Below are 288,358 nucleotides of genomic sequence, written 5' to 3'. Positions count from 1 at the left end.
TCATGAATTAGCAAAGATGGACTAGCCCTGGTCTAGGGCCATAGGCCTGAGAGGGGACTCGGCCTTATTGTGGGGGGGCACCCAATGGGGTGGCTGCACCTTCTATAAACTTGGAGACAGACTTGGGGAGGGGTCACATTTGCACTCAGATAGCTACAGTACTACACAGAGCCAAAGAGGTGTATGTTTTATCAAGACTCTTGGTTACAACTTGAACCAGATTAGGAAAAAACATGGATATTATCTACGCAGAGAATCCAACCAAGTCATGACAAGAGCCAGAATGCAAACAGATTTCAAGAATCCTCCTCCAGGCCTGCTTCTCTTTCTCTCTCCTCTCTCTCTTCCTGCCTCTCTCTCGATATCTATCTCTAGCTATCTATCTCCATGCCTCTCTCTATGCTAGTTTCCTTCTCTTACAGCACAATGTCTTCTATCATACCAAAAAAAAAAAAAAAAGAAGACCTTTAACAGCTTCTAAGTTTTGTATCATACTATTTCTACCTCATTCTCTCTCTGTTTGTTTTTTTAAGATTTTATTTACTTATTTGAGAGAGAAGGCAAGTGAGTGAGAGAGAACATGAGAGGGGGGAGGGGCAGAGGGAAAAGGAGAAGCAGACTCCCCACTGAGCAGGGAGCCCCACACCCGGCTGGATTCCAGGACCCCAGGATTATGATCTGAGCACCAAAGGCAGATGCCTAACCATTTGAGCCACCCATATGCCCCATCTTAGTTTTTGTTTTAAAAAACATATCAGGGAATGGCTCTGAGTAGCCTGGATTAGATGAGGTGGTTGGTTTTAAACCAAAGAACTAGAACCAAAAAGGTAAGGAGCTATGATTGACCCAGCCTGGTGAAGACCCAACAGTGAGCTTAATAAAGGCGAGGCTGCCAAACACCAAGGCAGTCTCCCCCCTTTTCAACCACATGGTGATATGGACAGCAGAAAAAGGAGAAAACTCCAGATGGAAGGAGGTGTGCAGGGTGTTAATAGCACAGCTGGACATGGCACTCTATTGACAGGAACAATACTGAACCATCATGGCAGCATGAGGAGCAGGAATCCAGAGCAAGGAAAATGTGATTGAGTTGGAAAGACCAAAGAAGGTACCATGCAAGTGAGTTTTGAAGGATCAGTAGGTAAAGGAAGGGGAAAGGGTCCTCCATGTTGGGAGAAGCAAGGGACAAAAGATACAGGAGCTTAAGAGTAAATGGGTATGACAAGAAATGGTGTGTCTGGGTGATGGACTGAACAGTGAGTCTGAAAACCCTGATGGTCCCATCATGGAAGGCCTTGAATTCCTTGGAAAGAGGCTTAGATTTCATTATATAATATAGTCAGTGAGAAGCCATTGATATTTTTGTTGTTGTTGTTCAGTTGGCTGGTTATCGAGACATAATTGGCTTAGAACATGATGTTTAATTCAAATATGCAACATAATGATTCAGTATCTGTATATATTGGGAAATCCATTGATATTTTTTGAGCCAGGGTGACATGATCAATTATTCATTCAACAAACACTTTTGAATGCTGCCTATTTTTTAAGCCTTGTGCCTGATGCTGGGGCCAGAGAGAAGGAAAGTACATGCCCTCAGAGGGCCCCTAGACTGGTGAGAGGGATGCAGAGATGGAGCGTTACAGTTCTGCTCTGACACAGACAAACGCTGTGCCATAGAAGCCAAGTTACATCTGTAACATCTACAGTTACAATTGTAGTTGTAACTACATCTACAGTTACATCTACAGTTACAATTGTAACCAAGCTACAGTTACATCTCAGAGATCCCAGAAGGCATGGGAGGGGTGAAAAGGGGCTTCCCAGAGGGATAAACACCTAGGGATAAAACCAAGTCCTGAGGGCTGAGCCAGTATCTGGCACGTTGGGCAGATGGAGAGTAAGGGATGAGTGAAAAACACTGGTTTCAGAGCTCCTCAAACCACTTGGAATAGCAAAGCAGGATACAGGCTGGATGAAGGAGCAGTGGCCAGCTGTGGTGTGCTCTGTGGGCAGTGGGGAGCCATGGAAGGTGTATAAGCAGGGGCCGCACATTTTAGACAGCCTGGCTGCTCTGTATAGCTGGGGGGGGCAGATGCAAACGGGGGGCATGGGGACAGGCAGCGGCAGCTGTGAGGCCGGGAGGGAAGTGAAGACACCTGGACCGAGGCAGGGGGTGGGTGAGGAAGGGATGGCTGTGAGGGAGCTTGAGGGATGGACTGCATGGGAACCGGTAGAGAGAGCCTGGGGCAGGAGGGATAGTGTCACACACAGGAGCAACGGCCCATGGAGGAGATTTGGGGAGAAAAGAACCAGTTAGTTTGGGGGGCATATTGATTTTGACCTCCAAATTAGTGGGACCTCCAGAAGGAATTATCCAGTCCTGGGGTGGAAGTGTGAGAATAGTCAGGAGGTACTTCTGTGCAAAGATACAGACTGTGGAACCCCTAACTTTGGAAGAGGGGGGTTTGGATTGGTGGGTGCTTTAAGACTCCAACAGAGAACATGTGGAGAGAGGAGAGGGCAGGCCAGAAAAGGGAACCCCAATATTTCCTGGGAAAATAGAGGGAAACTGCCAGGGAAAATATTAACAAGGAGCAATCAGAAGTGGTTGTCCACCAATATCTGTTCTGTCCTCCTTACAGTGGCAATGGAATTTCTGCCTGGCTGGACGTCATGGTCCCCAGCTAGGTGTGGCCATATGCCGCATTCTGACCATGGGGACATAAGCTGACATGACATTGCAGCTTTGGAGTCCTGCCTCCGAAGGGAAGCTGCATGGCTTCCCTTCCTCATCTCCCCTTTCCCACGGATGACAGGGTCAGGAGCAGCCATCCAGGACCAAGAAACAGAAGTGAGTGGCACACAGAAGATGCAGAACCAGCAGAAGGAACCAGACCCTGACATCATCAAACCACCACACCAGGCATGCACCCATCCTTCTTCAGAGAGAAATGAAATTCCATCCTGCTTAAGCCACTGTATTTTGGGGTCCTTTGCCTCAGTGGGTAGCGTAATGGCCAGGGAGGAGGATAGGCAGTATAATTGGCTACCACAGAGGTCAAAGGAGCGAGGTCAGAGAAGAACTTGGCAATGAGGTCCCTGGTGATCACAGTGAACACGGACTCAGTGGGGTGGAGGGACCTGTGTCTGAGTGGAGTGGGCTGAGCTGCAAATGCAAGTTGATTAGAGAAGCAAGTGCTAACGGCTTCAAGCAGGCAGGCTGAGGGTGGAAGTGGAGAAACGGGCTGTGGGCTACATTACCAGCGGTATGCAAACAGTGATAAGAGGGACCGAGTGCTAGTAGGCACTGGTAGGTGAGGGAAAGGGCACAGGGAAGCCCTACCACTAGGGGAATGCTCTGAGTCCCAGGCTAGAGCATGGTGATGGGATGGACATGGGAAGGGTCATTACTGGGTAGGGACACCCCAATCCATAGGCCCCACAAAACACCCCAAGATCATAAAGGAGACCAAGAGGATGGAAAGAATGCAAAGGCAATGTGGGGTAGGTTGGGTAGGAGAATCAATGGCTTTTGGGGGCTAGTCAGAAGGCAGATTTAGACCAGGGTTAGACAGTGTTTGGTGACAGGATTGGGAAGGAGAAGGATAAGCAAAGTTCCCACAAAGTGCCCTCAGCAGCATGCATGGGCAGACCCAGGGGCTGCCCACAATGGCCTCTCTTGGGTAGCTTTCATGGAGCCATCACCATCTGGTATTGGGGACACTGTCTCTGTCCAAGCTGACGTCTGCTGGGGCAGACTGGGGACCTGATGGAGAAAGGAGAAAGGCAGAAGGGAAAGCTAGGCCAAAGGGAAGAAGGAGGGACCCATCCCTTGGTCCTGGCCTTTCCACCCCTGGAACAGGAAGAGTAGGAACTGGAAAGGTCTGGGTCAGGAGGAGTTGCCGAGTAGATGGCTGGGGACACACTGGGCCTGAGGCTCCCCTGGAGAGTAGCGGGGAGACAGAGGGTCGAGGGTTCTGGTTCTCACGTCGCCAGGGCTGAGGGGAGTATGGCTGGAATGCACTACAAGCCAGCGTCCATCCCCCGGGGCAGCCAGTGGGGAATCTCCAGCCCTGAAGTCATCGCCACCCGAGGAGCCTGGACCCCGCCATGGAAAAAGGGTCCCGCAGGGGCACCCGGCGCCGGCCAGTAAGGATGAGCTCATAGCCACTTGCTGCCTCTTCCCCTCTTTTCCAGGCATCTCAGATTTCTGAATGTCAGGAGCATCTGACAGACAGGAGTGGAGGACAAGAAGGGGACAAGAAGGGTACTGGGGTACAGAATCAAGATGGGACGTAGGGGGCCAGGCGGATTCCCCTCCACCCCAGCACTGCTCCTACCCCCTTGCTTCATCCTAGGCCAGCCGGATACAGCAGTGTTACCTTCCCTCCTCACTTTCCAATCTAAGGGACCAAGGAAGCCCTAATGACAAGGCCCCTAAAAAGACACATCTGTGTAACCTGGAGAGATGGCACTGCTGTCCTCTCCCATTGACCCATGCCTCTTACCATATACTTGTTTTGGAAATGAGGGTCCTAAAACCAAAAGGAATAGGAAACAGAGCAGAGGAGGTAGTCGGAATGGCAGGAGTTTGGTGGAGCCGGGACATCTGATAGGAGGCAAGGAGCTGCCACACGATGCTGCGGTTAGAGCCCCGTGCTAAGAGTCTGAGCAGAGAGCCAGCACCAGCTCCTGCTCCACTGCTGCATAGCTGTATGACCCAGGGAAGCCGCGTTCTATCTTCTTCAGCTTCCTTTTTGTGAAATGGAGATGCCACCCGACCTTAGAGTGTTTTGAGGATCAAATGAAAACACAAAATTGGGCTTTGGAAGCTTATGGCTCTTTGCGCCCAAGAAGAGCACATTATTGATGCAAATACAGTGTCCTTTGCTCTATGGCTGCTGCATTGTCCAACCACAGGCGCCGCCACTCGCCCTGTAGCCGCCCATGATGTGGATGATGCTCTTGGGAGTGGCACAGACCTACAGACCTGACCCTACAGCTGGGAAAATGGCTAGGTAAAGTGGTTATCAACTGTAAAGACTGGATTTGCTGTCTACGTAGGGGACATCAGACTGTCGGGGTTATTGCCATTGTCAATCAGAGGTTAGAGGCCACAAGTGGCCTTAGAAGTTGAACACTCAGGTATGACCCCTCTTTGGGTCATTGTCTCCACTGTGGGAGCCTGAGGGACAGGATGCCCTGTGCTCAGGGGCAGCTGATCCCACAGCCGCACAGCTCTCCCCAGCATCTAGAACTAGAGGCCTCCCGGTGGTGTCACTTCACCTGCAGGGAGAATTTTCTAAGTGGAGGGAGGGAAGGAAATGAGCTACCAGTTATTAAGTCGTTGAGCTGTGGCAGGCACTTTACCTATATGCCCAGCACATAGTAAGTGATCAATAAATACGGTCTGAATGGATGGTTGAACAGTGGGAGAAAAAAGCCAAAGTCACCTAACACCTGACTAACTGCAGTGATCCCACCTCCTACAGGGATGATATAACGCCTCTTCTAAGTGGACACCTTCATGTGAAGCAAAGTACCTTGAAGAGCCATACGATTTGCAAAGCTGGCCTCAGGGAAGAGAGATGGGACACTAAGGGGAATCATTTTCTTGGCATAGGAAAACAATAATTTGACAGCTTCTGGAGAGAACGCAAGGGTACAGGAAATGGTGCGTGAGAATGGGGAGAGGGTTGGAGCTTGGCAATATAGGGTAGCCAGGCTGGGCCTGCAGAGAAACACAGCCAATAAGAATGAGCAACAGGGGTGAGGGTGGACTTTTAAGAACAGCAAAGGCTAGAGGTCACTCTTTAAGCTCCCACCTGGACTGCACTTACAGAGATCCAACCTCTAAAACATTACCCCCGGAATGTAAGTAAAACCTACCACATATGTGACCCTGATCCTTAGGAATATGAAGAAATTTGTGGGGGTGAGGCGTCCATCATACAAAACTAAGGGCCAACAAGGTGTTGAGAAAGACACGGAGGTGGGCACTGACACAAGAAGTGAAAATACATGCCTTTGCTCATACGCTCCTGTTCACAGTTCCGTTTAGTTCAGTGGTCAATACTTGTAGCCATCAGAACTCCGGAAGTGAAACAAGCTACCTCATATGTGGAATTCTCCATCCCTAGAGGCTTCTAAACAGAGTTCTTGGAAGTGGGTCTCCAGCCCCAGAGTGGGGACTGGACCACACCAAGTCCCTCCCAATCCTGATAGTCCATGATTATGTTAAAATGGTCAAAGAGGTCCTGAAGCAATACTGAAAACTTTGGCCTTCATTCACTTTCAAGTCCTTTAAAGGCTGAAGGAGAGCTGTTGTGAAGAGAACATTTACTGCCCTCCAAAACTTCATCTCTCCTGATTTGGGCAGCCTTCTGGACTACCCTTCCCAGCCTTCCTTGCAGTTATGTGCAACCACATGACTAAATTATGTCCAATGATACTTTAGCAGAAGCAATGTGCACCATTTCATGGTCTAGCCCATAAAATTCTCCCATGCTCCCACTCCTTCTTCTTCCCCATCCTGCTGACCAGGACGTTAACACCCAGAGTACTGGAAGCCACGTGCTGAAGATGGCAGAGTTATCACCAGTGGGTTTCCTGGTGTGAAGAGAGCCAGTGTACAAGAGTGTGATAGAGCGTGCAGCGTTACCTAAGCTTATTTGGCTATGTAGCATTCTGTCTGTGGTTTATGTTGCAAAATATCTCAGCATGGCATTCAAAGTCCTCCATGCTATGGCTCTAGGCGACCTTTCCATCCTTGGCTTCTGCTGTTTCTGCCTATGATCTTGTGCTCCAAACAAACTTCCCTAGAATCTGTTGGATTTCTGGGAAGCCAGAAATACTAGGAGAACTGAGGAACAATGTCAAGCATGTTTGTGAACTTTGCCATAACCTGTCCTGCCTCTAGCTCCTCCCCTTTCCATAAGCCCCTCCACACTGACCGAGTCTTTCTTCTATGATACCTGCATTGTCCCTACTCCCTCCTGTACCCAATAAGCAAACAGTGCCTGTCATTAAAGAGTGCACAAATATCCCAGTTCTTCTCTTTCTAGGCACCTGAGAAGATCGCACTTCCTTGTTTCTTTTGAAATTAGTCTTGCTTCAGCCAATAAAATGTAGGCAGAGACAATATGTGTCACTTCTGAGCAATGTACATAGAATGTGAGTGAGAAATTCTATTGTTGAAATCTACGGAAATTTTGGAGTTTTGCATTACTACCACATAACCTAGCCTAAGCTGACTGAAACAGCGTATGATTCATCACTTTCTCTTCTTACCGCCACAGTGATCCTAAAAATCACATAGAATTGGATCCTCCATCAGCACAGCCCGTAGGTGACTATGAGAGCAGAACCACCTTCTAATATACAGCATGGGAATTAAACCTTGCCATATAAACTCCCGAAGGGGCTGTTACTACAACATGACTCAGTCTATTCAGACTGTTGTCTTTAAATGCCCTACATATGTATGTCTTATGATTTTGATCAATATTCCCATATTTATAATACTGTGTCTGTCATTGCAAAGTCCAATATCCCTGCCTCTACTGCCAATACCATCATTCTCACCATAATGAAATCCACCATCTTGGTCATAATGACTCTAGCATCCACACTGCTATGAAATCCATCATCGCAGTCAACATTCCGACCACTAGCACTTCCAACATCAATGCCACAATCACTCTCACCGTTCCCACCATTCCCACCACCTAGCACCACCATAATCATTCCACCTCCACTGCTATAATTATCAATGCCATCCACATTACTATCACTTCCCCTTGTTTGCTCCCATTACTGCCATCAACCCCACTAATACCATGTCTCTCATCGTGCCACTGTCACCACCATATCACCTCCACTATCATTGCTAGTATCTCCTCCTCCAACATCTCATCTTCAAAGCTACTATCACTTCTATCATCATGAATAGAATCACTTTCACTGTCCCACTAGAATTATTTGCACCATTACTTCCAATACCATCGTCAGTATCACTTCCACTATCACTAGCACCATCTCTGCATCTATCACTTCTCCAGTCATTCCCTCTGTTATGCTTACATAAATTCCCATTGATATTGCCACTTCCTCACCTCTATCACCTCCAGTTTCACTGCTACCATCACTTTTGGATTCTAGAAGTTATTCACAGCTCTCCTCTCCCTCTTTGCTCTACTCTCAAGGAGGAGCACTGCAATAGAATATCTGATGGTGCACTGTGCTAGTTGGGGAGAAAGAGCGCCAGACTGAACGTCTAGCACACATGGGTGCAGTATGAGGGCTAGGGCCTGCTTCCCCAGGGAGAAGGCCCAATCATCTCTCCTAATTTTTGGCTTGAACCTTTTATCCCCATTCCTCTTTCTTTCTTCCATGTGGCAGCCACATGGTCCTGGAAAGGCTTGAGAAATGGAGCAAATGCAAGATGTTTCTGTGTTTCTTGCACTCCCTTTTGTGGCTTTCTGGTGAATGTGGACACTTCCAAGACTTGGGTTTGGACCTAAGGCAGTAGATGGAGCAGGTCTTTCAGCTGATTTTGGTTCCGAGCCATTTGGACTGACTTATTTGGTCAAGAAGTTCTCCACATAATCTAGCATGGCTCACCAGAGTTCTCATTTTTATATTCTATTTAAATCTTTATTTTTTTAATCAAAGTAATACATGTACATATTTTTGAAAGTAAAATGTTCTACAAGGTTTATAATGAAAACCATAAGACTTCTGCTCCAGTCTTGCTCACTTTTGAGTCCTCCTTTTCTGAGGCAAGCACTTTGAATTATTTTAACCCTTTCCTCTAGTATTTACTTGAACATTTCTAATTGACATAGTAATACTGATATTTCTTATATTTTTCAGGATTAGGTTTTATCTATTGACTTTCTCCTATGGAAGATAAGGATTTATCTCTCTTACACCGTCTCTCTCCCTCTTTCTCTCTCTTTTACACACACATGCAACATTGACATTGATTACAGGCATATTCAGGATTTGTATTACTATCACTATATTACTATCACGCACAATTAAACCACTTTCCCTTTCTTGTACAACTGTTTGGTTTCCCTTGGAAATAATAATTACCTTGCTTTGCCATCTGCTTAATTTTCCACGTATCATTTACTATTCATCTCTGAACTTTCCAATGGAACTAAAACTTTCCTTTGAATGTACATTACTGTCAGTTTCATTTCCTTCTTGGGGACCTCCCTCCTGGAGTCCTGTATCCTCATGGCTAATGTGGACTGACTGTTCTCCACATATTTTACTTGATTGTCATCTTGACACTTTTCTTCACCATCATTCACAAACTTCCCTTTGTCTCTATCCTGATCACATATCCTTTGTGTCCTTCCTCTTCCTTGGTTTATTTCCTAAGTAAGGTGGATAACATTCCCCAAGATCCTCCTGGAAAATACTGTTTAAGAGGTAAATTTGTAAGACCATTCATGTCCAAAAGTACCTTTATTTTTATTGCCATACTCAATTGCTAGCTTGCCTCAGAATTTAGAAGCATTGGTGGAAATCATTTCCCTCAGGATTTAGAAGCATTGGTCATTTTCTACCTTACACGGTAATTGTAGAGATTACAACCCTAATTCACAATAACTTGTAAGTAAACTTCTTTCCTCATTCTGGAAACTCTTGAAGTTTTCATTTCAATGTTCTGAGATTTCACTGCAGTGTGCCTTAGGGTGAGTTGTTTTTGTGTTTAAATTTGGTCTGCCATATACTCATAGAAAATTTTTTATCTGGGGTGCCTGGATGGCTCAGTTGGTCAAGCATCTGCTTTTGGCTCAGGTCATGATCCCAGGGTCCTGGGATCGACCCCCACATCAGGCTAGCTGCTTAATGGGGAGCCTGCTTCTTCCTCTCCCTCTGCTGCTCCCCCTGCTTGTGTTCTCTCTGTCAAATAAATAAATAAAATCTTTTAAAAAAAAAAAAAAGAAAAATTTTGATCCATAAATTTATGTTCTGCAGTTCTAGGAAATTTTCCTCCTTTTTATTTATTTTTTAAAAGATTTTATTTATTTACTTGACAGAGAGAGAGAGAGAAAGCATAAGCAGGGGTAGTGGCAGGCAGGGGGAGAAGGAGAAGCAGGCTCTCTGCTGAGCAGGCAGGGAGTCAGATGCAGGCTCCATCCTAAGCCAAAGGCAGATGTGTAACCTACTGAGCCACCCAGGCACCTCCATCCTTTTAAAATTTTATTTCTCTCTAGGACTTACAATGCTGCTCCTAAACTGACCATCTAAATTTTTCTGTCAATTTCCATTTCTTTGTTATACTTTTTGGGACTTTGTCCTGATTTTATAGTGCAAATCTTCCTTTGCCTTTTAATAAAATGTGGATGTTATATTTGCATGTCCAAGAATTTTCTTTCTTCTGCTCCTTTTAAAAAAGTCACCCCCAGTTCTCATTTAAAGAAGGCATAACCTTCTTTTATCATTCTAAAAAATATTAGTTATGGTTTCTGTGCTTTTCTTCTTCACCATTTTTTTCTATATTCCTTTTTCCTCTTAGTTTGGATGTATGCCTATCATGTTGAAGGCCTTCTAGAAATATCAAGTAATTCTTAGCTGCCCATTCATATTGATGTGTGAGGCACTGCAGTTCTGATTGGAAGCAGTGGAAGAACAGAGAAAGTTGTTGACATGCGGGCTTCACCAAAGAGTAATTGGTTGGGACTCACAGCTTCATGGGGAGACCAAATACCAAACCTGTAGGAGAAAACAGGAAAATCAGTGTCCCTAGGAAATTTTCTTCCAATATCTTGCCTGTGTGGTATTACTCTGGCTTCCATTGCTCTGGGGATTGATATGGAAGAGAGCTAAGAGCTTCACCTTTCAGGAAACTGGCTTATCTTTAATCCCTATTTTCAGAATGACTCTTCTCTCCTCCTCTAGCTATGCCTGGTGCTCCTATGTGTGAAGCCTTTCAGGTTCAACATCTCAGAGCATAAATCTGTCTTCCACCAGCATGGAAGGGGATAGGGTTAGCTGGATGCATAGGGTAGAGGAGTCAACCCAGGATATGGAGGTTCTTACTGCTTTTTAAAAAAACTTAAAACCAATCCTCCTATTTTCCACCCTCATTCTGAACCCCTGCCTTCAGAAGTAACTGCTGCATCCAATTCCCAGGCTTTTCTGGGAATCCATGGCTAAAAATATTTTGCTACCTATTAGTTCCTGCCATCTACCCCCACAACCTTGCGGGCTTGAGTTTCAGCTTTTTCTGTGGTCTGCTAAGTCAGGTACCACTCATCCATACACTTTCTGATTTCCAAATTCTTGACTTCTCTTGTCTGCTGCCATTCCCTCTCCCATTCTCTTTTTCCCTGTGGGTTTATGCTTAAAAAAAAAATCCATTAATGATATGTTAGTGGGGCTTCTGGAAACAGCCAAAATAAACATGTGTGTTCAATCAGCAATGATTGAGAAGTCTAATGTTTTCTATTGGATTTGAGGGCCAATCTAACAGTTAATCATAAGGAATTCTTCTACCTGCCCCCGCTGTGCCTTTCTTCTGGAGCAGACAACTGTTGAAGGTAGTCCGGATCACATATCTCACCATGACTCTAAACCAAGTGGAACAATCATCCCAAACAACACAAATGTCATTACCCCTAACACCTTTATGATCTTAACCACCTCCTCCATCATCTACTCCGTGGTGTCCATCACTACTATCATTTCTAACATCACCACCACTCCTTCCACCATCATCTCATCAGCATGTCTATTACCAAGTTCAGCCACCACTTCCATTATCTTTGCCCAGACTTCCACCATCTCCTCAAGCATTATTGCCTCTAGAATATTTTCTTAACAATATATGTTGAATATGTTCTTCCATAGGAGTTGCACAAGTGATTTTCAGTAATGTGATTTCTGAAATCAGAAGGGGTGATTTCTACCTTTGAACACAGAGAGTCCTTCTTTTAACAAAGAGAGGAATAGAAAAGAACCCACCGGTTTTTCCAGCTTAAGTCACCTACATGGGAAGAGGGAGAGGGGAAAGGGAACATTTACTGAGCCCTTTCTAAGTAACAAGCATCCTACTAGGCACATTAGTTAGAGTGTTTTCTCTGGTAAGAATCATTGCCCCAGTTTTACAAGGAGGAAACTGAGATTCCCAGATGCTAAATAACATACTCAAGGCCACACAATAAGTGGTGGAGCCAAGATTCCAACCCTGTGTGACTTCAAAGTCCATATTCTTTCCATTACACTATGCTGGCAAGAAATCTCAGGAGCTTGGTTTAAGCACAATGGGTTATGACTCTGAGCAAAGAGAGCCATAGTCATGGTCCCTGATCCCAGGAAGACCTGATCTGATAGGGCAGAAAGAAGTTCTTCTCTCAAAAAGACTATTATCTGATAAAGAAGATTCAATTCCAGCCCCACAGAGCCTATGCCCTGCCTGAAGGCCTCACTCAAGCAACTCTTCACAGTACCCAAGCTTGCCACCTCTCCCTGACCTTGAGTTCCCAGAGGGAGAGGGAGGGAGTGTGGACATCCAGTCCTGGGAATGCCTGGGGTTGAGAGAGCTGAGTTATTTTGGGATTGTTTACATTTGGAATCTTCCTGATCTTTGGTCCCAGAAAAACACCCACATGTTGGAAACTCTTCCGAGTTATTCACTGTTGGGGTTTTTCTTCATCTCCTTCAGCTTTTTCTTCTTCTTGGATGGAAAAAAAATCTGCTAGTGATTAGTCACAACCTGTGAGGCTCAGCTTTTGACAGCCCCACTGAGAAGAGAGAGACAAAGAGGCTCAGAGAGGGGCCCATGGGCAGATGCTGCTGGAAAGGAAACGTGGTTCACAGCATTGACCTCCCGGGATGAGGGATGGTCCATTTACCTCTCTCTGCCAAGGGACAATCACTCCCCAGACCCTGGTTGTTCCATTCCAAGCCCTCATCCCAATTTCACTGGGGAGTACAGGCCAGAGCATGCCTTAGAAGGAGGCGCAGAGGGTCAGGACCCTGAGAAGAAGGCTGAAGAGAGAGGAAACGGGAGCAGGTGCCAGGCCCAAATGATGCCTGCCCCTTAGTCTCCCCCTGGCCATGTTCTCCACTGACAACCCAGAGTGCCCCATTTCAGGATGGAAGTATAAACTGACAATCCCATACCTCTTTGGACAGCCATATGATCTCTGACAGGTTTTATTACATCTTAGGGCTCCTGGAAATCCCAGGGTGTGAGGGCCTCCTGCTTTTCTGCAAGAAGGCTAAGGGTCGGGTGGGGCTGAGCACTGTCCACAGAGGCCAGGACAAAGGGAGATTGTTTGAGCTGAACAGTTAAGGCCTGGAAGTCAAATGTGGATCCAATTTTAAAATCTAAGGATTGTGAAACATGGTGGGGGTAATAAAGGGAATTTGGGAAATCTCCCTTGGTGTAGGTCTTTTTAAAGAGGTTATAAGGCAAAAGAGAAAATCAATTAATACAATAAGCAACAGGGCAGCCCCAGAGGCTCAGCGGTTTAGCGCTGCCTTCAGTCCAGGGTGTGATCCTGGAGACCCGGGATTGAGTCCTGCGTCAGGCTCCCTGCATGGAGCCTGCTTCTCCCTCTGCCTATGTCTCTGCCTCTCTCTCTCTCTCTCTCTCTCTCTCTCTCTGTCTCTCATGAATAAATAAATAAAATCTTAAAAAATACAATAAGCAACAATATGGCAGGATGGCTTAATGTCAGGGGAATGGCAGTGCCATCCCTAAGGTGTAAAATTTCTGGGATCCCAGAAATTTTTTTTGGCCAGGTCTATCTATGTAGACAATTTGAGTTTGTCAAAATCAGTGTGTCAGTACCATTCTGAAAGGTATTCCGAGTATGTCCATGAGGCCTCAGGATAACTGCATAGGCATGAATCTCACTGCAGCTTGGAGCATCTGGCTGGCCCCACACATGGGATAGAGGGATGGAGGGTACTTGAAGGAGGAGAAAGAGGGGCTGGGGTTCATCTAAGGCTCAGTCCAAGCTCAGGGTGGCCCACTCAGAGGGCACTGCCAACCCTGGTCAGTTCTAACCACAGACAGGGATCTCCAATATCTCAAGGAAAGAATTTCAAGGCACAGGGTGGTCTGTGCCCAAGCCTGAGGATGGTACTGGGACTGGAGGCAGTAAGCTGTCAGCAGGGCACCTCATACCTCTACAGTAAGGTGTTCTAAGGAGTAGGCAGCAGCACCTGGTTTTTAGTCTTAGCTCTTTTATTGGCTATATGACCTCAGGTCACCTCCTGTTCTTCTCTGGGCTTCTGGTTCCTCATCCATAAACAGCTCTATAATGTCTACCTCAGAGAGCTGTTGTGAAGAGTACTGGCCCAGTGCCCTGGTCCTAACTCTCCCTGAAAGGGGTGGATTTGACCACGGGTAATATGGTCCAGGTCTAGAATCCTGGCCTGCCTTCCAGAGTCTCCAGGCTGGGGATATGCTGGCCAACACCACTTCTCCTTGCCCCCAGTGCTGGCCCTGGGATCAGAGTCATGCTTCTCTTGAGAAGAGGTGTCTCTGGACCAGGCCCCTTGCCAGACGACAGAAGGCCTATTATCTAAAATAGGCGGTTGAGACCAGCAGGGTTCATGATACAAGCCTGACCGGAAGGGGAGGAAGGTCCAGTCTGGGTCACCTAAGTGAGGCTCTGGAAGATGTCATCCCAACAGAAACACAGCCAGCTTGGACTGAAGGGGACAGAGAGGATGAGATAAGACTAGGAGGTATGACAATGGAAGTGACAAAGCCACAAGCCAAGAAGCAAGGGCAGCATTGATCTTGGAAGAGGGAAGGAAACAGGTTCTTACCTGTAGGGTCTACAGAGCCAGAGGCTGAGGAAGTTGTTGGGCTAGGAGTCATCCTGGTCTTGTCACAGAAAAAGGAGGGGCAGCTATGCCCCCAGAGAAGACTATTCAAGCCTCCCTCTTGATGTAGTCCTAGGTATGACTGGATCTAGGTGGCTGCCTAGTACAAGACCACATTCCCATCCTTGAAGCTATCATATGAGCCAGCCGAGGAGCAGCCAGGGGCTGAGGGCCAGGTGAGAAGTGGGGACCAGGACTTGAAAAAGCCAAGAATGCCCCCTCTCTCTGATTCCCTCTTTATCTCCTGATTACCACCCCCTAATACTGCACGTGGGGGCCTCTTGGAACATTCCTTCTAATATCACCTGCTCTTGCCTGTGGAGGACTGAACTGAGGTCCTTAGGACCCCCAGCATGGTCAAACCAAGCTAGAACAGTCCTCAGAAGTAAAGGCAAAGGAAGCCCTTGGCAATGACCCAGCAGGGGCTCCGTATGAGCCTGTCATGAAGATGTTCCACATGCTTGCCATCCCCAGAGCTCCGTCCTGGCAGGTGGCTAGCCTGACCATCCACTCACCCTCCTCACATTACAGAGCCCTCTGTTTCAGCCTGGCGGAGTAGGGCAGGCCCTGCCCAAGCCCCATTTCCATTTCGAAACACCTCATTCCTCCACCTATACACTTAAAAAAAAATGTAGGGTCGCCTGGGTGGCTCAGTGGTTGAGCATCTGCCTTCAGCTCAGGGTGTGATCCTGGAGTCCCGGGATTGAATCCCCCATTGGGATCCCTGCAAGGGGCCTGCTTCCCCTCTGCCTATGTCTCTGCCTTGCTCTCTGTGTCTTTCGTGAACAAATAAATAAAATCTTTAAAAATGTAAACAAAATATGTAGTCTGCCAAAGGATTTTATTTTCTCACTTGCAAATTTAAATGAAAGTCTTACCAAGAAATAAAAAAGAATAAATTCTGTTTATAGTGGGCATTCCATGCACCAACATTATCAGAAGGAAGAGATTTTTGTGTACATCGATGACTCTAGAATAAGGGCTGAAGCTGCAGGTCCTAGGCCATACCTGCCAATGCAGCCCCAACCTGCTAACAAGATATGGGACAGGTGCTAGCCCCACCCAAAGAGGACAAAGAGCTAAGTGTCTGTTGGGTCCAGAAAGCCGGAATGAGGGGAGAAAGAGTCTCAGGCCTCAGTAGGGAGGAAGGTGGGAAAGAGCGCTGACAAAGCAGGGACAATGAAAGAACTGCACCTGAGGGGAAGACTGAGACCCAAAGCATGGGGACCCTGTTAGGCCAGTCACTGTCCTTCTACTCAGGGTATCATTACCATTTACTGTAACAACATCCCTTAATCTTTCTCATACCTACCAATTCCAGGGAGGTAGGTTGTGCATTATTTCTGTCATTCTACAGATGGAAAAGCTGAGGTAAAGTCATGACATTTGTGTCCTTCCCTTGCTGACACCCTTCTTCATAGAAAGGAGCCTGATAAGGAACTCGGGGGAGCAGCATGGAGCCACTGGTTCTGGCCCTACATTTTGGTGGAGCTCTGTCCTTGTCCCTCATCTCTCTCGGTAGGGCGAAGTAGAGCCAAAGCTGCCTTAACCAGGTCATAGAAGATGGCTCTCCACAGGACAGGAGGTCACCACTGGTCATCAGGAAGTAGGCCTAGCCTTCCTGACCAGGTGCCCTCACCCACGCCTACCAGCCAAATTGCCTGGGCCAGGGCCTCTGGCCCGGAGCTGTTGTCTAAGAGAACTGGCATCTCAAGAATCAGCCCTCACTCTGTCAGAGAAAGATTTCACCTCATCTTAAGTACCTGTGCTCCAAGTGCCCACTCCATTCTGCTTAGGCCACTCTGTGCTGGGACTGAGACTGGGCCCAGGTTCCACTATTAGACTAGGAGCTCCCTAAAGGCAATTCTGGATCTCTCTCCCCTCCACTTCAACATATTTGCTCTCAAGATTATTTTTTTCTTATTCTTTTCTTCTTAATACCTTGCTCTCTCCCCTGCAAAAAACCTGGCATGCAATGGTTGATACTTTGCCCTCCCACATACCTACCTGTCTAACCCGGATTTCCCTCCACAGACTGACTGAGATCCAGTGTTGCCATTCAACGAGTGGGTCTGAGTCTCTTCATTTCCCAGAGGAGAAAACAAGTCTCAAGAAGTTGGGTGACTTGCCTGTCAGGATGCAGTCAGTCCTGGACCTCTGGCCTTCCAGCCAATGGTCCTTTCCCCAGACAACCTCACCATGGCCTCCTGGTGTTCACCCCAAGTAAAAGCCAGGAGCCAGGACAGGAACTGGGACAAAGAGGAGGAGGACACTCGGGCCCAGGCCTTGACCCCAAGTTCCTATTTATAATCCTCGTTCCGGAGACGGCCACTTAAACACACATTCCTGATAACTGAATAATCTTTGGCACCAAGCAAAAAATAGCCTGTGGCCCAGACCACAATTGCACAGCTGGAGCAGGGTGAGCAGGGGCGACACAGGGCCCCGATGGTGCAGGACAGTCTTCTGAGGGGGGGTACAGGGGTGGCAGGCGGGGCTGGGGTTGGGACAAGTGAGTGGAACTGCAAATATAGCAGTTAAATATAGCCTTGCCGACCCGGACATGGTGCCAGCCTCCTCTGCAGGCAGCATTTCCCAAATCGGCTTGGATCTCCTTTTCCCAAAGGAAATGAGAGCCAGAGACATGAAGGGAGGAGCTGGAGGGATCTTGATGGAGATGGAGTCCAAGGTTCTGGAGAAGTCTGCAAACAAACGGGGCACCAAGAAGAGTGGCTCTGACGGCATCTTCTGGAATTGCCAATCTGATCAGGGAGGCATGGCTGTGCTCTGAGGCAGAAAACAGAGAATATCTCATTCCCCAGATCAGCTGGTCAAGACCCCATCCATCTTCCAATTCCAGGAAGACTGATGCTAAGGCCTCTTTTCCAAGAAGGCTCAGGCCAGGGCAGAAATGAAAGTGAGAGACATGGAAAGTTCTGGACTCTAGAATCCTGAGGGATCTTTGAAGCAAACAGTAAGCGCCTGACCCAGGCAGGGCCCCCAGAGGAAGCAGCCATGGCCTTCCCTCCCTCAGGACCAGCCGACCCCAGGATGAACCAAGGTGCTGCTTGACCCAACACCCTTGACAAACTTTTCTGCTCTGTTTCCTCTCAGGATCTTTCAGTTGCTCCTTTGGGGCATAAGCTTGGTTCTGAGTTCTAAATTTTAGAGAGTCTGTGTGGCCCTTCTTCAGGAGTTTAGAGACAGTAATAAAGAAGGTGCATGATTCCAGGTCTCAGGACCCCTTGCCTACTCGGAGGTGTTCCCCTACATTTCCAGGATATCCCAGGCAGGGGCTCACTCAGAGCTGGGAATAAGTCTTCTCACCTGTCTGCTCACCATAAGCCATCTGAAGAAGACTCACCCAACCTCTGATGCCACTACCCCTTGAGAACCCCTTCCATGCCCAGGTATCCCCAAGCTCCCAAGGTCATCAATCCTTCCGAATGTCAAAGTACTGGTTTTCTTCCAGTCATCCCTGGGCAAGGATCTGATCCATCAAAGTATCTTTTAGAAATGAAGAGAACATCCTCAACTTCATTACTGTGCTATGGGTCCTGAAGCATCACTTCCTGGACCCCAAATCCCACAGCATCCAGCAGTTTCTCTCTATCAAAAGTATGATCCACACTTAGCACACTGCGCTTGCCCTCCCTTCAACAGCCCTCTAATTTGGAGGAATCTCTCTTGGGTGTGGTTTTGTAAGAAGCAATATTCCACTCCCCACTTTAGAAGGTAAGAGTGCAGGACACCTAGGTGACTCAATGGTTGAGCATTTGCCTTCAGCTCAGAGAGTGATTCCAGGGTCTGGGGATCAAGTCCCACAGCGGGCTCCCTGCAGGGAACCTGCTTCTCCCTCTGCCTATGTCTCTGCCTCTCTCTGTGTGTCTCATGAATAAATAAACAAAATCTTAAAAAAAAAAAAAGTGAGAGTGCCCAGGTCTCCCTCACTGATAGCCTGGGCCCTGACAGCCAGGGCCAGGTACTCGGTGCAGCTCAGCAAGGAGTGTGCCAAGAGCCACTCCTCAGCCTCCCCAGGTTGTGGCTGTCAGGAGTTCTGTAACATGGTGAGGGAAGGGGCTGGGCCACATGGGTCCCAGTGTCCCATGTCCCAACACAGGCCCTTCATTCCATAAAGATGCCCCAAGAGCCACCATGTGCCCAGTGATATGCTAGTCACTGAGAGTAGCAGAGGGAATGAGAGCCAGGAGCCCCCTGGCAGCTGCTCATAGCCAGGCATGCCGAGAGCTTTGTTTTGGAGGGCAGCAGGAAGCCCAGGCAGTGGAGGACAGGGATTGGGAAGGCCTCTAGAGATCAGGAAGGCAGAGGGAGCAAGGAATTCTAGGCAGTGAGCCTGTGCATGAAAAGCCCTGAATGAGGGGAAGGGAAGCCATCTGAGGATGTGGAGGAAGGGGCAGCATAGCTAGTGCTCGGAATGAGAGGGGGAGGCAGGAGGTGCAGGACAAGGTTAGAAGAGGGAGTAAGAGCCAGATCATGCCCTGGACTCCTCCTGTGGGCAACAGGGAGCCCTGAAGGATTTTAAGTAGGGGTTAACCTGATCTATTTATGTGTGAGAAGGATCCTTTGGTCACAGTATGGACAGTAAATGGGAGGGGCCCTAGACAGGATGTGGGCAGACCAGTTAGGAGGCACTTGCAGATGTCCAAGTGAGCAATGATGGTAGCCTGAACTCAGGTAATAGAGGTAAAGAGAGGTGAGCAGCCCTGCGACATATTTCGGAAATGGAAACCATAAAGACATGGTGAATGTTTCACGTGAGGAGAGACAGAGAGAAGTAAAACATTCACTCATTCATTCATTCAACAGTGATGCAACGAGTTTCTAACACACATGAAGTCCTTTGCTAGCCATTGGGGATACAACAAGTTCTCTGCTCTTGGAGATGTACCATCCAGTGGTATGGGGCAATGTAAAATAAACATGTAAACAAATACAAGGTCATCCTAGCTGGTGGCAAGTGCTTTGAAGATAATGAAAAAGGATAAATAATAAAGGGTAATTTGGGAAAAGGGCCTACCTTGGGTCGAGTGTTCTTCAAAGCCATTTCCAGAGGAGAGGATCAAAATGCAAAGGCTTCAAGTAGGAAAGAGCTTGCAGTCTTTGAGGAAGAGAACGAAGACCAGTGTGACCAGGGTGTAGTGTGAGACACTTGGAGAAAATGAGATCAGAGGATTAGGCATGTGCACATGCTCAACATGCACACGAGCACACACACACACACACACACACATAAACATGCACATACAAACACATGCCCCCCAGGACTGTGCAGAGTTGACTTGACACAGAATAGATGTGGAGAGAAGAGAAAGAAAAGAAGGAAAAGAGGAGAAAGACAAGGGAACCCATCACTGAGAGGTCATACAATAAACATAGGCTCTCCATTGGAACCACAAACCAAATTTGCATCTCTGGGTGAGTTCAAGGACACTCACACTGTGAAATTTTATGTAATTGGAATCATACTTTTAGTCTGGTTTTTCCCACTATTATACTACATAAAAAGGATGACTTTATAATCCAATTAAATGTGTTTACATAAGATATCAAAAGCCTACGGATATATGCCATGGAGGGCCTTACCAAAGAAAAGCTAAAATAGCTGTGTTAATTTCAGACAAGAGATTTTTAAGGAAAAGCCTTTACTAAAGATAAGGTGATTCCTTCACAATCATAACACATTTAGTTCATCAGAAACGTATAACTAATTTAAATTCTATGCACCTAATAACAGAGCCTTGAAAGTGTAAAACATAAAAATTATCAGAACTTCAAAAAAATTGACAAATCCACAATCACAGTAGGAGACTTAACACATTCTGTCAATAATTGATACAATAAAAACAAAAAAAATCAGTAAAGGCATAGAAATGTTAAGAAACAGGATTAACAAACTTTACCTAATACACATATGTAGGAAACAGGACCCAACAAGTGCAGAAGATACATTTTTTGTTCAAACACACTTGAACAATTCCTATAAATAGACCATATACTTGGTTCCAATGCCAATCTCAACAAATGTAAAAGAATGAAATCATAGAGCATGCTCCCAGATTCAGTGCGATCAAACAAGAAGAGGAAAACCAAAAAGATAACAGAAAAATCCCCATATGTTTGGAAATTAAGAAACACCTAAGTGTCAAAAATAAATCATATCGAAACTAGGAAATATTTTCAACTGTACAATAATATTAATATTATATGTGAGGGTAGCCCGGATGGCTCAGTGGTTTAGCACCGCCTTCAGCCCAGGGCGTGATCCTGGAGAACTGGGATCGAGTCCCACGTCAGGCTCCCTGCATGGAGCCTGCTTCTCCCTCTGCCTGTGTCTCTGCCTCCCTCTCTCTCTGTGTGTCTCTCATGAATAAATAAATAAAATCTTTTTTAAAAAGTTATATGTGAAAGTTTGTGACACAACCAAAGCAGAAGGAGGGAAATTTACTGCCTTATATTAGATATATTTCAAAAGGCTGAAAAATAATGAGCTAAGCACCAATGAGCTAAGTTAGAACAATACCAAAATAAATCCAAAGATAATAAAAAATATATTAAAAATAAGAGCAGAGAATGATGAAATAGAAAACAAACATAAAAAAATAGAGAGTTTCGACAAAGAGAACAAATGAGTTCTTGAAAGAACTGATACAATTGAAAAGCCACTAATGAAAATGATCAAGAGAGAAAGAGAGACAAAATGAGAGAAGACAATAAGCAACATCAGGATAAGAAAGTGGACATCTCTGCAGATGCTATAAAGATTTAGAAGGATAAGAGAAAGTGATTTTTAAAAAAGCATGAGAATAAAGTCATGTGCTGCTGAGATATCAAGTGAAATGAGAACCAAGATGACCAGCGATGGCAGCCGCCACAATGGCATCCCCCTGCCTGCCTATTCTCCCCATCGATGCCCTCCTGGCCCCAGCCAGGCTGCAGGGCCTCCCCTTCCAGGTGGGGGCCTCTGCCTCTCTAGTCCTCAGGGGCTGAAAGGTCTCAGTGAACTTGACACAGACTTGCATTAACCCAATTTACTCAAGCCAGAGTAGAAACCTGATGCCAATTAATTCTTCTGCAGCAGGGACTGTCCCTAGAATGCACCCTCCATTCCAGGATCCCATTTCCCTAGGTCAGGGTGGGGAACGGAATAGCAGAGTAGTTAAGTACATGAGGTCAGGAGCCAGGCTGCCTGAGTTCAAATCTTAGCCCTATACTGTAACTTAACCTCTCTGAGCTTACATTTTCTCACTACAAATTTGGGATAATAATAGATTATTGGGAAGACTTAATGGGTGAATACACATAAAGAGGTTAAAGCAGTGTCTGGCATACAGTATGCACTCAATAAATGTTAATCATAACAACAGCTACTCCCTGAGAAGACAAAGTCTTACCCAGAAGATGGCTTGGTGAGTGTGGAACTCACAAAGAGCTGTGTTTGGTTTGGAGGGAAATTTTAGTTTGCTCTAGGGAAGCCCAATAAAACATCTCAACTCAGCAAGTGGACCTCCCACCCCTGTCCCACCACCCATTTCCTCAGCCTCTCTTCCCTGAGCATGGCTGGCAAACAGCAGGCAGATCTTGTTTCTCTGATCTTTGTCATTCTAATCTCACCATTCCAACCCATCCGACCTCTCATAAATGAATTAAGCAGCAAGGAGCTAAGTTCACAGTTACTGTAGCTGTGAATTCAAAGGAGTTTCTTAATGGCCTGTACCTCAATTTCACATAGAAACCATCTACACGGCAGGGTTGTTGTTCCAGTTATCTACTGCCAAGTAATACACCACCTCAACCCTAACGACTTAAGACAGGGGTCAGCAAACCACGGCCCGCTTTGTGGTTTTGTACAGCCCACAGGCTTAGAATGGTTTCTTAGGTTTTTAAAGAGTTGCAAAAATATCAAAAGAATACTATTTCACGACATGTTTAAATGATACAAAAGTCAAACTTCAGTGTACATAAAGTTTTATTGGAACACAGCCACACCCGTTCGTTTATGTGCTACCTGTGGCTGCTTTTGCAGGACAACAGAGGTAAGTAGTTGCAACAGAGACCTAATAGCCCACAGAGCCCAAAATATTTACTATCTTGTCCTTTACAGAGGAAGTTTTCTAGCCTGTACTTGAAAACATCAACTGTTATTTATTTCACTCATAAATCTGCATTTGGGCAGCACTCAGTGGGGAGGGATTATCTCTGCTCCTTCGGGTATCATGTGAGGTGGCTCAAGGCTGGGAGTGAGTCGCCCAGGGGAAGACACTGTCTGAAGCCCTGCTCACCTGTCTGGCGGTGGGTGGCAGCTGACAGCTGAGACCTCCTCTGCTGGAATGGTTGGTCAGATCACCTATGTGGGACCTCTCCACGTGGCTGTCTGGCTCCCTCACTGCTTGGCTGCTTGGCTTCAAAAACAAATGTCCTGAAGGTTAGGAAGTGAAAGCCACTAGTTTCTTAAGACCTGGTCCCAGAAACTCACACAGCAGCACTTCTACCACATTCTGTCGGCCAAGCTGCCTCAGAGACCCAGGTGCAAGGGGAGCAGACATAGACTCCACCTCTCAGTGGAAAGGATGTCAAAGAATATGGCGGCCATGCTTTAAACCCAGCACAACCGTTGTGAGGATCTGGGGGTACGAGGCAGGGACTCAAAGAGTAGTTGTTATTATTACTGCTCTTGTTTCTGCTATTCATCAGCATCAGAGTCACTGCCATTTCTGATTCTCTTTAAGGAAGCCTCTGCTTGTGGGGCCTAGGAGATACGCAATCTCCTCCCCAGTTGTTGACTTATCCACATTCAGGTTACAATTTGTCTAGAGGAAAGTGCACACAGCCCTATTTCTCAGAAGCCCCTTGGTTGATTTTAGTGTGCAGCCTGCGTTCAGGACCACCGAGCATGGGAGCAACTCTAGCATTTGCTGTCAGCCCGCATACAGTAAACTGATCCATTTCTCTGGCCCTTTATGTGAAGACAGAACCAGATTCTCTGGTTCACCTCTTAATTCCCTGCACAGTCTAGGCCAAGGCCTAGAGCACAGCAAGGTCTCAAGTGATGCCAGCCCTCCATTCCCCGCAAGCTTGTTCTGACACTGGGCTGACCCAGAGGAGAGGTGCCTATATTTTTCCCAGCCTTCCAAGCCTCTTCCTTTCCTTGCTTCTTCTTCTAGAACAAGTAGTTTCTGGGAAAACTCATTGAAGCATGAGTTCGGGGCAAAGGAACCATTAGGTTGCCCCTTCTCTTGGGCAGAGGAGCAACATCACATACACTGGCTGTTTTAGGGGATGAAGAATAGGCCTGGATGGAATGAGGGTTGTCACCCAGCCACGCTGAAGGCCCACACACAGCCATGCACATCTGAAGAACCCTTGTGATGAGACACATTCCATGCCAAAGCCTGGCCTCCAGATGCCAAGCTCCAGATGCCTCCATCTGCCATGGTTCCCATAGGACCCCCCAGACTGCAGCCATGTGCAAGAGTCCCTTCATTTGTGAGCTGGAGCCTTCCAGTTGTAGGGACACATGCCCTGGCAGATCTGCTGCTCCCCCAACCCCAGGTCTCAGCAAGGAGTTCAGAACTCAGAGCTGCAAATGTCAAGACATTGCATGTGTCTCCGTTGGAGGAGGTGCTGGGCAACCTCTCATCAGCTAAGGCTTTGTGAGGTCAGTCTTATCCACATCAGTTTCGCTGAAGATAAACTGCTTTCCAGTCACACTCGGCCATAATTCGGTCACATCAATGTGACCTCAGACTGACCACAACCATGGCCACAGACCAACCCTGACACTGACTCACACTGATCCCAACCCTAGCCAAGACCAACCTCTGACACTGGCCACAAAACCAACCCTGTCCAAAGATGAATCCTGACCCTAGCTACAAAACCGACCCTGACCCTGACCACAGACTGACCTCTGACCTTGGAATAGGATTAGTAGAATGCACCAAACCATAGCACAGCCTCATGGGCCCAAAGGTGCACCAGTCTAGCTACACTTGAGTGACAGCCATATGGGTGGGAGCAGGAGGGTCTGTCCTGTGCAAACCCAGGGCTACCTGCAGCAAGCAGGTCCTGAGTGACTGCAGGATGACTCAGAAGCACCTTCCGGAACAGCTGAAAAGGCCAAGCGGTTGCCAGACACACCAGCTTGCTTGGCCTCTAGGCCTTTGCCCTGGAGTTCCCCACCAAGCAGGCCTTCTTCTCTTCTGTTAACTCTAATCCTGCTATATCTAGTTCCACCTGCCCAAGGAGGCTGGTCTGAATGTTCCACTTACATTTTCAAAGGTTTTTGACCTGCATGATCCTGACAGGAAGTGTCTGCTAAGGGGGTCACTGAAGAACTTTTCTCTCCAACCTTCCCACTCAATAAGAGACGTGGCACCTTCCCCTTGTTTCCCCCAACACAATTCAATAGAGACCAGTCTGGGATTATTTAAATAAAATCTTGCTGTCTTCTTGTGTACATCATTGCCAGGGAGAAGTCTGGTGCCAGTTTGATTTGTAAGTTACTTCTTTTTGTAAATAATCTGTTCTCTTTCTTCCAATGAGTCAGGAGGAGAGGGTTAAGGGGCAGAAAGGCAACAAGATGTTCATCCCTGGGACACTGGGAGTGTGGACAGTGGGGTGGGAGCTAATTTGAGGGTGCATGGTCATGCTATCTTCCCATGACAACTACTGCACACAAGCTCCAAGTGCCACCCACTCTTTCCTCTCCTGTATTCCTGAGCCTTGACTCCTTAAGAACCAAGTGTTCTCCGTTTAGAGCCTCTGTTCTCAGAGCTCTGCACTTCCCCTCTCTCATGGCAGGGAGCAGTCCCCATTCCTGCAGGGCTGGCTAGGGGACACTGCACACACGCGTGAGTATCTGCTATGCATATTTATCTGCATGCATGTGTGTGTGACTGTGTGTGTACATGTGCACCTGTATGTGTATACATGGACATAGATATGGATCTAGAGGTATGTGTGAGGTATCTAGATGTGAGTGTGCCTGTGTTTGGCATGTGTGTAGGTGTGCATTGGTTATGTGGGCATTGTGAATGTGGTACATGTGGAATGTGTCTATGTGTGTGTGTGTCTATGTGTGTGCATTTGAGAATTTGCTGCTCTTCCATCCCCGACCAGCAAAGTGCTTCCTGGGACAATGCCTCCTCACCTGTGTTTCCTGCACAATCCTTGGACCGGATGTGGCAAATTCTCAGCAAAGTCTCAGGGCTTGGGTCCAGTGGGACAACATTCCAGGCCTCCTGAGTCCATGGCCAGTAACCTTGATAGAGCCAGAAACCTGTCAGCAGTTCAGTGCCTATGGGTGGCTGGAGGAACAAGAATAGCAAGAGCCTCTGGGGGTAGCCTTTTGCCTCAAAGTTATTATCCCAACACCAAGCCCAAGTTCATGGGGCAGCTACTGCCAGCACACAGCACCTGCAGCTAATGCTGCCGATCTCTCCTGAAATCCTGCTCCAGGCCCCAGACCCCAAGCCCCAAGCCCACCAGCAAGCAAAGCACTAGCTCCTGCTTCCCTACTCCATCACAGATTCCCACATCCACCTGCCTTGCTCCACACTCCATACACCCTCTTAGAACAGGAAGAGGGAGCCTGTGTGTCTTCTACCCCCAGGAAGTTCACATTTTCCACAGCCAGGATTCTGAGCAAGGCTGAGGAGGGTGGGGGGAACCAAAGAACACCCTGAGAAAATGTCCCACGCCCTGGGGCAAAACTTCAACCTTCCTCTCCGTCCTGCCACCCATGAACCAAAATCTGAGGCTTCAGAAACCTAGGTTCTGCTGCACCCTACAGCTGGGAAAGATTATTAGAGAGTGAAGTGACTTCATCTGCCTCTCAAGGGCTATCAGGAGTTTAGGGGCCCAGCACACAGGCTCACACTCTGATGATATACACCACCTTTCCGACCAGATAGACAGAGAAGCAGAAATTGTGAAGCCCACTGGGAGGGCCATGGGACATCCTGGGAGGGGGGCATGAGGCATCCTGGGAAGGGGGTAAGGAGTTCTGGGTGGGGTGTGAGCATCCTGGGAGGAGCATGAGGCATCCTAGGAGGAGCGGGAGGCCTTCTGGGAGGAGATTGTGCTTTGGGTCAAGTCCATTAGCTTGATGACCTTTGGCCAAGTTTTCTTTAGTTTAGCTTCCTTGTATACGGTGACAATTTAAAATCCAAATTGGAACACTGTTAAGAGTGAAAGGAGACACTATTAATAATTATACCCAGACAGCAGGTATGAGTCCCAACCGTTCCAGGCAAATGGGGACGTGTGATCACCGATAACCCGCGATCACTCTGTGTCATCTACAGCAGTGATAATGAGGAGCAGGAGGGAGGGACTGCAGAGGGACGAGGCCTGCTAGATTTTCAGGCATTCCACTTGGCCACGGGCCAGGGGCTGAAGGGGAGGGGAGGGCCGCGGGGCGCTGTGCCTCACAGGCGGGGCCTCTTGGCCTCTCCCCGCCCTGCTCACCTCCGCGTGCCCCGGCTGTCCCTCTCCGGCTGGAAGGCCGCACTGATGCCTTTAGCAGCCGCCCAGGTCTATCTCCAGGGGAGTGCTAGGTTCAAAGATCAGATAAATTTTCTGGCAGACGTGGGGCTGGTGGCCGACTGCCAGAGGTAGGAATGGCCCTGCCGGCTCGGGGTCAGCCGGGTTATTTTGACTCCTCTGCATGGGGTGAGGGGCCTTGGGAAGGAGAAATCTGCAGTGGAGAGGCAGAGACTCCCGTCTCTGATGAGCTGGACTTGGCTTTGCCTCCCAGCTTGGAACAGGAGAGGGGAAAGGAGCAAGGAGCTGGGAAAGGAAGGGGGAGAGGGACATGAGGAAAAAGAAACCTGGAGAAGGACCTATTTTAAAAGTCACCCATTTGGGTTCCAGCTCCCCCCACTCAGGCACTGGGCCACAGGGTGTGGTGACAAGGTGTGTGTGGTCGGTGCCGGAAACCCTTAGGCATCCAGGGCAGCCAGGGAGAGGCCAGGTGGGGGTGGGAGTGGGCAGGGCCAGGCATGGGTCACCATAGCTGGTCCTGTCTCATCACCCCGAGTGCCCCTAGACCTGTATCTTCAAACTTTTGATAGTGACATACTTTTTAGGCCGCAACCTGGAACACATAAAGATTCTCCCAAAATACTTGCCCTTATTAAGTCAATGTGTCCTGTATTTTCAATTCTACTCTTATTTTTAAAATAGTGATTGCAACCCAGGGCATTGTTTTCACATTGTTTACCATGGGTCATGTCCTGTGGTTCTGAAAACCACTGCTCCAGACTCATACTTCCCAAACTCCAATAAGCCTGCCTATACATCACCTGGGAGCCTGCTAAATGCAGATTCTGGTTCAGTTGGTCTGCAATGGAACCTGAGGCTCTGCATTTCTAATAAGCTCCTGAGTGATAGAATGCTGTTGGTCCCCAGACCCTGGAGAAAAAGGCCCCGGATCACAACTTCCTGGTCAGCACCAAGTTCACCAAAGAGGCTTAGGGATCACACATGCAAGGTGAAAGGGGAAGATGAAGGCTACCTACACTGAGGGTTGTCCATCACTCAGCCTCCAGGCAAAGCTGCACCTGAAATGTAGCAAAAACATGATGGCATAGGATGGCAAAGAGCTGCCTTCCAGGGCCCCAGGCTGAGCAGCTATGATCTAGGAGTCAAGTGAGGTATGACTGCTAGTCGGTATTAGCTAGGCCTCACATGATAAAGGAAGGAGGGAAGGAGAGAGAGAGGGAAAAAGAAAAAAGAAAAGATATTGTAGATTTGAGGACCTCATTCAGCACTCTAGGAGGCAAGGCTGACATGTCAAACTGGGATTACTTTCGGAAATCTAGCATTAAGCAGGAAGAGCTGCCTTGTTACTGTTCCATTCTGGAGCAATGCTGACCTTGCCTATGGGCAATTAATTAAGGCAGTGGGTCCCAGATAGAGTTCTACAAGACACTAGCTCAAGAAGATCAACCAGAAATGAGCATCAAGAGCAAACGTGTTTGGGAAATAGATTATCTCCTCGAGCCTCACGTGGAATATTTTTGTCCACAGTGTAAGATGACAAGAAGACTAAGAGTCAAGAACCCTGCTTAATTTCCTTGAACTCATCATTTTTCACACTTAAGCAACCATGGAATTTTCTTTCTCTTTAACCTATTGGTATGGAATGAACCGTGTCTCTTCAAAATTCCTAGTTGAAGCCTCTGATATGACTGTATTTGGAGATAAGGTTATATGAGGTCATAAGAGTGGGGCCCTAATTCGATAGTACTGATGTTTTTACAAGCAGAAGAAGAGACAGCAGAGCTCTCCCTCCGCATTTGCTTACACAGAGGAAAGGCCATTTGAGGTCACAGTGAGAAGGTAGCCATCTGCCAGCCAGGAGAGAGGCCTCACCAAAAACCAACCTTGATAACACCTTGATCGTTGACTTCTAGCCTCCAGAACTGTTTCTGGTATTCTGTATGGAGGCCTGAGCAGACTAATATATCTATAAGCATGCTGTGGAACTTGCTTTAGGAAATCAGGATTAAAAAAAAAAAAAAAAAAGGAAATCAGGATTTCAGGATTAGACTTGTCCATTTCTTTTTTTTTAAATATATTTTTTAAAGGTTTTATTTATTTATTCATGAAAGACACACAGAGAGAGAGAGAGAGAGGCAGAAACATAGGCAAAGGGAGAAGCAGGCTTCCTGCAGGGAGCCCGATATGGGACTCAATCCCGGGGACTCCAGGATCATGCCCCGAGCCAAAGGCAGGCACTAAATCGCTGAGCCACCCAGGGATTCCCTAGACTTATGCTTTTCATATGCTTCATCTTCTAGGAGATTTAGAAGTTCATGTGATCCGCATCTGGAGTCTAGGAAATGAAAGTCCACAGCATGAAGTGAGTGGCCCAAAGTCACATAGCTGGGCAGGACTAGGCACATGGAATTCAAACTCACTGTGACCAGCTCAGAAGACAAGTCTCCCACTGTCCAGCAGCGGTAGTCTAATGAGCATGGTATGATATTCCCATTCATAATAAAGAGGAGGCTGTCCCCCCTAAGTATGTCCCCCCCACATACTGCATAGTAAGATAAATTTGTGGGGCACCTGGGTGGCTCAGTAGTTGAGTGCCTGCCTTTGGCTCATGCTTAAGGATTCTGGGATCAAGTACCGTATCAGGCTCCCTGTGGGGAACCTGCCTCTCCCTCTGCCTGTGACTTTGCTTCTTTATGTCTCTCATGAATAAATAAATGAAATCTTTAAAAAAAAAAAACAAACTGGTATTGATCAAAGGTTTCTTGGAAAAGGTGATTCTAGAAGGGGGCACAGAGTGGTCGTGTTGGAAGTAACCAGGATCAAAATTGGTGAGACCAGCTGATGGTAGGAGCTAAATACTAGGCTGAGGACCAAATATCTTCCCTGCTGGGCAATAGAGAGCCAGAGTAGGTTCCCACATACCTAGACCAACTCACACCATGTCACAGCAGGGCATGACATGGTGTGAGTTGGTCTAGGTATGTGGGATGGCTGGGAAGGATCCTGGTTGTGAGAGGCCCAAGAGCCAGAGCAACAGAGGAGTGACCCTGCAGAGGTAGAATGTGGAAGGATGGGAGGGTTAACTTTGTCCTTCTCCTTCCATGCCTGCCCCCATAATCTTGCTGCCTGGGGTAGGAATGTAGGGCCCTGGGGGATGGTTGGATTTTCCATGCCTTGACATTTAGAGCTGGTCCTGGCAGCCAGTTCCTCCCAGCCTCCTGCTGGGGAAACTGACAATGAGGGGTGGAGGGTGGATGGAAAAACTATTTAAGGTACTAAACACACACACATACACACACACACACACAGCATGGATGGCTGTTGGGCAGGGAGGCTCTCTGCTCCCCTTCTCTGTTCCCCACATGTAAATGAACCCTAGCTCACTGCTCTCATTTCCATGTATCCTCCCAGACCAACTCATACAGTCATTCAGCCCGGAATTGTCACCACATGAGGGAGGGAAAGAGTCCTAAGGCAGACTCAGGGGGAACTGGCTGGGACACAAGCCCGGGCACCAGCTGATTCCCCACAATATGGTCAGTTGGCCCTTCAGGACAATGACTCTGAGCTCTGGGGAGTCCTAGGGGGGTCTTCAGTGTGCCTGGAGGGCAGAGGAGTGCTGGGGGGCAACCATCCCACATCAACCCCCATCACTGCCATCCAAACCGGACTTAAACCAGCTCAGCTCAGCTTTCACCTACCTTAACAAATTGGGGCCCTGATACATTCATTCAGAGAAAGGGATCTACATCCTAAAATAAAAACTATCAGGGGCACTTGGATGGATATCTTCCTTCTATTCAGGTCACGATCTCAGGGTCTTGGGATCAAGCCTAGCATCGGCTCCCTGCTCAGTAGGGAATCTGCTTCTCCCTCTCCCTCTCCCTCTGCCACTCCCCCTGCTTGTGCTTACTCTCTCTCCTTCCCTCTCTCTCTATCAAATAAATAAAATCTTAAAAAGAAAAAACACACACAGCATTCTAGGGATTGTGGGGGGGCGGGGGGGCAAGGGTGCTGAGCTGTAGCTGACAATTTGGGCCGCGAGGCAGGAATCACAGGTGACAAGAGAAAGCATAGGGAAGCCCTGCCATTCCCCACTTTATACTCAAGGCAGCTCTGAGAGCTGAGGATGCTTCTCCCCTTCTGCACTATGGAAATTGAGTCTGGAAGATGCGAACTAACTTGACTGCCCCTAATCACACAGCCAGGATCTCCCATCTTCCCTGGGGTCTCAGCAATTCTAGCAGCTCTGAGTTACTGGGAGGAAGTCTTAAATAGGGCCACCACCGCCCTAGTCCAGGAAACACTATTCATGGTACATTCTAGAGAGGCAGCAGGATATGAAGACTGAGAACTGAAGTAAGGAATAGAATCTACCAGCCTCTTACAACCTATGCGAGCTTGAACAAGCTGTTCGACTGCTCTGGCTCTCATCTGTTAAGTGGGGATAGACAGTAGCTCGCCAATAGGGTTATGGTGAGATGAAGTGAGTACCTATCTGCAAAAGCACTTACAACAGTGCCTGACTCCTCCTAAGTGCTAGGTCAGTGAATATTACATGAATTCAGTCATTTGATTCTGTGTGATTGATGCCCCCAGAGTCAGTGGGAACCAGTGGACTGGGAAGCGTGATTGCTACTAGGCCGTATCTGAGTTCAAGCCTGGGTCATTTTCCATGACCTTGGATGTGACCCTGCCACTCATTGAGTGATGATTTGGGCTGGCAAATCCTGCAGGAGAGCCTGCTGAGATCAAAGCCCAGCCTCCCACAGCCCCCTTTCTGAGCTATCTGCCTCTTTCATGCACCTTCTTGACCACGAGGCACATACAAAAGGCGAACTCTCTAGGGCAGTTAGGGCCTCAGCATGGTGTGGCAGAAGAGGACTAGAGACCTGGATCCCCTGGCCATGACAGACAAGAGGCATCATCCCCTGCTTTCTCTTCTACTGCCCTGTCTCCTATGCTGTGACCACAACTCAATCCCAGGCTTCCCTGCAGGAGCCCCTCCAGTGGCCTCCCATCCTCTCCTCCAATGAACACTGGCTTCTCTTCTCCCAGTCCTGGTTGTTCAAGGCCACAAGGAGGGGCTGGAGTTGGGGCCCTGGCTGGAGGCCTCAATGGCTTCCAGGTGTGGGGGAGGCCCAGATGGACAGGCAGGTGTGGGGAGGGCCTGAGCAGCTGTGGGGTGTCTGGAAGGCATTTGGGCAGCTAATGAGCTCAGGATCTAATTAAAACATTGGAGGAGGAATCTGGGCCCAAGCCATGTGGCACAGGAAGTGCAGGCCAGGGGCTTGCCTGGGCCTGGCCGAAGAGCAGGCAGGGGCCAAGCAGGGATTCAACTACAGCTCTGACCCCACCCTGCCGGGCCCCACCTCTTCCTCCAGAACCTAAGTTGCTTGGATTCCAAAGTGCCCAGGAACTTTGACACCACACCACTGCTCTCTGCAAAGAGAATCGGTCAGCTCCTGGCTGAGGACTAGGGGGATAGGGGCAAAGACAAGGACTCTGTCCAGCTAAGTCGAAAGTGTATCTGAGGACTGGAGATGAGGGAGCAAGATCAAGGTGAAGAGAAAGCTGGGAAAGATACACCAACCTGATAGCACACTCCACCCCAAAGATGTGGGCATCCAGGTGGAGCGAAGCTGAGGCCATCAGTCTCCACCATTATTACTTCATCACCATCGCCACATTGCCACTATCAGCACTGTCACCAACATCACTATCACCATCAACCCATGAACGCTACTCATTGGTCTGTAATGCCCTTGCCAGCCTCTCCCCACCTGCACCATGTTGAATACCCACCTCCCATTTCTGGTCTAGCAGACCTCAGCTCCCTTGTACACCATCCACACCTTGACACATGCCCCACCCTTCACCCTACCCCCACTAGTGCCCTGAAGGGCTTAAAAGAGGGGCAGGTGGTGTGAGTCCCCATTGTCCAAATGCTGGGGCTTCTGCTGGGACACTCCCTAGACAGACAAGCTCATGCTTCTCAGTATCCTAAATCTGGAATTCCTGTCCGTCTGGACCAAAGGACTTCCATGGAGAAGGTATTTCTAAAGAATTGGCTCAGGACCCCAGTGGTCTGGGTGAAAGTCTGCTCAGTCCTTTCCCACAAAAAATCCCACCAACCCTCACGCCTAGGCTGACCCTCTTCCCCCTTCACGTCCCTGCCCCTCCCACCGTCCCTTCCCATCTGCTCCCAATAAGTCGGGCTAACATCTCCCAACATGCCTTTCAGCTCCTGGTCCCTGCGGGAGGACTGAGAAGGCACGACATCCCCCATTCTGGTCCCAACTCAGGGTGTTAACAAGGAACAGGTTTCACCCCAGCTGTGGGCTGGGCCCTCAGACAGGAGTTTCCTCCCTCCTGCCTTCTCTTTATTCTTCAAATGGCCCAATTTCCCCAACAGATGCTGGAGGTTGAGAAGAGAGAGGCAGGTGGGGAAAGTGAAGGCTTCTTTCTGGAGTGGAGGTGACAGGGAGGGGAGGAGAAGGTGAGAGCCTGGGGAGGTAAGGGGGACACTTTCTCTGGAGGTGCCTGGGGAAGCAGTGGTCCAGAGGTCAAGCAGAGGTCAGACCCACAATCCTGGGGGGCAGTCCTAGGGGAGAGCTGGATGCTGAGGTCCCCCTACCAACCCAAGTCTCCTCAGCCCTCAGCCTCAGCTCATACGGCCCCCATCCTCCCATCTCGCAAGCCCTGGGGAGAAGCCTTTTTCCCTTAAACTCTTCCGAGGGAGCCCCTAACCTCCAGTAGGATTGACCACAACCCCTGCCCCGACTGGCCCAAAGCAGCCTTGCCAATCTTGTTTGCACAGATCTATCTATCCGCTAGCTCAAAGGGAAAGCAGCATCTGCCTCAATTGTCTGCCCTCTTACACCAGGTTCCGTGCTCAGCACACACTCCCTGAGCGCTTGGTGACTGGATGACTGCATGAACGCAATGGTGGCGCTCATCCAAACCAGCAGCCTGGGAGATGGAGCATGAAGTCTTGTTTTCTCTCTCCCCCTGCTCTGCTGTGCAGGTTTAGGTAACTTCCTTGCTGCTTCTGGCCTCAGGGGGTTGGACTAGATGCACGGGGAGTGGGAAGGCTGCTAACTCCCCAGCATGGTAGGATCTGATGGGCTGTTGCTGAGAAGTATACACAGGAACTGCTGTGCAACCCCAGTGGCCCCCACCAAGCCTGAGGTCCAAGACTTCTCTGGGAATGCCTCTCACAGACTTCACTGGGGCGAGGGCTGGCTGGTGGACTGGTCCGGGGTCAGAGCAGCGCTATGGACACAGCCTTGGACAGGATTTCCTTGGCTCCTCAGAGGCCAGGCAGGGGTTTCCCAGGATTCTGCATGGTGGGAACACCATGAGAAGCTCCCCCAAAGCCTGGCTGTCCTTGCCAGGCCAAAGAAGCTGCAAGAGACAAGCCAGTATCCTACAGCCAGGCTCTCAATGAGGAGAGGTGGTCTCCAAGGCAGAGCACAGATCCAGGGCTCACCTTCTCTGCCATTTGTCTCTGCCCATGAGCACTTCAGCAGCTCAGGAGGTGAGGGGAACTGGAAAGACCTCGCCTCATGTGGGCTCCCCATGGGAGTCATGGTAAACCAGGAGACTTGAGGGGGCAATGTGCAGCCACCCCTAAAGAAGTAGAGCTCTGGAGGCAGGCAGAAGTGTTCTCAGAGCTCCAAAAGTCCAACCCCCTGGGCTACCTCCTCCAGGAAGCCTCCCCTTCCTTAAAGGGAACTCCTTCTTGTGTTCTATGGTTATCCCTTGGCCCCAGGGGCAAGGGCAGAGCTACTGCCATTTATTTGCTTTTCCTGGACCTGGGAGGCAGTTAAGTCTGTGCCTAGCTACTAATTATCCTATAGTACCCTGGTGAGCACCCTCACCCCTACATAGCCCCAGAAAATTCAGTGGTCCCAGGGGCTCAGTGATTCTAGCCCTCTGGGGCTTGCCATGCCCCCAGCCTCTGCTGCGTTCTTCACCCCACCCCAACGTTCAGGGCCAGGGCTGCTGTGTCAGGAGAACATGCTGTTCTGGGGCTGCCATCCTCAAGAGCCTCCACGCTCTGCCATTCTGCCTGAAGTCCTCAGAAAAACCCTCCCAACCCTCCTAGGACTGTCCTGCTCCCCCACCCCAGTCAGCTTACACCATGCCCAGCATCAGCACCACTGCCTTACTCTCCTTCATCTCCCCTCCTCTCCCACCAGGGCCCGGGCCCAAGCTCTTCCTCCTTGGCAGCTCCCACAGGAATCAGCGCTTGTCTAGGGCTCCCTTGCCCTGTTTTTGGTCAGACCCCACATGCCCACCTTAATGCCCTTGAGTCTCAGCTGGGACGCGCCTACTTCCCACACCTCTCTAGTCTTTGCCAATGGCTCTAAGGGTCTCCATGGACAGGGGCTGTGCCTCCACTATTTGACTCTGGAGGTTCCACCTCCCCCATCAGAATATGTGCTCTCCAAGGGCACTGCCTTCTCCATTAATCTTTGGTCTTTTCAAGTCCAGGGGCTGGTGGCCTGAGGGTCCCTGAGAGCAAGTCTTATATCTCCTATATTGGCCTGGGAGCTCACAAGCAACAAAGACCATGTCTCCCCTTGGACGGTATATGCCTCTTCCTCCAATCAATGGGATCCCTAAGGCAGAAGATGTGCCTCTCCCATTTGACCTGTGTCTCCCCCATCAGACTAGTGGCTCCTAATGGAGCAGACCTAGCTACATAATTCACAGGACCCAGTACAAAGTAAAAATGCAGGGCCCATTATTCAAAACGCACTAAGAATTTTAGGCAGTGACAGGAGAGCATTCAGGCAAAAGCAGGGCCCATCTCAGCACAAGGGCCTGCACACAGGTCCCATTTCCCTAGGGCTGGACTGTGAGGAGAGTACCATGACTCCTCATTGAGGCAGAGGGCAAGGAGCTGAGAGGCTGGAAGGGCACAAAGCCAAAGGGAATGGGGAGAGACCTGGAGGTGAGCAGAGCAGGCCCCCGGCTTAGAGGAGGGGTGCACAAGGTCACCTCCAGGAACAATGGGGCATTCAGGAACAACTGGGCTTCCCAGCAGGGCCCTGCCGCCAGGCTGCGACTCATGCTCCACTCACTGAGTGAGCACTGGCAGGGGCTCAAGTAGGAGAAAGTTGAGGTTGCGGAGGTGGCCGTGGTGGAAACATCTATTTTTACCCAGGCGGGTGGGGAGGTAGTTCAGCGGTGGCTTTGAGTGAGTCCCAGAGCAGCCACCACAGGGGCCAGTGAGGGCCTGGGCTGAGACAGTCATGAGAGAAGGGGGGAGGGCAGCCCATGGCAGCTGGGGGCCACCCAGGTGGCCCACCCGAGCAGCACCCAGTCAGGCCTGGGTGGGCCAAGGAGCAAGATAGCCTCCCTAAAAGAGGCCCAGGAGGGCACTGCATCTATCTCCAGTCTTGCTCTCCCAATGTCACTCAGGTCCTTGCAGCCTGACACAATTAGCCTGGAACAAAGCCAAACACTTGTGGAGCTTAGCCCCCACACCCATGCCAACCCTGATGAAGGACCACCACCCACCTCCCCCCAGGTCCCTGAGGATGCTCTGGCCCATCGACGTCAGTAAGGGTAGAGGAAGAAGAGTCTCGGGCAACTTACCCTGATGGGGATGCCTGCTGAGTTACCCACAGTTGGAAGTGGAGTGTGGGTGGGCCTTTAAATAGGGAGCCAAGAGATGTGCTGCTGAAGCCAGGGAGTGAGGCATAACGGGGGAATTTCAGACTCTGCACCAGCCTGGCACCCTGCTTGGGTGGCCCCTACCCAGCCTCTAAGGAGGCCAGCTAGTCCCCGCCACCTGCCCGTGGCAGCCAGCATCTGAGGCTCCCACCTGTCCTTCCTGTGAGGGAGATACTATGTGCTGAGGTGTTTATGTTACGTAAACCAAACCACGCTCATCAAGACAATTTGTGGCTCCCCCTGAGTAATGAAAACTCAAACGCCTTCTTGTGCAGGGCCAGGCTGGGCTCCCAGCCACAAACCCTGGATCCGCTTCACACTCCCAGATTCCTCTGGACCCCGGCCAGCATGGGAGAGGAGGACAGACACCCCCACCTCTGCTCTGCTCACCTCTGCCTACCTTGCTGGGCAACCCCAAGGAAGGCAGGCTCCAGCCCCTCAGGCAGCCTGCTGAGGCTGAGCCAGGGGAGGACATGGGTCCCCTGCCCGGGGCGGGGGTGGGGGGGGTGGGGGACCCCAGCAGCACCTGGAGCCTTGTACTCCACTCTGGGCAGGAGCCCCCTTCCTTTGGGGACAGCCTGCCATCCACAGGCCACTGACCTCACTCCACAGCACCTCTTCCGGATTCATCACCTCTCTGACAAAATAGCAAACACTTCTCTAGAGTTGCCTTCCGGCCTATCACTGCTTTTAGGTGAGAAAGTTGGGGGCAGGGGTCCTGGGGCAGGAGCTACCCCAGGGGTGGAGAGGAGACAATTGAAAACAACGTCCACACATGGCTGCACTGCTTGGGTCCCACAGAGCCCTGGGACGGATGCCATCTCTATCGTTGTCCTTAAGGCCGGGGCCCTTGGAGGTGTGCAGTGCACAACCTGGCAGCCTCCTCATGCAGCCCTGTCAGCTTCTAAGGAACGAGGGGCAGATCTGGGCTCCCCCCGGGGGCATCACTCATGCTTTATAGGTCTTCTGAACAGACCTGAGGCAGTCCCCTAACGAGTCCTGCCTGTTCCATGGGGCCCAGCAGATTGGGATCTAGCTCATAAACCACAGAGGTCTGAGTGCAGACAGCCGATGGGAGGAAAGAAGGCGCTGGCCCCAGCCACCAGCTGGGGGGAGGGGGGAGGAGGCTGTAGACAAATGGTTTTTACACTTTGAGTTAATGAGGGTCAGGCAGGGGCACCCACTGGCAGGAGAGGATAAATGAGAGGAAAAGTTGGGGGAAGGGGCAGGAGGAGGAGGGGAGAGTCTCCAAATAAGGGAGGTGAGCGGAACACTTAACGCAGTCATAAAAACCTCTTAGAGACACACACACAAAGAACGGGTCAGCCCCACACAAGCTTCCAGAGCCCTGCTGCGTGCCAGGCCTGGTGCTGGAGGCTGTGGGGCAGCTGTCTCCAGCCCCCTTACTAGCAAACCCCTGTCGGTGGAGAGTCTGCACTCCCAACCTATTTCTCTCCCCATAGGCTACATATAGTACGACCCGCATGAGTCCGTTCCTCAGGGCACACTCTGTGCTGAGGACAGGGTCTGGACCGGGTAAGGGACATGAACCCTGATCAGGGGCCTATCTCCTAGTCCTTGTGATGGCTCAGTTCGCATCACTGACTTCTTGTCAGATCTAATGAGGTGCTTGCTTTCTAACCTCCCGCTGCAAGCGGTCAGATGAGCCCTTGCTGGGGTAGAAGATGTGTGCGTCAGCTCTGCGGGCATCTCTGCTTTGTGTGGTTAGCTTGCCCTCGGCCTGCTATCCTCTTCTGTTCACGTCGTTAGCTTACCTCCCAGCAGTGTTCCATGGCAGGAGTCTTTCTAAGCCTTGGGTCACTTCTGGGAGGCCGGATCCTGTGATCTGCAAATCCTCTTAAGCAGGCTCACATGGAAAGCTAATACATGGGAAGCTGATAAACAACGGTGATACTCCCAAGTACCCCTTCCCTCAGGACACCTATTTACCTGACGTAAAACCTGTACCCATCTGTCCCATGGCATAAGAGGAGTCCAGGATGGATCTGAATATAACATCCTGGGAAAGGGCAGTAGCTTCGATTTTGTAAGTATTCTCTTCTCCTACACCAGCAAAGGGTCGTGTGCCTCCTGAGGTCCCCGGAGCCCACCGCCAGGGTAGGGGGAAGCAAAGGGGTGGAGGAAACATTTTATATCCCCTTAGAGACTTGGTAGGAGAAGCATCTACCACGTGCCACATTCTCCATTCCTGTCCTCTGGCCCTCAGGGTGACCCTCCAAAGGGGAGCTACGACCGCTCCGCATCTGGTGGTGGGGAGAGAAGCCAGAGAGGTGGGACTCAAGTTCAGGCTGACCCAGATAACCACAGTGACGGTCAGCAAGGTGGTGAGGGCCCTGAGGGAGGGGCTGAGGCTCTGAGCCCACGCTGCTGGATGCATCAGAGACAAGGGAGGTCTGCCACAGTTGGTGATGCTCCGACCGACTCCCTCTTCCTGCCCCGACCTACGCTCCCATTCCCCTGGGGTCCTCACCTGACACACCTCACCACCTCCCCACCTCCAGAGCTTTCTGGAGAATCAGCCACCTGCAGACTCAGGACTCTCCCCTGAGGGCAGGTGATCCTGCACTCCTCATCCTGTGTATTCATTTCCCCTACCAGCCTTCCTAAGCCCCACCCCAGCCCCCAGCCCCCAACCCCAGGTCTTTGGAGGCAGCCTGGAAGCCTGGAATGGCCTTCTTCCATGAGCAGCACTGACTGTGGACAGCTGGAGGGAAAACCTAGTTTTCTTAGTGAATCCTCTTTCCTGAGTCTTCCCAGGGATTCAGCCTCTGCCTGGGGGTGGCTGAGAGACCTAAAGGACCCGTGCCCTACAGAAGGAAGCGTGGCCCCACACGCTCAGCCCAGACCCCTGTCCTGACCTCTGGCATCCTGAGGCATCTTACCCCACCTCCTATCTCAAGGATGCTTCAAGGCACTTCAAAATAGCCTCCCAGAATGGCTAGCGAAAAGCCCTATGGACAAGATGTTCCAAAAGAGAAGAAAAAAAGGAAAGTACCAGAAGTCCATCAATAAGGACCTGGCTAAATAAACTATGGCTTATCCAAATGATAGACTATCACAGAGCCATAAAACCATGGTGCAGCGCACACTCAGTGATGTGAATGGAGAGTCACGGTAGAGTGGTTACAAGCCACCGTGTACAGTGAGATCATGTTCTTTAAAAATACTAGCATATATTTCATACTCACATGGAAAATTCTAGAGATACCTATGTGCCAACAGTGGTTCTTTCTGGGTAATGGGATTAGTGGCTCTTTTATACTCTTCCTGTTGCTAGCCGATTTCTCAAATTTCTATAATGAACGTATAATACTTCTGTAATAAGACAAAAACCAATAAAAGCTATTTTTAAAAATAAAATAAATAGTCACCCTTGCCCATCTGGAAATAGTGTGTTGCCCAAATCCCCAGCAGGGGTTAGAGTGGGCAGCGAGGAGTGTGAACGCTGGAAGCATTTCTCCAAGTAGCGGACCATGGGAAAGAAGATAGCCAAGGAGGCTGTGTGCCACACTTAGCCTCGCCTGGGGTGGGTGGGGGCACCCACTTCTTTCCTGGCCAGGGCGGACAGGAAAGCAATAGAGGGATAGGAATGGAGTGACGACTTGCTCAGAGCCCGCCTTCCCTGGCCCGGAAGAGTTGAAGACGAGCTGTACGAGAGAGGACAGGCAGCTCCCAAGCAGTGAGCAGCATGACCAGGCCAGCAGGCCGAACCCCCTCCCGCCTCAGGGCTTCGCACCCTCTGCCTGGAATGCGCTCACCCACGTTTTGCACGGCTCTCTCTCAGTTCAGCCAGGCTTTACTCTGATGTCCTCTTTTGGGAGGGAGGGCTCCCCCCCATGGGAAGGGCCACTCCCCACTCCTCACTTTCATTTCCTCCCTCTGCTTTATTTTTCCTCTTCTCGTCCCTTCTCACTACCTGCAATTGTTTGTTGTCCGGCCCCCCGACTGGGAGCTTTGACAAGGGCCAGGGTTCTGTGCCCGGAGCAGAGCCTGGGCTCACTTCACAGGCCACCCCCACGCACGCAGATCGCCCTCCTTGCTTCCGGGCCCACCCATCGGGAGGGGGCTCCGGGCCGGTCGAGGGCCTGGGCCTGGGCCTGGCGCGCGGGGAAGCAGTGTGGGAAGAGCGAGCTGAGCCAGCGCGGCGGGACCTGCCCCTCATTAGCAGCTGTGGGGCCGGAGTCCCGGTGTTCTGGGCTCTCAGATGGGGTTCAAAAGAGCTGCTTCTCACAGGTGAGGATTGAAGGGGACCGTGTGCCTCGTAGAGCGCCTGCCTGGCAGTTGGCGCTCCGTAGCCGAGGGCTGCCCCTCTGAGCAGCCTCCAGCTTGCTCCTCACCCCAGAGCTGAGCCGACTCTGGAGGCCCCCCCGCCCCGGCCCCCTCCCCAAGCTTCCCGACCCCGACCCCGTTGGGAGCCACGGGAGAGGAGAGCTGCCGGCAGGGCACGGCTCGTCCTGGGTGCTGGGTGCGGCCGCCTGACAGCCTGGCCCGGTGGGAGGTGAGCCCGGCATCTGGGACAGCCCGATTGTGGTGTGCAGCCGCCCCCACACGGTCCTTGGGGCAGGGACCCCAGCTCCGACGGCTGGCACCCACCGACCCGGGCTGACACGGCCACCTTCCCTCTCCCTCCATCTCCGTCTCTGTCTCTGTCTCTCTCTCTCACACACACACTACACACACCCCCACCATACACACACCGCGCAAACACACCCACATATACCATGCACACAACACACACACAACATGCACACACAACACACACATTATACAACACACACCATGCTCAGAACGCAGGCCCCGCGGACGCACACCCCTGGCTGCCTGGCTGCCCTCCCCGGCCTCCTCCCTCCTGTTCTCCGTGGTGGAGGTGTTCCCTCAGGCCCATTTTTCTCATTCTTCTGGCAGCCTGAGCCTAACTGTGAAAATCCAGCTCTCCCTGGCCAGGACTGGGTTATGTAAGAGGCCCCAGGAGCCCTGGGGGAGGGGCAGGCCGAGCCTCGACCTCCAGTGCGGTGCGGGCAGCTCTCAGCTCAGGGTCCCAGGGCCGTTTCTACCTGCCTGCCCCTCCGGCCTCAAACTCCCTACTGCCCACACACACAACACCCTCATGTGAAATCCAGTCTCCGCCGATCCACCCATCCTCTTTCAAAACCAGCTTCATCTGACCTTCTTCAGGAATTCTCATGGACTCAAACACTCCCAAGCGCCCCCATCCCTGCAACCCCCGAAGGTTGCCTCCAAAAGAGTGAGAGGACGAGGCAGTGGTCACAGAGAGCACCGCCCCTCAGACTGAGGGGGATGCACTTCAATCCTGGTGTGGGCCAGACAGGACGTCCCAAACCTCCCACAACCCGAAAAGAGGGTGTCAGGAGAGGCTGTTCACACTCCCCGACCCCCAGCAGGCTTCTCGAGGGACACCCTTGGGCTCCCCCCATCTCGAGGCCAGCTTGCTAGGTAAGCTCCTGATTGCGTGGGGCTGAGGGAGCTGGGTCCAGCTCCCAGGAGCAGACCCTTGTTAATGGAACTCAGAAAGGGGTGGATAAACCAAAACGCCAGTGTGGAAGGGATCAGCGAGTGGCACAGCTAGCGTCGGCGCGATCTGCGATCTACACACGCACTCCCCGTAAGCAGGCCTGCGCTGGAAGCCAAAACAGCGTCAGAGGTTTGCCCACAAATGGGAAGGAAGAGGGATGGATTCAGCGCTTCATAGCCTCGGGGAATAGCAAGCCTCGCCAAGGGGCCCCCTAGCCAAGTCTCTCTTCCCTGGACACAGTCAAGGTGGGTGTCTGAGACTCACACTTTTCTCTCTAGATGGGTGAACATGTGCTGCATGAAGGCTTGCCAGGCCTTGGGACCAGTCACCTCATCAGGGAGCCTCTGCCAGCCTCCGCTCTGGTCCCGCATGCTGTCATTTCCCAGCGCAGTTCCGAGGGCAGCTCGGTTTCCGCCAGTTCTGTGTCGGTTCTTGGATGGCACCGTGCTGCTGCCCCCAGGTTCGATCCGTGTGGGGGATCCAGGAATGATTGCAGCTCTTTCCTGGATCCTGGACAGCAGGGAAGGGGAACGAGGGTATGGATCAGTATCCCCTGCCCTGCTCCATTTTCCAGGCTCAGCCACGCACTTACTCGTCCCTTCATTTCAGTAGCTGGCAGAGAGTCATAATTGAATTTGCAGTAGGGCTGAGAATGAAGAAAGAAAACCCTTTACATGTCTGGGATTAATTTATCCCTGATGATGGCCACATTCACACGCTCCTTTCTGCTTAGGTTTCCAGAGCGTTCTGGCTGACAATGGGAAACACACACACAGAGAAAGCATGTGTGCCCTGAGTGCACGCTGGGAGTGTGCGTGTGCCTGCATTCGTGACTGTGTCTGAGAGCGCAGGGCTTCCTGGGTGGGTCTCAGCATGACGGATGCAGCCGTCTGCCTGAGTGGGCCTGCATGGGGCAGAGGGCCTCCAGCATGCACATCCATGGGCACCCAGTCTGGTCATTTGTGGGCAACTCTCCCCCAGCTCACCCAAAACCCAAGTAGAGTAACTGAGGCCATGCTGCTTCGCTATGAAAGGAAAGCCTGGACACGGTGGCCAAGACAGGATGGTGCAGTGGGCACGGCCCGGGGATCAGGGCAGCTGCACAGCTTCTCCCACTCCCTGTTCTCATTCAGAGAGCAGCAAGCCAGTACCCTCGGGGCAGAGAAATGGGGTTACCATCATCCCCACACTGGAGAAGCCCCCACCAAGAGGGGAGCCATCTCCAACCTGCCCTGTCTTCTTCTGTAGTGTTCTCACTACTCCCCAAAATCCAGGTCAGCCCAGAGCTCCTTTTTAAAACAAATTTGAGTGCTCATTATGCATCATCTTGGGTCCTCCCTGCAATACCCTGTGAGGGAAAGCCACCATCATTCCCTGTTTCAGATAAGAAAATAGAGACCTAGGGGTAAAATGACTTGTCCAAGATCACAAAGCTAAGTGGCAGAGGCAGCGCTTGAACCCCTGTGTGCCTGATTCTAAAAGCCACATTCTGGCCATGGGGACTAAGAAGGGCACTTGTGACAAGCACCAGGTGTTGTATGGAATTGTTGAATCACCATATTGTACACCTGAAACTGAATCACACTGTATGTCAACTACCTGAAATTTAAATAACAACTTTAAAAATTAAAAAAATAATAAAAGCCACCCTCTAGTAAAATCTCTTTTGACCAGGGATCTGTCAGCCTGGGAATCCTTTTATAGACTGAGGAAGCCTTTTGGTCCTTGAAGCTCTGCTCCCAGACAGTGTCTTACAGGTGAGTTTGGGTCTCCTCAGTGGGAGTGCTCAGAGGACAAATCTCTGCATTCCCACTTCCAGGGAGACCCTTGAGGGGGTCCTTCCTGGGGGTTTCAGGCAGCATTATCCTCTGCCTTCCCTATCCTGAAGGATCTCTTGACAGCTTCTTCCTGTTCTCTGGACAGTGAGCAGGGGTGGCAAAAGTGCTCGAGGAAAAACAGAAGAAAATGTAGATGGCAAAGAGGTAGAGGATACTAGACTTACTCATTATAAGTGTGAGTGATTTCTTTGTGGATTTTGGTCTTTTGTCTCACCCTTGGTTCTTGGTCAAGTTCCTTCAGGGAAGATCCCAGAAAATCTCTGCTGAAGCCAACAGTAAAGGGAAGAGTTTCCTACATAGGCCTGAACCAGCAGAGGGATGGAATGGGCCCAGGAGGCTGGGGGTAGGGGCACAGGTGAGCTCCCGGAGGGCCCCACAGTGGTCCCCTCGGCCTGCAGGAGGAACGGGCAGTCAGGTTCTGGCCCTACATTGATCATGGAAACATGGAGAACTGGTCGGGGGCGGGGGCAAGCACCGAGGCCCTCTGCCCAGCCGCTGAACCAATCACTGCCCCCAACTACACACACACACACACACACACACACACACACACACACAAGCCAGGACAGCAGAGTGAAGGGACATGGAACCAGGGTCATCAATGGAACCTACAATGAACTACTGGGTTATGAGGGAAATGTGACATGGGGCTTCCCCAACTGGATTGATGGAGGGAAACCAGTGCAGGGGACTTGTCTCTCTCCTCCTCCCTTCCTCTGCTTCTGCCAGGATGAGCCTGGGAGCCCATGGGGAGGACAGAAGGGCTCTGGCCCCAGAGGAAGGAAAAGACAGCTGAGGAAACACTCCAGTAGTTGCGTGAGGTGCTGGCCTCTTTCCTGTCCCCACTGCCATGGTCTTCCTGTCTCTGCCTGTCCCTCACCATGACTGTGTCTCTCTACATCTGTCTCATCTGTTCTCTCTTTTACACACACACACACACACACACACACACACACACACACATACACACACACACCATGGAAAACTGAGACCAAAACAAAGGCGGGGAAATGGTATGAAAGTCCCACCGGGCCAAGCCACAGGGACTAGGAGCTGCAGCTGGTTGTCCCTGAGGAAGGAACAGCGGTGACTGGAAAAGGAGGGAGAGGGAAGCAGCAAAGCTCCCTGGTCATGTCAGTGGCTCCACCGCCGGTTAAGGTTGAACAGGTCAGGCCGACCCGGACCCTCCCCAGTTGTCTTCTGCAAGCAGGAAACTTTTCCTGAGCTGTCCCCGTGCCCCTGTCGGGGGATGCCCACCTGGCTCCTCTGGAAATCCCGTAATCCTACATTTATGAAACACATGGAGAGAGGATTGAGACACGTGTGGGTTCCCTAGGGGTGGAGGCAAAATGGGGAGGGGAGTGTGGGCCCCGGGGCAGGCCAGGGCTATGCTTACAGCTCCCTCGGTCCATCCCGCCTCCCTGCCACCCCTGCTGGGCCATCCACACAGTCCAGGAAAGGGAACAGAAAACGGTGTGTGCGTGTACGTGTGTGTGAGCATGCACACATGTGTGTGCACGCATGAACGCAGAACACCTCTCTCCAAAACACCATCAGAGAAACCAAAGGTGGGGAGCTGAGTATTCTGAATACAAAAGGCTTATCGAGTTTTCCCAAGCCCCCCTTTTAACCGATGAGTTATTCGCCACCTTGCAGCCAGAATGGGTCTCAAATTTCAGAACATAACAACCCATCTTAAATGGCTCTGAGGGCCTGGCTACTTCAAGAGAACTTTCAGTGAAACACCCAGCAAAGCTCCTTCTTCAAAGGAAGCAGACACCTCATGAAGGACTGTGATGCGATTTCAGCCCTGGGGGCACAGACTAGGGGCAGGGAGGCCCAGAGAATCACGTCAGCCTGATCTCAGTGAGGGCTGCGCACCAGAGCAGGTCAGGGTAGACACCCCAGAGGAGATGGGCCAAGGCCAGGTCTGTACCTGGCTCAGCTCCGCAGAGCAGAGGGAAGAGCAGCAAATGACATGAGAGAGGCAAGCAAGGAGTGGCCTCCGGAGGAGCCAGAGATGGTTGACTTCCCTCCTGAGGATGCTGGAGAACCATCCCAGGGTCCTTTCCACTGCTTGTGGGCAATGGGGCCAGGGGGTGGAGAGGAGGAGGACCGAAAGGAAGGATTCTTGGGTTTCCATGAGGCCAGCCTGCTGGTGGCCTCACTGCAAGCAGGAATGGTGAGAATGGGGAGGGAAGTAGCTTGATGCAGAGCGACTCGAGAGCCAGAATCTGGGATTTGGTGATGTGTTAGGTAAGGGGGAAGGAGGAAGAAAGTCCCAAGAACGCTTCCCATGCGTCCAGCTCCAGTGACTGAGTGTATGGAAGGAAGGGCAGGGCAGGAGCTGCTTTCACGGGGTGGAGAACAGAGATGTTGAGTGGGAGTCTCGAGCTTGCTGTGCATGGGAATTACTCCCGGGGAGATGCCCCCCACCCCACCCCACCCCACCGGCTAAGACGCTGGATGACATGGCTACAGCACAGAGCAGAAAGAGGACTAGACATAGGGATTCCAGGGTCAGTCGCCCCTGGAGGGCAATCAAAGCCACAGGAACGCATGTGGTGGCCAAGGAGGTGTGCAGTGTAATAAAGGGCCACGGCCACAGCTTGGGCAGCACGGCAGACCAACAGAGAAGGATGCCTAGAAAGAGAGGAGAACAGAGAGGAGGAAAGCTGGACCTCTGTGATGTCATGGAAGCCAAAGATTTAAAGTGTCTCACGAACCAGAGGCACATTCAGTGCTGCCAGCTGTTGTGCAGAGGCTGGAAGGGTAAGTGGCTGCAGCTTTAACAACCGGGGCTAGATGGGACCCCGGTGTGAATTGGAAAAAGGTGCTCTTTCCTCAAGGTAGTTTACATCTGTGATAAAACTATTGTAACACACTGATTTTATTAGAACAAAACACTTTACTGCCATCTGTAGGAAAATTGTTATAATAAATAATAAATGTATGACATCCGAGATGGGGTGCCTGCACAGCGTAGCCCTGGTTATTGGCAGTGCAGTAAAAACAGTGTTCCAGAGAGCAGAAGATTGACCCGTGAGCATGCGGCCAGCTGTGGGTAGCACACTACACAATCAAAGATAAGGTATTCATGACCCCATGTAGCAAGATGACTAAAAGTTGCAGCCGTTCCAGAGTTGGTTCCTTCTCAACAGCTTCATGGAGAACCAGGTCCTTGCCATCCTCGGTGTGCTGGCATCCTTCCTCAGGCTTGTGCCCCTCATGATCACAATATGTCTGCCAGAGCTCAGGTCATTAACATTTTCCCACAACATGATTCAAAGGCAGAGGATGAAGATGAGCCTCCTTGCATGCTCTTTGTTATTGGGCATAAAGTCTCCTAAAAATTTTCCCAGCTGCTTCCCACTCCCCAAAACCACCACCACCACCACCACCACCACCACTTTCCCCTCAGGTCTCACTGGTCATAAATGAATCACCTGTGTCTTCCTAAACCAATCACTGGCAAGGGGGATGATGTCACTGTGATTGGTCTGATCTAAGAAGACAACTCCCACTAGGGCTGGGGCGCGGCTCCTCTCTCAGTACTTGGCCATTGAGAAAGCTGAGTAGTATCAGGATTCTTTGAGCAAGGAGGAATAGCAGAGTCTGCCACAGGCACAGAGTCAGAACAGTGGGCGGAGGAGTGAGTGTGAGGTGTGGACAGGGAGACACAAATGCAGACGATGCTTTCTAGAACTTTGAGAAGGGAGGAGAGAGACCATCACTGCAAGGAGACATGGAGGGCAGGAAGGGTATTGTGACTCTGCACTAAATATTTCTGGACTTCCTCGTCAAAATGGACTTCGTGAATGGTACCAACAGTCATGAAGACAGAAAATCGAGATTTATCCCACTTGGCATGTATCTCCTATGGCACCCCACCCCAATCCCAGCCCTAGCCAATCAATCCCCTGGGCCTCTCAAGTCTAATTTTCAGTATCTCTGGAATCCACTATCTCTATGCCAGAGTTTCTCAACAGGAGCAGGAACAGCATTCTGGACTAGATAATTATTTTGGGGAGATAGGGGCTGTTCTGTGCACTGAAGGATGTTTAGCAGCTGCTGGATGCCAGTAGCACCCTCACCCCACCCCAAATCAACCTCCAGCCAGGACAATCTAAGACATCTCCAGGAGCTGCCAAATATGCCTCGAGGGGTACAACTGCCCCTGGTTGAGAACTCGGTGCCCACATGGAAATTCTTATAGATCTTTGAACTGGTTTCCGGCTATGGCCAGTCTTCACACCCTCTGTTCCCTCTATTTTCTTTTCCACTCTCTGCCCTTGACCCTGTAACCCCTGCTCACCCATCAGCGCAATGTAATTGCCTATCTACCTGTCTTCCTTTCTGACTCAGTGGTGAGGTGTGGGAGGGCAGGAACCATCTCGACAAACCGATGTTTATCTTGATCAACATTGTATCTCTAGAGCCTAGCCCTTTGCCTGGTGCACAGATGGCTACAGACACACACACACATTTCTTTAATGAATGAATGAAGAGCATGAATGAATTAATGAGTGAATGATTCCTGCCCTGCCTTTCAGATCTTCCTTCCCCAGCTGAATATCGAGGGCCACTTCCAGCCTGAACCTTTCCTGAAGAGAGAAGCACTCTCTGAGAGAACCATTCTTGGAAGTATAGTTCACCCAGAAGGGTCCAGGATGTCAGTCCTGTGCCAATCCCCCCAGTCTGCCAATCAGGTGAAACAAGGCAGGGCTTCAGTCTGGGTCCCAGGCCAAGGGAGCAGACTCACAGTGGGAAATAGGAGAAGCCCTCCTGGGAAACAGGAGAGGCGGCCAGCGCAGTGCTCCAGAGTTCCAGCCCCTCGGGCGAGAGAAGCAGAGGCCTCTATTTTGGAAACACAATGTTTTCGTGCTCTTTGCTTTTTCTCTAAGTATGTTCCTGCTGCCCCCGTAGATTAAGCCTGATTCATGCAGGAGACAACTGACTCTGAACTAATGCTAAGCTACAGACCACAAGGAAAAGGTGTGTTTGTGCAGACCAGATCTCGAAGCAGGGTAAGGAAGCAGAGCTAGGGAGTCCAAGAAATCCCAAAATTGTGGGGGATAAGGTCACAGCCAAAGGTCCAGCAGCCCTCCCTGCCTGGAGAGCTTCTGTCCCAACCCTTTCCATGGTGCTCCAACTGTATAAAGTGGACCCTCTGCCTGGGCATGGTCAAAGAAAGCAGAAGGTATAGTAACTGCCCGTCCAAGCAAAGCGAAGCCCGGGAAAGGAGGAGGAGAAGCCTAAGTGGGGAGGGGCGGGGAAGGGGAATGTCTCAGAGAACCAGAACATGATGGGTCTTTAGGCAGACCAGACGCCGAGCCTCAAAACCCACCCACCCTGACCAATCTTGTCAAAGGATAAAGTTTCCCTCAGAACACCAAGCCAGAGATGACTCGCACCCACTCGCACCCCACCCAGCCAGACACCCCACCCTACACGGTCACACCTCATTCAGGTACTACAAGGACACATAAGCCAACATGGCCCTGTGGTTCAAACTGGTTTTTTTACTGAAATATCTATGGGCTGATCCAAAAAGGGTTGGATTGGGGGAGAAAGAAATGATGAAACAGCAATGATCCCAGCACTCGATGGCACCAACTCTTGGTGCATGTGCCAGTCTGTCTGCCCACCCTGGCAGCCTGGTCAGGCCTGGAGGTCTGGAGGAGCTCAGCGAAGGTAGGTGAAGAAGGCAGCCAGGCCTGGGCCAGAGTCCTCAGCTGAAGGGCTTCACCAGCTTCATGGCAGCGTAGTTCTGGAGGGAGGGAAGAGGCAGCAACACATGATGACAGCCTCCGGGGTGGGGGGGGGGGGGGGGGCAAGAGGTGGGAAAGGTGGCTCACCTACTCAACCACCTGCCCACACCTTACCCTCACCACCCCCTGCACCACACTCAGCTCAACACCCCACCTACTGGGGCTCTCGCCAACCACACAAGCCCACACCCTCCTGAAACTCTGCTTGCACCCTCCCACCTAGGGCCACAGCTGCCTGAATTGCTCTGCCTTCTGCCCACTTCCATGCTCCAACCACCTGCCAAGAAGACTCTGATCACCCAGGTCCTGGTCAGAAGCAGGCATGCCGTGGTCTCTTCCACCAGACAGGTGGCCTGAAGGCATGGCCATAATTCTCGCCACCCCCCTCCCATGGGCCCCACACAGGAACCCACATGGACTCACTGGCCACCACAAGTGCCATCCAGAAAACAGAGAGAGGGTTGCAGGGTGGGGTGTATGGGGGCGACCTACCACGCAGGTCAGCGCTAGAGATGGGTCACCCCTGATTAAGCCCTGCCTGCTGCAGGACTGACAGGAATCTCCCCTCCCCACTCCTCCCCCCAAAAAACCATGAAAACACATACAACACAACACAGGGCTCCTAATTGGGACAGTATGTTCCCCAGCGCCGGCCCGGGAAAGCCAAGTCTGGAAACAAAGCCACCGCTCCTTCCCCGCCAGATCGCCTCCTGCCTCCCCACACTGGCCCTGCTCCCGGCTGGCTCTCGTGGGGGGAGCCGGGAGGATCAGACAGGCTGCCCTCCACGTCCCCCTCCCAAGGTAATTTCCAAGAGGGTGGGGAGTTAGGCCGACCAAGGGGCTGCAGCCCTGGCTTTGTTCGGGTCCCTCTCCACCAGACCCCTTGCCCCTAAGGCCTAAAAGCCCGGTGAGGATCTGGGCCCTATTAGGTGACTGGGCAACTGGCTGGAGGGAAGCAGGATGTGCCCAGCTTGTAGTAAAGAGCTACACACAAAAAAGGTCTGCAGCCTCAGGCCTGTGCCGCCCCTCTAGACCTGGACCCTCCCCGGGGATCTGGCCCTCGCGTGCGGCTCCGGCAGAGGGAGGCAAAGTTGGTATTTGCAAGAGGACGATTTCCAGAAGGACTCAAGGAGAGTGATGCCACGGTTGGGGGACAAGACAGGGGAGGGCTCTGACAAGGGCTGTTGTCAAAGTGCTCCTCCGCTCCTGCCCACAGGGACTGAGGCTAAGGCTGCCCAAAAGTAAGGAAGGACAACAGGCTGGCAGTGACTGGAAATCTTCTCTCCCCCCGCCCCGGCCAGGGAGCAGGCCCTCCTTCCCTGGGTCCCTGAAGGCCTGGCCTGCCACCCAGCTGGAGCTAGTCACAGAATGGCAGTGATGACACTTGGGACCTGCCCCTGCCCTCCCCTCAGCTCTTCAGGAGAAGGCTAGCTTGAGATGCAGCACCCCCAGGGAAGGTAAAAGAACTCCCCTGACCCCAGTCCTAGTCACAGCAGGTCCAAGCAGTGCTAGCCCAGCCCCTCCCCATGTGGCTAGGAGAGCCTCGCCCAGGTCACCCAGGAGGTCACTGGCAACACTGGAGCCTCGCCAACATCGCTCCAGGCACAGAGCCCCATCCTACATAGCGGGGCAAACCTCCGTGTGTCCAAGGCAGGCTCCCTCCAACAGACCCAGGGCCAGTCCAGCACCCTGCGTCTCTGACCAGCAGCCTGGGACCGCCGCTGCTGCTCCTCAGACCACCTCCTTGCAGAGTGAGGGTCTGAGCCAGCTCTCCTCTGCCTAAACTCCCCTGGCCCGAGCCTCAGGATGGAGCCCCATCCCTCCTTCACTGGCTTCGCTGTGTCTCCCCAAGAACCACACTCCCTGGCAGCACAGAGCTCGTCACCTACTCCCTCAACCCCACCACACATGCTGTGCTTAAGGAAGTCCTCACCTGAACTGAGTGGCAGCCAGATATACCCAAAATGAGAGGAGGGAAGCCTGAGGACAGGCCAGCGAGGGGAGCCATGCCTCCCTGGCTCAGCAACCCAGGCCTGCCCAAATCGGGGGAGATACTGAGGCAGAGTCTGAGCCTGAGTCCGGATCCACAGCTGCCACATTGCACATGCCCTTCCATGGCCCCAGATTGGTGATTTTGTGACTTTGGTCTTCCTTGGTTTCAAGAGGCCCCCGCCAAACTGCACATGTTTCAGGTCCCTACCACCTGGACCCTCCCCTAGACCACAGCCATAGCTAGCCAACTGCCTGTGACTCTTCCCAGAACACATTTCAGCAGGGCACTCCAGGTGACCACAGGCAGCTTGGAGGGCCTGGCCTGCAGCTGGACACATCAGCCATTCCGGCTCCAGACCCTCCTTTGTCACTTATGGCCCAGAGAGTAGCTGGGGCCTGGACAGATGGTACCCCTGCTATTCCTCACAGTCCATGATATTAGGGACTGAAGGGGATGGCTTTGTGGTTTTAACTGTCTTCCTGGTAGGAGATGCATGCTGTTCATATAAGGCCCCGCCAGCCACAGTGGGAGAGAGCTCTCCATCCTCCCTGTCCTCTGGAGGATTCACAAAGCAAAGAGCACTCAGACAAGTAATTGTCAATCCCAGAGCAGATTGTCAATCCCAGTGCCTGCTGTGGGGACGGCACCCTTGGCCAGCAGCCTGGTGCTGATAGGGACAGAGGCCTGCAATGGCTGGAACCGAGGACCAGAACTGTGCTGATTGCTGTGCAGACCTGAGCCAGTCCCTTCCATCACTGGGTGTCTGTTTCTTTGCCATTAGAATCAGGGTGACATGGGGTTGATCATGCCATTCTCTCTACTTTTTTTTTTTTTTATCAATTTGACATTTAAATATGAAAAAGTTTTGTAAAAAAATGTAAAGAACATTAAAAATCAGGAATCAGCCTGGGAACACTTCACACTCTGAGGTTCCAGAGACACAGTGGGGTGGGGAGCTGGAGCATCTTTGGGGCTCCCTGATGATCTGTGAGGGCAGGGAAGCACAGACAGGAAACAAAGGTGAGGTCCTGCTACTCCTCTCTGGGAGGAGCCCAGCGGAGCTGGTGGTATAGCAGCCCTTGGTAGACTGGCCCCACAGCTCCTTGCCAGGTGTCAGCTGGCTTCCTACCCCGATCACCAACGTGCCCTGGAGAGAGGCTCCTGGGCCTGCCCACACCTTCCCCCATACCCACCCCACCGCAAGAGGCAGGACACACTCAATCAAGGTCCTCAGGCAGACAGTGAGACCCTATCCCAGCACTAGGGCCTCCCTTCCTCTGGACATCAACAGGTGCCATTCTTATGAACAGAAGGGTTTTCACCTCAGCCCTGCCATCCATACCTACCCTTCCCTTCCAGACCCACTTCAACATAATCCATCAAGAAAGTTCCCCTGCCCACTGCCCACCCCTGCCCAAGGAGCCTCACCTTCTGCCAATGTTGATGACAGAGTCTAGGGGCTTGCCTAGCACAGCTATGTCTCCCCATTGAAGGCAAAAACTCAGTTTCTCCCACTGGACGAAGAGAAGGACTTTGCCCCAAGGGCAGGACTTTGTCTCTCCCAGATTGGGGACTCCCCAGAGTGGGGGCTCTGTCTCCCTCATCAGACCAGAGGATCCTCCAAGACAGTGTCTGGGCCTCCCCCTCAGGCCTACTCACCGGGAAAGCATAGATGAAGATGCCTAAGAATAGTAGCAGGATGAAGAGAATGATGAAGAGGATAATGGCACATCGGAACCGCCGCCACAGGATGAACTTCATAGTCTTGTATGGAGAGGTGAACCAGAGGAAGGAGGTGTCAGGGCGCCTGGAAGTGAGACCCCAGAGGTCAGCGAGGCATCCCCTACCTGGGCTGCCTTCTCCAAACCCTGCTCCCAAACCACCCTGGCCTTCCACAGTTGGCCCCCAGGACCAGCCCAGCCTCAGTGCCCCAGTACTTTCCCTCTCCATTCCCCTGTCCTCTGAGCCTTTGCTCCAGTGGGAGCCTTGTCCATGCTGCCTCCTCTTCTTGGCATCACCCAGCCCTAGGCACCCTCCGAGACCCAGCTCTCAGCCACCAGCTCCTCTCCCTGACCCAGAACTTAATTCCCAGCTAGAGATGTGGGAGCTGGGCAGAGCTTCAAGGGGCTGGCACATTAGGTGAGTGACAGCCCCCTGAGCCCCAGCTGAGCCAAAGCACCCACCTACATGCACATGGCTGGTCCATGATCAGGGAAGGATGATGGGAAGTGAACCCAGAAAACTGGCTTTCTCCCACTCACAGCCAAGAACCTTGAAACCTTCCCTAGGTCACCTGCCAACTCCGAGAGCATGCAGGATGTTGTGTCTCAACAATGGCTGTTGTAACATCAGAGTGCACATCACTGGGTGTCCTGGGCTCTCTTGCCTTTCACCCAGATCCCAAAAGCCTTGGGCAGGGATGCCTCTCACAGCTCTGCCAGCCCCACAGCACTAGGGAATCACCATGATAAATGGCCCATCTGTGCCAAGTCTGACCTGAGCCAGCCTGTGGGGTGGCCAGATGCAGCTCTCACCGCTGCCCCCACAGCCATCCTCCCGGCCCTAGTAACTGCCCTCAAGGCCTCTACATCCATTGGATTGGTCTATATCCGTTAGCAGCCTATGAGGTAGGGAAGACAGGGATTCAGAGATGGGAAAATGAAGGCTGGAAGGCTGTTTGAAAGCCACAGTGACACCACAGGTGAGCCCCGGAAGGCAGCCGGGCCAAGGCAAAAACCTTGATTGGGCTCCAGAGAGAATCAGAGCAGGTGTGAGAATTTCAGCTTCCCTTTCCAGGTGGAATGACCTTATTTAACTTTGCTAACATTGTTTCTTCATCTGTAAAATGGAGATAATAACCACCCATCAGGGAGGTTCCATACCACTGCATACATTTACCACATGACCACATGCTCGGCACACAACCAATACCTACCCAGCAGCCCCTGCTTCTCATATTAGCTGAAGAGCATTTCTGAAAGGATGCCTGTCCCCTGATCCTAACTTCTCATATGACTGTGGACAAGTCACATCCCCCCTGAGTCATTTGGACCTTGTGACTTCTGCATGACTATGCGGTGGCTGCCTCCTAAACCATCCCTCCTGGCCCCCTGGGCATCAGGGGTCAAGGACTGGGCACTAACCTTGGGTCCTCGAGCTTGGGGTTCATGTTGGGTTCATCCCGGCCCTGGCCAGCAGGCCGCTCCTCATGCTCACTCTCTGCTACGATCTCCAAGGTCATTTCCAGCTTGCCCTGAAGGGACAGAGGGGACCTGGTCAGGTGCACAAAGGCTCTGTGTCATGGCTTGGAGAGGAATCCGGCCAGAACAGACATAAGAGCCACTTTATTTATTTGTTTGTTTGTTTTAAGATATAGGGTTACTCTGATCACAAAAGCACTACTGAAGGGCACCTGGGGGGCTCCATGGGGGAGTGTCTGCCTTCAGCTCAGGGCATGATCCCAGAGTCTTGGGATCGAGTCCCACATCGGGACTTCTCCCTCTGCCTATATCTCTGCCTCTCTCTGTGTCTCTCATGAATAAAATCTTAAACAAAAAAAAAAGCACTACTGCTCCTTGTAGAACATTTAGAAACTACAGCAATGTATAAGGAGAAAATCAGCCCTACTTACACTATGTGGAGACCAGCACCATTCATATTTTTATGTACCAGAGCTATTTTCCTCTGCCAGTATATGCAATATCTCCCTTTGTATATATCGTACCAGAGCTTGCTTCTTTCACTTAGAAATATGTTTCACTATATAATCATATATTCTTTAAAGCTTGTTTTTTAATGGCTGTAAAACATTCTATGGGATGGTTGACCATAATTTATTTAGTAAACTACTTATTTTGGTTCATTTAGGTTGTTTCCAACTCTTTGATGTTATAAATAATGCTGCAAAAAAACACCCCAGAGCCTACACTTTTAATTGTGTCTGTTTATTTCTTTAGGGGAAATTTTGAAAAGTGGGATGACAGCATCCAAGGGCATAAATATTGTTAAATCCCTGGCTATATATTACCAAATTGCTTCCCTAAATGGTAAAAATGGTAAAACCTAATGGTAAAAGCCCTCCCAGCAGAGGTAAATGAGGGGCTTGCCTCTGTGTCTTCACCAGCAATGAGCATTGAGGGGTGTTTTTTTCTTTAATGTCTAATTTAATAGGCAAAAATGTTTTCACATTTAAAATTATTCCTTTAATTACTAGGAGGAATGAAACTTTTTAAATGTTTAATGGCCATTTCTACTTCTCTTGTGTATTATCTTTGCTGGTTGTTCTTTTGAGGTGCTAGTCTTCTTAATAAGTGTTATAATTCCTTCTACAACAAGGGTATTTTATTTCAGGTCCACTTTAGGGGTTGGCCATCTGCCTGCACTTTCTCAGTAAACCTTCAGGGATTCACTTCCTCTCCAGAGGAAGGACAATCCTCCCCAGTGCCATGGCACCCCTGAGCAGACCTCTGGGTGAGGAGAGTAGTACAAGGATGGTCCTTGGAAGGATCCTGCTCCAGTGGGAGAAACACTCCCCCAGTCCTCCATGGAGAGCCCGGGCCAGAGGGGAGCTGGAGAGGAGCCGAGGAGGAGCCGAAGACACAATCCCCAGAGGCCAAGGAGCAGAGTATAAATTAAACAATGTCCACAGGAGTTAAGAGTATCTTTCCATTTAAATAGGCTTCCTGGGATGCAAACCTCAAGTTGCTGAAGGCTGGGAACTAGAAGAGAACCATGACAGCGCCTTGGAAGACAGGAGAGGCAGGGTAGGAGAGAGGGAGAGCGCCCAGTACGTGCCCAGTAATCCCTACAGAAGAAGCCAGTCGGCTGCCTGCACCAGGCTAGAGGGAGCCCACTTACTGCCAGGATCTTCCTCTCGCCCTCTTCTGCTACGCAGGGCCACCAGCCCTTAACTGTTTTCTGTTCAAAAAGGGACACAAACCACTCCGGGTGGAAAGTGTCATCCAGCTGGTCCAAGGAGCACTTCTCAGCTGTCTTGGCAGGCTTGGGCATGTGGTTGAGATCCAACTGCAAGGAGCCTGCAGCAGAGAGGGGTTCTTTGGCAGAGGGTTTCTCAATCACTGCCAGCCTGGGGCTATCCCGGGGCTGGGCAGTTTCAGGAAAAACTATCACGTCCTCTGCTTGGATCCATGGGCTTAGCCACAGGTCAGATCCCACAAACTCTCCACTTCCCCACCCACTGCCTCTCACTGCACATACACAGCTGGGCATCCAACTCCTCATGCATCCATATGCTCAGTTATCTACCCTTACTGGTTCACCCTTCACGAAGCTTCCTGCATGTTCAACTTCAGCTTACGTTGTACAAATCCATTCATTCACCCATTGTCTACATCCATCCATCCATTTTTTTAAATTGCTTTTATTGTGGTAAAATATATATAACATAAAATTTGTCACTTTACCCATTTTTAAATGTATAATTGGGTGGCATTAATTACATTCACACAATCATCATGCAATCAAGCACCACTACCTATTTCCAAAACATTTTCATCCTCCCAAACAGAAAATCTGTCCCCATTAAGCAATGACTCCCCATACCCCTTCCTTTCAGTCCCTGAGATACTCTAATCTCCTTTCTGTATGAATTTGCCTATTTGAGATATTTCATGTAGGCGGGATCCTAAAATATTTCTCCTTTTGTGTCTGGATTATTTCATATTGCATGCTTTCCAGTTTCATCCATGTTGAAGTATGTATTAGTGCTTCATTCCTTTTTATAGTGGAATGATGGTCCATGGTACAGAGAGACCACATTCTGTCTGTCGATGGTTGTTTCTACCTTTTGACTATTGTGAATCATGCTACTCTGAACATTGGCATGCAAGTGTCTCAGCCTCAGTTTTCAATTCTTTGGGGTATGAGAATAGAATTGCTAGGTCATATGGTAATTTCTGTGTTTGGTTTTTCAAGGTCCTGCCAAACTGTTTTCCACAGCAGCAGTACCAATTTCTCTACATCCTCTCCAACACTTGTTGTTTTCCATTTTCTGTTTTTGCTTTTTTAGAGTCATCTAGGAGATGTGAAGTGGTATCTCACTGTGTTTCATCCACCCATTTTTCCATCTGCCTGCCTAGTTCTCCAAGCAGCATCTTTCTATACCGTTTATCTACTCGTCCATTTTATCAATCATCTCCCTATATAGCTCCATCTTTTTGGTTGAACCATATGAAAATGGTATTCAACTATCTTTGACCTATAAAAACAGCAATTTCATGTGGTTTCACCTAATCCAATCACAACAACATGATGAAGTCAATGGGACTGGAGCATAAACTGCTGAAGGGATTAAGTGAGAAAGATAAATCTAAAAAATGTTTTCTGAGGCCAAATTAAAGAAATTCTTGAATACCATGCAAAAGAGATTAGATTTTTTCAGTGTGGAATGCTCAGTTACTGTAAGTATCCACCGATGGGTTTTCTTTCTTTCCACTTATCCACTTATCCCTCCACCTACCCATCCACTGTGGTCTAACTAACCCCATCCCTCCACAGCTGCCATTTGTTGAGCACTACATCTATCCATTGATCAGGCTGTTATTCTGTCCATCCATTCATTCAATTCTGTATGAGCATTCATCTATCTATCCCCCTGCCATGTCTCTCCATCCCTCAAATGTAGATGAATGTGGAATGCCTGGGTGGCTCAGTGATTGAACATCTGCCTTCAGCTCAGGGCGTGAACCCGGGGTCCTGGGATCAAATCCCACTTTGGGATCCTTGCATGGAGCCTGCTTCTCCCTCTGCCTGTGTCTCTCTGCCTCTCTCTGCCTCTCTCACGAATAAAATATTTTTTAAATGAAAAAGAATGTTTATTTCCCATAGTAAATATAGTCCTAATATAACATTAAGAAAAAATCAAGATATTAAACCATACACGTGTGTGTGTATACACAAAATTATCCCAGTATGAGAAAGGGGAACCCTCTTGCACTGTTGGTGGGTATGTGAACTGGTGCAGCCACTCTGGAAAACTGTGTGGAGGTTCCTCAAAGAGCTAAAAATAGATGTGCCCTATGACCCAGCAATTGCACTGCTGGGGATTTACCCCAAAGATACAGATGCAGTGAAACGCCGGGACACCTGCACCCCGATGTTTATAGCAGCAATGTCCACAATAGCCAAACTGTGAAAGGAGCCTCAGTGTCCATCAAAAGATGAATGGATAAAGAAGATGTGGTCCATGTATACAATGGAATATTCCTCAGCCATTAGAAACGACGAATACCCACCACTTGCTTCGATGTGGATGGAACTGGAGGGTATTATGCTGAGTGAAGTAAGTCAATCGGAGAAGGACAAACATTATATGGTCTCATTCATTTGGGGAATATAAAAAGTAGTGAAAGAGAATAAAGGGGAAAGGAGAAAAAATGAGTGGGAAATATCAGAAAGGGAGACAGAACATGAGAGACTCCTAACTCTGGGAAATGAACAAGGGGTGGTAGAAAGGGAGGTGGGCGGGGGGTGGAGGTGACTGGGAGACGGAGGGGGGCACTTGATGGGATGAGCACTGGGTGTTATTCTATATGTTGGCAAATTGAACACCAATAAAAAATAAACTTAAAAAAATTATCCCAGTATGATCTACATAAAAGACTGTAAGGAAACATTGTATAATCTCTGGATGGCAAGATGACAGATCTTAGCTATTACTTTAATAAATATTTTTAAAAAGCAAAATATGTAATTAGAAACACATGAAGGAGAAAAAAAGAAATCTTGTGAAGTTAAAAGTGGTAGTTTTAATGGTTTTATTTTTATTTTTAAAAACAAAAGATGAACCTGTTTTGTTTAATTTTGAACACTATTTTCTCATTCAGTAAAAATGCAGCTTTCTTTGTTTTTCTTTTTAAAATTAATTTTCTGAAGCCTCACCTCATAAAGAAAAGCCTGAGAGAATGATGCCAAAAAAAACTGTTAAGTCTGTAAGCAAAAAAGCCTCCATAAAAAAATTAAAAAGCAGTTGAAGAAAGGGGAAGAATCATTTGTAATGATTCTTGTGTCCTTACTATGTAAAAAGCTCTGAAAATAAAAAATCAAAGATAAACAAAAACATGAAAATAAAATCTCACTAATAGTATGGGTCATAAATATATTTTTAAAGTTCTACCTCACAAGTAAAGAAGAGATGCAAACAAAAATTAAAATGAGGTGTCAAGTAGGCAATGTTTTCAGAAAAGATAACATTGATAACAAAAATTTAGGGAAAATGGCTCCCTTATACAAAAAGGGCACATATGGGGAGTAAAATGTCAGTGTAAAAATCGAATAACAACTGAATAAAATATTTCAAAAGCCACGAGAATGTACAAAGACTCTAAAAACCTACTTACAATTCAGGAAAGGTATGTACAAAGGGTTCAGAGCTGTGTGCCTAAAGGTATCGTTCATAGTGGAGGATCTAAAGATGAGCTGAGTGCCTACCAAGAGAAGATTGGTTAGGCTGAACAGGGCTCAGGGACAGGCAAGACTTAAGTATGATGATGCAAATATAAATGTAAGCAGACAACTACCAACAGATAGGATGTTCTTGAAATATTAAGTTTTCCAAAAAGCTAGGATAGAAAACATATGTGTGATAAAACTCATTCTGCCATATATATGTGTGTGTGTGTGTGTGTGTATTTATATATATATATATCCCATTTATGTATACATGATTATATGTGTGTATAAATACATATACAACATACATGTGGTTGCATATATATGAAATACATGCTAACATATGAGTGGAGGTTAACTCTGGGTAGTGAAATTTTAATACATAAATAAAAGGAGGCACTGTTGATCTGTATTTTCCAATTTTCTACGGGAATTATGTACTGCAGATAAATCAGTAAAAGAACAAAAGTCCAACTGGATGCCATGATTTTGACAGCCTGAATCTTTTCCAGTGAAGCCCTACAACAACCCTCGGGTCCTCTGAGTGTGTGGGTGACCCGGCAGGGAGTGGCAGGGGCAGGAGAGATGGAAAAGTAGGCAGGCCTCCTCCTCACCCCTGCTGAAGCTGCTCCTTAGCACTCCCCCTGCAGGGGCCCAAGGGCTCAGCAAAGACCAGCTCACCTTTCTGCAATCAAGGGCCACCAAGAAGGGCTCCGTGATGCATTCAAAGCCACCCTGCTCCCAGTAGCAGTGTGGGCTGACAATTCAGGACTCCTGACTTCCCAGGCTGCCTTTTTCACAAGGTCCACTTTTTTTTTTTTTTAATTGAATTAAAACTCCTATAAAATGTACCAATTTAACCATTTTAAAGTGTAAAACTCAGGGGTTTTACACCACTGACCCATTAGTAGTCACTCATTCCCCTCCTGCCAATGCCCGGCAACCACATGGCCACTTTCTCTTTCTGCGTTTGCCTACTGAGGACAATTCATATACACGGAATCACATGCTACAAGTCCTGTCACGACTGGCTTCTTTCACTTAGCATGTTTTCAAGGTTTGTCCAGGTTGTAGCGTGGACCTGTATTTCCTTTCTTTCTGTGGGTAATATCCAACTGTGTGGATAGACCACACTTTCTGGGTAACTCTGGCAAGTTGTGACAGGGCTGTTACTCAAGTCCCACCTCCTGGCCCCTACGACCATCCTCCTCGCCCCATGTCTCACCCTGTCTTTACCACATCCTCCAGCCCAGCACTCCCTGCTCCCAGCTCAGGTTTCTTCCCACCTCTTCCAGACCAGAAGCCTGCCTGGGGGCCCAGAGGATGGAGCCACAACAGCTCATTCACTCATCACTCAGGCACAAGGGCAAAGAGGGTTCCTCACTCGCTGGGCCCAAGCTGCCCCGTCTAGACAGGGGTAGAGGTGGGGGCATCCCGTCAAGGCCAGACATCCAGCTCCTGTTTGCACTGCCTTTGACCTGTGCTCTCCTGCCTTCCTTACCTGACTCCTACCATCCGATGTAGCCCAGCATGCAATGCCACCCCCCATCCCCCTACAGGCCACTATGATCACTTGGGCACTCCTCTGCATTACAGACCTTGCTCAGCACTGGGGAGCAGTGACCCTGAGCTCCCAGAGGACGGAAAGTAGGACTGCTCCTCCTGCCAGCCTTCCCAAGAATAGCACATACACACACACACACACACACACACACACACACACACACATACACACACACACAAAAGTAGGGGTTCTAGGTCCACTCCCAACATGCAGAAAGGTGCTGACTGGAAACGGTGCTCACCCAGAAAGTCGTCAAAGGAGAACTTGTCATTGTCCCAGATCTGAAATACCACTCGTGCTGGGATTTTGCTCTCAGTCTTGTCCAGCCTCCAGAAAGCATCCTGGCCCAAAGGAAGAAGCAGGGAAGCATGATTAGACAGAAACAGCCCGGAAGGCTGCCTGGAGAAGGCAGTGAATGGGACATCTGTTAGGGACTTGCCAGCGCCAGGTCCAGGTGGGAAGATTGCTAAGATGCCGGTGGACAGTGTTCAAGGACCCATGAAGGAACCACACAGGCTGGCTTCACATGACGCGGCTCATTTAAGCCGCTCAGTGCCACGGGCAGAGGTTTCATTCCCATATTACAGATGATGAAGCAGAGACTTGGAGAAGTTAAGAATGTGCCCAAGGTCTGACAGCTAATAATAATATTAACCTGCACTTCCTATGTTCTAGCCCTTTACCACTATGAGCTCATTTATCCTTCCAACAACCTATAAGGGAGATGCTGTCCTTACAGCCGAGGAAACCAGAGCAAGGGACCTGCCCCAGTCACACTGCTAGGAAGTGACGAGCCAGGATTCAAAGCCAGGCAGTCAGGTTCCAGAGTCCTGCTTTCACCTCTAAATCTTCCTTTGCTCAAGTGCTCTTGGGGACAGGGTTGGCTGACTGAGAAACTGGTGCCCCCACCCCATCCTAGCTGTCACCAGAAGGACCCCCTGACACACTGCTATAAGGAGCTGACTTAAGGGAACAATAACCCCAGCTCCTCCCTGGCATCCCACCCCATCTTTATCTCCAAGAGCTTGCCTTGGGACAAACCCAAAGACCCCAGGGCTGGGAAGTTCCCTACCCTTCTGCTCTCCCCACCCCACCCCCCTCTGACCACTCAGCCTGGACCAGCAATAATGTGGGCTTCTTCCCCCAGAGGCCTCATTAGAGCAGCTGAAGGATGAAGATAGGCATGCTGAGGCCTGTGTTCAGCCCTGCTCAATCCATATGACTGTCACTGGGTTTTCCCACTCATGCTTGTTCTCTCGTCTCATTGTAGTTTCTCCTGAGTGAGTGGCAAGGACAGGAACCATTATGACGATCCTGCAGACAGTGGGTGCCAGATCCTGAGTGCCAGGTCACAGCAGGGGCCTGGCCCGAGTCTCAGGAGACAGACTCCATGGGGAGCCAGTGAGAACTCCTGATCCCATAGGGTTTGCCTGCCGCTGAGTGCCCTGTATCCGCAGCCTGGCTGCCTAGCCGGGGCTGTGCCTACTGAGTGGCCATCCCGGGTCATGCAGACCCACAGAGCTCCTGAACCACAAACCAGGCCCTGCAAGGAACAGTCACCTTGCAAAGCACACAACTGCAGCTTGGCCTACTGCCTGATTTGGCGAGGGGCTCGGGCCCCCAGCTGGCCCCCGTCTGGTGCCTCCCCTCTTCCGGGCCCCAGCCCTCCTGCAGGTGCCTCCCTTCTCTGGCGGGGCTTTTATGGCCAGCTTCGCAGGCCCGCCTGCACAGGCCGCCAGCATCCTCCATTCCTCTGGCCGGCCCGGTTTATGGGCTCAGTAATGAGCCAGAGGTTCAAACAGCCCCTGGTGGGAGCAGCTGGGCTGGGGCTCCAGCCTGGGGAATGGCCCTCCAGGTCCCAAGCGCTCATTACGCTCCCGGTCTGGGCCCTTTTACTAGCTGTTTATTTGCAGGGTGGGTGCCTGACTCGCAAGCAGGCCCCAGTGGGTGTGCTGGGCTCCAGGTGGGGAGCCAGGCCGGGGCAACCAGCGGCGGTTCAAAGCGGCCGGATGAAAGGAGACCCTTGTGCTTTACGACAGTCTCGTCTGGTTAATGGGGTCCCCGGAGGGCCTGCCTGCCAGAGGCCCTGAACCCCTCGGCAGAAGGCTGGCTCTGTGGCAGGACTGGGGAGCCCAGGGGCTGTGCTGTACCCCTGCACCATCCCACCCTCAGACTCAGTCCTTTGGCCCAGACCAGCTTATTGGTGCCCCACTATGGACACAGTTCCACCTGCCTCCAAGGCCCCTTCTTCCACAGAACGACCGACTGGCTCTTCCCAGGCCAAGCCATGTCCTCCCTCACTCTTCTGGTTGACTCCAGACTCCAGAGCCTCCTCTTCCACCCTTCCTTTCAGGTACACTCTCCTGGGGCGTGGCACCCCACAGAAATCCATTCCCCCTGCCCTGCCCCTGGGGGGCCTCTCCTGGACTGCCTGACTCCTCTTCCTTCTCTCCACCCCAGCAGCCCTTCTGGGCTTCCAGGTTCTTCCAGGCCTGACCCTCGCCTATGGGCAATGCTACAATGGGTCAGCCCAATTCTCTTCCGCCTTCCCAGTGCCTATCACAGAGAGATCAAACTCCCTTCACTGCCTGAATCAAACCATCTCAAAATCTTAACAAGCAACTTCACCTGGGCCCTCGGCACTTCCAGGTAACCATCCTAGCATCACAATTAGCTCTCTCTCCCTCCCCTTCTTCCTTTCTCTCCCTCTCTGCTCTACCCCCCTTCGCTCCCTCGCTCAGCACAATGACTACTTCCAGCCTTTTCCACTTAAGTCATCTGCCAAAAAGTGCCAGGAGATTCTCCCTCCTCCTACTTTGTAGAGAAAACAGCCTCTGCTCCCCATGCCTCCTTGAGTACATCTCCACCTGTTACAATGAACAGGGTAGCACCGCCTCCCATTGAAGCAGGCCAGTCCGCACCTCTCAGCCTGGTTTCCCATCCATTACCTAGCCCCTTGTTGGGCGTGCGGAGCACCAGACATGGAGGCCCCACTCCCCGGCCCCAGTGCTCCCTCTGCCCACAGCAAAAAGAAGTGTGTGTTTGATCTGGAGCTCTTCCCCAACAAACACCACAACTGCTTTGTTATGGAAACAACTTGTAATAGACAAACACTCTGAGCAAAGACAAACAAGATTCAACCTACAAAGAGACTGGGGCTGTCCTTGACTGCACAGAACCCAAGTCTGTTGCTAAATTCTGCCTTCTGGTAGGCACTGTGCAAGCAATATCCAGGTGAAAGCATTCATTTAACCTTGTTTAACCCTATTTTCTTTGGTTTGATGGTTTCAGAATGTTCACTGGAACACTTTGGTTTCTCTAAAATGCAGATGATCCTGTGTGTCAGGCTGGGCAGGGGTCATGCAGGGAGGATGAAATGAAGAGAGCTAAGACTTCAGCAGTGCCCAGGAAGTATGTTCTATATACTTCATGAGTATATAGAGACACCCTTCATGAGACACTCGACCATTCAGGAAAGAAGTCACAGAAGTTTGGTGGCTTGAAGCCTTGTGCCACTTTGGGAAGGAAATCTCATCTAAACACTAGAGAGGCATTCACTTTGCCCAATAGAGAGTACCTCGAGGTGGAAGGGTTCTCGGTGGGATGCAGGTGGTCAGAAGCTCCAACAGAGGTGCTCTCCACCTGCAGTCAGCTTGGCTATGAGACCTCTCTGTGCTCTGGGGGCTCTCCCCAAGGGAAGGTGCAGGACCACCCAGAAGGAAGCTGTCTGCCTCAGGATCTGCCTACTGCAGAAGACAAGACTTTACCACCCAGATGAGACCTCAATGAGGAGATGCTGAGGTCCCAGGACCCACCTCCATCCTCCAGTTAATGCATCAGGTCCTCAGGGGCCTGCAGCTTGCAGTGAGCTCAGGGAGGAAAGAAGACAAGGGCTTCTGGCCTGGAAGGCCTGAGCTGCACCCAGGAACTGCCCAGCTTGGACAGTGACCACAGGCACCAGACTCAGAAATGTGCACGATGACAAAGCAGGAGGGGCTTAGCTAAGCAACCCCAGTCCCGTGGACAAGCCAATCCATAGGCAAGGCCAGCCTTCCTGGGAAGCTCTCTCTATGGGGTCTCCTCAACTGCCCCTTCGACAGCCATGCTGGGTGTCCTTCGAATGTTCTTCCCACTCTGACCCTGCAGCCCTGCCTGCTGCCTGGTTTGTCTGAAGTAGGGAAGACAGCAGTAGTTTCAGGATCTGGATGGAGTAACATACGCTGTTTGTAGTACTAGTGCAGGTGTGGTTGTAGGGGTAGTGATCCTCATGATGGCAGTAATGATAGAAGTGGCAAAAATGCAGGTGGGGAGACAGGTGACGGGGCACTGGCGATGGTCATCAGGCAGGGGTGGCCGTAGGGACTCCAACGTTGGTGGGGGGTGGGTGCTGGGGAGGGGCAACGCTGCCAGGGCAATGACACCCACAAGAGAAACCCCTGGGACTAGCACCCCTGGGGGTGGGCATGACGCTCACCTTCTTAGAGACGGTGCAGACTTGCTCAGCTGGCAGGTAGTCAAAGGGGAAAATGAACCTCCAGTTAAAGTTGCCTTCACCTCCCAGGGACCGGTAATGCACATCTGTCTTTTGCTTGTGCTCTTCAAAGCCAACCATCCAACTGGACAACATTTTAGAGAACATTTCTAAGTAAGGCTTCCACCACAACATGCATGCCCAACTCAGACAAATGAGGAATTACGGAGGTAAATGAACTTGGTAGAGGGTAAAGCAAAACCCATTCCCCAGAAATCTCCACGAAGCACCAAAATGTGCCATTAATTTTAAAACATTCTAACATCTCTCTTGAGGGACATCCTCAAACCTTGGAAGTTCAACCCAAAGATTTTTGTAGAAGCAATCCCATGGGAGAAAGTCTCACCAAAGGCAGAGAGCACGCCCACCAGGCCCTCCTTTCTTTCTGGTTCCCCATTCCCTACACAGGAGCTCCCCCTTTCCACCACCCCAGAGGGAGCAGGGCAATACCATGGGACTGGGACAGGTGAGAAGGCAGATGACTCCCTACCCCTTCACATAAATATCACTCATCTTCTCCCCTGTGATGCTGAGGTCGTCCAGGATCACGTCCTTTGTGTTCCAGATGATACAACGCAGGAAAAACCTGTGGAGAAGAATGGCTTAAGTCCACACGGATTTCCCACCAAAAGGACAGCAGTCCTTGACTGAGAAGCCAAAAAGCTGGCTTATCCCACAAGACCCTGATACTTGCCTGGCTGGGCACTTGGCCAGGCCCACACAAAAGCGATGCCCCGTGGCCCAACACCTGGCCCAAGAGTGACCTCCAGGTCCCACCCATGTCTAGCTATAAGCATCCCATCACCCTGCTCAGCTCTAAGCCTATGGCTGGGGTAAGTCACCTTCTGGCTCTCCGCGGGGTGATGTTGAAGGGAGGTCCGGGACGCCCCAGGGCCTTGGGAAATAGGTCGATCCACATCTGCAGCTTCCCCTGGGGAGACAGAACCCCATTCTCTCCTCACCTCTTTCTTTCCACCAACACCTACCAACCAACTGCTCTGTGCCATGTAGGTGGAGCACAGTATGAAGAACATCCAGGCCTGTCTTAGAGAGGCTCACCACCCCAAATAGCAGGTGCTCTACATGGGACTCCAGGCCCAACTGCAGCAGTGAGCGGCTGCCCCACAGGCTGATGATGTGGGCCCCGTGCTGGGGGCCGGGGTGGGGGGAGGTGGGGAACAGGACAGGCTTCTCCGAGATGATGATGTTCATGCTGAGTCTCAGTGTGCCAGATGAAAAAGGAGGGGGAGGCATTTCCAGCTGAGGCAATGGCACACACAAAGTTTTGGAGGGTCAGAGGACACGGTTTAGTCATAAGAATTTCAGACGATTTCCACAACACGAAACCACTCTACCTGCCAGCCCTCAGCTCCCTCCCTCTCTGCAAGCTAAGTATTATTTTTGTCCCCATCCCACAGAGAAAGAGCAGGGATCGAAGTAACTTTTCCAGGGTACTTAGCTAGAGGACGAAAGCTCATATATCAACACCTGCTGTGCCACTTTGGGATGCTGGCAACCACATACCAAGAAGAGAGCTCAGTTCCAAACAGTAGAGATCATGTCTCCTGCCTGTCTACAAAGGCACTTTCATTGCTACCTCAGCCCTTCTCTGCCTGTAATTTTCTTTCCCCCTCTTCCTCCTCCAAAACCCAGCCTTGAACTCACCTGCCCCAGGAAGCCTCCTGGTCTCAGTCCAGGCCAACTGTCCCTCTGCTTCCCCTCCCCCTACATGGAGGATGCCCTTGGCTATCCTGGCAACTGCTCTCAGTGACAGCTCTGTCATTCTGTCATAGGATCCCAGGCTCCCTGTCTAGATTCCTCTCTGCAGCTCAGCCCCGTGCCAGCCACCTAGATGGCACTGACAGATAGTAGGCAAGGGCATCCTGAGGGCAGGCTGAAACAGTGAGGCTTCTGAATGACTCCTGGGAAGCCAGAGGTCAATCCACGGGGATAGAAGCAGTGGCTCAGGCTCACTCCCCAGGTCCTGAGGGCTGCAGGTAGCCAGGGGAGGCCAGCCCAAGGAGTCCCCTCATAGGCCAACAGTGGTCACCACTCAAACTGTGGAAAAACATGTCAAGGAGGGATTGGCCAAATTCTGAGCTCCCCACCTCTTGGATATCCATGTTGTCCTTAGGACAGGGCTAGCCTGGGGTCAGGGCTCAGGGGCCCAAGGGGCAATGTCCTACCTGTTCAATGTCTGGCTGCAGGGGGCTGTAGAGAGGCCGGGACTCCACATGCTCAGGGACCAGGCCCTGCTGCTGGAGGACATGCAAGGCCAGACGCTCTTCCACTGGGCCCAGGTGTGGGTTCGGGACCCGGCCAGCCTCTGCTCCAGTGAGAAGACAAAAAAGTTGTGGGGCTGAGTGAGCAAGGTATGGTAGGGCTGCCTGGAGGCCTCGGGAAGGCCCTAACCCCTACACCCTCACCCCCCAACCAAGACACACTTCTGATCCTCAGGTCTCACTCTCTGCAAGGGAAGCCTCACTGTCCACTGGCTCCAGCTTGAAAATCCAGATACCTCACTGCCACCGTTTCTACCAAGCCTCTTCCATAAAGCTCTTCCTCTTTTCCACCAATACAAATCCTCCCTGCCTACCAAAGCTCATCCCTTCCAGGAAGCCCTCCCCGACTGCTCCAGCAACCTCTCTTCCCAGATCAGCCATCTAAGTGCTTTTAGTACTATGGTGCTGCAGTTCACACAATCTGTTTTATTAGTAACAAAAGCTAAAACAATAGTAGTCACAGCCAACACTGACAAAGCAGAAACCAGGCACTGCTCTTCATAAATATTAACAGGCTCTATCCTCACAATAACCCTAGAAGGTAACTGCTATTTTTATGCCCATTTTACAGATGACAGAAATGAAGCACAAAGCAGTCACATGGTTGGACAGCAAGGCAGCTGAGATCACACCCTCATCTAGGAAAAGCGAGTGACTATCCGTGAATGCCCTTCCCTTCTGCCTCGTGTTCCAAGTCCAGCTCCTACCTGCCAGGAAGTGGGTCAGGGACTGGTGCTGTGGACATGATGAGGATATACGGGTGTTTCAGACCCAGACGAGCCCAGCCAACCAGCCAGCAGCAAGAACTTAGAGCCCCCACTACAAAAACTTGAACAGGGGGTGGGAGCGTCCATGTGTGTCCAAACACACAAGTAGACACACGGGTATGTGCACTGAGGTGTGCCCATGCTCAAGAGCACAGATTTTCATGTGCATACACACACTCACATATGCACAGTTCATGTATCAAACCTGCCTCTCCCCCCACTTTAACAGGTACCACAAAGGAAGCAGCCCAGCACTGCAGCAGGACAACTGGGCCAGGAATCTGGCTCTGCTCCTAACTGACTGGGTGACTCTAGGCAGGTCGTTAGCCACTCTTGGCCTCAGTGGCCTCATCTGCAAAAATAGGCAGATGTGGGACGTCACCATCAATAGCTTCTGGCTTCCCTGTCTTATGAATCTATGACCATGAGCCCTGGCCCCTGCACTGAAGCTGCTCACAGACTAACAGAAGGAAATGAGACCACCCCTAAAGCAGATGCAGATTCTATAGGAAAAAGAGAAAGGGGGTTAGTTTAAGTCCTCTAATGGAGAGGAGCTGGCTCAGGCATGACCTGAAAGAGTCGGGAAAACAGAATGAGAAGGAGGAGGGGGAGTTGAGGATGGGGGAATCAGAGCCACCATTCCCCTTTTATAACCTCAGCACCAGCTCTGACATCAAACATCTCTGAAACCAGCAGGAAGCAAGGGGCTCCCTAGGCCTGTAAACACCTCTGGGGAGTCTGAGCTGCTCCTGGTAGATAATGTAGGCCTGGGGACACCTCAGACATGCAGGGAGCACGCAGCAGAATTCTCAGCGTGAGGATTGGGCAGATCAGAGGCAGAGGTGGAGGCTGCAGGGCTTCCTGCCTGCCCCCTGGATGCTTTAGGTACAGGACCTATTTGGGGGGAGGCGGGCAGTGGGGAGGTTGGGAGGGCTCAAAAGATACCCTGAAGGCCAGGCTGGCTAGCTAGTGCAATTCAAGTAGAAAACAATCTCAGAGGTAATCTGGACCCCAAATTCCAATTAAAGTCTGGCCACCCAAAGCCAGAAGCAAACTGATCCTATGACCCTGACCTGGCTTTACACTCACCCCTCATCTTGCCTTCAGAAAGGCCCCAACCAGGCCCTGACCCCTTAGGCAGAGGGAGAGCCCACCATGGTTCTGGGGTCACGCACAGCTCACCTATTTCTTCAATGCTGTATTCTTTATCCTGGAACACCACGTGGTCCGTGAGGTACACAGGAGCCTTGAGTCTGCGCTGCTGGCAGAAGAGGTGGAGAAGCTGGGAGGGGCGGAGCTGGTCCCTCCACTGGTTGGGTCCAGAGCTGAGGCCCAAACACAAGGCAAAGAAGAGATGCTGCAGGGCGCCGCCGAGGATAGAGGGGTACACAGGAACCTGTGTCCCCACATGCATAGCCACCCACCCTTCATTTTCACACTGGGTGCCCTCACTCACCATGACGGGAGGACCCACTTCACACACAGAGAAACTGAAGCCCAGAGACAACAGGACTTGTTTAAATACATACTGAGTTAGAACCTCGATATTTCCAATTTCCAGATTTAGAGAATCAGACTCAAATGAGCCCCAAATTGACAGTGGGCTGGGGCTGTCCATGCGTGAATTCACCTGACATGGATCCCCATAAGCTCAACTGGGGCCCATGTGTCCCATTGTCTGTCTCCCTTCTCTTTTCCGTCCTTCCTCATTCTTCCCTCTACAGGGGCTCGGTAGTGTCTTAAGGAGAACTGGATTACGACAACACAATGAAGAGCCAGGTTCTTAGAGTCAGACTAACAGGTTCAAATGCTAATCCCACCACTACAAACTGTGCTATCTCTGGGTCTCAGTCTCCTTATCTGTACCATGGGGACAAGACGCCAGTTGGCTTGAGCGAGAGAAGGCCTATCAAGTGCTAAGCACAGGGCTGTCACACAGTAAGTGCTCAGGATTCGGGTGGCAGAGGAGCAACCAGTCCCCATGCACCTACACACAGTACGTCTGTGGGAGTCCGCAGCGAGCCCCAAACTTGGACAGCAGCCTATCCTCCAGGTCAATGACTGTCTCCCCAATCTTTTCATCTTTGGAGAGGAGGTCATAGTCATACAGTGTGATCTTCAGGTCCTTCTCCAGAGGCAGAGTGCAGGTCAGCTCGAACATCCTGTAGGGGGCCCAGGGCAGAGGTCAGGATGCTGCAGGCTCCCCAGTGTTGTTGGACACAGTGGGTACTCAAGAGAGGAAGAGCAGGATAAGAGCAGGGGCTTAAAAGCCTTCCTTGGCCCTCTCTTCCCCTTCCAAGAGTGGCCCTGGAGTCCACCATCCTCGGGTCCCCTGTATATCTCAAAATATTACTCCCAGCACTCTACTGGTACTGCACTTTCCTGAGAGTGTGAGTGTGTGTGTATCTGTGCACATACACACATGGGTGTCAGATGTCCCCAGATAATCTGGGCTGAGCATATAGAAGGTACGTGCCCAATGGACCACAGTATGAACAAATTGAATTGGAAAAGAAAGTTAAACTGAAGCTTTTACCATGACACCAGGAGGCAAGGGATGTCAGGTTGCCAGAGCTCTGGAATTTACCAAGGGGATGGCCTGGGACCATCCCCTACTTTGAGGACATGTAGGGCTTTACACCTTCTTGCAGTGCAGGGAAGGAGGATTTGTGACGAGTTCTTTGGAGGGAGCTCCCACTGTGCTCTGAGATCCCCATTCCCCTTATAAGGTCAAATGTGGAGGTATAGATAGCCCCTCCCCCCCTGAAATATCTCCCTACAGGTGGGAGACGCAAGCCTGGCACCTGACTCATACTCAAAGAAGAGAAAGCAGATGGCAGCAGACAGGAGAAGACAGAGGCTACACTGCACCCATCCTGGCTGGAACACCATGAGGCCAAACCCAAGCTACTTGGAATCCCATCGCCTGGGACCTGGGGCTCCAGCAGTGAGACTCTGGAGAAGCCCATCTGAAAAGGGCCAATCTTTTCAGGGAAAAACAAGGGATACAGTATCTGCTACTTCCCTGGAGAGTCAGTGGGTGGGCTCAGAGGGGCTTTCTGGAAAAGCACTTAGAAGAAAATATAACAGCTTTAAACATTTGCCACCCAGAGTGCCTAGGAAATACAAGGGCAGTGAATAAGCACATGGGCTCTCCTCTCACAGGAGCTCCCCTGGTCCTGGCCATGCATGATCCAGAAGCTCGGGGGCTAGCTGGAGGTTGACGGGAGACATTAGATAGGACAGGGAGAGAGGCAAAGCCCCCTCCTGCCCCTCACACACACATCCACGTGCTGCATGCAGCTACACCCAAAGTGGACCTAGCTGGGAAAGGAAACGAGTACCCCAGACAGAGACTGTCAGGTTCATGATTATACATGAATGGACATTCTGGTTACCACCTTGAGACTGGGTTTAGGACAAAGCAGATTGTCTAAAAGTAAGCAGGAAAGTCACCTGCCTGGCACGGTTTCCACTCACAAAATGAGGAAGGTAACTCCCACAAAATAAATGTTCACAGGACATGGGCTGACAAAGAAAAAGGTGTGTTCTCATTACGTTCCATGAGCTGTGCATGTTCAGCATATGAGTTATACAAAGGAGTTTCTTCACTCACTCCCCCACCTGGCACTGGGCCCTGACACACACCTCCACCTGACTTGTGGAACAGGCCCAATCTGCTGCCCAGTCACCATTTGCCCATGGCCTCACTGCCAGCCACTGGAGCTCACCAAATAGAGCTCCTCCCCACCTTCTTCCCTGCGGCCCTTCCCTCCCATTCCAGCCTGTCACTCATCATAGAGGCTCATCACTGGCAAATGGCGATTCTCCAGGCTGACCAGTCCTTGCCACAGGGCTGAGTGGCCCACAGCTAACCCTGCAGATACCGGCTTATGAATTCAAGGTGTCATGTGTCAATATCAGAATGACACATCTTCTCCTACCAGTGCTAGAGAAATAGCTACCAACTTCCCTCTGTGAATCTGCCCTTTCTCCAGTCTAGTTAAATAAGCTCCCATCCAGCCCATTCAGGCTGCCTGGGAGCTGTGCCCATGTAAGGGGCACTGATTCTTCCTTTCCTTGTTCTTAGATTTCAAGAAGCACTTTACTACCTTCCTCGGTCTATCCTCTAGAGATGAACATGCAACAGTAAAAGACAACGATGACTAAATGCAACATGGGATCCTGGATTAGATCCTAGAACAGTAAAAAGACAGTGGGGAAATTGGCCAAATTCTAATAAAGTCTAGCATTTAGTAAAATATCAATGTTTTGGTTTTGACAAAATGAACCATGGGTAAGATGTTAATGGTGAGGGAACCTGAGTGTGAAGCATATATGAAAATTGTGCTATCTTGGCAACTGTTCTGTAAATCTAAAATTATTCAAAAGTAAAATTAATCTAAAAAAAAAAAAAGTAAAATTAATCTAAAAAACAGAATATTTAGCAAATGCAGGCTCTGAGTCTCCATTTAGATTTCTGATCTTTGAGGTAATTGTTTATGTGATTAAGTAGGAGCTTCCGCAGGGACTCAAGCCTTCAGCACATAATGAAAAGGAAGCTGAGGTTACACCCCTACAGCCCTACAAACATGCAAGATTAGGGGCTACAGCTTTGGGGCAGGAACTGGGCACTTCCCAGGGGCAGCCGCGTATCCCGCACTAGGCTGGGGGTTATCTAGATTGCACCTCTACCCCCCAGACCCAAGCTGTTCCCAACCTACTTTCCAAACACAGGCTCCAGAGTACAGGGAATGTAGTTATCCTGGTCACTCACTGATTTCTTCCCTATGGAGATCTTGATGTAAGGATCACACTGAAGGAAGAGACAGGAAGACTTCAGTGAATTCACTCTCCCAACACACTTCTGAGGCTTTTTCGGTCCCCTGCTTCCCAATGGAGCTAGGAGGCCAGCCATCAAGAAGTTGCCATTTTGCCATTGTGCCAAGTCAAGGGCCCCATCCTGCAGACCACCACACTAACTGGCCCTGAAACGGACTTCTAGTTACAATCTAGCAGTGGAAATGGGGGATCTGAGTCCTCCATACTCCTAAACCACCGCTCTACTGGGAGAAGGTGGGTGAGGGCAAGGCTCATACCCTCAGAAACACAGCAGCTTGCATTATATATGTGACTGAGCCAGCTAGGGTCCTCTCAGTGACCTCTGCTTCAGCATATCGAAGGGAGAGAGATGGCCAGACTTTTTCAGCCCAACCCAGCCCAGGCTGGTCTGCCCCAGATGCCTCCTGCAAGCCATAGCCTCCAGTTAGGTCCAGAGTGTGCTCAGGGTCAGTTGTGGCATGAAGAAATCTTGAAGTGTATGTACTGACCTGTGAACTCCCTGGGGTAGAGCTGTATCCAGATTCTGCAACCCGTGTGCACCCCAGCCTGCTGTTTTGGGAGAACTGAGAGCTCCCGGAATGTTACCTTCCCATTGGGGTCCTTGGGCTGCAGGCCAAATGCTCGGATGATATAGATGCGGACCAGGCACTCCTGAGGCCCTTGGGCAGCCAGCTGGTGGAATTGTCTCGGGGGCATGGGAACAGCCGGGTCTTCTGGGAGGGGATAGATTTTGAAGAGGCCCTGAAAAGAATTCATCTCATTCATCATCATCATCACCAACACAACCACCATCATGACCATTACCCTCATCTCTGCCAGAGTCATGACACCTGAGATCACCACCAAGTTCACCACCATCCCTACACCACCATCAGATTCTGCATCAGCGATGTCACCTTCACTGTCACCCACATGGTCACCATGTGCCAACATCAACACCATGGTCATTACTGCAGTTACTGAAGTATCCCTGATCCCACCCCTTTCACTTGTTGATGCCACTTCACAGTTTCAGGCCTCCCAGGTAGGGACCTGTTCTTAAGAACTTACCTTAAACTCCCCAATAACAGATGGGTCCTCTGTCTCCTCCTGAGTCTTGCCCCGGTAGAGCTTGAAGGTGTTACAAAAGTCAGACAGGCCCTCAAAGGCCTCCACGTTCTCCAGTTGTGTGTCATAGACCTGCCACATGTGGGGACAAGAAAGGGGGACGAGGGAAAGAGAGAAAGAAGAGGGCCAGCCAAGGAGGAGGAAACATGGCAGTATTTAAGAGAAATTGGCCAAGAAGGAACAGAGAAGAAAAGGAATGGGTGAAGGGCCGTGTGCATATTTGAGAAGCAAAGGCAGGTAGGAGAGGGAAGCGAGAACAGCCAAGAACAGAGAGGGCAGAGAAGGAAAGGGCAGAGGTGGAGATGAAAATGACGCCAAGAGTGAAGAGGAAAAAGAGGGGAGGTGGGGGACAGGAGGGGTAGGATGGGGGGAAGAGGGGAAGACACGTGTTCAGCACCCTTAGCGACTAGCTTTCTGGTGCATCCAACATCCTAGGTATCTAGGAGTCATCACCTACATGGCTGGTGTATTTTTTAAAGAGAATCAAATCCAACAAACACAAATGAAAACTTAACTGACATTTCATTTGAAGATCTAGACAGAACCCTGGAAAATTTACAGGTCCATGTTTCAAGCCACAGATGCTCCCTGTCCAGGATGCCCAGGTGGTACCAAACACTGAGCCACAGGGGCCTTCTAAGCACAACTTTAAATTTGCAAACTCCAGGAGCACTGGGTAGTTCAGTCAGTTGAGTGGCTGCCTTCAGCTCAGGTCATGATCTCAGGGTCCTGGGATCGAGTCCTGCAATCAGGATCTCTGCTGAGCAGGGAGTCTGCTTCTCCCTTTCCCTCTGCCTCTCCCTCTGCTTGAGCATGCTCTCTCAAATAAATACATAAAATCTAAAATAGGGCAGCCCCGGTGGCGCAGCGGTTTAGCGCTGCCTGCAGCCCAGGGTGTGATCCTGGAGACCCAGGATCAAGTCCCACGTCAGGCTCTCTGCATGGAGCCTGCTTCTCCCTCTGCCTGTGTCTCTGCCTCTCTCTCTCTCTCTCTCTCTCTCTCTCTCTCTCTCTGTCTCTCATGAATAAATAAAATCTTTAAAATAAAAAGATCTAAAATAAATAAATAAAAATAAATAAATTTGTGCACTCCATTTATCTATTCCGTTCCTCTCAAACAGCCACTGACTTCTATTTGTTAGACTAGTTTTTGGAATTGCTTAGGCTTAAATGAAGCAGTAGTTTTCTATCACAAATTATAAAACATACCTAATGGTGATATTAAAAACGTAATATATGTGCTAGGTTGGTTACACCTGACACTGACAGCCAAGATGCTCCAGGTAAGTCCCTTTCTCATACGGCTATTATTCCTCACTTAGGACAGACCAAGTTCTATCCCTTCCAAGAAATAATTAATTAATGATGCAAGTGAGGCAGGTTCATTATAAAAATTCGAAAATATGAGCAAATATAAAGAAAATATTATTTTTGTCTCTCATTTTGATTCTCAAAAATAACCGCTAGTTATTGGCTTAATATTTGATATGTACCATTTTGAACATGTTCTTGATCCCTTTATATACTTTAAGCATTTCAAAGGACAGTTCCTTCACTTGTCAATTCTACTACTTCCTCTGCTCCAGTTCCTTATTTCTGTTTATTTCTGCTTTTATTTTCATTACTTAGTTCTTCCCCCTGCTTTAAGGGTTTTTTTAATTCTCTGTAACTTCTTCCGTTGAAGCTTTATTTACTTTTCTCCCCCTATTCTGATAAGGAGAATGCTTGTTGCTATAAAATTGTCTCTGCTTACTACTGCTTTGGCACGGTCCCATTTGTTTTGACTGTGACATTATCATATTCATTTTCTTGCCATGCCATAGTTACAGTTTTATTTGTTTTGTTTTATTTGATCCAAGAGCTAGATGCTTTTTTTTTTCATTCTTTTGTTTTCATTAAGATAAGCTTGTAAGGCTATAAACTTCCTCTGAATGCTGCTTTAGCTATAACAAGTAAATTCTAGTATGTGGCATTTTATCCTTGTTTCCCAGATATTCTGCAGTGGGGTTTGTGTTTTCTCTTTCACCAAAAACTGTTAAAAGAGAGATTTGGTTGGTTTCTTTTTTAATTGTCTAGTAGGAAAGAACTTTTGGGCTTTTGATCTTGTTATTAAGTTCTCATTTTACTGCATTATAATCAAAAATCATTGTCAGAGGTATGCCATTTTTTGAATTTTATTAAAGTTCTCTTCAGGATCTGTAATGTGGTCCATCTCTGGAACTGTGCCAAAGGTATGGTCTTTGTTTTCAGGCTACAGGAGTCAATCAGGTGAATAACTATGCTCTTTTCTATATCTTTTCTGTATCCTCTTATGTTTGTGTTCCCTTGAAACTGACATGAACTAAGAGGAGAGAAAAATAAGCTTCCCCTACCTACTAGTTCTTTCCTCCATCTCCATCTGCTGTAATTTCTGTTTTGTAAATATTGATGTTGCATTATTCAGCACATAGATATTCTCATAACTGTCATCTCCTGGAATTGCATGGTTTAATGTTATAAAGTGTCATTCTTTGTCTCATTTAATTTGGGGGACCTGAATCCATTCTCATTTAATAAGAAGATGGTGACTTCCACTTTCTTTTCGCTTGCATTTGCCAGACACGCATTTTCACCATCTTTCATTTCAACCTCCACGAATCTCCTTATTTTGGAGTTAGATTTTGCTTTGAGATCTGATTTAAATTTTGTAATCGAGTGATTGATATGACATTCATTGATATGATAGATATATCTGATCTGGGTTTACATTTATATTATATTATATATTTTATATTATATATTTATATTATTATATTTTAATTTTTATTTTACATATATTTATATTATATTTGCATAGTCATATAATAGGTTTATGTTACAGTTTCCAATTTCGCTAATCTTTTTTACATTTTGCATGGTCTGTTTACTCTGTGTGTACATTTCTGATAAGCTGAGTTTATATTCTAATATTATTATAAATTTATATATATTAGAAATTCTCTAAGTTCTGTATGTCATTAGGGACAATATCTATGAGTTCCCTACTATAGCAATGATAAAATGATGGAATTTTAACTCCCTCTCTCTCCCTCACTCAATTTTAAGCAGTATTTACTCCATACTATTTGCTTATTATTTGCTTATACTCCTCTTATTTGATTTGCCAATTTTAAGTATTATCTGTCAACTCTATTCTATAACATGGCAATCCATGTACTTACTCTGTATCCCATCATCTTTCTTCCTTCTTTCTGTGCCTAATTTTTTTCAAGATTTTATTTACTTGAGAGAGAACACGCGAGCAGTGGGGAAGGGCAGAGGGAGAGAGAGAAGCAGACTCCCCACTGAGCAGAGAGCCCAATGCAGGGCTCGATCCCAGGACCCTGGGATCATGACCTGAGCTGAAGGCAGACACTTAACCAACTGAGCCACCCAGGCACCCCTGCGCCTGATTTTTGTTACTTCCACATTTTTCCTGTATATATTTATGTTCTGTCCAGTTACCCTAATCCTTCCATTTATGCTCATTGTAGGTCTAAGGCAAAATATGATCACAACCATTCCCTTTGTTCTGGCTTTCCCAGTTATCTCCTAATTGACTAAGTTCAATATCTAGGAGCTCCGCAAGATGGGAGTACGAGACCCATACCCCAGTTCTTGAAATATGCACCCTTTGTAGCTATCATTCCAAAAGGCAGATAGGCTGAATATAAATCCTGGGCCACCCTTTCTCTCCTTGAAGGTCTTACACATGGCACATTACCGTCTTGGAGTATTAAATATTGTAATGGAGAAACTGAAGCTGCCTTGACTTATTTCCTATTTTAAATGACTTAATGTTTTGGGGGTCGTGTATGGGCAGTCAGTATGACTGCCACAAAAATTCTTTATCCCTAAAGTTCAATAACATATACTAGGATATGTTTCAGGGTTGACCAAGCTGGGTCGATTTTTCCTGACTCCCAGTGGACACTGTAGTGTATATATTTGAGTATTCTTTCATTCCTGTGACATTCCATTAAACTCTTCAATGTCTATTTGTTTTATTTCATTCTTTTGGTTGTCTTTCTTAGAGACTCCAATTATGCAAGTGTTGGATCTCCTTTCCCGACTCCTGGATCTGTCATTTTCTCTTTTTTGTTTTATACCTCTGTTTGTTATTCCCATATCATTTTGCTTACTCTCATCATTTCTGTCCTCTACCCCTTCCTGTGTTTTCCACTGTGGCCATCTGCCCTGCATGCCTTCCAATTTTATGTGTTCTTCTCCTTGTTTCCAGAATCCTACCAGTTCAGTTTATCTTTTCTTATCTCATCACCCCTTGAGTTCTTTCATTTCTGCTTTGCATGCTGACTGTCCCACTTCTGTAAAGTTCATAGCAACATATTTCATTTCATCTGCCCGTTGGCAAAATTTTTGATAGGTATAGATCCTCTTCTTTTGGTTAAGTTTTGATTTATATTTTCTTTTTTTCATGATATTTCTGAATGAATGCCCTAATAGTTCTTTTACAATTACTTGTCACTAAATGTATTGGATTCTCTTGGCCCAGTTACTTCCTTTGTTCCAACCACAGATGCAGACTGCTTCCTGCAAATATGGCTCATCTATGATTCTTGTGTAGCTCCCCCTTCTCTGCTTCTCTGAACCAGACCAGGTGTGAAAAGCATTTGTCACCAGCCTGAACCTGACTCCAATGTTCGCATATCCATTGTTGTGAACAAAGTGGATCACTTCTATATTCCATGGTGAAACCTCAACTTCAGGAACTTTTTTTTTCACTACTCAGTTTGAAAGTTTTCAAGCACACACAAAAGTAAAGATAACCGATAACAAGCACCCATGAGCCTATAACCTGTCTTCAATAATTCTCAACATTCTTTTATTAGGAAGGATGGGGTTTTCTGAGATCTGCTACCACTATAACCTATCATCGTTTTCTCTTCATTTACTGCCGAGTGGCTTCTACCCAATCTTGGTTGCCTTTGGACAGCCCTTACATGTATCTTGGAGTCTGCGGGTTTTATTTGTTTCCAACTTTTACTGAAAATGGAGTTTGTGGGTTTGAATGATTTCCAGAAGAAAAGGGGAAAAATGCTGACTTATGCAGCCATGTTCGTACTGGAAGTCTCAATAAAATACTTTTTAAATTTCCAAGTGGTTGGTCTTTTTGTTTAAACTTTTGTTATTAATTTCTCATTTTATTGCATTTTAATCTGTCTTGTATGATTTCTGTTTTTGGTAATTTATTGCTAAACTAATATGGAATCAAATTTGGTAAATATTCTCTGAGCATTAGGAAAAATTATATTCTCTATTTTTTATTATTTTTATTCTCTATTTTAAATCTACTTTTAATGTAGCTTAAAAATATTTTACCTTGTTATTCAGATCTCTTATTTCCTTATTTATTTACTTTCTGCTTCATCTGCCTAGGAGAGAGGTGCATTAAAGACCCTACTGCAACTTTAATTTCTCTCATTTCTTGCTTTCATTTGTGTGAGGTATGAGTTTAGAACTTCCAAACATTTTTGCTTTAAATATTTCTAAGCTTTATTGTCCTGTACATGAATGTGTGGGCATTTTCTCATTGAGACGTGTATCTTCTATTTATATAAAACACCCCATTTTGTTTCCTTTGCTTCTTACTTTAAATTATATGTTTCTCTTTTATTTGCACTTATTTTGTTTGCCAAAATATTTATTTTTTAGATATTCTAAGTTGTACTATTTTAGACATACCTCTTAAGAACAGTCTAGTGAGTTTTGAATTTTATCTCATCTGAGAGCCCTTATCACTTATTAGAGAAGCTTAATATATTTTCATTTACTAGGAAAAGAAATATGTATTATTTTTTCTATTGTGTTTTTCTAGGATTTCTGTTTTTTTATGCTTTCTTGTTTGTATCTTTTGTTTTCTATCTTTGCTACCGATACTATGAGTTGTACATTTCCCCCATGCTAGTAATTTCCAAAATATGAGTTTTTTTCCCTACCCATTGTGTTCTCCATTCTCTCCATATTGCTACAGGCTATTTTACAAAAACTCTTGGTGGTGGATTTCTTTGATTTACTTATGCTTAAAGGACCAGTGTTCCTTCCAGGTCTGTTTTTTTCCCCCAGAAACAGGTTGAATGTGTTTTGTTTTGGATGGTCCATCTTCACTTGGACACTGTCAGAGATCTCCTTGGAGAGGTCAGTCTGGAGGGCTGGGCGCCAGTTCTATGTCCGGCCTCTGAGGGAGCAGCAAAGGGGCCAGGGCCATGGGCCACGCTGGCAGGAGTCCTCACTCTTGGTTTCTCTCATTTTCTGGCAAGGCCACAGTACCACATGCCAGACCTAATGTGTCGGACCTTCTTCCTGGTACACAAATAGTTTAGTCTCTTTGCCCAACCTCACACACCCAACTGTAAGTCAATGAAGAATTTGCTGCCTAAGGAGGCCTATGCCTTTGGATCCACTGCTCTCCTCATCTCTGCACATCCAGGCCTCCAGCCACAGTTCACCCAGAGGCCCCTAGTGTGTCAGAGACAACTCTTGCCACCTTGTAGAATCACCCTCCAGAGTGGCCACCAAAGGCTTTCAGCCAGCAGAGCTACCTGAAAGCCCAGACCACCCACCACTCCAAATGGCCTCCAATCCCATTCAGCCAGTCCTCTTTGGGATGCTCTTCGGGCCCCTTTCCTGTCTCTAACAGCCTTTGCATACTTCCTCTAAGCTGGCATGCCAGATAAACCAAGGCAAAATACAGGACACCCATTCAAATTTGAATTTCAAATAAATAGCAAGTAATTTTGTTAGATAAGTATGTCACATGCAATTGGGGCATAAGACATACTTATCTAATAATTATGTAAGATACTTATACTAAAATACTATTCCTTGTTTATCTGCAATTCTACTGTAACAGCATCCTGCATGCATTTGGCAACCCGCTCCAGGATCCTCTTCGGGGTGTAACTTTGAGTCACCTCTGGTTATCTTTTTTAAAAGGAGTCTACTTTTAAAAAGCGTAATTGTATTTATGGAATTTCCTCAAAATACCAGAATTTGGCTGACTCATCCCTGGCTTTGTTTTTGTTTGGTTGGTTGGCTTTGGGGGGAGATAGGGGGTGCTTTTTTTTTTCAATGGAAACAAAGTTTACCATATTTTTATATTTCTTAGGCAATTTCTGTCCCAACTGTAGAGGTGGAGTAATCAGAGCTACATTCTCATGCTGACTTTTTCCTTTTCATTTTAATAAAAATTTTTTATTATAGAAAAGTTCAAATAACTTGAAAAGAAACAGAATAGTATAACAAATCCCTAAGTACCCATCTCCAAGCTTTAACAGTTTTCAATATTTTGCAATTTTCATAATTTTTAATATTTTGAAAATCTACCAGAGGGCCACTCATATCATCTATCTTCCTGTTTATTTTTCTTTCCTTTCTTTCTTTTTCTTTTCCTTTCTTTTCTTTTTTTTTTTTTTTTTTTTTTTTTTTAAGCATCTTCAAACAAACCCCAGGCCAGGCATTATTTCACCCATAAATACTTCAGTATTTTTCAACATTCTTCCAAAAATACTTTCTTGGTAATTCCAGCCCACACTAACTTCTTGCTCTAAATCAGTGGGTGACCTTTCTCACCTCAATTAATTCATCAGGACTCATTGGCTCTCAGGCACCGAATGAGGAGATACACACATATAGTCAAAGGAAGTGACATATGAGTATATGTTTTGTCTTCTGTGGCACCCCCACTGTCCTTCATGTGTGCCCAGGGTCTTTTAGCCAAAGAGCACACTGCAGAAAGGCCTCACCTTTAGAGTGTCAAAGCCCTTCTCCAAGTATGAGCCGCACTTTTCCCTCTCCCCTGTGGAGGCAAAGAATTTGCTCCACCAGTCGATGAACTCTTCCTCCTAAGTGGATAGAAAAAAAGAGATAACTTCAGAAACAGAATTTGCCGAGCAAGGCCTTTCTGGACCAGACACGTCCAGAAAGGGACGGCATGGACTTGAAAGCTCTCCTATTGGATGAGTTCCAGGAAGCAGACAGCCAGAACTCCCCATCACTCCAGGGACAGACTGCACAGACCAGATCAGAAAAAACATTTGAACACCTGCTTGGCATTGAGAGGAGGCTCTGGTCCTGGCTCTGCCCTTCATTCATTGTGTGATGCTGTTAAGCTCTTGGGCCTCCCTTTTCCTTTCTGTAATGTGGACATGATCATTGTCATACCCTCAGAAGATACATATAGTAACTCTTTAAGGGAAAATGTCAGTAATGTGGTATTTATGAATAAATGCAGTAGACCCAGGAGAATTCAGACCCCAAAGAGCTATCCTGCCTTCCCAGCTCCTAAAAAAGAAGCATGAGAAATCAGAACTTAGCCTTCCCAAGGTCAAATCAAGGCAGAGTTCCTGAAAATCAACAAATGCTTACTAAGTTCTCATTATTCAAAAGGCAGTATGCTATATGGAGGAAATTAGGTGAAAAGAAAAGAAGTTTGTGACAATACACTCTCTCCCCTGTCTTTCTGTTGTAACACATACCGTTATGGGATGTGTTACATCTTCTCAGCTCCACACATCCTGCACATGGTATGTCTATAGCATCTCTTAGCTCTTGTGTCTAGAATGTTCCTCCAGCTCTGTCCTGTCTAGATGTGACTGTCCCATCACCCAGGGAGTCAGCAAGCCTCCTGAAGGCAGGACGGTCATTCTTCCTCAGTCTCCTTCCAAATCCTCCCTAGAGCTGGGCACTCATTCTGTGCCTGTCAATACCATTAAAACTCACTCAGTTAGTGGGAAGGGCCAAAGACAAGGTGTGAGGAAAGCCCATCTGGAACTTGCTTTTCCTCCTCTGTATAGGGGTATGCTAGGAGATCTCCCAAAATTCTGCTCTGATACTATAAAATCATTGAGATTGTGAAAATGCTGGTGGCTCCCTTTAAATTAATGTTCAGTCCTTTGAGTTCTGGCTTCTTATGGGTGAGAACCAGCTAGAACCAGGCCAACAGTACCTGAGCAGGCACAAAGAGGACAGGGTAGGATGAAGTTATCAGAGTCTCCACCCATACTGGTAGTGTGGCCCTATCACCCACTGTGTGGCCAGAATGTGATCCCCAGACACACAGCACAGAGTATGGGTATCAGAGTAAGGCTGAGTCTACAGAGCGCATCATTGTCAGACCAACTTACCAGGAGGGCCTTCTGCAGCCAGAGGAGAGAAAAGGCCATTCAGATGAGTTAGAGACAGCATAGCAGAGTTTCTGGCTTGTAACCACTCTAGAAAAAGCCAGCACTGAGGCAAGGCCCATCCTAGCCCTGATATGGTAAGTTTAATTTAAAGAGAAAGATGCCATGGGTGACTGAACATATGCAGACATATATACCAAAGGCATAACACAGAAAACTATATTTACATAGACATTCCCAAGAGAGATGTTTATACTGCAATGCACATATACCCCACAAAAGTACATACACCAACACGCAAGCATATATTGCACACAAATAGAAATGGCTAGATTGGAAGCCAGGTTAGCTAATCCCTCCTAAGTCTTTCTTCTTTTCCCCAGCCCAGATACTTAAAGATTTGAGTTTATGATTCAGGCTCAGAGTCAGGCACAAATAGGCAACCAACCAGTGTGTTCTGTCCAAAGAAATAACAGAAGCACACTAGTTGTGGGAGAGTTGTTACACTTCCCACAATCTTGAAAAACCCAATAATTTTTTTAAAAAGGAATATTAAGACAGAAAATCTGAATACCACTAACAATGTCAATTAAGAAGACAAACATGTGATTTAAAGACAGAAAGAATACCTTCTTTTCCAACACCACTGGAGCACTTAGAAAAAATTAAAAGCCACAAGCAAATCTCAATAAAGTACAAGAAAAAGCCGTATCAGTCACATTCTCTTAGCATAACACAGTAAAACTAGAAACTAATGAGAAATTTAAGAATGAAAAATCTCAACCTTTTAGAAATTTAAAGGCACACTTTAAAACCCTCCTGGGTCAAAGAGAAAACCAAAACTAAAATCATAGATACTTAGAAAATACCAACAGTGAGAGGAATCTGCCCCCAAATTTTCAGGTTAGAGCAGATTTGTCCTCAAAGAGGTGTGCCTGGGTGGCTCAGTGATTGAGTGTCCACCTTTCGCTCAGGTTGTGATCCTGAGATCTTGGGATCCAGTCTCGCATCAGGCTCCCCAAAGGGAGCCTGCTTCTCTCTCTGCCTATGTCTCTGCCTCTCTCTTTGTGTGTCTCTCATGAATAAATAAATTAAAATCTTTAAAAAAAAAAAAAGTCTTCAAAGAAAAATTCAATCTTAAGTTCTCTTGCTTTTATATAAAAAGAATGAAAATAATCTGATAGCTCTAGAAATTGCAAAATGAAAAATAAGAAGACCAAAATTTGACAAGTAGAACTAATATATTAGGAAGGAGAAGAGTATTATAAATTATAATTAAATCTCAGAGCAAACTTTCAAAAGACCAATAAAATAAATATTATCAAATCTAATGTTGAGAAGCAGATACACCATGAGGAATGAGAAAGATCAAATAGAAAGATATTATGGAGAGAATTAAAATATTAAGAGATTTACTACAACCAAATCAGTGACAAAATGGAAAATGTAGATAAAGCGAGAAATTTTCTTGAAGAGCATAAATTCCCGAAATTGATTCAAAAATAATAGAAAACATGAAGAGATCAGTAACCCTGAAAATGGAAGCAGTACTTCCAAACAGACATAAGGCCAAGATGGTTCCTTTGGAACAAAGTTCTATCAGTCTTTCAAAGATTAGATCATTCTTTATTACACACACACACACACACACACACACACACACACACAGCTTAATCCCGTTCCTGAATAGAGACATTAAGATACTAATAGATGACAGCAATAGATCTGCCATGGTCAAGAGGGATTATTCCACAATGCAGGAGTGGCTTGACATCAGTGATTAAAGAGGGAAAACCCACATGATCATCTATAACAGAAATTTGCAAACTACTTCCTACTGGCCTGGCCACTTGCTTTTATAATTTAAATATAATCTGTGGCAGCTTTTCAGCTACAATAGCAGAGCTGAGTAGTTGAGACAGAGACCTTAAGTCCCCCAAATCTAAAATATTTACTCTGGCTCTTTAAAAAAAAAAAAAAAAAAAAAAAAGGTTTTATTTATTTATTTGAGAGAAGGAAAGTGGGGTTGGTGTAGGGGCAGTGAGGCTCAATCTCCTGACCCTGAGATCACAACCTGAACCAAAAACAAGAATCAGATGCTTAACTGACTGTGCCACTCAGGCACTCCCAACTCCCTGACTCTTTAAGAAAAAAATTGCCACCCCTAATCTATAACATGCAAATAAGAAAGGGGGAGAAACAAATGATAAAATCTTCAGTTTTTAAGTTTTAAATGAAACTCTCTGTTCATTCACTCCCATTTACTCACTCTCATTCAATTAAGAATAAAAGGAAGCTTTCTTAGCATTTTATAAAGAATATCCTAAAGCAATGGGCAATATTGTGCTTAATAGTACCAGAAATTCTCCCTTGTGGGCTTTTGTAAATAGGGCTGCCTCTGCCAATAATTTTCATGTGATGTGGACACAAAAAGGCTGTAAATCAGGGTGATTGGGAACTAGGATTTGGGAGCCAGACTAGCAGAGTTCAAATCCTGCCACTCCTAGCTGTGTGACCTTGGATAACTACTTAATTTCTCTGTGCCTTAATAATCTTTAAAACGAATAAATAATAGTACCAATTTTATAGGGTTATGGTGAGGAATAAGTGAGTCAATAGGTAGAAAGAGCTTAGAACAGTGCCTAGCACATAAGGGCAATGTCAGTATTTACAGCTATCACTGATCATGATATTATTGTGTCTTTGGTGTGGACCAGGTTAGTTTCTAGGGCAAGGGCTGGCTTTCTCACAAAACTGCCAGTGGGAGCATAGCTGGCCACAGTTTACTCCAGAAGGCAATTTGGCTGCATGTTTCCACAGCCTTAAAAGTATGCATGCACTTTGACCCATCAACCTGTTCTGGAAATCTATCCAAAGAAAGTAATGGTAGATATGCATAAAGATTTAACTTCATTCATAATAGTGAAAATTGGAAACAACTTCAGTATCCAACAGAAAGGAACTGTTTGGGAAACTGAACATCCACATGATTAAATGTTATTCAACATAAAAAATGATGCTGTTGAAATACATTTATTGACATGGAAAGTTATTCAGAACAAATGGGATTTATAAAAGGTTAAAAAATGAATAATTTGATTTCATTTTAGTAAAGAGATCAAGCCCCAAATGTTCATAGCAATTACCTCTGAATGACATTATAAATGTTTTGTTTATTCCTTCTATTTTTGTGCATCACTCAAAATTTTCTAATTTTTCATGGTGTGCACATATTCCTTCCATAATTTTAAAAATTAAAGATTTTTAAAATAAAGGATAATACCAGGATGCCTCAGAAAAAACATGACCAAGAAAATAAAAAGATAATCCCAGAACAGGTGAAAATACTTACAAAGTATATACCAGAGAAGAGATTTGTAACCAGATTATATGGAGAACTCACACAGCTCAATAATAAAAAGCCAAAAAGCCCAACCAAAAAGGATCAGTGTATTTAAATAGGCATTTCTCCAAAGAAGATCAATAGATGGATAATAAGCACAGGAAAAGGTGCTCATCATTAGCCAACAGGGAAACACAAATTGAAACAACTGTGAGAAAACACTGCACATCCACCAGGATGGCTATCATAAAAAGTCAGATAATAACAAGTATTGGTGAAGATGCAGAGAAATTGGAACATTACTGATGAGAATGTATAAAGGTACAGTCACTTTGGAAAGCAATCTAGCAGTTCTTCAAAACATTCAACAGAGAATTATCGCATGACCCAGCAATTCTACTCCTAGTTGTAAAACCAAAGAGAAATGAGAACTTACATCTACACCAAAACTTATGCAGAAATGTTCAGAGAAGTATCATTCATAACAGACAAAACATTGGATCCGAATGTCCATCAGTTGATGAATGGATAAAGAAAATGTGATATATCCACACAATGGCATATTATCCGGCAATAAAAAGCAGTGAAGAATTGATGGGCAGTACAACATGGATGAACCTTGAAAAAATGAGCTGAGTGAAACAAGTCAGTCACAAAAGACCACATACTCTATGACTGAATATATATGAAATGTCCATAATAGTCAGACCTGAGACAAAAAGTGGTCACCTAGAGCTGGGAGTGGTTGGGAGGAGCTTGCAGGTGTATCCTTGGGTACAGGATCTCTTTGGAGTGACAAAAATGTTCTAAAATTGATGATGATGATGGCTGCACAACTCTGTTAATATACTAAAAAACACTGAATTGTACAATAAATAGGAACTTATATCATGTGGATTATCTCAATGGAGCTGTTGAAATAAAAAAAACAAATGATCAAATACAAGCTTATAATCTCTAAAACAACCACAAAAGCGGGAATCTCAAGTATGTATCTTAAAGAAATGAGTCAAAAAAATTTTTTATAAGATCAAATGGTCACCACAAAAGATCTAAATTTTAGCACACCCAATCATCCTCAAGAACCCCTCCCAGCTGTAACTGCCTCATCCCTCACAGTTCCAGGCAGGAACCAGGGGCTGGTTCTCCCCGGCAGACACACGGCTGGTGAGGAGCACATGGGGTGGCCTTCCTCATTCCCATTCCCGGTGACACCAGCTGGCCTGCCACTCAGTGGCTCCTGTCCCCCTTTTCAGCCAGCATCCCACAGGCTAACTTCTAATTCCACCCCCTGGGCAGAAATGATATGTGCAACAGAATTGTAATTTGTATGGTAACTAGTTTATTATTCGCCTCTATTTGTATGTATTTTTTGCTTCTATTTGTATGTTGAGTAGCTGTTTTTTGCCTCTACAATCCTCTACCTACCCCTTGATCCTCCTGCTTCTACTCCCTTGCCCCTCTCTGGAGCACTAACGTACTTCCATACTCCCAGCCGACCCAACCTGGGTTTAACACAAGGGCGCATCTGCCCCGTACAACCAAATGTGGCCAGAGGGAAACAGCAAGCCAGGTGCTGCTCTCACTCCAAGTTCTCAACACAGCCTCAAGTGGGTCCCGGAGCTGGCCGTCCACACCACCTTAATTTCCCAGTCCTTGAATTCTCCCATCCCCTAACACCACCACCCTATACCTTCTGCTTTTTCCTCAGACGTCCTCCACCTCCTCCCTCTTGCAGTGACCCTACTTCCTCCTTCTCTTGGGAAGCAGAAGCAATCAGAAGAGACCATCCTCAAGCCCTCACCAGCCCCTGCACCACACCCTGCCTTTCTGCCTATCACCACGCATGCTCAGCTCACATCCCAACCCAAGGCCAACGGCTGCACTCATGCCCTAGGTCCCGTGCCCTTGGCCTACTCAAGGGCACCACTCCATGATCTTCTTCACCATCGCCCAGGCCAGATTCCCATCTCTACTAGGTCATTCCATCAGCATTTAAACATGTGACTAGCTCCCTGTCATTTAAAGAAAACACTCTTTCTCCTTTGGCTCCCAGCTCATTTCTTTCTCCCCTTTACAGGAAAACTTTTACAAAGAGTCAGCTACACTTGTGTCTAATTCTTGCTTTCCATTGTCTCTGTTCAACCAAAACTTGTCAAGCTCACCAGTGACTTCAATGATCAATCTAGCAGCAGTATTTGATATAAGCAGTCACTCCTCTGTCCTTGAAACATCCCCCTCGCTTTGCAGAGGACCAAGGTGGTGTCTTCCTCCATCACCAGCCAAGCCTTCTCAGTCTCTACTGATCGCTCCTGGTCACCCACACTTTGATCATGTGAGTGCCCCAAGGCTCTGTGCTCAGACCTCTTCTTTCCATCCACTCTCATTCCCTGGGATTCCCCTTGAGACTTACATCTTTAAATGGCACAGATGCTGATGGATCCCATGCTGAGCTCTCTCTAGCCTGAATGACTTCTCTGAATTCTAGTCCCCATTTCACATCTCCCACTGCACATCTAATAAGCATCTCAAATGTATCACATCCAGAATCCAATTCCTGACCATCCTCCACCCACCTGCTCCTTCCAGTCTCCCTCATGTAAATAAATAGCAACACCTTCCTTCCAGATACTCGGCCCCAAACCCTGAGATCACCTTTGAGTCATTTCCTCATGCCCCACATTCAGCCCATTAGCAAATCCTTTTGGTGCCAGCTTCAGTACATATTCAGAATCAGAACACTTCTCCCAAATCATTACCCCCCTGTTCTCTACCATCTGGAATATTGCACTAGTCTACCAACTGGCATCCCTGCTTTCAAACCTTGTCCCCCAAAATATCCTCAACACAATAGTCCCATATGATGGAACACATCCAGCCATAGTGGCCTGCTTGGTCCTTGAGCACTTCCAGCACCCACCTGCTCTTACCAAGAGCTCTATTCCTCTCATAGATACATGGATCACTTCTTCACCTTGTTCAAGCCTTGACTCAAATGCAATCTGCTTTACCCTCCTTCTTCACCAGACTTTAAATCATGACCCTTTTCCCCAGAAAATCTTATCCCCTCTTCCTTCCTTTTTCTCCCTAGCAATTATTACCATATGACATGCCATATATTTTATTTAGGTACTTGTTTGTTATGTCTCCTTCCCCATGAGGGCAGAGACCTTTATCTTCCTTAACACTAAATCCCCAGTACTTCAAACACATCCCTAGTACTGGCACATATTTGGAGTTCAGTAAATATTTGATGAATATATGAATGCCTAAGCAGCAGGGATGAAGGGAGATATTTGGCTTTTAAATTTCCAAAAAACAGATAATATTGCTATTTAAAAAATAGGTTTAAGAAGATATTTTGTCCAGCCAGTTTTCCCACCCTATCTAGAGGAGATAAAAGCATAGAGCAGGGGAGGAATAAAGAATTAAGAGATTTGTGATGGTTTTGATCCCAGGTTAGCTCCAAAGTGTATATGGAAGAGACCCCTCCATAACTTTGGGGATCTGGTAAACAGCGGCCCAGGAGTTACAAGAGGAATGGGCACAGGGAGCACTTGGCAGAGATGACCGCATGGGTGTCATGGGAGAGAGAGCCACAGAACCCTCAGCATTTCCTGACCCCAGAGTGTCATGAAAGAGCAGCCACACTGTACCATGTTCCCCAGAAGGGCTTGAAAATTAGTCAAGAGAGAGAAAGCCAGGGGACCTGAAAGGATCTTGTGGCTGAGATACCATTTTGTCTATGTGGTCCAAGTGCCCGGAAATCAACAGACCTATGTGGGCAGGGCAGACACATACTGGTGATCAGGGATCTCTGCCTGTGGAGGTCATGACATTAGGGAAGCCCAATCCAGAATTTAACTGCCTCCCAAAGGGAAGGGCAAGGAGGAAGAGCCCAGAACTGACTCACTTAAACCTGAACTGCTGAAGGATACCAGGGCTTTTCTGCCATCAGGAAAAATGTGAGCTCAAAATTAAATTGAATTACAGGAAAATCAAGTTGTGTTTTTAACACACTCATAGACGTGACTTGAAAATACCATTCCTGCTAGTTTACTAATTTGGCTTCTGGTAGAGTTATTTCAAGCCCATTTCTTCCTTCTCTCCCTCAGAAAGTCCCAGAATAAGTTAGCACACCTAAAAGAATGAACCCCACAGAAATAGGATGGCCCTTCCAGTCTTAACCCTGATTATCAAAGCCAGCTCCACTCCCTGCCCCATGTCAGTGGAATCATAATCCAAAACTCCAGAAGGGTAATGGGCATATGTTCTCAAATTCCAAGTGTGCTCTTGACCTTATTTCGCAATAGCCAAGCATCTAGTCTTGGAGCATGGCAAGGAGGAGAAACAAATGCAAAAGGCTTGATTGCTAAGTGTCATCTCAGGCTTTAGCAAGAAGTCTGGCCATTAAAACTTTATATCCCCATACCCAAAGTTCAAAGCCCCTCATCATTCAGCCAGCCAAGCAAGTAAGTCTGATCAAGGCACGGACTGGCAGCCTCTCCAATTTCAGCTAATAGCCAGCATTCAGTTCCTGAGCAACCAGAGCCATGTAACAAAGACATGCTTCTCTGGGCTTGATCCAGTGTAATGGGTAGTCTAATCCCTCTGAAGACCCAAATCAGCACAGCACACACTGAACATTTAATCTCCCATTTTCATTCAGTGGACCTAACACATTTCATGAATATAAACCAAAAAACTGACAACAATAATTCTAAGCCTGACTTTCTGTTAAGTGAGGAAAATTGAGGGTGGGGAGGGGGTCTCACTTGTGTTCTCTCCCAGGATGACCACTTGAATCAAAGAGAAAAGTTCCCAGTCAAATCCATTTATCACCAAAGTTATAATGTTACACTTTGCTTGGGTCACTATATGGAACTACTCACACCCACCTCTAAAAAAGAAGTCTATTTTTTAAAAATAATTTTAAGCAGGACTTCATTACCTATGGCAACCCAGAGGTAGATATCCTAGTGTGTGTTGAAAGTGAGTTCTCTCTTAGCACAAATCATTATCATCAAAATGGTAATAATATAACGCAACACTGAGATTATGGTGAGGCTAAACTGATGTCTACAAAGAGGCTTTATGACCTGTAAAGTTTACCATGACAAATATCCTTGTTGATACTGCCAACATCATCAGTTTGATCCCCAAACACTGCCCTAAAGCTCAACATCTGCATGACTAGAATAATAATATGATGCCTCTCATTGTTTAATTAATGCCCAAAGTCTTAAGCAACAAGAGACTATTTGTTCGTGTACACACATATACAAATGCAGACGTAGCATTGGAGTACTTATGCCTACATGTAGACCAGATAAACCTCCAGACATGCAAGTACCCCAATTTCAAACCTGCCCCCCCCATTCATACTAAACCTCTCATGCCCCCCAAACCCACACAAACACATTCCCACAGCCAGCTACCATGTTGATTCAGCAGAACTCCACATACTCACAACAAAAATGACTTAATTATTTCCACAAGTGAAACACTGGGCTTTCAACCTCTTGTTGACATTCCCTATAGTCTTCCTACCTGTGTGTCTGTCATAGAGATCATTACTCTGCTTACTCTGACTTCAAGCTGGACCAGCAGAAGTGGGAGGGAAGGGAAGACCTTTAACCAAAATGCTGAATTGTTTCCAAAAGGCCCAGTGAGTAAGTGTGCCTGAAATCTAGCAAAGTCAAGCAGATGGTAAGCAGAGAAGGGTCAGGACCTAATAATTTGACTACTGGCCTGTTCTGGATGGGAGACCCAAGTGGGGTAGGGAACCTCTGTGGAATGCCAGCTTACTAGTCCTCTCCCAACTCTGGTGCCTAAGGTAGATAAGATACATGAGCTCATGACTTGATCCTCTGAGGACAGCATGACCATATACACCCATGCAGAAAGCCTAGAGGAATGGGATCTATCCAGTAGGGTGAATGAAAGAAGATTCTATCACAGTCTTCTCACTTATGAAGAAAGCAATGAGACATCATGAATTCAGATTTTGTGATGATTCCAGTAGGGCCTGGGCAAAAGTTTTCCTTACCTTCTTCATTCTGCTTATGTAGACAGTTTTGCTCAGCAAGAGTTCCAACAATCTACTTAAGAGAAAAACTATTTTTGAAGGCTTTCCCGGGACTGCTAAAGCATTCATCAAACTACAGACACTAATCTTAGCTATCTTAAATTCTATTTTAAAAGTATTCTGGGGGAACCTACTATGTGCCAAAGTCAACCCACTTTCTAGTTACTGTGTGCATTTTCATACACAAAATCACATTACTTTTCAAATATTTTCTATTTTGAACTTGCTGTTACTTCGGTCTGGTTTCCTACCCTTCAGTTAATGTCAGAGAGGTGTTAAAAACACTGGCTTGGTTAATAAGCTTCAATGAACATCCTCAGGGGATTTTTACTCAGCCATGAGCATTGCACCAAGTTCAAAGCACTGTCCTGACCCAGGCTAGAGGGCAGGAGGAGACAGGGACAGGACAGTTACTGATAGGAAGGCATGAAATGAGACCTCAGGGAGAACTTGTCACCCTGCAGATTTCCACAGGGAGTGGAGAATTTTGTCTCTGAGATGAATCTTTTTTCTTTGGATGGGAAAACAGGTCCCTCGTGGACCAGAGGAAAGACCTTCTGGGAAGAGGGGAGTATGACGGGGTGGAGGCAGAGACAAGGAGGGCTGGTTGCAGGGGGCTGGGGCCTCCTCCTGCCTGATGAGGCCCTGGAGTTTGCCAGACAAGTTTCACCCCGGGCTATCCCCCCTGCAGTGTGCATCGAGGGAGGAGGGGTGCACCCCCGAGGAGACCACAGGAATGCCAAGGAGGGGAAAGGCGCCTGGAGCCAAGGGCTCCGGCAACGAGGATCCAATATCTGCGGGTGACTCCAGCCCCCGTAACAGGAGAGACCGTAAAGTATGTGCTCTGCTTCCCAACCAGCAAACACAGCAAATAACCAATTACTCCAAATAGCTAACAGATTTCGGCTCTGATTTCCCTCCCCTTGCCTCCCCTATGCCTTCACTTGTCATTTGATGGGCGATTTGTATTTGCTCTGAGAAAATGAGAGAAGGAATGACTCACAAAGGAAGGTCCAGATTACACGCAGTGACAGGCATCAAACCTCTCTCATCAGAACTAATGGGAGTGGGGGGAGGCCAGGCTGCTCTGGCAACACATCTGAACCGGAGATATTTTTGAAGAAGTACAGTTTTGTACTTTCAAGCACATACAGTAATTCGTGCTAAACCAATATTGCCAAATGCATGTCCTTAGGAAACCTACTTTAAGGAGGAGATAAGTATCTACCTAATTAGCACATCTGCTAGATACCAAAGGACAGGTAAAACTGTTCGGTTATTGAAGTTAAAACACTCCCCCTCAAATGCTCAAGTTCAGAGGTGCAACCGTGAAGTTCTGAGACAAACTGCCTTGGATGCCTTCTGGAAATGCTTCCTCACTTGGGAGCCACACCCTGTAATTGATTCCTTTGCTCAAAAAACCTTTGCTTCAAAGTCTTTGGATAAATTGTTGTCAGTATTCATGAGCTGCAACGAGGCATTCCCCCAAAACTTGGAATTAAGGGAAATAGGGCTGCCCTCGGAGAATTAGACCGTGAAATCAATGCAGAGTGGTTCAGGGCAAGGACAGGCAAAATCACCTCAAAGCAGAAGAGTGGCTCTTACACTAAGCCTTAACCCTAAATGGGTAGGCTGTATTAATACATCTAGAGAAAGAATATGTCGGTGAGAAAAGGAATTGGCCAGTTCCACAAGTACAAGAGAAGGAAGGGTTGACTGTTGACAGTTGTGCACATCAGCACCCTTGGGATGGCCTGAACCTTTGGAGATAGGTGGATCTGTCCATCTTGGTCAGCTGCCACAAAGTTTCAAGTCACAGAACTATCTCTCCTCATTCTGATTCTTTACTCATCTCCCATCACACCTTGGCTTCCCAGTTCCTGAATTTGTAAGATATCATGGGCTGGGCCATAATCTCATGTCACATCCCCCAGGCAGGAATAGTTCTCACTGTAAACTCATAAACTGGCAACCTCAGTTTGAGACTTGAATAATAAGTATCTTGACCTAAGAAAATGGACTCATCAGGTGTCTGAACCCACAAGGGTGAGGATCCACACACAATACTGTAGAAACCTCCCCAAAGAATAACCCTGCTTGGTGGGCCTGATGGGAGAGAGTCAGCTCTCTTTTACTTCAGAAACTCCTTACATAGGCATCCATAGGCAAGGACCATGGCCCTAACCTAGTTAGTTAACACCCAGCTGCCAAGATAAACATAGAAAACAAGCTCTTCAGTCCAAGGGGGAAAACTTCTGATCCTGCTTTCCTTCTGGAAAAATCCTGCTGGATTCCTCACAGGGCAAGATATAGCCATCTTAGACTATTTTCCTCTTCTTTCTATAAAAGTTTGAGATTATAAGGGGGCCCATGCACTGATGGACAGAGCCAACTGAGCTTCCAGAACTTGACAAGCAAGTACTTCCTCTGGAAGGACAGATAGAAGAGAATAAGGTTCAAAAGAAATGGAGTAATAGGAGGATGAAGACAAGTGTTATGTTAAAGAACTGAATAAAAGACAGAAGAAAACAGGGGAGCCTGAGTGGCTCAGCGGTTGAGCATCTGCCTTTGGCTCAGGGCATGATCCCGAGGTCCTGGGATTGAGTCCCGCATCAGGGTCCCTGCAGGAAGCCTGCTTCTCCCTCTGCCTATATCTCTGCCTCTCTCTCTCAGTCTCTGTGTGTGTGTGTGTGTGTGTGTGTGTGTGTGTGTGTGTCTCATGAATAAATAAATAATATCTTTAAAAAAAAGAAGAAGAAAACAAATGGCTACTTTATGTTGGTAGGAAGTTTCATGAAGTTGGAGCATGCAGTCCTGAAGGACATATAACCTGCATGAAGACAAATATGACGTTAAATGTAAAACTATAACAAAGACATTGATTTCTAGCAAAATGACAAACAAGAGGGCCAGAGAAACTCTCCAAGAACTCCCAAATTAACAGATAAGCTATGTTTAAAATTCTTTTTAAATGCATGCCTGAGCTGATGGGAATGTAAAAAAAAAATCCTTGGGGGAAAATGAGAAAGCAAAAATCCAAAAAAATAAGGCACCAAAATGCAAACTAACTGTGGAGCCCAAAAAGCCCCAGCCAAACATTTAGTTTTAGTGAATCTGGGTTTGTAGCATTTCCAGGCATCTGGTAAAGTAAACACATATCCTCTGTGAAAGAATGTAACTTTCATCCAGGCCTCAGAAAACTCTCAGATAAAGTTCCAAGGAACATGAGTTCACAATCAAAAATAGTATAACACATAAGGAACAAGGCACCATGAGCAAGAGTCAGCTAGAAACACCAACTGCATATCAGGTCTGTGAAGACAATAGGAAACAGAATTGTCATAAATAGGACTATTTAGGGGGGAAACAAAGCTGTTTAAAAGAAAAAAAAGACATTAAAAATTATGTCAAAGGAACAAGAGGCTTTCAAAAATAAAGCTGATTGCAGGAAGAACCTTTTGAGATAAAAATATAATTCTTAAGTCTAGAAACTCAATAGATGGGGTCAAATAGCCTTTAGAAACAACTAAAGACTTAATGAACTAGAAGATCTGTCTTCAAAAATCAGTCAGAGTGCAACACAAAGAAACAAGTAATATGAGAGAGAGAGTTAAAACTAACATGGAGAACAGAGAAGGTCCACCATATATCTATCTAATCAGAGTTCCATAAGGAAAAAATAGAGAGAATGCGGAATGTGTAATATTTAAAGAGAGAGTGGTTGAGAACTTACCAGGACTAATAAAATGGAAAAAAAAAAAAAAAAACAGTTCTCAGATTTAGGAAGACAACAGTACAATGGAAGCAGGAAGATAGTAAAATAGTACCTTCAAACTGCTGAAAAATAAGTGTTAGAAAATAAGTGTTAGTAAAACTAGTATATCTAAAATAGAGGTGAAATAAGACTAGTATTAATTTTATTTACTAGTTAGTAAAACTAGTATTTCCAAAATAAAGGTGAAATAAAAATATTTTCAAACAATAATTAAAATGTGAGAAAGTTTACAATGAATTGATTCTAATTCTAGGAATTTCTATAAGCTCTAATTCAGGAAGAAAGACGACCCAGGAGAAAGAAGACTGGCATACAAAACAAAATAGTAAATGTGAGTATAGTTAACAGAAAATGGATTACTTTTCAAAATGATGTGGGTTTTTTTAAGATTTATTTATTTATTCATGAGACACAGACTGAGGAGAGAGGCAGAGTCACGGGCAGAGGGAGAAGCAGGCCCCCTGCAGAGAGCCCAATGCAGAACCTGATCCCAGATCCCAGGATTATGACCTGAGCGGAAGGCAGGCGCCCAACCCCTGAGCCACCAGGTGTCCCAATGATACTGTTTTTTAAATATCTTTTATAAAGGTAAAACTAAAATATTGAACTGAAGTTTATAAATTGGTATATGGTTGGAATGAAAGTATTCTAAGTTCCTTGTAATATTCTGGAGGAGGCTATAAATATTAATTAGACTTTGTTAAGCTGAATATGCATGATAGAGTTTCTATACTAATCACTAACAGAATAAAAACAATGTATAGTTTCAAACCTGAAAAGGGAGGAAGGAATGGAAAACAGAATCTGTCTATTTGCTATTCACCAAAGAGACACCTAAAACATAAAGTCACAGAAAAGTTGAAAGTAAAGCAATAGAAAAAGGTATACTAGGAAAATACTGACCAAAGGAAGTTGGTGTAGCTATATTACAAGAGACAAAGCAGACAGTCTCATTAGTAGAGATTTTAAAAAGCAAATGGACAGAGGTTTACTACATATCATTAAAGGATTCAATTTTCCAGGAAGATATGTGAATTCTAAATGTCTTTATGGCTAGTAACATAGCATAAAATATATAAAGTAAAAGTAGGTAGGATCATAAGGATAAAATGACAAATATCAAATCAAAGCAAGATGTTCTAATATACCCCTCTCAGAAATTAATGAATGACACATACAAAAATCAGAATAAAAACAGATTTAAATCACACAATTAACAAGTCTGATCTAAATGGATGTGTTATATATAAAACACATTTGGAGAATAGACATTCTCTCCAAGCACACACAGAGTTGCAAAAATTTATCTTATAATAGATCATAAAGCCAATGTCAAGAACCATAACACACAGACCATATTTTCTGAACCATAGCACAGTTAAGCTGAAACCAGTAGCAGAAAGATAACTTAAAACATAAGCTAGGAACTTCTAAAACCTACTCTTAAGTGATCAGGTGTCAAAAAAGAAATATAGCAAAAATCAGGAAATACTCAGAACTGGAAAATGACCAAAAAACAACAAAAAAAGTCATCAAAACCTGTGGGATGCATAAAGCAGTACTTAGAGGAAATATTATAGCCCTAAATGCTTATATAAGAAAAGAAAAAAAATTTTAAGATTTTATTTATTTATTCATGATAGACAGAGAGAGAGAGAGAGAGGCAGAGACACAGGCAGAGGGAGAAGCAGGCTCCATGCCGGGAGCCCAACGCGGGACCCTATCCCGGGATCCCAGGACTGTGCCCCTGGCCAAAGGCAGGTGCTAAACCGCTGAGCCACCCAGGGATCCCCGAAATGAAAAAATTTGAAAATTGATGAACTAAGCATAGCCCTTAAGAGGTTAAAAATATAATAACCCTCCCCAAAAACAGAAGGAAGGAAATGATAAATTAATAAACTAGAAAACAAGGAAACAATAAAGTATCAACAGATTAAAAATCAGTTCTTTGAAAAGACTAAAAAAAAAATCTGACAAATTCTGACAAGAATAATAAAATATAACCTTAGGAATTAAAAGGAACATAAGTAGAAGAAGAAAAAAGTTGAAAAGTAAAAAGTTATTGTGAGAAATGCTATGTCAATAATATTTAAGAAGAAATGGATAAATTGCAATAAAATATAAATCACCAAAAGTGACTCACATAGAAAAAGAAAACCTCAAAGTTCCTATAAACATTTTTTTCAAATTGTATCAGCAATTTAAAATAACCCCAAGAAAAATACTAGATTTAGAAATGATTTAGAAAACTAATACTAGTTTTAGAAATGAATCTACAACCATTCAGGCAACAAATAATGTTAATCTTTTTTCATTCACTCAAAGATTAGAAAAAGAGTATATATACCCCCAAGTCATTTTATAAGATTAGTGTTAACTAAATATCAAGACCTGAAAAAAACAGTATCAGAAAAAGAAACTTCAAGCCATTATCACTCACACAATAACTGATGCAAAAAAATTCCTAAACTAAATATTTGCAAACTGAATCTAGCAATGTAGAAATTAATAATAATAATAATAATAATAATAATAATAATAATAATAATGTATCATGACCAGGATAGATTGTTTCAGGAATGCAAAGTTGTTTTAGCATTTAAAGAATCTATTAATGTAATTCACATTAACAGATTAAACAAATTATACAATCACCTCAACAGATACATAAAAAATATTCAGTAAAATTTCACATTATTCATGATAAAAACTCTTAGCTAACTAGTAATCATTCACCTGCTGCACCAGTGGTGTAACATAAAAATATTTACTTGTAAATTAGAGCAGATAAGAATATTCTATTATCAGTTACATAGAACATTAAAGTGAAGATCCTAGCCAGTGCAATAATATGAGAAAAGGAAATAATAAAAAAAGAAAAAGAAATTAAAAGAAACAGAAGAATCAAAACTGAGATTAATCACAAATTATATGATAGATTACACAGAAAACCCAAAAAAATAAATCAGTAGAATTAATAAGAGAGTTTAGCAAAGTTTCTGAATATAATATCAATATATGAGAATAGATTTCTTTTATATACAAGCAAAAAATAATTAGAAAATGTACCGTACCCTTAAAAATCCAAGTAAAAATAACAATAAAGCACAAAATGGGAGGAATGAAATCTAATAAAAGTTGTACCAGGCTTTTTTGGAGAAAATTATAAAAGTTTATTGAAAACATTAAAAAAAAAACAAATAAATGGAGAGATATATCATGTATGTGTTCAAAAGACAATATTATAAAAATGTTCTTTCCAAATTGATCCAGAAATTCACTCAATCACAAATCACAACACTTTTTCTAAAGACGTTGACAAGCTAATTCTAAAATTGAGATGGAAAAAGCAAAAGACAAAAATAGCAATGACACTTCTAAAAATGAACAAGGTAAAATATTTCCTCTACCAGATATGAAGGCTTGTTATAAAGCTACAGTAAAATTAGACAGTAGAGTACAGGGAAAGACCAACGGAACAGAATAGAGAACCACAAACCAACCCACACTTATATGGAAACCTCACATATGACACAATTGTCCTTATATATCAAGAAAGGACAGGTCATTCTATGATGATATGAATTCAGTGGTTAGCTACATAGCGAAAAAAAAGAAATCTAATCTCTATCTCACACTTTGTACACAACACAAAGCAATTCTAGATGGAATAAGGACTCGAGTATGAAAAAAAACAAGATTTTAAAGTTCTGGAATTTTGAGAAAAAAATGTAGATTAATACCCCCTTCAAAAAAAAAGTTGAACAATGCAGAGATGGGGGGGGTGCGGGCAGAGAGAGACAGAGATATGAAGTCATGGCCTAAGAGATCCAAAATATATATAACAGGAATTTCAGAGGAAGAAAGCTTAAAAATGACTAGAAACTGGGCACCTGGGTGGCTCAGTGGTTGAGCATCTGCCTTTGGCTCAGGTCATGCTCCTGGGATCCTGGGATCGAGTCCCCATATTGAGCTCCTTCAGAGAGCCTGTTTCTACCTCTGCCTGTGTCTCTGCCTCTCTGTGTGTCTCTCATGAATAAATAATAAAATCTTTTTTAAAAATGACTAGAAATTAAGGAAACTAACCTAATAACAAAATTTTTGAAGGGCTGACTCTCTGCATGAAAAACAACTATAAAAGTAAAAAAGATAAATAACACAAATCACCAAATTAGAAATGAGTATGAAAATAGAACATATACAGAAATGTTTTCCTTGATTGTAGTAATATATACAAATTTATACTAATGTAATAAACGATACCTGGGGACATCTAAGCTACCAAATTGACAGAAGTAAAGAGTGATCCAAAAAAATCCCCTTCCAAAATAGGTCCTGGGCCCACTTTTTACCAAAAAAAGTACAAGGTGGGTGCATCTTATACAATTACACAAGATATGCATTCCTGAAAATCTAAAATTCAAAACTCATATAACATACCACCATTTTCTACTTTTTAAAGAGTGATTGATTTATTGATGTGAGAGAAAGAGTGTGCCTGAGTAGGGAAAGATGGAGAGAGAGAAACAATTTCAAGCAGACTCCATCCACACTGAGCATGGAGCCCAATGGGAGGCTTAATCTCATGACCCTGAGATCATGACCTGAGCCAAAATCCAGAGTCTGGCACTTAATCAACTGAGCCACCCAGGCACCCCAAATAGCACCATTTTCAAGAAAAAAATGGTAAGTATCCTATTTACCAACTCAACCATAAATACAATTCACTTGGCCACCACCTTTTAAATTATATGATTGTTAATCATTTTTCAAATTTAGGTTGATTCATATTACTACACATTTTGTACACAAAACAAGACTATTAAAGGTTTTTTCTATTAAATGTGTATATCAACACCAATAAAAAATAAATTTATTATTAAAAAAATAATAGGGATCCCTGGGTGGCGCAGCGGTTTAGCGCATGCCTTTGGCCCGGGGCACGATCCTGGAGACTGGGGATCGAATCCCGCATCGGGCTCCGGGGGAATGGAGCCTGCTTCTCCTTCTACCTGTGTCTCTGCCTCTCTCTCTCTCTCTCTCTCTGTGACTCTCATAAATAAATAAAAATTTTAAAAAATAATAAAAAATAAATAAATGTGTATATCATGCAACTTCCAATGTGCATATTTCAGAGTCATAGAGTGGCTTTCGTATTTCATGTATTTTCAAACCCTTAAGAAACTAATTCTCAGGCCATAGAAACTAGACTGTTCAAGAGCACAGAAAATGAGAGAACATCTCAAAAAAATTGTTCTATGAAATTATAATTTGATATCAAAACCTAACAAAGACAAAAGTGATACTTATTAATAGAGACACAAAAATCCTAAATAAGTAAGAGCAAATGCAGTTCATGATATAGACTAGAATTTCTTATAAACTTGCCCTTAACCAGGATCAACAAACACTATCCATTCTCCCTGCTAACAATCTGAGGTACAGAGCCCACTGAAGGTTGGTATGCTGCTACAGCTCCCATAGAGGAGCTGCATGCTTACAAGAGTCACTGTGCTGCTTCCCAAACCGGTTTATGCCAGTTGTACTCACATGGTAATCAGATCAATAAGTCGATATTACAAAAATACATAAATTTTTTTTAAAGATTTTATTTATTCATGAGAGACACAGAGAGAGAGAGAAGCAGAGACACAGGCAGAGGGAGAAGCAGGCTCCATGCAGGGAACCTGATGTGGGACTTGATCCGGTGTCTCCAGGATCACACCCTGGGCTGCAGGCGGCACTAAACCGCTGCGCCACTGGGACTGCCCAAAAATACATAAAAATTGAATTTAAAAGAAACGGTATCTTATCTAGAAAATGAGTTTAGTGATTTTTCTTTAACTGATGAAAATTAAGAATGATATTTTTTAGTTTTCATTCAAATTCCTGGTAGTGAACATACAGCATATTAGGTTCAGGAGAATCACAATATAGTGTTTCAATAGATGAATTCAAATAGATGATGGGGATTAAGGGGTACACATGCTGTGCTGAGCAATGAGTGTTGTATGGAAGTGTTGAATCAAGAGTGAGATTTTTTTAAAGGAAAGGTATGGGAGGGAGGAATTTTAAATTTTTAAAAGGATTCCACGGTCCAATTTTTCTGTGGAAAAATCTCATCAAACTTTGATAAACCTAAAGGAAAAATCATAGATAATGTATTTTGGATGTGGTTTATACCAGAAGGATGACACGGTACTCTAATTACAGATCCAAATTTAAAGAAGCCTTGGCATGTGTCAAATGACTGGTAAAGGAAGATACATAGATAGGGCTAGATATACAATGTTTATGGTGTGTACACATGGCTTTTAATCAGTCCCCATTCAATTAACTTCTTCGATTTGCTAATCAACTACCTGTCTTGATTGCACTGGATAAGAGGACTTCAATTATGGTAAATTATAATACCATGACCAAGTATCCAGGAATGCAAGACAATTATACATTATGTTAACAGAATAATAGAAAACAAAATAATCATCTTGATAAATGACAAATGGCAGTGGATAAAATTAACTCCTATACCTAATTTTTAAGCTATTAATAAACTAATAATAAAAGACACGATCTTGACAAAATCAAGACTATCTATCTGAAACTACCAATCATTATCACAATTAATGGAAAAATGGCAGAAGCTTTTCATTAGAATCGGTAACTAAACATGTTTGTTCACTAGCACCTCAATTATCAACTATTATTCTAAAAAAGGAATAAGGTATAATTATTATTAGAAAGATAATGACGTAGTTATTACTGTTTGAAGAAAACCATCTTACCTACCTGGAAAACCCAACAGAATCAATGAACAACTTTCAGAACTAATAAAGGAGCTTCCTAAAGAGTCTGTTTCAAAGTAAATACACAAAATATTGTCTCCCTATATTCTAACAATAAGCAATTAGACCAAATCACTAAAAAAACATATTCCACATAGATAGCAACAAAGGCTATAAAATGCCTAGGACTCAACGTGAAATGGGCTGGTCTAAAGTAAATAAAAATAACTCCTCTAAGAAACAAAAGGCACCGGTGGAAATTAATATCATTAAATGTCCAATGATAGGGAAGTAGTTAAAATTTTGTAGATGTCCATATAATGAGATGACATGAAGCCATGTTTTTAAAGAATATACTGATATGGATAAACATTACATAATTTTAAATAAAGAAAATGCAAATTATAAAAAGGTACAACATGACTACAATTATGTTTTTAAACAAAAGTGCACACACGCAAAAAAGATATTTTAAAATGTAAGCACATCAAAATCTTAACAGTGCTTATCTCCAACTGGTAGGAATACAGGTGGTTTTCACTTTCTGCTTTACACTGTCTTTTCTGTATTTTCTACAATGGATAAATCAGAAAAAATTAAAAATATATATGGCCTCTTCCTAGAAATCCTAAGATGCCCAATACAGCAATGCCTCCCCCAGCACCATGAACAGAATTTAATTGTTGGCAGGTCCTATCTCATATAGCTCCCCCAGCAGCTCAGAGGCTGCTCTGGCTCTGAACGTGGGACTTCATGAGGGCGTGGTGAAGGCTAAATGCCAAGTCATCTTCCCAGAGGGACCCACGACCCCTAAAGATGACACCAAGCAAGGAAATCAGCCCAGTTGCAGACTGTGAGCCCCAGCAAACATCTCAGAACCTTCCCCAGACAACCTAGGTTCCTTGGTCACACACAGTTTTCATGCCTGTGGGAGGGGCAGAGAAAATCAACCTGCCACTGCCCACAGAAGCTTTTTTACGCCCCATGTTCCAGCAGTCCAGCTCTAATCTAGACACTTCCCTGTTTCCACTGTCCCCTGCAACCTCAACCAACACTCTGGCCCTCATGCCAGTAAACAAGATTAAGTTAAGTCCCAAGACAAACTAAGATAACTCAGTGCTGTTTCTGAGGATCTTCCCCTATCTTGCTCCCCATTCCTCATCCATCACACAGGGCAGGTCACTGTTCTCCGGGGGGATCTCAGGAAATACAGTTGACCCTGAACAACACTGGTTTGAGTAGCATGGGTGTGCTAATACACAGATTTTTCCAATACAGCACGGTGCTATAACTATTTTCTCTTCCTGATGATTTTCCTAACAGCATTTTCTTTTCTCTAGCTTACTTTATTATAAGAATACAGTATGTAATACCTACAACATACAAAGTCTGTGTTTATCAGCTATTTATGTTATCAGTGAGGCTTCTGGTCAACAGTAGGCTATTAGTAGCCAAGGTTTTGAAAGTCAAAAGTTACCTGTGAATTTTCTACAGTGCAGGGGCTGGTGCCCCAACGTGCCTGCCCCCACATTGTTCAAGGTCTAATGTACTTCCTTTCTTTCCCTCCCACTCCCCTTCCTCTGTTCCTTTCCTTAACTCCCTACTCCCACCCCAAGCCCCCCAGGGAAATCAAAGAGCCCGCAAATAGGTAAACAATACATACATGAGGACTGGATGGAGAAGATGCCATGTTAGTGGGGGCAGAGCCCGACAGACCATCTGCAAGCTACAAATTAAACACGCTGGTTAGCAACAGGGTTAGGGAAACCACTTCAGGGAAGACTGGACAGCCCCAAGGAAGTAGAGCTGTCCAAGCAGGGAGGCTATAAAAGCTACAGGAGGAACGTGTGTTTTGGAGTTAGGTAAGGCAGGGTCTAAATCCTGGCCCCACTGCTCTATCAGCTATGTGACCTTGGTCAAGCCCCCTGACCTCTCTGGGTCAGCATCCCAACCACAGAATGGGTACAAAAGCCCAGGTCACAGGGCAACAGTGAGTATAAGGAGTTGAAGGTCATGCATATTTAGCACAGGTGAGGCACATGAAAGTTGCTCAGCCAATGCCCCTCTCTCGCCCGCTTTCTCACTGCCCTTGGCACCACTTACTCAATACCATCCTCACATGCCCACCCTATCTTTCAAACCTCCCCATCGCAGACATACTCCAAGCTCCCCACCGTTCCTGGTGGTTTCTTCTAACCGCTGGACCACACCAACCCCTGCTTGGGCATGGTTCCTAAGTCTTTTCAAAGATAAGAACCAGGGCATCATCCGACTTTCCCAAAGCCTGTAAAAGGGAGGCTTGAAGAGTGTTATAATCCAACGCCCCTTTGCTATGCTAGAGAAAACTTCCTGCATCCTTTTCTGGCATCAGATCCTTGCCTGCAAGGAGTACCTGCCTTGCCTCTGGTACTGTGACTCAGTACTTTCTAGGATAAATCCCTGGGCTGCAGGGTCCAGAGAGCCTCAGAAGGCAGGACTGGAGATAGGCGACTTTGTCAGAGACCACTATAATGGTCCTAGAGAAGGTGATGGGGCTCTGGGTGGATGAGCACCAGTCTGGGTGGACAAAGCCAGGAGATGCTTTCCAGGCAGAGGGGGTAACAAGTGCAAAGGAGTAGAAGGATAAAATACAACACAGTCAAGAAAGCAAAGGGCTCAGCTCGGGAAGGAGGCACTGGGCAGCAGACAAATGAGGCTAGGGGGGCTGAGACGATGAGCCAAGAAACAGACTCCCAGGGTCAGACTCTCTCTGCCTTTGAACCCCGAGCAGAGGGCTCCGGGAGACTCCACAGGAGGCCTGAGCCCCCAGTGGCTGTCTGATACTTGGCTGGAAAAACCTGGGAGACACAGTCACCTGGGGGTCAGAAGGGCTTAGGAAGGCCAGGATAAAGTCTTTTGGGATCTGGGGGGAGTCTTGGAACCCACAGACCCAACTCTGCCCTGTGAAGGGGGAATCACTGAAGGGGACCCTAGTCCCCCTAAACTAGCTTTATTTAGAGCCAGAAGCACAGGCCGCGGCTAGTGAGCACCAGGCCAGGCCGCTGGATGGTGCCGGGGACTGGCCACATGCGTTGGTGGACATGGTGTGACCCCTGGCATAGACCAGATGAACTCCACGCAACCCCCCACTCCCCGGCCACCTCTGCCCCTCCCGCTCTCATCCTGAACCTCACAGAAGCCTTCTTGTTATTTTTAATGCAGTTTGTTTTTAGAAAGGTGAGAGGGAAACCAGCAGTTCACCCAAGCAAAAGGAAAAAAAATAAAGCTAAACATAGTGCTCCAAACAAAGATCTGGTCCCGCTTCCGAAATTACACGTTCCCCTTTGGGACTCAGGCATAATTTGCCGCTACAGTTCTGGGAGCACGTTGCCACCTTCACGGCGTCCCAGAGACTATAACTGGAGCAGCAGGCCCAAAATGAGCCCAAGCTGGGGAGCTTGGTGCCGCCAGCCTCAGCACCCTACCCCACAGTGCGGGGAGTGGGTCTTCACGCCTCCTGATGCCTTCTCCACCCAGTCTGCACTTCCTCCGATACCTGCCCGCCTCACACACACGCGCACACACATGCATCCACATACACTCACACACGCAGTCCCACTGCCTAGCCTGTGCTCCACTTCTTTGCCCATCAGGAAAGCCCTCCTCTCCTCTCCCCTCCCCTCTGCTGTTCTAACCCCGCCGGCCTATGGGGCCAGCCACTCCTGGGCATTTTCCTGATCCCTTAGCCCACGCTGACTCACAGGGCCAAGACAAGCACACGATCTCTGTCCCTTGCTGATAAAGCGTCTCATTTGAGATCAGTTACATACCTCTCATTTCACCCAACTGGGGTGAATATTTCAAGGTGCTCTTTCCTCTTTATCCCTCTTCAACCTGCACATGGTCCCCACCCCCAAACCCAGAAATCCTCCTTCTCTGGAGACTTACAGAGGAGATCGCCTACCTAGTGTGGGCTCTCAGAATGATAGGGAAGAGTCACCCTTGACCAGGTGACTCCAGGGGCATCTCAGTGCCCGGTGGGTGATGTGTGGGGTGGGCAGGGGCACCACCTCTGCTCTGAGCTTTCAGACCCTCTGTAAGAGATAGGGGGGGTGCTCTGTGTGTGTGTCCTGCACACTCTTTCTCTTCACCTCTTCATATTTAGAACACCAAGAACCAGCTTAATGAAAAAGCAGAGTAGTTAAAAGAGACTCCAATTTTGTTTTAAAGAGAGAAATGGAGTCTGAGTCGGAGTCAGAGACAGAAAGAGAAGCCCAGGCAAGGGCAAGGGGAAGGAGAGAAGGATATGTTGATAGAAGTTCATTCTGATAGTGTCCTTGGTTGGAAGTAATGCCTACTTATTCATAATTATCCTACATTTTCCAAATTCTATATAATTAACACATATTTATAGCCAGAAAAAGAATTAATATATCCTTTTTTAAAGCAGAGCACTAATGGAATGAAATAAGCTCTATGTCCTCTCTTTGAGGACATACCCAGGCCTGTCCTCAGAAGGTTAAAAGTCAAGGCCTTGATTCCTACAATACCACTGTGTCTAGACACACCCTCGGGAGCTTGCACACACACACACACCTGCCCCCAGCCGCCCCCACCTCTCACACACACTCATGTGCATACACCACACACATGCACACAAACACACTACCCCACCCCCAGGCTACAGGTCTAAAATCTATGCAAAGGAGAGCCGCACCAACCAAGGATAAACTATGGAGTTAATTCACACGAGCCTATCTCCTCCTGGCCCTGATCACCAGAGAAGAGCTCAAGAGGCCAGGCACCCACCCACATGGGACAGGGGTAGTGACCTAGGAGCCCAACAAGGCCAAGTGGACAGATCTGCTTATACATACATTTTGGGCCATCTCTAGAATTGGCCACCCCTGACAGAAACCACACATTTCTTGAAACCTGAAAAACCCTCTGTCATGTCAGCCCAATGATAACTTCAGGGAAGAGTCAGATGACATTTCTAAGGTGTGGCAGGTGCCTCCCAGGAACCGAGCCAATGATGCCAAGGACGTTCCTTAGCAGAGAGGAAGTACTGAGGAAGGAGACAGAGGGACTGAGACAGAAGCCAGATCTGGGCAGAGTGGATGTGCAGCCAGGACCTAGTGAGCTCAGCAGTGAGGACGACATCACCATGAGCATGAAACAGGCTGCTGAGAAACATGGGTTGGCCAAACACGAGCCAGGCAAAATCCAAAGTCAGCCAGACTTCTTGTCCCTTCTGTCCCCAGAGGGCAGGGACTTTTTCGTGTGGGGGAGGGGGAAAGGGATATAAGCCCAGCCAGAATCATCTGGCAAAGCATTTGGAACTGGTACGCATTGCCACCTGGATCTGCCTCAGAATGCCTGGTCCTGCCAAGTGCCAAGGGGTGTGCAGGAGAGACAGGGGAGCAAAAGATCTCCTGTCCAACCAAATAGGAACAGTGGATCTTGGAGAAAAACACAATACAAGCTTGGTTTTTCCCCAATTCCTCCATCAGACGCCATCAGGCCAGGGCTCCCTGGAGACCAGTGGTGGTGTCCCTGCTAGCCTCACTGGTCCATGAGAGTAGGGACAGGAGCTCAGGAGGGCAGGGTTCAAGCCTCCTCCATCAGAGCAGGCATGTCACACTTCCTCCATCTCCTGGGCCACCTCTGAGGACCTGGGAGCCCGCCTCCCCACATGTGGGCACACCTCCAGGAGCCCAGAGCCCAGCTCCTCACCCTTTGCCTGGCCAGCAGTACTAGCCAGAGTGGCCATGTGTTCCCACAAAGAGCGCAGCCCCTGCACTGGCTCAGGCCCCAGCCTCAGTTCACCCATGTCAATGCCAGGAGGATGTCCAGACTGGGCCTTCTCACTATCTACATCTGACTGTGCTTGTAGCCAGCAGGACTCAAAATAGTACCCCCCACCATCTGAGTCTGTAGACATTTTGAGGGCAGCATATACAGACTGGAAATCCTGCTGGGCAGGCCCTATACTTCCCTGCATAGGGGGCAGAAAACAGGAGCCAGGATTGGGAGGCCTAGAATTTGGGGCTAATTATCTGCCTAATTCAAGCTACAAACCCCCACTGAGGCCAGAAGGCACTAGTACTGAACATAGCTGAATCCTGGGTAGGACCATCCAAAATCTCCACTTGGATTTTCCCAATCTAGAGAAGCTCCTTCTTAGACCCACATAGAGAGTAGGCAGGTCATGCATCCATGCATCCACCTACCCTCCCTCACAATGGCCCATCCAGATAGACTTCACTGAACTCCTCCTTTTAACCAGTCTCATGCTGGGTATTGAAGACACAAAAGAAATACACCCTGGTGATTGCCCTGAGCCTGGTCTGGGGAAGGTGCTGACATTTGCAGAGATAATCAGGACCTAAAGAAAAGGTAGTGACCAAGATATAGACAGGACTTGCAGGAGAAGGGGGGAAGCCGGGGACGAATCCCAGAAGGAGGTGACCACACCTAAGTTGAATCTTAAAGAAAGAGCAGGCATAGGCCAGAAGGTGTCCCCAGTAGAAAGAATGATGAGCAGAACCCCTCTTGTTTTAGCAGCAGCTAGACCCAGGTGCACACTGGAGCTGTTCCCTTGGAATGGCAGAAAGGTGAAAGATGCACAAGCAACAAAGAAGCAGAAATCAGCCCTAAATGTTAGAGGGAAGCTCCAGGGTAGCCCTGAGGATCCTGAGCCCAACTTAGCACCCCAGTGTGTTCTCTTGTTCCCAAGGCCAATATTTGTGTGGTGGTTTAAAGAAAATGGAATCTCCTGGACGCCCTATGCCAATAAATAGGCCAAGAGCCTATGGACAACAAGTACTGTCAACACAGCTTGGACACTCTCCGTCTAGGCAGCAGGGAAGCTCTGGGAGACCCAGGTCCCAGGGGTATGACCAGTGACCAGCATCATGCAAAGCCAGGAGGAGGGTGAAAACCTGAAAGAGCTCAAGGCTGGTGCTCACTGTGAGGCCTTTCCCCATCTCCACTGTGGGAAGGACTGGGTGATCTTGGCCCTAAGGAACTAGAGCAACCCAGGGCCCAAGGTGGGGAGAGTGCTCCCTGCTCAGTAAGAGGTGCCACAGTCCTCCCACCATGCTATTTGGCATTGGAGCCTGGGTCATCAGCTGGCCCTGGGTCACTCAGTTGCTGAGTATGCAGCAAAGGGATGCCTCTTAACTCTCCACAGGGTTGGATTCCCTGAGAATAAGATCCCCCTCCTTCCCCTCACCCTTTCTTTTCTTGGAGGTGGCAGGAATGGGGCAAGAGGGACTATTGGCTTGGACGCACACCCCTCCTTCTCAGCTGCTTTCAAGGTGCCCCCATACCTGAGCCTATAGTTGAACCTTACCCCTAAGCAGGGTTCTAGCTGGGGTAAGGCAATGGCGCTAGAGCACACTCAAGACTGCGTGGTCACTCTTTCCCCTGTCTTCCTTCTCTTTCATTTGCTGCCCCCACCATGATTTCCTGAGTAATCTTCAGAGAGAGCCCTCACCATGGCCCTCTAGGTAGAGGATACTTTTTGGGGGGGCATGCTTTGGAGAAAATGACTGGGTCTTGCCCAGATGACCACACATCGCCTTCCCCCAACCCCTCCACCCCATTCCCGACCAGACTGAAAGCTCCCATCTGGGTTCCTCCACCTATACACTGTCCAGCCACCAGGGTACGAGGGAGATGTCTTACAGAGGCCATGTGGTAAGGAAGGGAAGGGAGGAGGAGTGGGAGAGACAAGGAAGGGGGAGAGGCAGCCAAGGCCAGCAGAGCCAGTGTCTTTCCCGGGGGACCAGTGCTCATCTCACCTGCATGGGGATGAGGGGCTCCTTGTCATCGATGTCAATGAGCACGTCTTCCCCAGGACTGAGTAAACTCACATCATCTGTAGGGAAGAGCCATATCCATGCCTGAGAGGGGCTCCTTCAGGGTACTCGCCCCTCTCCAGCCACAACACTCAGCCAAGACACTGAGACCAAAGGCCCTCAGCCTTCCACACTTCTCAATGTCCTTCTCTGTGTCCTTTCCTTCCCATCCAGTTCTTCCCTCTCCCATCTTCTCTCACATTCACTGTCGCCCCACCCCCACCTGGTTCTCTCTCTCTCTCCTCATCTCATAGAATCCCTGCCTTTCTGTCTCCCTCAACTCTTCCCCCACATCATCCCACCCTAGCCCTGGCCTCTCAGTTAGCCGAGAGCTGGGCGATGCCCTGAGGAAGGCAAGATTCCCACCCTCCTGGTCAGCTGAGCAGAAACCATTTCTCGCTCAGATCCAGGTAAGAGAAGGGCTTCAGGCCACGTCTCACCTGGGAAGCCCCACCTGCCCCAGCCCCTCAGCCCTGGCCCTCTCCATCAACAGCCCTACCCCCTACCTGGGCCGCCCTGTGGGGACGGATTCTCCTCGGAGTACAGGTCACACATGAAGCTCTCCAGGGAACGGATGGTACACTGGCCCACCACAGGCCGGCGGCCAAACTGGCGGTTATCAATGACCTTGATCACGATGGAGGGACAGTAGACCTCCTCCTTGGGCAGCATCTGGGCAGAGCAGGAGGGAAGCTCTGGGCTGTGGCCTGAACCCACCTCTTGGAGACTTTAGAGGAGGTGAAGGCTCTCCTTCACAGGACAAGTTCAAGGAGCAGAGAACGACTTTAAACCCACACATCACCCCCAAGAGCTATAAATCCAAAGTGGTGGTTGGCCGAAGCCAGGAGCTGGCCAGGGGAAGAGAAGCCACACACCTTTTCAGTCTGCCTCTTGAATGCTGTATGCAGAGGCTGACTTTTCCCCTACAGCTCTACCTTCCGGACACATCCAGCTCAGCCTCAAGCTAAAACAAGTCTACTTTTCCTGAACCCTCTCTGGTTGGGGAGGGGAAGAAGGGAGAAGTTGGCCCAGGACTCAACATTTCTTGCAGACAGTCCCCCCCAAGTGGATACTCAAGAGTTGGCTTACAGACCCAGATTCTTCTCCTCCCAACCCCTGCCCCAAAAGCACTTTGAACACAACTTGAAATAATTTATATGCTCTCCTTCGGTGGCGGCTTTGGCTCAGCCAAGAGGAGGCTCCTGTTGACAGCCACTGGGCCTGGAATTTCTCTAGTGCTTTCATCTTGCAAACCATTTTCCTTTCCTCAGACTTGCCTCACTCCGGCCACTAGGCCCAGGCAGCCTGGGGAGCTGCAGAAGGCTGAGAGCCTGAGGGCCTGCGGGCCGTGGCAGGGGGAGTCCACAGCAAGGCTAGAGGAGTACCCAGTCAGGGAAGGTCTGGAGGAAGCACAGAAGGTCAGAGCCCTGGCAGGCCCCCCGAGGGGAGCTCCAGGGGGCTGAGAACTTCCCTGGCAGGGAAAGGTGGGTCCTTGCAACTCCTGTGCACGCTTGTCTGGGTAGGAAGAAGCCAGCTGACCCTCATTCATGCTGCTCACAGGCTTCAACTCTTCCAGGGAGGAGATGGTGAGCACTGCTTCCCCATTTCCACAGACAAATGAGATGGGAAAGATGCCATGACCTAGCCAGGATCCCACAGGGAGGCAGAGCAGACACCCGAGCCCCTGACTCCAGAAGGAGACAGCAGGGAGGCCAGGCTTACCACTTCCATGAAAAGGGTACAGATGTCGAAGTTGGGGTTCTTCCGGAGGTTCTTGATGACACAGGACTGCACTGTCTGGCCCCCGCACTCTACCACAAGGCTAGGGGAGGAGATGCTGGCCAGCTGGTAGCTCTTCATGTTCCGCAGGCCCCACGCCAGGATCTGGGGACACAGAGTGAGGAGAGCAGCTGGAAAGGCCCCAGCCCCCAGGAAAGGCTGGGGCCAGGAAAGGGAAGGGCCAGGCTGCGTCCCCACCCCCACCCCATGCCAGGGCCCAGCTCACCTCTATGGCAGTACGCTGGAGAACAGGCTTGATGTTCTGGGGGACCATGAAGATGTTGGCCTCCCTCTGAGGTGGCGGGTAGGGCAGGTCTATGTCCTCTGACTGCAGACGATGGCAGGTGGAGCAGAGATGGTAGGAGGAAGACCAAGGCAGAGAGAGAAAAAAGAAGGGGGAGGCAGTTGGGACAGAAAGGACATGGGTGGAGGGCAGAAATAGAGAGGCAAAGGCACACAAGTTGGGCAAGCAGGCAGGCAAAAATGAGAAAACTGAGTCAGTTTTTTCCAGGCACCATCTTTTCCAGCATCACAATTTGAGCACCTTGGCCTGGGATTCAGGTCACCTTGTTTCAAATGAACCCCAGGTCACCCCTCCTCCCTAATGCAAGCTCAGAGGCACCAGTGTGCTGCTCAGGGTCTCCCCATCCCTGTCACATGCACACACATGCACACGCACACACACTGCACACTTTCATCCTAGCACATCCACTCCAGCCTCACTTGGGCCCAGAGAGGACCACATCCCCTCCCGCTAGCCTGGTTCTCCTGCCCCCAGGCTCAGGCACTCCCGACATGCCAACCACCTTGGTGTCCCTCCTCCATCCCCCACACCACACCCAGACACCTGCCAGCCCTGAACCCCTACTTCTCACATCTGTCCACCACAAAGACAGAACACTCGCTCTGTGAGCCAGAAAGAGAATTTACAAATAGGAGAAGGGGATGTACGTGCCCATTATTCACGGGCGCTAACAGGAACTGCTGGGGAGGCTCCTTCACCACCATAGACCAAAGATGAGAGCAGCATGTGTCAACTCTGCTGACTGAGGGTTTGCCAGAAAGACTGAGCCAAAAATCCCCCATGATCATGAAGAAATACACAGGGAAGCAGCAGGGGCAAGGCAGGCTGTGTCACTGTAGACGAACCAACTACCAAGTCTCACAATGCTTAGGAACACAGGCTCCACCAGCTACTGACTTAAATCAATTATTTCATCTTTCCATGGCTCCATTTTTTTAATCTATAAAATAGTTATTAAAAGTTGCCAAAACTCGGGATGCCTGGGTGGCTCAGCAGTTGAGCATCTGCCTTTGGCCCATGGCCTGATCCTGGAGTCCCAGGATCGAGTCCCACGTTGGGCTCCCTGTATGGAGCCTGCTTCTCCCTCTGCCTATGTGTCTGCCTCTCTCTCTATCTCTCAAGAATAAATAAATAAAATCTTTGGAAAAAAAAAAGGTGCCAAAACTCTAGATTAATGTGAGGCTTGAAGAAGTTAATACTGACACTTAGAACAGCACCTGGTTCACATGAACCCTCAACAGGTCTCCGAGCCCACATTGCACCTTTGTGGCAATTAAAGAAAGATGTCCCTTCCTTGAGACTCTTTACTTCCACCTCAGAAAATCGTCGTATTTTACTAGCTTCTTAGAACAAGACACTTTACTGCCACCTACTGGAAAATTGTTATAATAAATACAAATACATAATGCCTGCACTGGAAATTGTATCTCCTTAGACACAGTGCCCTTATGCAGTGCACAACCCACACTTCCATACAAGAAGGCCCTGACACTCAGAAAATGTTGACTATTAAATAAAAGAGCTAGGCTGGACACTACAGAGCCTGCCATGTGTAATCTCATTTAATAAACAATGGAATCAGTGGATTAATTCTCCAAGTGACTTGCTTTGGGCTCCTTTTCAAAGGATGGTGCACCCATGTACAAATGCTCTGATGTAGATGGTAGGAGCAGCTGGAGCACTGAGACACATGGGCTTCCCCTTGCCTCCATGAATCACTTCACAACCAACCCCAGTTGTCACTCTTGCCCTGTGACACAAACTACACTTCCCCAACCTGCAGCGGTTAAGAAGCTCATTTCTAGAATTGGTTGGGCCTCAGTTCTAGTTCCAGCCCTGCCGCCTTCTAGCTGTTTGACCTTGGGCAAATTACTCAATGCCTGTGACTCATTACCCTCCTATGAAGATCCAGGATAACAATACCCCTGGAGCCTGCTCCAACAATTCAGTGAGAACAAACCTCAAGTGTCTGGCACCCAGGAGCTGCTCAGTCAATGGCAGCAATTGTAAGGATGGCATTATTGTTGTCAGTACCATTGTTTTCACCAGGAGGGCTGTTGCTCTCCCAGGGTGACTTGAGGAGAACCGAGCCCCCAGTAGCATTTCTCAGAACAACACTGGCTTCCGAACTACCCCTATGTCACACAGGCACCAAGTGAAGGAATTCATAATCTTCCTCCAGACCTTCAAAGCAGATGACATGGGATAGGAAGTGCCTACATTTTTGGACTGGCTGGGAGACAAACGCTGTCAGGAGGAGTGGCAATGTGCAGAGCTGCCACAGGGCACAACTCCACGGCCTGCTGGGCATGTCACAGTACACATAAGTAGTGGCCTGGAGGGAAAGGTTTTGCCTGAAGGTCTGCTCATGGTCTGTTTGTGGCCTGCTTAAGGCTGGTGCCCAGCCCGATGTGAGGGGCCCAAGGCCCAAACCCCAATACTGAAAGGAGCAAAAAAGAAGGGACTGGGAGGGGCAGAAAGATCAGGCCCTTCTCACATGCTTATACCGTTCTCCTGAATCACCAGAAAAACTCATTAATACATTCCCCCACCCTGAACATTTCTCTCCAGGCCCCCCAAACTCTGGGCAGTGTCCCTCTGATTCCTGTTTATCCCTCATTTGCACATTCCCGCTTTCCTCCCAGCTCTGCTGAGCTCCATGGTGACGACATTCCCCTCTACAGGCTGAGGACCAGGCTCCCCATTTTCAGGAACCTGTTTGTGAGGACAGGGAACAAGAGCCTTGAGCAGGCTTGAGCTCCAGTACCGTTTGGAAGAGGCCCTGGAGGAAGAAGGCAGGTGCACACAGCTGCGGAACACCAGGCCCAGCAGAAGCAGAAGGAAGAAAGAAGCAGAGATAGTGGTTAGAGGTGTGTCCACGGGCAGCTTCCTTGGCACAGCGTGAGGCCACCATTCTCATCCCAAACCAATCTCTGTCCACCTCACCATCCCCCCAGGGGTCTAGGCACATGTTTGTTCCCTGCCATTTGTCAGCAGGACCCCTGCCTCTGCAGCCCACCCCCACACCCCACAGCCCCCATCCTCCTCCCCGGCGTGCACACCCACATGCCCCTTCATCCCTCTGGAGTTATCGCTGCACAGCCACACCTAAAGCCTCCCTTGTTCCCAGCCACGTCCCATCCCGAGCTCCCCAGCAGCTGGATCGTTTCCTTCCCTATTTAGAGATGGTCTCTCATATCCATCCCTGCCCTGCTCTGTGTCTTCCAGCAGCCTCCCTCCTTCTCCCCTCTCTTGCTTCCACAAGGCCCTCTGCCCCCAGCACGCCTGCTCCGGAAACTTCACTGTCCTAAATCAACGACAGCCTGCTTGTAGCTCAACCCGAAGGCCACTGGCAGGCTCGCATCTCTCCCTCTCCTCAGCAGCATCCTGTCAACTGACCTCGGCCTCCTTCCTGAGACCGTCCCTGTGGTTTCTCTCTGCTGCCCCTTTCCCCCTCACCCCCCTCTGTTGGCTGAGTCTCCTCAGCCAGTTTCCTGGGCTTTCTGCCTTCAGACCCACATTGCCTACCTCTTCCTGCTCAGTTTGCCCATGTGCCCCACTGGCCTCTAACACTGAACAGGTCCCAAACTGGATCAAGTTATCCCCTCAAAACCTGCTCTCTCCCCATGACATCTCAGAAACCAGCCCCACCATCCACCTTGACCATCAAGCCAAAAAGCCCCACGCCACCCTTGGCTCTCTTCCCCGTCACACCATGTCCCATGGACCACCTGGCCTTCATGATTCTGTCTCCTAAACTTCTCACATGCCCATCCACCTGTCTCCTTCCCTCACCCCCTCTCACCTGGATTCACCAGCATCCCCCTAAGTGGTCTCCTTGCATCTGGTTTTGCAAATCCCTTCCCAAGAGAGCCAATGTGTGCTGTATTCTGCAACCAGGGGAAGTGTTCTAAGAATTTAATTCTGTCAAACGCTCCCCAGCTGCTCAGGATGAATTCCAAGTTCCATGACACGGCCTCCAAGACCCCTCATCTTCTATTTCCTTCTGACTTCTCTGGTCCTGCCTCCCACTAGATAATCTTCCCTTTTGGGATCCCAGAGAATGATGAGCCACCTCCCCATACATGCTCAACACTGGCCCTCCTGAACACGAGCAAGTTGTAGAGCCAGCACACTCTCTTTTCCTTTGAGGCTTGGAGTTGCCAGTCCCTCTGAAATGCTCTTCTGCCCACCTCAACTGGCCACCTCCTTCTCAGACTTCAGATCTCCATTTAAATCCTCCCTGGTGTCTTGAGCTCAAGATAAGCAGCCCCATGGCTTCTGCAGCAACTTGCCTCACTCCCACTGAAAGACACACCACCCCGTGCCATTCTTGTGTGTTCCACTGGCAGCTCTGCGCACGGGGACCACAGCTGAAATCCCTGTCCAAGGACTACAGGATGATGAATGAGTAATCGAGGGGAGGGAGGGATGGCAGAGGAATGAATGGGTGGGCAGATGGTTGAATAAAGAACCCACCCACCAAAAAAAAATAAAAATAAAAAAATAAAGAACCCACCCAGCACACTCTCCCTTCCTCCCCAGCACTCCTGTCTGCACCAACCTGCTTCATGGGTCCTCACCAACCCCCTTCCCCATGCCTGCTCCTCGCTCCCTCTGACTGAATGGGCTTCCCAGACCACCTTCCTCAATCTAACACATCTCTCGGGGGCTCATTCAAGCTCTCCATTTTCCAGAAAATCTCCCAACTGTTCCAGAAACTTCTTACCACCCTATGATAAGGTCCTGACTGGTCTGTGACACCTCACTGTGAGAGTCCTGTGGCCCTGGCCAGATGACCAAACTCCTGAGCCTGAGTCCCTCCACTTCTGGTCCAGACAATGTGAGGGGCTCAACACCCTCTTCCAGGCCAGTGATTCTCGGGGAGGGTGGGGGGCTGCAGCGATCCTATCACATCCAGGGAAGCATATCGACACTGCCAGAGGATAGACGCAGACTCCAAGTATCACCAGGACATTGTAATTCACTGTCCTATGTGATACGAGGACTCTGAGGACCACGGACCTGGAGGGCAGCTATACAACGGAAGTCTAATTAGATGAAGCCACCCATGACCAATCCCTCCCTCGCACCCCACCCCCTGCCACCCTGAGTGCAGGCAGACCTGGGGCCACCCCACTGATGGGTCCTACAGGTGTGCAGGGTGTTTACTGAACTGCTCACATCAAGAGGACAGGGACGCAAGAACAGATGAGGCTCTCTCCCCCGTCAGAGCAAAATCTACCTTATGTCCCCTTATGTGCAAGCCAGCTGAGCACAGAGAGCTGAGGACAAGCCTTGAGGGGGCACTTCCTCCCCTAGGTCAGAGGGCCACCACACTAGACAGACATTCATTCCCAGGGCAGGGCTGGGGGAAGGGTTGACCTCCCCGCCTCCACCGAAGTTGTCCTGTTAGCAGCGGCCCCAGAGACTCCCACCTCATGGGGCCAGGACGCTCAGAGGACCCTCTAGACATTCAGATCCTGGCTCCTCCGGGAGCTCCAGGCAGGGGCAGCCAGGCGTGCTGGGAGGGCTCCATTGTCTGCCTGCCCCACCCAGCTCGTTAGGAACAACATGTTGCTCTAATTACACTTCCCAGGAAAAACAGTGTTTTAAATTAAGGCCTTGGGGGAGGGAAAGGGGGATGGGGGGACCACTGGGTTTATTTTCCTGATTGCAAAACACCAAAATTTTCCTTCTCGTGGATTTGGGGGTGCCAGAGAGTACCTCGTGTACGTCTCCAACTAGAAGCCATACCCTGGATTTGGAAGGGGACAGAAAGACAGCCGGTTGGCCCCCTGAGCCCTCGGGGAAAAACAGCCATGGAGCGGGCAGTCCCTTCTAGCAGGGCATCCCCCCCCCTTGGAGCAAGACAGGAGCGGCAGGACCAAGGGTAATACCCCGAAGAGCGCCCCCTTAAATGGTCAGGTCTGCAAGCCTCAGCTGTGCCCACTGGGTCCCCCAGTGGGATCTCCCTCTGCACAGAGTCCCGCATCCTCGGGGCCCCCCGTTGTTAAGGAAACCACCGTCACCTCTTCTGCCACCGGTGTGTACGTGTGCGCGCGTTCTTACGCTTGTACACACTCGCGCACATGCACGCTCTCCAGTTCTCAGGAAATCTAAAATTGCAGTTTCTTTGAACTCATTCCCCTTGGCAGCACGGACCGCCTTTGTTCTCCAGACAAAAAGGAAAAGAAACGAGACAGAGGGCTCAGAAGAGGCGGGAAGAAGGAGGGAGAGAAGGAGCCGGAGGCCAAGGAGCAAATCAAGGAAGAGGGAAACAGGAAGGGAGAGCGGAAGAGGAGAAGGTGAGCGAGGCTCAGGAAGGGGGGTTCTTGCTCTACTCTGACAGAAAGACAAACTGGGGAGCCGGGGACGGAAGTTCTCCCCTCACCCATGCTCTCTGCAAGGACCCAGGTCTCCCAGACGTCAACGAAGCCTCAAAGACACAAGGCAAGTGTCCCCCCTTTGAAGCCTCAAAGACAATGGGAAGTGTCCCAGTTCCCCGGGCCAGAGCTCCCAGAGAGGGCTGCTCCAGATGGGCATAAAGCCTGGGGGAGGGGAAATCATGCCACACAACAATATGGCCCCAGGTGGTGACAAGCCCCCAGCCCAAGGCAATTCCACCTAGATCCCAATCCCCAACTCCTTCTGCCAATCCCTGCTCCTGATGTTAGCTCAGTGTCACCTCTTCCAGGAAGCCATCCTCACTGTCCTCCAGTGGCTCTGGGAGCCATCAGCACAGCTTAGGCAGATGTCATTCCCAGACACTCTGTCCCCCACACTGGCGTGGAATGCACTGGCCAGAGGCACTCCCCACCAGAAAGGCCGCCCTTAAAGCATCCTTCAGTCACAAAAGCCTCTTACCTGGTCCGGCCCCCTGCTCCCCAGCCCACACCCCCTGCAGCCACTAGCTTCCTAACAAACCCATCTGCCCTGTATGCCCCCAGACTTCCAAGGGCCAGTGGCCCAGAATCTAAACTGCCAGCATGCCTTCCCACAGCCTCAGGGAAGCTGGTGCACCCTTCACAAGGATCAGGCCGGAGCCTGGAGGGAGTTGAAGGGAGGGGGATGCATGGCAGGAGTCTGGCCACAGCAAAGACAGAAAACTTCTGTTAAGGCATCAGGCTTCCTACGGACCCAGCAGCAGCAGCTGGACTAACCTATCCCTGGAGATTCTTGAAATGAAATAGGACCCAAGACCTTGGTATGAGGCTTAGCCTTCAAGTGCAAAGCAAGTGGCTGAGCCATGGAGCCCTGGGTCTGGCCCCCCAGAAGGAGGTGATCCACAAGATCATCCTCTGGGGTTGTTCCCTGGACTGCCTGATACTCCATTCATCCCACGGGGCCTTCGACCCCTTAAACCTGCTGACTCAGCCCAGCCCCGTGCCCAACAGACCCCCAAGATTTGCTCTCCTCTCACCCTGCTGACCCACACCCCACCTCAGCCTGTGGCCTGGCTGGCTCTGTGGCAGGACACTTGGCCCTCTTCAGGGTCTGGCCCAAAAGCGGCAGATTTTAATTTGCTTCTTGACAAGACCACAGCCAGAGCCCCGCTCTCGGAATCTGAGCCTTCGCTGTTACATATTACAAATCCAGCTATTAAGGACTTTAGCTTTTTTTAATAACTCATCCCTGGGCTGGGTCTTCTTCAGAGCAGGCTGTGGGTTTTGGCCACAAAGTGCTTTCAATCAAGAGGAAGGGCTCCGTGCTGCTTCCCTGGACAGGGCTCGGCTCCCCTTTCCAAATCGGCAGTCTTTCGCAACTGCGGCCAAAAGCAGGAGGCTGCCTGTCAGGCACAATTATGGCCAGCTCACTTGGCGGACCCCACCTTGGTCTGGGAGCAAAAGGAAGTGAGGTAAGGGGCGCGGGGCCTGCGGATCCCACATCCTGACCCTGCACTTCGAGTCCAAATTGCACTGGAAATGTCAAAGGGTGCCCGCTCCCAGCCTGGGGATTCCCTGATGGCAGGAAGTGGCTGCCCTTTCCCCAGCCCATCTGACCAGGGCTCTCCTTCCTGTCTCCCTGCCCAGGCCTCTGCCCAGGCCTCTGCCCAGGCCTCTGTCCCTGCTCACTCCTGAGGACCTGCGCACAGAGGGGGTGCAGGAGGCCATAAGGGAACATGCTCCTCATCCCTCGGGGCAAAGGATGTGGCCTTACTTCCTCTGGAAGCCAATCCCAATCTTCTTCCAGAACCTAGGAATCCCCAATCCCACCAGCCCCTAAAGCAGCCAGGCCCTAAACTGGTGCTTGGCCCTTTGAGCCAAAGGCGCGTTCCCCGTCTTTCTGCAGCAAAGTCTGGCTAAAGCTACCTTCACCAGAAAGGCTTCCTTGACTACTCTAGGCCCCTTAGGAAGATTTTATTCTTGAAAACATGCCACCTGGTACTCGGCCAGATGAGACCCTGCATTTCTGCCAGGAGACCTAGATGACTTCAGCCTCCGACAGGGCAGCAAGCCTTCTGAGGCCAGAATCATACTAGGATATACCCCCATGCAGCCCTGGATCAGCACAGAGTAAGGGGAGTGAAATCCAGTCAGGTCTCTGAGTGGCAGATGTCCACTGAGGCACCAGGAACCCAGAAGGCTCTGTGGCACCTGCCCAGAGGTGAGCCTTCTCCTTCCCTCTGCCCTCCTGCACCCAGCTGCGAGGGGCCAGCTCACCTCTTCCAGGATTCCTGACATATCCTGTACCTAGGCCGCAGCATGGGATGATCCATGTCCAGGAGATTGGTGGAGGGAAGAGAGAAGGGAGGGTAAAAGTTTACCATCAGTGACACGGAGACTCAGCTGGGGCAGAGATCAACACATCAGATTCACCCTAAGAGAAGCCAAGAGAAACTGCCTCCCATGGAGGGTATGGGTGGTGTGCATCCAGCCATGCCTTCCACATGGTTCCTTGAGAAGGAAAGTGTGATGGGGTGTCGATGCAGAGACTGGTGGAGAGGCCAAAGTGTTAACCTAGAGCCCTGGCATCTCTGGAGGTGACAGGTGGTGGGAAGGGTCCCAGACCCTGTGCAGCACCCCCAGGAAACAGCCAGGCCTCACCCCCTGGCACTGCTGTTTCTGCTGAAGCATATGGATTTGGAGAGGCAAGGAGAAACCACCCAGATCCCCAGGGGCAGGCAGGCCTGAGAGCAGGAGCTTGGACTGGACAGCAGAGAGAGAGAGAGAGAGAGAGAGGGAGGGAGGGAGGGAGACAAGCCAAAGAGGTGGGGGGGGGGGGCGGAGGGGAGAAGCAGAGGGGTAGAGTGGGGGACAAGCAATAAAGGAGAGCCCCGCTGGGTAAGAACTGTCTGCAAATTGTGCAGGCTGCCTCGTAAGGGGGGAGGCCTCCAAACACAGCCCAAAGGACCACTTCTCAAAACTGCAGCTGAGCCTGGCAGAGAATAGTACTTCCTGAATCAAATTAGCAGGGTTCCAGGAAAGCTCTACATTTTCTACCATGACCCCCACAAGAAGGGGAGCAGGGAGCAGGGAATAAAGCAGAGGGAAGAAAACCAGGTCATGGTGGCAACAAGGAGCCAAGGAAGAGTGTCTCAATCACAACTTGGGGACCAAGCATGGCTCAGAGCCCCTGGAGAGCTTCTGAGTACACAGGGTTGCTGCCCTGTCCCCTCAAGGTACACTTCAGCCCGTCTGAAGTAGGGCCTGAGACTTGGCATTTCTTACCACACCTCAACAGTGTTCAGCACTGGCTGCACATTAAAATCCCCTGGGGAATGGAGATGGGTGGGAGGATAAGGTAAGTGGGTGATGGGCACTAAGGAGGGCACTTGATGGGATGAGCACTGTGTGTTGTGTTATATGTTGGCAAATTGAATTTTAATTTTTAAAAAATCCCCCAGGGAACACCAAAGGCCACCAATGCCTGGGCCACTCCTCCAAGAAGTTGTGTTTTGATCGGTCCGGGGTGCAGCCTGAGTACTGGTGATCTCTAAAGCTGCCCCCAGGGATTCTAATATGCCACCCAGCCGAGAGCCACTGGTCTGGGTGACCACAGGGTCATTTAATTCTGAGATCTGTGATTCTCGGGCTTCTCCGGGAAGAAGGGCAGGAAAGGCCAGAGCCAGACAGGGACCCCAGCCCCTGCCCACCCTACCCCGTGGCCCCCCTGGGGTCTTCCTCTGCTTGGCCGCAGGATGGTGGTGACACGTGTATGCCTGATGGCCCTTCCTAGCCCGGGGTGGTTGCGGGGGGGGGGGGGGCGGGCGGACCCTGCAAGCCAAGAGAGGTGCAATCGGTTACAGAAGAAAAGGGAAGAGCAAGACTTACCTCAAAACCAGGAATATGGTGAATGGCCGGCTAGGGTACAGAAGAAAGAGAACTTTGGTCAGATGCCTGGCACCCAAGCCCCCAACACCCTGCTTTCTGCCCTGGCTAGGCAAACACACTTCCCACCACAAAATGACACTCATGGAATGTGTCAGTGATCAGACAGTGCAGGGGTTTGCAGAGTCTAGTCCTCGAAGGCCTAGGGGACTCATCAGAGGAATCTGGAGGTGGTGGGTAACCTCAAGGGAAAGCCAGGTTTGTGGTATGTGGCGCTCCCTTCCAGACACCTCACCCAGAGTAGCCCTATTCCTACCTGGCTTACATTGTGAGGTTCACATCACAGTAAGAGGAAGTTTGGAGATGTGGCTATAAACCAAACGCCCTTTCATAACAGGAAGGTGGCTGGTCCTGGGTCATGGAGCTAGGCCAGGGCAGAGGTGGCACTAGACCAGAGGCCCTGCCCTTACCTGCCCGTGGAGATGCCCCCAACACACTTAAGCCTCCCCAAACCAGATCACAGAGGTCCTATTCCCAGAAACCACCTCAAGTTATGACCCAGCGATAAAGATATCCAATGGCCAGAAGATTCAGGCATTCTAGCACAATCCAGATCCCAACACTCTCCCTAACAGAGCATGTTGTGATTTGGGGTTCAGAAAAGATGGGCAAAACCCAACCCTTAGCAGAAGGCCTGACAGCAGGTGACTGTTCAGTGTTCCCCAATGACTGCAGGCCCCCAATCAGTGAAGAGGGATTGATTGCAGTCCCCTCTACTCCATTGGGACATCCCCTCCCTGGGCTCCCTGTCACCCCTACTATGTATGTACTCCCTGCCTGGGTCTCCTGGATATGGATATGAACCAGCCTCACCTTTTCTCTCTGGATGAGCTCAAAAGAGGCCAGCAGTTCCCCCGCCGACTGGCTGCCCCTAATCAGTGGGAACCAGGCCAGCCGGGGTGTCCGCTCCAGGCTGGGCTGACAAATGCAGCGTCCCATAAACTCATCTGCACCCTAGACCAGGCATGAAGAAAGAGTCAGCATCTCCCAGTCCAGGACTCTGAGTGGCCTCAGAGCAACCACCAGACCTATATCCAGCCTCCTGAACTAGAAAGGACTCGAGAGTTGCGGCAGCCCCCTGGTGCAGAATGATACACTCTGTCCCCCACCCCCTTAGCAACCACTTCAAATCCCCATCAAGGTCAAAAATGCCTCCATATGTCTAACTAGCCTCATCTTGATTTAATTTCAAGCTCTGAGCTCCTTAGAGACCACAGTGACAGCTCCCTAGCATTTTGCTAACACCCTCAGCATGGTAGGTGTTTACATTTCCAAAGGCTTTTGCATGTCCTTTAAGTTCCCCACTTCCTAGCTGGGAAGTTGTGATCACTCATCAAATTCAATGGGTCTTGTTAAAATGATATTTTAGTCTTATTCATCTGCTCAGGACCTTCCATGGTTCCCACTCCCTGGAGGATAGAACCCCCATCTCCTGGCATGGAAAGCCCCTCACTGGAGCCTACTTGCCTCTCCCGCCCTGCCTCATTCCCTCCGCACACCCCCTGCTCCAGTCTCCTGGCCTCCATAGACCTCTCAGCCCCTGGTCTTCACGTGAGCCATCTTCCCCAGCTGTGCTGCCCTCTGACCTTCTCAGCCATCACCCATGGCCCTGCCCAAGCGTGGCCCTCTGGCATGGGCCTCCATGACCTCACTGTCCTGTGACTCCAGACGTGTGATTAGCATCCCCAAGGTGGCAGCGGCAGGACTGGGGTCTTGGCCAGATGGTGCCGCAGCCTTTACAAGCCCTGGTGCCTTGCCGAGGCCCTCATCTGGAGAGAAGGAGCAGAACTTCTGGGAAGCACCACTGACTGCAGTCATGACACTGCTGGGGATGTCCCACACAGCAGATCATAGTCCAGCATCAACCACTAAGCGTAGACAGCAGCCACAGTGCTGGGAGGGGTCCTGGAGGCCCCTCTGGCCTGCGGGTTGCCCCATTCGCTGTGGTTCATGGAGAGGTTATGGGGAGGGGATCCTGGGCAGCCAGGCCAGCAGGAGCTCCAGGCAATGGCTACAGTCACTTGATATGTTAACAATGTATGCAGCCTCTGCTCTGCCCCAGGACCCTGGAGCCCAGCCACCTGGAAGATGCCATGGCTCTTCTCCCCCTGGGTCCCCCCAGGCCCTGGCCTGCAGGAGAGAGACAGGGTCAGAGCAACATTTTCAAAAGAGGAGGTGGGACGCTATTGGAAGAAAGGCTGTGTGCAGCCAGGCTCCCGGCTCACCTTGATCTAGCACTCGCACCTGCTCCTCTGCCAAGCCCCTGGCCCAGCGCATCCTGGTCCTCCCGCCCCTCCCTTCTTCCTGCCCCCAAGGTGCCAGGCCCTGTGCTCTTCCCCAGACAGTTCCAAACAGACTCCTCCTCCAGTTGATCAGCCCCCCCTGACAGAGCCAAGGGAAGAGCCCATCGGTGGACCTTCCCAGCTCAGGCCTATGATTCACTGCCCACTACCAGCTGGCCCCCTCCACCTGGTGGGACACCCCAAACAGCATCACCTTGCCCCACCCCCTAGTTACCACACCTTCCCAGAGAACCTGACATCCAGCCATGGCAACTCTTTCTGGAAATATCTTCCAAATCCTGCCCCTCCCCTTCTATCCACTGCCACCCCACCCAACCCCAGGCCCCTCTACCAAACATGCTGTCAGGCAATCCGTCTCTCCCTTCTCTTCTTTTCAAAATGTTGCCTGACCACCTCACTCCCCTTCTCCCCAGGCCTCCTACTCCTGTCTTCTCTTTCCCAGCTTGCTCTCGGCTCTCCTTATCTCCCTTTGCCCTGGGCTGGGTTGGAATGCCCTAATACCCCAATTATGTTTCCTTCAGGGCCTGGGTCTTTCCCAAGGCCTTCCCTCAAGTTCCAGCCCTGGGCTTTATCTCCCTCTGGGAATCTTCTAGAGCTGCACCTTGTGGCTGTTTAAACATAAAGTTTAATTAATTACAACTAAAAATTAAAATTGAGTTTCTCAGTTGCAGTAGCCACTTTTCAACTGCTTGATTGCCACCTGTGGTGAGCAGCTCCCGTTCCAAGCAGCGCAGCAGGGCCATAGGGCTTTGCCAACACCGCAGGAGGTTCTGTAGGAGGCCCTCCCTGTACCACTGGAAGCATCTCTGCTCTGCAGGTAATTCTCGCCTCCCACCTACACTGGGAACTCCAAGTGCCAGCCACTCAGCCCAGCACATAAGTGCTTGATAACTGGAGAGTCGATGCATCTCTCGATGGGGAGAAGAGTCTACTGGCCTAGGGTCTTAGAAGCAAGTTAGAGGCAGAGACACCCTGACCCACAGCCAAATACCCTTTCCAGTTCCATCCCCTTTCCCTGATGCATGCACAGCACGTGTGTAAGCAATCCATTATCAATTACTCTGGAATAGTTTTAACTGCTCTGTAGCCTGTGGGGTCAGGGGAAAGACCATCTGGCTGGGTACCCCTCCCGGTGGTGTCTCCTCCTGGCTCCTGGAGGCCACGGGCAGTGAGGGGACGAGAGAGGAAGGCAGGTGGACTCACGTAGGTGTCGTGGTCATACAGCTCCACCACAATGCTGGGCGGCTGCTCAGCGATACTGGCTGGCTCACCAAAGATCTCAATCTCATAGAAGATAAGCGTCTGGTCCCAGGTGGGGTTCAGAGTGTTCTTCGCCACCACTGTCTTCTGGCTCTGGTGCAGGAAGGAGACGATGGCGTAGGGATCTGTGTGGACCAGGCCCAGGGAAGGGAGGCAGGACATAGCAGGGACCGTGAGAATTGTCTCTGCTCAGGCATTATGTGGGTCACAAAGCCGGAGCAGAATCGTGGCTGCTGCTCTGGAGCAACAACCTACATTTCCCCAGCCACCACCACCCCACCACCCCAGGCCCAGCCCCCTAATAAGGCCAGCTGGTGGGCTACAGGGGAGAAATGGAGCCGAGGTCCAGGAGAGCAGGCTCAGAGAACCAAAGAACTTCCCTTCTGGGCTTCTTACCGGACTGGCCACTGGGAGCCAGGTCCAGCTAGGAGAAGTGAGTGCCTGGATCATGCGTTCCTTCATTCATCCCACAAGCATTTACTGAGTGCCTTCTGCATGCCAGGCCAAGAGCTAGGAGCTCAGGGCTGAGAATACAATTAGAGCAAAACCATAATCCATACAAGCAACTATAAAACTACAATTCTGATCAGCGCTTTGAAATAGGATAAAAGTCGCAGTGGCGTGAAAGAGGTTCCTTGAGAAAGGGAGAGTAGAGCAGAGATGCTGGTGCCATCAGACTAGGGTGCCTAGGCCTGTATTTTAGCAAGCCCACTCCGGCTGCCACATGGAGAATAGCCTGGAGGAGGCAGGGACACCAGTAATGAGGCCTCTGCCAGGATTCAGGTGAAGATGGTGGTGGTTCTCAGATGGGCGAGCACACTAGAGGGAAGCACATGGACTCAAGAGCTGTTTAGCAGTGGGTGATGTGACAGGAACCCTAAGATCCCTGCTCCAAACTGTTCTGCAGCCTGCCAGCCCCAGCCATGCCAGCTGGGGCCCTCCCGCTAGTCATTCCCCCTGCCTGCTCCCAAAGGGAAATTAGTGTTACTAGAGAAGATTCTAGGTCCATGGCTCTCAAATGTGAGCATACAACAGAATCACCTGGAAGGCTTACCCAGACTGGGCCCCACGCCCAGGGACGTATTAATCAGGTCTGCTGCTGAGCCTGAGAATCTACATTTCTAACAAGTTCCCAGAGGGAACTGATGCTGTGTTCCAGGGCCACACTTGGGAAACCAGTGTAGGAGAAAGTCCTATGGAATTGAGTACATGTAATCTGGGATGGGGCAAAGAGTTGGCAGAGGGGCTCCTCCAACTTCTCTCACTAGGATGTCAGACTGGGGGGCAGGTCCAATTCACTGCCACTTTATAAGACTCAAGGTGGGGGATCCCTGGGTGGCGCAGCGGTTTGGCGCCTGCCTTTGGCCCAGGGCGCGATCCTGGAGACCCGGGATCGAATCCCACATCGGGCTCCCGGTGCATGGAGCCTGCTTCTCCCTCTGCCTGTGTCTCTGCCTCTCTCTCTCTCTCTGTGACTATCATAAGTAAATAAATTTAAAAAAAAAATTATAAGACTCAAGGTGCCAAATACTGAAGGACAAGAAAGTCTTGAGATGCAGAGAGCTGGTGGCCAGATGCTAGATGTCGGGAGGGCTGAGCCCAAATGGCCTAACACACGCCCTCCACCGTTGACTCCCCACTCCAGCCTGCAGCCCCCTGTACCCTCTGAGCCTCACAGTTTAGCCCCAGATGTGCCCTAATCCTCATGTGACCTTAAGAGAGCCTGAGCGCTAGAGGTCCAGTGCTGGGATGTCCAACTGTAATCCTGGGGCTGTGATGGGGAGACAGCACTTCTCCACAACAGGAAGGGGAGCAGGACAGGATCCTTGGCCATATGGAGACCAAGTGGCACACTACGGCCGTTGCTCAGGAGGTGATAGAGAGTAACCGTAGAAGAGGCAGGAAGGTTGGGGAGGATTCCCATCAAGACATGAGGATATTAGGATCCAAGTTTTAAGGGTAGGGGAGATCTAAGTTAGGAGGCAGGAACTATGGGCACTCAATGGCTGAATAATGCTGGGTTTGGCTAACAGGAGGTAGCCACCAGCATGGAACCAGCCTTCAGGCACAAAAGCACAGTGCAGTCAATCCTGGAGGGCTTCCTGAAGGAAATCAGTTTTGAACCTGATTCTGGGAATAGAAGAGGGCAATGCAAGGCCCTTGACAGGGGAAGGGGCAGAGGAGACATGCCCACCCGTCTTGCCACCCCCACCTGGTGGAAGCCTCTCTGGCATGGGGCTCCCCCTTCCATGCACCGGCCCTGGTAGGGTTGGCCCCAAGCACTTCCCCTCCTGCCCCTGGCAGGGCCCAGCGGCGTCTGTGCATTTAATGAAACCGTCTGGCTGTGATACCATCAGCTCCAAGCTCGGCAGAGAACTTCTCCCTGGTTCCAGTAAGGGAAAGAGGGCGCGTTCCGATAAATAAAACCATATTAGAGAGCCGGCGAAAAAGCCCCTTTTGTTCCCACCCCCTGTGCTTCCCAACGCTTTATTTTTATAAGCGCGAGGGCCCCAGACCGACCGCGTTTACACAAAGATCACAATTGCACATTGTAGCGGCTGTGCACGCTGTATTGGTGTTGGCAGCACCCCCCACGCTGCCTAGCCCCCCCACCCCAGCAGGCCGACTCCTTCCAGCAGCCCCAGCAGCCCCAGCAATGAGCTCAGCGCTGGGGGAATGGGGAGGGGGTGGCTTTCAAACAAAAATCACCCAGACTCACACACGCACCCTGCCCGCCCATGGGAGGAAAAAACACACAACAAAGGCATTGTAAAGAGCAGGCCTGGAGGCCTGGGGCCTCAGACACTGGGCTACTGTGTGCTGGGGCCTGGCTTCTCCCCCCACAGGGCCCAGCCCCTCCACAAAAAAGAAACTAGGGAGAGCCAGGGGGTGTTGCTGAAGCAAGGTGGTCAGATGAGGGAAAGCCAGACAAACGCACAGACACATCCCTCTTCCAGGAAGGCCCAGAAGAGTGAGAAGCAGATCCCAAGGAGAGGTGGAGGGCAAGGTAAGAGGCTGATTCTTCTCTGTCCACTCCAGCCTAGCACTCTTCCCAGGCCCACTCCCACTGAAGGAGGTGGCACTGGCCCTCAGGCCTCACCCATCAAGCCACATGGAGCTGAAGCAGAAAGTGGCTGGACTGGAGGTCTTGGAGGACCATTAGCTGCCCTAGGCAGCTCCAGCTGTGAACACATATGATTCTACTGGATGCCATCATTTCAGGCAGCCTCAAGCAGGTGGTTCTTTTGCCAGACCTAGAGCCCTGCACCCGACCTCTGCTGCTCAGACCTTCCTAGAGCCTTCCTAAAACCTTTATGATACAGTAAGCCTTCCTCATAGGCCTTCCCACCTTCCCAGTTCAGACCACCGGGATGGGAGATAAAGCAGGCAGCATCATTCCACTCATCGGAAGCGAGAGCTTTGAGCCACGAAGACTAAGTTACTAGCCTATAGCTCACAGGTGACCAGGGCTAGACCCCCCTGACTCCCAATCTAGTGCTGCTTCCACCATGCCATGCTCTTTGGAAAAGAACCCTTAAGAGAGAGGGAAATAGATCACTAGTAAGGCAGTGCATATGAAAACTATAACAATATTTTCCTATTAAATTAAGAAAAATTGTTCAGAATTATAAAACCCAGTGTTGGCAATTATTGGACGAAATGGGTACTCTCCTTTATTGCTGGAAGCAATTCAGGAAAGTAACTGGGCAATATGCCCTAAAAAACATAAAACTGTTTATACCTTGCTTCCTATATTCCTGGGAATCATCCAAATTAACCAAAAGCTATACATGCAGAGATGCTCATTCCCACATTATTTGGAATCCATCATTCATTCACTATATAATTACTGACTGACCAGCACGTAGTGGGTAAGCACAGTACCCGGGATATGGAAATGAAGGAGATGCAATCTAGGCTCTTAAGATCATGATTACTGGTTGAAAATGGTAACTACAGGGCAGTTTAATCCAAGGTGATGTGCAATTTACTCAGGGAATGGATAAGGTGCTGTGGGCGGGGGTACCCCATGAAGCCTGGCAGCATCAAGTCAGTCTTCCCAAAGGAGGTCTCCTACCCTGAGTTTCAAGAATGAGGAGTAACCAAGACACACCAAGGAAAGGGGGGGGGCATTCTAGACAACTAGCACGGCATGCGCAAAGATGCCAAAGAGCACGGGCACTTGGGAACAGCAAGTAGTTGGTCCAGCCAGAGGGAGGAAGTGCCAGGGCAGTGGGGATGAAAGAGGGAGGAGGAGGCTGGGCATATCACTAAGGTCCCAGATACAAGCTCAGCAATTTGGACTGAATCCTATAGATCAGTGTTTCCTAAAATGTGTTCTTCGTCAGCGTGAGTTCTCTGGGGAGCTAACGAGTGCTTAAACAAGTCAGACAGGCTCCTTCCCTGCAGCCATTGCAGAGCCTCTCAAAGCCACTGTGCATTGTAAATCTGGAAGTGTGTGGTGTTCCCCAGTCTCCCTTGCTCAGGAACCCTGTTTAAGTGGAGCGTTTCACAAGCCTCCAATGCACTTTGGAAAACAGCTCCGTGAGCTCAGTGGGAGAATTCCCCTGGCCAGAGCCAACCTTAATAGAAAAGCTGTGCTTCGAGAAGGAGTGGGCTATGACTGGAGTCCAGACACAGTGAGCCCCAAAACAAGAACTCCCCAGCTCCACCCAAGATAGAGTCTGGATCTGGGTGAAAACTAAAGCACCGGTCCCCAAAGAGGTGACATCAGCTGTGGGGCAGCCATGGGCCATCAGACCTCACTGTGGCCTGCCCTGGAGTAACACCTTTCAGGACCACCCACCTGGCACATACCTTTCATCTCCCAGGAACCATAAGGCCAGCAAAGAGGGCACAGAACCTTCTGCTGTCTTAACCGATACCCCAGGCTGGTAAATTAATAACCTGGCATCTGGTCTACTTAATATCTCTCATGCCAAGGCAGGCCCCCTGAGCCCACTGATCTGTGAGACCCTCCAAGAGGAGTTTCTGATTCCCCTAAGCTAAGGGCTGTCTTCTGCTATGTAGTGATCTCCCAACAGAGCTGCCAATGGGCTCTCCGTCTCAATGGGAGCTCTGGAAGCAGAGCTTATGGCTCCCTCAAACCACAGCTCTTGTGCCCAGCTGGAGGAGAGAGCAAAGCAGAATTCCCTGGGGAACAGTCGGGCCAATCAGACAGGTTTCTTCCTGATTTCCTTTGATACATAGCAGGTTCCAATGAAGAACAGCTCAGCTGAAGCATTGCTGCCCACTAGATACAGCGTGGAGAACCTGTGATTTCTAAGTCCTCCAGCGTCGTATCTTTTCTTTTTTTTTTTTTTTTTTTTTTTTTTATTTATTTATGATAGTCACAGAGAGAGAGAGAGAGAGAGGCAGAGACACAGGCAGAGGGAGAAGCAGGCTCCATGCACCAGGAGCCTGATGTGGGATTCGATCCCGGGTCTCCAGGATTGCGCCCTGGGCCAAAGGCAGGCGCCAAACCGCTGCGCCACCCAGGGATCCCCGCGTCGTATCTTTTCCATTCAAACTGAATTCAGTGCATACTATGGATGCTCACCAAGCAGGGGCAATCCCAACCCAATATCAATGAGAAGTCATTTGAATCAAGCATCATTATACATTTCCTAATGCCTAGTTGCTACACAGGCCACACATCCTCACAACCACAAGCCACACACATCCTTCTAGTGTCTGGAGAATTGATGCTGGTTATACATTCAAACCACACCTGAGGTGGGATCCTCAGGCAACCTGGACAGAGCATCTCCACAAGCCTCCCTTTCCTGCCTGAGTTTAATATTATACAATAAGTGTTCCCTGGGCAGTTCCAGTATGTCCCTCCAAACCCTGGTCCAGAGAGGAGGAGGCAGACACAGCCCCAGCCTTTCGGCAGCCTCAAGGCCCACCCCTCAAGGGACAAGTGAAGAGCACAGCTTGGGGCCCCTGGAGCCCACTGCTGCTGGAAAGGCCCAGAGCACCACAGGTCAGAGTCAATCGAGCACTTCTGGAGGAGAGCCCTCTCCACCCCAGACACCCAGCAGGCAGGCTGGAGGAGGATACCAGCCACAGACACTGCACTAGACCCTCCCCCGGCCCCAGACATTCTGGATTCACACATGAGTTTCCTCCGAGAAATGCCAGCTGGTGGCCACGCACAGCCTCCGGCCGCCAGCCGCCCCAGGGTCAGTGCCAGGGGAAAAATGGCTTTGGTTTAGGGTTTGGGAGTGAAAATAAACACTCTGGATTTTATAGGTTCACCCATGTTGGCTGCTGTTTTCCTTTCCAGCAGCTGGTCAATCAGGCCTTTCATTCAGAAGCCAGCGGCCTCTGAGGAAGCCCTGGGTAGTGCCCTCAAAGCTCAGGGGATGTTTATTTGGGGGAGGGGGTGGGGCTGGGATGGAAAGTGTGACATCTCCCACAGGCCAGCACCAGGCTGACCCTGCCTGTGGTCCCCGGGGGGGTGTGCCGCCTCCTGGCATGGGCTTCTTAGGAGGGGCTCCCTCCCTCCAGGGTCCTCGGCCAGTCCCAGGCCAAGGAGGACAAAGGCTGCCCACCCCCTCGCCACATGCCCACACAACCCCGCCACCTGCATCCCCACCTCTCGTGCCTGCCAAAGAAGAAGCAAGGCTATGAATGAATCCACCTCTTTTCTCTCCGCATGGCATATGTTCTGATTGTCACTGAGCAACCTGGCAGGTTCCCAGCAAGGGCCAGTTGCACACATCCACCCAGGGCCCACCAATCCCTGCATATGGGTTTTGCATATGCTCTTCAGAAGGTGCTGTCAGACCCCCAGGACCCCAAGCACAGAAGAGAAAGTGCTCTATTCACCATGTGCCTGGCTGCCCGGGGCTGGAAAACAGGCCACTGAGAGGAGAGAATGCAGGGAAACACAGCTGCTGGGGGTGAGGAATGAGAGTGGTCCCCCACGTGGGGGAGGAGCAGGGCTGGGAGCAGGAGAGACAGGTGGCTATGAGCTGCAGTACCATCCTGGGAACAGAAGAGACCCCTCTGACAGAAGAAGTCACTTCTACTCAAGTAAGTGGCAAGCATTTGGAGGCTGGGATGCACTTGTCGGCTATTTGACCTCAAGTAATTTAGTTAAGCTGTCTGCGTCTCTGTTTCCTCACCTGTAAAATGGGTACGTGAAACACCTATGTCTGAGAGAGATGTAAGGGTCACATGCACTGATGCCAGGGAAATGCCTGGGCTCATAGTGAGCACTCGGTAAGTGTTAGTTCTTTAGATACTTAGTGCTGTGGGCTCAAGACAAAGCTCTTCCTGGAGCCACTCACAGTCAGGGTGGGAAAGAAAAAAGCAATCGGTCCACACAGTGGTCAGGGCTCTGAGAGAGGTGGGGGTGGGGCGCTTGCCAAGTGTTAAGGAAGGGAAAAGTCAGAGCGTCTGGGCTGGATCTTAAAGAATGAGTAGAAGTTTGTTGAGTTAAAAATTGGGAGAGAATGCATTCGAGGCAGAAAGAGCACTGAGTATGAAGGCCAGGAACATGGGAGAGCTCCACAAACGTTGATGAAAGTTGGTGAGGCCAGAGCTAGTGGTTAAAGGTGAACTAGGGGAAGGTGCCACTGGTGAGGTCCATGGGGGGTCCGATCCACAAAGGAGCTGTCTGCTGGGCTGAGCGTTGGGGATTTCTCTCCCAGTGTCTACATGGGAAATCAGAGTAGTGACGTGACCAGATCCTTCTGAGGCAGTGTGGAAGGTGAAGGTGGCCCGGAGATGACCCTGTGTCCAGGTAAGAAGGGGTGAGGCCAGTCCTCAGAAATATCTCTGAGAGAGATTCAGAAGCCAGAATCAACAGGACTAGATGACTCATGGCTTCCAAACTGATAGGCAATAGACAAGTGCTGGTGTGATGCCGGGACCACAGTGGGTAATGAGGAAAGGCCTGGATCAGGGGCAGGGGCACAGGGAGTTCAGTGTGGATGGGAACCAAGGAGCCAGTGAGGCATCCAGGGGAGCTACCTAAGATGTGGCTGGATCTAAGGGCTCCTGTGAACTAAAGGCCTAGAAGCTTCTCTAACATGAGTGGTTCCTGAAGCCAGGGAAGGTGAGGGGACCTCAGTGCCCAGAGAAGAGGACACAGGCAGACCATCAGGACCATCAGACTGGGAAGCTCCCGAATAGGAGCAGGTGGAGCAGCAGGAGGCTGCAGGGGACCCTGGATACTTCTCCTGGGGGCCAAGGCCAGGGGGACTTTCAGAAGGAGGTGATGGTCAACAAAGCCAAACCCTGCAGAGGAGTCGAGCAGGCCACCTAACAACCAGAAAGCACAGTGGACCCTGGCAACATCAGCCACCTCCACGCATCCAACAAGCAGCCACGCTCCCACCCACAGGAGAAACCCTGCGCCACGTTTCCTGTGGTCTAAAGACCTGTTGGCTCAGCTCCCAACTCTCAATCCCTGGTCCCCAACTCCCTTCCCACCTACCAGAAAAAGAGTCCTTGTCCATCGAGGGCAGGTCCCGAGCCTGGTACATGTAGCAGCGTAGGTGGTAGCGGTTCCCATCTGCACCAAGGAAGAAAGAGAGATACCAAGTGAGGGGCCAGGGGTGGCTAAGAGCTACAGCTGGGGCAAGGGTAGGGTCTACCCTAGGAAAGGCAATAGATGAAGGATCTGAGTGATAGAAATGACATATGTCACACTCTGTGGGAGTGAGCCGCTCACAGGATCAGAACAGACCACGGCTCAAAGGTAGACACCTGAGCGTCATGTCCTTGGGCCTGGTGAGAGCTGCGAGGAGAGGATGGAGGAGAAGGAGAACGAGAAGCCAAATAAACGATGGGGGCAGCCAGAATGCACAGGGCCCTGAATGCCTGATTCTGAGCACAGAGTTGATGCACACGCCACACATAAAGGGATGTGTGCCTGTGCACACAAATGTGCGTGTGCACATGCCCACCCCACAAAAGACAATGACCCACCACAAAGCACATAGACTCAATTCTCCCTGTATACACCTGACCACATAACCCCGTGAAAACAAGCATAAGGCTACACACCCATCCACATCACCCCCAAAGATACCACCAAGCATCACTTACAATCAAAGATGCAGGAAATCGTGGGTCTGTTCACTCCAAAGCTCAAGGTGGACACGGACACGGAATCTTCACTCCTGTCATCTACCACACCACCCTGGAGAAACAGAGCTGGTCATGGCAGATTCAGGTCCCAGAGCCTGGGGGTGCCAGGAGACCGGTACAAGGGAGTCAGATGCCCAGGGCAGGAAACCTCTAGACAACGCTCTTCAGCTGCTGAGACTGGGCCATTAGTCCCTAATTTTACTAACCAGGGTAGCACATCCTCCTACAGCATCCCCAGACTCCACTGTCAAGTTCACAGGGAAATTGTTCTCCCTTTCCAGTGGAGGCCAGACAAGCCAGAATGGAATTTTGAGTGATTATGGCCCAGGAGGTTAGAGTCTGATAGAAGGAAGGACTCTAGGGAAGAGAATCCAATGGGGATTTTCCCACCGGGATGAGTTAAGAGAAGCCAAATCTAGAGGGCCCAGTCTACCATCTCTGTCTACCCCTGCATATCTGGACATTGGGTCCCAGCTCTGGGAGAAGTTGCACTGCTCCCTCTGAGCTGTGGGTGAAAGAGGGTGCAGACTGTGGCCAGGACAAGGACAGGAACAAGAGGCAGGGCAGGTCTGCACTCAGGTTCGGAAGCCAGTCTGTCAGTGTACTGCACATAAAACTAGCCTGTCGATCCCCCTGGCTTTGTCCTCATTGGCACTGGGTTTAACCACTGGGCCATACACCAACTTCCTTGGACTAGGTGCCTACCCCTCAGGTGTATCCTGCACCACCTCTGCCACACTGCAGCCTCTCACTGGCATCCTGCATGGTTTGGGGGGGGGGGGGGTGCTCAGGGACCCAGCAGGGACCAAGGCCCCCACAACCCACAAGAATAGGAAAAGTGCTGGTCACCACATAGCCCAGCCTCCAGACTTGGCTTTCTTGGCAAGCTCACCAACATCCTATGGCCCAGAGCCCAGCAGAGGGACTCCGGAGAGCTGGAGACTGTTCCCTCTGCATTTTGAGAGATTTCTCCAGGTCCCTCACCCATCTCCCCCACTCCCCCCCACCCCAACTGTCACCTACTCCACTCTCTTGCCCAGTTCCTCTTCCCAACACACAAGCACACAAACCCTTGTGTGTGAATGAAAACTCTGGCATCACCGCCAATGGCCTGTTCATCTGGACTGGCCCAACCTGAGTGGCCACCTGCCAGGACCTTCCGCCCTGCCCACCACCTGGCCACAACCATCTCCCAGAAATCTCAACCTCTCCCACAGGCCTAGTGCCTCCAAATACAAGATGCATGGCCACTTCTGCATCCTCCTCTCCAAGTCACGCCCACTCTTAGGGCCCAGTCCCAGATCCCTTGTTGCCTCCTTGAAGCCTCCCTGGTTGCCTGCCTTCTCACTTCGGATCTGCCCACACCCAGAACCAGAACCAGCATTGCTACCCATAGCCCAAATCCTTTGCTGGCACTCAATACCTGAAGGGTCCTGATCAGACCTCAGGTTACCTGCCCCGTTTTCCCATTCAACACCAGGGCTTCCCTCCCCCAAACCCAACCCTCAGCTGTAGGCAGTTCAAGCTGGCCAAGACTCACACCTGCTCCATCACAAGCTCTTGCTGTTCCCTAGCTGGAAGTGTCACTGACCATCCCAATCTACCCCCCATCCCCATCTTCAGGGCATTTTAGGACACCCAGGGAAAGCCTGCCCTGGTCATTCTGGGTCAACAAAGAAATGCATCCTAAAGGTAGGCCAGGTCTTCCTCTGCTCCATTCCTGCAAAAGGGCTCATAAAACACCCACACAGGAAAGACAGGTTCATCTGCTCTTCCAGGGAACTCACTAAGGTCCAGCTTCAACCAGGTTGTCTCTGGATCCCACCACAGGACACTCCCCTTCAGTGGCCCCCTTACTTTGATCACAACTCCAACACAAGCTCTAGAACCAGATTGCTGGGACTCCAGTTCAAGTCCTGACATTTATTGGCTGTGTGACTTTGGGCAGCTTGCTTAACCTCTCTGAACAAGTCTCTGTAAACTTGGAATAATTCTACAGTATCTATCTCACAGAGTTGCTGTGGTTGTTAAGGAGAAACATTACATGTTGTTCTTAGCACACCTCCCGGCACATAATAAATGCTCAGTAAATGTTTGCTGTTAATGATCTTATATGAGAAATAAGGCAGAGGTGGGGCAGGAGCAGAGTAGGTCATAAACTATAAAACTCGCAATTATTCTCAGGGGCGGTATCCATATACCTCATACTTTTTCAAAATTATTCCAGAAGCTGGAAAAGTGGACATTTCAGGAGCCACAGCCCTGGGCAGAAATCAAAAGCAATCAATCAAGCAATCAGTCTCTCAACACACACATGCACACACACACATGTGCCCAAAGCAGGATAACAGGGAGGGATGTCATACTATAGTATGACAGGGAAAGACCCAAAGGCCCAAAGGCCATCACTCCTGAACGCCTGTCTCCTGAAGAGGTGTGGACCCAAGGCATCCTGGGCGTCCCCCCACCCCTGAGAAGGCATTTGGCCTGGCCATGCTACCCTGGCATCCCGCCAGAGCATGCACCAAGGCCAACAGCTGACAGCTCCCAGTTTCAGGATTTGCAAGGCCCCACATAGGGCTGGACCTAGGGGGCCCAGCAGGCCACCCCAGGCATCAGGTGCATGACACCAAGGAAAGCAGAGCAGAACACTGGAAGCAGTGCAGTGGCCAGTGCCCCCCACCCCTGAGTGCAACAACCTGTAACACCTGCAGCACAGTGTGCTTCAGTGGGAGGGGGTTCAGCTGGAGGCAGGGTGGAAGGCCCAGGACCCTGTGGCCCCTCTGCCTCAGCCTGGCAACACACTTGTGCCCCCCATGAGTCAGGTGCTAAGGTGAGTGAAGGGAGGGAGGCTGCCTCTGGCTCCCAGGGGACCCATAACTCCTTTGCCCCCTCCCAGTACCTACAGGGACCTCCGTATGTGCTGACAGCTGCCAGTGCACATTTCCACTCACCCCATGCCTCCTCCAGATAGCCTTCCCTAGCTGCCTCCCATGGGCACCACTTCCACCAAAACACCTCTGTCTGGGGTTCGGGCAGCAATTTCTGGGTCTCTGTCCAAAGGCAGTCCACCTTCCTGTGATCAGAAAAGGTGTCCCCCTCCCTGGGATTTCTATGAAGGCAGGTGCCAGGTGTCTCGGACCTAGCTCAGTGCTTGGCCCAGAGTAATAATGTCCATCAGAGGGAGGAATGCCCCCACACGGCAGGGGCTTTTCCACCTGTCCTGCCTCCAGAGTAGGGGGGCCATGGGGCTCTCTGCCACCCCCCCTAGCCCCCAGGCTGCCCCTCGAGGAGAAACCTGCCTCCTCCTTTCCTTCTTCCCCCAGCTCAAAAGGACACATGGGGATTGCTGAGAAGAAGCCAGGAGAACCAGCAGCCAGGCCAGGAGACCATGCACTAAAGTTCAGTCCCTCCCGGCGAAGCCCCAGCCCAGCAGGCCCCCTGCTTCCCACCCTGGGCAGGATTCCACCCACACCGCTGGCCAATGTCTTTCCATCTTCTGGTCCACGGACCTTCACAGGGCAGCCCGGGCTCTGCATGCATCCTCTTCAGACCCTGCGAGCAAAGGGGAGGCCAGCCCTCCCTCCCACCCTAGCCACAGCCTCTGAACTGAGCCCCCACAAGTCTGGATGCCCCCAAACACCTCCAGCCTGATGACCTTCAGGCTCAACCCCCCTTTCTTGCTCCTGAGCCTTTTGCACATGGGTCTGTCTGCTGCTTTCTTTCCCTTCTTTCTCCTTCGGTGTCCAGCCTCGTCCTCAAAGGTCACCCTGCAAGGACGAGTAAGCTCGCCTCCCATGTGCTTCCACCATGCCCTGAACTTCCTCTTAGGGCATCTAGCACCCCCTGTCCCCACTCACCCATCTGTGCCCTCCCACTGAGAGCTATGTGAGGTCTCTGTCACCAGCCCAGGTCCCCTCACATACAGCAGGTGTTCGGTACACACCTGGAGGGCAGGTGAACAAGAGAAGGAGGTCACCTCAGGAGAGAGCAACAGTGTAAGCTATGGGGTGGGGTTGGGGGGAAGCTGGTGACAAAAGCCAGCCTGTCACCCACGTTGGGCGATCAGTCTATATAGTAACAGATAATCCCATGTCACGCTTCCTTCACTAGGAGGTACATTTTGGTTTTCATGTGTACAAAAGTGGGGCTCACACTCCAGAATTTCTCTCAAAGCAAATGATGAAGCCTCATGAAAACCTGATTTGGACTTGGTGATGGGCACTGAGGAGGGCACTTGATGGGATAAGCACTGGTTATTATACTATATGTTGGCAAATCGAACTTCAATAAAAACAAATGTAAAAAAAAAAAAAAAAAACCAAATCCCCCCCAAAAAAGAAAGAAAGAAAACCTGATTTGAGAGCTTCTGGGAGGCACCTTATTCCTGCTAGTCCTTTCCTGTCTTGTCCATTGTTGGATGTTTAGCAGCATCCCTGGTCTCTACCTGCTAGATCCCCATAGCTCCCTGACCTCCCAAAATATCTTCAGATATTGTCAAATTTCCCCTGAGGGATGGGATGGGGGATAGAAATTGCCCCCAGTGGAGACCTACTGCTGAAAATTGAATGTGGTGAGGCACCCACAGCCCTTGGCAGGTTCCTGGCACATAAGCAGCACTCAGTAAAGGGTGCTGGTGGAGTCAGTTTGAATCTTTCAACTCTCCAGTCTCATGCTAAAACAATATATTCCCCCTCTTTAATCTCTTTTTTCTTTAAATTTGGAATCCATCACCTTTTCTCTGCCTCAGAACCTTTGCACAGGTTGTTTTCTCCACCTCGAGTGCCCTCTCAGGTAATCTACCTTGAGCTCTTCCCTCACCTCAGTCACCAGAGTTCTAGATACCACTGTGGCCACCATGCCTTCAGTGGCAGCCCCTCCTCAGCATCTCCTAGGTCTCCTGCATCCATCACCTGATGTGTCTGGGCAAGGCACATACGCTCCTCTAACCCCTTTACTCAGCCCAGCATCAGGCACTTAGCATTCATCCAATGAAGATTTGTCACATAAAATGAATCACCAGCATTCCTTGCTCCAAACCATGTGGGCAGCATTCAGGCCTTGGGTCTCAGGAGAAGAGTCAGGAAAATGTACATCAGACAGCACCTTCCTTCCCTCAGGGGGCTCAGAGCGGGATGCCACTGCAGAAAGAGCAAGCGATATGGACCCACCCCCCAGTGGGGCCATCTCGAGGGTGAAACAGAATGGAGTGGACCCTTGGAAGGCTGCATTCAGGAAAGCTTCCTAGAGGAGGGGAAAGAGAAGAGTGTGGGCACAAGGGGAGCAGCAGCATGCTAGATGCCCATCCCCCAGAGCTTAGGGGAAGATTCAGCTGAAGGGGAAAAGCTGGGGCAGGGAAAACTATGAGAGGAAGGCAGCTTGCTTCTGCTCTCGCTCAGAGCCCTGGGCAGAGAGTCAGGCTGCAGTGGGAGCTGATGCTTCGCTTTGTGTCCACCCACCCTTCACCCCCGCCCCACACACCACTCTCTCTTCCCCAGCCCCACCGGGCCCCGGGCATTGGGTTTCCCACAGCCACATTCCTGCCTCCATAGCTCATGCCGATGCGACTCCCAGACTGTGGTCTGTGGCCACACACTCCATCTTGGGGCTAGCTGTGTAAGGGATCCTGCTGCTCGCCCAGGGGACTGGGAAGCATCCAACCCACCACTGCCCGGCTGGCAGCCCTGGCTCCCGGGAAGAGCCTGATCTCAAGAGTGCAGGAACTCTCTCCCTCCCAGATTGGGCAGGGCTGCCCTGGGGGTCCCCAGAGCCAGTGGCCAAACCCACCTTATCTGCTAAGGACTCTTGCCCCAGGACCTTGATGCAGCCACCACACCAGGAGGAGATGAACAATTCTGGGAAAACAAGCAGCCTACGAAGGGGACCCCTCGTCCCGCCTAAATTGGATCCAAGACGGAGCACCAGATCACTAGCATGTGTAAAATTCCTCCTATTGCACTGGTTGTTGGTCATACACACACACACACACACACACATGCACACACATGCACACACACCCTCTCCCTTTAGCATGGTCCAATGCCTCATTCATACAGGGCCCAGGGAGCTGGCTCAGGATCTATAACCTGGAGGCAGGATGGAAGATGAAGGGGCAAGAGCAGTGGTGAATGAAGCAAAATGACTGGCTGAGCAGAGGGCCCCCAGGGCCGAGCAAGCAGAGGACAGAGCCACCACAGCCACACCATGGAGGTCAGGAAGGAAACAACAGGGCCTTGGCGGAATCTCAGGGGACTCTTGGGAAACCCTCTGTGCCATCAGAGTCAAGCAGCCACCCTCCTGGCTTCCTGAGTAGGGCTCAGGTCCAGTGCCTGATGGGCCCAGACAACACAGGTGACAGAGCTGTTAGGAAGAAGGCTATTACCGGGGCCCCTATCTTTTATGTAAACAGCATCAGGGCCCCCCAAAAGCACCAAGTGCTGGTGCTGGCCTCCATCATCAGAAGAGCAGATTACGAAGTTTTCAGGTGTTTTGCAAGCTGGGTGTTAAACACGGCCATTTGTAACAATTAAGTCTTATAAATTTATAACTACAGAAATTTTTTTCAAGAGGTGGGTCAATCTTGATTTGACTCTTGATTTCAGCTCAGGTCATGACCTCAGGGTCGTGGGATCAAGCCCTGCATTGGGTTCTGTGCTGCATATGGGTCCTGCTTGGGATTCTCTCTCCCTCTCCTCCTGTCCTCCCCACACCCTCTAAAATAAATAAATACATTTTTTTTTAAAAAAGGTGATAAATACTCAAACTCATCACTTCCTAATCATTTTACAACTTTTGACTATTATTCTACTCCTGAGGGTATTTATATCTAATGTATCTGTGGGCTGGAAACACTATATAACCATCTGCTATAGCCCATCTCCTCCTACCTCCACTCTCGGTGACGTCACACTGCTAGCTTGAAATTGGCCACAGCAGGGATATTTACACCATGGAAACCAACACGTACTACAAACTGGGTTGGGTTTGTTTTTTGGATTCTTTTTCTGGTTATTAAACACTGACTAGTATGCTCTAGGGTGAACTGCCAGGACCTCTCCTTCACTATTGGCTTTGCTGGGACATCCAAGTAACAAACAGCAATGTAGGGTAGTATGCTATAAACTCTGTACAACCCCACCATGATCCATAGAATTTCTCGTAACAGTCATGTGAGGAAACACCACTAGAATCATTATGACTTGCCTTCTCTCTACCTCAATTTGCTCATCTGTAAAATGGGAATAATAATAAACCCTATCTCTCGGGATCACGGGGGAGTTAAAGGAGATAAAACACAGACAGGGCAGAGGGCAGTGCCTGGCACAGGCACAGGCACAGGCTCTAGAATGGCTGGTTAGCATTGCTCATAGAGAGCCAAAGAGTAAATACATTCACCTTTGCAGGCCATATGGTCTCTGTCGCAACTCCTGAGCTGCCACTGTAGCAGGACAGCAGCCACAGACATTGAAGACACAAATGAGCACAGTCATGTGTGAATAAAGCCCTGTCTACACAAGACGGCCGAGGATGGACTTGGCTTGTAGGCTATGGCTTGCTAACCCCTGCTCTGTAAAGGGAGCTTATTATTTTTGCTATTACCACCTCTATCCTGAAAGTGAAAAAACTAGGGCCCAGAGAGGTCAGTGTCTTCCCTAGGATGGTACAACAAAAAAACTGGCAGAGCCGGGGGTCTCCCAGCAGCCCCTCAGGGCTCTTCCCAGCTTCTGCTTCCCTGTCAGAACCAGACACCTGAGCAGGGTTCAGGGGCAGGACAGGGCTGAGCGCCAAGTCAGGGCCTTGGGGAGCCCAGGGCCCACATCACAGCCCTGGCCGCCCAGCCTCAGCTTCCAGGGAAACCCCACACAGGCTAGCAGGCCAGGCCAAAGGAGGAGAACACTTTAAAAGAGGGAACTCGGGAACACAGACCTCCCTTCCTAATCAGGGCTGATTGCAACCTTAAGTAGAATAGCAGGAAAGGGTGCAACCCCATTTAATTTACAGCTGGAGCAGGAGCTTGGAAGCAGCTGCAAAAATCCTTGCAAAACTACCGGCCAGCCCCTGGGGAGCTTGGGAATGGAATCAGGAAACCTGGAGAATCCACAGTGCCACGTGTGGGCTGGCTCAAGCATCTGCGCGTATGCATGTGTGCACAAGTGCCCCTCTAGGCTTTCCGTGTCTCCAAATTGGAGGCTGCAGAGAATGCTCAAGCAGGTTTGACCCCTGCCAGAGTACCTCCATAATTAGGACAACCGTATGTCCCCGTTTGTCTGGGATGGCCCTAGCTTACGCCTGTTTCCCAGCATAATTATGAAGAGTGTCTCAGACAACAAGTTATAAGGTCACCCTAGCAACCAAAGATGTAGACCCCAGTGCGCATACAATGATACTGTACAGAGATGGGGCACCCAACACATCTGCCCAGCTGTGACACACACACTCCTCAGCACCCATGCATGCCTGTGTGCTGCCATTTTGTCTTGAGCACACAGACACACGGTTGGACCCTCCAGACGTCAGCCTTCAAATCTTGAATGAGACAGATCCTGGGGTCCACCAATTTGAAGGAACCATCCAAATGGTCCTTCCATGTGGGACAGCAAGGGGGCAGGGAGGCCCCTGCTGGAGAGACCAGCCAGCCTTCAATCAGCTCCTGCTAGCACAAAACCAGGTATAGAACAGGTGCTCAAGTAGCATATTTAAGAAACAGAATCCAGGGAAACACAGAACCGCCTCTCCTGCCTGGCAGACTCAGTGGGGATTTTGGTTACTTTATGAGGCAAACCCCTCTCACTTCACAGATGCTGCTCCCAGATGAGCAGGTCAAAATGCCTGCTCCAGGAACTAGGTCTGGGTACTCTGCATACAGCAGAGCTTTACCCAGGCACAGAGACGGACTCTCCCCTCCTCACCCACATCTGACCTCCTCCTCAAGCAGCTCAAATCCCAAATTACTCCTCTCTGGCACCATTACCCTTCCCTGACTCCCCTTCCCAGCACTTCTGACTCCCACCTGCCCATCTCCATCCTTAGGCTTGGGCTTGCTATCCTGTCTCTGTAGATCCTCTCCACTTCCAGCCAGGACTCAGACTTTGGACAACCAACTAGAGGCTTCTCAGGGTGGGGGTCATGGTGCCAGCTCCTTCCTCTCTAGCTGCCCTGCCTCTCAGGGAAGTCAAGTCACATGGCTACACAAGAAAAGTGATGCCAACATCCAAGGACTCCAGCCAGCTGCCCAGGACCCTCCCTAGGACCCCACTCGAGGGCCTTCTCTAGGAGGAAGACATTATGCCCTAAAGGGAATAGGAGTATGTACTTGGGGACAGAAGAGCCCACTGTCCGGCCTTGATTCTAGAACTAGCCATTCTATGCCGCTGGGCAAGCCCCCTCTCAGAGCTCAGTTTCTTCTGGAGTAATATTAGGGGCTCAGACTTGTTCTAGAACAGCATTGTCCAGCAGAGCTTTCTGCAATGATGAAACTGTTCTATAGCTACACTGTCCAATATGGTAGCCATGAACCAGGTGTGGCTATTGAGCACTTGAAATGTGGTTCATGTGACTATGGAAGTAAATTCTTATTTTAATTACTCTAAAGGTAAATTTAAATACTCTCATGTGGCTCGTGGCTACTGTATTAGGCAGTACAGTTCTGGAAACTTGGTATCCCCAACTGTAAAATGGGTATAATAATAGAATCCAGTCTTCTGGGGGCGCTGTGAGGATAAAATAAGACCATGCACATAAAGCTGTCAGCCTGATCTCTGGCACATGGTAAAATGGATTTTAGTAATTCTTATCCTCTTTGGGGTTCTAAAGTCCCTTGAGAATTGGAAAAAACCACGGACCCTAGACCTGAATTTACACATCAAAGACACACACACACACACGTTGCACATACACGTATATCACAGGTGTGCACACATCATACACATCCGTACATATGTGCACATACATATCACACACACAGTCACATGGCACACAGCTTGTGTGTGCACACATATCATCCATGTGTTTACACATCAGACACACTTGCACACACAGATCACACCCACACACCCATAACTATGCGTCCGATTTCAAGGGGATCCAAAGCCAGGTGGAGAGCACCTTTCAAACATGAAAGTTCCTTCCAGCTCTAAAAATCTCCAAGGCTATGAGCACATGTTGCTGAGTCTCCATCTCCTTCCCTCCTGCCCAAGCTCTGGCATCTCAGAAAACCTTTCCTAACACTCGAGGCCAAGCACAGAGACAGGGCTCTGGAAAAATCCTTGCGCATGGAGGGCAGGCCCAGGGCAAGGGCGACAGGATGGATTCTGTGAGCTCATCCCAGCAGCCGTCACCAGAGTTCCCAGAGAGGCTGGTGGCGTCAGGAAGGGGTGCCTGGGTGGGAGCCGGCGGTGGCGGCAGCAAGGGGTGTGGGGCGAGGAGAGGGAGGCTGGATGGAACAGGCTATAATAGCAGCTTTGTGCTCTGCTTCCCAGCTCCCTGGGAACGCCAGGAAGATTATGAAACCGGTGTCTTTGGGAATGCCAGGATATTAGCTGGAAAAAGAATAATACGAAAATAAAATAATACTCGGGATGGAGACAGCAGACGATTAGCAGACGGAGCCAGGGCCTCCCGCTCCACGGAGGGAGCCAGGCTTGGCCCCAGCAGAAGGTTTCAGGGAAAGGCTGCCGGTGCTAATGAGCAGACAGGGCCTGCCTTCCAGCAAGATGTCTTCAGGAGGAAAACTGGCAAGCAAGGCGCAGCCTGCTGGTGGACCTGTGGGCCAGGAGAGGGGTGGTAGGAGGCAAGGGGGCGCCGCAGGCCTAGTCCTCAGGCCCAAACATCCAGAAATGTCAGATTACCAGGAAGTCCACCTGACCACCACCCACAGTGCCTCCCTAGACTCTTTCAAGGTCTGCCTCCAAACATCCTCTTCCAAGAAGCCTCCCTCATTAGACACCATCATTCTGGAATGACCCTTATTCTGCCCTCCAGCACTGCAAAGATGCAGACCCTATTGGGTTTATTTGTACTCATGTGTGAATCAGACAGGGAGGGGCTCCATCCCAGATCACTAGCCAAGACTCCATAGGCCAGGCCTCCACCATCAGATCAGGGGATTCTTAGAAGTGAAGATTACTTTTCTCTCACTAGGGAGCAAGGAGAACATGTCGTCATTCCCTGTTTCCCTCTCTAGGACCCTGGCCACACACCTTCACCAAGTAACAGATACACCCTGCCTCTCAGAAAGGCATCCAAGTAGGGGAATGGGATGATGTGACCACCTCTCTCATCTTCCTGATGCACAATATATTGTTTCACATCCTCACCACTCAAAGATGGTCCTCAGACCAGCAGCATTGGCCTCACCTGGAATCCTCTTAGAAATGCAGACTCTCAGGTTCACCCAGTCATGGAATCATGAGTGTGCATTTTAACAAGACCCCACACACTGTTCCCACATTCACTAAGCCCAAGAAGCACTTCTTTACATGTGTCATGTAGTTATCCCTTACAATGACCTTAGGATGCGGTGACTTTTACAGATGAGGGAACAGAGTTGCTAAAGGGATAAGTGACCTGTCTGCAGCTAGGAAGGAGAATTCAAGCCAAACCTGCTCCACTGGGAAGCCTGGCCCATCCCACCATGGCTCCCACCAAGTGAATCAGCAGACATCAATGAGCAGTGGGCAGGACTAGTACTCAAGACAGCAGGTGGGTCTTGGCACCCAGACGACTATACCATCTGCTCCCATGATGCAGGGTGGCCTTTAGCCCTGGTGCCTTGCTGGAGCATCAGTACCTCCCAGGATAGAGGACAGCAGATTCAGGGACAGACGCATATATGGGTGACCATGAAGGGGTCAAGGTGTGTGTGTGTGTGTGTGTGTGTGTGTGTGTGTGTGTGTAGGTGCTGATGGAGATTCATTCACTGAAGTACAGAGTGGTCCAGATAGTTACAGTCAAATGGGCCTGTGGCCCTATCCAAATGCTGGCCACACCTAAAGACTTTCCAAAACTGTGTCCTCCAACTCCAGGTTTGTGGGATCCAGCCTCTCCAACCGCTGTCTGCCTCTGGTTCTCTATGTCAGCCAAGTTCCCCCAGGACGCAGAGGGCTTCACTATGTTGGCTTCTCCTGCACCTCACAGGCGAGTCCCATCAGCTTCACAATCAACCACCTCCCCATGTCTGTTGACTTGACATTTGATTTCAATGCTCCCTCACGACATTCTCTCCCGCATAAAGAATAAACGGATTGGTTTCTCTGTTTCTGGGAAGTGCCCCCCTTCATTCTCCCAGTCACCGAGCCATGAAAGCTTGGCAGTGGGTCCCCAGTCTTGCTCATCTTCTTCCCCCAGATCCTGGCCAGCCCCAGAACCCATCCACACTTCCGTCCATGTGTCTCTGGCTACCTCCAGCCTCGCGTCCTCTCTCCCACGGCCCTGGCCTCCCTGCACTGGGCGGCCTGGAAAGCAGCTGCCAGATCCGCCTTCTTCACACAGCACTTAACCGTGTGTGTCAGACTTGCCAGGGCCAACCATGAACTCATCGCAGCCCCAGGCCCACCCCGCCCACCCTATGGCCCGGCAGTGGGAGAAGCCATGCCATGCACCCAGCAGAACCTCTGGGCCATTATGACCCTCCCCAAGCTCTGCCACTGTAATTCCCTCTACTCTGGCCCCCAGCTCCCCCCACAGATGTCACCTCATCCCAGATCACTAGCCAAGACTCCTGATGGTCTCCTGATGGTCTCCATTCTTCCACGCCAACCATCCTCCATGGCTACTTGATTAATAGCCCAGAAGTCCAGCTCTAACCAGAGCATTCCTCTGCTCAACAATCCATGCTGGCTCCCTATTGTTCATTGAACTGAGTCCTATGGCCATCATCCGTAGCTCTTTGCCCAGCACTGTTTGCAGGGATTTTTGTTTTTTTTTTCCTTCCCAGATGCTCTTCTCCCCCTCCTGATGGTGCTGTCAACTACAAAAAAGGAGCATGACCCAGGATAGCCAATCCGAACATTCCATTCCTCACCCTCAGGCTGGCATGGGCACATGACCATGACAGCCAGTCGGTCACACCCAAGACTGTCACGGCATTATGGAGAAAATAGCACTCTCCTCTCTGTGGTTTCCAGATGTGAGGAAAATAGAGGATGCCAGGTGGGCTGTGCTATTTTATCTAGCAGGGCTTTGCTGGCTGTAAAGTTGATGTTGGCCTTTTTTATAGGCACCATCTTTGTTACCACCCAGAGTGAGCCAGTGTGAGAACGAGGCCAAGACAGAGGAGCGAGTCAGAAACAGAATTCCAGATACTGTGTGAACCCCCATTTCCTGCCCGGCCTAATGCCGGTTTCGCCTCTTGGTCTCTCTCATCGATCTGAGCCCTTAAACTCCTTTTCTCTCTGTAGCCCATATCATTGAGCTTCTATTCCTCAGGGTGTCCACCCAGGCTTCTCAGACCTGGCCCTGACTCTGAGCTCTGCCAAGAGCCCACCCCTCAGCTGGAGCCGCAAGACTATCCCTAGGCCCTGTCCTGTGCTCAAGCCAGGCCTTTTCTGACAGGACAGGGGGCATCAACGAACACCAGCTCCGGCCCATGAGACCTCTAGCTGGGGGTGCTCCAGCTGGGTTAGCAGTTTCCTCCCACCTAGCCTGAGCATGAGCCCAAGCAGCCCAGAGCTCTGCTGTCTCCTTTCAGCCACCCCACAACTTGGCCCCAAGACATTATCAGGTATCTAGCATTATATGACCCCCAGAGGGTTTCCTCTCCCATACTGCCACCCCTAGACCTGGCCCACCATCAAGGCCCGAGAGGGATGGAAGCTCCCCTTGGGCCACCACCAGTCTCAACTCCCTTCCCTGGATCCATCCCATCAGATCTTGGGCCTGTTTTCTGTACTCCCTGACTCAGGGCAAGGCCCCACTGCTCCTCCCTCCAACTGATTCCTCACATACATGCACACACACCAAACTGATACACATGGACACACTCAGATCCCATCAGCTATCAGAGTTGGTGGGACCTGCTCTCGGAGTCACATATCAAAGCCCCAAGCGGTGGGCAGTCCTGGCTGGATTTCAGAGGAAGGGCTTCACGCTGGGCATCTCCTCCCACCTTCAGGAATCCCCAGACCAAAACAGAGTGGAGAATGGCCCTACTCAGACTGTCCAGGAAGGGCCTGCTCACCTTTTGGGGCTGGGAACCTTGAGCTGACCTCAATTCTACTGGCTCCAGAAAGTATACACCAAGGGCAGGATTGCCAGCCTGATGTTCAGTTTCTGGGGTACACCTATCCCCCCAAAAATCTCAGGGATGCCAGGAGATAGGTTCTGTCCAACCAAGGAAGACTCATGTCCAACCAAGGACATGGCCATTCAGGGATCATCAGGCCTCTCTGGCTACTCCCAGGGCCTAGGCCAAATCCTCTCAGGCCCACTCTGTGGCAGCCAGCCTCCTCAAGAAGGGCCAGGTCCCTTGGTTCCAGTCATAGCTCAGACCTGTGACCTCTATCAGACAGAGATCCTCTCTGCCTGTTCCCATCTTGATCACAAAAAGAAACAGCAAGTCCCCCAGTGTCAAGAAGGGAGCTGTTTTGTATTAGGACACCCAGACTGCCCTCCACTTTCCCCACAAGCACCCCCAAAGGAACTGAAGCCAAGGTGACCAGCCAATGTTCCATCCAAAGTCCTAACCTGGGGGGCTCCCGCTATAGCCCTGGAAAAGCAAGCCACACCTCCCTGACCCGGCCACATACCAGAGCCCCCTCAAGGGCAAACACGGCTGCAGGCCCCGTCTTCTCCAGCGGTTCCATGCGGCGGCGCCAGCGGCGGCGGCGGAAAGCATCAGTCTTGCGGTACTCCAGGTGGAACTTCCAGCCCAAGAGCGAGGCGTACTCCCAGCCCTCACCCTCTGCCTCTGCCTGTCTGTGCTGCGTGGGGAGAACAGGACAGACTCAGGCACTGCTCCGGCGGCCTGCAGGAAGGCAATCCTTGCGCTGCCCTCCATGGTTCCCTACCCACTCCACACCAGCACCTTCCAGGTGGGAACAGCTAGGAAGGCCACCTAGAGGAGGGGGACTCTGAGCAGCTTCTGCAATGACAAGAGTCCGGATCAGAAAATCAGGAGGGGAAAACGTTCCCTGGGCTGTGGGGATCCGAGGAGCCAGAAAAGGCAGGTAGGCTAAAGCAGGGATGAAAACATCGGGCTTTGGGTTTGTTTACTTGGATCATGGGTGGATTTCATGAATCCAAGGTTTTCTTGTCATTTCCTTTTTCTTCTTCACTTCCCAGCTTATAAAAATTGAGGGGGGTCAATGAGGATTGTTTTCCCAACCCCAGGCTATTTCTTCCTGAAGCTAGGCCTAGGTCAGTGTGGAAGGCCCCCCTGTATTTCCTCGAGGGGACCCTCTCCCAGGCCTAGAGGGACCTCTGGAAGCCCCTTCCTATCCAGGTGATGACCTGACACAGTCCTCAGGTGCCCCTCAGGCTCACGCCATGAACTAAGCAACAAGTACCAGTCCTGGAGGGCAGCCACATTCCTCACCAGTGATGGAGCAGGCAAGGCACACTGTCTGACAAGGGTCTCCTCTATCCCATGGGTGCCCCAACAGGCAGAGCAGAGTCTGTCTGGCTTACGGCACCACAAACAGTTTGCTGCCCCAAAGCCTTGCTTCTCCCTGAACCCAGTGACATCCCTCTCCAGATTCCCTGTGCCCAAAGAGAAAGGAAGAAATCTGGGTCATGCCAAAGACTACTCCTGGACTGGTGGAGGCCTGGTTCTTGGGCCCAAAATCAGATGCGTGCATGGGAAGAAGGAATGCACAAGAACAAGAGGGAACAAGAGGGATCTGGGGAGGCAGATGCTGAGGCTGTACGAGACATGGGCATCTGGTGAACTCCAAGAGCAGGTACATGCATCGTGTGCACTTATACATGCCTACTCTACTCCTCTGTCCTGTGGGTACCTGGGCACGCCCGTGGATCTGTGTGCTTGCACTGTGTATGTTCTCCAGGGAATAACGACGGAGCCCACCGGGGCCCCTCTACCAGCCAGCACACTCACATGCTGCATACATCCTCACCTACTAGCTCCAGTGGCCCCGTTCCACAGGGACTTGCCCATGCTGAAGGGAGCAGGCTCCATGGGGAGGATACCCACCTCAGCCCACTCCCGGCAACTATGGCTGGTGACAGAGCTTAGGGGATATAACCCCAACCCCTTTGCCTCCAGGTGAGGACAATTTTGTGGTGCTCCAGGGTGTGCCCCTCCCCAAGCCACAGCTCAGGCCAAAACTGACTTGGCCTGATACCACATCCTTGCTCCCAGCACTCCTGACCACACTGCTTCTTCTAAAAGCTCCATGTGGCCAAACCCCTGTCTCAGACTCCACCTCCAGGACCCCCGGCCACAGACCCAGTCTCAGTATGTCTTTGCACTTTCTGGGTCTGTGTGTGATCCCAAGCACGTCTCCTTGCACAGTCACGGGTATCTGGACGTGTACTGGTGTGATCTGTGTGTGTGCTATAACCTGTGAGCAGCAGTACACGTGCTGGGTGTGATCCATGAGCATCTCCAGGGAGTCCATATGCCTGATACATGTCCTGAGCACACATGCATGTGTCTGTACACACAGGTGTGCACCTGTGCCCAGCTGGCCTCCTGCAGCCAGGGCCTCACCCCTACCCACCACCATCTGCCAGACTCACCCTCTTCAATGCCTCCATCTGGCTGAGGTCCCTTCTGCGCAGGCGGACCCAGCGCCGCCGACGGTGCGTGTAATACATCTTCTCAGCAGGAACCCAGTGCTTTGGCTTCCGATCCGGGGGGATGGTGATACTGTACTCCCAGCCTGGAGGAAGGGTACCCATTGGCCTTTGCCCAGCCATTTCCCATCTCTCTAGAGGCTAGCTGTCCCACCCAGGCACAGTCACAAGCTCATGACTGACCACTAACTTAATTTGTAGCTGGAAATGAGGCCTGACTCAGAAAGTCCCCCAGATAAAGAAGCCCAGTGAAGGCCAGTGCCCCAGGGCACAAGGCCCTGATCTCAGCTGTCCCACCAGCACACCTCCTGAGCTTGCTGGGGTGGATCTCACTGGGCTCTACGTGCTGCCCACCTTGCTCATCGACGGCCCGATTGAGGTCCGTGGACCACTCTTCATCTTCCCACTTCCAGCCCAGTGGGCACTCAATGTCATCCTTAGGAAGCACCTTATCCCCATTCTAGGGCAACACCAGACAGGCAAGCATGAGAAGAGACAGATGTTATCAGAGGAGCAGAAAAGATGCAACTTGACAACATACATTCTTGAAGCCCCAGGTGCAATTCCAGATCAGTGTCCTACCAGCACTGGACTTCACACTGTTTCTCTAGAAACCAGAGCATGAAGATGGGGACATGGGAGCAGGGGGGTAGCATCCCATCTTCTCTTAGCCACAGGCCCCTCCTGAGCCCAAAGGTCTGGGACCCCAGGAAAGCAAACCCTCCCTGTCCCTGGAGCATCCACTCACCACATCTGTGTAGTTGTCACTCATGTAGATCCACTGGCCTCCAGGGAGCCGGGTCTGGTTCTCAAACACCTCCTCCACAAAACTCAGGTGGCCCGCGTCCATGTCATGGAGTAGGCTGGGGGGGGGGGGGTCAGAACCTCTGCTGAAGAGAGCCCACCCACCCACCCACCACCTTCAGCAGAGCACTCTTGGGTCCTTAGCCAAGCTTCCTGCATCAGCCTCACCCAACCAATAAGAAGGTGGAGAGGAGAGGGAAAGGAGGGGCAGAGCATCAAGGGAGAAGAGCAAAAGGAGACTCAGGTGGACCTAGAGATGCTCACAGACAGAAGAATACACCAGGCCCAACATAAAGAAAGAGAGAGACACCAAAGAGAGAAAGAGCCAAGGACACCAAAAGCCTGGTGGGTAGTTAAACAACCAACCCACTATTAGTTGTTGAAACATTAAAGGCAATCAAGCTGTATACTTAAGATTTGCGTACTTGAAATAATATATGTTATACTTCAATTAAAAAAAAAAAAAAAAAGGAAAGAAACCCAGTTTGTTGAATGTCAACCAAACAGGAAAGTAGAGAGGAGAAAGAGGTAGGGACAGTGTTGCAGCTGGAGGGCTTTGTTCTGAGTACTCGGGGGGATGGGAGTGGGGAAGGTTCAGGCACAGGAAGGGTTAATACAGGGAGGAGGAAACAAGCTGTGGCCTCTTGGAGAAGAAGTTTGCAACCAGTGGATGCAAAGTCAGACAGAGGCCAACTTTAGTTTAATATTAAAGAAGTTCCCCCTTGTTCGAGCCTTTCCAGAAACAAGGCTGCCTAGCAAGCCCCCAGCCCCGGAAGAGTTCAAGTGCAAGCCCCTGTGACCAGCATAGGGGCAGTAGGAGCAAGTAGAACCATTTATAGGGCTATGGCCTTTCAGAGAAAGGACTAGGGCAGAGGGGGTCCCCCAGGCTCCCTGTCCATGACTCACGTCTTCTCTGGACACACGAACCAGTCTCCGGCCCAGGTCCAGCCAGCTGAGGGGCGGAAGCTATCCTTGGGTAGCTTGATCTTGCCCATGACATCAGAAAACTTGGGGTAGGTGAGGCCTGTTGTGCCCCAGTTCCCAACCAGGGCCAGTTTGGTCTGGTTCTCATACTGGAGAGCAAGGGATAAAGAGAAGTGAGTGGGGACCAGTGCAGCTTTGGGGGCAGGGGCAGGAAAGGGCAGGACGGCAGGATGGCAGGCACTCACGGTTTCAGCAAAGACGGACAGCTTTCCCTCAGCAAACTGGTTGAACTCCTTCTCATCCACAGAAAGCCCAAACCAGAGTTTCACCCGTATTTGTACTGGCATCCGGGCTCCGGGCACCCCCTCCATGGGATACTAGATACCAGAGAAGGACAGAAACCCCCGATCCCCTTTAGGATCAGGATGTCCCCACGGAGTCGGGGTGGGATCCTCCAAGGACTGGGCCTAGCAGCCTGACCCCCCCTAGATACATGTCCTGTTGGAGGACTTATTAGAAATTCACAGGAAGGGAATATATACTTAAGAAGGCTTCTCCATACCTGCCAAGATTCCTTCTCTCCAAAGGAGACCACATCATCTCCACCTAGGTGCTCAGCTGAGCCAGGCCTAGACCAGCACCCCTCATTCTGCCCTCTCCCACCACATCCCCATTTCTGTTCTCTTCTAGAATAACTCCGCCCAATGGAACTTCTTGCTACAAAATAGTTTATATCCGCACGGTCCAATCACGCTAGCCCCATGTGGTGAGCCCACTGAGCCCTTGAAATGCAGCTCGTATGGGACATCTGGGTGGCTCAGTGGTTGAGCGTCTGCCTTTGGCTCAGGTCGTGATCCTGGGGTTCTGGGATCGAGTCCTGCATCGGGCTCCCCGCATGGATCCTGCTTCTCCCTCTGCCTATGTCTCTGCCTCTCTCCGTGTGTCTCTCATGAATAAATAAATAAAATCTTTAAAAAAAAAATGCAGCTAGTGTGACTGAGGAACTCAATTTTTAGTTTTATTTCATTTTAATTACTTTAAATTTAAATAGCCCCTTGCAGCGACCATGTAGGATAGTGCAATTCTAGAACATATCTTTAAAGAAGATACAATGATCCAGGTCTGGAAGGGGAAGAGGTTAAAACCTCCTCCTTTATTTTAGTTTGTTTCGGGGGCACTGTTATTTTTGTTTTGGCTAGATGTTAGTATACCATCTGATACCACTACCCTTTCAGGCACTTATCAGCAAGTTAACCACTAGTCACTGGTCCTCAATTGCTTATTATCCTGAAACTTTCAGAAGCTCTGCCAAAATGCAAGAACCACAACAGCCCAACATTAAACATTTATTCCCCGCAACTACTTTACCGTGTGATTGAAATCAATGGTCAGCTACAGCCTAAGGAGCAGAAGTTCCTCACTCTTAGAACAACACATTATCCCTTAGAGGAAGTAGCACAAGAAGAAGGCCCTAGGTTTCATGTGCATGAGCCTGGAGGGGTACCTCCTCTGCAACAGGAGGCTGAATGTGAAGAGAAAGGAGTTTTGATGGCTTCAGAAGAGGAAAGGGGAGCCAAGGTAAGAGGTCACCAACAGGTAGAGGAGGCCTGGATCCCTAGAGGGAGAGGCCAAGCCAGGTACGGGGGAAAAGGAAGGGGTGCAGGACATGCCAGGGTGATGACAGTCTCCCCCGTCACCCAGCCTCTCTGCTTCTGGTTCATCCTCGGTGAAGCCCAGAGGAGGCCCTGAACCCACATGTCACCCCCTGGCAACCTCCCATGACCATTTGCTTCAGCCGTCTCCTCCCTGGGGTGGTTAGTGGCCTTTTTCCCTCCAAACCACCAGCCCCAGGGAGATGGCAGGAATGCCTAACCCCCCCTTCCCCCTCTACCCCCCCACCGCCGGTCTCTCCCCTGCCCTCCCCCAGACGGGGCCAGCCTGCCTGACCCAAAATAGCAACAGCAAATAAAGAAATGTCTAGTTTGGGGCTCCTCTCCCTCTCTACTAGTGCTCATTTTTTCCAACTTTGGTTTAAGTTAAGAAACACCAATGTTTTCTTGGTCTCTGCTTGCTGCCAACATTTTTGTAGAGCTTGCTCAGGAGCTACTGGCAGGGCTCATAAACTCAGTGGGGAAGACTTCGAGAAACAATTCTATATCTTTTTTTTTTTTTTTTTTTTTTTGCTTGGAATCAGGGAAAATTTTTCAGTTTGTGTTTCCCCAAGGCTGCAGGGCCGAGAGGTCAGAGCCTGAAGCTCATCCTGCTCAAGTGCTTCCCCACTGGCACTCTAGCCAGACAGCCTTTCCTGGTCAACCCAATGCAATGTGGCAGCTCCTTGACTTCCTTCCCCTTCAGTCCTGCTTGGCAAGGAGTTAGCTTAGGAGATAGAAGCAGGATGCTAGGAGGTTAAGAAAGCACCAGGGACGTGCCCTATAGGCAGGTGAGAGGCGGCAGCCCACTGCCTGACACATCCTCACGCTCTTTCTGAGCAAAGCTGGTCTCTCCAGCAGCCCTGAGTCCAGGTATCTGCTCACCTCTGCCTTATGTTGGCCTCCAGTCATGCTGGTGGAGCCTCGTCTCCCCTGAGAGCAAGGGAACACCCCAGAAAGTAAAGGGGACAAGAAGGAAAGAAACTGATATTTACTGATCACCTCAGTTTAGCCAGAGCCATGAGCTGTATCACCTAATTCAATCCATAACACCCATCAAGTGGGCAGTCCGATGATCATTTTACAGGTGAGAAGACAGCCAGAAGTTCAGAGAGGGTAGGCAATTTACCCAAGGCCACACAGGCTTCCAGCCAACCCTGCCACCTGTCCACACACACTGTTCTGTCAAAACCTGCCCTCTCTACTCAGGCCAGGGTGGGACAAGAAAGAAAGGCCAATATATGAATGGGTTGACCCACAGGCACTTGAGAGGCTCAAGGCTAAGGCTAGCCAACAATGACTTCCTGGAAGAGGAAAGGTGGGCACTGGTCCTGGTGTGGATGGACAGAGCGGTGGGGAAGGGAAGGCCAAGAGGCAAGGGGCCGGGGCAGATGGACCAGGCTTGGAGGAAGGCCAGGCAGCTTATAATGCCAACAGAGCCATCTGAACTGAATGGAGAGTGGCGAGGGGAAGGCCTGCCTCCCACCGCCACTCCTCCTCCAGCAGGACAGCCTCAGTGACAGCCCTCCAGACAGGGACCCCGCCCCCCTCCTTCAGACCCAGGGCAGTCACAGCACAGGAAGAGATTTTCCTAAATTGTGTCCTGGCCACCAGGCACATGGCCCCAACCAAAACAGCCTTGGCTCTATGTCCCCACATTAATCTAGAGAGGAGGATCATGGGCACTCAGGCAGCTGCTTACATCTGTGACCCCAGACTGAGCCTAGCCAGTACCCCGAAAGAAGATGGGCAGGAAGCAAGGATGGGGGCTGGAAGAAGATAAAGGAAAGGAGAGGTGCGGGCAGGACAACATGAGGGGCACTGGATCACGAGCCCCCAGCATCCTGATGGGCCAGAGCCACAGGCACACTCAGCGCCTAGACACCAGCCTTCCCATAGGGAAGAACCTGAACTTGAGCCTGACTCCAGTTGGGGTCAAAGCACACAGGCAGGGCAATGAGGTCTGTACCAGTTCTTAGAGGCTGGGGTCGGGGCTGAGGGCTGAACCCCGCCCTCCCAGAGACCTGACCGTGAGATGGAGAGCAGCCTCAGGAGTCAGCCCTTCCCAGACAGCCTAAGGGCAGCGGCGGAGGGGGGGGGGGGTGCATAGACCCTGCCTCATTCATTTCCAGCATCCTGTGATTCCTGCTCTCACCTGCCAACTTTCTAGACCAGGTATATGGGGCCCAGGGACTTGACAGAGGAGAGAGAAGGGAAATGGTTTTGCACAAAGCCCTCCACCCCTTCTGAGAGTCCAGAGACTGTCAGAGGGAGAAAAGGAGACATGGTAGGGGAAGGGAACTACCTGGGAGGAAATATGATCATGACTTGAGAAAAAAGAACCCACTTTCAGAAATATCGTCTGCAGCTTCCCACAGTTCTTGCCACAGTAGCTGGCGCCCCGCCGGGAGAAGAGGACCTCGTGCGCAGGCACCCGCTGGTACGCCACTCGCTTGTTTCCCTGCAGCATCCAGATGATGATGTCGGGCAGGCTGTTCTGGGGCTGGAGAGAAGGTGGTGGCAGTCAGGGTGGGGAAGGCCCACACCCTGCAGCCCACCATGAGCCACTGGAGGCCTCTCCTCCCCCTCTGCCCACCCCTAAGAGCCTCCTTGACCTCCCAGGGCTGGCTGGGCACCTCTGTCTTCAGCGGCTATGAGCCCCCAAGGACAGTTGGGGCATGAGGCTGCCTCTGCTCACATGAGGAGCCTGCCAAAAATTCACTGAGCTGAGTTCACATTTTCTGGGAAGAGAGGCTTCTAACTAGAGGCCAGAACTGACGCTTTTAGATCCCCTCCACTGCGTAAATAGGTGCTCCTGGAGGACAGAGATTGGAGGATTTGATTTGACCTGAGAGATGACATCACACTTAAGATGCTACCCTTTTTCCTTAACCAAGAGCAGCAGTGAATCCACAGGCACCCTTCCCGAAGGACAATCCCTTCCTCCACCCTCTAAAGCAGGGATTCATGGGGTCTGGTCCTTTTCTGGGACTAGAGGCATTGGGCTCTGAAAATGGTGACTAGATCAGGACAAAACTTCAAGGCCTGAGCACCCCTCAGAGCCACTAACTCTGAGTGAGAACCATTGGGTACAGCCCACCTGCTTCCAAGGCTGGTGAGCAAAGTGTGCTCAGTGAGGCGGCACAGGACCTCTAACCAGGACCACGGCTGAGAGCTGATGCTCCTGGGGCCTCACTGGGCATGCCACAGTCTCACTCACTCCCTATGGCATGGATAGGCAGCCCCATTTGCCAGGTGAGGAAATTCAAACTCAAAGAGAGTAGGAGCCAACCAGGTTTTTCAGCCTCTAGAGAGTGGTTCCTAACCACTCTACCAGTGTGGTCTCCAGAGCAGCGGCACGGCAGCTCCCAGGAACTTGCTAGAAATGCAATTCCTCAGGCTCCACCCCAGACATGCAGGGTCATACAGGGCTTGTAACCTGTTTTAACAAGCCCTTCAGGGGATTCTGCTGCACTATCAAATTGGAGAAAGACTCTCTGGGTTCCCTTGCCGACAGTAGCACCCATTTGACCTTAACCCCTCCCGGCCATAGCACAATCCACGCTGAGAGTCCCAGGGGCCATCCAGGTTAAGATCACGGAAGGCAGCCTTTGCCCAGTCCAAGAGGATGGTCTGTAACCATTGTATGGGGTCAGCCTGTGGCTGGGCAACACTGCTGCCCCAGGTAACTGGCCACATGCCCCAAGGCCTGCTCAGGACGAGTCTAAGGCTGACTCTGAGGGACCAACTCTTTGGGCTGCCTTCCCCTTCCAAGCACCTCCTCCCACCTGCAGCACCTCCCTCTCCCCTTCAACAACTTGCTCCTCCAGAAGCCCCTCTCGGGCCCTGCCCTTCCCCACACTCCTTCTGCAGAAATCCTTCCTCACTAGCCCCTGCCCTCCATGGGAACCACACACCTCTGGGCGGACTGGGCAGCAGCTGGTCCGCCTGTGACATATGAGCAGAACCCTGTCCTCATTCTGGACAAATCTGTGGAATGCTTGCTTGCCTTGGGAACTGGGTGGCTACATCTGACCTGGGGCAAGGGGGCATGGGTGGTATGCAGGGGACAAACTGCACCCACTTCTCTGTGATCAGATTCAACAAAGTTCACAGTTACTACAAATGCAGCCTCCTCAGGTCTGGGGACAGGAGGCTTCCAGGAGAGCAAGAAGTACAGGACCCCCAGAGAGGCAGGTTTGAGGCCAGGTGCAGACAGGTCCCCGTTGGCAAGGAGGAGTCAGGTCCCCAGGGGCGCAGGCCCCAGCACTGAACCTGGAACTGGGTACCCAGGTCTCTGGTCTCAGCTCTGTCTCTGACATACTTCAGTGACATTTATTGAGCACACGTACTGAGCACATTGGGGGCATTTATTGAACACCTACTACACACCAGCTAGGCCCCAGAACACCCAGTATCCAGCTGCATCCTCTCTCCTTCGGCTGCGAATAGGGGACACTGAGGATCAGAAAAATTGAGTCACCTGTCCAAGCTTACCCAGCAGTAGAGCCAGAGCTGGGCCATAGTCCAGACAGTCCCCACGTCCCTCCCAGTTCTGACATTCTCAGGCAGGAAGGAAGATACCTTCCAGGGTCTACTACCTCATCAGCCAGGGCACGGAGACGCAGGAGCCAGTCTTCAGCCTGCTCCAGGGCGGCAGGGAGCTTGCCATGCCCGAGTTTCAGAGCCAGGGCCGCCTCAGTAATCTGGCCTAGGTGACGGGTGCGCAGCCTGTACAGGTGCCGGTCCAGGTGGGTGGCAGAGGGTATCTCTTGGACATTGCCCAGGGGCTGGCTGTGAGGGACAGACAGATAGGATGAAGCTGGCACTCACCCAGGTCCAGACACACATGCTATACACATGTGTACACAGACAGACCCTGCCCCCTCCCCCCCGTAAAAAACAAACCTCACACCCTCAGCCTGTCTGTTGGGTGCTCTATATGCCCTAGGTGACTTCCCCAGCCTGACCCACATGCAGTCATCTCCACAGCCCAGCTACCTGGGGGAACAGGTATGTGGGTCAGGCTCCATCCTCACCTCCTCCAGGAAGCCTTCCTAGTCCACATGCCTCCTACTCTGAAGTCCCTCAGCCCTCTATTCTGGAGCTGGCTATTTGGAACTTATGAGTTCTTTGGCATGTGTGTCCCCTCTGCCCAGATGACCACAAGCCCTCTGAGGGCCCAACAGGTCCCTCTGGGCCCCCCGCATCCTCCTAGAGCAGAGGCCGAGTGCTAGGTTGCCCTTGGCTGAAATGAATCTATTCTGTTGTACACACACTTTCTTCAGGAAGGAAATTTATGGATCCCTGACAAGCCACTGCAGACGCTGTGGGAAGGCCAGCAGCCAGCGATACAGATGTGTCGACCTGGGGCAGCCCCATGACAACCCTCCCAGAGCCCTCTGTTTGGGAAGCCTTTGGAGAAGAGTTAGGGGGTACATACAGTCCCAGAAATACAGCCTTGGGCCCCAAGAGGGGGTTGGGCTTAAACTCCATCCTGCTTGGAGGCACAGAACTCTGACCCCCCCCCCCACCTCATCCCACTGGGTCCTTCCCCCTAGATGTGCTTCTTCATATGGCTCTTCCTCACCATACCAGGCCTCTGGGGGTCAGTCCCTACCCCCCCAGAGGCATGCGGGGAGGGTGCGGCGGGGTGTCTGTGCTCTCCCTCACTGTGCAGGAGCTCTGCAGATGATCCCTGCCTAGGGGTGTGGGGGCTGCTCCACCCCCGCCCCACCCCCACTGAGCCCTTGACTCCCAAACAGGACATCAGTCAAACCCGCTCCGCTGGTTCTGCCCCCGCCACTGGCAGCCCCCCCACCTCACACTCCCCTCCCCGCAGTGTCTCGACTCCGGCTCCCGGCTGATTTATTTTTCTGCCAATTTCCCCGAGCTATGCAGAACCAATTACCGCCAGAGCGCAGCGGCACCGCCGCCGCCAGATACACCACTCTGGCAGGCCCTCGGCGCACTACATTTTTCCTGTTATTTTTTTTAATTGAATTTTTAGGGTGGGGGGAATGGTACGCAAACTCCATCTCGGGAAACTTAAGCCCCGGGGCCTGTCTCAGGTCACGTACCGCACACCCTGTAGTAATATAATATTTACTGCCCCGAGGGTGCCGCGGATGGGGCTGCCCCAGGCCAAGAGAGGGGCGGCCTCCATCCCCAGCCCACTCGATCGTGGTGGAGGGGCACGCTGGGTGGGTAAAAAGGGGGGCCTGGGCCAGAGTCCTGGACTGGGGCCTGCCTGGGAAGGAGGCCTGAGTGGGCCCGAGGGCGGGGGCAGGCAGATCTGGAGTCGGATCTGGAGAATGGAGCCAACCAGGGTGATTTATGCTCCTAGCCTGGGTCGGGAGCTGGGAGGGACTGCCATACAGACCACCAAAGGGAGATTTTCATGGAGGCCAGCAGCCCAGCCAAAATGCCCCCAAAACAGCCAGGACCCGTGACTGCCACCAACAATATGTCTTGGCCCTTTCCCGCCCCAGGAAAGCCCAAGGAAGGAAAGGGAGACTGGGAAGAGGAGGCTGGTACCCCAACCCCAAACACGGGGCAGTCACCTTGGAAATGGTGGGCAGCCCCATGGTGGCTTGGCGCAGGCTGGGGGCAGAGCTGGATGGCTACCAAAGTCGCTGCCGACCCCTGCTGTGAACCGGGGCAGTATCCAGCCTGAAAGGTGAACTAGCCCAGGGGTCATTCATTTCATTCCTCATGAACAGCAGCTCTGCTGGTCCTGACGGGGCTGGGTCCAGAGACCTAGGCCTGCCCTCAGCACCCAAAACAGAGGCAAACAGGCTAACTCCCCACTGAGCAGCCTCAGAGTCAGCAGCACCTCCTGGAGGAAGCCAGTCAGGCCACGGAAAGCCAGACGGTGTTCTGGCCAAAGGAACAGTATGTGCACAAGATGAAGGCTCAGAGGCAGGAGGGAGCACACGTGGGGTAGCGAGAGCTGCACAAGCCAGCACAGAGGCTCCAAAGGGCTGGAGGGTGGGACTGCTGGGGTCCTAGTGGGGCCAGAGAGCCTGTCCACCAGGATGAGAGCTGGGACTTTCCCTGAAGGCAGTGAGAGCTGCTGGGGGCTGAAGCCCAGGTGGCATGGCACAATTTTAGGAAGACTCCAGAAACTGAACCGGATGTGCTGCCAGAACAACCAGGCAGAGATGTGAGGCAAGCAGACAAGAGCTCGGGTCTAAGGATGAGAGAAGGCTGGGCTGGAGGAACAGAGGGGGGACCCTGGCAGGGGGAGACGAGCTCAGAGGGAGAGAAGCCAGGAAAAGGGAGGGTGTGGAATGAAGGACACTGATTTCAGAGGCAGGACAGGGGCTGGCTGAAGGAATGGGGAGCAGCTAGTGGTCAGCTCTGGCACACTGGCATGGGGCCCCGATGCCTGGCCACCCTGCTCGACAGCACAGAGCCCAAGGTGAAGGCAGCCCTCTTGCTGCCGCCCCACGGCTATCAGGCGGCCTCAAGTGGTGCCTTGAAGGAATTGGTCCTGAGGTTTGGTATTTCTCCCTGGAGAGCCATGTGTCCATTCCAAGAAGAATGGAAGCTTTCCTTAGCCACTCCTGACCTGAGACCAATGCCCCCAGGGGCCCCCAGGCACCTTCTGTCCAGCAGAGTCACTCAAAGAGGCCCAGGCTTTGGCAGAAGTAGATTGAGCTGAACCCTCTGAGAACAGAGCCCGGAGAAAGGCAGTGAGGGCAGCCCAGTACTTGGGTCCCACCCATCTCAGATGCTTCAGGCACCTGCTACCTGCCAAGGTCCACATAACACATGAGTCATGAGCAGTGCTGTGGGTAGAACCCAGAGCCCTGGCCCGCCCTCCACACCCGGGCTGTCAGGCCCAGCCAGTGGTACATTCAGAGACACTTCCCACACGGACTGTGCCCCCGTATGCCCCTCTGGCCTCACTCTGTCCTCCAACCTCCAAACCACAGATGTCTTCAGGTACCTCCCACCCAACACAGCCAGTCCTAAGCTTCTCAACTTCCCCTAAAGCTGCTCTTCTCCCACTGATCCCCCAAGAATGGCCCTGCTGTCTACCCAGCTGCTCTGGCCACAGCTGGGAGATCATTCTGTACCTTCCTTGGGCCCCCACATCCACTCCACCAGCAAGTCTCATTTATTAGAGAGTGATACAGCCAACAGGCTCAGCCACTTACTAGAGGAGTGAATCTGAGCAAGTTAATTAACCTCTCCATGCCTCTGTTTTCTCATCTATAAAATGTGGATCTCTCTACATCCTAACTCATAAGGTGCTTATGATTAGTTCATACGTGTAAAATTTTCATAATAGCACCTCACACAGGAAGTGTTCATTATCAGGCTGTTGTCATTATGATGCCCCCTAAAGACAGCAAACTGCCCTCTGCCTCCCTCAGCCCCCAGCCCTCCCCACGTGTCTGGTTTGGGTGACACCATCTAGTTTCTTCGCACCACCACCACCAATCCTTCCCTCACTCTGCAGCCAAAATGAGCATCTGAATCATAGGGAACCCTGTGCTCCCCCGCAAAACCTCCCAAGGCTGAGTTCACTTTAGCGGACCCTAAGGCCTATCTATCCCATTTGGGCTTTGCTTCCCCTGCCAACCCACGGAGGCAACAGGCATTTCAGGCTTTGCGCCTTTGCCTAGACAGTCTCCTCTCCAAAGGTTAGCTCCTACCTCTCCTTCAGAGTTCACATCAGGAGCATCCCCCACTCCGGGAAGCTTCCCTGAATTCAATCTGAGTTTGATGCACCTGCTCTGAGCTCCTACAGCTCATTTCTCTAACTCCTCAACACACTCTGCTTCCTTTGCTCATTTTTGCATCTGTCACCTCTGGAGGGGGCTGATGCTGCAGCCCTGTCAATTTGCTTTAGGTTCCAGGAAGGTTTGGGGAATGCATGAATGACCTGCCTGGAATTCCGTGACTGGGGGAGACGGGGTGTCTTTAGAGTAATGTTTTGTTTGATAAAGGTGCACTTCTCAGCTGAAATACAAAGGACAAGAATGGGCTTGGCATGAGGCAGAGACACTCCCCAAGAATGGGCTTGGCATGAGGCAGAGACACTCCCCAGAAGGTGGGATGATAAGATTGAGGGGAGCATAGAATACACTTTCATCATTTGCCCTTAACTCCACACAGTAGAAAAGCAACTATTTATCATTAAGTCCATTTCACAGCTGAGAAAACTGAGGTCCAGGGAAGTGAAGCTGCCCAAAGGCACAACGCCGGTTAAAGGAACAAGAACCTAAGTCTCCTGACATTTCTTCCTAATAGTAATTATAGCCACCATTTATTAAATACTTCCTCAAGGGCCAAGCATTTTGCTTATGTGCTATTATTAGCAGTTATTCTTAACATGAGGTTGAGGATGAGGAAAGCAAGGCTCAGAACAGGTGGGCGGTGAGCCCCAAATCACCCAGCAGAGGAGGAGATGCTGAGATGCCTCCCCTTCTGCTGGGCCTCTGAGCACCCCCATTCCCCATCACCCCCAGAGCCCTCTTTTCCTAAAGTTGACAATCAGCCATGTCAATAGAGGGCTAAATGGAACCCATGGTCCCCGAATTGGCCTTGGGGAGGAGGGGCACCGTCACCCCCCACCAGCCAGCTCCTCCTGGAGATTCCATCAGGGAACTGAGAGGTGGGGGATCAGAGACACAATGCTCCCCATTCAGGTGAGCCGGGCTGCCCCAGGCCCACAGCTGCCGCGGCTGCAGGAAGATTTATGACCTGCTCTAAATGTCACCTTTTCAACTCCCCATGCTGGCTCCACCACCTTTGGACTCAGCACAGGCTGGACTGCTGGCCAAGCATGGCTGGGGAGACGTGCCGTCGCTCACTGCCACACACGAACACTCCTAGGGAAAGCCTTGGTGAGCCAGGAGGGGAGGGCACGTGGGTGCCAGGCACCCCTACCTGCAGTCTGAGATGAGCTCATCCATCAGCTGGGCCAACAGGGAGTCCACATCCTCTGTGTTGAACTGCGCCTTTAAAGCCAAGTGGACTTGCTCCAGGCCAGCTTCCTGTGGAATAGGCAGGCAAGGGTTGGGACTATCACCACAGAGCCCAAGGTATATGCCAGGCCCCCAACCGCCAGGCCCTGTCACCGAAATTTGAATCTTCACCCTGAGCCAAAGGAGAGAACCATCAGAACAGAGAAGGCAGCACCCAGACCCAAAAAGCCAGGGTCTGTCTCACCTTAACCTTCCAGGGCTCCCCACACCAAGCAGATCCAAATTCTCAAGCCTGGGACTGCACCCACAGGCCTGATCACAAGGACTTGAGCACTGTGTGCAGGCTCCCACACAACTCTAGCACACTGCCCCTCCCCAGGCCCCTCAAGCCTGCCTGCCAGGTCACAGGTGAGGGACCCTCTGAGCCCACAGCAGTCTCCACCTGGAAGGTGCAATCCCTTCCAAATCCCCCTGCCCAAGCAGGCTCAATCCCCTCCTCCCTTCAGGAACACTCAGACAACCCCCAGGAACAGAGAGTTCCCCTCTCTAAACTCAAGGCCCAGCCACTCCCAGGTCACATCCATCTCCTGGAGCTCCTCTGCAGCCATCTCCATGGACCTCAGCCCTGGGTTGGAGGCAGACAGCTGTCACAGAATACCTGTCAGGTCAAGGGCAGGTCAGTCCCCTCAGGTCTGCTCCCCACCCATCAGCCTCCCTGGACATGTGCCATTTTTCTGAGGACAGGCTTTGGGAAGAACACACAGTCCCGGACTTCAGGGAGTGGCTTGTGAGAGAATGGCCACCCCAGAAGATGAAGTCTGGACTCACAGAGCAAGGACTCTGAGTCCTCCAGAACCTGGGTGCTGGCTGGTCTCCTTCCTCCCCAAGAGCTGCCAGTCTCAGGAAGGCTGGCCACCATGCCTTCCCACAGGCCTGCATCCCCTCCTGCCCCTCCAAGACCACCGTCCTCCCCTTCCCCTCACCTGCCTTCCTCACTGTGCTCACCTCCACACCCACTGACATGCCCACACCTCTGCAACCCCTTCCTCCACCCCACTGCCCCTGGCTCACTCCAACAGCATTCCCCAGGTTCCCAGAGGCCACACTCCAGGCTGTGCACACACAGAAACAGCCTGGAGCCACCACCAGGATCACCAACCACCCGCCTGGGCCTCTACACCTCTGGCCACTTTGTTCTCCTCCACTTCCTGGCTGAGAGCCAGGCCTTCAGCTCTCAGCAGCCACAGATCACCCTCGAGGGGATCTCCTGATCACCTCCAAAGCAGCACTCACTGCCTGACCTCATAAACTCTACTTCTCCCTGCCTTCCCAAGTCCCCAGGCACCAAGTCCTTCTAGCCCAAGTCTCATAGCTTTGTCCCAGAGCCCCCCACCCCCACCCGCCGGCCCAGTGCCTTATCACTGTTCCTGGACCGCTTCCATGGCCCCTAAAAGGGCTCCTGCTTTCTGTCTCCTCACTGCCTCCACAACGCCTTCCAGATGCTCCTGCGCCCTCTCTCTCCTCTGAGTCCCCATCCTTCCTCGTGGTATTCCTAGAGCATCATCTGCACCTCGGTTTGGAACCTCTGTATGAGGGGTGTGGGTGAGCCTGTGCTTGCCTTCACTAGACTGACTCCTGATGGCAGGGTAACTCCTTGTTCATGTCTACCTTGAGGCTACAAGCCTCCAGCACAAACCCTGGCACGTAGTAGGAGTCAAAGGCATTTGATGAATGAATGAATGGGTACAAGGCTCCATCTTGCCGCTCCAGCTTCCCTTCTCTCACCTCCTTCTCTGTTCTGTCTCCTACCTCACTGGGCCCCCCAGATCATTCACACTCCCTTGCCAGCAGCAGGACAAGATCACAAATCTAGCAAGCCACAGTCAGGACACAAGGAACCCAGGCACCATGAAAGTCTGCAGATATAGCTACATGTAAGTGCTTGCACCCATGGAGTCCTGGCCTATGGATACCCATGGGGGCATGGGGCAGGCACAAGGGGTGTGCGGGTGTGAGGCAGCTTCCACTCACCAGATGGTCAGCGATCCTGAGCAGCTGGTTCTGAGCCTCGACTCTGTGGCTGATGTCTTCCCAGTAGGATGACAGCACCACCACAGGCTTCACATTGCCCCAGGGCAAGTAGTAGTAGTGGCACCCTGGAAGGACAGGAAAGGCCTGGTACTGAGCCAGGAGTACAGAGGTGGGTGGGAAGGGGACCAAGGGCGGAACAGATGCAGATACCTGCTCCTTCCCCCTAAGAACTCCCTTGGACATATAGGCATTGCCCACATACCCCAGTGGCCAAGCAAAGTGCCTATACTCCCTCCTCCTGGGCCGAACAAAGAGCTACCACTCTTATTAGAGGGGTTGCTAAAAAGACCATGGGAAACCCACGTTCTCCAAAATCTCTAAACCAAACAAATAGCCACCATGAAATCGACTATTGCCGTAGGTCAGGATCAGTGCCGACCACAGCCAGTTCCAGGAGCCCAGTCTGTGGTCCTGGCAGCAGAGACTCACCTGGAGGTGAGTGGGGAGTGGGCGGTGGCATGGGGGAGTAGGGGACAGAGCAGGGAGTCACCCCAAATCAGTTTGCCTGGGCCAAGGCCTTCAGGTGGGCCTCCAGCAACCCTCCATGAGAAGTAGGATTTAGGGTTCGGCCCCACCGTGCCAGGTGCATGGCCTCCAGCCTCACCATCAAAGACTGCCCGGCTGTACTGGGTGGTGGAGGCCAGTGGCAGACAGGTCGTGTCGAACTTGTTGCCGTAGTTCCCAATGCTGACCTCAAACTGGATGGCATCGTCGACATCCTGGAGCATGGTAGCCGAGTAGAAGGCGGCAAAGAGAGAGTACTTGCGCCTCCGGAGGTATTTCTGGGGGCAGAAAGGGCAGCTGACGGGTCATGGGAGAAGGAAGGAAGACACTGGGGTGGGGAGGGGTCACATGTCTGGCAGGCCCTGGCCGTGACTGGCGCCCAATAAATCCTGGCTGGACAGATGGGTGGTAAATGGTCCAGCTAAGCAACAGTGCCCAGATTTGGTTACTAACTGAGCAAACTCATTCCAGGCCTGTGTGTTTGGCCATGTTCCTCTAATAAGGCCTGCTCCTCCAAGGTCATGCTGCTCCTTAATCCAAACCAGCAGCAATGGCACCGCCCCCACCCCCACCCCAGGGAAGCCTGGGCTCCTGCATCTGCCATTCAAAAGGAGCTGAAGGCTCTAAACCACCATGCCGCTGCCCATAGCTCCCACCCCATGCCAGTCAGGGTCTCCACTACGCCACCCAGCTCTGCCCTATATACAAACTACCATGTGCTGGAGAGGAATGTCCCCTCTAGGCTTCGGGGACAGGGCTGAGGACATGGCAGGCTCTCAATCACACACCCCGGTTTGAACCGAGATGACTTTGTGGTCCCCTTCACAGAAGGCAGAGAGAAGAGGGGTGCACAACTGGGTGGTTGAATAATGCAAATAGTAATAACAGCTAATGCTTACTAACTGCTCAGGGCATGCATCTTTGATTTAATTGAATTCTCGCAACAACCTTAGGAGGTAGGTCTACTCACTATCCTGAGTTCATTGATAAGGAAAGTACTAGAGCTGGTAAGTGGTCAAGCCAGGATTCAAACCAGCACTTTCTCACTAGAATCTGAAAGCTTAACCCACCATGCAGACCCCATCCAGCTGCCTCCTGGGCACAAGGCTCAGCTCTCCTACTTGCTGCTCTGGTACATTTGAGCCTTAGTGTCCTCATCTATAAAATGAAGATACTAAAAGCATATACCTCACAGGTGCTGGGAGGACTCAGTGACATCAAGTCACTAGCATTGTGTCTGACATACAGTGGTCAATAAGAGTTAGCTGTTCCCACAGTATTGTTATAGAATAGACCTCTCGCTTTGCATCAAGCTCTAGGCTTTTAGAATGTGTTTATTAATCTTCCTTGAACCTCTGAATATTCCTCAGGGAGGCACAGGTGCCATGGGGTTACTCCTACCTCACAGCTGAGGCACTGGCACACAGAGAGGTGAAGGCACAGACTGTGGGCAGAGCTGAGCCTCCACCAGGACACTAGGAGCCAGTCCCATTTGGCTGCCACTCCCTTCAGCCCTTCCAGAGCCACACACCCCTCACCTCCACCCGAAGGATGTCATCAGCAGGGAGGTCCTCCACCCTTTGCTCGCCGCTGTGCTCCACCAGCTTGGTCTCCAGGGAGAGCAGAAGCCGACCTCGGTAGGCCACGCCTTCCCCCTAAAAGGGGAGGTTGGGTCACCAGGAACAGGGGAGATGCAAGGAAAGAGGAGGAAGAGAAGAGCAAGGAAAGGAGCCTGATCAGGCCCTGAACTTGCTCATGACCCCGGCAACCAGGAAGGCTGTGGGCTATCCTCATCACTCTGCAGATAAGGAAAGGTGGCCCAGAGAGTTCAGGGGATGTGACAAGCCATCCAGACAGACTCCAACCCAGACAAATAAGAGATGAAACCTGACACAGATGAGGCCTGGGTCCCTCCAGGGCCAGGAAAATGAGGGATAAGGGGGCCAGGCTGGCCAGAAGGAGAAGCTAAGGGATGGGGTGTGAGAAGGAGGAAGAGACCAGGAGGGGGCCAGGCGGAAAGAGGGTTCTCTGAGGACGGGCTGTCTGGCCCTGGGCCCACTCAAGCCCCATCAGGCGGCTGGCATCCAGAATGGAGCAGGTGCTGCCCAGGCTGGAAGACCCCTGCATGCAGGCTTGGGGATCTGGAGTGGGGTGGGGGTGGGGGGTAAAGGGGTGTGGAGATGCTGGCAGGCTCACCTTGCCCATGTTGAGTTCCGCGTAGGGGTCCGGGAAGCCAGTGAATTCCCTGGGGCTGCCATAGAGATTGACGAAGCAGGGCCCGAAGGTGGGAAGGAAGCCCAGATGGTCATCCACTGGGAGACACAGGTGGGGATCAGAGGAGCCAGCCCTGCGGGGCTTTCTAGTGCTCAACTCAACCAACTTCAGACCTGCATCCATCCCTGGCCCTCAGTTCCCTGAACATGCACAGGATGCAGTGCCCGGAAAGGCATAAAGACTCATGACACTGACCATTGTCTCTCACAGACCCTTTAGTCCACACCACTCTGCTGAGACACGGAGATTTGTATTACTTCTATTATCTCATTTTACAGATGAGAAAACTGAGGCTCAGAGATGCAAAGGAACACCTCACTACAAAATGGCATAACTCCAAATGATCTGACCCCAAAGCCCATGCACGCAGCCAGCATGCAAAGCTAGGAGCTCTACTGCCCTGCCCCTCCTAGGCCAAATCCCATCCTGCATGCCCACTGCCTCCTGCACAGGAGTGTGGGGAGGCACAAAGGAGGCCCTGAAATCTGATGACCATAGAAGCTACCCCCGGAGCCAGGACAGGAACCTGGTTAGGTGTCCCAATCCACAAGCAGCCCCCCACCAGGGAACATGTCCCCCTTACCCCCAATATCATTATGAAGTCAAGGCAGATTACCTAACAGCCCTAATTCATGCTGGCCTCCTGTCTCCCTCCCCACATTGTGCAAAGAACAACCTTTCAGTAGCACAGGTGGGAGGAGAACGAAAAGGAGAATCCCACAATGATGAGGGAAATCCTCCCTCCTTTTCAGAGGCCCTCTGTGGTTATGTCATGATTTTCCAGCCAACAGACAAGTTTTCTAGGACAGGACTTCACTGGGTGTATTCTGAGAACCTCAAAAAGCCAGGGTGTCTCTTCCAGAGGAAGTAGGGGGGCAAGCTGTTTCCAGAATGCCAAAAGTGGGAAGTGGACCCACGAGCAGGAATCATCTGGGATGATCCAATCCATATGAGCAAGGAGGGGGCAAGGTAGGCACAGAATCAATGGCCTCAGAAAGGAAATGCTTGAGCCCGAGCTAAGGGCAGGAGCTGTGAACCCTGAGTCCCTCCACGTGCCAGGCCCCTGGGGTGATGTGGGGTGGGCAGGGACAGGGCTTGAGAACTAGCTACTACCGACCAGAGCGCAGGAGCACGCGCACGCACACACACACACCCGGCCACAGAGCCAGCTGCCAAGCCACTGTCCTGACTCTCCCTCCAGTGCCCAGCACAGACAGGGCTCTGGCATTTGGGACTAAGGTGGGAGGCCCAGGCTGAGAAAACTAACATGAGCTTTACTAATTATTCGTACTAATCCTCTCCATTACGATTTACCTTGTGAACTTCAAGAGCTTTCCACTCCCCCTGGCCTCCCCCTGGTCCCCAGGATGTTTTCGTCCAGGCCCCCACCCCACCATTCCCTGCCTGAGACTGTGTACTCATTTGAGCCTAAGCTGGAGCCCAGTTGGTTCAGGAAAGGGTTGGGGATGAGACTGGGGGGGGGGGGGGGGGTGGTTAGGAATTGTCTTTAAAGCATTCCCAGCGATTTTCACATTCAACCTCGGTTGAGAGGTAACAGCCTCAGGTAAGCTCAGAGACCGGGTGGTGAATCCCAGCCCCACCTCAGGCAAACTAAAAAATTCCCAGCAACCAACACCCTCTCCCCTCCAGCTTAAACCCCGAGGCCTGCCCCCTTGCCATCCCCAGGGGGAAAGCACATACGGTCCGTGGCTGGAGAAGGCTTGACCACACCTGCAGGCTCCTCTGAAGCATAAAGAAATGGAAGAGGGGTTAGGATGGACATGACTGAGACGGGGACTGGTTACGTGCACAGGCATGTGGATGGAGAGCTGGCAGGCAGGGATGGAAAGACAGTCCCGTGTGGGAAACAGATGTGGCCCAGGGCCCCACCCCCTCCCAGCTGTGAATTTATCGCAAACTAAGTCATCACCACACCACCCTACCCTTCCCTCCCCTTAGCTCCAGGGTGAACCCTAAGGTCCCTCCCCACCACTGTCTGCCTACCTATGTCTGTGTACTCTGTGCACCAATTGAAAACGGGGCCCGAAACTTAATACATTCAAGTAAAAACACAGAAAAGAAATTGTGCTTTTTTTTTTTTTCTATATTATAGCCAAATAAGTGAGGGAAACAAAGTACAGACACAAAGAAAGGGTGCGGGAAACACGAAAAGGCAGTGAGGCACACCCAGCACTCCACCCAACAGGCAGGTTGACACTTGGGACCAAGTATACAGAGCAACCACATCTCAAAGGGCAACATCTCCATCTCGTGGTCATTTTCATGATTGCCACTGAGAACACCATGTTGCATTTTCACAACAGCAGGAACTGGTATCTGGCTTCAGGCACCTGCCACTTTGAGTGAAGCACAGTGCCAGACACTGTCCATGAGCTCAAGGTTCTACACACTTGGACGTGCCCTTACATGCTGATAAGGAGTGTCTAGAGATGAGAGAGGCAAAGAAGGAGAAGCAAGAAATGAGAGAAGCAAGGAACAAGATGCTCTAGCACCCTTCTGGGCTCTTGGAATCTGTCCCTCACTTCTAGGCAGATCTAAGACACTCCACAGGGAGTGGGTACCCTTAAGTCTCCTTCCATGGTCCTCTCAGACTCCAGCCTCTTCCTGCATTCTGACCCTCCGTGTTTCCTCCTCCACCCAACTGAATGTAACCAGGCTTGGGGTCACGACCAAGCCTGTAGATATGGCTGGTGAAATCTTTGATGACTTTCATTCGTTGGTCACCTTTACCTATTTGTCTCCTCCTGTCAAAGTAGATCTATGACTACTTTCCCATAACTCCATGAGTGTAGTTAAGAGCCAAGAGTTAAGCAAAATATGGTGAAGGAAGACTGAGACACAGAGAGAAAGAGTGAAGAAGAGAGAGAAGGGGAACATGGGAGTCCAGATACAAGGCCAGGGCTGACCCACTGGTGCATAAAGCAGCAGGAGGGTGAGTCGCAGCTGCCAGGGGTCCAGGCCTTGGGACCCAGGCCTCAGCTAGAAATGCCGGCTAGCAGAAGTCAAAGCTACAGAAAACCGTAATTCAGGCCCATTTTCATATCCACAGAAATAGGTTTTCATCAGTGCGGGAGCAGGCCTCTGGTCACAGGGGAGCTTTGACCAACACAGGCACAGCTGCGGCCCCGAGGAGAACAGCAGCCAGAGCCCACCCAAAGGAAACAGATTCCATTTTAAGCTCCTTTCAAATGATTACAAACAGACCTGGCCAGTCATCTCAGGCTAATGAGGCCGAGGTCATAGTTCTGACTGCATGTGCTTCTTGCAGAGGTAAACTCGGCTCCACATCCACAGACCAACTCTGCATCCTGGCCATAAACCGGTGCCCAGCCCAGACACAGACGTCTCCCCGCCCCCGCCCTGCCAACCATCTGACCCATACACGCCTCTGGTGCCCAGAAGGACTGGAGGGCGGCAGCTGACCAGCCTATTCCCAATGGCGCCCCTCATGAATTCCTTTATTTCTTCACTCATTCGTTCATTCATTTAACAAACCTAATCAGGCACGGTGCTGGGCACCACATAAGACCTGGCCCTGCTGACAACTCTGACCAATGATTCCTCATTTGGGGGCAGGGCCACAAGTCTCCAGGTACGGAGGATCATCTTAGGTTCTCTCCTCTGTGTCTACAGACAGCTCATAAAGTCAAGGGCACAGTGACCAGTGAAGCCACCAAAGACAAAACTGCCATTCAGTCCTCATCACTCTCTGCCAGAACGCAAGGGTTCTGCTGTATTTTCCCTAAGCCTGGGGAACTGTGGCTGTAGAAGCCCCAGAACACTCATGAATACTCCCAGTTTTGTGGCCTGAGCCACCAAGCCTGACTCCCTCACCCATGGGAAGCCAGAGAAGATCAGGAGCAGGCCCTTCCGACCCCATGAGCCACACATCACAGCCCTGGGACAGTGCCCACGGACAGCCGTGTGTCCTCCTGGAGAAGCTGGCACGTTACCTGCCACCGGCCCCGCCAGCTCCCCCTCTCAGCACATCGCCCGTGCCCACGGTTTGGCGGCCTGACACCAGACCATGCAGACAGGAGAAGAAGCCGAAAAGTGCTGGGAAATCATCATCTATGCTCCAAAGACAAAAAACAACAACAACAACAAAAAAAACCCCACTCCAAACCCCCACCCCCAACATATACACAAAAACAAAAACAAAAAAAACTTTGGATTTCTTAGAAAAAACTGTAGGATACAAGTGCCACCTTTGTAGTGTGATTTCCATTATGTATAAAGTCATAAAAGAATCTGTGTCATTTCATGGGTTTTAGGTGCCTGTTACCTTTTGCAAGAACTGTACCTTCTAAGGAAATCACTCCTTTTTAGAAAACAAACTTTTTCCTCAATGCTTTGGAGCGCAGGGTCCAAGGAATACTTAAGTGTGCCCAGGCAAACTTGTGGGCAGAAGTGCGTAAGAGGCCAGTGTTAGGTTCTGTCCTCACTGGCAAGAAAAACAAAAACTCCCGGTTGGGCCAAATAATCTGGTGAACCAGGAGGCGGGGAAATAAAGAGAAACAACTGGTTTTTACAGTTTGGTTTATTTAGTTGGGGCTTTGGGAGCCGGGAGAAGATGGTGCCACGAGCTGCCCGAAGGTGCTAGATCCCCTAAAGGGAAGGAAAGAACACACACAGTTGAAAGGGAAGGCCTCAGGCCCATGGGAGAAGGGGCAGGGAGCAAGGCAAGTCCCAAGGGCAGCTTCTCAGCGAGGGACCCGTCTCTGAGGGGAGGGACACCAGAAGCGCCAGGAAGGGCGGCTCCATTTTGAGCAATAAGTTACACTCTTGTATTGTTCCAGAGATCGAGCTGCCTAATAACACATTTAAAACCGGTTGGCCATAGTTTGCGAGACGATTCTCACGGATTCCCAAAACAAGCTGCGGGAGCGTTTGCACCCAGCTCCGCGGGCCGCCCCAACCACGCGCTGCCCATGACCTGGGCGCCACCTAGTGGCCACACAAACATCTTCCTCACATTCCTGCGAAAACCTTCACCGTGACCCTGAAAAAGATCCAGGCCAACCACACCAGAAGTAATGAAGACTGATGGGGAGACGGGGCTCTAAACTCTCCCTCGGGCAGCTAGCTGTTGGCAGGCGCAGCTGTGGCCTCCTGAAAACGGTAGCCGTCGGAAAACAGTCAGAAGGTCACTCTGTGTGCTTCTATCTGGGTCCACCCCTGGATTGTAAGGGGGGGGGGGCGTCAGGACCAATCGGAAAATTGGAGAAAGTTCCTTACATACCTGGAGTTTCCATCTACAGGGGGTCTCTCTCCCACCCCATCCTCATAATGCACTGCCCCCCACCTCAAATCTTTCCATCTGTCCATCCAAAATAGCCATTCTCAGAAATTATCTGAACAGCACCAGAGGGGGTGGGGGGGTGGGGAGAACGGGATACAACTACCGCATCTTGGGATGATTGTTCCCAGTTGGAAGGTGGAAGGGGGAGGGGCAGGGGCAGGGGGGTCCTCCTAGCAGAGCCCTGTGGGAGGCAGTTTTTGGGTATTTCACCAATTAAAAGTATCAACGGTGAAATCAGAGCTGCAGGGAGCAGCTAGATATTAAAGCTGAGTGAGGACACCTGGAATTCCACCGCACAGTTCTGTATTTTTGTGTATGTTTGAATTTTCTATCATTAAAAGTCGGCTTGGTTTTGTTTTTTGGGTTTTTTTTTGGGGGGGGGTGTTTTTATGTTTCAGAGAACCTTAGAAGAAGGAATTGCTCAACTTCAAGAGCCCTAGGTGGAGTCTTCCAGAAACTGAGCACCTTAACCTGTGCTCCAGATAAAGATTTGTCAGGATGATTGGACAGAGAACAAGGCACCCTCTCTGTAGAAAGACACCAACACTGACCAGGTCTTGGTAGAGCATAAATTAAGGAGAAAGGAAGATTCCCAGGGTGCCAACCAAGAGAGGGTAGCAGCATCTGTAAGATTCCAAAGAACATTTACCTGAAAGTCTCAGAAATTATTTGGAATTCTCAACAGAGGGCAAGAAGGCATAGCTTTTGTGGAACTAAGCAAATCTTCTGGGAGAGAACAGACAAAAAAGAAAATGAACATATCAAAGGAATAACAGAGGGAAAAGAAGGCGGGACGAGAAACTAAAAAATGCAATGGCCGATTTTAAACCACATGGAAAGCAGTAAGGAGAACTGGTACAGGAAATAAAATCAGATTAGTGATGCAGAAAGCCAATAATAATGATACTACACAGCAAATGTTACTTTACTTTAGGATTTCATGTGTACCAGACACTCTAAGAATGTTACAGTTATAATCTCACTAGATCTTTACAACAACCTTATGAGGCCAGGACTGGTGAGATGAGGGGAGTGACTCACTTAGCTACAAAGAAACAGAACTGAGACCCAAGCTGCCTGGTTCCAGAGCTCCAGGCTCTTATTCCTACCCCACCCTGCCTTCAACTGCTCATGTTCTCATGTTAGAATAAATTATTCCCCAACTCAGATTTAAAGAATTTGCTATGTCTCAGACAAAATTCAGTGAAAAGAGTCCTGTACCTACGTACTTCAGAGTAATTCAGCAATAAGAAAAAAAGATGCATCCCTACCAGCAGCATCTAGTTAGAAAAAAGTAGACTACCTACAAAAAAATCCAATCAGACCCAGAAAGTGTACCTAAATAAATTCCAAATAAACTAAATTTTTCAATGTAAAAAAATTTTTTTTAATTTTAACTCATTGTTTGAGTTAAATATAACCTTGGGGGTTGCTGAAGACCAAAAGCATCACCTCTGGAGCAGAGACCATATCATTATTTAGACAAGAGATTTTAAAAGTAAGTACAAGATGTTGATTAGAAACTTTTAAGAGGAATCAACAATATAAGTTGAAGAGAGTTAAAAGAGTAAAAAGATGAGAGAATAAAACATTAGAAAAGAAAAATATTAGAAAATTAAGAAAAAATATTAGAACTGATAAATAAATCCAAAAGTTGATTCTTGGAAAAGTCCAACAAAGTGTGTATGTGTGGTGGGGTGGAGGGCGTGGAGACTTACAACAAACCTAATCAAGAAAAAAAGAAAACTCAAACACATATCATTAGAAATAAGAAAGGAGAAAAGACCCCAGGTAGAGAAAATTATCTAAATTATAAAAGACTGTTCTCTATAATAGTTATATAAAGAAATCAGAAGAGCTCAGCATAGCAAATACTCTTCCAGGAAGATATCCTAGAATTGACTATCATAAAAGTAACAAACTAAAAATAACAATGATCACAGGAGAAACTGAAAAGTTTTTAAAGAGTTAGTACTATACCCACTCAAAAAGGGCACCCAGCCCATCTGGTTTTATGGATGAATTCTTTCAAACCCTCAAAAGACTATATTCTTATGTTATATAAACTGCTCCAGATGTTAGAAACGACTTTAAATCTTTCCAATTAATTTTACAGAGCCAGCATTACCCAGATACCAAAACCTAAGAAATAACAAGCAGACATACCAATTAAAGATAATAGAAAATCAAGAAACAGGTCCAAGAACACATTTAGGAATTTAGTAGTGGATAAAGGTAGTATTTCAAAATAGAGGGGAAAGATTTTTCAATATACAGTGTTGGTATTACCAAAGAACAATTGTGAAAAAAATGTTAGGTACTTGCCTTAGTGGCCAAAGAAAGGTTAAAAGATTCGGCTACATAAAAAATTTTAATTTCTATACATCAATTTCTATTAAATAGTAAAATAAAGCAGACAAGAATTATTTACCACTTATATGATGGGGAAAGTTAACATCCATACACACACACACACACACACACACACACGGAACTCTTACAAAACAATGAGAAAAAGACAAACATACCATCAGAAATATGGACCAAGACAATGAACAGGCAAATTATAATAAAATAAATATAGAGTATATAAATATATAATATATAAATACAGAAAAATTATTAAAATATTTTTAAACTTGCATTCAACTTAACCAGCTATTAATGAAATGAAAATAAAGGCAATAATAAAATTCACCCATCAAATTAACAAAGTTTTTTTAATATTATTTTTACCCTGTGTTGGTGAAGGTACAGCAAAAGAAGCTCATGTGAGTGACCAGAGTATACATTAGTCCAGTATTTTTTTTTCTGAAGGGCAATTTTGATATATTACAAATCGCTTTAAAATGTACAAATCCTTTGATACAGCAATTCCACTTCTAGGTATTAATCCCCCTCAAAAAATCATGTCTTGTATAAAGATTCGGCTACAAAAATATTCAGTAAAAGTTCGTTGCTTATAATGTAGAAAAATTAGAAACCACTTAAGTATTCATCATTAACTAGTTAACATGGATTATGGTACATTCACATAATGGAATATGTGTATTCACTTAAAATTATATTGTAGAAGAATATTTAATCACACGAATAAACATCTCTGTTGTATTGCCAAGTAACAAAAGCAATTTTCAAAACAATTGTTTCAAAACCATTTTTAACGCACACACACCTGTATGTGTACATATACATACATATACATGGAAGACTCCCAGGATATTAATAATTAGCTCTTATCTGGGGGGAGGTAAGCAGATGAGTAATTCTATGGGTCAATTTTATATTCTTCTTCATTATCTTTAAAATTTTACAAAATGAAAAAAAAATAAAATAAAATAAAATTTTACAAAATGATCATGGCCTACTTTTTAATTGACCAATGAAAGCTATTTCAAAATAGAAACTGCTAGGGCACAGTTGGCCAACACAGAATCTGGTGCATGGCATGGCTGCAGGAGTGAATTAGCCTCTCTGTACCAGTCAGTGGTGTAGTCCCACCAGCCAAGATGTAGAGCATCTAAAATGTTTGTAAGCCCATTGTTCAAATCGGCCACAGCCCTTCTTCATGGAGAATAGGCTGCAAAGGCCTGATAATTAATATTCCTATTTCTGCACTCTCAAAAGTAGAGGTGTGAAACAGACAGGAGTGGGTCAGGGGAGAGTGCAGGGAACCAGGGGGCAGAACAAAGTGGGGAATCTTACCTTCTATTTCTCCTCCAGGGGCAGAGATTTTCGACATACTCAGGTAGGTGGTGGCCACGATGTCATTGTGGGTAAGGCGGTCCCTAGAATAAGGGGGTTGAAAGGGCCTGAACATAGGAGGAGGACTGTAGGCCACAGCCCACTCAGGAAGGAGAGGGCCTCAGTTATACATCTTTAGGGGTTCCAGTCTTCACGCTGGGTATGTTACTGAGGCCTGATAATCCTAGGAAGAAGAGACTAGAAAGAAGCATTGTCCAAGACTCCTCTGGAAGGAATTAGTCCAACTGGCCAACCACCAGCATCCAACACACATCAGCCAACCAACACTGGGCTGCCAGCCTGGATGACTGGGGAGACATCAGCAAGTTGAAAGGAAAGAGGCCAGAGGCAGGAGGCAGGGTGGGGGAGCAGGAGGTTGCTCAGGGAGCCAGACCCCCAACCCAGGAAGAGAAAAGTTCCAGAAGCTCAAGAAATAATCCAGACCAGGAGAAAACCAGGTGACCAAGAAGAAACTATCTCCAAGGCCACATCTTAAATTAGCTTGTATTAGTTAATGCACAATTATGCTTTGTATCTGACTTTATATGTTACAAAGCACTTTTACCTTTTTTATCTCAAAGGACCCTCTCAGGAACCTTGAGGAATGAGTACTTTTATTACCCTCTCCATTCCAGAGATGAGCAAGTTGAGGCTCTGAAATGGAAGGTCCTCAAGACACCTGGGTAGTTCAGTGGCTGAGCCACTGAGCTCTGGGTGTGATCCCAGGGTCCTGAGATGAAGTCCCACATCGGGCTCCCTGAAGGCCTGCTTCTCTCTCTGCCTATGTCTCTTCCTCTCTCTCTCTCTCTCTCTCTCTCTCTCTCTCTCTCTCTCTCTGTTGTCTCTCAAGAATAAATAAATAAAACCTTTAAAAAAAAAGAAAAAAGAAAAAGAAATAGAAGGTCCTTGCCCAAGGTCAGCCTGTGGGGAGGGGCAGAGCCAGAACGGAAACCCCAATGTCTTGACTCCAGGTCCAGTGCTTCTGCCATGTCACATGCTGCTCTTGGGCACAACACGGGGGCCTGTCCCTGTCTGGTTTCCCAGGAGGAAGGTTTCTCCCCTCCAACCATTATGGGAACTGTGGGTATGAATTCGAGCAGACTGACTATCATTAATGAGTCCATTAGCCAACAACGTCCCACGCAGACCCTCCCTCTGTGTCCCACACCTGCCCCCTTGACAATAATATACAGAATAGCTGGCATTTACTGAGCACCTACTGAAAGCCAAGCAGTATGCTAAAATCGTCACATGAATTAGCTCTAACCTCCCTCAGCCCTATGAGGCAGGTACTACAATTAGCCCCAATTTCAAATGATGGAACAAAGGTTGCCAAGATGGCAAAACCAGTATTTGAGCCAGATTTGCCTGACACGGAAACCAGAGCTTCAATCGCAGCCACCCACTGCTTACTGTCAGGCTAGAGCAAGAGTTCTCAATGCAGTGATTTCAACCCCAGGGACATTTGGCAATATCTGGAGACAATTTGAATGGGGTGGGGGTGGGAGCAGGGGCAGTGGCAGGGGCAGTAGAGAGAAGCCATGGTTGCTGCTAAACATCCTATGATGCACAGGCCTATCTTCCTCAGCAAAGAATTTTCTGGCCCAAAATGTCAAAGTGCTAAATTGAGAAAGGCTGGACGGGCAAGACCTAGTTCCTTCCTTGAAATTTCCCTGGGGGCCGCTTTCCTTGGAGCCCTGTAGGCTCTCTCTCCCTCCTGGGAGTACCTTGGTCACAGGCATGCTTTCTTTAGGCAACGACACACCCAAGCCCTGTTGTGACAGACACGCTTGGGCAAAGTTGTCTTATTTTCCTGTTACATCTCATACCCATGGGATTCCTAATCTCTGCTGCTCCCTCTCTTCCTCTTTTCATACTTCATACTCGCCTTCCCAGGGAGGTGATTAAGCTTTGAATCTAAAATGCTTCATTGGGCAGGGAGCTAACAAGAAAGACTAAATTGTCAGCAGAGCTTCATCAATTTTCCTGATGAATGATGTCAAGAAGCCCTGGAAAGTAAAAATCCCCTTAAACACCCTACAATGAGATCATCAACACCAGATAACCAGCAGCTGAGGGATTGCACAACCGCCTTCATGACCAATCCCTGGAAAAGAGAAGCACCTTGGAGAAGAATGGGACTTCTCACCTCTGGTCTTATCTGAGCCTTGAGAGAAAGGCAGGAAAACGGGAGGAGGGAAATTCTGTTCGTATAAGATGGGAATAGCCTTTTGAGTTTTCATTTTTTAACAAAAAAAGCAAATATTTAAAAATCAAATGGAAGATTAAGTTACAGAAGAAAGGCCATGTGGACCATATCATATTCCCAGGATTCAGGTAATAACAAAAGTTTATCTGAGTCTTTTGGGGGCGGAGGTTGGAGAAGCACTTTTTCTGGATAAGAACTTGCAGCACAGCAGCAGAACACTTTTTGGCCAAGAGTTGGGTTTTAGGGCTTGGGGTTGCTTTTGGAAAATACAGCAAGTCTGAAAATAGACTCACAATAAAAATGCCACTTCAACCCAAACCAGAGATGCAACCACCAGATTCCGTAACATGTTTGGATTGTACAGTACGCTGATGCCTTTGACACAGCTCACATGGACCCGGCAAGGCCCACCCACCATCCACAAGACAACCATACCCGTGTGCATGTGAGCACAAGAGTCCGCACGCACAGACACACAGACGCAGACAGCCAATCGGCCCCCATCAACGCAGCGCACTCAGGTGCACACACACCGTGAACTGAGAGGCAGAGGTGGTTCTGGGGATGGAGAACACATCTCTGCCCCAGACCACTTGCCCACGGAACATACCTGCGGTCAGGGCCCTAGAAGCCTCTCCCTCCTGGCCCTCCTGGCTACTGCTTTCCTCTCTAATTCCCACAAGCTGTTTTCTCTCGGCCTGGGGAACTGGCACACACTTTAATGGCTCTGTGGCCTGGGGGTTTTCCCTGGTCTCTCATTACCCTGCTGGCTGGGGGTGCCGTGGCCTGAGACCAAAGGAGAACATGCTGGGAACCACATGGCCAAGAGTTTTTGGGGGCAGAGAAAGGACAACTCTCTTTTTGGAAAGCCTGATGTATGAAAGGTCCTGGTGCTCCTGCGTGGGGACCCCTAACAGCCTTCCAGGTGTGAGAGAGATCACCTTAGCGTACTGGGAAGCAGGTAGCCCAGTGTTTAAGAACACAGGCTTTGGGAGCAGCAGGCTTGGGTTCAATCTTGGCCTCAGCTGCTTCCCAGCTGTCACTTCAGACAGGTCACCCCCTCATCTATAAAGTAGCCAGGAGTCGAGCTGAGGATCAGGCAATGTCCAACATGTGAAATACTTGCTGAGCACAGGGTCTGGCACACAGTAGGTGCTCAGCAGATGGCAGAGCACTTTTCCAAGATGTCCACAAGCTCTTGCCCTCACCTGTTCCAAGCCTGCAGTGGCCCCACACCATTTCATGGTAGCAACCCATGGTGGGGCTGGGGCAGGGTGGGTCATGGTCCATCCACCCAGAAGCTCTACTCTTTGCAGTTTCCTTGCCTTTGCATATGATCCTCTCCTCACTGAAATGCCCTCAAGCTGGACTTAACAAAACCCCACCTCCTCCAGGAAGCCTTCCTGGCATCCCCTGCCCTAAGGTATCTCAGGTACCCATCTGGCTACCCTCCTATGCCTTGGGGCAGGCCTGTAAGTGAGCTTCCCAAGAACAGCCCACACCCTCTCCTTCTCTGGCCTCCCAGCAGCGGATACTCCCTCACCTGAAATAGATTCTCCCACTATATGCTCTGAACTGAGGGAAACTGAAGGACCCAGTGAGCCCTGAAGATAGCCACCTCCAGAGACTCTGGGACTCAGCACTCACCAGTCCATGACGCGAATCTTCATTTTTTCACACATGGAGGGAAACTGAGAGGGAAAAGAGATGTGTTGAGGTGAGGTTCTTTTAAAGAAGGGGAAGTCCAGGATACAGGCAGAACATCAGGGAGGCCAGGAGCGCAGGGCCTCCTGGAATGGGCCGGAGGGGGCAAGGCTCACCATGGCAGGCAGAGTGATGCTCTGGTTCCACTGAGGGTTGGCTGTCTTCTCCAGGATCTTGCTGCAGAGCTAGAAGACACAGAGGACAGGTGGATGGAGCTCCGAGAGGACTATGGATTCCCTTAGGGACCACCTCACCAGCCAGGGGCTGTTCTCTGCCATGTTGGCCACCCTTCAGGCTGGGCAGAAGAGCCTGGGAGCCTTGATGGCTCAGACACAGGGAACTGCAGAGGCAAAGCTACATGGTAAATCAGACCCAAAGCTGGAGGGGATGGGGTAGGGGTGGGAGGGATACATTGCCTGAATTCCACAGTCCTTCTACCTTTATCTCCTACCTCTGGCTGGAAATCCTCCTCCCCCACCTCCCATATGGCCATGACCTTAGTGTGGGGGCCTAAGTCCAGACTAGCTGTCCTAGGGGTCCTGAGGCCTGGGCACCAGTCAGCCCAGACCACCTGTCCCTTTGGAAGACTGTGAGCCCTAAGAGATTAGAGATGGGAGGTGGGAGGTGTGGGAGATGATAGCTGGAGGGCCAGGGCCTGGCCCAGGTGCCAGCATCTGAAAATGAGAGGAGAAATCATGAACATACAAACCCCATAAGCCAGTCTGCCTCAGATCAGCCCTGCTCTTAAGACTGGGCTTTCCACAATCAAGAAACCTAGCAGAGGTGGAAATTAGATCCAAATCGTGGCTTATGTGCTCTACCTGCACTTGGAACCCTTGGGGAGGTGCCAGGCCTCTTAGCCAGCTCCAGGGCATCCTGTACTCCCACAGGAACAACAGGTAAAGACTCTATTTCAGATACATACATCCTGGTAGGTGTGCACGTCCTGTAGCCTTTTTCAGAGCATTTACTATGAGCCCTGCAGCATGCTAAGCATTTATGTGCATTATCTCATTTAATGAGCATATGATTGGGGGCTTCAGTTCCTCCATCAAATGAAGGTGCAGCCTCCATGGGGGCCCCAGGACCTTGTATCCATCCCTGGTTCACTCAATGCCAGCCCCTGTCCCCACCCTCCCAACCTCCCTGTGAGAAAAGCCCAGGCAAAGGTTGGGGGTCAAAGATGGGTGCCATGATTTGCTCCTGTGTCAGCAAAGAAAGGAGTAAGGAAAGAAGAGAGACCGGCAATCTCATGGGACAATGGGCAGAGAGTGAATGAAAATTCGAAGAGTTGAAGGCACATAAAAAGATACTCAACTTCCCTCATAAGAAAAGAAACACAAAGCCAAGATACTATTTCTCACCCATTAGATTCATAAAATTCTCTAAAATCTTATAGCCCTCTGTTGGCAAGGCTATGGAGAAACTGCACTCTCAGATTTTGCTGGTGGGAGAAAAAAAATACCTCAACCCTCCAGGGAGCAACTGGCCACTATCTCTCCAAATGGCAAATGCAAAAACCCTTTGACTTACCAGTTCTACTTCTAGACATTTATCATACAGAAACACTTACATATGTGTAGAATGACACACGTAATGAGGTTTTTCAAGTGTCAAGGATATGGAACAACGCAGGTGTCCACCAGTAGAAGACAGATTAGATAAACGATGGTGCATCCATGCAATGGGGTACTATGTAGCTCTAAAAAGAATGAGGACTGCTCTATAATGTGAAAAAACTTCCAAGTTATGTTAACAGAAAAAGACAAGTACTGGGGATGTAATGTACTATATGATGATTCTATGGTAGAGTAGGTATGATGTATTTGAAAATTATTAAAATAGTAGTTTCTAGGGATTCTCATCACAAGGAAAAAAACTTTTTTCTTCCTTTTTTTTTTTTTTTTTTTTGTACCTATATGAGATGATGGATGTTAACTAAACTTATGACAATCATTTTGCAGGTAAGTCAAGTCATCATGCTCAAAAATTTATTTCAAAAGCTGTTCAATAACCTAAGAAAATACTAACCTATAAAAACAGTTGAACAAACTGAAGAGATACAGTTGATTCTTTTTTTTTTTTAAGATTTTTTAAATTTATTCATGAGAGACACAGAGAGAGAGAGGCAGAGACACAGGCAGAGGGAGAAGCAGGCTCCCTGCAGGGAACCCGATGTGGGACTCGATCCCAGGACTCCAGGATCACTCCCTGAACCAAGGGCAGACACTCAACTGCTGAGCCACCCAGGTGTCCCCATACAGTTGATTCTTGCACCTGATTCTTACACATTCTATAAATCACCAAGAACACTGAATTCATGAATATTAAACCATTGCTCTGGGGGAATTACAGGGTTGGGTTCTTACCAGCATCTGTCACAACATTTTTGTCAACTAATCAATACATAACCTTGTGTCGTGTGCATTTCTGATTAAAGATATCTTATTTAATATATATTGTTGATTCATTAACATTGAATTCGTCATCAGCAGCACTAACTCATACTTTAATGAAGCTTATCTAGCATATTTTCTCATAAGGTACATCCCAGCCTTTTCGCACAAAGAAATATCAGACAGCCTTTCAGCACTACCCAGGGGTGGTGGGGGGGGGGGGTTTAAACAGTAATATCACAAAAAAAAGCACCAAAATGAGAAAAACATGACACTAGGTAGACCAAGTAAAGGACACATATTTATAGGAGAACTGAAACAAAAAGGCAGACTCACACTGTTCCAATTCAGTCTGCAAACACTCAGGAAAGCACCATAAGTATTAATTTTGGGATTACAGGGGCACGCAGGTGGCTCAGTGGTTGAGCATCTGCCTTTGGCTCAGGTCGTGATCCTGGGGTCCTGGGATCGAGTCCTGCACCAGGCTCCCCACAGGGAGCCTGCTTCTCCCTCTGCCTATGTCTCTGCCACTATGTCTCATGAATAAATAAATAAAATCTTTTTAAAAAATAGGGGGATTGAATAAATAAAAATTAAAAAAAAATGGGATTGCAAATAAATTTTATCAAGTAGGTGAATTTGCAAATATGGGACCCACGAATAATGAAAATCAACTTAATCTAAATCCAATTTTTTTCCAGCGCGGGAGAGGGGAGGGTTGGGAGTGAAAGCAGGGGAGAGAAAAAAACATACTACAAGGAAATACACACAAATGTTAACAGTGATTATCTCCATAGTGACAAAGGGTACAGAAATATGGTTAATTTTTTTCATTTTCCTTGATTTTCTCTGACTTTCTCCAATTTTTTCTACAACCAAGACTTTTTTTCTTGCATTCAGGAAAAAAGTTGTTTTAAAGTCTCCCACCCTGCCCCCCAAGTACCTCTCCTTTCCTTCTCACCAGGTGTGTGTTTGTGTAATAGCTGGTATGGTTCACATCATGGATAATAGTGCCACCAAGTGTCCATAGGAGGAAGTGCAATGAGGGGCAGGCTGTGCTGGGTGAGCTTACAAAGGACAAAACCCCAGGACTCCAGATTAAGCTGTAGTGAGAGAAAGTGACACACGGGTAGGCTGAGGGAAAGGGACAGGCAGAATGAGACAGGTAGTAAGGGTAGCTGGAGGAGAGAGGGGGGTGACACAAAGGTCCAGGGACCCCAGGGGAACCCAACAGGTTGAAGGTTTCAGAAAGGAGGGGCTCAACTGCCTCCATCACAATAAGCCTCTTCCTTCTAGGGGGAAAGTGGGGGAGATGTAGCTTCTTGCAGAAACTAGCTCACCAATCAGCTTTATATAGTCCCTCGCTTGGGTCGGATCCCCGACCTCCATCATCTCCCACAGCCATTTGCACCTACCTAGAAAACCCCCCAGGGTCAGCCAAGGGCATCTCAGAACAGAAGACCTTGGAAGATCAAGGTGCCATGAGGACCCAGAAGTAGCCAGGAGCCCCGGAACTCTGAGACTCAGCTCCAGGAAAAGCCATTTAATTTGAAGGCAGGTCAGTCTTACTTCTCACCACCATCAAAGCACCCTACTATTTTGGGGAATGTGAAATAAAAAATAAAAGCAATCTTGAAATACGATTTTCTTTATCTGTCAAATTGGGAAATTAATCCCAGTCCTTGGTGGAAGTGTCGCACAAGCCTGTCCAGCCACACCTTCCCACTTGCTTGTCGACTTCATTCATTCTGTTACAGTCCCTCCTGAGGCTAGATACAGGCCATCAGACCCATACCCCAAGCCCAAACTAACACTGCACTTGGGTGAGGACCTCATACTTGGGCAAGGAACTGCACTTGGGTGAGGACCCACAGTGATCACTTACACCTCAGTGTGAGAGAGTTTAAGATCGGAGTTACCTGTCCCACATTTTCACTGAGACCCTGAGTTAGGTTCAAGATAGAGGAGCCAGCTTGTAGGGGCCCCATTGGCCAACTTCAGGACAGTTCATACATCCAGCACAATGACTGATTTTACCATGTTGAATCAATAAAAAAGGTATTGAGGTCCACAGTAATATTGAAAGGGGTCAAGGGGGGGGGGGGAGGAAAGCTCTTCTTTCCAGAAAAACACTAACTTATAAAGAGAGAAGGAATGATGAGAAAATCACCACTTTGCAACCCCAAGTAAATGACTTGTTCAGGTAAGGAGGCCAATGGCTGCATAGACCATTAGGTAAGAAGTTGCTGAGAAACAGGATATGCACACAGTGCCAAGATACCACCCCCAGATGATTTGCAAAGTACAAACAGGTAGTTCGACAAGGGATATATCTGGAGACACCATCTTAAGCAAATGATCAATCATCACCAGTGATGGGACAACCTCATGTTGCTTCCTGTTGTGATGCAATACAATGCACACAACATCACCTCTGACACATTCTTGCTAAATACTGAATCTGAAGCTAATCTGGCCTCAAGAACTAATTTCCAGTTTATAGGAAATACAGGGGCCAGAGGAGCAAGGTAAATAACACTGGAAGGAAATAATCTGACAAATCCAGAACATGGACAAATGGCCTGGGCTCTTCAAAAAGATCAATGTCATGGGGTGAGAAAAATTGTTGGAGGGTGGGAAGGGGGAAAGTCAGGAGGAGCTGTTACACGAAAGACCACAGAGGACCAAATGCAGAGCATGAATTCTAGTGGGGTCTTAAATCAGCACAAAATTAAGCCAGCTGTAAAGGACATTTGGGGGATAATCAGAGAAAATTTATATGAACCAGTATCTGATAATATCAGGGAATGATTGTTAACCTCGTAGGTGTGATAAGATTACTGGAGTTACAAAGAATTTTCTTTCTCTCAGGAGATGTATCCTGAAGTCTTTAGGAGTATAATCTGCAACTAGGTTTCAAATGATTCAGCCAGGAAAAAAAAAAAAGTATCTATATATAGAAAGTAAATGCAACAAAATGTTAGCAGTTGCTTCAATCTAAGTGAAGGTCATACCAGTGGGAGGGATGTTCCTTGAGTAACTCTTCTAACTTTTCTCAATGTTTTAAAATAGTCAAAATAAAGAGCTGGGGAAAATGTCTATTACCTATACATGAAGAAAAAACCGGAAATCGGGCACCAAAAATGAACTCTGTATGGTGCATTGTTGGTAACTTCATTTACTTTTTTTTCTGTAATTTTTCAAACTGGGCTAGTAAACATGTGCATCAGTAATAAAAGGAGAAAAGAAACAAAAGGCGGGGAGTTAAGTCTGGTAGGCATCAGACAGGACACCCCTCTCTCCCCGTCCCCCACTCCCAGCTCAGAGCCTCCCTTTGTTGGTGGCATGGGCTGGCCCATCCCGCTCCTTTTTAAAACGCATCTAAGAAGAGATTGAGTGAAAGGAAAATGGCCAAGTGCTGTGTGAATGGGAACCCACACCACCTCCATCACCACCCTCAACTTGTAGTGTTGATTGTTCATTTTTAAAACTTCTCCCCCTTGTCCTATTAACACCTGCGGGGTTTCTTCCCCCTGCGCACCTCTGCCTGGGGAGCAAAGGAGGAGCGGGCCGCAAGGCCCCCACTCTCCCGCCACCCAGCCCAAATTCTCAGTCCTTCTCCCCTGCCCCGGGGCAATTTTCCTGCAAGCCAAGGGACTCAGCTCTCCCAGCCCTGGTTCTGCAGCAGGTGGAACCCTGCGCAAGGTTGGCACGACCTCCGAGCTCCGTCCTCCACCCCTCGCGGGGGCAGGGGCTGGGGGCTCTGGGAGCGCGGCCAGTCTGCGCCCACCTGTCATTGCCCCACCATTTCCACCGTGATCTCTGCTTTGAGGTTGGAGCTAAATAATAGGACCGGGTTCTCGCCCACAAGTCGGAGAAACAGACGCTGATTTCCGGGCAGGAATGGAAACCCGGCTGCAGGGGGCCTCGGGCTCCGTGGGTCGCCGAGGGCCCACGAGTGCTTCGGGCTGATGGGCGCGGGGCGGCTGGACGGCTGACAGCGGCTGGACTGGGGACGCGGGGACCCGAGGCCACAGCAGCAGGTGCGCCCCGGGGTGCAGGCAGGGAGCCCCCGGGGCTGCACGCTCCCGGCCGCGGCTGCAGGGCTGCGTGCTCCCGGCAGGGGGCGCCACGCCCCGGAGCACAAAGGGCGCTGACTCCAGCCAGGGAGAGGCGGGCGAGAAAGTTCAAGAAAGCTCGGCTGGATTGTGCGGTTTGAGCTTCATTGTGCAAACGGGGCTGTTTTAGACGGATTATTCTGGGGCTTTCTGTGGGGAGAACCCAGAGGAGAGAATGAACCCCAGGCTGCTGCGTGGTCCTGGGAAGAGACTGACGGCGGGCGGAGGGGAGGGAAGGGCCCTGGGGCAGGTGTGAGGTCCAGAGCAAGGGGCGGGGGGGGGGGGGGGGGCGTGTTTGATGTGAGGAGGTTAGAACAAAGGGAAGAAGCAGGCCTGGCCCACGTATTCCGCCTTTGATGGTGGTACCGGCTAAGGATGAAGGCTCTCGGGAGGGGGCAGGCGGGGCAGAGAGCCCAGGGGGCAGCAGATAGAGATGTAGAGACCCGGGAAGGTCTGGGGCTGTGGGGGTGGGGGTGGGAGTTGTGGGACTCCGCCGTGGAGGGGTAAGGCTGAAGCCCGGTGGTGGCCCAGATGCCAGGGGGAGCCTGACGGATGGGCATAGGAGGCTGGAGAGGGCTTGCCTGCCTGGGGTGGGCTGGAGGGAGGGGGCCCACGGGAGCCCCAGTTACAGCCCTGCCTCTGGGCAGAAAGGCAGGCTGCAGGGAAGAGAGATGTGACTCATCCCTAGGGCCCCCACCAGAGTGGACTTTCTCCACTCCACTCCTGCCACAGTTTTTTAAAATAATCATTATGTTTCTGTTACCTTCTTTAAAGTTTCCCTATTTTATGCCTTCACATCTGGTTTGCATGCTACCGCTTAATTTTCCCCCAAACCGTCCTTTATCTGTCCACTGTCTGTCCACCCCGTGTCTACTACCTGTGTGTCTCAGGCACCCCAAGCAGAGCCATCCACAGGCGTGTGCATGGCAGCCCCGGAGAGCCAGGCCTGGGTGAGTCTCTCACCATGTGTCACCCAGTCAGCCCCTCCAAATGCACATTCTTATGTGCGTGCCTCACATCAGCCTTCACTCTGCTCAGCACTCATCCACGGGGACACTTGGTGGTCACCCTCCCAAGAGAATCCTCCCACTTCCTTGCTCCTTACCATTTTCCCCGCAAAGCTGACTTCCATGAAGGGATCTACCAAATTCTTCTTGTTGCTGTCAAAGCCAAAGATCTGCTTCACATTGTCCATCACGGCATCATCCACTGGGGAGAACATGCTAGTTAGTGCCCGCCTGCCGTCCAACCTCCAAAACCTGACTTTCCACCTCCCTCCCTCTCTTCAGTCTTGAGACTCCCTGAGAGAGACGCTGTGGCACCCCGTCAGCCTGGGGAGCCCCAGAACAGCAGCTCCTGAGGACATACACTCCTCCCTTACCAGCCTGAACAGCTTTGTTCCTGCCCCTGCTCTCAAGCAGTTTCCAAATGGAGCCACCAAATGATTGATTGGTTGATTGATTGATTAGCAATCTACATCACTAAGGGCAGGTAACAATCCAGAAAAAGGCTGGAAGTTGTTATAATAGTATCCCATCATTGGCGCCTGTTTGACATTTCCTTTAAGTCCATAGCACAGTGATTGGTCTGATGTTAACCAACAGGTTAATTCCAGTGTTTTTATTTTTATTTTTATTTTTTTATTATTTTTTTTTATTTTTTTTATTTATGATAGTCACAGAGAGAGAGAGAGGCAGAGACAGAGGCAGTGGGAGAAGCAGGCTCCATGCACCGGGAGCCCGAAATGGGATTCGATCCCGGGTCTCCAGGATCACGCCCTGGGCCAAAGGCAGGCGCCAAACCGCTGCGCCACCCAGGGATCCCTGTTTTTATTTTTAAAGAATTTTGGGGACACCTGGGTGGCTCAGCTGGTTAAGCATCTGCCTTCAGCGCAGGTCATGATCCGAGAGTCTCTGGGATCGAGCCCCACATCAGGCTCCCTGCTTAACGAGGAGCCTGCTTCTCCCTCTCCCTCTGCTGCTGCTCTCAATCTCTCTCAAATAAAACCAAAAAAAAAAAAAAATCTTTTTTTAAAAAAAGAATGTTTAACTATGCTGCTGCAAACCAATATTTTACTGAATTAGTCATATTATTTACAAATGTATACGCAGATAGATGGATATGTGCACATGTATATTTCTAGTATGTATCAAAGTCTATGTGTGTATGAATGAGAGGAGGAGACAGTTACAGATTATATACCAGCTGCTGTGTACATGAATAAGACAGATAACAACAATTAGCAAATAGTGATGTCCTATTTACCACCTATTTCTTTTTATTTATATTTAAACAAGATTGCAGAGAATTAAATACATAGTACATTCACCATGAACAAAGCAAACATTTCTATTTCCCCGGCCCTCTGCAGGCGCTCACCAGCCTCACTTCTGCATAGTGTCAGCCAATAAATGAAGAATATTATTAAGCATGTATTGTAATGCCCATCTAATACCAATTACTTACTTAAAAGTTTTCCCCATGATTTTGCTACAGTGAAGCTTGTACAGAAGGAATGTGTTTCTTTTATTGAGTCATTAGTCAAAGTTTGAGCAAAACCTCAAATAATTAGCTTTATGCAAAACTTATAAACAGGGACCTAAGTTGCAAATGCTCTCCCTGACTCTGCTATGGACAGAACTGCTTGGTGATGCCAATACATGCTTCAAAACAGTGGCTTACCCTTTAACAATACCCAGTGTGTGAACCCTACTCCATAGCCAGTCAGTGTGAAACACAGGAAGGGGGGGGCCTGTACACCTTTAAAGGTCTGTACACCTTTAAAGATCCCCAGGTCGTTCTAATGTGTGCCTGGATTGACACTCAAGACTTTAAAATATTCAGCATAGTTCCGCCAGCATTCACTGAGCCCACAGGGGGTGGGGGTGGTGCAGGGCCAGTCATTATGAAAAACCAGGCAGGGGTCACACTGTCTCTCTTGGGAGGATAAGGACATGGCCACAGCTAGGATGACCCACTGCCCCGGGTGGTCAGAGACTGAAGGGTTTCCCAGGATGGGGGACTTTGGCACTGAAACCAGGACAGTCCCAGGCAAACCGACATGATGGCTCACCAAGTGGATGGGTTTCTCATCCGTCGCAAAACTGAGTCCTGCCAACACCTCAGTGACTTCTTCCCCAGCCTAGGGACCTCGCTCATAATCTCAGTCTTAGGCCTCCAACCCAGACTCACTTTGTGGTAAGTCCTCCGCTCTGAAGATCTTCAGGCAGAAGTGGGCTCCTCGCAGGGCCACGCCAGTTGGTCTGAGCAGATTGTTTTCAATGTCCTCCTTGTCTTCAGAGGGGTCCTTTCTCTCCAGCTACAATGCAACCACATATGATTCCTTAAAGAGCTCTTGAGCACAATATTTTCCCTTCTTCAACTGACATCTCTTACACGGTACATTTTAAAGAAAGGTGGATCTCGCCCTGCTGCTTACTAACGTGGGATCTCAGGCAGGTTCCTCCCCACCGAGACTCTCTGCTTCCTCACCTGGACAGTGGAAACAGTAACACAGACTTCACAGACTGCTGGGCAAATCAACTTCCATAATGCATAAATGCACATGGTGGGCATTCACGAACCTTGGCCTCCTTCCTGCTCCACCCATTAACAAGAGTGCAGAAGTGACAGGTCTAAACTGGCCTCTCTGTCTTCAATAACATGTGTTCGTTCCCTCAACAAATATTTGGTATTAGTGAGTGACCACCAGGATGTGCTGAAGGAGGAGGGATGCAGCAGTGAACAGGCAGACAGAGGTCCTGCCCCCATGGAGCTCACTCACAGGGAAAGCCCCCCTTAAAGCAAGCTCCTATCCTGCCATTCCACTGGCTGGAAATACAGACCTGATGATGGGAACTGGAGCAACCATCGCGAACCATGAGATGGGAGCTGCATGATGATGACTATAGGACAAAGACCAGGAGCCTGGGTCTCTGGTCATCGTGGGAGCACTATGCCAGTTCTGAACTGCCTCCCCAGGCATTTAGGAGGGAAAGAAGCACACCTCTATCCTTCTTAATGCCTATGATTCAGGGTATCTTTGAACCTATATCTTAATTCACACAGTGGCCCAGGGGAGATATGAGGGGAGCAAGACCTTGGACTCTCGTCTTGGGATGGGAGAGAGAAGCATGCTCTGAGGTGGTCACACCAACAAGACTGACCAACCACTTGCATGTGAACTGACTGATGTGGGATTGAGGAATGAGGGATGAAATCAGGCCTCTGGCCATGAAGACTGAGTACATAATGGTGCCATCTCCTAAGATGTCACCTACCCCAGGATGGGTGCAGTTGTGAGAAGCACACAGCAGGTGATCCTGGGTTTTCACATGTGAAACTAGAGGGGCCTGATGGGCGCATTAATGTGGCTTTATTACAGAGCAACTGAAACTGAGTGTCTGGAGCTCTGAAGAGCCAAGCTGGACATGAACGATTTAGGGGTCTCAGATGGACAGAGATGGACTCCTTGAAAGTGAGGGTCAAGGACACAGCAAAGAGGCAAGGGAGGGAATTTTACTCGGCCACTGAATTTGAAGGATCCATATTTTTAAGAAAGAGAAAAAGACTTGAGAGAATCATCAATGCTAAGGGAGAAGAGAGTTTAAAATAAGTCATGGGCTCTGGAATCAAATACTATGGAGGAAAGGAGCAGATTAATAGCAGAAAAGAGCCCCTGAGGTTAGCCATGGTAACCCTCCATCCAGCATATGGTTTCAGGGAAGGAAGGTGGCAGGAATCCTAGTGAAGAGGAGGAGGAATGAGCAGCTGGTAGAGGAGTAGGGAAGAGCAACCCGGCACACTCCCTGAAGAAGTTGGTCATGCCTGGAAGCAGCCTGCAAGCAGCTTGGAGAACGGTGGGAGAAATGGGGGACGTGGACAAAGATGTTTGAAGGTGGGGAAATCTTGAGCCTGGTACAGATCCAAGGGTAGAAGAGAAGACACCAGGAAGGCAGAGGGAACAAGATGGCGGAGGATTCAAGCACATGACAAAGGAGGCAGGAAGATGGGGAAGGGAGGGAAGACAACTGAAGTCAGGAATGAGGATCAAGGGAGCTCCAAGGGTTTACATCATTCACCACTGTGCAGCTCTGCCTAAGGAGACAGAGGTTGGGGCTTAGGAAAGACAGCAAAGTTTAGAAACAGCCACTGTGGAGAATGGGATAAGGAGTAAACCACAACCAAGTCAAAGAAGACGTTGATAGCACCCATGTTCATCTAGCCAGCACTTCCAGGTGACTTCTGTCACCAAAACGGACCAAGGAGTGGTGTAGACAGTGAGGGACAGTGGGTTTATGAGGTGTGGCAGGAAACCCCTAGTATGGAACCAGTAAGCACATGGTGAGAGCTGTGATGGAGAATGGGGTTCAGGCTGGAGAGTGGCAGAAGGGCACTGATGGGCTGGGCAAACAGAGGGATCGGGGGGCTGTAACACCAGGAAAGAAGGATTGTCATTCAGCTGGGGCGGCAGAGAAAAAAGGCAAAGAGTGGTGGAGAGAGGGATTTCTGAGCTCAGGGCCTTAAAGGAAAAAAATCAGATGTTGGTGGCTCATCAGTGAGGATGTGTCACACCTCAGGACAATGGCAAAGATGAGAATCTGCAAGCAGGGATGCCCCTGGACAGCTCTGTCTATGCCAGGGGTAGGTAACAGCCCAGAAGAGGGGAAAACAACCAGCGATGCAGCCTTTGAAGGAGGAGGCAGTGCTGATGCTGGGAAGAGCTGCTGGCTGGGAGGCTGCAGAGGAAACCAGAGATGGCTGCTCCTCCCACTCCAGAACCCATGGAGAGTCGGACCAGAAAGTAGGGGCTTTTTTCTGAGTTGGTTTCAAAAGAAGTGGTTTCATCAGGAAAAAGCAAGGTTCCAATTAACAGGAAGAGGAGAAATAAATGTTTTAGGAAAAGATAATAGACTCAGAAATGCCATGAGAAGGAGCAAGATGGCACAATGTCTCGGAAAGACATGCTACAGAAGGACAGGACCGGACTGTATGGAATGAGAGAGATGGACAGGTGCCTTTGGGTGGGGCTCGTCCACTGGAGCTCCATCAGCCCCCTGCACAGCATAGAACCCTGGGTTCTCCATCTAACCCTCTCCACTGTGGAGCCCTTGTCATCAGTCTGCTATTCCTGACATCATCATAGAACTTTCCCTCTGCCTCTCACTGCTCTGTTCTCCTGGAGATCTGCATTCCCCACTATTGCCTCTCCCTCTCCTCTTGGCTATCACAGGCTGGGAAGAGAAGGCCACACCTTGCACCTGCACCCACCATCACTCCACCATGTCTTTTATCCAGAAGGCCCATCACCCACATGTGCCACTCTGTCCCCTAGTTCTCATTCTACCATCCACCAAGCCGAGGACACATGCTCACCTTTCCTTGATGACTTCAGTACCTGCCTCACCACTTGCCTGTTTGAGTTCCAATTCTCCCATAAGATAATCAATATCTATGTGGTCAAGTCATTCACCAACATGGTCCCCTTCCTCCACCAACAGCACCTTAATCTCCCCTGCCCTTCGGCTGTTAGAGGCATGGTCATATCTCAAATCTCCAGCCACTCAGAGCCTTTCCTCTAGCAAAACCTTGACCACTAAAACCCGTCTCTGAATATAGTTTGCCAACCTATTGGCCTGCTCCAACCTCCCACTCAGAGCGGAGCTCCCAACATAGCCTGGCACACTGGAGGTGCTCAATAAATGTGCATTCCCCAGCCCTTTGCTATTCTCTGTCCCCCTCATCAGCGCAAAGCCTTGCACTCCTGCATCCTGCCCACCCAGCACCACCAGCCATGTCCCAATGCCCAGGCTATCTCATTCTTGTGCTTCCACTAGTCCTGCCCTGTGCACGCCCAACACCTCTGCCATCCATCCTCCTGCTTCCAGGCCACCGAGTATCATGAGGCTCTACCACAAAGCTGCCAACCCAGGGTGGGCACTGCACTCAGGTAGGCTCAGAAATCTTTGTTTACCTGGAAGTAACTTTTCATTCCTCTCCCACAACTATTCCAAACCTTCTCTCTTTTTGCCAAACATACAAAGATGCCAATACCTCCCCAACTCTGCACACCTTTCTCATCATTCTTCCCATCTCCAACTTGAACTTGACTTACTGGTGTGTAAAGATGATAATGGTATATTCTCAGGTGATAAAATTCAGGTTGGAGTAGAATATAGAGAATGATCCCATTTTTGCAAAAAAGAAAAATATACAACAGATCAGTAGTTGCCAGAGGTGGGGGAAAGGGGACAGGAGGAAGGGAGTCAATGTGTACAAACCTCCAGTTAGCAGATAAGTAAGCCATGAGGATGTAATATACAGCATGGAGACTCAAGTTAATAATAGTCTATTGTATGTTTGAAAGTTACTGAAGAGAACAGATCTTAAGAGTTCTCATCACAAGAAAAAAATATTTTTGAAACCACAAAAGGTGATGGATGTTAACTACACTTACTGTGATGATCATTTCACAATATATATACAAATAAAGAATCGTGATGTTGTATGCCTGAAACTAATATAATGTTATATGTCAATTATATCTCAGTTTTAAAAAGTAATAAAAAAAAATAGATGGGGCGCCTGGGTGGCACAGTAGGTTAAACATCCAACTCTTGGTTTTGGCCCAGGTCGTGATCCCAGGGTCATGAGATCCCCTCGTTGGGCTCCATGCTCACAAAGAGTTAGCTTGAGATTCTCTCTCCCTCTCCCTCTGCCCCTCCCACCCATGCACTCTCTCTCTCTCTAAAATATACCAATTTTTTTCAAAGTAGAAAAATACATATGTACATCCTCCTGGGAGGATATGCAGCAAGATAGGAATCACAGCTGTCTCTGAATGGTAGAATTATGAGTGATTCATTTTTTATTTATATTTTTGCACGTGGTCTACATTTCTCATAATTAGCATGTATTTTTTTTTTTAGATCAGAATAACTCAAGTTGTGTTTTTGTTTGTTTGGTGCCTCTCCTACCAATTGGAGGAGCCATGAGGAGGACCTAGGCAATATACTCACAGGTGCTTCATCTCCGGGCCCCAGCACATAAAGGCTTGCTTTCAGGTAACCTCTGGCCCCAACAGAGAAGTCATCAGGGTTGGAGAGTAGCAGCCACTTCCTCAGATAAGCATGTCCTAAGAGAAACAACATCCATTGGTGATGGCCAAATTGGAAGGACCCAAGTCTGCAACCACATCCAAGAGCCTGAGGCCGACTTTATTTGAGTCAAGATGAGGGATTTATTCACAGGAACATGGAGGCCAGACTTTGAATGTTCATTTCAAGTCAGAAATGTCAACAGAGGCACCTATAAGAAGCTGCCAAAGCCAGATCCCAGGCCATTTATCTCCCTCTCAGGAAGTGACCAGACCAAAAAAGAAGCCACAGTGTGGAGAAATCCTAGACTTGTTATCAAAATGGCCCACCCCTGTAGGAGGTGACCTCATCTCCAACAGCCCTTGCTTGGGGCCTTCCAGATCTAGCATCCCTGACTGAGCCAGCTGGGACCCACGTGAAGGTTTGATCTCTCTGAGGGCCTGGTTTACTTGGAAGATGAAAGCCTGCCTTCTCTTCATTTCTGCAGCTCTCATCTCCAGGATGACTCTGCCTCTAAATTCCAAAACCCTCAAGGAAGAAAGGTGGTTGTCCCAAATAGCTGTCCCTTACAGCCTCCAGAACCAAAATGCAAGGATATGGTCAAGGTGATGAGGACGTGACTCACGGGGCTCTCTGTAGATGGTACCCACATCCATCTGAAATCAAACCAAGAAACACAAATCAAACTCTTGCTCCTGGAGGGTTAGATGAAGTATGGTGCATTATGCCATCACATTAAAAATCATGCTCTGAAGACCATTTGGAGACATGAGGAAATGTTCATCAGCTGACATTACATGGAAAAAAGAGCACAATACATTTTTATCAAAGTTTGGTAAGATATTTCTATGCATAGGAAAGAAAGAGCAAAAGAAACAACAAAATGATAACTGTGCTATCTCTGGCTGGTAGATTTAGGTGGTAGATTTACTTTATTAGTTTTTCTTTCCTGTATTTCATAATTTTCCATATAAAATCATAGATCAGTGAGATGTGCATGGCGGCCACTGGGAAGTACATGACCACTCTGTACTTTACATTCTATTTTGCTATGAAGCTAAAACTAATCTAAAAAGAATTTTTTTTGATCGTGGATTACTTTTGTAATTACAAAAAAAAGAAAATAATTTTCTACCCTAACCTCTGGGTTCTCAGAACAAAAATATGCTTCAAAGATTAGAGACTCAAGACATAGAACTGCATTTATTACAAAATGACTCAGGTTCAATCTCATTGTTTTTAAAACTGCTTCTCCAGGAAAATTGACTTCATTTTCTATATTGGACTACCTCCCATAGAAGGAGCCATATTTTATTTGGATAGCAAGGGGAGGTTAAAATAAGCCTGTACCCCTTCTTTCCAGTTGATAAAGGCCTGAAGATTCAGAAACAAGAAAATCAGTGAGAATTGCATTAAAACACCATTCGTGAAGGTCTCCATTGCTAGTTGTCTTTGCATTCTGAGACTTGGTGATGCCTCCCTGAGAGCTGTGTCCTACTTAGTCCTTGGTTCTCTGCAGTGCACTCCTCGTTTCTGCACTGTTGGGGGACAAATGGGGGGTCAGGCTCCCCCATTTCCCCTGCATCCCACCCTGATCCCCCCAGACTCCAATCCCAAGCCAGCTTGAGGGTGCATGCAGGGCACAGAGCTGGCCCAAGTCAGAATCAGGAAGAGGGTCACCTCACCACCAATTTCATGCTGTCTTCCCAGAGGTAAGGACAAATAAGAATCATAAGTAAGAAGCTCAACACCCCCTGTTAAACACATGGGAAGAGATTTCCCTCTCCGTCCTTTCTTTCAGATCATTTACCTGAGAAATCTCCCGGTGCATTTCCTGTCATGTGCATCACCTTCTGGATTGATATTTATTCGATAATAAAAGTCTGTTCTTTGTCTATGACCTTTGTGGAGAGGATTTCTGACTTCAGAGAAGATTTTGTCTTTTTTTGTTTAACTATATTTCCCCAACACAGACCAGAAAGGAATAGGACCCCTAAAGCACCAGCTTCTGCACATTATATACAGAGCCTCCACTAACATGAATTAGCAAGAACTAACTGCCTTCAAAGAAAATAAAATAAGTTACCCGGAATTCCCCAATGAGAGCATCTGTCCTGAGAGAACGGGAGTCTACGACCTGCAGGGGATGGGGGAGGGAAATAAATTAAAACTCTCATTTACAAGTAAATGTTGGCCCAGACAGGACCCAACACAACATCTCTTCCCTCCCAAACAGTAACAGCCAACACTTACATAGAGCGATTGCTCTGTTCCAGAGATTGTTCTGAGCAATGTTTAACACTCACATGAACCCCATAAATAGGGACGAGTATCGTCCCCATTTTACAGATGAAGGAACAAAGGTACAGAGAGACTACAGGACTTATACAGAATCCACAACCCCTAAAAGGCAAGGCAGGACCAGAGCCCAGACAGTGGCTCCAGAGCCCACACCTTCAACAACTAAACTATACTGCTGGGGCACCTGGGTGGCTCAGTGGTTGAGCGTCTGCCTTCGGCTCAGGGCGTGATCCTGGAGTCCTGGGATCAAGTCCCACATCCAGCTCCCTACGTGGAGCCTGCTTCTCCCTCTGCCTGTGTCTCTGCCTCTCTCTGTGAGTGTCTCTCATGAATAAATAAATAAAAATATTTTTTTCAAAAAAAAAAAAAAAAAGAATGATTTCAGGACCCTGACCTGTGGCCCCTGTGAGGGTGTTGGGCAGTGGAGGTTCCCCGCTTGGTTGTTGCCTCCATCTGAGCTGCCAATGATATTTCTGTGACCAGCAAAGCTTGCCAGTGAGCTGCTCCACATCACCGGTGCCCTGGGTCGTATGGCTTCTTTCTCATGCTCACACGCACAACAGGTACGTACACACACACACACACACACACACACTGACATGCACACATACACACATGCACGGTGACATATGTATGAGTGAACATGTAACCCACAGAAAATGCTGACTGCTGAGACGTACCGTGATAAAGATGGGCTCATCAAACAGCTCCGAAGGAGAGTCAAACACATTGAAGAAAAGAGTCTGTGGTTCAGGGCCAAAGGGAAACAAATGAGTGCCTGCTGCCCCCAGGGACTGAGGAGAGGGTCAACCACCACCCCCAGCCTTCAGGTCTGTTCACACAGAAGTGTGGACTGAGGTCTACCCAGTGAGCTCTGGGGATTCCACAAGTTCTGGGGTATCCCACCCTTAACCTCATGGAAGTTGTCATCGCGACAGGGTGGGTGGCTGGGCCTACAGCATGTCAGAGATGGGGAGCTCTGGGAGCCCAAGGCAGGAATAAGAGCTAGAACTCTTCCTCCACATCCTCAGATAACCTACTCAGGACCCAGCACATCTCTGTGTCAACAGAGTTAACACTCTACAAAAACCAAATGGGCTGTGGGATATCTGCTGTGCACTCTCAATTTGTAAGGGCCACCGTGGTCCTAGTCCTAAGAGCCAGCACCTCCTACCTCGTTAAATAGTGGGCTGTTTCCCTTGTGGATCCGTGTCCTCTTGGTCTGCCCAGCAGCAGTGACCTTGATCACAGGCTTGATATTCACCCCTGGCAGCTGGCGCCCCTCGATCACTTGCACTCTGATCTGAAAGCCAAGAGGAGGAATGAGTGGGACGAAGAGGGTAAGCAGTCAGGCCCCAGGAGAGTTGAAAATCTCAGGGGCCATTCTCACTGCTGGCTTCTGGGGAAGGGCATGAACAAGTTATGAGGAAGAGCATTACAGAAACAGTCGTATTTTCCTACCAAGGTCCCTTGCATCTATAAAATTCCATAATTCCATGCAAGAGCTGTCATGCTGCCCCAAGCAAGCTCCCAGCATCAAATTCCAGGCTTGGGCCAAGGACCCAGATCCCAGATCATTTCATGCGGCTGTTGGCACAAGGCCTCCCTCAAGACCCCTTGACACCAACACATCTAGGTGGCCTGGACATTCTTCACTGACAGTCCCCTCAGAGGCTGACCTTCTATAGAGAAGTGACCCTACTTTGTGCTTTATGAGATACAATGTTCTCTCATGTTCTGAGAAATAAATTGAGAGTTTTATCCACTAAACTTTAAGTAAAGAAAGTTTTCGGGAATATCTGTGCTTCCAAATTGAGGCAAAATGTTTTTTTTTTTTTAAGATTTTATTTATTTATTCATGAGAGAGAGAGAGAGAGAGAGGCAGAGACACAGGCAGAGGGAGAAACAGGCTCCATGCAGGGAGCCCGACGTGGGACTCGATCCTGGGTCTCCAGGATCACACCCTGGACTGAAGGCGGCGCTAAACCGCTGAGCCACCCAGGCTGCCCCAAGGCAAAATATTTTAAAACCTGAGATTTTAAAATATTAGGACAATTTTCATAGAAAAATAAGATGTTTACTGGTTTTAAGTTTAATCAGAGGTGATTTATTGATGGATCGATCAACACTCTTTTTAAAAGCCATACTATAGAAAAATATATTATTAATAACAATGGGAAGGTAGATCCATGTTTTTATTCTCTTCATTTTCCTGTATTTTATAAATTTTTTACAATAAACCTATATTAATATTCAAAGGAGGAAAAAGGCAGTAAGTACTTGAATTGAGACTAAACTAAAAACAATAATGTGAGAATTTTGTCTCTCAGGCAAATACACAGTGGTTACAGCTAGAACTTTTGCTTAAATTACCACAATTTAGGACTAAAATGTATTTTTATAATTTGTTACACTTAGTGAAAAGCTAAGTTTCCTGTTTTTAATTTTAAAAGTACTTCTGAAGAGCTCAATATCACTAAATGCAATTCCACCAACATGGGAAATTTCATAGAAAAGAAAAAGAATAAGCAAAGGACCAAAATAAAATACAAATAAAATGGGATGGATTTTGGATTCAAATATGCCAAAGGGTTACGGCGCCTGGGTGGCTCAGGTGGTTAAGCATCCAACTCTCAGTTTTGGTTCAGGTCTGTGATCTTGGGGCCAGACGATTAATCCCGGCATCAAGCTTCATCTCATCGTGGAATCTGCTTGAGATTCTGTCTCCTTCTCCCTCTGCCCTCCCCCTGCTCACACACACGTGCTCTCTCTCTCTGTCTCAAATAAATAAACCTTTTAAAAAATAAAATATGCCAAAGGGTTAATATTAACAGTTTTATTCTGTGAAGAGCTTGAACAAATTCAAATTCTATGTGGCCTTCCAAAGAATCCATGGCTATAAGGAAGGGAATGGATCAAGAAAGAAAAGAGAGCCAGACAGAGCTTAGATTTCGGGATCTTGTTAAAACGCAGATTCTGACTCACAGAGTTGGCGGTCTATGTTCCCAGCCAGTTTCCAGGTACTGCTTCTGCTGCTGGTCGAAGGACCACACTATGAGTAGCAAAAAGCTAGCTGGCCAGATAAACCCCAGTTGGAAACCGCATAACAAATGTAAAGATATGCTGAATCTCTGCAGTGCGCCCCTGCCAAATTTTTTTTTTTAAGATTTCACTTATTTATTCGTGAGAGACACAGAGAGAGAGAGAGAGGCAGAGACACAGGCAGAGGGAGAAGCAGGCTCCACGCAGGGAGCCCGACGCAGGACTCGATCCCGGGTGTCCAGGATCACACCCTGGGCTGATGGTGGCGCTAAACCGCTGAGCCACTGGGGCTGCCCCCTCCCCCTGCCAACTTTTTATTTATTGTTTTTTAAGATTTTATTTATTTATTCATAAGAGACACACACAGAGAGAGGCAGAGATACAGGCAGAGGGAGAAGCAGGCTCCATGCAGGGAGCCCGATGCGGGACTCGATCCCGGTACTTGATCCTGGGACTCAATCCTGGGACTCTAGGATCATGCCCTAGGCCGAAGGCAGGCGCTAAACCGCTGAGCCACCCAGGGATCCCCACCCTACCCCCAACTTTTTAAAGAACTAAACCAGGGCCTGCTCATTCTTCATCTTCCCCCAGGGGTCCAGGGAAACCCCAGACTCCAGCCTAGGAGAGCCCTTAGGACCTGCCCCAGGCTGGACAGACATTAGCTAAAAGAAAAGACTGTGGGGATCCCTGGGTGGCTCAGCGGTTTAGCGCCTGCCTTTGGCCCAGGGCGCAATCCTGGAGACCCAGGATCGAATCCCACGTCGGGCTCCCGGTGCATGGAGCCTGCTTCTCCCTCTATGTCTCTGCCTCTCTCTCTCTCTCTGTGACTATCATAAATAAATAAAAATTAAAAAAAAAAAAAAAAGAAAAGACTGTGGTCAGAGAGTCAGCCCATTACCTGGAAGTCCTGCGGTTTGTCGGACAGCAGCTTTCTGGCTGCGGGAGCACTTCTTTTCCTCTTGCTCCCAGGGTGGTAGGGGGGCAGATGGGAAGGTGGCTTCCTCGGGGTGGTGGGAGCCCCAGGGCCTGGGACGCCACTCTGATCCAGTAATGGCTCTCCCTCGTCTCCAGTGAGCCCCTGGTCCTCAGTGTCCTCCTCTCCTCCTGTGTCTGGGCAGAGAGGGTGCTAGTAAGGGCTGGTCCCTCTGGTCCCAAGCCCAGGACCCTGCCCAGCCAATGGAGGAGCCAAAGGGCTTGGGCGCCAAGCTCTACCACCCATCTCCCCTCCTGTCAGTGAGCTGGGATGGATAAGGGAGAAAGAAGAAGAGCTTCCAACAGCTGAAACGTGAGGGCAGTCTGTCCAGTTAGTCAACAGGAAGGAAACAGAATGGCCCTAGCCCTCCCCACCACGTCTGCTGGATCAGCCCCTCTGGCCACCTCGCCCCACGCTCATGAGCTGACAGATGGCAGCGACAAGCCTGTTACAGGTGGAAGGATCAGGATCGGGGTAGCCTGACCCGCGTCTCACCCGTGGGGGCCAGCCACTTCTTTCCAGAGTATCTTGTATCCACGGTGCTGTCACTGAGCAGGGACCAAGTCTCAGCCCGGCTCTGTCCCCCACCTGGCACATGGGCAAGGGCACAGCCCCAGGAGGGGAGGAGGGAGCTGGGTGAGGGTAGCCAACCTAGGGCATCCCCACCCCAAGCCTGCTCTCCCTACCTGCCCCAGCCTGGTACAAAATTGGAACAGTTCCCATGTCTGTCAGAGACTGTCCCTTCTCACCAGCTTGCTAGGAAGGACTGGGAATTTGTCACTTTGGGGATCCTTGCTTGAGTGGCCTGAACCCTAACTCTGACAGACCCACCTCCAAGGTGGTCCCAGAGCACACGGACCCCTCACCCTCCTCACTCTGTCACCCGAAGCACCCCTTCTTTCTGCCCACTGCCTGCCCTCCCCAGCAACCCATGCCCCAGTCCAGTTTGACCTCTCTATGACCAAGCTCAGCCAGCGTGGAGCTCCAGGATGCCTGGGCAGGCCAGGCTTAGGGTACACCCCCACCAGGGGCTGCTCGGGTGTTAATGCCGTGTTTGCCTCTAGCTCCCTCCATGGGGAGAGAAACTGCAGACTCTTTCCCATGGCCAAGTCCCCGCCTGGTCCATCTGTGCAGCTTCCTGCACATTCCAGCAGGCTGGGCCACATGGGGTCTCACCAGCCCTCATACTGGCACACCAAGCACCCTGGGCGGGATCCTTCTGTGACAAGGCCAGCAGAGGCAAGTGAAGAGAACTGAGGCAACCTTGGAACTTGCCAACTCAGTCTGCTCATTTCACAAATGATAGACTATTGGCCCCGAGAGGGAAAGCGGCCAGCCCAAAGTCACACAGCTACCTGGGGCCAAAGTCAAGAAAGGAACTCATGTCCCCTGCCATCGGCCCAAGGCTCTTTCAAGGAAAACCCAGTTCTTTTGTCACATGCCATCACCAAAGGTCTACTAAGTGCCAAAGCAGGGAAGCATCCACCTCTGAGGAGCAGGACAGGCTCCACCCCAGCACAGACATGCCCTCCATAGCTCCCACCCATGGAGAGAGCACAGTGCAGAGCAGCAGCCTGCGAAGGGCCCCTCCCTAGGAGGGCTTCCTCATGCTCATTCTAGTAGCACTCTCTCTGCAGGGCAGAAGGCAGCTCTCAGGACTCCCCACCCACTGGTGTCCTCTCTTCCCTGGGCCTGGGCAGCCCCCAGCCTGGGGAAGGCAGCAGAGGCTGGCCGAAGCCTCACTAAGGCGTCCCACACCCAGACTCAAGCACTGCTGCTGGACTTCTTCCCGGGGGCCCTGCCAGGGTAGGCTCCTCACCGGCCCCCATATCCATGTCAGGCAGAGTCGGGGAGGGTTCCAGAGATGCAGCAGGTGGGAACAGGGGCACGGCTCCAGGGAGTGGAGTGTAGGACACCTGCAGGACCAGCGAAGCCTGGAAGAGATGGGGGTAGAGGGCAGCAGGTTAGTACACTGGCCTCGGACCACCACCGGCCAGCATCCTTCCAGTCCCTTTTACTCCTTCACCAAAGAAAATGGCTCTGACAGGGGTCAGGTTTGCAGGCAGCTGGGGCAAAGCCACCCCCAGGGGCCTATCAGCATGGTCAGGTGGTCCAAAGCACAGAATCTGGAGTCAGCTTCCACCACTCAGAAGCCGAGCAATGTTGGTCAAGCCCCATAACCTCCCCATGCCTCCCTTCCCTCACCGGTAAAATGAGGGTGCTAACAGCAATAGTACCTTCCTCGTAGGGTCAAGTGGGGATTAAATGAGCTGATAAAGCACATCATAAACTTTTATAAATGGATCAGCAATTCAACCTCTCCTGCAGGATTTTAAACCCTCAGCCTAGGCCTTTCTTCGGGAAAAAGCCACCTGGCCCCTCTGTTTAGCTGTGGGGCCCTCCCCTGCTTCTCCACAGGCAGCTCAGCCTTGCTCTGCTCAGGTGCCAGCTACCTCTGAGAGAGTCCCAGGGTGCTGATCACCTTTCTGAGCCCTCTTCCCTCCCAGAAGCACCCCTGTCCCCCACCTCAACCTCAGCTGTTCCAGCTTTGACCAGCCAAGAGGACAGTGACTAGTCACTCCATTCTCATGGACCAGGAAAGCCTGCTCTGTGTTTTCACCCCACGGATGCACCGCCCTCCAAAAAGACCTACAGTGTTCAAAGGGCCCCTCAGCAGGCTCTCCAGCCTTCTAGCTCCTAGACCAGTGGGGGTCTGGCCCAGCCTTCCCTGGTGCCATAGGTTCAGCAGGCCTCCTGGGGCAGCCTTTTTATGGATCAAAATAATATGTTCTATTTAAGAAAGTTTAGAGTGTACAGAATCCTTGAGGAAAAAAAAATAATGCAGGGTGCCTGGGTTGCTCAGTTGGTTAAGCAACAGACTCCTGGTTTCAGCTCAGGCCATTATCTCACAGGTCATGATCTCATGGGTGTTGAGATCAAGCCCTGCATAGGGCTCAATGCTCAGCAGGGAGTCTGCTTGAGATTCTCTCCCTCTCCCTCATCCCTGACTCACTCGCACACTTATGCACACTCTCTCAAATAAATAAATTCTTAAAAAAGAAAGAAAAAAGAAAATACAAGAGAAAACAAATTTCCATAATTCTACCTTCATTCACATTTTGATATAATTCTCTCCAATCTTTTTAAAATGCTTTTATATTTTACTTATGTTAGTAAGCATTTCCCAGGTTTTGACAAATCCTTTATAAAGATAATTAGCTGGGTTTTTTTTAAGATTTTATTTATTTATTCATGAGAGAGTCAGAGACACAGGCAGAGGGAGAAGCAGGCTCCATGCAAGGAGCCCAATGCGGGACTCAATCCAGGGTCTCCGGAATCACACCCTGGGCTGAAGGCAGCGCTAAACCACTGAGCCACCCAGGCTGCCCAAAGATAATTGTTAATAATGCATAATATCCTCTGAGAGGTTCAGTATCATTCACTAGACATCTCTACTGAGTAATATTAGGGATTCCAGAGACTTCTGGGGGCAAATCCTGGTCCTGAGACAGAAAGGGCAGACGTACTGGATGGCTCCAGGTCTGGGACTTGAACCCCCAGACTGGGGCAGCCAGGCTAAGGGATGGCAGGACCAGTGGAAGGACAGGGTTCGGAACGCTAAGGAAGGAAGCCAGCCAGAGCCAGCTTCCCGTCCCAGGAGACCCAGGGTGGGGCCAGAGGGCAATGAGACCCTTTCTGTCCTGGAAGCAAGGCGCGCCCTCAGTGCCTGCTGCCAGGTTTGAGAACCACCAGCAGGTGTCGCCACTTGAGCAGGCAGCCGGCCTCACACTCTAACCTCCTAGAGCCCAAAAAGGAAAGAACAGCTTCTGGGGCCCCACTCAGGTGGGGGAAGGCAGCAGCCGGGAGGGGTGGTTGTCCAGACCTACTCACAGCCACCCCAGACTCCTGGAGATTCCAGTCAGCAGGTCTAGAGTGGGTCTAGAGTGGACCCAGGCAGCTGAATTTTTGACGACCATCCTGGGGCTTTCCCCCACTTCATCCAAAGGCAAGTTGGTTCTTTGGAAAAGTAACTAATTCTAGGGTTAGGCCAGGGAAAGTAGAGGACTCTGGAGCCCTTTTGTACCAGAAAGCAAGGAAATACTCAAAGAATGATAGAAACATATCCGAAGGACATAGAAAACTATTCTCACTGACTCCCACTAGCCAAATCTGGTACAATTTAAATATGAAAATAAATATAGTAGCAGATCAAACCATTGAATAAAATAGGAATGTATTAATCTACACAGAAATAAATAGGACAGAAGAAATCTTTTCCTTATAGTGAAATACCAACTGATAAATGCAGAAAAAAATAATGGGCTCAGAGTATCACTACTTGACAACAATCAAAACAATAATTAATCTAACCAAGTAAACAGCAATGGATGCAAAAACTGCCAGGTAAAAGTTGGGTGAGGAGCAGAGTATTTAAAGTCACAAGGTACTAAATACCAGAGTATTTAAAGTCACCTCCCCCCAGAATTCTTATTAGAAAAGGAAATGGAGGGATCCTTGGGTGGCGCAGCGGTTTGGCGCCTGCCTTTGGCCCAGGGCGCGATCCTGGAGACCCCGGATCGAATCCCACGTCGGGCTCCCGGTGCATGGAGCCTGCTTCTCCCTCTGCCTGTGTCTCTGCCTCTCTCTCTCTCTCTCACTGTGTGCCTATCATAAATAAATAAAAATTTTTAAAAAAAAGAAAAGGGAATGGATTGGTGATTAGCGGAGAAAGCCAGCAAAGGCAATGTTAATCAGATGCTCAAGGTTAAGAGCACATTAATTAGAATACGAGGGCAGCACATATTCACTGTGTTCTCTTCCTGCCAAAGATGCTCAACCTAAATCTATTCACAAGGGGGGCACGTGGGTGGCTCAGTCAGATGAGTGTCTGCCTTCAGCGCAGGTCATGATCTCAGGGGCCTAGGATGGAGCCCTGCATTAGGCTCCCCACTCAGTGGGGAGTCTGCTTCTCCCTCTCCCTCTGCCCCTCACCCCAGTTGGGCTCTCAATCTCTCTTAAATAAATAAAACCTTTTTTTAAAAAGTTTTTTTAAAGATTTTATTTATTTATTTATGAGAGACATACAGAGAGAGGCAGAGACACAGGCAGAGGAAAAAGCAGGCTCCCTGCAGGGATCCCAATGCAGGTCTCCATCCCAGGACCCCAGGATCACACCCTGAGCCAGAGGCAGACGCTCAACCACTGAGCCACCCAAGTGCCCCCCAAAAAATTTTTTTTGAAATAAATCTAATCACAAGGAAACCTCCAACAGACCCAAAAGGGGAGACATTCTACAGGATAACTGGCCTGTATTAGCCAAAGTCAAGGTCACAGGCTGTAAAAGTCAAAGAATGAGGAATTCTCCCAGAGGGAAGGAGACTAAAGACAAACAACTAATACAACATATAATCCTTACTTGGATATTGCTACAAAGAACATTGCTGAAAAAACTGATGAACTCGAATGGGGGTCTGTGGCTCAGATGGTAGCGCTGTATCAACATTCATTTCCTGAGAATGGGGTAACTAGGTGACAGGCACTAATCAGAGGGCTTAGTGGGGGGATAGGATGAGCACTATATGTTGGCAAATTGAATTTAAATTTTAAAAATGTAAAAAAAATTAAGAAGGCAATAAATATACAACCAAAAAAGAAATAATTCATCTCCTCAATCTCTGAAAGCTGTAGGTTTCTTTGGAAAAAGTCCTTCATCAGAGAAAATACACAGTAAATTCAGGGTGATGGGCCAGGACGTTGGCGACTTACTCTCAAAGGGTTTAAAACAAAATACTCTTTGTACTCCTCTTGCAACTTTTCTCTAAAACTTAAATTATTTTAAAATAAAAAGGTTAAAAATCTCCGAAACCTGCTTCTGCTCTAATCATAGGAATCTCACTCAGACAAAAAAAGCCCCTCACCACTCCCCCACCCCCCGCCATTCATGCTGATTCCCACTCTCCAGAAGTAGTGTGAGGCCAAGTGCAAAATGAAAATACAGTCCCTTGTTAAAATTTTATTAGGAATTTCAAGATGGCAATAGCAGAGAAACCAAGTGCAGGGCCTAACAGCCCATGAGGTGATTGCTTGGCTCAATCTAAGCTGGGCAGGAATCTGAAAGGTTGGAGGGTGTCGTTCCCCCCCCCCGCCCCCCCCCCCCCACACACACACACACGGGGCCTGACCCATTCCTCCATGAATTTGCTTATTCATTCCCTGCACAAATAAATACGTTGCACCTGCAAAGGGCCAAGCTCTTCAAGATATGGGGATTCTTCTATGAACAAAGCAAAGGCTTCTGTCCCCATGGAGCTGACATCTTGGCAGGGGAGATAGACAATAAATAATAAATGAAATAGATATTAAACTTATAAAACTTGTCAGAAAGAAAAGTAAACCAGAGCCAGTGAGATCAGGGCGGCAGGCAGGGCTGCAGGCCACAGTGCTAAATCAAGTGGTCTGAGTGGACTCCACTGAGGTGAGGAGAGATGGGCAAGACCTTGGAGGGGACACTGCTTGGCTGCCTCTTGGCACCCCATCCTATTCTTTTAACACTTGGTGACTGAGGTCCCCTGGTGCTAGGAACAGATTCCCTTGGAAAACACCCCTTCTTTTTCTCAGAGTAGGCCCTGCCTACCCAGCCCCTCCACACACCCCAGGGGACTTCGTATCTACAATGTGCTGAGCACAGAGGTGGGCCCGCAGGAGAACGACTGCCACACTCCGTGGCCTGGGTGCCACACCTCAGCATGGAGGCTCAGGGGAAGGCCTGCAGGAGAAGCAGGAAGGAGCAACAGCCCCGGCATTGGAAGACCACCCAGGCAGCCCTTCCCAGGGTTTCCTGAGTATCAGGTACCCCCATACCGAGAGCCCCACACCAATCTCCTGAGGAAATGGCAACATCCTGGTGGGTCTGGGCACTTGAATGAGACTCCCAGCACAGAGCCAGCTCCACCTTTTATTTACCCATCAAGGAGCCACAAGGACATCCCCGGCACCTTCAGAGGATCTAAAGCCAGGACCTAGAACAGGCTCTGAGGACCACTGCTTCAAGACCACAGGTGATTAATACTAGAGTCCTGTAGCTCTATAGGGGATCTATAGCAGCATGTCTGTGGATCCCACCCAGGTCAGGACCTCCCACCTTCACCGTGATGTCATACCTCATTGCCTATCTCCTTCTCTAGACATAACCAGAGCTGAGATTTTCTTCCTATGGGATGTCTATGAGCTCCATGCTCTCCCAAACCACGTGACCTTGGCCTAGGGCCCTTCTGAGGCTGTCCACATCAAGGTACCCCACCTGATAGCCCTATTCCTCAAGACTCCAGCCCTGGCACCACCATGCAGTCATCCTGTTACAAGACCATTGTCATTAGTCATGTGGCCACCAGAACACACTGTCCTGGAGCAGGTAAACCTGTCACTCATGTCTGCCATCTTGAGGTCCACAGTCAACGATATCACAGAACTCTGGAGGGTCCTGTCTGGCCACCAGGCTGGGAGGGCCTAGGAAACCAAAGACAAAGACAGAGGACAACCTCAGCAGATCCTCCTACAGGTTATGAGGCCAAGCTCTGGGGTCCTTTGCCCACACGATCATGCTCAACCCCATTGCTTACTGCCTGCTTCCTGAGCCACAGTTCTCTGACACTGAGCTTAGTTAGCATGACCAAACCCCAGATCTGCCCACTCCCACCTCCCCTAATGCACACTCATGAGTGCAGGAAAGCTCCGTATGTGTCTGCATCTTATTTCCTTCAGACAACACCAAGAAGTTGGGGGAGGGTAAGATGTGGCCCTGAGCGGAGGGAGGGGTGGTTGGCAGCATTTTCAAACCACTTGAAAGAAATTCAAGCATTCACTCCCAACACAGGGCCCTGCTCCAGTGCCTTCCTGTCTCCCCAGCCCTCCACACCACTGGGGTTCATGTTTCCTTATGACCCAGCAAGTCTCACTTCTTCTGATCTGCCTCTGGCTGTTAAGATTGAGGTAATGCCGACAGTTTGCACAGTGTCCACACCCTCACTAGCAAGCTACTCTCAAAGTACATTTGTGAGTATGCAGCAACTTTCTTCCATGTGTGTCCAGAATCCCTACGGGCCTGGAGGCTCCTCCAGGACAGGGATGTGTTGTCTCCTTCAGTCTAGAATCTGAGGACTGATTTGGCATCTTCTCCTGGCACACAGCGCAGTGAGCCATCTCTGAAGGGATCTGGGTGAGAATACTGAGTGCCCGGCCAATGGAGTCCAAGGCCAGCCTGCAGCAAGACTTTATGGCCTCCCACAGCCTTCTTCCTCCTCTCAGTCTTTCCAGGGTTTTCCAAGGATCCCACAGGCCTGTCTTCACTCCCATCACTCCTTCAGCAGGTTGCTTTGACAGTTTGAGCTGAACTCAGTTGGGTGTGCCTGGCGTGCTCTGCCCATTGGGCCCAGCCCAGACGTCAGCCTCGATGAACAGCCAGTGAGAATCCTGCACTTCTGACAGAGCTTTCTGTTCCCTCAGAAACAACCTCAGTTCTCTGAGCCTCCTGCTGCCATGCAACCAGCCCCAGGTCCTAGGTGGGAAGCCCTAACTCAGAGGATCTCAGGATCTGGGGCTGCTCTGTGACTCAGCGCTATCACAGGCATGAGAAGACATACCCAGACACTCTCTACAGACCAGAGCTACCTCCTGGCCACATCCCCCAGGTTGTACTCAGCTGGGGACTAAACCAGGCAGGGCTCAGCCCTCCTCTCCCATCCATCCTTCTGGCTTTTGCGGCACCCTCTTAGAGACATGGTCTGTGAAGGACTGGCAATCTCTGCAGACAGGCAGGGGTCCTAGCCAGAAAGGAGAAGGCAGCAGGTTCCCAGCTGGTGAGCATGAAGTGCAAACAGAGCGTGGAAACAAAGAGCCAGAGGAGAGGGGAGGCATCCGGGGATGGTCACGAAACTGGCTCAGCCCTGTGGACAAGGACCAGGTGTGAAAAGTTGTGTCTTAGAGGCTGGACAGGCATCTGAGCTTGGAGGGGTGCAAGTGCAGGAGAACTTGCAAGAAACACCAGTCATGGATGCTCAGATGGCAGTAGTAGAGAGATGTTTGAGCAGCTTAGCCAGAAGCTAGAAACCCCAGTTGGAGGCATCGGGGGCTGATTTAATGATTTACAAGAAACATATATTCGATCATTCAGGTGACCAAACTACATTTCTCCACTAGATTTGGTCTTCATCCACAGTTCCTGAAAATACTTCAGAGCCATAAAGGTAAAATGGGTGTCTTTTATGAGGTGTCTTTAATGAAGACATTGTTAATGAAGGTGACTTTTGCACCCCGTGGAAGGGAGTTAATGAAGGTGACTTTTGCACCCCGTGGAAGGGAGAACTAACCATGTGGTTAGAGGGCTGTAATTTTCAGACCCATCTGCCACAGCCTCTGGGGAGGAGAGAGGGGCTACAGATCGAATTAGCCAACAGCCAGTGACTTGGTCAATCATGACTATAACGAAGCCTCTATTTAAAAACTCAAGTTTTTTCATCTCTTTTTGCAGAGCTTCGTGCTGAGGGAACTAGAACACTTCCATGTGCCGCTGAACAGGGCCCCCAGCTCCACAAGGACAGAAGTTCTTTCGCTCAGGACCTTGCCCTGTGTATCTCTTCATCTGGCTGTTGATCCGTATCCTTTATTTTATCTTTTAATGAACTGGTAAATGTTAGTGCTTCTCTGAATTCTGTGAGCTGCTCTAGCAAATTAATTAAACCTAAGGAGGAGATCACTGGGGCCTCTAATCTGGAGCTTGTTGGTCAGTACCACAGGTAACGGCCTGGCATCTAACATGGGAGGTGGAGAGGCTTCTGGGGGGTTCAGTCAGTGAAGCGCCTGCCTTCGGCCTGGATCATGATCTCAGGTCCTGGGATCAAGCCCAGCACCAGGCTCTCTGCTCAGTGGGGAGTCTGCTTCTCCCTCTCCTTCTGCCTACTGCCCTGCCCACTTGTGGTTATGCTCGCTCATGCTCTCTGTCAAATAAACAAATAAATCTTTTTTTAAAATTTTAAATAAAAATAAATAAATAAAGTCGGAGGTGGGAGCAATCTTGTAGGACTAAACCCTTAACCTGTGGAATCTGATACTGTCTCTGGGTAGATAGTGTCAGAATTGAGTTGATGTTGTTGGGGGGGGGCATCCCCCATTGAAATTGGGTCCAGGAACTCTAAAAGAGGGGCCCAATACACACCCAAATTGGGTCCAGGAACTCTAAAAGAGGGGCAGGCCAGCCCTGAGATGTGCTGGAGAAGTTTGGAGAAGATTCCTGGCTCCTATCTACAGTTCCTCCATTAGTGCTCTCCACCTTTAGAGAAAGTTATGGTCCTCTTAGGGATCCAGAAGTTCTTGGAGTCCTGCTTGAGTATACGGATGGGATACTGTGATTTATAATTGTGTGTGTGTGTGTGTGTGTGTGTGTGTGTGTGTGTATTTGGTCATTATCCCTGCTTCAGACACAGAGCTCCTTTTATGTATGAATTCCTTGGAATTTCCTAAGTGATAAGAGCCATAAAAGTGAATTTTGTTGTGCTAATGAGGTGACTTTGGAAATCACCTAAGGACAGGATCTGGTTGCTAGATCTGGAGCCAACCTTATGGTTAGAGGGTTGTAGAACTTTCAGATCCCACCACCTCCAGGAGAGGATCCAGGCTGGAGAGTAAGTTCAACTGCCAATGAAGCCTCCAATAAAAACCCAAAGGACAGGGATTGGAGAGCTTTCAAGTTGGATAATAATTGTTCTGGTAAGCAAAATGTTCTTCTGAGTTCTGTGAGCCACTCTAGCAAATTAATCAAACCCCAGGAGGTTCATAGGAATGTCCCATCTAGAGCCAGTTGGTTAGAAGCACAGGGGAACCTGGACTTGGGACTGGCATCGGAAGGGGAAGGAGAGATCTTGTAGCACTTAGCCCTTAACCCAGAGCTATCTCTGGGTAGACAAGTGTCAGAATTGAGTTGAATTATAGGACGCCCAGCTGGTGTCAAAGAATTGCTTGGTGGTGTGGAGGGGAACCCACACATGAACATTGGAAACTGGCACTAGAACCCTTAGACTGCATGAGTACTGGAGAGCCCAGGGAGGACAAGGGAGATTCAGCAGGTAACGGAGACAAGCTCAGTGATGCTGAGGAGGCCATGTGAGAACCCACCCACCAGGTGACCTATGAGCTAAACCCAGGCAATCTGAGGCTCCTCACCCCCTCCATGATTGGTGGGATGTAAGTTCCACTTGCCATCCCTGCTCCCAGAAGCTGCCCCAGGCGTAGTCTTGAGCTAGTGACATGGTGTTAAGATTATCTGGATGGTATACAAGCTGAACCCAGTTAAGACCTCTATGTAAACCGAAGATTTGGTAGATGGGTGCAGAGACCTACTGCTCTTGCTGCCATGCCAGATAAGCCTCACAGGTTAAGAAGTTAGTTCCCTTGCTTACTCACCCTGCTGCCTCCCAGTCTGGAGTGGCTTTGCCTCTTTCCTTGGCCCTTCCCTGCCTCCAATGGTGGGGGGCTGGTTCCAGATTTCACCTGGGAAGCTCCTGAAGAGGTTACAAACCTACAAATGATCACCGCACCAACCCACAATGCTCTGCCATTGAGAACTGTTTGAGAAAGGGATGGGTTCTCCTGGGAAGTAACCTCTCTCCATCAGGGAAGCATCGAGCCATCACTGGCGTAAGATGCCTCAGGAAGAAATTCCAGCATCAGAAAGGCAGTGGACCAGAAGTCCATTCAAGTCCCTCTCCCTCCCAGCCCTGAGAGTTGAGGTGTGCCACACTCCGACTTGGCCCCATCTGGACACGGATTCACTGTGTGACTTCCATCCGTCACTCTCTTTCTCCAGCTCCCAGTACCCAGTGGTGGTTCCTTTCAGAGTTCTGCCCAGATTTACTATTTCCTGACTCAACAAGCCAGCCAAGGCTCCCTGTCTTCACACACACACACACACACACACACACACACACACACAGTAGCCCCACTCTGTCTAAGAGAACTGGGCCCAGATCCCCAGGGCCTCACCAGGAGGAAGTATTTCCAAATGAATAGCTCCCCAGTTCATCCTGGGAAGTAGAGCTGACCCAGAGGGAAGGTCAGGAATTCTACTGACCAGGAAGAAAGAACCCTGCAGAGTATATTTAGCTCCCTAAAAATAACGGGAAGCCAGAGATGAGGGCTGGGAATTGTCTGCTAGGACTGGAAGAGCACTGGAAAGGCTGGGGGAGGGGCAGGAAGGACAATGAAGGAAAGGAAGAGAGTCTGACAGGTTCCGGTGGGCTGGGAAGGGGGATGTCTGTCTCCCTTCCCTTATGATCTGTGACCCAGATGACTCAGATATTCCAGACCTGGAGATGGGGGCTGGGAGGTGAAGGATGGGCTACCAAGGGGCTTGGGAGAGCCGTAACCAAGGCTGCTTAGGAAGCTTGGGGAGTCATCAGGTTTCTAGTGAAGAAGCAATCCCAGGAGGTGATCTGACTCTTCCAGTCAGTTCCCTTCCCTGGCACCCCCAGCTTCAGCCAGGGAGGGCCAGGCCTAGTTGCTGGCAGCTGGACTATGATACACCACTAGGGTCAGAAAGGCAAGGCCTCAGACCAGACACTAACCTGGTGCAAAGGCCCTTTGGGCACTTACCCCCGTGGGCTGCTTCTTGGCGTCCAGGAGGGGGGCATTGAAGCTGGCAGACAGACTAGGAGTGGCGAGGACCTCCTGGAGTGGGACTTGGGCTTCCCCTAAGAACCTAAGTGGAGAGAAAAGCAGACTATAGAGAACTAACGTAATGTGCCTGGCTCTTCACCCAAAATAGCACCCCCACCACCACCACCTTACAAAACAAACACCCTGCAGACAAAGTTGATCTGACTCGAACACCGTAGTCCCCTAGGACCCTTCAAGGCTCCCTAGCACTCTGCTCCCAGTCACCCCATGCATCATCCCTGGAGGGCCAGGCCCCTCTCCCTGCACAAGGATGAAAGACACCTTCCCTTCTCCCAAAGTCAACTCGCCGCCTCTCCTCAGAGCCCCAGCCCCACCATCCCTGTCCACCCGGGTACTCCCATATAAGGGCTGCCTTGCCCATCTGACCTCAGCAATTCACCAGGTCAGAGTCTCCTGAAAGCAGGGCTGTTTCCCCACCACAACATCTGCTCACTCTTAAGCTGCAGTAGTTCATCTGACCCACATCTACACAGGCCGTCTACACCAGTTTCCAGGGCTCGGCCAGCAATGATTATACCTGAGAAACTGTCTTCTCTATCTTCAGAGACAGGGAGAAAAGTAAATTGGGACAGGGCAGACAAGCCCACTCCCAAGAGAGGCCTGGGACTGTCACAGCACACACACCTCAGGCCGCATCTCCATAAACGTATGGGTTCTTAGGAAAGAGTAGGTCACTGAGCGATGATCAGTGAAGGGACCCTTCAAAGAGTGCCAAGGAAAGAGTTTGTGTTCCCTAAGCTAAGAAACGGGCAGAGTGTATTCCGCACCTCTGCAGGCAAGAGGGCAGAACCTGCAAGAGGGCCTGCCGTCTGCATCAGACTCCTGTGTGCTTCCTGCATAGGACTGTCAAGATGGATGGTGAACGGCAGCCACAGGGCTGCTCTCATCTTCTGCTTCTGAATTTTTTTCCCCTGATGAATAAACAGCACACCTGCCATTTGGGACCTTCCTTTTTCTAGTGTCCATAACAACTGATTCGAATATAAGTTTTATGAAGTTTTATTGAAATACAACTTTAGTCTTGATCTAAATGGCTGATTTAAAAAAAAAAAAGATGTATTCATTTATTTGAAAGAGAGAGAGAGTGCAGGGGAGTAAGGGGCAGTAAGGGGAGATGGAGAAAGAGTCTTAAGCAGACTCTGAGCTGAGCATAGAGCCTGATGTGGAGCTTGATGTCATAACCCTGACATCACGACGTGATCCAAAACCAAGAGTAGAATGCTTAACTGACTGAGCCACCTAGGCACCCCCTAAATAGCTGATTTTTAACACTGGCTACTCACAAGGAAATACCACCTCACATTCATTAGGATGGGTACTATCAAAAAAAAAAAAAAAAAAAACAGAAAACAACAAAAGTTGGTGAGGATGTGGAGAAATTGGAAACTTGTGCTCTGTTGGTGTGCATGGAAAAAAAAAGGAATGCAAAAATGGATCAAACCATATAATCTAGCAACTCCACTTCTGGGTATATACCCAAAAGAATTGAAACCAGGGACTCAAAGAGATATTTGTACACCCATGTTCATAACAGCATTATTCACAATCACTAAAAAATGAAAGTAACCTAAGTATCTATCAACAGATGAATGCCTAAATAAACAACTGAATGAATAAATAAAATGCAATCAAAATTAAAATAAAATAAATTAAAACACATGTACTGTGAAATGTTATTTTGCTTTAAAAAAGAAAGAAGTTCTGACAGGTGCTAGGACATGGATAAACCATGGAGACGTGGTGCTGAGTGAAATAAGCCAGACACAAAGGACAACTATTGTATGATTCCATGTACGTGAGGTTCCCAGAACAAGCAAGTTCATGAAGAAAGTAAAATAGAGGTTATCAGGGACTGAAGGGCAGGCAAATGGGGAGTTATTATTTAGTGGCTATAGAGTTTCAGTTTGTGAAGATGAAAAAGTTCTGGGGATGGATGGTGGTGATGGTTGCTCAACAATGTGAATGTACTTAATGCCACTGACCTGCACATTTATAATAGTCAAAGTGGTTAGTTTTGTTATTTTACCATGATAAGAACAATTAATAGCTGCTTATTAATTATTAATTAGTCATTGATAGTTGTTCAATAAAATCACTTGACTCCATTCTTCTTGGAACCAGTAGACTCGTGGCCACGTTACACGTTCCCTAGCTAGCAAGGCAGTAACCTGATTTGTGCTGAATTTTGTAATGTTTTTCTATCATTTCTTTAAAGAGAGGGCTAGGGATCCTTGGGTGGCTCAGCGGTTTAGTGCCTGCCTTCGGCCCAGTGTGTGATCCTGGAGTCCTGGGATCAAATCCCACATCAGGCTCCTTGCATGGATCCTGTTTCTCCCTCTGCCTGTGTCTCTGCTTCTTTTTCCCTCTGTGTCTCTCATGAATAAATAAATAAAATCTTTATTAAGAAAAATGAAAAAAAAAAGAAAAAAGAAAGGGCTAAAGAGATTTTCACTAACATTCATTCCTCTGATGCTAAGAGTCACATTTTCTAGAATTTGGAGTGGCGTGTGTTAAATTCCTCTGCAGCACAGAGCAGGCTTGCAGCACAGCTTACTAAGCAGAGGCTCCTGGAGTGTCTACCTCCCAGGGCCAGCGTGGGGAAGGCACCTGGCACCGGTGTGTTGATTGAAGTGTCCTCAGTGTCACCAGGTAGACCCCCAAGAGCTGATCTTTACCGCTGACTTGCTTGTACCCACCGACCTCTGTCCCACAGTTTTCCATTAGCTCTTCTCTACAACTTCTCTCTCAACTCAGGAAAAAGACCCCACTGGCACAGCACCCCATGACCGAGACCGAAACCGCCCTTCCAACGTAGTGACTGCCCTGGTGGAGTCCCGGCAGCCCAGACCAGCCGGACCAGTGCCAGCTTCCTTCTCCATTTACCCCTGCGCAGATGGGCCACGGAAGGACCCACGGATTAACTGACACTTATCTTTACGTCATTATAATAGTAACGTCTCTGCCCGAGTCGGAGCACAAGCCTCATCTCCGTAGTTTCCTTCAGGCGCATCCCGACCTCATGCCCGCCTCTACAGGGCCGCGAGCCTCCCCTACCTAAATATTTTAAATAAAAGAGCCCCATTCACCCCTTGCTGGGGAGCGGGGGGTGGGGGGGGGTCGTGACTTTGGAAAGTATGCCCTGTGACCCTATTTGCTGTCAAGAGCTTCCTTGGTGCGACAACTCCACCCGGTGTACTTTCTAACTGACTCACCGTGGAGCAAACTCCTGTCAGTTGGGGCTACAGCAGGACCCAGGCATGACAGTAGGTGCAAAAGCCCAGTGAGCCCCTGCGACACGCGGCCGCGGCCTGCCCTGCAGCTGCGCCCCGGGCCCTGGGGAGCCTTCCCGACGCAGGCAGAGCGCGCAGCCGGCCCGGCGGTGGCGGTGCAGACGCGCGCCAGGCGCTCCCTCCCGGGCCTCCGGGGCCTCCGGGGCCTCCGGGTCGGGACAGGCCGCAGCGTCCCGTTCTGGCCGCGGGCCCGCCAGCCCTCCCCCCCCTCCGCCCCCGGAGAATTCCCGGAAGTGGGGCGGGAACAATGCGAGGAAACGAGGCGGGAAGCGCGGGGCCCCCCTGCCAGCCCAGGCACCTCCGGAGGCGGAGGCGGGAGACCTGGCCAGCGGGCACGGCCTGTTATTTCCTCCCTCAACGTCTTGCTGGACCTTGAAATGCCCCCGCCTCCCACCCCAGCCACGGGCCTTGGGGCCAGTCCTTTGGAGAAGCCACGTGGCCTTCATAAGCCCCCCACCTCCCCTAGGGGGAGAGGCTGGAGGCAGCACAGCAGTTGCCTGTCCCCAGGCCTCAGGAGCAGGCTGCCCCAGAATTGCCCTGGGAGACCAGACTGGGTTGGCTGGACACCCTGGGGAGGTTGGACGGGTCTGAGGCTTGAGCACAGGAAACCCTAATGGCTGCTCTTCATTCATTCTTTCACAGAGGATGGAGGAGAGTGGCTTTATGAGGGCAGCCTCCGGGGAGGAGGGCCCAGTCCCTTAGGGAGACGCACCGCATCCAGAGATCAAGACTAAGGCACAGGGCCTACATGAACCAGCGATGCCCGGCGCTCAGTGGCACTGGCACTGGCACCAACCAATGGCCACTTGTGGCAGACAGGATTCAGTAAGGGTCAAAGGAGGCGAGGAAGGGCCTGGGGGTCCTGCACAGGCTGCCTCAGAGCCAGCTCAGGCAGGTGGGAAGGAAAGCCTATGGGCCTGGGCCCCACCCCCTACAGCCCACAGGAGGATAATGTCACTGCTTTCCCAGCCTCCACAGACCTGGCCATCCCTACTGGCAGTGCTGGGTTCTGCAGCCACTGGAACGTGGGCAGAGGAGAAATGTGCGGGCTGAAATCGCCACTGCCATCCCACAGACTGAGAGAGAGGTCAGGAATTGGCATGTGGGAGGGAGAGAAAGGTCCAGGCAGTTCACACACTGACAAGGCACACATTTTTCCTCCACAGATAAAGAACTGTTCCCAGACTCATCACCCAGTAGGGCTACTGTCCTATTGGAGATGGAAGAAGGAGGGGGTAGTGGCCTCCAAATCTGAGCCTTAAGTGGGAGGCTATAAATTAAAGTGGCCAAGTAAGTTTATTTTAATGAAGCACAAAGAAATCTAAACAATTTTATTTCAAAACATTGGGCTTTTTTACAATTTTGTTTATAAGAACAAAACACAGGGGACGCCTGGGTGGCTCAGTGGCTGAGTGTCTCCCTTCAGCTCAGGCCATGATCCCAGAGTTCCAGGATGGAGTCCTGCATTGGGCTCCTCCCAAGGAGCCTGCTTTTCTCTCTGCCTGTGTCTCTGCCTCTGTGTGTGTGTGTGTGTGTGTGTGTGTCATGAATAAACAAATAAAATCTTAAGAACAAAAGGAACAAAACGCAGGAGGCAACCCAAATGTCCATCATAGAAGATAGATAAAGTACAGTACACCATATGATGGAATACTGCACAACTATAAAAATAATGTGACCTACACCATCGACTTATATTTGGAAAACCCTCAAGATACATTGTAAAGTGAAAAACAGAGTACAAAAGAGTGTGGGCACCCGGGTAGCTCAGTCAGTTAAGCGTCTGCCTTCAGCTCGGATCATGATCTTGGGGTCCTGGGATTGAGCCCTGTGTCCAGCTCCCTGCTCAGTGCGGAGTGTGCCTCTCTCTCTCTCCCTCTGCCCATCCCACCCCCTCTGCTCCTGCTCTCTCTCTTGTAAATAAAGAAAATCTTTTTTTTTTAAGGTGTGTATAATATGCTACCTATTACTTAGACTAGTGGAAATCACAGACAGAAAGTAGAATAGTGGTGACCAGAGGCTGGGGGGAGGGGAAGCAGGGAGTTATTGTTTACCAGACACAGACTTTCAGTTTTACAAAATGAGAAGTTTTGGGGATGGATGATGGTGACAGCCACACAACAATGAGAACATGTTTAATACCACTGAAATGCACACTTTAAAATCGTTAAGATGGTAATCGTTATGTTATGTGTATTTTACCACAATACCCCCCCCCCTCAAAATCTATTTAAATAAATAAATAACTAAATATGCTACTGATTGTGTGAAAAAGAGGAAAGTCAAAATCTCTACTGGTGATTCAGCAATAGCATAGGAGCTCTGGAATGACACAAAAGAAACTAAGGATGATGGTTATCTCTAGGCAACGGTTAAGAACAGGGCAGATGGGAGACAAAGACAACAGGGAGAACTCTCATTGCATTTTTTCTTACAGTTCCTGTCCTTATAACCCCTTATGTTTTTTTACCAACTCAAAATTTAAATTTAGGAACGTACATGAAATCTTGAAAATCTTATAACTCATTCATTCAGCAAATATTTATTTGCCACTTCCACCAAAGCCCAGTCGCTGCCCTCATGGAACTTCCTCTTTTTTTTTTTTAATTTTTATTTATTTATGATAGTCACAGAGAGAGAGAGAGAGAGAGAGAGAGGCAGAGACATAGGCAGAGGGAGAAGCAGGCTCCACGCACCAGGAGCCCGATATGGGATTCGATCCCGGGTCTCCAGGATCGCGCCCTGGGCCAAAGGCAGGCGCCAAACCGCTGCGCCACCCAGGGATCCCGGAACTTCCTTCTAATAACAGCTCCCCTCCTACTGAGTGAGTACACATTAGACACAGTGCCGAGCACTCTACACACACTCTCTTGTTTAAAATAACACTAGCTCCATGAGGTAGGCACTGTTATTGGTTCAATTCATCTTACAGACAGGAAATCAGAAAATTAGGACTCAGAAAGGCATCTGACTTGATTTTACACAAAGAACAAGGCAGACAGAACCAGACTCCAAAGGCTTTCCTTTGCCAGACCTATGCTGGGTCTGCTGGTGCACCTGAGAGCTCCCTGACTATGAACTGAAACACATCATGATGAAAGAAACCAAGATGTCCTCGGCTTGCTTCATGCATGGAAAAGGGGGCCCAGCCTCCATATTTAATCTGATTCAACTTTTTTTTTTTTTTAATCTAATTCCAGGGGCACCTGGGTGGCTCAGTCAGTTAAGCCTCAGGCAAGATCTCAAGGGGCCGTGATCTCATGGGATTGAGAGACTGAGTCCCCCTTCACGTCTGCTCAAAGATTCTCTCCTCTGCACCCCCCCCAACTTGTGCAAGCAGGCTCACTCTCGCTCACTCTCAAATAAATCTTTAAAAAAAAAACTAATTCCAAGCAGTATTAGTTATGCCTTTTTATTTTTCTGTATTTTTTAAATAGGGCTGCTATTTTTTAAACATTTATTTATTTATTTATTTATTTATTTATTTATTTGAGAGAGAGAGAGAGAGTGCAAGACCCACAGAGGGTGGCAGACTGTCCGTAGTTACCCAAGCCTTCCCCTATGCCTCGGTGCTATGAGCCGTAGAAGGAAGGGGTGCAGCAGCCCAGGGTAGACAAGAGCCCCAGGCGCCAGTAGCCATGCAGGGAGCAGGAAGATGGGAGAAGTGGGCACAGCTCATACTGACACTGACGAAAAAGTGTAGGTAAGACATGTCCCCTCCCCCAAATGCCCCAAAGAAAATTGGCCCTGGAAGGCGTCTGGAACACACAGCTCCGCTCTCTATTTGGTTCAGGGGACATCCCAGGTGGCAGCCTCTAGGGCATCACATCAGCCATCATTTTCACATGTTGAGTCACTCCTAACATTTCCAGGTATCTTTCAACCTATAACAATGCTCTGGAAGCATCCTTCCTCTCATCCTCCAAAAATAAATATTTATCATTGCATGATTAAGAATAAGAGCTCTAAAAGAAAAAAAAGAAAGAAAAAGAAAAGAAAAGAAAAGAAAAAACAATAAGAGCTCTCAAGTCATCCTACCAGTGTGTTAGAAGCCCAACACATGACAGCTGTGTGCTAAGCATAAGTGACATAACTTCCCTGAGCCTGTTTCCTCATCTGTCAAAGTCATTCATTCACTTAACAAATACGTAGTGAGTGCCTACCATGGGTCCTGTACTATTGTTAAGTACTGGGGACACTGGTTAAACAAACTGGACAACCATTCCCTCACCATCAGAGCTTCTGGGGAAAGTGCACACTTCAGAGGTTCTTGTAAAACTTGAGTTCACACACCTAACACCCTTATGTGTGCCTGGAGCATAGATGGGGCTTAGGAAATGACAGTTCCCTTCCTCCCCCGCTGCCCACCCACCCATTCACCACCAACCTGTCCTTCTCCGCACATACCTATTATACCAAATCACTGTGAGGGCCACATTAGATCATGGCTTCAAGGGTTGTCATATGGAAGAGGTTAGATTTATTTCTGATCTTTCCTGATGATAGAATAGAAATGAGACCCTCAAAGTCTCAGTGAGAAAGACATGGTTCAATAGAATAATTCAGGCCTGAAATGGGCTTCTTCCTGACTCCAACACTGTCCTTGAAGATGGAAAAAATGAGACTCCTAGCCTGATAGCTCATAGGTTTTTCAACTCTGGCTGACATACCTGCCCAGGGGGAAGGCTCCTATGAAGCTTGTGTGGCTGATGCACCAGGCCCAGCACAGAGTGGGACCAATATGTGAGGGCAGTGGGATTAGATAGTTGTCCCCATGACCACAAGAACCTCCCACAGAATGTAAATGTGGAGGAAGTGCTGGGGATGGAAAGCCAGTTCACAACCATTATGGTAAAGACCAAATCAGGAAGAGTCATCTGTAGATGCTAAATCTAAGGGCCCATTTTAATGATATTTTTATACTACTTTGACAGGTGATCAAAATAAGGGACATCTTGTGCCTCCAGAGCCTGAGACAGACACAACACACCTACAAAATATTCTGGCCAGGAATTAGTAACTGAATCTAATCATGAGAGAAACATGAAAACAAACACCAAATGAAGAACATTTGTATATTATATTATTGAAAAATGTAAGTTGTTGTAAAAGAAAAAGGCTGTGAGAATGTTCCAGATTAAAGGAGGCTATGGAAATATAATGACTAAATTCAATATGGAAATCTAGACTGGATTCCATACTGAGAAAGAGGGAGAAGGGGCTTGCTATAAAAGACATTATTCAGGGGCACCTGTGTGGCTCAGTCAGTTAAGCATCCAACTCTTGATTTCAGCTCAGGTCATGATCTCAGGGTTGTAAGATCAAGCGCTGCATCAGGTTCCACACTCAGTGAGGAGTCTGCTTGAGATTCTTCTCTCTCTCTGCCCTCCCCCCACCCTCACTGGCTTCCTCTCCCTCTAAATAAATAAATAAATAAATAAAGTCATAAAAAAAAAAAAAAAGACCGGCATTATTTGGTCAATTGCTAGAAGAGAATACAAATGGTGAAGTAGGTAGAAGTCTGGTAGCCATGTTAAGTTTACTGAAGTTGATAACTACACTGTGATTATATAAAAGAATATCCCTATTTTTTTTAAAGATTTTATTTATTTATTCATGAGAGACACAGAGAGAGGCAGAAACACAGAGACAGAAGCAGGCTCCCTGCAGTGAACCCGATGCAGGACTCGATCCCAGGACCCCGGGATCATGCCCTGAACCAGCCAAAGGTAGACATTCAACCACTGAGCCACCCAGGTGTCCCAAAAATATCCTTATTCTTAGGAAATATACACTGAAGTATTTAGAGATAAAGGGCTATGGTGATTATAACTTAGCCTCAAATGGGAGAGAGAGGAAAAAAGGAAGAAAGAAAATGGGAAGGAGGGAGAAGAGAGAGAATAATATAAAGCAAATGGGGTAGCATGTTCATTAATGATTCTGAGGAAAGAGTATATGGATGTTCTTTGTTCTATTTTTGCCACTTTCCTATAAGTTCGAAAATATTTCTTAAAAAAGCTCCAGAAGGATTTCATGTATCAGTTTCTCATTCTTTATCTTTTAAACTAAGAAAAGGACGTGTCAACTACAAATACCTATTTTACAACTCAAACCCATTCATCACTGACTCAGAGGCACCTTCCCCTCAACTGGAGTCCATGAATCAGGCATGACAGGAGTCAGAGAGCCATTGTCCTGGCAGGACGCACAGACGCTTGTGCAGACGCACTCGGGGGAGATTTCAGGTCCCTGTGAAGAGACAGTCGTGAGCTGTGGCCTCTCCAGCCCTCAGCTGTGTGTGCCTGGCAGTGAGGGGCAGGAAATGAGGGACAGCCGGACATTCCGGCCCCCTGAGCCCACCTGGCCTCTGGCAGTCTTCCTGCCAATATCTGATTCCCCAGGGGCTGCCCCAGGATAACTAAATAGTTTTCCACTTCAATCCAGAGAAAGACAAAAGAAAAACTATTCTGAACCCCAGGGGCGTCCTGGATAAAATTCAGCACAAAATATAGTCACAAAAATCCTTGGAAAATCAGGGCACACTCAACACTTCCGAGCATGCTGAGAACAATGAGATGGTGAACTGTGAATATTCCTGCCTCCCAAGTATTCCAGAAAGGGGGACCTGGAAGCGAGCCTACTGAAACCCAGAGGTTAAACTTAGGCCTACTTTTCCCAACTTCTAGCAACAGCAAATCACCACTCTACCCTTTTATTATTTTTTTAAGATTTTATTTATTTATTCATGAGAGACACAGAGACAGAGGCAAAGTCACAGGCAGAGGGAGAAGCTCACACCCTGAGCCAAAAGCAGACACTCAACCACTGAGCCACCCAGGCGTCCCCCACTCTGCCCTTTTAAATGTCTAAGAGTACACGCACACATCTGGCTGAGGGTCTATTCTTATGTGGGAATGGCATTTGTCATTCAGGCAGGAAGAAAATCTCCTCCACACATAAAACACACAGAGAGCTAATATTCCTGATAGGATCCCAAACGTACAAACTGCTCTGAATCAGTAAGAAAAAAAACAAGCAACTCAAAATATAAGGATAGGTAATTGACAGAAGAAGAAATACAAATGGACAATAAAATGCATGAAAAGATGCCCAACTTCACAAGTAGTCAAGAAAATACAGTTTGGGGGCACCTGGCTGGCCCAGTCATTCGGGCATGCACTCTTGACCTCAGGATCATAACTTTGAGCCCCACGTTGGATGTAGAGATTACTTAAAAGTAAAATTTAAAAAAAGAGAGAGAGAGAGAAAAAACATGGTTTATAAGATACTTTTCAGGCAGCCAGGGTGGCTCAGCGGTTTAGCACTGCCTTCAGCCCAGGGCGTGATCCTGGAGATCAGGGATCGAGTCCCACATCGGGCTCTCTGCATGGAGCCTGCTTCTCCCTCTGCCTGTGTCTCTGCCTCTCTCTCTCTCTCTCTCTCTCTCTCTGTGTCTCTCATGAATAAATCAATAAAATTTTTTTAAAAAGATACTTTTCTCACACACCACCCCACCCCTGCCATGGCACTAAGCAAAAATAAAAAATTGACGGGCACCTTTTTACATTGTTGGTGGACATAAATTAGGACACATTTTTGAAAAGCAATTTGGCAGAATCTATGAAAATGTTATTTGCTCATATCCTTCGACCTAATAATCACACGTCTATGGATCTATTTTAAAGAAAAAAATAGTATAAGGACATGAAAACATTTGGATAAAGATATTCATGGAAGGGGCAGAGAAGAAATTAGAAAGAAATCGAATCCCAGTCAATAAGGGCATGGTGGGATAAATTATGGATCACACACCTAGTGAAGTGCCACACAACCCTTAAAAATGGGGTTGACTGGGGGGTGCCTGGGGGCTCAGTCGGTTAAGCATCTGCCTTCAGTTTGAGTCATGATCCGGGGTTCCTGGGATCAAGCCTTACATCGGGGAGTCTGCTTCTCCCTCTCCCTCTCCCTCTGCCTGCTACTCTCCCTGCTTGTGCTCATTCTCTCTCTCTCTCTGTCAAATAAATAAACAAAATCTTTAAAAAATAATAATAATAAAATGGGGTTGATTAGGGTGCCTGAGTGACTCAGTTGGTTAAGCATCTGCCTTTAGCTCAAGTAATGATCTCAGAGTCCTGGGATCGAGTCCCGCGTTGGGCTCCCAGCTCAGAGGGGAGTCTGCTTCTCCCTCTCCCTCTGCCTGTTCATGTTGTCTCTCCCTCTCTCAAATAAATAATAAAATATTTAATAAATAAATTTTAAAAATGGGGTTGATCAATACAGACTGACCTGGGAAAGGGTCCATGATGGCAAATGACTAGTATATACAACATGATTCCATTTTTAAGTACACACATGCACACATATGTAAACAGATGCTTGCACAGGCTTAGGAAAAACCAAGAAAGATATGCACCATATTGTCAGCAATGGACACACAAGAGGGAAGGGAAGCAGCAGATGGGGAAAGGTGGGGAAAAGTGCACTTCTCCCTTTATAACTTTTTAAGAATGAGGTTACTTTTGCTTATTACAAAAGACTTCTAATTTGTATATTCTTGTGGGGGTTTTCTTTAGTTTTTTTTTTTTAAGATTTTTATTTATTTACTTGATGCAGAAAGAGCCAGAGACCACAAGTAGGGGGAACAGCAGAGGGAGAGGGAGAAACAGGCTCCCCGAGAAGCAAGGAGCCTGATGCGGGACTCGATCCCAGAACCCAGGATTCGTGACTTGAGCCGAAGGCAGACACTCAACCACTGAGCCATCCAGGTGCCCCTCTTTAGTGTGCACACTCTAGTACGGTCATGTGTCCACATGGGGCGTGTGGGTGGTATGTTCATAGTTGGTGTGGTCTGCATAGGTGCATCCATATGGATCCAACAGTCCCCATGTACTAAACACCTTCAAGGTGCCAAGTGCCAAGTAGGCATCTAACACCCACACATTATCTCACATAAGTTTCGTGACAACCATGCAACATAGGTACTGTTATTGCCATTATCCTGATGGAGAAATGGGTTCAGAGAAATGCAAGTTGCAGTGTCAAGATGAGGCTCACTACTGAGAGGAAGTCCCTGAGAGAAGCCTTTGACCCTCATTCTCGTGCTACCACCCCTGCCCTGCATGGCTCTGGACAGCTGGGGCTGTCCACCTTCTACCGTCAGGATGGAACCCCTGGACCCCAGCAACACACTCCCCTCATGGCCCACAGGCAGCAGCCAGCCAGGCCCCGCCCCCAGGTGTCTCTGCCATGGCCTGTACATTCTTCCGTCAGGCTCTTGGTCAGCTCCTTCCTAGAAACCCCCACGTTCCCTAATATATATTAAGCCTGTTGTCCCAGGAGGAACTAAGACACCCCCACCTCCACCCTGAGGGCACCAAGGCCTAGTCCAGGCTCAGAGGAGCCCTACACACCATAGTCACCGAAGTCAGCAAGCTGGCCATTCCCAAAATATCTCCATGAGAGGTTTCTCATGGTGCCTGCCGCTCATCATTAACCTTCCTTTGTTGGCCTAAACAGAGTCTGGCACACTCAGCACCGTCCCCCAGGCTCCTAAGAACAGCAAAACATTAAGCCATAGGCTGCCACCAACACTTCAGTATGAATTAGTCCTTTTTCAAACCATCACTGGCTGAGAGCAGGCTTTGATGGGAAAAAGCTGAGTCAGTGAGAACCAAAGAAAGTAGCACAGCCGGAGAGCAACACAGGAGAGATAAGAGAAAGGATGCGCCAAAAGTAACTGCCGTTTATGGAGTGGCCTCTCCATGGCAGTTCCCTTAGACGTGCTTGTGCATTTGACTTAACGCCCCCTAAGGAGGAAGAAACAGAGGCTCAGGGAGCTTGGCTGAGACTAGGGCCCAGCGCTCCCCAAGGTCCACACTCATTCCACTGGACCAGATCGTCAAACCCTGTGTGATGGTGGGGAGAAAAGCAGCTGCAAGAGGAAGGAGGAGGAGGCATCTGGGTGGCTCAGTGGGTTGAGTGTTCCGCTCAGGTCATGACCTCAGGGTCGTGGGATTGAGACCCGAGTCTGGCTTCATGCTGAGCACAGCATATCCGTGAGATTCTCTCTCTCCCTCTCCCTCTGCCCCTCCTTCCGTGTGCCACGCTGTTTCTCTCTTTAAAACAAATAAAACTTAAAAAAAAAATTGTAAGGGGAGAAGGAGCAGGCATTCAGAGAGGTTCCCAACCTGCCTCCTGAGCCCCTGGCCAGTTGCAAGTACCATGACTGATGACCCAGATCACGGAAAAGTGAGGGCAATCAAGCTCTGTGTGGAGGTGAGAGACCCCCCGAATGCCCCACTTCGCGGAGTCACCAGGTCACCAAGAGGTTCCAAGTACTCCAAAGAAATAGCTACTACAAACAAGAACTTTCCTTTTTTTTTTTCTTTTTTTAAAATTTTATTTATTTATTCACGAGAGACACAGAGAGAGAGGCAGAGACATAGGCAGAAGGAGAAGCAGACTCTCCCCTGAGCAGGGGAGCCCAATGCAGGACTCGATCCCAGGACCCCAGGATCATGCCCCGAGTCAAAGGCAGACATTCAACCCCTGACCCATCCAGGTGTCCCTGTGAACAGGCTTTTCTAAGGCCGTCAGCGCCTCCTGCCCAATTCCCGGTGTAAAGTTAAGGGCCCTCCTACACTGCTTGTTTAAAGGGAGACAGGGTGCACAGCCACCCTGAGAATGGGCTCTGGATCAAATGCAGAATTCCCATTAGGCTTACTTTTCAGATAAACAATGAATAATTTTTTATAATAAGTATGTCCTATGTAATACTTGGGACAAACTTAACTGGGTATCCTGAATGTCACTTTGTTGAATCTGGCCACCCTACACCAGACCTGGCTAGGCCCGGACCCAGTGACGAACATCTCGATCCTGGTGTTTTTTTGACAGGTAGATGTTTTGACCCTATGGAGATTTTTGCTTCATGTGTACATTTACGAAATATTTAAATAAAAAATACACCTGCATTAATTAATTTCCACTGAAAAACCATTCTCCGAGATAAATTAAACTAACTACATTTCATTTGTTGACATATTTTCTATACAGTGCAATTAACTAGTTCCTTTTTCTCCAGTCTTCATTTTTATTTGACTGAAATTAGTGTCACTGGTAACAACTATTTCTTGTTTAAATTTCTCTGCACAGATTTGGCTCAAAGATTTTTTTTTTTCAATTTTTTGGTTCATATCAAGCTCTAGTAAATATAGCCCCCCCCCTTTTTTTTCTTAAAGATTTTATTTATTTATTTATTTTAGAGAAAGAGAGTGAGAGGGAGCGCGAACAGGGGTCGGGGCAGAGGGAGAGGGGTAAGCAGACTCCCCACTGAGCAGGGAGCCTGACGCATGTGGCTCGATCTCAGGACCCCAAGATCATGACCTGAGGCAAAGGCAGACGCTTAACTGACTAAGCCATCCAGGTGCCCCAAATATAGCTCCTTTCTATTTTGAGTTTTCTCTTATGAAATTATTTCTATTAAGTCCAATTTTCCCCAGGTCAGTGTTTACAGTTACCAACAAGATTGTAACCTCTTTCATTCCCTTCATGATTCTATCGTGTGTGGTTTTTAATTTTGTGGTGATCGTTTCTGCCCGTAATTACACACATACGCTATTATAAAAGTGGCAGTTTAAAAAATAAATAAATAAATAAAAGTGACAGTTTATATTTATTTCCTAGCTAATTCATGAACAAACGGAGAGCACTTCTTTACAAAAGGGCCAGCATTGCCCTAAAACAGTGGGTGCTCCTCCTCGGGTGCATACTGTCCTACCCTGGACAGCTGCAGAAGCACTGATGCCTGCACCCCACTCCAGAGTTTCTGGTTTAATCAGTTTGCTGTGGAACCCAAACACTAATCTCTTTTAAAGCTCCCACATCGGGGGATCCCTGGGTGGCGCAGCGGTTTAACGCCTGCCTTTGGCCCAGGGCGCGATCCTGGAGACCCGGGATCGAATCCCACGTCGGGCTCCCGGTGCATGGAGCCTGCTTCTCCCTCTGCCTGTGTCTCTGCCTCTCTCTCTCTCTCACTGTGTGCCTATCATAAATAAATAAAATAAAATAAATTAATTAAAAAAAAATAAAGCTCCCACATCGGGATCCCTGGGTGGCGCAGCAGTTTGGCGCCTGCCTTTGGCCCAGGGCGCGATCCTGGAGACCCGGGATCGAATCCCATTTCGGGCTCCCGGTGCATGGAGCCTGCTTCTCCCTCTGCCTATGTCTCTGCCTCTCTCTCTCTCTCTCTCTCTGTGTGACTATCATAAATAAATAAAAATTAAAAAAAAAAAAAAAGCTCCCACATCAGGGGGCCTGGGTGGCTCAGTGAGTTAAGTGGCCAGCTCTAGGTTTCAGTTCAGGTCATGACCTCGGTCCTGGGATCAAACACACTCAGCGCTCAGTAAGGAGCTAGCTTGAGGAATCTCTCCCTTTCCCTCTGCTTCTTGTCTGCTCACACTCTCTCTGTGTGTCTCTAAAATAAATAAATCTTTTTATTAAGCACCTGACTTCAGCTCGGGTCATGATCTCAGAGTCCCAGGATCGAGCCCCACATAGGACTCCTCACTCAGTGGGGAATCTACTTATCCCTTTCCCTCTGCCCCTCCCCCCATTTGTGCTCACTCTCTCTCTCAAATAAATAAATAAAATCTTTGGAAAAAAAAAAAAGCTCCCACATCATTCTAATATGCAGTCCGAGTTGGAACACTGCTGTAAAGAGCTCTGCTGTCCAACACAGCAGCCACTATGTACATTAGCTATTTAAATTTAAATTGATTAAAATGAAATAAATTTTAAGATTCAGTTCCTCAGTTAAACTAGCCAATACAGAACATTTCCATCATCTCAGAAAGTTCTATCATGTAGCATGGGTCTGGACTGAGATGAGTGGCTCTCACCCTGGGCTGCACAGCAGAAATACCTAATACCTGGGAGTTGGTAATGATGCCCACCAGGCATTGGTATATGTAAAAGCTGCAGGTGATGCAGTTGTGTTGCCTGGATTAGGAACCTCTCAAATGAACATCCCAGTGGTCAAAACAGCTGGTCAGGGATCAGCATCACCACCCTTACCGCATCCCTATGAGAAGCCCAGAGTAAACAGGAAATTGTTCTGAGACAGGAGTCCAGGACCTCTGCTGGGCTTTCAGGAGTGTCTCCTATCCATAGAAGTGGAATTTCCTTTTCTGTGCATTTCAAACCTGGTTTTTTTTTATCAACACAAACCTGGCCCAACGCCACTGTTGGCTCTGGGCTCTCTCAGTGCTCAGTGTGCGTGGGTGCTGAACAGCCAGGAGGCAGTTCTCAGCCCATGTTCCCCTCTTATGGCATGGAGGGCTCCCCAAGCTCCCACCCCAGGCCAACAGACAAGTCTGGTATAAGGAGGCCACATCAAACTGCCAACAGTCATCAGGGGAAACACAGCAGTGTGAAATGCCACAGGCACCCTGGGGACAGAGAAGAGGGTAGAGGTGAAGGAGACCCAGAAGGGAGAAAGAATAGAGGGAGCAGAGAGGACAGGCAAAGTGAGGTACTTGTGAGACACTGGTGCTGAGGGAGAGGCTATGAAGAATGAGGGAGGTCTGGGGGACACCTAGAAACAGACGGAGGCAGAGCAGGGAAGTTAGGCAGAGGTAGAGGAGGCAAGACAGAGGGAGACCAAGAATTAATGGTAGCGGAGGCTCAGATTCACCTCATTTGGAGAAGCCCAAGGAGGACCTTTTTTTTTTTTAATTTTTATTTATTTATGATAGTCACAGAGAGAGAGAGAGAGAGGCGCAGAGACACAGGCAGAGGGAGAAGCAGGCTCCATGCACCGGGAGCCCGACGTGGGACTCGATCCCGGGTCTCCAGGATCGCGCCCTGGGCCAAAGGCAGGCACCAAACCGCTGCGCCACCCAGGGATCCCCCAAGGAGGACCATTTATGAGCTCACAGCACACAGGCTGGGGACACTCAGAAATGACGGGGGAGGCTGTGTGATGACCCCATAGGTCCTTCTGAAATCCTGGGGTCAGATGACAACAGTCACTGTCACGCCTGTCATTTCCTTCTTTGCTTCCTGACCGGACAGTGACAATGTGAAAGCAGAGTGTAGATGTTCTTTTTTTTTTTCCCCCTTAGATTTATTTATTTATTTTTTGTGGGGAAGGGGCAGAGGGAGAGGGAGAGAGTCTTAAGGAGATCCCACACTGAGCGCAGGGCTTGATGAGGGGCTCCATCTCATGACCCTGAGATCACGACCTGAGCCAAAACCAAGAGTCGCACACTCAACTAACTGCACCCCCAGGTGCCCTTAGACAGTAGGTTTTCTATTTAATTTTTTTGTTAAAGTGAAACCACTGAATATTTTCCCTTCTTTCTTTCAAAATGTAAAATGCCCCATGGTTGCTCTTGTCACTTCCTGGTCTATTTCTTACTTTTACTGCTTTAGAATTGTTAATACTTTTTATCTCAGATTCTTTTCTCACAATCACGTGTAAAATGAAAGTCCATGAGGTCTGGCCTCGGGGGCACACAGCATGGCCTTACTGGTTTCCTGCCCCCCTGCCACTGCTCCAGCAGCTTCTCCCTCGGGCCCCTCACAGTCAAGCAAACTACTCTGGAGGCTGCCTACCGCAAGGGGTTCCATAATGAAGCCAGAACTCCATTATTTCCACCCAGGACACTGTGGTTTGGGCAACCTCTGAAATTCTTCAGGTATTTATGAATATAAGTTTAAATTTAGTTTAATTCAAATTTAGTTTTTAATTGCTAGGAGTGCAAAATTAAGAAATGTTTGGAAAATTCAAAACCTACATGCAAGTGGTTACAAGAAAGAAGTTTCTAGTATGTTGGAAAGTTTTGAGAATTAGCAGTTCTGCAAATTGATGTTGAGGAACTGATTTCCAGCACTGGCCCTGCAGTGAACTGGTGTTCAGGGAGCTGGCTTCCCCCCAGGAACTACAGGACTCCCACAAGGGCCAATGAGAAGGCCCCAAGGTACAGTGCAGCCTAGCCCCCAGTGTGGCACTGGTCTGGTGTCACCCTGAGGACCAGCCTGGCCCTTGAATTAATCAAAAATATCTTCACAGCCCCTGCTCAGGTCTCCATGATTTTAAACATCTCCCCACAGGGCCTGTAAAATGCTGAATATGATCATGAAAATGAAACCCATGTACCTTGCAGCCCCCAGACTATCTTGCCTCACTACACCCTTTCAAGTCCAGCATCATGAGGGAATGGAACCCTCCAGAGGGTCCAGCACCCGCCTGGGCCTTCCAGGAGCCTCTGAGAGGCACAGGGACTCAGTGATTATGAGCATGCTGCAGACCTGCCTTCCAGAATAGCTCTGCCATCACCAGCCTCTGAGGAAAAAAACCCATCTCTCAGAGCCACAGTGTCCTTCCATAACGATGACAACCGTAACAGCAGTACCCAGCTGATTTAAAAAGATTTTACATTATAAAGACTCAGCAAAGGGCCAGACACTAGGCAACATCAGCTGTTGTGGTTTTGCTATTATTATCCCCTGGCTGATATCAGAGAAGCCCTCCCTATCTGGCCCCACGGCTCCCTTCTCACTGGGCTGCATGTGTCGTGTGACCGAGCCACAACTGTGAGGCCTTGGCCTGTGGGCCTTGGCCCACCACACCCGAATGCTGGAATGCCCTCCCTTCCTCATCCTCCAAAACACTGGAGTCAGTCTGTGTGGCCCTCCTCCAGAAAGCCTTCCAAGACTGTCTGGCACCCAGCGTCCCTCCCTCTTTCACCTGCAGATCCACCGTCCATGCTTATTAGAGGCTGCCTTTTTTTTTCCAGAAAATGTCTGTGTTGGGATCGATTAGTGTGAATGGATCCCAGTCCCTGCCTCCTGTGAGGAGGTCCTGGTAAAAGTACCCCCACTCTCCTCACACATACCATGCCCTGCACCCATGACCAGGACAGTCACAGAGAGACCCTGGCAGTTGGACTTTTCTTCTAAGCTTTTGAAGATTCCAAACTTTCCAGGTGCTTTGCAGCCTGAGACCCTCGTTAGCCTCCCCTAGGCCTCTGACTCTTCCCTTCCTCCCTCACTCTTCTCTCCCACCCCAGGGTAACACAGCCAGGCCTTCTGGGCCTCAGATACTGGCTGACCCAATTCCCAGACAAAGGCACCCCTATGAGTAGATCACAAAACAGCAAGCCCATGCCTCAGTACATGGCACCAAGAGCAGGAATCCCCCCTCCCTGCTGGCACCTAACACAGCCCTACCCGGCCATGCCCAGCAGGGATGCTGAACCCTGCCCTCACGTTCAAGGCCACAAGGCCCCGGGGCCTCACAGGCTGTTTTCCCAGATGACCTGACCCCACAGTGAGCAGCACCATCAAGCTGCAAGCTTGGCTGGTCCTGCCCCCCACCCCACACTACCCCGGGCACATGCAAGGCCCCCAGTTCAATGACAGGAGACAGGACCCACTGCCAACCTGTAAAGAGCCTCCTTTCTCCGCCACCACCACCCCCAAGCTTTGCTCCTCTACTGCCCCTGCCTGGAACCCTCCACAGTCCATATATGAAACAAGAGAAAAGTCTGCCAGAGGGAAGTATACAGCCACTGCAAACCTTTAATACCTTCCGACTTCTAAACCCCAACTCTCACCTCCAGTCCTTCCTCTTCCATGAAGGCTTCCTCAAGAGCTCCCTGCTAGCTGCAGTTTTGTTATGCCAGGCCGCCGCTGGAGTGCACTGCTGCCCTCAGCAGCCTGACCGGGTGGGGAGAGGTGGCTGCACCCAGGCTCCCCTGGGCTGCAGCTGGACATGAGGATCCTTCTCCTCCCTGCTCCCTAGGACGCAGGCTGTCGTGCAAACACGTGCACATCTGATTCCAGCCCATCTCCCTTCCCTGCAGCCTAGACAGCTCTCAGATTTAGCCATACTGAGTTCTTGAGGCTACAGGCACGCCCCCTCCCGGGCATCTACCACTAGGCCCACAAGAGACACATCTTCAATACATGCTGAGTTGAAACACCAGCGCTCCAGGGCCCAGGTTCTGGAGCCTATGTCCACCACAAACCCCCCTGTGCCTTCAGGCCACAGAGTGCCCCTTGCCCACCTCACCTGTTCCTCCCCATTGTCTCATGGTCTTTGACCACCACATGAAGCTCGGAGCTCTGGTCCAAGGGGATGCCCTTGAGGTCCCACTCAAAGCCCTGGAAGAAAAAGAGAAAAAAACAACGGGTGGCCCCTTAGGAGAAGAAACTGTGTCTGGTTCACTCTGGTCCATCCAGGGCACTGAACAGCCATCCATGAACAATGCCAGTGGGTGGATGAATGAATGAGCAAATGAATGAATACATGAATAAATGAGAATTCCAGAGCTTCAGAAGAGACAGCAAAAGCTGAAGGGAGCAGAAAAGAGAAGGAAACCAGGCTCCTATGGCCTCCTTCCCCAAACTCAATTCCACCAATGACCAGGAAGCCAGGCCAGGAGCACAGTGCAGAGGTGGAGGCGGTGGTGTGTGTGCCTGCTGACTCTACAGGGTCCTCGGGGACCAAGATCAATGTGCTCATGCGGAAGCCAGGCCTGTGGCATGCAGTATGGATTAGTGCCACACTAGGTATGTCTATCCAGAGGCCCTGAATCTCTCCTCAGAGCAAAGGTACCCCTGTGAATCCCAGCCCTGTCCACAAGGCATCCAAAGGACCACCAGGGGGTCATATGCAAGGAGCTAGTTGAGCACCTGGTTAATCAGGGAGGACTGAGGGGAGGAGGTGGGCTTTGGGCAGGAAGAACCGCCTGGATAAGGGAGCCAAGGCAGGCCAGAGAGCCCCTAAATGACCCAGCTGCTAGTTGTACCTGGCTGACAAGAGCTGGAAGGAATAGAAACCAAAGACATCTCACTCCTCCCCATGCCACACCCACATCAGAGGAGATGCTTCTATTTACCTGGCAGGCCAGGCCACCGACTGTCCTCCCGGGTTCCTAGCACCAGGCAGATTTAGTTGACACGTGGGACCAGCCGCCCCTCCCCTCCTTGACATACCTCTGAGAAAGCCACCTCAGTCTCAAGCTCCTGACTTGTCACTGCAGAGACAGTGACAGCAGATGAAAAGGAGGGAGAATGGAAATCTTGCATACCTCATTCCACACGGGGTTCACGCTGTTCTTGATGACTTTGGTTCTCTTCTTCACTCCTAGGAGAGACACGAAGGGAGAGTGGAGAGATGAATGCCAGCCCTGCACCTCCCACCCAATCTGGGGCAGCTCCTGAGAGCCGCGCTGCTGCTGCTTGCCCCCCCCCCCTCTCCGAGGAAACCTCACCCAACCAAGGGATTCCTGAGAACCCCACCAGGCTGCAAGGAGTGGCCAATGCCAGTCACGCGCCTTCGCTCTCTCAGCTCTGGACTGATACACAGCAGTCCCAACCCCAGGACCCAGGATGTTTTTAAAGGAAAATACCCAGTCTGCCTCTTCTCAATGACTTTGTTACTGTTATGATAATATGTTATTATATAACATGATAATAACAAATTCTATTGTTGGGAAGTTATGACTTTCTAAATAAAGGTTTTAACTGTAAATTTGCTGAGAATGAATGATCTGCATGGAAAATATTTTTCATTTTAAAAGCATCTACCTACACATATTGTACGATTCTGTTTATGTGAAACAGCCAGAATAGGCAAATGCAGAGACAGGAAATAGGTTAGTGGTTTCCAGTGGCTGAGGGGAGATGGGAATGAGGAGCAAATGCTTAATGGTTTCTTTCAGAGGTAATGAGATATTCTGGAATTAGAACGAGGGTGATTGCACAGCCTTGTGAATATACTCAAAACCATTGAGATCGTGTGCTTTTAAATGGTTAAAATGATTAATTTTAGGTTATGTGAATTTTACCTCAATAAAAAAAACAGCCCCCCACCCTTGCCTTGAAGGGGTATGTCTGAAGCAGGCTGTCCCAAGGCTCGCAATGGCTGGGCCAATGGAATGCAGAATGGTTCGGGGTAGATGACAGGAAGAACAGACAATGTTAGGGCTGAGGTGGGACCCACAGTGCCCCAGACGACAGCAAGTCGAAGCACCTCCTTTGGAGCCTTAGGCATGGAGGAGTGGATGTGAGGCACAGAAAAGGACAAACACGTCCAACCCTTCCAGTAAGCATCAGAACAGAAATGATTCAGTGTTCAATGGATGATTAAAAGTGGTCAGATACAGAACTTACATTCAATCACCTGGTTCCACCCTGCCTGTGCAAGACTTTATAGTGAGAAGCTTGAGACTGCTCTACTTTTACAGAGTCTGGACCATGAAAGCCCCGAAAGTCTCTGGAAACATCTCCTGGGACCCCTCAAGTCCTCCTCTAAAGCTAAGCATTGCCAATAACCTGCAGGCTCAGCTCCCTCTGGCCAGTTTCAGAGCAGGAAGAAAAGAAAATCAGAGTGGCGTCAAGGATGCAAGCAGGGTTTGGGGGAAGATTTGGAGGAGAGAAACAATAGAGAAAGAAAAAGCAAAGGAAAATTGTGGAGAAAGAGATATCTGAGGGAGAGAGGCTGAGCAGGATTTGGTAGACTCCAAGGCAATTACGTTGAAAATGGTTGCTGAGCCTCCAGGGAGTCCCTTGGGAGATTTGGATAAAACTCTCCCAAGTGGGGCAGAGTGGACTCCCAATCCCCTCTCATGGCCTGCTGCAAATCACAAATGTAGGAAAAGAATGTGGGCTTCATGGGACGCCTGGGTGGCTCAGTTGTTTAGTGCCTGCCTTCAGCTCAGGGCGTGATCCTGGAGTCCTGGGATCGGGTCCTGCATTGGGCTTCCTGCATGGAGCCTCCTTCTCCCTCTGCCTGCGTCTCTGCCTTTCTCTCTCTCTCTCTCTCTCTCTCTCTCTCTCTCTGTGTGTGTCTCATGAATAAATAAATAAATAAAATCTTTAAAAAAAATAAAAGAATGTGGGCTTCAAAATGACACAGAACACTTATTTCCCATGAAACCTCAGGTCAGAGGTTCTCAAACTCTTTGATCACAAGAGATAACTCTTAAAATTTACTAAGGATCCTAAAGAGCTTTTATTTGAATGGCTTGTATCTATTGACCTTTGTGGTATTAAGAAATAACAACTGATGGCGAGGATGCAGAGAAAGGAGAACCCTCTTGCACTCTTGATCGGAATGCAAACTGGTACAGCCACTCAGGAAAACAGTATGGAGGTTCCTTAAGAAGTTGAAAATAAAGCTATCCTACACTACCCAGCAATTCCACTACTGGGTATTTACCCCAAAGATACTGATGTATTGAAACACCAGGACATCGGCACCCCGATGTTTCTAGCAGCAATGTCCACAGTAGCCAAACTGTGGAAGGAGCCTCGGTGTCCATCAAAAGATGAATGGATAAAGACGTGGCCTATATATACAATGGAATATTACTCAGCCATTAGAAACGACAAATACCCACCATTTGCTTCGATATGGATGGAGCTGGAGGGTATTATTCTGAGTGAAGTAAGTCAATCAGAGAAGGACAAACATCATATGGTTTCACTCATACGGGGAATAGAAGAAATAGTGAACGGGATTATAAGGGAAAGGAGGGGAACTGAGTGGGAAAAATTAGAGAGGGAGACTTTCCATGAGAGACTCCTAACTCTGGGAAACAAACAAAGGTTTGCAGAAGGGAGGTGGGTAGGGTGATGGGGCAACTGAGTGACGGGCATTAAGGAGGGCACCTGATGTGATGAGCACTAGGTGTTATACTATATGTTGGCAAGTTGAATTTAAATTTAAAAAGAAATAATTTCTTTAAAAAGAAATAACAACTGAGGCATTTAAAAATATTTATTTAGGGGTCCCCGGCTGCCTCAGTGGGTAGAGCCTAAGGCTTGATCTCAGGGTCATGAGTTCAAGCCCCACACTGGGTGTGGAGCCTATTTAAAATAAATAATTTTTTAAGTTAAAAATATTTATTTAGTAACTAATCTTAAATTAACAGTAATAAATCCAATCCATGTTAACATAAGTGACATGTTTTTCTGAAAAGTAACTATAACTTCCAAAACAAAGGAAAAAGAAAAGTGCCACTGTTTATATTTTGTAAATCTCTTTAATGCCTGGCTGGATTATCATATCTACTTCTACATTCAGTCTGTTGAGATGTCTTGTTTTGGTTGACATCTAGGAAGAAAAATCCAATGAGATATATAGTTGGAGGGGATGCCTGGGGGGCTCAGCAGTTTAGCACCTGCCTTCAGGCCCAGAGCATGATCCTGGAGTCCATGGATCGAGTCCCAAATCAGGGTCCCTGCATGGAGCCTGCTTCTCCCTCTGCCTGTGTCTGCCTCTCCCTCTCTCTGTGTGTCTCATGAATAAATAAAATATTTTTTTTAATTTTTTTTATTTATTTATGATAGTCACACAGAGAGAGAGAGAGAGAAGCAGAGATATAGGCAGAGGGAGAAGCAGGCTCCATGCATCAGGAGCCCGACGTGGGATTCGATCCTGGGTCTCCAGGATCGTGCCTTGGGCCAAAGGCAGGCGCCAAACCACTGCACCACCCAGGGATCCCTAAATAAAATATTTTTTAAAAGAGAGAGACATATATTTGGAAAAAGAGGTGTATTTTAATAAATCTTCAGATAACTGTGGATATCCTTCTTTGATATTACACCAAAAACTCAACAAATAGTATCCCTGAAAACAGGTCAATGAACATTTTGTACTCTGTTACACTGAAGCCCATGGTTCTGTCTTGCACTTTGAATGAATATCTTAATCTTGCATGATTCTGCAATATCTTGCCTTGATTACTGTGAGAGTTTCTGCTCATCGTGTTATGTGGACCTTCCAAAGATTGACACAATTGATTGTGTAATGCAAAAAAAAAATCATATTCATTAATATTACCATCAATCTCATCAGTAAAGTCATTAAATATGAGGAAGATGAAGGATACAACTTTCTATGTTCCCATTCTGGTTTGAAAGTTCAAATTTGAGATCCCGGGGTGGCTCAGCAGTTTGGCACCTGCCTTAAGCACAGGGTGTGATCCTGGAGTCCCGGGATCGAGTCCCACATCGGGCTCCCTGCAAGGAGCCTGCTTCTCCCTCTGCCTGTGTCTCTGCCTTTCTCTCTCTGTGTCTCTCATGAATAAATAAATAAAATCTTTAAACAAAAGAAAATAAAGCTCAAATTTTGTGATTGGCAACAAATAATAAATGTCTGCTTGAGGTGAAAAGCTCATGCTTTCACTTTCAAGAAAATGTCAGTCAAATGCCCAAATCTGAACAGTCACAATTTGTCAGTCATTCTTTCAAGTAAAAACAATATTCCATGAAATAAACAAACTGGCTAGTTCAGCTTGCAACTCAAGCAGCCATACATGTGCTTCTTCTTGCAACAGTCATCATTTTTCAGTGTGGAGTGCTCTATGCATACTTATGTCTCAACACTCCAAATATTACAAATATATGTACTTGAAGATCAAGATTAAACAATAAATAATTGTAATGCTTTATCAAGGACATTTCTCATCTGATCTAGCTTTCTTTTTTTAAGTGCAAATACAGGAAAGGGAAGAATTCAGTGCCGAGTACAATTTTGCACCAAGGCTTTCACTAGGACTAAGATACCAGCGGTTTTACCTTCCATCACTGTTGTACTATCAGTGCAAATATTGACAGTGAAAAAGACACATAGGAACTTCAGGTTATTCTGAAAATAGTTTCAACCTTGCTGACCTGCTCAAAGAGTCTTGGGGATTCCCCCAGGAGTCCCTGTAACACACTTGGAAAAACTCTCAGGAAATTCATTGAGTATCTCAGCCTCTGTTTCCTCATCTATAAAATCATAATAATACCTCTCCATGAGGTTTTGTGAAAATTAAACAAGACAGTATGAGTGAGGTTCCTGGCACACAGCAGACTCATTAAATATGAGTTCATTTCACTTGCCCTCCCCACCCTCCTGCATCACTCAGATGCATCTAGTGAACTCCTACTGATTCTTCAATAGCCAGCTCAGTTGTTTACTCTGATAAGCCTCACCTGACTCTTCAGACAGAGATGGCTGACCATATATCAGAACATAGGAGAACTATAGGTTTCTTTGTCTTTCTCCCCAACTGGACTATGATCTTCAGAGGACAGACACCATGCCTTATCCCCAGGTTCACTCCATCACCAGGGGATACCACTCTTCCCAAGGAATGCGATCACACTGCATTAACAGTAGGGGAGTAGATCAGTGGACATAGGGGATAAGAAGAGTCACAGTGAGAAGGAGGTGTTCTGGGAGGGGCAAGTTATCTTCTCAAAGTTAGTCCAGGCCTGGCCTGGCTAAATCATCCTTGTGGGCCACATTAGTATGTCTCCAGCAGTGGGTGCAGACACAGCTTTGAAGTCACTCAAATAATATCCCCTGTTGTGTGACCTCAGATAGGGCTTATTAACTCTCTAGGCCTTATCTCCCTTGGTCGTAAATGGATAATAAGAAGAATGTTTACTTCATAGGGTTTTGCAGAGATATGAGATTCAGTCTAAGTGTCTACTTCCTCTGCCCTATCAACTTCCCCTGACCTACAAGAGTAATGTGGAAAATCCCATCTGCAGCTGCTCTTGAGTTGACCACTTGGAAGCATTCCTGGTGCTCTTGGAGGGTATTAATTGAACAAGCCAAGTGCCAAGCCCTGTGCAAAGTGTCTTTCAAGCATTTCCCACTTTAGCTTTCCTAAAGATGAGGAAACAAAGGCCTTCAGTGAACTGGGTATTTACCCCAAAGACACAAATATAGTGATTCAAAGGGGCACCTGCACCCCAGTGTTTATAGCAGCAATGTCCAGAGCTATTGTGGACATACAGCCAAACTATGAAAAGAGCCCAGATGTCAATCGACAGATGAATGGATAAAGAAGAGGTGGTGTATGTATGCAATGGAATATTACTCAGCCATCAAAAAAGGAAATATTGCCATATGCAATGATGTGGATGGAACTTGAAGATATTATGCTAAGTGAAATAAGTCAATCAGGAAAAGACAATTATCATATGATCTCACTCATATGTAGAATTTAAGAAACAAAACAGAGGACTATAGGGGAAGAGAGGAAAAAATAATACAAGACGAAATCAGAGAGGAAGACAGACCATAAGAGACCCTTAGTCATAGGAAACAAACTGAGAGTTGCTGGAGAGGAGGGAGGTGGAGGGATGGGGTAACTGGGTAGTGGACGTTAAGGAGGGCACGTGATGGGGGATCCCTAGGTGGCTCAGCGGTTTGGCGCCTGCCTTTGGCCCAGGGTGCGATCCTGGAGTCCTGGGATCAAGTCCCACGTCAGGCTCCCGGCATGGAGCCTGCTTCTCCCTCCTCCTGTGTCTCTACCTCTCTCTCTCTCTCTATGTCTATCATAAATGAATAAATAAATCTTTAAAAAAAGGAAAAGAAAAAAAAGGAGGGCACATGATGTAATGGGCACTGGGTATTATATAAGACTGATGAGTCATCACTGACCTCTACCTCTGAAACCAATAATACATTGCATGTTAATTAACTGAATTTAAATAAAAAGATTTTTAAAAAAGGCCTTCAGTGAGATTTCACTAGGTCTGGTTAGAAGGACCAACTCTGAGACCCTCTGAGTGACATTCAGGGAGGACACTTCAATGGAAGGATGCTATAGCCTCAGAGAGGTGCAGGAAAGAAGTGAAACATTACCCCAGCACATCACATGACTGACAGAAGCCAAAGGAAGGGAAGGCATCCTGCTAATTAGGAAACAGTCAAGAAAACAGTTCCTTCCTTGTCATGGGTCTAAATCTGTCCTGTCCTTGATCATTAATTTTGGCCTTGATAGATGTGGCTTTTTGTGTATAATTTAACCGACTCAAGAGTTAAATATATAGGAGAGCCCACAGGTCATGCTGGGGATGGGGACAGAGGACCATGTCCTCTCCTGGGATTGCTCTGCAGAATTAGGGGCCAGCAGACCTCATGAGAATTATGCTATAGCCTCTGGTGGTGTTCCTCCAGACTGAATGACTCAGCGAAGAAGAATGAACTTACCTTAGACAGAAGAGTTTGTCCCCGTGGAAATGCTTCACTTGTTTCCCCAGGCCTGCCCACCCTGATTCTATCCCAGACCAGAGTCTCTTATTGATGGATGGTAGTGTTTTTCAAACTGCTCATTGGGACCCATTCATAGGCCATGACATCAACTGAGTGACATAACCAATATGTCTTTTTAATGACAGAACAGAGAAGAAAATATCAGAGTACATCTTTCACTGCAAAATTACTATTAGTTGAAAAGTTGGGTTATATTTTCATATACATATTTATATGTGTGTACTATGTCTTGATATTAAATATGTTTCTTGTGAATAACAATCCAAAAGGTTTGAAAATAATGCTTAAAATGAAGACTGTCAGAGAAGAACTGAAGAACAAAGAAATGACCCTCTTGGCCCTTCATTGTTGAGAGCCAAGGGGTGTGACAAGAATGATCTAGCACACCATCTGGTCCTGGTCCCTCACCAGGGGCCAGTTCTGATAAAGACTATGGCTATGGGAAGAGGTTGGGAGAGGGGCCTCAGAGACAGGAGCAGAGCAAAGGTAAGAAGACAGCCCAATCCTGCCCCATCTGGCACCTGGGGCCACCTGGCTAAGCAGTCTCCCCTGGTGGGAACCCCAAATCTCCTGCCACCCTAGAGTCTGACATAGTAATAGCGTCATGTGAGGAGCCACATCATTACCTTCTGCTCACCACCTGGTGAGGTTCACTTGTCAGTGGCCAGGGTACTGTCTATCCAGCAGTCTGGGCCCCAGGCCTCACTCATACCTCCAGGCCCATCTTGTGGGGACAGGCTTCTTTCAGGAGCCCAAGATGTTAGTTAGCCCCAGGGCCTTGGACACCCACAGGGGTTACAGCATGGAAGGGAACCCTCTGACCTCTGGCAGAGCCAGTTGGCAATCCCCCAGTAGCCTCTCTTCCCTACAACACAATTATAAGGTCATGGGAAGCAGACAGTGACACTAATGATGATGGAAGTCTTTGGGGCTGGTGGGATCATAGAGAAGACACACTCGGAAGCAGGGGTTTTCACTGAGGGTGCACTCAGTCTGTAATTTGGCAGGTTTTTATGCCAGTCAAAGGAGGGTTCAAAGAAAAGCTGAGGGATGCTGATTTATTTCCCAACACACCTCAAAAGCACCAAGGTCCACATGTCCATCAACAGATGGATGGATAAATAAAATGTACGGGATATACAAACAATGAGATGTGGCTCAGCCTTAAGGAGGAAGGAAACTCCTGACACATGCTATGACATAAAAGAATCTTGAAAATTCACAGCACGCTAAATGAAATAAGGCAGACACAAAAGGACAACATTATACGCTAGCACTTACATGAGGTACCCAGAATAATCAAATTCACAGAGACAGAAAGTAGACTAGAGGTTTCCAGGGGCTGAGGGGAGGAGGAACGGGCAGGTACTGTTGAATGGGCATGAAGTTTCATGCTGGGATGATGAAAAAGTTCTGGGAATGAACAGCAGTGATAGATGCACAACAGTGTGGATGTGCTTAATGCCACTGAGCTGTATATCTAAAAATGTTTAAATGGTAAAGGATGCATTATATATATTTTATCAGAATAAGAAAACATTTTTTAAGCACAAAAAAAGTGAAACATCTCAACACTAAGAGTCATTTGCTGTTCCTAATTCATGGGGGACACTGACTCCCATGTAGGGGAATGATTGGCAACAAAGATGGGTAAATATTTACCGATACCTGTTATGTGCCTGGCACTGTGTTGGGAACAGGACTAACTAAAGGAGTTGCAGTCACCACAGCCATACTGTTATCCTGGCCAAATGGAGAAGGAAGTGGTCCCTGCTTCTTGGAGCTGAAAATGTAGGGAATAGTAGTCTTCATAGTAGATGGCCCCAGTGAGCCAGCTTCCTAACATTCACATATTTTCTTTCTTTCTTTCTTTCTTTCTTTTTTTCTTTCTTTCTTTCTTTCTTTCTTTCTTTCAAGATTTTATGTATTCACGAGAAACAGAGAGAGAGGGGCAGAGAATAGGCAGAGGGAGAAGCAGGCTCCCTGCAGGAATCCTGATGCAGGACTTGATACCAGGACCCTCGATCAAGACCTGAGCCGAAGGCAGATGTGCAACCACTGAGCCACCCAGGCATCCCTAACATTCACACCCTTAGCTGGTACACCTCCACACTGATCTGAGCTGGCCCTGTGGTTCAAAGTAGGACCTGTGGTTTCTGCTTTTATGGCTTTAGGAGCCCTGAGTGACCATGTAAGAAGTCCAGCTACTCTATGGTAGGGACCAAGCTAGATCTAGGCCTTGTGGTGGGGGGAAAGTCCTGAGGCTACACAGAGAGAAAGAGAAACTCAAGATCCCAGGACCCCTGCCGGAGGGTGGTAGGAGTAAAGACATTGACAGTCACAAACTCTCATAAAAGTTCAGGAGGTCTCAGATATTTGTACCCCCATCTGCACAGCAGCATTACTCACAGCAGCTAAAATGTGTAAGCAACCCAAACGTCCACTGACAGATAAATGGACAAGAAAAATGTGGGATATACATACAAGAGAATAGGATTCAGCCCTTGAATATGAAGGAGATTCTGACCATGCTACGTCATGGATGAACCTCGAGGATGTTATACTAAGTGAAAGCAGTTAGTTACCAGGGACACGGGGAGCTATTATTTAATGGGTAGAGATTTCCGTTGGGAACAATGAAAGAGTTCTGGGGATGGATGGTGGTGATGGTTACATGATAATATGAATGTTCTCAATACCACTGAAGTGTACACTTAAAGATGATTAAGATGGTAAATGTTCTGTTATGTGTATTTTGTCACATTTTTTTTAAGTCCAGGTGTGAGGGGCGCCTGAGTGGCTTGGTCAGTTAAGCATCTGCCTTTGGCTCAGATCATAATCCCAGGGTCCTGGGATCAAGCCCTGTGTCGGGCTCCCTGCTCAGTGGGAGCCTGCTTCTCCCTCTTCCTCTGCCTGCTGCTTCACCTGCTTGTGCTCTCTCCCTCTGTGTATGTGTGTTAAATAAATAAGTAAAGTCTTAAAAAAAAAATCCAAGTGGAGATAGTGAAGACAGAGGTTGTGGGTCTGGGGCACACTGACCAGCACCCAGGTGGGGAAGGGAGAAGGGTGAAGAGCAGAACATGTCTCAGGTTCTGACAGGGATGTAGGCATGCTGGCGGTGCCATTCACTTAGAGACGGAGGAGACAGGAGAGGGTATGGGGTGCTCTGGACTCCCAGAGAGAGAGACAGGCTGTTTCTGCCCATGAGGCAGGAGACAACACCTACTGTCAGAAGCTGCATGGCACCTTAAGATCCTGCAGGCAGCCTGGACTATTCCACAAACAGGTACTAAGGATTCGCTCTGTTTGGGGGATTCTGTTGACACTTCTTTAGAATATCCATCAGACAAAAATTTGAAGTATCAGCATAAAACCAAAAGGCAATGGCAACAGAAAGGAGAAAAGATGGCTCTGGCTCCTGCTGAAGGAAGGTCAGCTGTACTTCTCAGTACAGACAACCTCCAACAAAAAGGAGAGGTAGACTCTGGTAACTCTGACATTGGCCCACCATCCGTGCCTGATTCAAGCCTGCACACCTCAAGAACTGGGCAGCTGTCACTCCCCCCACCACTCCCTGCAGAGTCCTGCTCTTCTCACCCTCAGGAACTCACCCTCATATTCATCTTTCTGAATCCTAACTGAAACCACCCTTTCCAGGAAACCGCTAGCCAGGAAGGGGTGGTGGTAGCTGGATCAACTGGCTGTGATGGAATGTACTGAGAAGGGTAGTCTTTGAACTCAAAAGGCCAATTTGAACTGGGGGACATATTTGAAATATCTATGACAAAATGTTAACATCCTTAATATGTAAAGAGCACTTTACAGCTAATTAAGAAAAAAAGATACCTTCCCTCCAAAAAACTGGGCAAATGAAAAAGTAAAAAAATAAATGCAAGTAGGTAATAACATTGAAATGTCACAAATACTATGTGAACCTAAGAAATGGTTAAAGAAGATTGTTAAACATGGTAATGTTTAGTGTTAGCAGGATTATAGGAAAATAAACCTTCTTACTCAGTTAGTGAGAGGGTAAAGCTGGTAGAGATCTTCCAAAAAGCAATTTGGGAAATGCAGCAAATCCTTATATACATCTATAACCTGTATATTAGATGTAATGCTACTTCCAGTATTTACCCAAAGGAAATAATTAAATATATGGACAAAGATTTAATCACCAGGATATTTCTCACAGTGACAGTATAACTTGAGTGCTGGATATAAATAAAAAAGATTTAATATCACTTAAACATAAGTCAATAAGGGATTGATTCATTGAATTAGGGTGCAGCCATATAATAAAATACTATGCAGACATTTTAAAAGGTGTGTAAAAGAATCTTTCCTGACATAGAAAGATGCTCCTGGTTTATTGTTGAGTGAAAATGTAAATATTCAAACATTTTAAAAAAGATATCTGGGATGGGATTATCTCTACAGAGGAAGGCAGGGAGTCTGAGACTTCTGATGGAGGAGTGAGACTAGTAAGGTTCTATTCCTTGTCCTGGGTAATATACATGGATACCCCCTCTTCATTACTCATTAAAGCTGGGGGCTGGGCAGCCCGGGTGGCTCAGCAGTTTAGCACCTGCCTTCAGCCCAGGGTGTGATCCTGGAGACCCGGGATCGAGTCCCACGTCAGGCTCCCTGCGTGGAGCCTGCTTCTCCCTCTGCCTGTGTCTCTGCCTCTGTGTGTGTGTGTCTCTCATGAATAAATAAATAAAATCTTTAAAAATAATAATAAAATAATAAAATAAAATAAAATAAAATAAAGCTGGGTGTCTCGCCCTTGGCACTATTAACATTTGAGGTTGGATGATTCTTTGTTGTGGCTGTCGTGGGGAGGTCCTGTACCCTGTAGGTGTTTAGCAGCACCTCTGGCCCCTGCCCACTAGATGCCAGTAGCACCCCCTACCCCCATCTCACCCAGAAGCAACAACCCAAAATGTCTCCAGATGTTGACAAATGTCCCCTGAGGCACAAAATCACCCCCAGCTGAGAGCCAGTGCAGTGAAGCACACATTTATACTGTATGGACTTTACTCGGGTGTTATATTTCACAACTAAAATTGCTTTTTTGAAAAAGAGGATAAAAGAATCTTTGAGGAAATATATCTTAAGTACCAAGTTAATTCAAAGTACCAAGATTTGGGGCCAGTCTTGACTTTTGCATCATACCTTTCTGTAACATATCCTTTTCCACATTGAGTACATATTGAGTTCACGGAAAGTAGAATGTTATTTTGAATGCTTTAAAGTCACTTTTATTTTTTTTTAAGATTGTATTTATTTATTTGACAGAGAGAACACAAGCAGAGAGAGCAGCAGATGGAAAGGGAGAAGTAGGCTCTCCTGTTGAGCAGGAAGCATGACTCAGGGCCCAATCCCAGGACCCAGAGATCATGACCTGAGCCAAAGGCAGATGCTCAACCGACTGAGCCACCCAGGTGCCCCTAAAGTCACTTTTAACATGTAAAAAGCCAGAAACAGAGAGTTCAGTGCCTTGAGCCCACCTTCCCTATACAGGAGAGTCACATCTGCCCCTCAGAAGTGTTTCCACATACAGAGGGTTCTATAAGATGTCCCCCAGGTTCCTGGTGGGAGCCTAGAGCCCCCCCCCCAAAAGACAGAAGGGAGCGGAGGAAGGGAAGGGGGAGGGCCAACTAAAGAGGCAGAGGGAGGAAGAGAGGCCCTGAGAGGATGAGGGAAGGGAAGGAACAGTCATGACTCCAGTTTCTAGCTGGTGAAGCAGGGTAGATATTCACCAAGCCAGGTCACAGGAGATCACACCCTCAAGGAAATAAGATGTCTGAGCTCCAAGGGAAGAGGGACCTCGTTTTGCTCTTAGATATATCCCCAGCACTTTGAACGGTATCTGGCACATAGTAGGTGCTCAACAAATATTTGGTCAGTGGATTTGGAAAGACATAAATAATCACATTAGCTGGTAGAAAATGGGCAGGACAGAGGAGAGGTACAGATCATTAAATGCTACAGGAAATGAAGCCGCTCATGTACACAGAGAATCAGCCGAAACTATCTGCCAGAGCCCAGGTACTCATAAGAGTTTTAGTTAACTAATTATTCAATTAATACAAGAACAAATGAATGATAAGTATTCATTAATAGGCTCCACCCTGAACACTTGAAGGAAACCCGAAAGTGCCCTCAGAGTCCAGCCTTGCAGAGCTCACAGTCTATTTTGGGAGGCGGGTCCTGAAATTACATCGCAGCCTGGAATGCCCTGGGAACAAGAGCAGGGGAAGTGGGGCCAGCCGGGCCCATGCATCTGGGGCTGTAAGTGGGAGCCAAGCACACGGTGCAGGCTGGTTTCTCTGCAAGCAGGCCACAGCCCCCTCTGTGCCATGAGGGGATCGGGCTCAAGACTTCTCACCCCTGACTACACATCTGAAATGTTGGAGAATGTTTAGAAACACCTCTCTCCGGCCCCCTCCTCCAGAGATTCAAGAGAGGAGAGGATAAGAAGGTTGGTAGTGGTCTTTTTTAAAGCTCTCCACGTGATTCTGATGAGCGCCCCAGCCTAAAAGATGTGTAAATTCTGAGTCTGATTCTAATGGCCTCTCTCCCTAAGCATCCACTCGGCCCCAAACTGCAGCATGGATAGCCTCTGGGGTGGGAGTGGGGGAAGGAATGACATTAATTTCACATTTCACCCCCTCTCACATCAATTTCTCTCAAGGTATGGTTCCAAAACGCTCTGCATCAAGTGGATGTTAAGTGCTGAGTCTCAGGTCACTTAGACCTCTTGGATCAGAAGCCAAAAATCTGTCTTTCAAGAAGTATACTCTCCAGAAGATTCTCAGGTACAGGAAAGTATAAGGACCATCAGCCCAGACTGCATGAGGCTCCCAGGCACATCCTAAGGACAGCCAGAGCCGGGGCCAGAAAGCACACAAACCCTACAGAGCACCTACTTATGCTCAGCCGGACAGCTGATGAATAGGACGGGCTGCTGCTCCCAAGGAGTCACGGCATCTAAGGGTGGCTCGGAGCACAGAGCACAGGCTGGCTGCGGCGAGTGCTCTGGCAGACCTAGCAAAGTGTTGTACGCCTAGAGAGAAGAGACTAATGAATGCCAGGGGAATCTCAGGGGCCTTCCTGGAGAAGGTGGCATTGCCGCATGGCTTTGAAAAAGCAATAGACTTGGAATAGTTGGAGATGTTACATTCTATTGTGTCAGTTTTGCTAGGACCTTATCAATGCAAATAAGTAATAAAGGATGAGGACGGCAGACACCTAGAGGAGAGCAGCTGAATGGGGCACCTGGGCCAGGACGACGCCAAGGGGGGCTTCAACAGATCTGGTCATCTTCCTGACTCATGGGCACTGCCCACTCCAGGCTGTGACCAAGTACACATATAACTTCCCCGAGTTTCCATTTCTTTATCTGCACAATGGAGAGATTAGGAGCCACGACAAGACTGTTCCAGAACCAGGGAAAGAGAGCTGTGAACAGATCCTAAAGCATCCAAGAGATCTGGGCTGCTGTAGGCCCCTGGCCTCAAGATCTTTACAGAACTTCTCTTCCCGCTGGGGATGAGCCCACAGTATCTATAGGGGAATGGTTTGGGCAGATAAGCTAGCGACCTTGCCGCCAAGTGGCATTTTTTTGTAGGTACCCAGGAATGTCACCAGTTAACGAAAAGAGCACCATGTTCTAAAATATTTTGACCCACGCTTTTCTAAAGAGGGATAAAATGTAAATTGTCCCCTTACAAAGAATAAAAGCAAGTCGTTTTCACCTTGCCGAATTGTGCCTACCATCTATGGTCATTATTATTCTGGGGCGCTTGGGGACCAGAAGGAGAACGTGGATCAGAGCAAAAGAGCCCCCTGGTGCCCTCACTGTTTTCCAATCTCCTGAAAACACCAGCCACTTTTCCCTCTTCTTTTGACCATCTTTTGTGATGCACGTATTTTTTAATTCCACAGAAACCACGGGATACACCTCCTGGTAAAAGAGAAACCCCTTCTCCTCTCCTTATGCATTTTTCTTTGCTGAACTGGGATCCTGACTCAGCCATTGTTCCTTCTCTTAATTTCAACACATCCTTCCTCTTCCATCTGCTCCTTCTGAGGCGCCTCCTCCCATGGGAAGGTCTGCCTTAAAGAAGATGGGTTAAGGGTGCCCGGTGAGGAGAGTTGCGAGTCCTTTGTTGCTCCAGAGAGAGACCCTCTGTTGCCTAAGAACCTCCTGTGGGCGAGCAGGCTCTTTTTTTTTTAATGATAGTCACATAGAGAGAGAGAGTGAGGCAGAGACATAGAGGGAGAAGCAGGCTCCATGCACCGGGAGCCCGACGCGGGATTCGATCCCGGGTCTCCAGGATCGCGCCCTGGGCCAAAGGCAGGCGCCAAACCGCTGCGCCACCCGGGGATCCCCGAGCAGGCTCTTTGACACGTGGCTGATTGAATAGGCCAGTGTTCAATAAAGATGGGCGGATGAATGAAATCAAGACCCAGTTTCAAAAACACGCCCAGCTTTTAAGTGATCCTGGTTCCTCTACCCCGCACCACCTGTCTTTCCGCACCGTCTCCCACTGCCCCGCGAGCGCTCGGACTTTATTAGGTCTCCGTACGGGTCTTAAGAAGCACTGACTGTTGACAGGCTCTGGCCCTTTCAGTTCTCCAAAATTTCAGAGCGCTGGGCTACGTCCGAGGCTGGCTTCGTCGTCCTCGCCTCCCCGCGGCCGAGGCCTCGCGCTGCGCCCCGGGCTTCGGTCAGCGCCGAGCCGCGGCCGTGCGCGCCCAGAGTCGGGTGGCCCGGGCGCGGGCGCGGCCGCCAGGGGCTCTCACCTCGGAAAGTCAGGCTGGCGACCGGGTCGCTGCGCCGGTCCTTCTTCCCGCCGGGGAGGTTGCTGGCCCTCAGCAGCAGGCAGCACAGCATGGTGCGGCCGCGGCGGGCGCGCGGGGCGCGGGGGGCGCGGGGGGCGCGGGGGGCCCAGGCCCCGGCGAGCGAGCGCCCGGCTCCGCGGCACCCGTGCCACAGGGCAGCTGTCGCCTTCGCCGCGCCGCCGCCGAGTCCCCGCGCCCGGCCGAGGCCGCGGGGAGGACACTGGACGCCCGCTGGGCGGACCCTCCCTCCACCCCACCCCTCTGCCCGCCTCGGCCGCGACCCGCCCTGCGGCTGGGGGCGGGTGGGGGCCCGGGGCGGGGACCGCGAGGGCCGCGGAGGCGGGGCGCACTGCCCGGCCAGGCCGCCGACGCTGCGCTCCCGGAGCGCACCCGCGCGCACCCCCTGCGCCCTGCCCGGGCCCGCACTCCGGGGGCGCCGGGAGCCGAGGCGGGAGGAGAGGACGCAGGGTCTGCGGACCACCCCCCGCTGGAGCGAGCGCGGACGCGTGTCCCGAGCGGCGGCGCCACACGCCGCACCCTGAGCCCCGGCCTCGCGCCGCCCGCCCCGGGACCCGCGTCCTCGGTGCCCGGCCGCCGCCCCGGAAAGACCCCGCCCGAGCCTCGCGAACCCCTCCCGGCTTCTCCAAGCGGTCCCTGGAGCACAGAGCCACCCGCCACTCACCCGGCCCCCGCCACGGCCCGACGGCAGCCTCCGGGCCCCGCGCCCCCACCCGGAGGAGGACTGCGTTAGGCGGGAGCCTTGAGTGGTGACAGCCCTGAGCACGTTTGCCTTGTTCCGTCGGGCTCCTTTCCAGCTGATGGACGGACCTCCGGACCACAGGAGCCCTGGCTTCTCATCTCCCTACACCCCTACCCTCCAGCACCCAGCACCCGGGCAGGCCACTAGCCCTTAGCCTAAATGTAGCGACTAGTCATCATTCCGCTGCATAGCCCCTCAGCTGGCTGTCCCCTCCCTTATTTAGAGGATCCAGCATTTTCATGTGGCTAAACCACAACGTGGTGAAATCCAACTCTGACTACTGAAGGTGTTGGAGAACCGCCCAGCTAACCACCTGTCACACTTGATATTCATGGCCCTTGATTCAAGTGGACCCTTCCTGCTGCCCAGCAAGCAATCTTTCCACAATCTCTTTAGAAACCACCATTTCATACTTTTCTCTCCCCAAACTTGTAACACGCTACTGCCATCCTCACTCTCAGTTTGCTTCCTATTTGCTGAGTAGAGAACTTCCCCAGGCTCCCAGCCTCCTAACCCCCATCAGCATCTGTGCCCAAATCCTTTGCCTTTTCTCCCATGTTTGTGAATGACCAGCTGGCCACATGGGCATGAGATCCTACCCCTCTCACTCCCTCAATGACAAGTCTGAGGCTGTCTTCTTGCCCACCTTAAAGGTTGTACCTTTTCTAGCTGTCAGGGGACCTCGTTCTCCTGACGTTCCCACTCTGCCTGGGCCACCCCACCTACCCTCATAAGGAGGTGGACACTTGCTTCCTCTCCAGCATTCAGACCTCCCTCCTCCCTCTTAGCAGAACCCAACTGTTCAGGTATGACCCCCAGCCCGGGCTCCAGGTAGATCCTGTGCTATCGGAAGCCATCTCCTGGCAATAGCTATTGCTGTAGTGAAAGGCAAATGTCCTGAGTCGTTCTCCAGGAGGGCTGGGCTTATACTCTGTGAATGGACAAGCCCAACTCCCTCTCCTGGTTCTTGAGAATAAGGAAGCATGTGGATCAATTGCTCACGAGCTCTAGGATGGAGCAGACACCAATGACAGCAGACCAGAGGGAGAAACGGTCTGCCTGGGTGCAGGATGACTGCGGAGCTGTATGCTGTATGTGCCCAGAGCCCATTATGTCTCTGGATCATGTCTCTGGATCCTGCCGGAGCCTAGTACTCGACAGGAGGTCTTTCTAAGGGGCCATGTATTAGGAGTGAGGACCACTTTAAGACTATTTACTATTGGGGATCCCTGGGTGGCTCAGCGGTTTAGTGCCTGCCTTTGGCCCAGTGTGTGATCCTGGAGTCCTGGGATCGAGTCCCACATCAGGTTCCCTGCATGGAGCCTGCTTTTCCCTCTGCCTGTGTCTGCCTCTCTTTCTCTCTGTGTCTCTCATGAATATATAAATAAAATCTTAAAAAAAAGACTATACTATTAAAGCCTACTTGAGACAAGATTTCACCTACTTGAGGCTTAAATCTTCCTTGCTGACATCCATGACTTTGGTAGCATCCATGTACCCATAGCATCCAAATGCCTCCACCGAGGCATTTCCTCCACTACCTTCTCTTGCCTGGGCCACGCAGGGGCCTCCTGGCTGGTGACTTCTGGTCCATTATCCATACTGGGGCCAGGCAATCTTAAAACATATGATCGGGCCTCAAAGGTCTCCCTTGTTCTTGGGATCATGCCCAAATCCCTTACATCCACCCACCTGGAAAGGCCACTCCACCCCTCACTCCCTGAGTTGCAGCTTCAGTGGTTTCTCAGTTTCAGGAATATGCTGAGCTATCTTTCAGCTTGGAGCTCTGGTGTCCCCTCTACACACAAATGCCTTCCCCTCTCTCTTTCCAGGGCCACTCCCATTCATCCTTAGGCCTCAGCATTCGTATGGCTTCCCTAGGGAAGCCGTCTCTGACATCCTGGTCTAGACTGGGTCCCTCTAGCAAACAACCTGACAGCCATACTTTTCCTTCTTGGCACTCACTACAACTGTAAGGAATAACCAACCGTCTGTGCGATCACCTGTTTGAGGTCTAGCTAGATGGCGGAGTCAATGGCCCAGGCTGTTTCAGTGGGCCAGGCATTTCCTGTGCACAATAAGGGCTGGGCTGGGGTTGGTGGTGTGGACCGTGAACTTGGCTCCTCAGTAGCCCTTCCATCCTGTGATGAGGCTAAGCTAGTGGTTCTCCAGGAGGGCAGTACTGCCCCCTGGGGGAATTTTGGATGTGATGATCTGGAATCGGGTTTTTTTGTTTGTTTTTTCACTATCACAGTGACTCCAGGCTATGCTCCTTTCCCGCAGCCCCCCACACCCTGCCACGTCCTCCTGCTCTAATCCATCAGAGGCAACACAGGAAATCTATAGGGGGCATATCCAATATTTCCAGAGGAATATTCCAAGGGACTTGTACAAACATTTAGCTTGTGTCCAAGGAACAGAGGCTCTACAAGCCTGTTCCATAAACCAGAGAATCAGCAGCTGGTGGCCTGAGCCCTGGACACTTCCTGACACCTCTTTCCCATCCCAACCTCCAGCTTCCCAGCCTGGCTGCTGTTCACTTCTTCCTGATGAGACAGCTGACTCTTCCCTTGGAGACATTCTAGTGCAGCCTAGTCCTAAAGTGGGCTTCCTCCCCATATCAGGAATGCAGTTCTCATGGACGGTGTGCTGGGACCTCAACTCATCCCCCTCCTTATATGTTCTCACCTTCTTCCACAGAGATTGTGCATAGTTTTACCTGGACACATGGCCACCCAAATAGAAAGAGAACATTTCCCAGCCTCCCTCAGGGCTAGATATGACCATGATACCAAGTGCTGAGCAGAAGGGATGTATGTAACTGTCTGGTTGTACCCTTAAAGGGAAGTGGCATGCCTGCTCATGCCGCAGTACAGGTGGTAATGGTGAGCCATCACCAACCATGTTGTCAAGGACATCCCTGGGGATAACAGAGCAGCAAAACAGGAGGACCCACAGCCTTTGGGTCCGACCCTTACTGGCCAGGACTGCCTACGCATCAACTGTTATGTGAGTGAGAGACCCTCATGTTCACAGCATGGTTTAGTGAGAGCTCACTGACAGCCAGGTCTGCATCCCACTTAACACTGCAGGTAAGGGCAGCTCCTCTGCACCCTGAAATACTCCAGTACCCCTCTGAAGGTGGTAGGGCCAGCTTAGGAGCCACCAGGAGGTTGTAAGGGGATGGGGAGACGTGTTTGGAAGCTGAGGTTGCATAGCAAGCCCAGTCTTTATTTAAGATGTCATATTAACTGCAACAACATTTCAGGGCTGATAAAGGTAAAGGGGAAAGGACTAGTGCACTCCTCGATTTGCCCCATTGCCCCATTGCCCCTTCGGTGTAGTCACAGACAGGTGCTCACTGAGAATCCCAAGTGAGAGGAGATTGGCTCTCTATTGTCCCAAGAGCCCGGGACTAAGGTCTCCATGACCTAAAGAAACACTGCTTCAGATGTCTTTGGTGTCCCCTGGGGACGCCTCCAGCCTACAGACTTATTGTCTTTAAGCAGCACAATGTTTTATAACAAAATAATACTGTAATTAAATGTTATGAGATTTCTCACACGAGTTTGGATTTATAGCTGCTCTTGAAAATAAATCTGAGTAGCTGGCACATGGGCCCAAATTCTCTGCCTGCCACTGATTATTTGGCTCTGGATGGCCCCTGTGGACCAGGGCATGCACTCTCAGATCACCCCACTTGCCACGACTCACCCAATATGCATGTGCTTTTCCCTCCAGCTTCATCTTACTACACCACCCACCAGGCTCCCATCAGCATGTGAGTTTTTGATCCCTCCCCTCTTCTGTCACCTATTAGGGGTCCTACCTTCCTGCCAGTCAAAGAAGAAGCGCTTCTTACACAGCCTCTTCTTGCTGCTGGAGTTGGGCCAGCTGGTTTCCTCTGGCTCAGTCTCTGTTTTAACCAAGGCCTGATGTGGGGTGACCAGGAAGCAAACAAACCTTGCACCTCTGCTCAGTGACATCAACCTTGGGATGAACAATCTGCCTGTGAGTTTACAGGATTCCCTTAGGGCACACGTACCAAAGCCCTAACACTTCCAAGAGTCTGGATGGTCCAACTCATCCTTCTGCCCTTTCCCTTCACATTCATTGAAGAGTCTGTGTATCCATGGGCCCTTGGACACGTAGGCCCCTTGGATTGGACCCATGGGCCCTTGGATTGAAGGGCCACCTACGTGTCCACCTCAGGTGTAGAATGCACAGGCAGTAGTGGCTCTGGCTATGGCCATGATTATGTGACCTCCTGGGAAGAACCATCCCATACTGGGAAGAATCAGACAGTCCTGGGCTTCCATCCCAGTCCACCCTTTTCTAGCTGTGTGACCTGAAGCATGCGACTTGACCTCTCAGAGTCTGTTTCCACTTCTGTGAAATCAAGTGAATATGTCACAGAGCTGTTAGGAGGATTGAACTGAACAATAGTCCTTCCAGCATGGTAGCTGTACACAGTAGGTGTACAAGGGGTGGTAGCCCTCTTCTGGTTAACATTTCATCCTAATGAACCAATTTGGGGAAGAGATTGGCACACAGGTAGCAGAGACAGAGACAGATTTTGGCCTGGGAAGAGGGACTGAGAAGGTCTGTGGCCTTGAGGAGTCACCAAAGGGATATTTGTTCCCACAAAGACTAGCCCCATGGTGATGGCCACAGCCAGACAGCAGGCAGGTGGACAAATGTCTCAGCTCAGAAGGGGCCATTCAGGAGGGGCAGTCAGAGGAGACAGGACCAGGGTCCCTTGAGGCAGAGGGGATGGCCACTCACCAATGAGCCATGGTGCCCAGACTGGTAGGACAGTAGCTAGACAAACAGCTGATGATCAGAATGATCAGGTGCAAAAGATAATGATAGTCTTCTTGGGTGTGTGGAGCGATTTCTTAGTACCTGTGCAACACATGTTAACTCTAATAATTATTATAATAAATATATGTATAATCACATATAAGAATAATAATAGTTAATATGTATTGAATGCCAAGCAGTATTCAAAGAGACTGGGCTCCTGGGTGTGAGCAGACCTGAGTTCAAATCCTGCCCCTCCACCTTTTACTGCTTGTCTCTTGGAAATCAAAGCTAAGACCCAAAGGAGATGGTGAAGTGGTTAAAGATGGGGCTCTGGAGCCAGATCACATGGGCTCGATTCCCAAATCCACTCTCAACTAGTGTATAACTTAACCTCCTTGTGCCATAGTTCTCTCATCTGTAAAATGGGGGTGATGATAGTTGCTATTATATGTGGTTGCTAGGAGGGTTAAGTGTCTACATACAAGTGCCTGGTATAAATTCTAGCCGAACATGATATAGCTCATGGTAAATAAGTTCTATTTAGAACAGTGCCTAGCACCTAATAAGCTCAGTATCAGTTAAATATATCTCGCTCAAAGGATTGTCGTAGGGTTTTAAAGAAACAGCCTCTGAAAATGGCACATTGTTTGTTGTTTGTGCTTAATGAATGCCCATTCTCTCTCCTTGTGATGAAAAGACATTTTTAAAATCAGAACCTTCCATGTTTTGATCATTTGTCTTATATGGCGCTCCCTACAGCCTTGTACTCCCCCTGCTTTGACTCAGCCCCATGCGGGGTACCCCAAGCACTGTCCCCATCCCTGCGCTGGCTCAGGCCCAGGCTGCCCTGGCTGTGGGCAGCACATGGTATGCTTTCCAAAGCACTTTCTTATTCATGAGCCATGGCTGCTGAGAACAACAGAGGGCAGTGAAGAGGTGGGTGGGGTGAGGATGGGAGGTGCTTTGGTCCCCGTGTGACCCAGGCCCTTGCACTTCTCTGGGCCTATTTGCTCTTCTCTAAAGGGAAATAATATCCCTGCCCTTTGGCCTCACAAGCCTGCTGTGAACATGAAATGAATTTATGCAAGCACAGAAGAGGCATAATTATGGGATGTTATAATCAGATATCCAAAGGAGGGGGCTTTATGGGTCTCTAACCTAAAGGGAAGGCCAGATCCAGGCTAGCCTGTGAAGGAATACTTCCCAGGAGGCTATTTTGCTCTGAGTAGTGTGTCCCTGAGACCACAGACTTCTGTATAATCATTCACCAACCTGGCCCTGGCTGCGGGGAGGGTGAGCAGGCCTGAATGCTGTGGGGAGGCCAAATTTGGACATGGGTTAAGAGCTTGGCCAGTGCAGGAGGTGGGAATGTGTCCAGGGCCGGCAAGGGAAGGATTATATTCCTTGTGACTGCCTGGCAGTGACTGCCATGGGTGGGGGTGGGGGGCTACAGGCAGCCCCCTCTGGGGGCATTGCACTATCAGCATAGACAACCCACTTCCTTTCTCCCCAGGGAAGGGGGAGCCTGGGGCAGCAGGCAGAGGGGGCAGGGACTCAGTCAGGGGCTCCCATGGTGGATGGAAGATGGGGGATGGGCAAGACTGTCCCCCAGACAGCCCTTGCAGTTGAAATCATAAGACAGAAGAGGAGCCACACCAGTGGTACTCCTGTGGGCAAAGCACTCCAGCAGTTAGAAAGTGCTTCCTCATACATTATTCATTCTTTCCTTTCTCTTGCTAGGGTTCAGAGCCTGGCCTGGGTAGAGGGACTTCATAGTGAGGCAGGTATGTGTGTATTAGGTGGGGGTGGGGGTGGGAGATGGAGCTTGTGATCAGGAAGGAAAATCTGGTTCAGGCTGAATGGCCCCAGAGGAGACAAGACCCCTGAGAACACGGGCTGGGTTGTACGGTGCTCCCACCCCCCACCCCCCACTCCCCCCACACACACACTCCTTGAGGTTCTTTTATGTACTGGGCAGCTCTAGAGAGTGCCATTCACAAAGCCTGCTCGGACCTTGGACTAGGGCACTGTGACAAGGAAGGGGCACTGGAGCAAGAAGCAGCTATTAGATGCACAGGGCTCCCCGCTCCCTCCAAGGTGATGGTATCTTCCTTCCACTCAGCCGGGGGAATGTTCACAGTGGGCACGGTGCTCCCTGGAGTTGAGCAACTAGGAGCCCAGATTCCTATGTGGGGCTGCTGGCCTGGCCTGCCCAATGCTGAGGATGCAGAGGAAGTATGGAAGTCCCCCATTCAGGCCTTTGTCTTCCCCCTGGAAACACCTGGATAAAGTTCATTTCCGGAGGCAACTGTGGGAAACTGGTCGAGAACAGGTCAAAGCAGAATGTCAGCGAAAAAAGCACAGCTGGAGTGTCACCTCCCACTCCCCCTCTGTGCCTCCTCTTGGACCAGGTTGCTTCCCAGGCCACTGGTCCATTCAGTGATGCCTCCTCGAGAAAGCCTAAATTTCACATCCAGGAGTGTGTGTGTGTGTGTGTGCATATGCCCTTGTTCTGATACATCTGTGTGGACACACGCCTGTGTTCTCTGAACCTCTATCCCTTGGAACATCCTAAATGTCACATGCATTCCTGGGTGTACACAAGTCTGGGAGTACACCTGCACACAGGCGTCTGGGAACAGGTATATCCAGGAGCTCACGAAGTGGAAAAGAGAGGTCTACTGAATGGCCAGGGACCCATGTGGCTATGATTTCCGGGGGCCTGAAATGAAGCCAGGTCTTTCGGGAGAAGGGAAGTAACAAGTAATGGAGATTAAGAGCAAACTGCCAAGGTTAGTGAAGGGTTGGACTCTCATACTCTGGTCTTTCTCCTCCAGTATGGCTCGGAACCCAAAGACCCAGCTGGGCAGACGGAAGGTCTGACTTGGCTCTGAGGGGGTTCCAGGTAAGCAGACAGGGCCTGGCCATCACCTCCTGGAGGAAATATCTAGTCATGACCATGGGAAGACTCTCCTGTGGAAGTTCCCAATCTGATAGGGGAGCAGGCTCCTTTGCGCAACGATGATGAAGATACCACACCCCAGATACCACTCCCCAGCCAGCTCCAGTCTGGTGGGAAGGGAGAGGGAAGAAAGTTCTAAGAGGCTGGTGCTGGGGCCAGCTGTACCAGCTGCTAAATTTCTCCCACCCTGTTCCCAAATTAAGAGTAGGGTCCCTGGACAGTGGGCGGTCTCTCTGCCCCCCAGTGGCCGCTTGCCTGCCAACTGGTGCTGTGATAGAGAGCTGAGGCCTAGGACAGAGGCCAGGCCCAGACCCAGGAAGAGAGCTGGGCTGTAAATAGGCCTGAGACCCAGCCCTCCCTGGAGAGGAAGGGATCCTAGCAGTACAGCACGGAAAGACCTCTTTTAAGAGACCCAGAAAAGTGAGAGGAGAGAAGCCGGCCCTACGTTCCAGGCCCACCTTAGCCCCCACCTGGGCTCAGCTTCCAGACCCCAGGGAAGTGCAGCTCAGCCACCTCTCTCATTGTCTCAGTTCCCCTCTGGGTCACTCCTTCCTGAGGATACGTGCCTCTGCAGCACCCCAAAGTCACTCAGGCTTGGCGTGGGAGTCTCTCCTCTCCCATCCCCGCGCTCTCTGGGTGGAGGTCGGGGTTCCCTCTGACCGCACCCTCCCTGCGCTGCGAGGATGCAGGCCCCTCCTACCTGCAAACACCGCGGAGCAGTAGGCATCGCTGATGTCCGTGTCCGGGGTGTGGACATTCTCGGCGTAGAGGATGAAGACCCTCAGCATGACTGGCACGAGTGAGGGCCCCGGGGGCCCAGGGCGCGGAGAGGGCTGGGGAAGGTCGGGGAGGATCGCCGTTCGCGGGGCTCGGGGCTCCTCCCGGAGCGGCTGGAGGAGGGAGGCCGCTTGGGATCGCGGCTGCGGCTCGGATCTTGTGTTCTGGAAGCGAAGCGGGCTGCCTCCTCCCCGGCCCCGGCCGCGCTTATCCCGCTGGTCGGCGGGCGCTCGGGGCACAGGGGCTTCTGCTCATCTTCCACCCCCGCCGCCCTATCCGGGCTCGGCTGAGCTGTAATTCAATGCTCCGGCCGCGGACCGTCCCAATGACAAGGCATTTTGCACCTGGCCGGAACGGCGGCCGGGGCGGCGGCGGGATGGCAGGGGGCTGGCCCAGGCTCGGGGCGCCCCGCGCGGTCGGGATCGCGCAGCCGACGGGAGAAAGGCTTCGTCCCTCCCCGCCCTTCCCCCCGCCGCTGCGCCTCGCCGAGCCGGTGGCCTCCCCCGCCGCCAGGGTTCGAGCCCCCTGAGCCCTCTCTGTCGGAGCAGCCGGCCGCTCGGGGGGCCAGGTGGGGAGCCCGCGCACCGTAAGGAATCTCGACCACCCGCCTCCTGCGGCTGCCTTAAAAACTGTCCCCCCACTTTTAGGCTGTAAAAGCAACATCTGTTACTTTTAACACAAAAGCAAAGGAAATAAAATCTCTGGAGTCTGAAAAAAAAAAATAGTATTGACTTTTGGATCTTTACCAATCCAGGTTTTTACCTCTGAATGTGTGTGTGTGTGTGTGTAAATTACAGTATTTATTATATTTCTGAGATTAATGTATATGCAGTTCTGTGTCCTGTATTTTCATGTAATATTTTATTGCATCATTATAAATTTTTCACAGGCAATTTTTTCAATAGCTATATATATTTTTCTTATTTATTCATGAGAGACGCAGAGAGAGAGAGAGAGAGAGGCAGAGACACAGGCTGAGGGAGAAGTAGGCTCCACGCAGGGAGCCTCGATCCCGGGTCTCCAGGATCACACCCTGGGCTGAAGGCAGCGCTAAACCGCTGAGCCACCGGGGCTGCCCAATAGCTACATAATTTTGTATCACACAAATGTACTAGATTTCCCAAGCTTTTCTCCATTGTTACACACTATTATAATAATGAGAAATACTTTTAGGTATAAAGCCTGGGATATAAACCCACCTTGAGACCTTTCTGCTAGTTCCTTGGGTTGAATTCTCAGCCTTGGAATATGGTTGCAGGACATGCCTTTTTTTAGGTCCCGGTACCTAATACTAAGCTGTTATCTGGGACCTGTGTCAATCCACACTCCCCAAAGTAGGGTGACTCACCTTCTAAAGAGGGCAGTTTGAATGGGTGTGCAGCTGTCAGCAAAACTTTTCCCCCAGCAACCCATGGGAGTAGCACATACACCCAGGGCAGGAAGAAGGGGCTATTTTGCCCCACTGGCTTTACTAGGTAGGAGCAACATTCCCGGAAAGGTCTGTAATTTTAAGATCAGGAGAGCAAACATTTCCTGTGGTTACCTACGGTCCTCCTGCAGCAACTTGTGCGTCTTTTCTTTGCCTCTAGAGCACTATGTGGTTGGGAAGGAGAGAAGGGGGGATGGTGGTGAAATTAAGTCATTCGTCTAACAGGCTTGTTTCAAGTCTTACAACATGCCAAGTACTGTCCTGGGTAATGGGGACACAATGATGAGCAGAAGCGGCATGGTTCCTATTATGGGCTGAATTCCCCACCTCCCCTCCAGTCTGTATGTTGAAAATCCATATGTTAATCCATATGCCATAACCATCCAGTTAAGAATGTGACTGTATTTGGAGTTAGGGCCTTTACAGATGTGATTAAATTAAGACAAGTCTGGGTTCTAATTCCATCTGACAAGAGGAAATTCGGACACAGAGACCCCACGGGTATATGCACACCGAGGAAAAGACCCTAGGAGCATGCAGTCAGAAGGTGGGCCTCTGAAAGCCCAGGAGAAAGGCCTCAGAAGAAACCAAATTTGTCAAATCAATAATCTGATCTTGGATTTCTAGCCTCCAGAACTGTGAGAAAATAAATTTCTAATAAGTTGCCCAGTTTGTGGTATATTGTTATGGCAGTTTGAGAAAACTAATATAAGTCTCCGATTTCAAGGAGTTTCTTTCCACTTCAGTGGAGGAAACTGACTCTCATTAAATAATCAAGCCAATCATAATACCATTTCAAATCTTTAAGTGCAAAAAAGGACAGAAAATGGGGCCCTCATATAATCCTAGGGACAATGAGAGCTATCTGAGATGAGATCTGAAGGCCAATTAGGAGTTCACTGGGCAAGACTGAGGTTGGGGCAGAGGAAAGAGGTGTTCTAGAGCAGTAACAGATTGCTCTGGGTCAAGGCACTGGGGAGAGGGATAGGAAGAAAAAGACCACTGTGACTGGAGAACCAGGCTGGGGGTGGGGAGACAGGGAGGGATGGAGGAGGTGAGGCTGAGAGAACCACACAGAACCTGAGGAAGTCCAGAAGAATGACAGGATCTGATTTGCTTCTCAAAAGCTCCCTCTGATTGCTCTTTGGAGAATGAAGTAGAAGGGGCCAGATTGAAGGCAAAGAGATCAGTTAGAAGCTCCAGTAGAGGGGGATCCCTGGGTAGCTCAGCTGTTTAGCGCCTGCCCTTGGCCCAGGGTGCGATCCTGAAGTCCTGCGATTGAACCCACGATCAAGTCTCGCGTCGGGCTCCCGGCATGGAGCCTGCTTCTCCCTCTGCCTCTCTCTCTCTCTATGTCTATCATGAATAAATAAATAAATAAATAAATAAATAAATAAATAAATAAATAAATCAATCAATCTTAAAAGAAGAAGAAGAAGAAGAAGAAGAAGAAGAAGAAGAAGAAGAAAAGAAGAAGAAGAACAAGAAGAACAAGAAGAACAAGAAGAAGAACAAGAAGAAGAAGAAGAAGCAGCAGCAGCAGCTCCAGTAGAGGGCCAAAGTGAGAGATGATGGTGACCTGACCCAAGGTGGTGAGAGTAGGGTTGGAAGGAAGTAAAGCAAAGTTGGCAGGAAGTAGAAAGGACATTCTGCAGAGCAAGTGGAGGAGATCAGATTTCTTGCTGCTAACCTTGGCCATTATATGTTGTTGGAGAAAACAACTCTAGCTTGGATGAAGTGACTAACTTGTTCATTCATTCAGTTAATGAACACTTATTTATAGGGTGTCTTGCATGTGGCAGGAGTTTGCCAGATTCAAGTTTTGGAGAAGGGTACCAAGTAGGGAGTAAAATGTAATTTTATTGGGAAGAAGGGCAAGAGGCTCTGCTGATTCAGGGAAAGCACAAATTAGGATTGATTTTTTTAAAGATTTATTTATTTATTCATGAGAGACACAGACTTGAAGAGAGAGGCAGAGACACAGGTAGAGAGAGAAGCAGGCTCCATGGAGGGAGCCTGATGCGGAACTCCATCTGGGATCCCGGGATCACAGGATCACGACCTGAGCCGGAGGAAGGCACCCAACTGCTGAGCCACCCAGGCGTCCCAAGGATCTATTTTTAAAGAAGTACAGTTGGGCTCTATTCAGATGTATAAAGTAACATGAACCTGCTCTAAGGTAGAGCTAAAATTGGATCTCAGAAGCACCTGGCTGCTTGCAAACATGGTGTGACTAAAGTGATTTGACCAGAATCAGTTTCCTTTATAGGTTAAATATCTACATTATTTATTCATGTGCCAAGTTCTCTTCAGACTTTTTAAGTAAACTCCACCCCCAACATGGGGCTCAAACTCATGATCCTGAGATCAAGACTTGTATTCTCTACTGACTGATCTGTCCAGACACTTCCCCTTCAAACTTGTTACACAAGGGCCAGTCGGTACAGAAATAAATTCCTAGTGAGAATGCACCTCAACTTTATTCCTCAATGTGGAGGACATGTTTAGGGTCTCTTCTGTATTGCAAAGAACCACATTCTTCGAGATCATCCCCTGGTGAAGGGAAAAACACCCTACTCAACACGGAAACAATCTGATGGTATCTTCCCAAGAATTTGTAATTGAGATGGAGAGATACTAGCCTCTGTGTGTAGCTGGAACTGAGCTGAATAAAACTGGAGGCTCAGAAGAAGCCACATGAATGGAAAAGTAGAGAAAATTCTGCAGTGGGGAAAAAAAAAAGATATCTTGATCTTGAACTTCTGGCCTCTTGAACTATGAAACCACCACAGTTGGTTGAACTGTATGAACTTGTAACCAGCACAGTTGTGACAACTGGTAAGAGCAGCCTCAGGAAGCAAATACACAGAGCCTCTAACAAGGCAATCAGACCATTGTTGAAAAGGACAGGCATTCAGAGCACTTTTGCTGCTTATTGTTTTGGGGCAGAAAAGGAAGGTCAGCTCCCCAACCTCACTGAGAAATCAAGGAGCAAGTCTGATATTATTTCTTGTAGAAAATAGAACGATAAAAAGCAGATTTTTAACAAAAGAGGTAATTTGGAAAATGTGTATGCTGTCTATGTTCTCTCAGATCTTTGCAAAGGTTCCTGAGAACCACAGACCCTGCTTACACTCTGGTCATTTTTTTTTCAAATTAATTAATTTATTTATGATAGACCTAGAGAGAGAGAGAGAGAGAGGCAAAGATACAGGAGGAGGGAGAAGCAGGCTCCATGCCGGGAGCCCGACGCGGGACTCGATCCCGGGACTCCAGGATCGCGCCCTGGGCCAAAGGCAGGAGCTAAATCGCTGCGCCACCCAGGGATCCCACACTCTGGTCATTTTATCTGCGTCCCCTAGGAAGAAAACTCATGATAGTTTCAGAGCATTTCAATCTCCCATGAAAGGGATCTTCCTGAGAATCTCCCATAATAAATACTTGCTAAACAATAAATAGAAACTATTATTATCCATTCAGGTATGGGTGCTGGTATAGCCAAAAGGAGTATGTTCAGAATGGATGGTTGGTTCTTCTGGTCTGAAATTCCCCCAGAAATCTCTCCCCTTGAGTAGGAAGTGGAGAGCAACTTGTCTGCTGAAATGCATAGAACACAGCTCTGGGACTATGTGAGTGGGTCCATCTGTGTGCACAGCCCTCCTTTTGAATTTATTTCAGAGGGTGAAGAGTCTCTAGACTGGATGAAAGAAAGCCTACAGATACACTTATACACACACACACTGGGAGAGGTGGGGGGAAGGAAAGGAGTGAGAGGGGATGAGACAGAGAGCTTCTGAGGAAACAGATGGAGTGTGGGATAGAATAGGAATTAAACTTTTTCTAAAGTGAGGTTATCTCATCTTGTGGAAGAGGCCACAACCTCCCAGGATGCAGCAATCTTAGCAAATGTGAAGAAACCTCTTCCAGGCCCCAGCTGGCCCTAGTGATGGCTGGTTCCCTGATAAGGTACAGAATGAGGGCACAGGCAGAGCTGATGCAGGTGAGGGGGAGCAAGTATGAAGGGTCCGTGGTGTGTGTCTTAGAGCAGAGATTAGGCAGGGTGCTTTCTGAAGCTCCATACCAAAGAATTCCTATTCATTCATGGAGAGACAGCACCACAAGGAAGAATACTTTCAGGAATTAAGAGGGCAACATACTGGTGGCATTTTCAGTGTTCCTTCCTTGGCTGAAGGCTGGGATTTGGGGGAAAGAAAAGACACCAAGAAAAGTGAATATTTGACTTGTCAGTGTTTCAAGTCGGGTCAATCTGAAGGTCTCCTGTATCAGAATCTTCTTGTAAAGAAATGGACACCTGGGTCCCTCTGTACTTGTAGATCTATTGAGTCAAAATGTCTGCAAATGCCCAGGAGTCTGGCTTTTTAAAAGCTCTCCGCTTACTCTTTTGCAGACCAAAGACTGGGAATCACTGACCTAAGTAGCATCAAAGAAAACGCTTTGGCTCTTTGGATCATAACCTAAAATGCCAGACAAATGCACTCTTGCATTCAGATGGAGTATGTTTCACAAACACTGAGAAGACTGTTTGGAGATTGGCTTTAAGTGGAAAAAAAGCTTTGGAAGAGGAGGGAGGTAAGTGAGATTCAGCTAAAAACTGTAAAACCAGTAGGACAAGAAAAGAACAATTGTAGCAGTGTAAAAGGATGACTCTAGAGTCAGACTATCTGGATTCAAATGTTAGCTCTCCTTACTAACGGATGGTCTTAGGCAAGTTACCTTACTTTCCTGAGCCTTGGTTTCCTTATATATAACATAGGAACTAGAAGAGTATCTGCCTCATGGGATAAGTGCTTGTGATGGTTAATTTTACATGTCAGTTTGACTGAGATGAGGTTGCCAAGATAGCTGGTAAAATATTATTTCTGGGTGTGTCTGCTGAGGCTGTTTCTGTAAGAAATTAGCATTTGAATCAGTAGATGTGAAAAGATCATCCTCATCAATGTGAGGGAACATCATCTAATCCACTGAGGGCCTAAATCAACTGAATAGAAGAAAGGCAAAGGAAGGGAAAATTTGCTATTTGAGCTGGGACATCCTTTTTGTCCTGTCCTCAGACATCAGTGCTCCTGGTTCTCTGCCTTTGGACTTGGTCTGAGACCTATACCATTGGCTGCCCTAGTTCTTCTCAGGTCTTTGGGTTGGGACCAGTACTACACCACTGGCTTTTTTGGGCCTCCAGCTTATAGACAGCAGATCACGAGACTTCTCAGCCACCATAATCCCAAGAGCCAATCCTTCATAATAAATCTCTTTATATATTAATATATAAAATCTCTTTTTTTATATAAAATCTCTTTATATATATTATTGGCTCAGTTTCTCTGGAGAATTCTAGTACAGTGTTTTGCATATAGATGCCTGGTGCATAGTGAACACTAGATAAATGTTGCTATCACTATTGTAATGTGCAACTATTATTTCATAAGATTAATACTTTAGAAATGCGAGGTGCTTGGCTGACTCAGTCGGTAGAGCACTTGACCCCATTTTTTTTTAAGATTTTATTTATTTGAGAGAAATTGAAAGAGAGCACACAAGAGTGGGGGGAGGTAGGGTCAGAGGGAGAAGGAGAAGCAGACTCCCTGCTGAGCAGGGAGCCATATGCAGAGCTCAATCTCAGGATCCCTGGGATGATGACCTGAGCTGAGGGCAGATGCTTGACTGACTGAGGCACCCAGGTGCCCCAGCACTTGACTCTTGATGTAGAGTTGTAAGTTCAAGCCCCACATTGACTTTTAAGATTACTTAAAAATAAAATCTTAAAAAAAAAAAAAAAAAAAAAAAAAACTTTAGAAATGAAGCCACAATATTTATGGTCTCCGGCATTTATAAAAATGTTGTAAGCTCTTTTAGTCCATTTGGGCTGCTATAACAAAATATTATAGATCAGATGGCTTATAAACAACAGAAGTGTATGTCTCACAACCCTGGAGGCTGGAAGTAGAGATCAGGGTGCCAGCATGGTCAGGTGAGGACTCTCTTCCAGGTTGTAGACTTCTCATTGTATATTCACACAGAGGAAGAAGGCTAGGAATCTGCTGGGGTCTCTTTTTTAGGCACTAATCCCAATCATGACGGTTTCACATTCATGATTTAAATACTTCCCAAGGCCTCTCCTACTAATCCTTAACCTTTAGGGGTTAGAAGTTCAACATATGGATTTCAAGGGACACAAACATTCAGACCATTCATACCATACAGAAGCATTTGAGGTTTTAACAGTAGAGGTACTTACATAAGCTCAACAAAATGGTGTAAGATACCCTTGGTTCAAAGAAGCATAAATACCAAAACTCAAGAGAGTCCTGCAGATCAAGATGTACCCCTGCATGGAAATCCTCACCAACACTCATTTAAGAAAGGCTTAAAGGTGAGGATTAAAGGAGGGGGGAAGAACATGATTAATGGAGATGATGATTGTAGTACAAGCACAAGCTGAGGTAGTAAGGAGAGACTTCCACTCTGAACATTTGGGGAAGTTACATTAACTCAAAGATATGCATCTGGTATAAGACTTACCTTAGGGACAATTCCAACTCTCAGAAGATGAACTAAGAAAGAAGGGACCTGCTATATGGAATCTAATCCTGACCAACAAGAAAAAATTGATTGGAGAAGCAGATGCAGAAGGTATACTTAAGGTTGGATGCTGGCCAGAGCAATGATCAGTTTTCAAGGCCCAAATCCTGTCATTTCCGTAGGGGTCTGCCTTTCTACAATATGCTCTACTAACCAGGCTCTCCCAAACCCTGGGCACCCACCTAATTCCTTGTCTCCGGCAAATTCTCACCCTTACCAAGAGTTTTCTTTTATTAGAGTCAGCTGAGGAAGGTCTCTTGAAGTTTTTCACATATTTGGCTTGAGAGAAATAGGACTGAGCCAAAGGTCCTGCTGAGAACAGGACAAAGCTTGCTACAGTATTTCCTACCCAGTCACAGTACTTCGTAGCTGCTTTTCTTTCTTGCCCAATCATTGCCCAGTGTTTGGTCCAGAAATCAGATCTTACTGACATTTTGGAACACTTTCCCCTCCCAGGTGGTCCCCTTCAAGTCTAGGCTCTGAGGTCTATCTTTACTCATAATCAAGCCTCTTAGTGGTTTTAGAATTGGGTACTTGTCAGAACATCCTTAGTTTGTTACACCCAACATATAGAATAATGATGGGAAAAAGATTTGAAAAAAAATCATATATCATGGTTGCTATAGTCTCCACCTTCGTATCTGATAACAAGGTCTATCTTGATAATCACAATTGAACATTTCCACTACTCATTCCATTTTCCTCTTAACCTCTGCCAGCATGAAGGCTGGGCAGATTTGAGTTCTTTCTGGTCTTGTCAGTACAGATTAGCCCAGTTTTCCTTTGACCAGGACTATTGGGCCAGAGTCATAAGGAGTACTCTCATGAATCTGCTAGGTTCCAAACATAGTCATTCTTGCTCCTACTGTGTAGCAGCAACTGAATTCTCCCCTGGTAAATAAGACCAATCATCATATCAGGTACAACAAACTCTTTCTCTTCCTGTGGTTCAGTGGCTTGAGTAACCTAAGATGTGAAAGGGGAGTCTCAGCTTCCAATTCATTAGAATTATGCTCTTATGTCTGCTGTATGCATTCTTCTCTTGGATATTTGGACTTCCAAAAAGATTGAGGCTAAGGTCATAGAGAACTAACAATCCTGGACTTTTTTGGGAGGTAGAAATCCTTGAAGTAGGTTAGTAGGTGTAATAGTGAGGGGGAGCACTCTCACTTTTACTCCTTGATTCCCAAACCCATACATTCCAAGCATGGGTGAGTTGGTCCCACATATTGGCCTCTGAGGTATATAAAGCATCTGTGGGACAATACTCACACTTCCCAAGATGTCTCCAATTTGTGCCATAAATAGTCTTTAAGTCATTCTAACTATCAAGCCAGCTGCTTCTGGGTGATGGAGTACGTGGTAAAACTTGTGAAGTCTGTGGGCACGAGCCTATGGCCCACAAGTTCACTTACCAAAAAATATATCTCCTCGTCAAAGTGATGTTGAATGTTATTTCATGATGATAAACTCCATCCGTAAGTCCACAAATGGTGATACTCTTAGCCTGAGTTCAGGGAAGGAAAATCCATACCTGAAATATATACATTCATAGTGCGGACAAAGCACTGCATCCTCTATGATGGGAAGGGTTGAATATAGTCAATCAGCAACCAAGTGGTTAGCAGGTTCTCAAGGGGAATGTGTCATATCAGGGACTCCTCATCCTTACCTGCCCTGTGATGCCAGATAAGGAACTCCTTCAAAGCTGTCTTAGAGGCTTTCTTGTTCTCTGTGCCAGTTTTAATCATATGTTCATAGCTTTTGTCCCCTAAATTTGCTCACTGGGCCATAAGAATCAAATGACTCTAGAGTCTTTATAAATCGCTATTGTTACTTAAGTGCCACAGATACTTGGTCATCCAATGCCTGCCCTCTACTTGCACTTTGTTCCTTGATGCCACTGGTGATAATTTGAATAATTGTAATGACACTGTACATCATAGACCACTGTGTCCTATCCACCCCTGGCAAAAAGGTTACCTTTTTATAGGTATTTAAGGAGTACCTATATAATCCTTAAATATATGATCAATGCAACCCCAGGATTTTAAAACTATTGATTTTGAAAGTTATAGGTCCACAGGAAGTTGCAAAGAAATATACAGGGAGGTCCTGTGCATACTTAATTCACTGTGTTAATATTTTTTTAAAAGATTTTATTTATTCATTCATGAGAGACACAGAGAGATACAGAGGCAGAGACACAGGCAGAGGGAGAAGCAGGCTCCATGCAGGAAGCCTGATGTGGGACTCGATCCTGGGACTCCAGGATCACACCCTGGGCCAAAGGCAGGCACTAAACTGCTGAGCCACCCAGGGATCCCCTGTGTTAATATTTTAAACAACTACAGAACTATATAAAAATCTACAAATGGCATTGGTACAACCCATAAAGCTTTTAAAGTTTCACCAGTTAGATGCGCCTTTGTTTATGTGTGTACACACGCTATGCAATTTTGTTGTGTAGCCTTGCATAACCACCACCATGATCAAAATACTCAACAGTGCAATCACAAGACTCCTGTAACCCCCATCCTCTCTTCCATTCTCAATCCCCATCAATAACTAACATCTTTACAATTACTATTTCATGAACGTTACATAAATGGAATCATGTGACATGCATATCTTTTTCACAGGCTTTTTCACTTAGCATGATTTCTTTAAGGTTCATCTAAGTTATCATGTGTATTGTTTTTTTATTATTGAGTAGTATTTCAAAGTATGGATGTACCACACTTTATTCACACACTGAAGGGTATTTGGGTAGTTTCCAGTTTGGGACTACTATAAATAAAGCTGCTATGAATATTCATGTACAAGTTCTTATGTAAAAATAAGTCTTCATTTCTCTGGGATAAATGCCCAGGCGCAAGTGTCAGGTCATACGGTAAATCCATTTTTACTTTTGAAAAGATCTGTCAGCTTCCCAGAGTAGTTGCGCCATTTTACATTCCTATCAGCAACATGTGAATGACTCAATTTCTCTGAATCCTTGCCAGCATTTGGTAGTATCACTATTTTTCATTTTAGCCATTCTGATAGTTGTGTAATGGTATCACTGTGATTTTAATTTGCCTTTCTCCAACAGCTAATGATGTTAAACATCTTTTCACGCGTTTGCGATCTGTATGTCTTCTTTGGTGAAATGTCTTAGGTCTTCTGATTTTCTAATTGGATTTTTTAATAAGTTTTTGAGGCTTTATATATTCTAGGTATAAGGCCTTTGTTGGAAAGCTGATTCGTAAATATTTTCTGCTAATCTCTAATTTGTCCTTCGATTTTTTTAACTAGGTCTTTTACAGAACAAGTTTTCACTTCGATGAAATGCAATTTACCCATTTTTTCCTCTCATGGATTGTGTTTTTGGTGTCAAGTCCAAGAACTTTTGCCAAGTGTTAGATTTTTAAGATTGTTCCTTATGCTCGTTTCTAAAAGTTTTATCATTTTACATTTTATGTAAGTTTTACATTTTTAAAAAAGATTTTGTTTATTCGTGAGACAGAGAGAGGCAGAGACATAGGCAGAGGGAGAAGCAAGCTCCCCCCGCAGTGAGCCTAACATTGGACTTGATCCCAGGACCTTGATCACCATCGGAGCCAAAGGCAGATGCTCAACCACTGAGCCACCCAGGTGCCCTGGTAAGTTTTACATTTAAATCCATGATCCCTTTTGAGTTTTTTTTTTTTAATATTTTATTTATTTATTCATAGAGACGGAGAGACAGAGGCAGAGACACAGGCAGAGGGAGAAGCAGGCATCATACAGAGAGCCTGACGTGGGACTAGATCCAGGGTCTCCAGGATCACGCCCTGGGCCGTAGGCGGCGCTAAACCGCTGCACCACTGGGGCTTCCCCCCTTTTGAGTTTTTAATATGTGTAAAGTTTAGCTTGATATTCATTTTTTCTGCTGATGAATGTTCTGCTGATGGTGTTCCAGCACTATTTATTGAAAAAACTACTCTTCTTCTATTGAATTGCCTTTGTTTCTGTGTAAATAATTGGGTATATTTGTGTGGATCTATTTCCAGATTTGTTCCATTCATCTATGTCTTTCCCTCTGCTGGTACCACACTTTCTTGATTTCTATCCCTATTTAGTAGGCCCTAAAATTGGAAATTGATGCCTCCAAATTTATTCTTCTTTTTCAAAGTTGTTTTGGCTATTCTAGGGCTTTTCTTTTCCTATAAAAACTTTAGAATAAGCTTGTCTATGTCTATACAAATACTATTAAAATTCTGATAGGATTGCATAAAACCTATAAGAACAATTTAGTGAATTAACATCTTCACAATGTTGAATTCTTCAATCTATGAACATAATAAATCTTATTTAAATCTCCCTTAATTTCTTTCATCAACATATTATAATTCTTATTGTTTAAATCCTATACATGTTTTGGTGCATTTATACCTAATATTCTTTGGAGCAATTGTAAATGATATTGCGTTTCTAAAGGTTTTCGCTTTTGCTTGTTCGTTGTCAGTATATAGAAAATACAATTAACTTTTATGTTGATCTTGTATCTTACTGAACTCATTTTTTAGTTGTAGTTTTGTTTACAGATTTCTTAGAGTTTTCTATGTAGACCATCATGTCATCTCCAAATAACTTTTATTTTTACTTTCCAATCTGTGTGCCTTCTTTTCCTCTTGGGTGCTAGAACATTCAGCACTATGTTGAATAGCAGCAGTGAGAATGGATATCCTTTCATTGTTCCCAATCTCAGATGGAAACCATTTGGTCTTTCAAGTATGATGCTATGGATTTGTTTATTTTTGTAAATCCTCTTAATGAGATTGAGGAAGTTACCCTCTATTGAAAAACTACTGAAAAGTTTTTACCATGATTAGGTGTTGAATCAGTTGATATCATAGTTATTTCCTTCTTTAGCCTGTTGATATGGTGGATTACACTGATTAATTTTCCAATATTGAACTAGCCTTGGATATCTGGCATAAATCATTCATGAGTTGGGAAGCATTCTTTTATTTTCTGGAAGAGATTGTGTTTTATTATTATTATTATTTTTTAAGATTTTATTTATTCATGAGAGACACAGAGAGAGAGAGAGGCAGAAACACAGGCAGAGGGAGAAGCAGGTTCCATGCAGGGAGCCCCATGTGGGACTCAATCCTGGGTCTCCAGGATCATGCCCTGGGCCGAAGGCGGCGCTAAACCCCTGAGCCACCCAGGCTGCCCCATGTTTTGTTCATGAGAGACAGAGAAAGAGAGGCGGATACACAGGCAGAGCAGGAAGAAGCAGGCTCCACGCAGGGAGCCCGATTTAGGACTCAATCCTGGGACTGCAGGAATCACTCCCCCGCCCCCTGAGCCAAAGGCAGACGCTCAACCACTGAGCCACCCAGGCATCCCAGAGACTGTGTTTTATAACAATTTCAATTTTAGGATTACTCAGGTTCTCTACTTCATCTTGGCTTAGATGGTTTATGATTTTCAAGAAATTTGTTTTTCAAAGTTGTTGAATTTAAGCATAGTTGTTCATAGTATTCTTTTAATGGCTGCAGGATCTGCTGTGATATTGTTTCATTCCTGATATTAGTAGTTTATGTCTTTGTTAATTTTACTAGAGGTTTATCGATTTTTTTTTTTAAGATTTTATTTACTCCTGAGAGAGAGAGATTGGCAGAGACACAGGCAGAGGGAGAAGACTTCATGCAAGGAGCCCGATGCGGGGGACTTGATCCCGGGTCTCCAGGATCAGGCCCTGGGCCGAAGGCAGCGCTAAACCGCTGATCCACCTGGGCTGCCCAATGTTTTGTTTTTAAGGGACTGATTATGTCTAATTTTTACCTCATTTCCTTATCTCAATTTCGTTTATTTCTGCTCTTTGTCATTTCCTTCTGATTGCCTTGGGTTTATTTTGCTCCTTTTTGTTTCTTGAGCTATGAACTTAAATTTGTTATTTCTTTATAATATAAGCACTCGGTGCTATAAATTATCCTCAGTACTTTATTAGCTATATCTCAAATATTTTAATGTTTTCATTTTCACTTATTTCTATGTTTTTTGAGACTTCTTTTACTCATGGATTATTTTCAAGTGTGCTCTTTACTTTCCAAGTGTTTGGTGATTTTCCTATTACCATTCTGCTGATTTCTAGCTTGATTCCATTATGGTCAGAAAACATATTCTGTATGATTACAATTCTTTTAAATGTTTCAGTATTTGTTTTAAAGCCCAGATTATGGCCTAGGCTCATGTATGCTCCATGTGTACTTGAAAAGAATGTATATTCTGCTGTTGCTCTATGTTCTATAAATGTTAGTTTGATCCTCGATTTGATGTTGTTCAGTTCTATAATCTTGCTGATTTTCTCTAACAGCTCTATCAACTGGTGAGAGTGGGGAGATGAAGTCACCAACTATAATTGTATTTGTCTATTTCTCCTTTTAGCTCTATCAGTTTTTGTTACATGTATTTTGAAGCTTTGTGGTTTCATGCATACACATGTAAGACTGCTTTTCCTCTTGGTGGATTGATCCTTTTATCATGTATTGCCCCTTATTGTCTCTCATAATATACTTTGCTTTTGAAGTCTAATTTATCAGATATTAATATAGTCTTTTTTTTTTTTTTTTTTAATGTCAGCCCAGTTTCAAAGGTCAGTTTCCCAGAGCCACTCACAGTACCAATTATTCTAATAGTCTGGTCCCAATAAGAAATAGATGTCACACTGTTAAGTAACATGTGGAACACTTAATTTTAATACAGGGGCTATTTATAAAGGTGTGGGCAGGCTACAGGAGAACCACAACTGGTAGTTCAGCACATAAGGACTAGAAACAGTAGTTATTAGTTACTGGAACCCAGAAGGAGAGTCCTATAAAGAATGCAACGTTGATGCAAACACGGAGTTTAGGTTGAAGATCAAAGCCAGAATGAGGGGATTCTGTAGGGAACCAGGAGAAATAACTTGACCTCACTTCCTCTGTTCCATCTCCTGCTCTGGCTCAACTGTTCAAATCCATCCAGTGGCAAGGTCCAAATGGGTTAGCCTTCTAGAGCAGAGAGCAGGATGGAAAAGGGTGGGGAGTGAACCTGGTAGGGCAAACAAAATATCTAAGTTTCTAACCTAAAGGACCCTGAGTTGGTAACTTTTTCTCTTGGATTACCTTCAGGCTTTTAAGACTTGAATTTTAGGGAGAGAACTATAATAACTAAAATTATTGAAAAATGGAACTGGCCACAACAGGAACATCCAAGACCTGGAACTAATGTCATGGAGAATCTTCAAGCATTTAAGGACTAACCTTGGTAACCTCTAAAGTTCCCCTCGGCACCAAGTTTCTACAACTGAGAAAGCTGCACCACAATAGACTAAAAAGCATGGAAACCCTAGTCAGAGAAGAGGTCCTAAGGAATCAGGTGGGAGTACAGAGGAAGCAGATTAGCACTATCCCTGGAGCACGATGGAAGCATTCTGTGTGAGGGTGTTTGGAGCATGGTTGGGAAAATTAGCAAGGACAGGAGCCTACTGGCCATTGGCCACAATAAATAAGAAAAACAGCAATATCACATTATACAAGAACTGGAAATTAAAGTGTTCTGTTCCATCAGCCGTGAAGTGGATGGCAGCATGTGTAAATGTGACTACTAAACAGGGGATTTCATCTCAAAATCTTTTGCAAATTTTCTGGCAATGGAATAAATTTCAAATTCCCTAGTTCAACATCCAAAGCTGTATGAGTTCAAGACAGACCCTGATGAAACTGACTTAAAAACATTAAGGAGGAAGGGTACCTGAATGGCTTAGGCAGTTAAGCATCTGCCTTTGGCTCAGGAAGTCTCAAGGCAGGGTGGCTTCTGTGCTAATGGATCAAGTAGCATAAGGGTATCATCGTGGGCCCAGATATGTATTGTTTCTCTGCTTTACTGGCCATGGCATGTATCTCTTTCAAAGTCTAGAGATCCTCGTGGTTCAAGGATGGCAGCCAGTACTCAGGGCTACCGAAAATTAGAAATATGGCTTCTTCTCGGTTTCTACAAAGAAGCCCCTCCTTTCTCAAGAATCTTGGGCAAACTTCTCCTTGGGCCTCACTGGCTCAAACCGGAAAATCGCCCTCACAAGGTAGATGGGATTACTCTTGAATTAGGAAAATCTGGCTGGGTCACATTTAACAAGACCCAACAGCTCAGAGCAAAATATGGGGCCATTTCTGTAACTGTAGAGTAACTGTACCTCAGTGCCAGTCTCCCCCTGAAGACTCTTGACTCCATGCTTCCTTTGGCTGGGACAACTCAACACAAGGGGTTGCCTCAGGAGGTAGTGGCCAACAGATCTAGAAGAGTTGGAAGACTGAAAATGAGGAAGTTCCAGACTCCAGGGCCACCACAGGGCAGATAACACTTGAGCACAGCTTCCGGCCAGTCCCTGTGGGTGATTGTGTGAGACTAGGCATCATTTCTCTGATACTTAACTAAGATCAACCAGGCACCTCCACAAACCTGGGGCCATGGGGCCATGGTTACTGCTAAGAAGCCTCATGAGAAGTGTTACCTTATATTCCCACCCAAGCCTCTGGTCAGTCTTTACAAAAAGGCACCAGCAAACTTCAAGTGCCCCTCCTGGCCACCCAGAAACCTTTCCTGGTCAGGATAGGCTCAGAAAGCTCTAGCTATTCTACAGGGCTGAAGGAGACATCTCAGATAGAGCAAAGCTGCCATCTCTAGGGGAAGGCAGCCCCACTGGCAGGAGTGTACGAAGGGAAGCGCAATGGGTAGTCTATTCCATGAAAGCAAATCAGGGATGCAGTCTGTAGAGAACTTAAAAATAGAAAAATTGACTACATTTTTTATCCTTGCCATTTGCTACTGGCAATTCTAAATATTAGTGATGAAATACCCCAGCCCAACAGAGACTAGAGACCACTTCTACCAGTGAGCTACCAGGGTTTTCCACCTTACTTACTAATCCAGGTAACTGCAACAAAGTATTCCATACCCATTCAAGGAAGGCCATCTTTCCTCCCTCTCTGATTCCCAGTCCTGCCAATTCAGCTACATTGCTGTTTATCCACAAACTTCTCTTCCCTGTGACTCCAAGAGGCCTGATGAGATGACCAGAACACTGGGGGGCGTGTAAAATCAGCGTGGGTCTGTGGTAAGATGCCCTGGTTTCCAGCCCTGATTCTATTGCTTGCTTCCTCATAAAATGGGAATGATCGTAATAGCATTTATTTCCTAGAATTATTATTCTTTTTAAAGATTATATTTATCTATTTGAGGGGGGAAAGGGGAAAAGAAAGAGAATCTGATGCAGACTCTGCACTCAGTGCAGAGCCTGCCATGGAGCCTGATCCATGACCATGAGATCATGACCTGAGCTGAAATCAAGAACCAGACACCCAACCGACTGAGCCACTCAGGTGTCCCTATTTCTTAGAATTATTCTGAGGATTAACTGACAATGCTACAAAACATGAAGGATACTGTCCGGCACACAAATAGGATTCATATTTTTACCTAATCCTAGATTATGAGAATTAAAAGCTACCAGCACACACTCTACCAGTGTCTTTTTCACCCCCACTCCAGTGTCTAGTTTGAGAAATGAGCTCATCTTACATTAAGCATGGTTTTTTTTCTTCACACAAATTATCTGCATGCCTACAGTAATTGCAGTTATTTTCTCACAGGTTATATAACTTTCTGTAAGAGAACTGCAAATCTTTTATCCCCAAGGTTCAGGGCCCAAGATTCATTTTAGAAACCGTGTAATTCCATTTTAGTCTTTAATCCCCTCCTTTGTCATTTATTTTACTTCTCCATATGTTAATTCTTGGTATCTATACCACTCAGTAAGCATTTAGCATAGGCCAAACTGTCAGGTAACTTTTTATGCTCATGTTCTCATGTAAGCCCTCGAAGAGTACAGGAACATGGTTTATACATATATACACACATTCATACACACTTTTTAGTAAGTTCAGCACCTACCTCATAAGCCTATAATGTTTTGCTGATGAATGTTTATAGATGTCAAAGTAGAATAGAGCAGTAGGGAGTCAATCATAGCACCTTGCTCCTCTTTCTCATGGACTCTGTGGCGTATTACCCTTTTCCCCACCTTTCTTTTAAAATCTTTAGAAGTCTTCTTAAAAAGATCCTTAAGTTTTATGAAAAGGTATTACTTCCCTTTAGCTCATGGAACTTACTATAATTTATCTCTACCAGTTTTGTGACCTATAAATTAAAAGGTTCAGATCTGGCAAATTTCCTTCTAGGTTTATAGTGAACTCAAATATTTCCTGATTCTCCTCTGCCTTCAATCTCTATTCTTGTTATCATTAGCTCTTCTTATAGATTAACAATCATTGGGCAGCCCGGGTGGCTCAGCGGTTTAGCGCTGCCTTTAGCCCAGGGTGTGATTCTGGAGACCTGGGATCGAGTCCCACGTTGGGCTCCCCACATGGAACCTGCTTCTCCCTCTGCCTGTGTCTCTGCCTCTTTCTCTCTGTGTCTCTCGTGAATAAATAAATAAAATCTTAAAAAAAAAATTAACAAGGAACAGTTACTTACATTAGGGAGGGAGGCAATAGGATAAAGTGAGAAAGGTGCTACACTTTCAATATACCTTGTTCTTACAAGTGTGACTTTAGAACCATATAAAAGGCTTTTTATAACATATAATTTAAAAATGCAACCCTTAAAAATCAAAGATAGAATTAAACACATGAACCTCAAAGGTAATCTACCAGGCAGCATAACTACTAAAGAACTATTCCAAGTGACTTGAAGGCTCTATAATTTAAATATATATCCTTAGTAGGACATACCCTGAGGACAAAAACAAAAGCAAAACTGAAAAAGTATTTTAAACTATTCTTTTTTTTAAAAACTATTCTTAATAATCATTGCTGGTTGTGGTCTTAGTATTGTTTTTCTGATATACGCAATGTGAGATCCAGAAAAGCAATTTTGACAGTTTAATCCCCTCAATCTGATGTCCTTGAGAATAACAACACATAAGACAAAATCTAGATTTTTTTTTAAGTCTAGATTTAAGATAGAAAAGATAAATAAAAACCTGAAAGTCCTGAATTTGAGCCAGAAGAATCAGTATGATAATGACTTACAAAAAAACCCAAACATTTATTTCCAAGTTCTGTCCTCTGAAAAGCAACAACCAACACAGAAGCAAAGACTATCCTAAGGATCCACTAATTCCTTAAAGAAATAGTTGACTTCAGGTCTGAGGCAGAAAGTGTACAAGACAAGCCTACAATCTCTCTCTATATATGGAGAGCAAGGAACCTATGAAAATTAGTAGTGTCATATCAAAAGAATGAGGAGTCCTATGAAAAAAGGCCAAAAGCACGACAATTTAAGCATCAGTAAGGCTACTGCTGCAAAGGTTTGCAACATCAAACATTAAAATTCACGAGTTCAAGTTAGTACCTAAATAAAAAGAATTTACCACAGTTGGTGGGTGCCAACAAAACAACTCATTTTGAAAAAATGAGTATAGGGAAATGGGTATAGGGAAAGCATCAAATACTTATGCCTTTCTTAAACAATACAACTGAGTAACAAAGAGCAGGTTAAGTATCTCTCAGGAAAGTATTCCAGCTTATACAAGGAGGAATATAAAATTAAAATTATCACCATTTTGTAACTCTCAATGGATAAATATACATCTAAGCTTTAAGCATCAACTGCTACTACAATCCTAAAGAAACAATCAGATACTTTGTGTCTGCTGATCAGGAAGACCAGAGCACCATCTAAAGCAGTCTTGCCAAAGGAAAAAGAACCAAATTCTGATCACATTTCCATGTTCAGCTACAAATTCAAGGTATCAGAGGACAGAGGAATACTCTAAAGTTATGCTAGGGTTGCAATAAAAAAAAAATCCAAACTGTGAGGAACACTTTCAGCAGTGCTTCTCAAACTAGGTGATGATCAGCTTATTTTTCCTTACTTCTTTTCCCCTAATTTCCAGTCCATCACAGATTATTATTTTGTAGAATAAATTAAAAATAGATGTAGAAAATGTAGAAAAAAATAAAAAATGCAGGAACTTAAAACTCCATTTTAATATGCTCATATCCAACAAATAAAGTCACTATCAAACTACAATATGATTTCTAGACACTCAATTTTCGTACTTAACATAAAGTTGTATACTTTGTGGACCAGCATTAGATTCCGAGACCACATTTGATCTGTAGATAAAATATCTTTATCTGAATCCCAAGAAGAGAACATCTTTATATTAAAAATAATTAAAAAGACCTATCAAGCTAATCACAATGTATGACTTTAGATCTTGATTTAGGCACAGTAAAACAAAATGAAAATCACTTATGAAACACCAGAAAATCTGAACTGGATTTACTTATTTACTTACTTACTTACTTACTTACTTACTTACTTACTTACTTATTTTAAAAATTTACTCATGAGAGACCCAAGAGAGAGGCAGAGACACAGGCAGGGGGAGAAGCAGGCTCCTTGCAGGGAACCTGATGCTAGACTCCATCCCAGGAGCCCTGGGGTCACGCCCTAAGCTAAAGGTAGATGCTCAACCACTGAGCCACCCAGGCATCCCTGAACCAGATTTAAAAAAGGAATATTATTAATGATGTTATTACATTAAAAAGAATCCTTATCCTTTAGAAACACATAATGAAATGTCTGCAGGTAAAATGACATGCTGAGATTTCCTTTAAAATACAAGAAAGGGGGGACATATATATAATTGGCTTTGAGTTGACTGTTGAAACTACATAATTAATATATATGGGTAAGTTAACCTATTCTCTTCAATATTGCTTGATATTTTCCACAATCAAATAATATTAAAATAAAAATTTAAGGTTTTTAAAACCTGGTTCTCCTATTTTTTTCCCCAAGAATTTAAAAGAAGCAGTTTTGGAGAGGCAACTAACTTTCACAGCATTCTGCACCAGAAAGGGTAGTTAAACCTAAGAACTTTTATTAGAAGTGGTGTTGAATGCAATCTTTTATTGCTTTGGTGTCAAGATAATGAAATGATAGAAACTTTAAAAACTACACCCTTCACCAACCAGTAAGCAGAAACTGCTATGTATAGGATATTCCATATGTGTAGTGTGAATAAAGGAGGGAGGTATTTCAAGGTTTTCTGAAAAAAGTGTAGAACAATTCTAAAATTACATGCAAAGTCTATGTTTATTTTTAGAAAAACACAAAAATCTTTTATATTTGGAGCCCTATCATAAAAATTCCCAGTCCTCCAGACAAGAACATTATTTACTACGTATAGCTAACCATCAACACTCGTCACTAAAACAAAAATCACCCTTAACACTTCTATGCTTTAGTTCCTTTTATTCTAATTTAGAATCTCAATTTCTACAAAACTAATTTGAAAGAAATAGGGGTTTCACACTTAAAATTTTTTTAAGATTTTTTTTTTTTTTTAATTTAGAGAGAGAGAGAGAGAGAGATGGTGCATGCATGAGCTGGTGGGAGGGAAAGAGAGAAAAGGAAAAGAAGACGACCTGTTGAGCAGGAAGCCCTATGCAGGGCTTGATCCCAGGGCCCCAAGATCATGACCTGAGCCAAAGGCAGGCACTTAACCGACTGAGCCACACAGGTATCCCTCACACTTAAATTTTTAAGATTAAATTCCAAAATTGGTCCAGACAAGATTAAAGTTCATATGGTCTCTGGTTTTAAAAGCTTCACCATAAGGAAACGATTCTTTAAAAAGTAAGATTCTTACTTAGTCTGACTATGCTGCTATAGATTGCTGGCAACTTATTCTCCAACCTTTTATTTATTTATTTTTTTTTTTAATTTTTATTTATTCATGATAGTCACACAGAGAGAGAGAGAGAGAGAGGCAGAGACACAGGCAGAGGGAGAAGCAGGCTCCATGCACCGGGAGCCCGACGTGGGATTCGATCCCGGGTCTCCAGGATCGCGCCCTGGGCCAAAGGCAGGCGCCAAACCGCTGCGCCACCCAGGGATCCCTATTCTCCAACCTTTTAAAAGCTCTTCTCTCCAACTCCTACCCCCGTCCCCAAAATTAAATTAAAAATAATATAAAATAAAATAAAAATTAAATTAAATTAAAAAAATAAAATAAAATCTCTTCTCCCTCCTATCACCTCATTCACCTATCAGGGTTTTTCTTTTTCTTTAAAGATCGGTTTATTTGAAAGAGCACATGCACAAACACATGCTGGAGAGCAAGGAGGGGAGGGGGAACTTAAGGAACTCCGCACTGAGTGCAGAGCCCTACCGACTTATAAACCTGAAATCACGACCTGAGCCAAAACCCAGAGTCCGATACATAACCAACTGGGTTATGCACAACCAATTAGGGGTCCCTCACCTATCAGGTTTTTATTACATTAGACTCCTGGCATTCATAAGCTATCCTCCCCACTGCACTCTAGTCTATGGCACATGTAGC

The 288,358-nt window shown here is 48.6% G+C and overlaps 1 protein-coding gene and 2 long non-coding RNA genes across 25 annotated transcripts in view; 2 read left to right on the top strand and 1 right to left on the bottom strand.

Annotated features, from left to right (window-relative positions):
• Positions 1–2,979, top strand: part of LOC144280622 (uncharacterized) — a 3,590-nt gene extending 611 nt beyond the window's left edge. Inside the window, exon 2 of the long non-coding RNA XR_013349045.1 lies at positions 2,646–2,979. This is a non-coding gene — a long non-coding RNA (uncharacterized LOC144280622). The remainder of the gene's footprint in view (positions 1–2,645) is intronic.
• Positions 2,980–49,974: 46,995 nt separating this feature from the next.
• On the bottom strand, positions 49,975–266,331 carry DYSF (dysferlin). 23 transcript variants are annotated; one of them, XM_077842848.1, is made up of 58 exons: positions 265,825–266,331; positions 240,773–240,828; positions 239,752–239,843; positions 219,301–219,406; positions 208,478–208,592; positions 207,154–207,246; positions 206,584–206,795; positions 203,818–203,946; positions 203,324–203,386; positions 202,429–202,479; positions 200,968–200,998; positions 200,265–200,380; positions 195,439–195,565; positions 193,352–193,455; positions 185,849–185,917; positions 185,676–185,719; positions 181,781–181,863; positions 174,454–174,495; positions 172,675–172,790; positions 172,017–172,133; positions 170,579–170,756; positions 169,915–170,039; positions 167,846–167,952; positions 162,544–162,736; positions 160,290–160,445; positions 156,539–156,670; positions 156,276–156,442; positions 155,314–155,428; positions 154,920–155,025; positions 154,509–154,651; positions 152,558–152,731; positions 137,772–137,865; positions 137,158–137,235; positions 128,652–128,833; positions 125,959–126,099; positions 125,089–125,118; positions 123,478–123,507; positions 117,582–117,623; positions 114,737–114,838; positions 114,454–114,615; positions 113,238–113,403; positions 112,675–112,751; positions 106,551–106,613; positions 83,520–83,618; positions 75,682–75,810; positions 75,217–75,372; positions 74,514–74,605; positions 71,781–71,951; positions 70,972–71,114; positions 68,927–69,066; positions 67,583–67,671; positions 67,231–67,326; positions 66,684–66,825; positions 62,451–62,550; positions 57,094–57,272; positions 55,380–55,489; positions 53,896–54,043; positions 49,975–50,242 (listed from the first exon to the last, which is right to left on the bottom strand). In XM_077842848.1, the coding sequence occupies exons 1-58, from the start codon at positions 265,910–265,912 to the stop codon at positions 50,204–50,206; spliced, it is 6,450 nt and encodes a 2,149-aa protein (XP_077698974.1). In that variant the 5' UTR covers positions 265,913–266,331; the 3' UTR covers positions 49,975–50,203. The 23 variants fall into 23 exon arrangements, with proteins under 23 accessions (XP_077698974.1, XP_077698972.1, XP_077698975.1 ...); XM_077842846.1 differs by lacking the exon at positions 265,825–266,331 and adding an exon at positions 256,558–256,687; XM_077842849.1 differs by lacking the exon at positions 265,825–266,331 and adding an exon at positions 256,558–256,687 and having other exon boundaries at positions 206,584–206,789.
• Positions 54,644–58,598, top strand: LOC144280621 (uncharacterized). The gene is made up of 3 exons (XR_013349044.1): positions 54,644–54,937; positions 56,914–56,999; positions 58,265–58,598. It is a non-coding gene; the product is annotated as an uncharacterized LOC144280621 (long non-coding RNA).
• Positions 266,332–288,358: the final 22,027 nt, after the last annotated feature.

This window comes from Canis aureus, chromosome 12 (assembly GCF_053574225.1).
Source record: "Canis aureus isolate CA01 chromosome 12, VMU_Caureus_v.1.0, whole genome shotgun sequence".
Classification (NCBI taxonomy): domain Eukaryota; kingdom Metazoa; phylum Chordata; class Mammalia; order Carnivora; family Canidae; genus Canis; species Canis aureus.
The sequence above is the reverse complement of the archived record's forward strand: the minus strand, read 5'-3'. Positions and strand labels throughout refer to the sequence as shown.

What these genes read in the sequence shown, in the direction of transcription:
- DYSF (XM_077842846.1), bottom strand. Translation starts at nt 256,648, where the DNA reads ATGCTGTGCTGCCTGCTGCTGAGGGCCAGCAACCTCCCCGGCGGGAAG. An exon ending in TGCAGACGATATTTCTGAAA is followed by an intron (nt 156,671 to 160,289) that starts GTGGGTTCTTTT and finishes TCTGGTATCTAG; the next exon opens with TATCCCATGGAGGGGGTGCC. An exon ending in GATTTCCTGCATCTTTGATT is followed by an intron (nt 137,236 to 137,771) that starts GTAAGTGATGCT and finishes TCCTTGGTGCAG; the next exon opens with ATGGGAACCGCTACCACCTA.